The following is a 243,363-nucleotide window of genomic DNA, read 5'->3' on the forward strand; positions in this document are numbered from 1 at the left end:
CCAAGAGACACAATAATACATCATCTCCAGAAAATGTCCAGCCTCGCTGGTTTGACTGACCCCAGCCTCAGGTCCAGGCACTGGATTTTGTTGTCCCAACACACAGGTGAAAAGCAAAGCACTAAGTTTAGGATGCTCCTTTATCATTTTTATCATCCTTTTTTTCATTTTTTTCTTTTAGCAATTTACCTGACACTGCCTTCTTTCTGCAATCACTCAGAGGAGTGTTTTATTGCATGTTAAAAGACAAGATATGTATTGAAAGTAGCAATTTTATTTGAGTTAAAATTATTTACAAAAACCCAAAGACATACTTCATGAAACTGGTACAAACTATTTTTCCTGCCGTTGGCTTTTGCTCCAAAGATCACAGCTGAGAAATACTGTATAAAATAAAAATAGGATTGGATTCAGAAAAGTACTCTACTGTTCTAATTTCCAATTGAGAGTATTTACACAAATATTTACAATGGAAAAAAATGTTACTTTAAAACTTTAATTTGCAAGTTGACCTCAAGTACCCTTTAATGCAGAGTTATTTGAGGGTCTAACACACAAAAACGCACTGCAGTTCACAGGGTGATTTCTCCCCCCACCCTCAAAAAAAAAAAAATCTGCATTTTTCAGTGCTTGACAATTAGTTACATTTAAAAAAAACCTGTTAAACACTGAGGTAAATCAATTCCCAATTACCAGTGTAACAAAGAAAGGTAGTTGTCCCTGCTTTCCCCCATCATATTTGCATCTTCTTTTCTCTTGCCATCTCTCCACAGAAAACTACAGAATCAATTTGAAATCTCATTACAGATACGAAAATCTCTAAAATCCAAAAACTAGATGGGCCAAATAATTTCCTCCTGATGCAGATCATCTACATGCACCCTCTCCCTTGATACTGTTTTGGGTTTTTTTAAAGAAGGGGAACACAACCTCAAAAACTTTTCTGAGTTACACTGATACACTAAGTTTTAGAAGGTGATGAGAGAAAATGCAAAAAAATATGACCAACATAAGATTTTTGCCGTTAATCAGTTACTTCCTTACAGAATTCCCAACAATCTGCATTATCAAAAATAGGAAGACATAGAAGGCAGCCACTGTATGTAAAAAATTTACAGCTGGCACTGATACAAAAGCACAAGTTCTTAACTTTATACACGGAGATAACACAAGATCTAAAAGCAGGTTAGATTTCCTGTTATTTCCCCCTCATTATACATAGAACTAATATTTTTATGGCTTCAAGTTTTACAAATTTAATGGAGTAACATGATGTAACTACCTATACAGGTATTTAAAAATGTCAACGAAGCAGATCGCAGAACAGTCTGCAAATATTCAAGACCACCTTAATAAAAATAATTAATAATCAATTCTGTTGGTCTGAATAGTGAGTGCAAGAAAAAAATTGTTACAAAAGTCATGTATTTTCTGGGATTCTTTGTTCCACTTAAGTCCTCAAACACAATGCTTTGCTGTGAACTAGACCTCAGACTGAACAAAATCTTAGCTATATCAGCAATTTAAGGCTTTGTGTTGTATGCATTTCAACTCTGTCATACTACAGAAGGATGAAATAGAAAGATTATGTCAGCTGGAAACATTAATCCCCATTGGTGTTTTAGCTTCTTTAAAATTCTTCCCCCTAAAGCATCCAAATTCATTGTATTCAACATTATAAAACACACCTTGAGTTCTTCCTTGAAACAAATTAAAACAGCATTTCAAAGTTTTTGCTTATCAGAAGTGTAAACTACCCTGGGATTCAGTGGTTTTTAAATCTTTTTTTTTTTTTTTTTTTTTTTTTTTTTTGTCTTTCTTTCTTTATTTCATTTGCATTTTAAACAGGGCACAACTTTTTACAGTCACTATTCCTTTTGTGGATCACACACCCTCAATGGCTTCTGTGGTTATGGATCTGCTCTTGGAACTACAAAGCGTGATGGTCTAGCAGGTTACAGTACGTGGGCCACGGGAGCTTTAGAACTGAGAAATAGTTCAATGACCTAATTTCAATCAAAACAGTATAAAAAATAAACTATCCAATCCTCGCCTCTTTGGATTCCAACAAATTTTAAATATAGACAGTAGTTAAAATCACAAAAGTATTTAAAAATTTATAGTTTATGATTTTGGAATAGTCTAGTAATAAAAAAAGCAGGAGCAAATTAAACTCAAATAGGAGCGGTGCTGCTGTCCAGAACTTCTTTATTAGAACATTTGTTTGATACCTCAGTAGCTAAGCTGCCTTTGCACCTGGCTGGCATGAAACAGTGGCTCAACAGTAAACAGCAGTTGCACTATCAGCAGCAAGTTTTTCCCCTTGAAACTTGTCACAAACAAAGCAAGAAAAAAAAAAAAAAATAGGGAGGGTAAACCCTGCCAAAAATATTTAAATACTGCACTGCATCATAAACAGCAAGGTTTCTTTATTTACTTTGCTCAGAACCTTTTTCCCCTCATTTTTGATAGTTGCAGATTGATGTAGTAACTGTCTTTTAGAAAATGCTGAATGCATGGTTAAGAGACCAGGTAGCCTTAAAAATCCGAACACGAATGACACAGATGAATGCTCTCGGTACATCCTTCAAGGACTTCTTTCATGACTTCTTCTTTTGTCTAAGGGTAGCTCCAGCTTTTAGAGTGCCTGCAGCGGAAGTTAAGTATCTAGCAGTGTTCCAAGTATTCAATCACCCTAGAGATAGATTTCTGGCCTGTTGTTCCAACAGCACACTGGAAATGCAATAGAAAACACAAGTAACAAACAAGCATTTGTAGCACCTCCTTCAAATATCTGAGAGCTATTCTATTTTCAGAATTTTAGTATTTACAATTATGCATCAGTAAAAGCAACTAAGTTCAGACAGCCAATTCAGAATATCACAATCAAAATATGACAGACAAAATTATAAAAGAAAAATGGCTTTCAGTACTAGAAAGCAGTGCTCTTATGAAGAAAAACTGAAAAATGTTAATGCTTCTAAAAATCCATGAAATATTAACAGAAAACAAAATTACAGAAATATCTACATATATCAATTTGAAATGGGTATTACTTACAGTAAGGTTCATAAAACTGAGAAATTTTTTAAGCATTTCAGTCATTATCGAGAAGTCCCCTTCAGGTAAGTACTCCCTCACAGTAGTCACATTGATCTAAGAAATAAAACAGTCTTGTCTGATTTGGGAAACATTTTTCTGACACAGAACTACAATGCTCTGCATGTGAGATGCACTAAGACGAGTATATTCACAGCATAAAGCTGGCTTTTGCTGCCATCTTTATGATGTGAGTCTCTTTTAAGCAGTACTCATATCTTTACTGTGTTTCTGTTTCTAGAAAACTATTGCTGAAATAATTTTCTAGTGTTGGTTTGCTGAAGTTTTTTCCTAAAAACATGAAAAAGAAAATTTTAAAAAAAGACTATTGGACATCCCCAGGACCTCAAGATTATCAAGAACTAAACCCCGCCGCAGATCACTCCCTTGAGAGGGAAAGGCTCTCCGTTTACAATGTGAAGGGTTGAGAATTACTGATCTCATTGTCAATCCCACTCTGAACACTGAAACTGTTCTGGACACTGATGAGTCCAAAGGCACAGAGCAGCACCTTAAAGGCCATTTCTGCACCATGGTAAATTCAGACAAGCCTGAAGGCGGCTCTGAACTCATTCTCATGTGAACATATTTTTGACTTTGAGTTCTCAGCCATTGGAGTTCCATATTTTTAACTTTGGCTTTCTATTATATATTTCCAATCTGAAACAATTATTTTGAACAAACAGGGACACACAGAAGTTCATCTGATTTCAATGGAAGAAAAAATTAAAGTAGACTGATAAAGAACAGTCTGATGGTAACTTATTTACTAAAACTACTGAGGAGGAACAGGCTTAGCCAATTTTCCTCTGCCTTTGCAAAGTTAATATTTTTGCTGGCTACAAAGAGAGGTACAAGAGGTCAAATATTCAATTCCAACTGTTTTTGATAAACACAGTGATGTTCAGAAAATTGGTTTTGGCTGGACCAGCTCTGGCAACTCTTCCCAAAGCTGTATCAGTGTAGCTTCATCAACGTATTGCTCACACTGAAGCCCAATTTAATAAACCCCTTTCAATACAGCAAATTATCACTTCATTAAACATTATACTGGACTTAAGATCAACTTATTCCTTACTGGACTCTCCTGGCAGAGACAGCCTAGAAGCAATGCTGTGTATGAGGCCACAATGCAGTCTTCCATGTGCTTCCCAGCATGCTGAAGAGCTGTAAAAGAGACAACACTCTATTGTATTCTCTAAGCAGCTGCTATCTTTTACTGCCGCAAATACAATCCTTCATTATCACTTTCCAGAATGCTTTTTCCTCAAATAAAACGAGCTTTTGGACTGAGATCTCAGAGATCAGGAAACGCCACTCTTACTGACTCAGCAGCACATTCTTGACAAGAAAAATGGTCTTCATTCACTTCCAACTCATTCTGCTGCACGGTGTTTTGTCATTTGCCATTTCAATGTGCAAACTGTATGCTGAACACCCCAAACTACCAATGCAAATGTTTCATGGCATACTATTTGCCTCTAAGACTTCCCCCAAAGGACTTTATTGTGTTAAGGATAACAGGCACAGCATTTTTGGCTGATGACTCAGCATTTTGGGAAAAAAAACTACAAACAACTGCAGACACCAGTTGATGGAGCTACAAAAAGGAAGGAGGATATAAAGCAAGGTTGGAGAAAGTAATATACCACACCCATTAACATAAGATGAAAACACTATTAAAAGTCATACACTGCATCTACTAGTAGAAGATTAAAGAAGGAATCATGTTTCAGACCCATTTTCCAGAGACAAACTATGTAACAGGTCAGAGACACTCAAATTCCTGGAACAAACTACCAAAAATGCAGCACATCAAGGCACTACCCAGGTACTTCAGATACCACTGATGAAGGAAGAAGACAGAAACAAAGCAGAAGGGGACAGAAGGGGGGAAATACCCAACCCTTAAAGGAGCTTGAAACAAGAACCGTGGAAAACAAAATTAAGGCAGGTAACTTTGAACAACGCTTCCAAAAGAATGAAGTAACAGCCTAAAAGCCATCCTTTCCAGAGGATTTTGTACATGGAGTGTCCCAAAAAGGTATGGGTTGGTTTTTTTTTTAAGGAACAGATAAAAGGTAAAAGTAGCATAACTACTACCACTTCTCATGCTTCAGATCTAAATGGCTCCTAGTTATGCAGCAGTTTCACCAGAGATACACTGAGGAACTCTCAGCCCCAGAGACTGGATGCAGGTAGGAAGCAGAGGACAAGGTGGGATTTTATGCAATCGCTGCTCTTTGCCTTCTCTGAGCTCATTACAGCCAGACGACATACCTTTATTAAGATCAAGTTCTTCATCATCTTCCTCCTTCTTATCCTTCTCCTCAGTACTGTCTGACTTCTCTGTGGAGACCCACTGGATCTCCCCACTTGTCTCCTGCCATTCCCCACTCTGATCATGCTGAGCAGTGGGAGCCTCTTTGATCAGCTCGTCCGTCTGGCTCTCGGCCAGCTGCGCCGCCCGCTCGCACTCCAGGAACAGCTAACGGGGGAATCCAGGACAATTTCTGTTAGAAACCCTAAAAACACGTTGACTTCATACTTCTAAGCTTATTTCCTGCTCACAACTTACCCCTTCATACAATTAGCCTTCCATACTTTTCTTAACAATAAGCTTTTCTGCTTCAAAAGGAAATAATATCTGGCCCAGCAGCAGCACAGCAAGACCTCCCTGCCTGGTGCTGAACCACTTGCCAGGCTCCTCTTGGGCATCATAAAAGTTTAATCACTTTCCTTGAGACACGGCTTGGAGACTAAAAGCTGCCATAATTTTCTGTCCATTTTTGTTCTCTACCAATTTTCCTTTTCTTTTCATGCTGACTATTCCCTCTTGGCTTTCTTAGAGCGAAAATATGAAGGAGTCATTTAAACTGACTTAGCAAAGCATGGGAATGAACTAAGAATTTCATATGAGGCACTTATTTCTCATCAATTATTTCTCAAACCATACAATCACCAGTTTTAAATATTGCTTTGCCAAGCTACATACATTATATTATATAATAATAATAATAATATTATTATTATTTTTATGAATTTTTTTTGTCTGCTATTGGACAGTTATTTCACAAAGTTAAATACAACTGCTAAAAGCATCCATAAAATTAACTCCATCACTGAAACAAGACACCTGTAATATCCTTTCATTTTTTTCATTTCAGTTTGCATGGTGAAACTCATTTATCAAAATTATTGGTGGATTTCTTTTTTGTTTAACAAATTCTTTTTTTAAACTTCTTAATTTAATTGGTAGATTTCTTTTACAGTCAATTTAAGAATGCTGTTTCACACCCATAATCATTACATCTGTATTTTATTGCTTTTTATAAAGGATGATCCTATTTTTTAATTTAAAGTTGCAGAGTCCTAAAAACATAAGATTTAAATTATGGAAGCAAAGTATGTAAGAGAAAAGAAGCTTAGAGCTGGTTTAAAACAGAAGTCAAAGTAAATGATCTAGCAACGATAAAACCAGAAATAAATTGTATGGGAACACAAGAGTTTTCCAGGGTGTCTGTAAAGCAGTGTCTTTTAGCAGGGGAGCTGTTTCTGCAGTGCACAGCACGGCAGAGTCAGAGTGTGAGCACCAATCCTCCCCCTACCTCGCTCCACTCCTCAAAACACTGAACACAAAACCTGACACATTTTCACTGCTGAGCTCTCCCTTCCCCCTGACAGTCTGATAATGAGAAATGGGAAGTACTGCAGGACAAACACTTCTCACCTGCACCAAAGCCTGAACAGCATCAATCTGTCCAGTTATCTTTAGGTTCTCGTCTCCTTCGCCCGCACACAGGGAGTCGAAAGAACACGACGTTTCCATGTTGACGAGGCAGTGCCTGTTCCGGGCACTGTATTCCACGAGATTGATCAACAGACCCAATCCCTGCCACATTGGAGAGTCAAAAAATATTACACACGTTGGAAAAGAGAGCATTTAGCAAAAAACATCTATTTAGATAAACATCTTTGGCCTTATCTTTCTGAGAATACACAATTTACGAAACAGTCTGACAGACAGGGGGGATCGGGATTTAAAGAAATACAAGATAGAATAGAATTCCCTGTACAGGAGAACTTTTATACAGTAATCTCTGTTTTTTTCCAATTCTGAACATGAAAACACTTTTGGAGCTGAGGATTCCTTTACAGAGGTTGGGGATTCAGGTCTCCAACCCTCAGCTTATGCTCATAAGAGATCCTTCACATACACAATTTCACTGCTGCTATTAGGCCACTCATTGTATATAAACTGAGGTAAATCTGACAAAGCTTTTAACTCAAACAATAATATCTAGTATATTCCCAAAACTGAAAAGATGTTTGAAAATTATTAATTATACTTATTCAGCTAAATATCTTTGTTCAACAAGCAGTGCACTTTTTCCCCCCAAACACAGGGCAAAACCCCTCAAACCCATGAAATCCTTACAGAAACTTTAAGTACCTCACTTTAGGTATATATCTGGTCACTGAAAACTGTAGGGGAAACTATTCCTTAATGAGGAACCAGAGCAGCTCAATGCACAAATCATTTTCTGTTGACGTAAGAAGCACAAGAACTTACCAGCACCCGAATATCAAATCTCTGTTCTTGAGGTAGGAACTTGGGAACCTGAAGCACACAATTCATGGCTGTGCCTATCAGACCATCTTGTTCACCTGTTTTTGTACTACCCCATTCTACAAACAAAGAGAGTGCAGAGGCTCAGTACTGAAAGCACCTTTATAATGGTAAGCAGCCTAATAAAAACCTTTTGGCTCTAATGACAAACCAGCCCCTCTCAGCCCAACCCTCACCTGAACATTTCGTACTTGCAATTCCTCACCCAGCTTGCAAAGACAAATTAACTGAGGGCTCTAAGCATACATCTCCCATGCATAACTGCTTTGAAAAGCCATCAATACAAAAAAATATTTACACTAATGGTTCATTTGCCACTTCACCACAGAACACACAAAAAATGTGTTGTCTTACCATTATCATTTGTCAGGTTGAGCAAGACCCCGATGATGGCCCTCATACAGTCCTCCACGGCTTTGCCCACGTGGTTAGTTACATTCTGGTGAGGCAGAGACTTATTGTCTGGTAAACAGATACTGTCTTCAGCACGATTATATCGCTGGATTAACTCCTCACAATGCTGCAGTGCTCTGCGGGGAGAAGGTGCAGAACAAAATTATCTTCCCAACGTACAGAGCATTCCACCTTTAGACTTGTTTCACAAGTGAAAAAACTTGAACCACAGAGCTTTAGGCTGAATTTTTCTCATACCCAGTCTGTAGGGACAGATAATGAACTAATCACCTATAAAATCTTTTATAAGCTCAACTGAAAATTGTGAAAACAAAATCCTGGAAATATTAGGGTTTTATCAGCTTGCTATTTCAGGAGCAAGTTAATTTTCTTTTCCAGCTTCATCACACAGTCTTACAAAAGATATCTGCTCTTCCTACAAACCCAGCTTCTCGTATCCTCTGGCCATCAAGGCACAACATGATTCTGGCAGTGTTACCAGAAGGTTCTCTTGTTCTCCTCTCAGAACTATTTCCATTCAGTAAGGAATGATATGAGTTCCCAGCAGTAAAATCCTAATCCTGCAACACCAGTGGACCACAGATTCTACTGCATGACATTAGTTTCATGTTAAACCACCACATTTTTTTCAGTGACAAACAAAACCAGAAGTGTCAAAAATATATAATAGCTTAAATAACATATGAACTGTGGTTTGCTTTGTTTTAATTTAAAGAAATACTCCAAATATCTAACCTATAACCATGAAATCATGTTTCCAATGAGGTCTGCAAAGTCAAACTTTCAGCTTCATTTGTTCTCTTATGAAGAGCAATACAAGCAGCAGCCAGGCTCTGCCAGCCAACTGAGACCTCACCCAGATTGATAAATGGGTTAGAGGTGTTTGTACAAGGATCTCTGCCAGGGAGAAACGCCAGGAACAAAATTTCACTATTTTAATTCTTAGTTACACTGTCAATTCTGCTCTGCTCCATTCCAGTAAACACTTATGCACAACGAAAACACAATAAATAAATGTTACTTCACCCTCTTTGTGTTCCTACTGAGTACAGCAGGAGCTGAACCCACAGCCAGCAGCTCCTACAGACCAGGAGCAGCAGCCCTACACACTGGTAGTACTCAGGGGGTTGCCCATACCCCCATGTACATCAACTTTACTCAATGAAAAACAACAGTGGAAATTTCAGGGTTATTCACCCCTAGAATCTTCCAGTATAAGCCATTTATTTTCTTACCCTATCATGGGAGGTATTTTGCAAAACTGGGGTTTTTTTTCTACAACTTACTTAGCTGAGGAGACTATGAGCTGAGAGTCTTTGTATGCTATCAGATAGCTCTGATTTTCTGGATTATGCACAGTTACCTAAAGAGAGAAGGAGAAAGCAGTTTAAAAATAAGAGACTTTTTTTTTCCTGCATTCCCTTTTACTACTACTATACTTTATTCAGTTCCACATTTCTTGGCTATTATCCAGTGTAAACTTTCACTTCTCATTTTTCAGTATTTCTTTGGAGTTTTCATCTCTAAATAATTGTGGCACTGAAGATAAAACCATTTTCCCTGAAAAGGACAGAAACCATGCAGCAGAATGTATCACCACAGCAGAACCCTGAATGTTCTGGGACTTCAGCATCCCAAGTGTGTATACAGAACACAATTATAAATGTGGTATTTTAAGGACTTGACATCAAATCCACTTCTGAGAGCTTATTACGAATCCAACCATAACACACAGGGTTTTCCTTGATTCCCTTGACTGAAATTTGGAATCAATTTTCAGCAACAACAGAAGTTCTGCCCTTGGACTTGCATGATTTGGTGTGTTTTGGATTTTGTCATCTCTCCCAAGTTTCTAAGGATCTTACTACATCACAAACACCCCCAAGTCCAAATGTCAATATTCTAACCCTAGACAAGGCTCTTCTACTCTTGCTTGGCAATTTCATTTATTGAAAATAAAAGCAGAAAATTACTCTGATTTTTTTTTCTCACAGCTGAGAAGAAAGGTAAAGAGAATTTTTAAGACACCCTTCAAGAGTGGTTCATGTTTCTCAGTTTTCAGCTTGCATTTACACTATCTTTGAGTTTGTACCTCTATTTTAGTGAGGAAAACAAGTGACCACTGTGGCTATTTGCCCTCTAATTTGGGTTTAAGGTGTTGAGTGAGATTCATTGACCTGTACTCTGATCCCAAATGTTTTCTGACGTGAGGAGATGTGTTGGTAGGACATAACAAGGCTCCTCTGCTTTCTCAGGGTATGACAGAAACAGAGAAACACCAGCAACAAACACCAAACTCAGTGAAACAAGGCATTGCAGAGAAACACACACACCCCCCCCATTCCTGTCACGTCAACTCCACAAAAGTACCACATATTTTGATTTTCTTCCAAGTTCTGAAAGAAATATTTACAATCTGCCTTTACACACTCAACTGATGACAGGACTCGTTTGCCTTTCAGGGCCATTTTCTCTTTCAGCACTTCCCCAGCTGATGGTTCAAAGCAGCAATTCTAAATAATGATTTATTGCTTCCACGAAAATCTCATTTCTATAATGATCTGTTTTTACTAGACACACACATTGGAGGGTCAAACTCATGCCTCAAAAACAACATCAATAAACAGCAGCTTTTTGTAGGAACTTAAGGAAAAGCATCATGTTATACTTGGGGGGTTTTTTTACCAAAAATTATCTTGGAATGTTGTACAAACACACAGAATAGTAAATTAAATTTCTAAACATTACAGAAACACTGATAAGCATCAGAAAGTTAGAACAGTCTATAAAAAAAATAAAAATCAACCTTCTAGAGCTATAATGTGACTATGTGCTGAAAGAATGTAAAAGCAGAAAGCTTCAGAAGCAGCTTTCAGAAATGCAAAGGCTCTGCTCATACTCACACTTTCTAAGACCCGTAAACATCTCTCTGCGCCCCATAACGAAGCAACCAACTTCTCCTCGTTTTCATCACTGCTTAGGTGATCCACACATTCTTTAACTAAACACAAAAAGAAGTTGTTTTCCTCCATAAGTAAGAGATCTTCAAAAGTCAGGTGTACAAACCAATCAGCTACTCAAGAGTTGTTATCAACCTCATTTTAGACTCTGCCCACCTCTAATGGCAGGAAACAATTATGAAGACATCATCATGCCAAAATTTTTCATTTCTCCAAGTAAAAGAAGAAAACAAACCTTACAATTCTGTCTTTACAAGTTTGAGACTGTTGTTCCAAATTACCTAACTGTATATTTTATTTTATCCACCCAATAAGGGTGTCCAGCACATGATTGTGCTCCTGAACTCTAAAGGAGTCTTCTAGAAGAGGAAAGAGATAGGACTTGCACACACTTCCCAGATTTTACAAGCCTCAAACCATAACTTCAAACTGTGCTCAAATTAAATACTTTCATTTCTCCAATCCTTTTGTTCTCCCACTGCTTACTTAAGAACAAGCTTTATTCAGGTCAAGAATTCACTTAGAAATGTCCACTTTCCTACCTAGGAGATTCTGACCAAAAACACACTACCTGAGACATATTTTTTAAAAAATAATGAAATCAACCCTGCCCCTCCCCTTGTTCCCCCCATTTCTTCTTGAAGGCTTTACTTCCTTTGGTATATTTAGTTTAAAAATACCTGGTCTGAAAATAATTCTAGAAGACTATAAAGGAGATTCTACTCTGGAATAAGTGTGCTGAACAGAGATATGTAACAGCATTCTGTCCAAGCTTAAGCCATTTTTATTCTCATACACTGTAATGAAACACTACACATTCTGTTTAACATGAAAACTGCTTTCAACCCCACCTGCAACAAGATTAAAATCACTAATATTCCTCAGTTAGTTGATATTGAATTGTGTATTTTGTTTATAACACTGCTAAGAAAAATGCCTAATATTTCTATTTTTAACCACAGGAAATGAACATTACAAAAAACAAACACTTTATTACAATTGACTATGTTTTCATGCTGTCAAAGCATGTAAAGCACTGTACCTTTATCTACAATATGATCCAGACCACCCAGAAGTCGCAGCTCCTCTTTAAACCAGTCCCCAGCTCGCTTTGAGGTGAGGGACAGTAACGTCTCCATTGCCAAATGCCCGGTCTGAAAGAGTGAGGGTCTGCAATTAGTGAAACCACCACCTGGAGCTGCAGCCAATGCACCAACCCACACAGATACACGTCACACGAAATCCAGAAAAACACGAGCAGAGATTCTGGGAACAACCACCACCAGAGGGAGCAGGAACAGACTGGAAATGTGCAGATCTTAAAAGAAAATGACAGTACTGATAAAAAAGGTACTTTGCGTTTTCAAATTTTCTTTATTAATAGCTTAGAGAACCCAAGCAGACTCCGGTCATCTGTTTGTCTTGTTATCAAAATAAACAAGTGGAGGAAGTAAATGGACAAATCAGACAGGCAGTAAAAAAACAATCAAGAAAATCCCCAGTGAACACAGCTCCCCGATCCTTCAGATACATCAGCTTTGCTGCTCATAGGTCACATTTCCTTCCGATGTAGGTATCTTGTGTTTTTGATTTTAAACCTACAGAATCAAGCAGTTAAACTGAACAACTGCAGGAAATCTCACTCTATTTACTGATACACTTTTTTGGAAAAGAGGAAGAACACAGAGATGAATTCCATAAGAGTAAAGGTAAGTTCACTCCCTGCAAATGGAACTGAGTAAAGTAATCTATTACATTCAATTTTTTTGTCAATTACTACAAAATTTTAACACCAAAGGCCCAAAACATAGTTGCCTTAACATTTCAGTCTTATGCTGAGAGTGAAAAGCAGAATAAGCCCTTTCACATCTGAAAAGAGAAGTCACTCCTGAAGGCTTTTGTTATGATGCAACAGTGAGGAGGAGCAGAGGAGCTCCAAAGGGCTGCACTCGCTGACAGGTGAGGGCCAAGTTCTTCAGGTTTATCTTCTAAAGCAGCACAAGGAGCCTGGAACAAATCCAACCTGCTCACACCACCATCTCAGGTCTGGGTTCATGTTTTTAACATAAACAGCCCTCAAGAAAATAGAACCTTTGAATATTCCAGAATCAGTCCAGCCTAACTTCTATAGACAGACACACAAATAATGTTGTCTGTGGGAAGAGGGAGGCAAATTGATCACTTTTGCCTGATCCGTGTAAGATTCAAAAAAGGGAAGGTGTGACTGGTGAGGCACAAACTGGAGCTATAAAAACATCTGCTGCAATCCTTCTGTTTCTCACTGGCTGTGTCTGAGTATGAAAAAGCACAGAGCTTTCCTCTACCTCCCAAAGATTTGTATCTTTGTTTGCATTTTCTGCCTGTCATTGAGTACAAAACAGAGATTTACTGATTGTATCTCATGACAGGGATCTACATGAAAGCAGCTTGATCTTCAACATATGAAGTTCATTATTGTCTCAACTTACCATTGCTACTATTTTAAACTGGAAGAGAACCTAATCATCTCATTTGGCTTGCAAATATTCTCTAAATACTATACAGTCTCTGCTTCTCCATGGTGCAGCTGGGAGGAAACCAGTTTCCATCTGTGAGGTACTACAATATTCAATGCATTTACAGCAACAGCTCGAAATAAATTTAAGAAATAGAGCTGCCTCAGGGAAAAACCCTCAAATAAAGCAGCTGAAACTGATGGCCTCGGATATTAATGCTCTTTACTCATGAACAACTTCCTCACAAGACAGAGACCCTTTTGATATATCCTCTCCTTTTAAAACCCATGTCTAAGAAAACACAAGAACAGAACTACAGTTCATAAAAAAGCAACAGGCTAGATCAGATTATGAATATGAGAAAAGCTCAAGCAGGAGACAGTGGTCTTTGTGGCTGGATGTTTTAGCAATGAGGAACCTGCACCAGCTGTTCCAGGCTTAATAAAGGGAGCTGTCTTACATTTTATAGTGCAAGAGATATCCTGGCACCGACAAACTCTGCTATGTGAGCTGCTTCAGTGCCAAAACTGTACTGAAAGAAGACTCTGATTATACCAAATCCTAGCTGATCACCACCCAGAGAACAAACTTCATTCTGCACTGGTATTTTCACACTGTAAACTGAAAGTGCAGAATATAAGCTCATATTTGTTTGTTCTTTGCAGATTTCCAAGGCCAGAAAGTTAATTCAGGCTCCCTACTGGCACCTTTCATATGCTTGTATGAAACAAGCCTAAAATTGAAATTTGTAATCCACTGTCACCACAATCTGATTACCAAAGTTAACAATGATGTCATGGATATTTTCTTCCTGGCCCAAAATTCAGCTCTTGCTAAAGCTACAGAATAGTGACTCTTCATACCAATTCAGCTGTATGTTCCATAGCCAGAATTTGGAGGGAAAACACCCCAACAAAACCCTTCCTAAACTGACACAGAAGTCCCAAAAGCTACAGAAGGAAGTGCCAGCTCAACAAGGCACATCATCTTTTAGTCTAACTGAATATGGAACACAATCCTCACTACGGATTACTGCCAGGAACTGGAAAATTACTTGCACAGACAAAGCTCTGAAAAGCTCACTTCATAAGCAATAAATCAGAAGCTTCTCCCCTTCGGGATAAGCATTACAGAAAAAATGGCAAAACCCCTAATAAGAATCTTGAAGTGAATGTATTACAGGATGTCAAAGAATTAAGATCATACTCGGATCCAGTATACTGAAATATGGCAAAAGCAAAGACACATTACTTCTTTTTGTCATTTATAGCCACTCATCTAATCAATCTGTCAATCAATTCTTTAAATATACTCTTCTAAAAAGCCTTGCAACTTATCTTTTTTATTTTCTAAGCTAGCTTGATCATCAAACCATGGCCAAATTTATTTTTAAACAGAACCAGCTCACTCTGCTGCAGAAGAAAGTATTTTCATAAAGAGCAAGTATGTTTGAGAAAGGAAGGAAAAAAAATCATCCACACGCACAGTAAGCAACAGAACTGCCACCACACTTGGGTAGGGAAAAATCAGTTTCTGCAGGATAGGTTTTGTTTTTTAAATGTGAAAACTTGCACCACAGTTTTAATTTAGCAGACAGTACTCTTATTCCTATGCAGACACCCCTGTTTGTGAAAGTACTTATAAAACTTAGGCAAGGAAATGGAGTCAAATAACTCAGGCGTGGGTTTCAAACACAGTTATTATTTAGTGTTACTTGTTTCCAAGTGCTCCCTGTAAGTGCCTCCCCAGAGCAGGGGAAACAGGATGTTGTTCAGCTGTCTGAGTCTAACTTCATCCTGCTAACAACCCTTGACAAAGGAAATTTCAGATTTGAAGAAAACACTTGCAGTGCAGTCAGGTACACACTGAAGGCAGATGAAACACCAGGAGTCCTTTGCTGGGGATATGAAATGAAGGATGATGCCTGCAAGTTTCAGTTTATTAAGTATTCCACAACTGCCAAGGCTTTCCAATAAAAGCATTGTACCCACCGTGATGTTTTCGAGATCAAGATGTTTGTTGTGAACAGTTTCACACAGTCTCCGAATTTTTTCCTTTATTTTATTCATGTCTTTCTCATTCAGCAGCTTGGCAGAGGAAGCATCTTGCTCCAGCTCCAGGAGCCGGATCATCAGATCTAGACTGGCTCTGTCTAAATCCATGTTCAGGCGATCTCTGCTCAGGATGTACATCAGAGCTGCTGTACAAAGGGACAAATTCTTGGGTTGGGAGAGAAAGAAAAAAAAACCAGTTAGCTTTTACTAATCATTTCAGGCAGACCTTTTACTATTTTTAGTAAAGAAGCTGAAGATTCATAAAAGAAAATGCCTGACAGGCCCCAGTCTTAGCACTTGCATGAGCACTCACTGTTGAATGGAGATTCCTTCTAGCAAGATACTAATGCATTCTCCTGAGAAATAAAACTGAGACATAAAGCACTCAATGTATTTACAAAGCCCCAGTAGAAAAGCAGAGATTTCTACTTTTTAGGGACTCAGTGGTGCAGACAGTCAGAAACAGTAACTCCAGTAAGACAGCATTAGACAAGAGACAGATGGCAGGGGAACAAAGTAAAACAGCTCAGGGTACATGGTGAGGTAGGTGAACATTCTGGTTCAAGGGGATGAACTGGTGACAGCACCAGAAAATCCAGAGATCATGGGGACAGTGCCTGCAGGGAGGGAGTGCCTGGGGACATAAATTCTGATTCTGGGTCTGTCAGTTTAGTTTATCCAAACTTTTCCGGCATTTTCTTTCCAGGGGAATTCTGCTTTTTGGAAGTAGGCAGAGTATAAACCAGCTTCCCCCAGTTCCCCTGTCCATCCCCATCAGTCCTTAATTAGTGAATGTTATTAACCTGCCCACCTGTACCTTACATAGAACTGGTGTAGAGGCACATCTGACTGGCTAAAGAACATTTGATTCTTGAAGAAGGAATTAAACTCTACCTTCATGAGGCTCCAGAAAAGCCAAGGCAGAAGATGACTGTCAGGAAGGGACAGATGGCAGTGAGGCAAACCCACCCATCCCTGGTGTCTAAGGTCTGCACTTGGCCTGAGCTCCAAGTTACAGGAAAGGGGAGAAATGTTCACTGGGAACAGGGGTGAGCTGGGCACAAAACTGTCAGAAACCTCTGGCACTGACTGGAGGAGCTGAGAGCTGGGGCTGTGGGGGGTATTTGTGTGTCCTACTGAGTTCAACCCCCAGGAGTCAACACACTGCATCCATCCATTGCTATTGTTTCTGTAGAAGGTAAATTAAACACGGAAACAAACTAATTCTGGAATATAAATGTTGTACAGCTCAACAGGAAAGAGCAGATTAACATCTTGCTCAGAGTTCAGCCAACCACCAAAGCAATCATTACCTGCTCTGTTTATTTTAGAATAAGTAATAATCATACCTGGTCATACTGAGCAGTATCAGCATTTCCAAAACAGGATTAGGCAGCTAACTGACTATCAAAAGCTATGTCAAAACTCCTTCCTGTCTGAGTTAAGGGAATCCTCAGGTGAATACAAACTTTAATCTGGCCAACTACCAAAGATGCATTTGAACTACTGCAGGAAGGAAGTGAGGGCTTCCAAATGTACATCTTTCATGAATACATGAAGACAGGGTTGTTAAAAAAACCCACAACAATCTCTCAGCTGTGAGCACTGCTACCTCAGCCTCTTGAAACTTTTCCAGCCTTGCCAGATGTAAGGCAGACAGTATCTATGTGACCTGCCTGCAGAGAGTATACCTTGTTTACCCTTGATCTTCATTAACTTCCTCCAATAAGCCTTGCAATTTCATCAATTACACAAGTTGTTTATTCTTCATTTACTTGCAGCTGGCTTAAACTGAACATGTCAGGTTCCTTGAAGAACTGGGTCCTTCCAGAACGGCAGTGAAGGACACAGGAGTGCACAATTCCAGAGGAACCAAAGGTAGGCTAATCATTGTTCAGCCAATGTGGGACTTCAACATCTATGAACAACTGTATTTTAATGACCAGCATTATCTAGGGGAGCTTCCTGGTTTAAAAAAAATGCTCAAGGTGTCAAGGGAGTTTCTATCAACCAGAAATGCAGCGGTTAACCAAGGGAAAGTGCTGAATTTATAATCTGGGCTGCCATTATTTAGGCATTTCCAAAAGTCAGCCTGTTCTTAGATCATTACTCAGAAATGCCTTACGGATACTCCAAAGTCTGGTGAGGGCAATCAGACTCACTCTGTACCAAGCCCTGGCCTGTTCCAGGTGTCCTTCTTTCCAACCCAACCAGCTTTTCATTATCAAGGGAGTGATGGTTCATTTTCCCTCTGCATCAGTTCTGCCAACACTTCCCTTAGACCAGTCAGCCAGGGTTCCAGACACTTCAATGTGATCAGATCACCCAGACGTGATCCAGAGGATGATCAGATCACCCAGACCTGATGCAGGAGGTTTCAGGCTGCTGGAAAGGCAAAAAGGATGGACTGGCTCTGTGTAACAAGAGCCAGGTCCTGCCACAGCACATGCACAGGAGGGATTCAGGCCAACAAGACTCCAAATGCTGATGTGCACCAGGAAAACTGAGGATATAGAAGTAGGAAGTAAGGACCTTAAATTACAGCATGGAACAAACCTGCTTTAGCCTCAAACCAGTGATAGGGGTTTTGTAAAGCTCGTTTCTCCTAGCCCCTATAAGGTTCATCTTGAATAAAACAATTCTCCATTTTGCTCTGATCTTCTGTGTTTAACTCACCACACTGTCTGAAAGCTCATGTCCTACCTTACACACAATTCTGAGCTTGGAATGACAGGAAAATTGTTGGCAAAAATAATTCTTGATCAGTATTGTAAGAGAACAAAATATCTAACCAAAGAAACAAATCAATCCCTCCAAATGCCACCCTTACACACTACAGTAGAAGAGTGATTTTTTTGGGGTGAGCTTCCCCCATCCCATTCTATTTCTCAAGATGTGTAAAACACATTCTGCCTTCAAATAAAGACAGAGAAGAGAAAAAAGTAAAATAAATAGAATTTGCTCTAGACATAAATTTCATGGTGTAGCTAACTATGGATTTGCACTCCATACTTCTACAGAATTCAGGAAAACATCCTAGTTTGAACATACACTCCAGAAATGGCAGACCATTTACACCCACTCTGATCCCTGTCTTCTCTTGCCTGTTCTATTTATACTCAGCTTGTGGGAACAGATGGTTATTTTCTAGGGTTCAGCTCTACATATAATGCACTTTTATCTTTTTTTAAGTTATTCTCATGCTGAAGACATTATAAAACCACATTTCTGTGCTTAACTGCTGACAGATACAACGGAAATACAGTTTTTTATTTTAAAAATTAATAATACTTCAAAATCTTTACAGTTCACCACCGAAGAGACAAAGCCAATTAAAAACTTATGCTTCAACACAAGTCTACAAGAAAAAATTGGTGGAACAAGTAATTTTCATGTGGTTATTTTTGGGCATGAGATAGCTGGTTATTTTGTTTTCCCTGCTGGTTAAAGAAATGCCAACTGTCAGTGCTCCTTATGGAAATGTCAGGAGTCTCCTACACACTCAGTCTATTCCACTGCATCAGAACAATGAATGCAGTACAAGCTCGTATTTGTTTCCATTAACAATGTCATTGTAGCATTTGCCCATCTTCAAAATACTTTAAGAAAAATAACTGTGAGGTTTTAGCTCTGTCCTTACTTATCTTACAGGGATTTGAGCCATGCATGCAAAGCCAAGCGTGATTTACTATTCTTCAGTTACTTTGAACTGAGATTTAGTGGAGAAATTCTTATTCATTTGGAAAAAAAATAAAAATTCAGTGAAATAATTAGTGAATGAAAGGGTAGTACAGACAGACAGCAGGCTCATCCAGAGATGACTGTGTTGAAACACACACTGTCAGGAGTTAGGGCACATCCATTAGCATTTATCAAGAGTAGTCTGATAACTCAGTAATTTCACAATACTGTAAAACCTGTACCAAGAATGTACTCTAATGATTTTCAAACATTAACTATTATTTTTTTTTCTTTGACAAAAGGGAGCATTTCATCAAATATACTGAAAATAGTGAATATAATCAATGCTTTTTGTTACTGCAGACTAATAATAGCATGCAATTTCCTTTTGAACTTTATGTGCTAGTTCTTTTGGAAATGAAGGAATAATGGTAACTGTTAAAAGACAGCCAAAAATACACCCAGCAAGCTTGTGCATTTTCCAGGGAACTGTAGCTGTCCTCTGCTGATCTCCTGCAACTCAGTGGTGGTAACTGTCCTAAATAGAGTGACTTACTTCATTTATTTCTAGTATCACTTGGCACTATTTTGACAGCCCACAAAATAATGAACTCATTGAAGCTGGTGCCTGTGTTTTACAGTTAGCCACTGCTAATTTTTGAGGGAAATGGAAAATAAGCTATTATTCTAAATCAGTTACTTAAACCTACAGCTTCTTTCTCCCCACCCACAGTAAGATGTCAAATGCCATCTCTGAAATGCCTGTTCCTGTGGGTGCAAAGTTGCATTCTGCGTTGTATATCATTCTGCTACAGCTATTACAGAGAATTATAAACCTGACTGATATACACATCTACCACCCATTTCAAATAAAATCCCATCTTTTTGGCTTTTGTAAAAATATCTCAAGGGATACCCCACAGAGGTAACATTGATAAGGGAAACCAAACTGTTTAGAAGTTTAACGCTCAGGTCATGTTACCAGAAACAGATGAAATTTACTTGTCCTAGAATCCAAGAGGATATATATATATATATATATATATATATATATATATATATATGCATGCTCAGGGCATCCTAAAAGTGCAATTACAGCAGTGCTCAAGGAGACAAGCACAAGACATGAAAAAAACCCCCCAAAACAGCTACAGAAGATTGTGGCAATTCCCATCCAAGCAAGTCTAGAGATGAGCACTTAGAGCCACCTCTAAAAAGAAGGACAAAGGATTCCTTGCAAATGTATTTGAAAGAATTTAAAACACAACAATAAAACTCTTCAAAAAGCTTAAGAACAAATAAAATAGCAATCCAAAGCACAGTCCATTTTTACAGAATCCCTTGTCTTTTAAAAAATAATTTCCAAACCCAGAAGCACATAAACAGTGGAATAAGGAATTTGTCAGGTGCTCTAATTTTTTATGCCACTAACGAAAGCTTCCTAAAATGGAGCCACTGATCCAGATGCACCATTAGATATACTATATCTATAAATACATATACACACACCAGGACACACATAATAGTCGACTTGGATGCTTGACCTTGGATAAAACTCCTCACCCAGCAGACAGACAGACAGGAAGAAGCTTGAGTGAGATGCACGAGGAATCCATACCTGGTGGTGCTGGGAGTCATCCAGTGTTTTGAAGACCATGGCCACCATCCCGTGGGCTCTCAGGTGCATCCTGAAGCTGGGCATGGCGCACTTGGTGGCCAGGCTGATTACACTGGAGGAAATGAGCCGAGTTAGAACCACTGAAATGACCACGCAGCACACAAACACGCCTGCAACACAGCACTGACCATGTCCTCAAACCCTGGTAAACTGCAGGTCTGCAATTGGTGAGCATTGTCTCATTCGAGTTCATTACCAGCACCAAACTAGATCTGCTTTAATTGAAGCTTAGCTAAAACCAGCATTTTAAAGGGCAGCCTGAATTTGCTTTTTTAAAAAAAGCTGACAATTTCCAAGAGTTAAATTGAAAGTCAAGTGCCATGGATTAAGCGTGAAGCTGTGATTTAAGACATGGCAGAGCTCATTATGGACCAAGGCATTATGAGAAATTGTAAATGTGAGCTTCCATTGCTATCTAATGGTTATTTAATTGCTAATGGTTATTAATCCACTGATAGCTACTGGTTATCTGACACTGACTAGTCTCACATATATAAAAGGGTTTTTTTACATTTATTGCTGCATTTATGATTGATGGAAACACTATATATTTCAGAAAAGATCTAAGAAATGTACCAGTTAATCAGTGACCAGCATAAGAGTTTATTTTAAAAATGGCAGCTTTCCCCCAGCTTTCTCAGTAAGCTGTCTGCCATTTCTAGAACAGTAAAACATAACAACTGCTAAAAATACACAGCTTTTAACTGTGCACTAATGTGGGAGTGATTCTGCAATCAAGGCTTCCATGACTGCTGAGGAATTTGCCTGTAAGAAACTCACACAGTAAGGTGTCTAAAGGAACAAGTGGTTTTATGTCTCCAACCACAACAGCACCAGTCAGAGCTTACCTATCTGAGCCTTCTACGTCTACTCCTATCCTTATACATTGATTTCTTTTGGAAAAACACTGCTCTTTTAATTTGTCAACTGAAAGAAAAGATTTTTGTTGTGTTTATATGCTACATTTCATTATATAACTTTATGAAGAATTAGTTTAAAATCTGAGTAAGTTTGCCACATGAGCAAATAAGGAGTATTTGTATGAAAAATACTACTAAACTCATTATAGTAGTAAATTATTCTTATCATAGTGTATAAAAAAACTGGGTGATAAAGTTCTTGTACTTATAATCTAGCAACAATATTCACTGCTAATTTCATGAAACAAATAAATTTTAAAGTAGCTGTCTTAGAGGCACAGAAAGCTTTTTCTCAGCCACAGTCAAATAACAAACAAAACACGGCCTCACTCTCTGGATTCAAGTTTTTCTTTCTTACTGTTTTAGTTTTACTGAACACAAAGGAAAATTTAGGTATATAAAAATATTATGGCATGGTTATTTTATTTAACATTCTTACAACTACTTTCATGTCCAGGCAATTTACACCAGTGTCAAGTCACAAACTTTTTCAAAGCAAAGTTAACATTTTTGATGCCAACTTCACAATAATGTGTAACTTGAATGTTAAGGGTAATCCAAGACAAGTTAAGGAACCTCCCAATTAATGCTGAGGCCTCATTCCTTCTAGTGGGTGCCAGTTGTTATTTCTCCACAGAAGATAAAGAACAGGCAGCTGAAGTTAAACATCTCACTATTACCTCAGTTCTAGATTTTCATCAAACTCTGCAGTCTTAGGGATTTTATTTTAGAATTGAATTTGCATTAAAACCAGAACAGATATCACACATAAGATGCACTGAACAAACAAGTTATCAGAAGGTATTTTTTTTTAATTTACAGCAAGGATAACAAGTGTGTCAAAGATGTGTCTTACTGCACAATTTACTATTTCATCTTCATAGCCACACTGCTTATGATTATTCCAAAGACACTACCTTAATTATTACTTTGAAATTTTATTCTTCGTGGCAGAAATGCCAGGAAAGTGTCAATGACATTTTAAAGTGTGGTCACTTCTATGATGAATAATTAATTCAGTATCTCTTTTAAATACAGGTTCCATGGTTTGTATTAAGATGTCTTACCTAAGGCAACGTGTGTTTAGGGGCTGATTGCTCTTCAATCCACTTAGCAAGTACTCAATATCATCTGTGAACTCTTGATTTTCACCAAACTCCACTACATCATTGAAGTGCTTTACATGCTGAACAACAGTGTATAACTGGAAAAGACAAATATGTTGACCTAAGTAAGTTGCTCTTGGGATTGATTATAATCTTAACAAGTACAGTTTAAAAATCTATTCAGTTTTAAGTGCAAGGAAACGTTAAGATGTTAATAAAGGCCATTCAACTATTTAGATAAAAATATTATTTTTAATAGGAAAGCCAAATTGTGTTTTGACACTGTTCCTTCAGTAGTTAGGATTACTAGTAATTCTTTATCTTAAAAATTTTTTAAGAATACTTACTTCTTTGTCTTCTTTCCTACATTTCAATGCAGTTACTATCTCTTGATAGGGCTGAGTAGGTATTGTCACAGTTTTTATCACTTTGGGAGGTGGTGCAGGAGCCTTAAAAACTCCATCATCTTTATGAATTGCCTCCTTTGAAGATAGCCTTACCTATTAATAAGAAAGTGCTAAAATGGGCAGATGTTTTGAGCATGAAAACATACACTAAATACATCAGGAAACAGTACAGGTGTGCAATTGTCAAATTCACACTTTGGGACTATTTAGTCCTTGCCTTGCACTACCAAGATGTACCTAAGCTGTGTGACAATGTGTCTGCTCTTAATACAAAAAAATCCCATTTCCAAGTATCAGGAAAGCTGTTAAATATTTTAGGAGTGTAATACCACAGCACAAAATACAGCAAAACCTGTTCTACAGGGAGTAGAGAACTTGATGTTGGGTCTAGAATAACTACTGACAGGTTTCCAGACAACTCAGGCAAGTATTACAGGTTTCTCCTCAACTTACTTTGCTGTATTAGTTTGAGGCTACTCCAAGCTGAAGTGCAGCTTATCTTCAGACTTCTTTGACACAAAATCTGATATGAAGACAAACTACAGCAAACAAGGCATATGGAAAAAGACCTCCAAATGCCAAATTCTGAATGGTTACAAGTGCCAGTGGGCATTTAGTCACCCTCGATCTCTCAGTAACATAATGTACTTAGCTTCCTTACACAGAGAAATGAGAATATAAAAATAGAATTAACATGTAGCCACAGAAGATGCATGGCCTGTTACTCCAGGGGATAGCTGGAGAGAAAGCCTTGTGCACTGGACATTGGCAGACAAAATTAAAATGAAATCCAAAAGAAGTATTCTTTACATTCTGACTCTATTACTGTGGCATTTCAGTACTCACTCACTAAAGTACCAGTGGCAAAATGGTAATAAACCACCCTGAAAAACCGGTTTGGAGCAGGTACTGGAGGACTGATCTTATCAGTCTGTGAACACAGGAGAGCCACTGAGGGATCTCATCCAAGTCTTGGTTCATGGCTGCCCCTTCAAAGCAAACTCCAAGGGCACTTGGAGAGGCCCTAAGAGAACTCTTGGCACAAGCAGTTGCTGTGAGTCCCTCACCACAAACCTGGGACAGATTTCTCCCAAGCTTCAGGTGAGAAATTTCTACAGAAATTAAAGGGGCAGGATCACAGGTGCAGGAGCTACCACTGAACACTTGGATCAAGGCTCATTTACCCTGTCACTCTGAATTATTACACACATGTAAATCAGTTAAAAACCACGTTTGAGGCAACTCCAGATGTCCATCATACCATGAGCAGCACACACTAATTCCCCTCAGTGTTGGTTCAGCCAAACCTCTACCACATCACTGAATTAATATTCTGATGGCTCCAGATACAAAGTGGGAGTCTGACACAAGACAAAAGTGACTGTCTGGGTGAATGATACATTTCCCCAGCCTGAAAAAGGCACATTCAAAGTCTGTCTGACAAGACTCACACAAGATCTGCCCTTAAGTCAGTTATCAGAGTCCTTCACAAAAATCAGTACCAGGAGATTCAGTTAGTAATAAAACCTTCCCTTCAAAGGTACATAATTTAAATTGAGAAAGGGGTTTAGGAAAACCCAGGGCTGAAATTTCTGCTCTTTCCTCAAACTCTAGTGGAAATGGCTGTTTTCATATCAGTTATCTGCATTTTCCAGGCAGTGCAGTTAACATCCAAAGAAGGCTGTTCAGAATACTGTGAGAAGGCAACCAAAAACAATCACAAATCAAAGAGGAAGATGTACCAGAATACCACAAACAGGGGTAGAATTAAAAAATAATAATAAAAAAATCCAAAAACCAACTACAAACTGGTGACAAAAACAAAAGCTGAAGATTTATCACTGCAGAAATATCTACTTTCTGATTTTCTGTTCCCAGGTCAGTACTATCAGCAAGGCACCAAATGAAATTTTGTTTATTGACAATGTACAATGCTCTCTTAAAATAATCAGTAACAACTTGTACAAATGCAAGCAAAGACCCTGGGTTCTCAGAGTCTCAAAAGAATTAAAAAGCAATTACTCTGAGTATTAAAACAACAACTGATTTTTGGACAAACAACTTCAAGAATTGTTTTCACCCCTGGTCTGTTTTTTGATATCCAAAATATTGGTATCAGCATTTCTGATTGTACACAGAAAATGTTTCCTTCATAGTATCTAAAGACTTAAGTCAGCAATCAGCACTACTCCATTAGAAAGGAAAAATAAATGAAAAAGCTCTTTTCAAGTTTTTCCCTTTTTCATCAGCAATTTTCTGACTTCTGTGTTCATTAGTAAGTTAATCCTGGGAGTTCTCTCAGAAAATGAAATGGAGTCCATTGTTAGAAAGCTTAACTTCAGCAGATTGGGGAACATAACTTGAAGTATTCTTTGGTAGCTCCATACTGAAGAGATATGAAAGATCCTATTCTACAGTATTTCCACTAAATTTCTTTTCTATCAAATTCCAATGGCTCACATCACAAAGTGGACTTCATTCTGAATTACTGTGACATTACCAGATAGCAAGAACTTGTTGTTTTTGTTTTTTTTAAATATGTATCAGTGAATCTTGAAAGGAGATTTAGTAAACTTGGGGAAAAAAAAAACCAAGTCTACTTACTGGGACACTGGGAGTTTTCAAAGCTGGTGGTGCTGGCAGAGCCTCTGATTCTGGCTGGTTCCAGTGTCTAGCATTGTACACTGCTTTTGTGGGAGACTAAAAGATAAAAATAACAGTTATTTCTTAAGTAAATCACCAGTAGTCACTAAACACTTCCAAAATTACTGCAGCAATACTGTAGCCAAACAAGGAAAACGAGCCTCATTGTCCCTGCTGAATTTGCAGCAACACAAGTTCTCAATATCATCTGTATTAGAAAATAAGCCAGACTTTGAAGCATCTGATGGTTTTAAAGACATGTAGAGCCACTCAAATGGCAAAAGACAGAATATGGATGTATTTAAAGAATTCTTCAGTTGTCCCATCTCTTAAATTTATTCAAAGGCAAAAGGTCTGCAGCCTTCCTGTAGACAAAAACTGACAGCTCAGGGGGAAAAAAACATGTTAGCAAACACCATGTCAGTAGAAATATGACTGGGTTAGAATCAAAATGCAGAACTCACATAGATTTTGATGCTAGGAGGAATAAAAACACTCAAACAAAATGCCTTAATCCATATTAATAAATTAAGAAGCCTTTTTTTCATCCTGCTCAAAAATGTGTCAAGGCAAATCAAAATGCATCAAAATTTACTGACCTTGAATTTTTGGGAAATATATCCTCAGAGGAAGCAAAGAATTCTATTTCTACATTTGTGTTCACCAATCTACTTGCATAATATTGTTCTAGATTAATAACGCATTACAATTTTCACAATTTCCCACCATGCCACATATCAAGTAAATTTTAAATACCTGCTCCCTCACAGCACTTCCATAGAATTTTAAATGTGAAAAAATAATTTCAAATAAACTTTTTCGGTCAAAATATAAGGTATGAATTATTTAACCCAAATTCAGCTCAAGCCCACAGAGGAGGTACACATGGCAAGCCTTGGGATCAGCCAGGGACTGAGCACAACTCCACAAAGTGTGACAAGGGCCTGGCATGTCAAAAGCCAGAAAGCCAAAACTCTGCTGTGCTGCATTCTCCTGTTCTTCACAAGACAAAGCCCTATCAGACAAAATTTCAAGGAATATTTGCAGAATGAAAGCCTCAGCTGAGAGTTTTCAGAGCCCAAAAGCACCAAACCATTCCAGTCTCCAGACAAGAAAAAGCCTCTTTCCACACTGGAGTGGACTTTGATGTGGCCATGAGAAACTTGGCTTGTTAAATTATGTTCCTACAGCAGTGCTCATGTCCCATTCATCAACACCTATACAGTAATTATCTTAAGTTTCATCAGTTTTGCAAGGAAGCTCTTTTAAACAATTATCTGTTCAGCTCAAAAGGTTTAACTGAGAAACCAGTCTCATGGTCAGGATACTACAGTTACAAGAGGACATCTGGGCCCACAAACAGGAAGAAAGTGTCCTATGGATCCTTATTTGAAAAATGGCTACAAAATGGTTCAGATGTTAACTCTCTTTTCTCCTATACCTTTCAAGCAACAAATATTACCTGGAATCTGACCCAGAATGAACAAAGGGAGGACAATTTATAAAGTTTTTTGGGTTTTTTTATTAAGAAAGATACAAGTTTCACAGACATCTGCAATGGAAAAGAAGCACTGAATGTTTTTGTTTCTTGAATTGATCTCAACTGCTCCACACTCATTTCAGTGCATATTTATGACTGGCAGGAGTGGGTGCCCTGTGCTGGCATACAGGATAATTCAAGGAGATAACACACTGCCAAGTAACCTGCACAGTACAGAACCAGACCAGACTGGGGTGAAATTCTCTGCCTGTGTGCTCCTTTTCCTGCAGCAGGAGCCAAGGAGAGCCCCTGGCAGGCCTGGGCTGGGTTTGGGCTGGTCCTGGTGAGGAACCAGCTGGGCCTGTCCCTTGCTGAGCACACCACAGAACCTCCTGCAGCCCCTTGGCTTTTCCCAGTCCAGCCCCTCTGCTGTGCACACACAGACACAGGGCAACGAGGCCCAGCCCACAGGAAGCACATTCAGAGTCTGGGAGGGAGTTAAAACAAAGCACACAAACAGCTGTGGCAGTGCCCAAAAGGGCCACACAGCATCAGTGTGCCTTCCCCAGCAGAGAGCAACAGCTGATGCGTAGGAAAGAGTTCAACAGGGCAAACAGATAAAAGCAAATTCCTTCTAAATGCTCAGGGCTCACAGGCTTCCAAAGATGGCATGCTTTTTGTTTAACAGTCAAAAATGGGCTTTTCTTCTCCCATTTCCCTTAATCCCTCACTAAATCAAAAGCTGGGGCATCCCGAAGTGTTTTGTGACATGGCACTTTACAACTTAACCATTACTAGTGCAATAGAGAAAAGAGGCTACATTTTACATAAGAAAACAAGGAATGCCACCAATAAATGCCTGTCCAGAGAAACAAGGACATCTGCATTTAACAGCTCTCTTGTAACAGAGCCTGAAGTGCAGCTGGAAAAAGTAATCCTTAAAATCTCAAATACCTATGGGAGGTTAGGTTTAGCCACCATTCCTTGTAGTATCTTCCACTTCAAATCAAAGAAATGATTTAAACAAGTGATTGGCCTGTGATTCCGTACCTTCTCAGCAATATTTGCTATCTGGTCAGTGTGGCACTGCCTGCACACAGCTGGTCCACCAAAACACACCCACAAAAATCCAGCACCGCTTTCCAAAGAAATGTGTTCTAACCAGTTCTAACAAATTACACAGACACTTTGGAGCCTCTCTTACAATTCACATGGACTTTGACATCAGCAAATACATCTCTCCTTTCCAACCACCTCTTAAAGCAACCTGCCCATTTTCCCTTGCAGCACAGAGTGAGGATGAATTTCCAGAACAAGTGCCCCAGTACTGATGAACCAGTGAGCCCTGTGTGGACATGCTCTGGATTACTGTCTGACAGAACTGAGGCCAGGAAAAGTACCAAAGATCAAATGAATGCTACTGAATAAAGACTTTTCACAAGGGCTTGATCACAAAAGTGAAGAGAGGTTGGTTTGTTTGGTTTTGGGGTGGTTTTAAGGCAACTCAAATGCCGGTGATAACAAGCTTCCCTGGACAAGCAACACTGATATTTAAGCAGCAGTAATTTAAGAAACCTTCTCTTCAAGACAAGAAAACCTTGGCAATTATTCAAATAATGCAGACTTCTCTTTAATAATTCCTTCTCTCAAGACTAACTCAGAATAGATGCAAGTGGAAGTACATCATTCCTTTGAACTCTGTGTTCTTTAGGTAAATAGGTTCTGCAATATTAATCAGCTGTAAGAGCTTCTGCTGAACAGCAGCAGTTTCCTTTTCCCTTACATCTAGAACTGACAGCTGCTCACACAGAGATACATGTCTGGAAGATTGCAAATATTCCAGGATGGTTATAAGGCATATGCTACTGTGAGACTCTGCCTGTGCTTTTGGGGAGGGTGAGTGCAGATGAAAAACCAGAACTAATGCCAGGGATTTTACAAGATGCAGAGAGTTGTCTCTTTTATAAGATCATCTCCAAATGGCATCAACTATGGGTCATGCTTAACCTCCCCATCCCTGAAAGCCTCAAAAGCTGAAATTTTCAAGAGCTGGCACTCTGCACACACTGATGCAGCACTGCCTGCCATTCATAGATGTAAGAATAGCAGAAAATAAGAGCCAGGGACATGAGTCACACAGAATATACTAGCAAAACAAGAAAGAGCATCTATTTGCAGGCAGAAATGCTTTCCAAGGTAGAAGACAATGGCAAAAGAAAACTCAAGAACATTTTTAACAGATATCCTGATAAATGAATTATTTACATCTAAAATGCACTCAGTAACACTCTATGCCAGATGCTTGTCAAAATGACAAGTTCCAAGAAAACCCCAATAAACAAAATATATGAGTTGCCACTCTGTATTCATCATCATTAAGAGTACTATCCTGTCCTGCATGTCTCACTCTGAACAGGCAAAAGGTAACAAGTATGTTATGCAGCACAGAAATATTCATAATGGACGGTTTCTTTTGAAAAGGGAAAGGAGTGAACATCACTCAGGGCAATTGAAAAAGAAATCACACTTCAAAATAGGAAGATGAAATATCAATTCAGCACAGGCTGAGCCACATTATAGAACAAAATGTTAACTTGGACTCCAGATAAGATAGCAGTTTTCAACAGCAGTTTAAAACCAGCACCAAGTCATCTCTGCAGTGCTCAAAACCTGAACTGCATCTCCATTATTTGGATCAAAGTTGCAGATTAGTGCCAATAAACCACTGCCATGGATCACTTAATTGTGAGGTGCTATTCCATTTAAATACAAAAAAACACATAATGCACACACATAGCCAGAAAACTATGAGCTGTTAGTCAGGTAAGGTTTAAAGTATCAGACAACAGAAGGAGCAGGGGAAAAAATGCCACTGAAGCTTTTCTTGCATCAAACTTCTGAAAAACTGCAAAACGCTTTTTCTTCCTTCAAGCTCAAAAGGAGCCCACAGGACACAAAATGATGGGTCCAACACTCAAGTGAAATATGAAAGCAGAATTTAAGAAACAGGATAATCTGATAAATGAGATTTATCAGAAATAGCCAATGATAATTTATGCTGAGTGTATTCAAAGGTCAGCTCAGAAGCAGAAGCCATACAGTTATGGCCACTGATTTGGCCTGAAACCTTTATTAAGTCTAGTTAAAAGGGACAGGGTACAATAGTTTAGATATATCCCCACAATACTGGATACATAATGCTTTGCTCCAGAGAAGAGAAAAACCTGCAGTTCAAGGAGGCACAAGCACTTCCCAGCACAAATCACACACATTTCCTGCTCTCTTGGTTGTGAAAGGCAGAGAGAAGCAGGCAGGCACACATCCCCCTCCCCTCCTCCTGTGCATCCTCATCTACCCAAAGTTTATCAATCTACTAACAGGAAAGCCTCACAAAATTGTAACTGCAATGAAATTCCAATAAAAAACACTGCTCAAATAAATGTCCCAGATGTCCTCAGCTCCAGCTCTGGGCTTTGCACCAGTGAGTGTGAGGATCCTGACCTGACCGCTTCCCAGTGTGACCAAACTTCAGCTGCACCTCCAGAGAGCACCTACCTCATCAGAAGGCTTTGCTACATCAGGTCAAAACACATCTAATTCAAAGCAAAACCTTTGAAATGTGTCTAACGAGGACCCTGGGCCCTCCACACCACCCATTTCCCCTCCAGACGTGCTCATGTCTCATCATTCAATTATCAAATTCACATGGAGCCACAGACGGAGCTGAGTGAACCAGCCGTGCTCATACAGTACACAGGAGCTGTGAAGACAATTTTGCATATTCATCTGCATATAAATTAAGCTCCCACTGGCAAATGAAACTGGTATATTTTAATCCCTTTGAGCGTTTTTCCCATTTTAGAACTTCCTACAGGACTGAGACCTTGTGCAATGTAACATTTATCCTACACAGCCACCCTGCACTGCCAAATTCCTAAAACATCAAGTTAATTACTGGAACTACAAAACTGATGTGTGTGTGAGCTTTCCTGCAGGGAATGTGAGGATGCAAGAGAGAATCTAGTTTCAAAAATACTTGAACCAATCTTTGCTTCTTGCCTTAGAGCTAATACCAGTAGGAACTGGAAGTATAAAATGCCACATTTCCACCGTGACATTAAACATTTTCCATTCAACTTGATTTTTCTACTTCCTGAAAAGCCTAGTATGCACAGGGGAAGAAGGATTTCCATGCTTATTTTTCATTTGTTCCTCTTGCCTCTGTGAGGACTTAGCCTGTTCTGCACACTTTGCATGTCTCCCCTTGCCAGACAAAGCTGCTGCCATCTCTGTTGGCACCACCCAGAAAACCCATTTCCAAGAATGCTGCTACCACAGCTCTACCCCACAGCTGCCTGTGGGGGACACCTGCAGAAGCAGTTTTACCAGGTGGAAGGATCCCAGCTTGGCATCTACCAGAACATCCTCTCCACCACGGTTTAATATGAAGGAGTGAGAAGAAAATAAGTTTGATCACCATCAAATGATTACCTTGAAATGAAGAGACCAAGTCCTGCATTTGCTTTCACTCCAAGATGGCTTTGAGATGCTAAACCCCAACTCAATCCAGTAAAATTACAGCAACTATCTCACTCTCCAATTTAGGTGACTAATCTAAAAACCTGCCAGTCCTGACTAGTATCCTGCTTACTAGCTTACACATTAAGAATTGGTTTTGGTCTATTTACATTAATAATAATAAAAGAAGTCCCTAAATGGTAAGCACTTGGAAGCCAGTATTAAATAAATATGCTTATAGAAGAATTTGGTTTTGCAAATGTTAGGTGAAATAATAGTGTCAATATGAGGCTTTGGCTTCTAACAAATCAGCTAATAAACAGATTTATTCTCACCTTTTATAATATTTTATCTTTTTAATTTATTTTTATTCCAGCAATATAAAAATTGCTTACAACAGACAAGCTGATGATAACTGGCTGGCACTTGTAACAGCCCATCTCTTGTTTATCATTCCAACAAAACCTATTTGGACAAAAAAATCCCCACAAAAACCACTTCAGTTCAGGACTGGGCAGCCAATCTGGCAGCAGCACCAATGAGCAAATGAAAGGAATGCACTGCAGAAGCAGCAGGAGTCACAGGTTGTCAGCTCTGCCCAGCACCACTTGTCACCCTGCTGACAGACAGACTGGGCTTAGCCCTGAACTCAGAGGTCACAGAATATTTCAACTGACCAAATTCAGCTTGACTCCTCAATGGCCTCAAAACAGCTCATGCCAACTAATAATCTTTTATCATAAAAACACACCATTTTAACTTCCTAAATTAAATTAGGATGCAAAGAGCAGCTCAATGCGCACAGTTATCAGCAGTTTCTAATCACTGAAAAAATGCTTTGTTACAACTGCTCATCCTCAGGATAGGACACACTTTAACTAAGGTTGTGCAAGTTGAAGACAAGCAGTTCTTTTTAAAATGAGCCCTGGCCAGTCTACTCTGATCCTACCATTATAGGAGTAGAAAGGGCTATGACTGACAGCAAAACTTTTGAATTGTGAATCCTCCACTGCTTTTCCAGGACTATTTCTTTGAAATAAGCTATGGAAAAGTAATTTAGCAAAATCACACAGCTTCGTGCACTTAAGACAGACTAATGCTCACATACTCCAAAACTTAAAAATGAAAAAAACGAAGAAAAATTGTTAAAAATCTGATTTGGGCAAACGCTGATTCGTTTGCAGGGCAGCAAAAAGAAACGTTACTCGCAGGATGCCTTTGATAAACATCTCTTGTACAGTGCAACAGCAGCTCAGTGGAAAACTACAGACCACAGTGCAGCCTAGTTTCTGTCCCCTCCCACACACACGTCACTGTCACATTAGCCCTGAGATTACTCAGCCAGCCCAGAGCAGGCACGGGTTCGGACTTCTCCAATTTCAAAATACTTTCAAAGACCAGGTATAAGCGTTTCAGCTGGAACTTCTAGTTTACTCAGACCCAGCATTTGTTTCAAACTGATATTTATAGCTCCCTCCAGTCAGCATGAAACACCAGTGGAGAAAGCTCCCATCAAACTGTAAAAGATTTCTTATAGCCTTAAAACACATTATTACAATAAATGCTATTAGAAACAAAGGCTCACAGGTAAGTTTTTTATTCAGGTATTGACAGTTTTTAACAGTGCCCAACCTTGTAACAGGAGTTTGTTATTTTCCATTATCAAATTGACCTCCTTGTGGAAAAAAAACCTGCCTAGAGGACAAGAAAGAAGCATTTAAATAATGAATTAAAGACCAGTTGCAGATCAGACTGAAATCACACAAATTAAAAAAAAAAAAAAATTCCTGGTTCAGCATTTGGTAACTGGAAATAAGTGCTCTTTACACAATATTGATTTAACATGTCCATCCAACTTACCTGTCCAAAGACCACACTTAGAAATCTTGCACGCATTTCTGTACTTTAGTCAAGTTATTCTTAAAACTCGAGTAAAACACAAAAAGCAATAGTTACAGGGTTATAACTGCCTCAAGTTTTTCTCTTGAATAGAGTTCAGCAGCAGCCTGTTGGCTAAGCCATGTCTGAATTCAGCAATGCTTTAGTTCCTGTGTTTGACACGACTGTCAGTACCAGCCCCAGCAACGTCACTTGATCAAAGTGCTGCACGTAATCCTGCTAAGGCCGCTGTGTTAGTGAGCATTTCTCACTTGCAGTGTTGACTTAACCAGGTTAAGAGGACTTAATCTCTCTTCTTGGTCCCCTCAACTAAGCAGATACAATAGTTTAGAGTTTCCCAGTGAACTAGACTAAGATTTATGACAAATGTTTCCTTTTCAGTGAGTTATTTTTATAGTAGTATGCATTGTTGGGAAACTGAAGGCACAAGGAAACAGGAGGGGGCTGATCGACCAAAGGAAGAGCAAAAGCAGCATAACCACGAGCTTCTATCAGTGTTTTTGCCTGTTTCAGGTAAAACCAGTCCTTACAGTAGGATGGGGCTTTGTTGGATTTGGGACTGGGTTTTTGGTGGTTGTTTTTTGATGCATAATCCAAGATGTCAGCTTTTCCTGGTAAATGCAGTCCACACTAGCGGAGGAACTCTGAAGCAATGTCACTTCAGTGCACTAAAGTGTCCTAAACTTCAACAGTACATTAAAAGCACTGTTACCAAACTGTTCCCAGGCACAGCAAGCAGTGAAAGCCAAATGCCACGGCACACAGCAAGGCAAGGGCCCCCCATGGCAGGCAGACACCTGTCAGTTAACAGCTAAAATGCACTCACAGCTATCAGTTTGATCTAGCACATCCCAATCAAATCTGTCACTATCTCAAACCCATTGAGCCTCCTGGGAGCTGCCAAAAAGGACTGCTGTGATTTAACCCCAGCTGGCAACTAAGCCCAAGCCACCTCCTTGCTTACTCACCCCCAGTGGGATGGGGGAGAATCCAACGGGTAGAAGTGAGAAAACACCCAAAGAAATAATGACAGCTACACACAGGGAAAGCAAAACCCACGAATGCAAGCAAAACAGAACAAGGAATTCATTCACCACATCCTATGGGCATGTAGTTTTTCAGCCATTCCCAGGAAAGCAAGGCTCCACTGAGTGTAAGAGCTTCTTGGGAAGACAGAGGCCATCACTCCAAAGGTGTGCCCATTGTTCCTTCTTCTCTACATTTTTATATTGCTGAGCACAATTCCTATGGTATGGAATATCCCTGAGGTCACTGCCACCGGCTGTCCCCTCCAAACTTCCTTGTGCACTGTCATCTCCTGGCTGGTGGGGTGGGATAGGAGCAGAAAAGGCCTTGGCTCTGAGTAAGTGCTGCTCAGCAATAACAAAAACATCCCAGCACTACCAGCAGTGTTCTCAGCACAAACCCCAAACAGCCCTGTAAGAGCTCCCCTGAAGAAAATTAACTCTGTTCCAGCCAAAACCAGCAGACACAGGAAACTCTGTGGTCCAGTATTTGAATGGGCCAAAGGAAACACCAGGAACATCAAGTTAGAGGCAAAGAGGTTTTTCCATGCCTTTTCCTGTACAAGCCAATGTGTGCACAAGAAGAAAAGAACGAGCCCACTGATGTGCCCCCATTCACTGGGTACATGTGGAATGTGTACAAAGTCACAAGTCAGATGAGTTTTCTAGGGTTAAGATTTCAACAAGTGAATTTAAAGGTATTTCTCCAGGCATAGCAATGTGAGAGTAAGAAAAAAATTTAAGCCAGCTTCAAGGCATTTAAAACCAGTAAATTTTCATTGCAAAAGTGAATATTTAATTGAAATGTGCCCATTTTAACTAGAATCAGAAGTCATTAAGCAATGAATTAGCCTTCAGGTTACTTCTTAGTTTGATCAGTAGTCCACTAATCATCAATGCAGACTGACCATAAAATGAGCACTTTCTTCTTCATCTTACTAATCATAAAAAACACATTTCAAACTCTCAAGAAAATTTCAGTATTTTATAGGTGCTAAAATTGCATTCTATAGTAGCACAGAAGCTTTATGAAATATACTCAGTGCAAAAGATATCAACATCTAAAAAACCAATTCCAAAAAACTTGTTTCTAAAATTCACCCACTCTAAGGCATAGGAAAAAAAGACTTCTGATAAAGCACTCATCCAATTGAAATTTCATGCTACTTTGAGAAAACATAAGACTGAGTCTGCTTCCATTTGTGCCAACTTGAGAGAGTCAGTGCTTTTTTTCTGTTACACCTCCCTGTCTCCTTCATGCAGCTCCCTCAAGTCTTCCCACACACCTCAGCAGCCCTGAAGAGCAGTAACAAAGATTATAGTTCTGCTCCCATACCTTTTAACTGTGATTGCCAACTCTATCTAAACTCTTACCTTGAAATATTCAAAGGTAATCAGTATTCACCATGTCTAGGTTGGCTTCCTATGGCCACAGGCAGAGCCAGGATCAGCACAGAGCTGCAGATCACTCATATATTATATATAAATTATATATTTTGAGTTTAGGAGCAGAGGGGCCATCCCAGAAAATGTGCATTTCAGAGGATTTGGTGGTCCCCAGTGACACGTGGAAAACACAAACACTGAACTGACACAAAACACTAAGTATAATCATTAATTTTTAAGGCTGATAGATCAAAAGGTTAAGTTTGGGGATAGATCAGTCCTCCTTATCTTCCACTTTTAAATTGGCTTTTTTCAGGTTCCTATTTAGAGACAGGTAATTTGCATAAGACCACAGGAAACTGTTCCAGAGTATTCCTAGGAAAATTCCTAGGATTGCTGACTCCAGCTAAAACCTGTTGTGAAAGCAGCAGGAGCAAGAAATCTCAGGAAACCATTTTTATGCTCTCTTATTTTCAAGTTTTTAGCCTCAGTAGATTTGGACCACAGCAAGAAAAATTTCTTGTCTGCTCTCTTGGGTTTGCTTGTTAATGGAGAATCAGTTTCATGTGTAGAAGGGGAACTCAGCTCAAAGGGGCCAAGCAGGTGGGTGTATCCAGAGCTCCCATCTGACATGCTCCAGCATGAGTTACCCAACCAGTTGAATTAAAATTGTAAACAGTTGCAAACAAACTTCTGCAGATGTTTCTCATGTATGCCTCACACCCATAATTTGCAACTCAAGTAATGCCAATATTTATGTACTGTAAGTACCTAATTATGTTGCCATGGAATGTAACACTCCTCCTATAACTCAGGCTCAGGATAAAGAGGTTTAATTCACTTAAAAGCACGGCTCTGGTTGAGACTTTACTCACCTACCATAATGTCCATGGCTACTGCAACCAGGCAGCCATTTCAGTCCTTACAGTAAAAGCAGTGCTTAGAAACACTGTTATAAGTCAATGATGTTGGTAATATTTTAATGTACACACAATCAAGGTTCCAAGAACTAGACTTCAGCATTTAGAGACAATGGTCAAGTTTTCAAAACTACAACCATGGGTGAGAGATCTGCTGAATATAGACTGGAAAAAAACACTTGAGCATTCTGGATCTGCTGAAATTTAATGACAGCACCTTCTGCTTCCTGAGTAACAGAGCTTTTTTTTCTTGGCAGCTCAGTCTGATGCAGAGTCACAGCTCTGAACATCACCACCTAACAGAAAACATTTAATACTGTATCTGCTACCTTCTACAAGAAAAAATAAATGGTGCTGAGACAGTGAAGAAGTTCTAGAGTTGGATTTTTTTAAGAGATCATTCAGTTATTATGATAAGGTTAATACTTTAAGTTTGTGGGCTTTTTTTCATTCCCAGAATGTAAATTCCCTTAAGATACAACTAAGATTAAAAGCCTATATCTATATCTTAGGAAGGTAATTATAGCATCTCTAATTACCATCAGAACAGGCTTTACAAGCTTTTTTAGTAACTCCATGGAACAGCCGCATGATTAGAGAACATTTAAGTTTAAAATCTGAATCTCAATTACAGCAACATCTACTTCTGGGCCTATTGTATCAGTGCCTGGTCAGAAAAAGCTGTTTCATTCTCAACTTCCCCACCTGAATGAAGTTTATCCCCACCTGAGAATTTTCCAGAGTTGAAACAACCCTCCCTTATACAGGATGATATTGCTGTGAGGCTTTTTCCTTCCCCCTGTAATTTCATGCTACAGACACCCAAAATTAATTAGAATTAATTCCACACAAAATCTCAGGGATTTAAAAAATAAAAATTAAACAAGAAACACATGAAATGCAATTACAGAATAATACTTGTGACATATAAATATTTAAAATTTTTAAAAATTCTGTATTTAGCAGAACACTCCCAGCTGTTTCATGCTGTTAAAAAAATACAACTGAAAACGCTCCAGTCAAATTTGCACTTCCTGTACTTCTGTTTCTCAGTGCACTGTAACATGTTCACTGATAAGAAGCTGAATTTAAAAATATTATTTCATCAGCAGAAGCTGAGGAACTTCCATCTTCAAGAAGTTCTATTTCAGTTCTGAAAACACCCTTCTCACTTATGTGACTTCAAACTCTGAAGGGAGGAACTTCTCCTTCTGTCCAACTCAAAGCAACAAGTGACACTTCTTTTTTCAAAGGGCATCACAACTGTCAGGTATCCTCCCAAGAATATTCCCCTGCATGTTTTGAGAGCTAAACCAACTTTGTCATCCTTTCTACCCCACAAATCCATTTTTTAAATGAAAAATTGTTATATATCACCACAAGTGGGGAGATAATAAATCTTCAGGTTCTGGAAGACCAAAAAAAAGGCCCCTTGAAAAATTAGTTCAAGTGAAACTATCACATAACACAAGTAATTAGTTACCTTCATGAGGAATTATTAAAATTCCTTAGGAAAAAATAATTTTAAAAACTTCTTCAAACTGTTGGACTGATGAGCACATTCTGAACACACGTAAAAGACAATTTCTATAATACCATGCAACTGCCAGGTCTTGCAAAACCCATGGAGCTCAAAGGGAAAGGAGAAATACAAGCTCATCTCCCTCCTCCTCCTCCAGCAGCTGTGGGTTGCAGTGATGGCAAGACAGGGACTCACCAGGTAACACAAACAAGTCCTGCAAAGAGCTCATGGAAAGGCCTTGAGCACTTGAAATGTCTGTCCTGGACATTTGGGTCACAAAAACTGCATTTAATGGAGATTATATGGACTCCCCTATTGCAAACCTTTACCTGGTAGCTGAACTCATTTTTTGCTGTATGCACATTTTGAAAAGCCTCAAAATCCTGAGTATTCTTATAATGACAGATCACCCATGTTTCTATAAGATCAAGAAAATGAATAAGCTCTTTTAATGCTATGAAAGGGCAAATTCATATTGAGTATTACACAGTCAGGGAAGACTGGGCTGGGATTGGAGGTCACTTTTTTTTCCAAGTAAAAGAAAATTTCACTATACCAAATGCTATAAAGGCACTTACCCTTATAAAGACTGTACCAATACTTAATTTTAAGTTTTCAGAAAAGCTGAAGCCTATAATGATAGATATTTCTTGGGAGAGCAACAAAAGAGACCAAAAGAATCCCCCCCCCAACCACCAACAAACCACAAAGTAAAATACACAGAATTTAATGATTCTTTGCTTTAAAAATCATCTCCAGGGAATGCAGTTATGTTACAAGTCTGATTCTCCACAGCAGTAATGTGAACCTGAAAAGTGAAACTTTCAGTAATAAAAACAAAAATTTCATACTTGAGTATTTTATTTTTACAGAAATAATATTAAAGACCAACATATGATCTCAAGTGCAGATATAAACTGGGACAAAAGCCCTGTTGCATATAGAAGAAGAAACATCAACACTGAGGAGTTCAGTAAAAAAAGACCTTTGTATTGGTCTCAGCATTGTTACTCACCCGCTTTGGCCCACTGAAAATCTTCCTGGTGTTCTCCTTAGATTTATCACCTTGTTTATTTGTGGATTTCTTATTGCCTTCAAGCACACCAGATGCATCCTCTGAAAACTCCAGATCTGCTAAAGGTAAATATAGACACAAAACAACCACGTTAAAAGCTGTTGAACTGCTAGAGCATTTCTTGCATCTGACACTTCCACATGTATAGATAGCTACTGAACTTACATAATGAAAACTCAATCTTCATCAGAAAAATCAGCTTTAATGCCAAGCCCAGCCCTGGATGCAGCTCAGGCTTGCTGATGTAACACACAGAAATATGACAAGGTGAATATCACAGCTACTACAGCACCTCTTGCCCACTGGGAAAGCTTCAGGCTCCTGCTGCCCACCCCATATTCCTGAAATCCCAGGGAACCTTTTACATGAGTTTACTGATGGCTGAATTACTGCTACAACCCTGAGCAGCAGAGGAATAAAGCACCACATTGGGTTCTTCAAAAGTGGGAGATTAAGAGATTTAGAAGAACACAGTACAATTACAGAAGAATTGATCTTGCTTCACTTCTCATGAAGGCAGATTGTTTATATTTGCATATTCTGCTGCAAACAGGAAAAAAATAGTGATCAGCTCCGGAAACAGTCAGCTAGAAGGAACTGCTGACATGGCCTTTCAATGGATTTGATACTTGCATCCACTGATTCTGGTACCTGGAAATCTGCAAGTCACTCGTCAAATTAAATCTTTGTCCTTAGCTTTTTTTTTTTAACTTGTATTGTTTTACTTGAAATATTATCCCTTGGAGACAATGGAAAGGGTTTTCTTGGCACAAATCAGAAGTTATCACAAATTTCAAGATGGAAATAAAGACAGGCACAGAGCAGCATTGTTTCATCTGACAAACTGTTTAGAAAACCAGGCTATTCCTGAGAAGCTGCTGCTGTTTGAAAAGTGCACTGCAAACACACAGGTAGGATGGGTAACTCTAACCCCAAGTACCCAGGACCAGACAAATTGGGTAAGAAGTGAAGCAAAGGCAAAGCAGGCAACCCAATCTCTAATGGCATTTTCAAGGAAACAAAACTTGTCAGAGGAATAGAAGTATTCTTAAACAAGTGACTTCAAAAGATGTTTGATAAAATTGGTGTAACTGAGGAAAAATACCACAGAACAATTTCCATTAACTTAAATAAAGCAAAACTGCTTCCAAATCTATGTAAAAGACAACTCAGTTCTTGCTGAAGCCAATTGAAGGAGTAAAATCAAATTGCTTTGATATATATCCTTATAAATCCTGAAATATTTCTGAAAAAGTCAGGCCCTGAATGCAATTCTCAAAGGAAGTCAAACCAAGAGAGCTGGACCCTCCTATTACAGAGTGAAAGCTGAAAAGTAATTTACTTGACCACAGCCATTACAAGTGTGGAATCACTCTGGAAACTCGAGATGTTTCACCCATGAAATGAGAACAGTACCTTGTGCTCTGTGCTATGACTTGGACCTGGCATTGCCTTCAATAATGATTAACAATGCTCTGCACCAGCTACGGCACAATTTTAACATTGTCTTAAATTTCCTTGTTTGAATTTTACTCCTGTGTGATTCTGAACTACCCCATTTAAATTAGGTGATTTTAAATTCAAAGAAACTTTTTGATAAAAACATTTCAACTCCTACTTGCAATGGGAGAATTCTGCATTTTCTGATGTTGCTAGCACATCAAACACTTACCAGCTCTGTAGGATTACCTGGAATGCCTCCAGGTACCCTAAAAGCACTCAGTGCATACATTATCTTAGCAGAGTTCTAGATTTAAACTAAGCAGGGTCTGGGGGAGAAGCCTTTTGTTAACATAACTGAGTGAGCCCTTTGGTAAGCAGCGACCCTCCTGAAGCTTCATTTCCACTGGCTCTCTTCTGTGGGGTTTTTTTGGGGAGGGTTTTGTCCCCTCACAGAGAAATTGGTCATAGTGACTTTTTTGTAGTATGGGAGCATGTAAAGCCTTTTCTCCTCTGTCCAATCGTTTTCAAGGCATTTATGATCTTAAAGATGATTTGCCTCTCTTGGCTAGAATTGGAAAGATGTTCAAAGACCAACCAAAGCAACAACCACAGTAAATTTCCTGGGGAAAAAAAAAAAAAAAAAAAAAAAAAAAAAAAAAAAAAAAAAAAAAAAAAAAAAAGAATTTTGTTTCAGGGTATCAGGGTAATTCTGCAAAAGGTTTTGAAGCCCAAACAGGACTCTGATGTAGCTTTTGAAGACTTTGATGTAGTTTTAACTGGCTTAAAATACTGACCCAATGAAGGTGACTGTTTTTGAGAAGATGCAAAGGAATTAAAAAAACCCCAAAAAATAGGGCAAGTTGGCTCACCAGAACTGAGCCAAGTGCTGGATGCTGATGTACAAAAGCTACATCACCTAAAAAGATTACAGGAATCTCATCTTGATCACTGGAAGGAAAAATGAATTGATGACACAAAGGTTAAGCTGTACATGAGAACCGATTCACAAAGCAAAAGACTAAGCTGCAATACAGATTTCTCTTGGATACAATTCCCCACTGATTATTACAGTCAAGTCAGTCACTTTCTTCCAGTATTCTTAATATAAATATTAATAATAAATAATATAATATTAATATAAAGCTTCTCCTCACTGGAGTCATCCTGTACTTTGGCTACTGAAATGATAAAAGCAGTGTTTCAAATCCAGGAAAGCCTCACCAGCACCTTTAGCCCCTGGCATTCTGGCAGAGTCCAGCTGAAAGGCTCACAAGCCAAAGGGGCTTTTGCTTCACTGGGCTGCTACAGAGGAATTGGAGAGAATTTTAGATTGCAATGGCAAAATAAAAAGTAAACTTCTATTAGAACTCAATGCTTCAGCAAAAATCTAAGGCCAATAAAGTTATGAAGTATTTTCATTAAAAGGAGGTGTGTGATAGCAGTATCTAGGAATTTAACAAGCCCAGGGATTTTTTCAGAGTTGGGAGTTTTATTTGCCTGGGTTTTGTCTGAGGTTTTTTCATGTGTTTTTAGCCATTTCAGCAGAAAAGGCTATCATAGAAGTGAGCAACAGAAAAAGTTTTTCAATGAAAGCCAGTCTAACCAAAACTGAATTTATCTATTTTGTAATTTTTCCTGCACTAATAAGACTGTTCCTGTAGTTTTTGCACTTTCTTAAATTTCATTTATAGAAACATTTAAATTTGTATTGTTAAACTCACTTTCCCACTGTGAACAGAGGGACTGGAAGGAACAGTCTTTATAATGTTTCATTATAAAATCTGTCATATGTTTTAAATTAAGATTCTAAAATATGTATAATAAAAATGCACCTAGAGATGGCAAGTAACCAGATCAGTATCATGGTAAAGTAAAGCATCAAAAAGCATCAAGTTCCTTGAAAAACTGATTATGCCATTAACATTCCTTATGCACAGAACAGCAAAATCAGTCCTGGGATTTTCCAGGGCTGAAATTCAGAGAGGAACTCTGGCATTTCACCTGCCAACCTGGAACAGGAACAGTGGATTTTTATCTGGGCATTTATTCATTAGTACAAAGAAAGAACAGCACATACAGAACAGTCAGGTAGCATTAGCACCTCTCAGTGCTGTTCATCATTTCAGGACAGAGTTTTATTGTTCAAGATGTTCTGAAAGCTGTTTCTCAGGCTTGTAGTCAAAGCTGGCATTTTTTATTTTTCATGGATGTAGAAATCACGTTTTTTTCAGTATGCAAAGACAATACCTCAGAGCAATGTCACATTTTACTGCAACTTCAGGCTTAGATCCAGAAGCTCTTGAGAAATTCTCAGGCTCAGCATCACTATATTTAAGGACTCTTTAATCATAGTTGTTCTGAGTGATCATAATGTTCAAAATTTGCAAAGGTCTGAGACAAAATAGTCTGAACTTTAGCAAGGAGTCCCACAAATTTTAGGGCAGCATCAGACTCCCTATTTTCATAATCTGTACTACAAGACATCACCCTTTCAAATCTCAGAAAAAAAAAAACAAAACTGCAAGTCAAATCTCACCTGCCAACAGCAGCACAAAACAAGAATCAAATGAGCAAAGGAGATGCAAAATAAAGGGGAAGCATCTCCCAGCAGAGGGACTAAAAGGCAGCTCCTACCTGATGTGGAGAAGTGCATTAAGAACTAACAAAACATAAATTTACATCTCCCTGGGCCATGGAAATCTTTTAGGAAAATATTTCAGAGAAGCCATCTGTGATACCTGGGAGGATAAAGGCCAGCCTGGCAAATGCAGTGCCAAATGCAAAGTGCAGATATTCTGAGACTTCTGAGGACAGCAGCTGAAAGGATGATTCGATGGGTCGGCATCTCAGCTGCATTAACTGTACAAGCAAATTTCTGCCTCGGAATAAATGGCTGAACAAAGACTCATTAGAGACAGGGACTAAAAGTACTTCTTAAGCAGCCCTGTAAGATAAACCCATTTTCCAAAGAGGCTGGAACCCAATTGCCTCATCATAAGTAAATTTTATGAAAACAAATCATGGGGTTTTTTGTTTGAAAACACAATCTTCTTGTACAACATCAGTATCCATTTGCTCCTTTCAAATCCACAAAAAAACCCCTAGCAGTGACATTTACTTTTGATTAAAAGGCTCACAGAAAATTCTGGTTTTAGAAACAGCTATAATTAGGACAGAGAAATTAACATTTTTTTCCTCTGAAATTTTATTTCTGGATTATATTAGCAGAAGCTATTTGCAGGAAAAAAACCTCCAGCTTCTCCAACATTTGTAAGGCTAGATTGAAACCCTCTCTCCCTATCACAATGAAATACATCTGGCCCAAGTCTTAAAATGTAACAACTTTGAGTTGATAAAACTTCTCATTCTTCCTGCTCCAAAATGGAGGACCAAAATGTTCCACAGATCAGTGGCAGTGTTTTGAAATATTTATTCCAACACAAGTGATTCTCTGGCATTAGACTTTCTCAAAAGAAAAGAGCTAAAAGCAACCTTCCACCAAAGTTATGCCTTTTGTTCTTCACCAGCACACAGGACCCAACCAACCACCAAGCAAGTCTAATTTTGCAAAGGATTTTAACCACCAGAACTTGCTCAGCAGCTGCCATGTGTACACTTTTACTCTTATAAATGTGAGTACACACCCCCTGCTCCCCAACCTGTACAGAAGAAGGGGATATCCAAAAACTGAAAACAAGAGCAGAAACAAATATGCAGAGGCTCTCCCAAAGTCAGTTATCTGACTGGCACTCCATGGTCCCCACAGCCTCTCCCTTCAGTCATGCATCCTCAGATAAGATGGAGCTTGAGAAAGATCCAAACTGCCTAGAAACACATTCAAAAGCAGAAAAAGATATTTCTCATTTCTTAAGAGCTACTCAAATGTAAGCACTCAGCTCTCTAATTGTGGGCTGATCTGGAGGCTTTGTGGGAGGATACCTGCCTTCCAGGCATAGATACTTATTCTCAACACACCAAAAAGGTACAAATCTTCTGCTGGAAAAGAAAAAAAAAACAAACAACCTCTACCTCTGGCAAGAGATTAAGGGGTATAAAGCACACTTCAAGAGAGATATGAAACACCAGAGAGGACCACAGGAGAAGTGAGTTTAACTGTTAGATTTCAAGTCAGTTTAACTGTTAGATTTCCAAATCAGTGGTATTGTTCAACAAATTTCTAGGTTGGCTGCAAAAGGAACAAAACATCGAAGTAAATTAAAATTAAACATCACCCACATATTTCAAAAGAGCTCCACTGACCTGCATTAGTGCTGAGCTGGCTGTCCTGGGAGCAGTTCTCATTGCCATCAGAGGTTGACTGTAGTGAAGCAGCTGGAACAGCTCTACTTCTCTTTTTGTTGGCCTTCCTCTCTGCAACCTGCCACTCTTCATCCTCGTCCTCACTCTCGCTCAAGTCGTCAAACCCAAAGTATTTGATTTTGTAATTGGAACTCCCGGAACTTCTAGAGGCGCCTTCGTCTCCCCCTCCCTCGTCTTGATCGTCAAACCCAAAAAACTCTAACTTGACGTCCTTCTTGGATTTGGTATTGCTGGGTCGGAACCTGGTGGTGGTTTTGGCGGTGGCCATGTCGGCCTTTTTGCGCAGGCGCCCGGCCTCGCCCAGGTCGGTGGGGGCGGCCGAGGTGAACTCGTCCATGCGCTCCAGGGTGTCCTGGATGGTGACGTTGCAGACCGACAGGCACGACGGGTGCAGGACAGTGTAGTCTCTAGTCCGTCCAACCGGCCCTCGGAAACTGGTCCCGCTACTCAAAGAAACCTTTTTTCCCGCGTTCGCGCCGTCGTTGTTGGACTCGTTGTTTGCTTTGGATAAAGACTGACTAGTGCCGTCCATCAGCTTGTCAAAATTTGTTGTCCCCTGCGGTTTTGCTTTGTTGGATCGACAATATGTCCTACAGTTGCTTGGCCTGGGAATAGTTTGCACGAGTTCTTCACTAATGGCTTCCTTTGGATTATCACTATCTTCTTTATCACACTCCTCCTTGCTCTTCACCTCTGAGAGATGTTCATTGTCAAAAGCTAATATATACTCTCCAGTTCTGGTGTCTTCAGTGTCATCCTCCCATTCATACAAGTGAGTTCTTAGTGGCCCCTTGGTCTGAGATGTTTCTGATGGAGAATCTGTTTTTCCCACGTGGGAGTCCCAAGAATCAGGCAAGTCCTTGGCTTCAGTGTTGCATCGAGAAGTGTCTGTGGTCTCAGCATTGGTTTTATTGCTGTCTCCAGCATTGTCATACATGAAATGACTGTTCCCATTATCTTCTTTCAAGTTCTGGATTTTATCTACAAGAAAAAATACATTTATTACTAAAATGAAGTATTAAAAAAAGTCGCCAATATGGGCGACTTCAGAAAGCTACAACAGAACAAAAAATAGTCTGTGATCATTGATAAAAAAATATTAGAGGTCTTTATCAACCTGCTTTATACTTTTTAAACCCTCCAATTTAAAGGTTTTGCTATAATAAGGTCTTCTTGGAATTTCTCCCAAAAAAACCCCAAACTTGAAGTATCACTCTGAAAATATGTGCATCACGTAAAAGACAAGAGGTAAACTCTAAATACAACCACTTATTTACCAAGGCAAATTACACAAAAAAGGAGAAACTCTGTGGTGAAATTTTCACAAAAGACAATTACTGAAGTTTCACACACAAGTGATTTACAGTGAATAACTAGAAATAAGAAACAACTACAAATTCTCTTATTATGTAAGAAAATAACTTATTCTTGTACCCTGAATAAAACAGCCAACAACTTCAACTGTCACTTCATTTTGCTGTTTCCAATGAAAATATAAAAAAAGAAATACAGAAAAATGCAGTTCTCATCACAAATTTTAGTTTTACAATTTCTGAAACTCAGGTTTATGCAATGAATTTCTGCATCTCTGAAGAAGAGCTGCTGCCAAGTTATTCTTGCACTTCTCCAACCCATAGCCACACTCACATCTTACACTGTCCAGAGAACAATAAGAAGTCACTTCCACTATAAGAAGTCAGTTTTTGTAAGGTTTGTCTCCAGCCAACCAGCACTCACACAACAGTAATGCCAGGAGATAATGCAAGTACTAAGTCTTCCACTGTCCTCTAAATCAGTAGGGAAACCATTCCTTTTGTTTTCCCCGAATCCCAACAAAAGCTCAGTGGATTTGGTACCAGAGTTTCATGATGACTGCATCAGGAGGGAAACATCCTCTGCTGTTGACACCACACACACACATGCACAGACACCCAGCAGTAATGAGGGTTATTTCCAGGAAACAATAATTTCTTGGAAATGTCTGAGAGGGTATCACCAAGCACAGGCCCCCAGGTGCGGCGCCGGCCGTTACTGCTGGCACTGAAGCGGCTGCCGGGGCCAAGAGAGGCAAGATAACAAGTCTGACAATGCAGAAGGCCCCGGTGCACAGAGCAGTGGCACAGGATGGGACCAACTGGAGACACAGAAACAACTGGGACAGCGCCAAGTGACAACAAACGTTAGAGAAGAACATGCTTGGAAGATGTGTGCAGGACACTGCAGTGGTAAAAGGGGCTCCACTGGCAGAACAACCCCAAAGGTGCAAATTCTTCAGGCAGCAAAGGCTTCCCAAAGTCATCAGTAAATGGAGGCTAAAGCATCACTTTACCACTAGTCCTGACCACATTAAATTCCATCAGCTTCCATTCACCCATGTGGCACAGGCATTTCACAGCACTGACCAGAAGATCTCACCCTCCTGATGAGGGAAACAACCATCAGCACTGCTCCAGGGACTTGGGCTCACTTGTTTTCAAATTATAATGGCACCATCTAAATGCCATCTTTACACATATGTTTTATAGAAGAATTTTAAAATACTGAAAATCGCTGGCTACCAAAGCCAGTTTGCAGGAAATTGGTTTAATCCTTGCTAGAATTCCTCAGAGAACCAGGACAAGTAATATCTGACAAACTGCATCTAAGTTTCCTGGAGTCCAACTGAGGTCTTTCACAGATGCAATACACACTCAGCTAGAAATAAAAAAATATTTTCACAGAATGTATGAAATGCAAATCTCAAAACTAAATTCCTCAAAGAACAAGGAACTCTAACCCTGCTATCTCCAAGATAGAATCTTGGTTATTATTTTTCAGTATCAGGATGTTATACAAGCAATATTGTTATTCCCATTTCAATCTCATGCTTGCCATAATCAAAGAGGCACAACCAAAATGAATTTTTCTGTAATCAAGGAGGGAGTTTGTACAGTGTGTTCCTTTTCCCATCTGCTTAATATTATTGTGAAGCTGAAGACTACAACACTTAGACACAAAAAACAGTAAATTAAATTTAAAACACTTTCCCAGACTTCGTTGCTAAAATACACTGTTTTGCAGCCTCACCATTACTGTTCCATATCTAAGGGAACCTCTTGTTTCTCCTCATGTGTAAATGTGATTAAAATCACTTTCTCCAGCCAGCCCAGGTGACTAATAAGTAACAAATCCATTCTGGCCCAGTCAAATGGCTTTATTGATGCTGGCTTTACTACACTCCCGAGAAATGTTAAAAGGCAAAGAGCACTAACAGCTCTTTATGTTCACAGCAGGACTTGTGTTCCCTTTGTGTAGCCCGAGCATCAGCAGCTTTCAACACTGAGCTGTAGAAGATTCACTAAGTATCAACCAAGTGTTGCACCTCAATTTTACCTTTCAGTTCCTAATTTAATACAGCACACCGAGGTACTCCTAAATAGCAAAAAAGTGGCAGTTAACCTCCTCTTTGATTCTGGGGAACCAAAATTTTAAAAGTACACAGTACTTACAAAGTCTTAGTAACTGCACCAGGGAGGTTTTTCCATCTCCAATAATAAGGCTGATGGAGAAGGGAACCGCTGAACTCTTTAGTGTACACCAGGTAGAAAGTTTGGCTTTAACACTGGATCATCATAATACATTACTGGAAAACTCAGCAGTGACGTTTAGAGGAATATTTCCTCTAAGGATCCTCTGTCAAGCCACTGTTCTCATCCCATCCGTGGGTCAATAGCTGTCAGCCTGAGCCTTCAATAGCAGAAAGTGCTGCTAATCACTTCCTAATTGCCCAAAGGTGTACAGGAACCGCAATTCCAATAACCCGAGTTTAAAAATTACACTATTTATTGGCAGCAACTACTACAGCAGACTGTAGGGAAAAAAAATACGAGAAAAAGAACTAATTGTGAATTACTAGATATTCTGCAGTCCACAAGAGGTATGGAACTTCCTATTTTTAACTGCAATTAGGCTCTCGTGGAGCTCAAACACCAGAATAACTCTCCCAAGTAATTTAAAATCAGCAACAGTATGTAACTCCCCATCCCAAGTACAAACACTGTACACCTAGGAACCATAACAATGTTCTGTGGTAATCATGATTTGTTTTCTGTTTAAATTGCTAAGAGATGCTTTATTTCATGCTCTAGTTTATGTCACTAAACAAGACAGAGATGCCTTCACCATTGCTGATGAATTAAAAAAAACACAAAGCCAAAGTAAAACTTGCAGTCTTTGCCACGAAACATGAGATGACACACAGATGCATAGTATTAAACCTGTAAAACTATATTTAAATAATATTATTTCAAGTAACTTTGGTAAAGTTACCACTGGAGACAAAATTTCAAGTTCAGACAATGCAAGATAGTAAATTTACGTAAGGCAATAAAGTTTACACTCTTCTATAATATATATAGATATATGCAAACACTCAAACAGCAGGAATGTAAGAGTTGTCAAAAGCCCACTGCTTTTTCAGTAACAAACCTTAAAACGTAACAAATATGCATCTATACTTATATGGATTAGACTAGATGGATATAAAGATAACATTCTGTTCCTGTCTTATTTAAAAAAACATTTACTATAAGCATTCACTTGTTAGATGGAACAAATGTTTTTCTACACATTCAACAATAACAGCAAATGCCTCATGATAGCACAGTGGTATTACCTCCTCCCTTTTCATTTTTAAGGTCAGAGACAAAATGAAGAAGGAAATACTAGAATTAAACAAGCCCCACTTCACTTTTTTTTTAAAGGGAAATTAATTTTTTTTAGAGATAAGAAACCTACATCCTTCAGCTCAACATCTGACAATTCTGACATCAAAATGTCTCACATTTCAGCTTCACTTTTTCTTTAAGTACCTACAACAGTAAAAGTTTGACAGAGGAAACAATGAAATTGAGAGAAAAGATAAAAAACTCTCTCCACCAAATACTGAAGCTGTAAGAACTAACAATTCCTACCCTGATCCTTCAGGTATAGCATATACCAAAATGGAATCCAAAACAAAGTAAAGTAATCCTTTAGGAAACCAAACACTCTTCTGGGCAAGAAAACCAAACCACCACAGTCCATCTATCCTCCAGCCTAGTCCCTGTTCCACTTTTCTTACATTTCCAATTCAGCTTAAAAGATTAAGTCACTGGGCTCCAAGTCTGCAAACATCATTTTCAGCTCCATAAAAACCAAATCATCATTAACAGTTGCACACTAATTGCTCACAGTCAAACATGATACGTTTCAGTTAACTATTCCGTGGCAGAGCTGCAGAACCTTATCTGCTATTTTTATGTTACTCAGAGCAGGATCTTGGTGTCCTACTGTAAATTCCTACCCTGAACAGATCCAGGGCAAAGCTGGCCCACAACCCAAGGATCATCTCCCCCAGGCTCCTCAACACCAGCCTGTGCCTGCAGTGGATCACACACCGTGACATGTGTCGGCTCCATGTGCTGCCGGGCTCTCCTGTGCCTTCCTGGGGATTAGGGAGCCTGCTAAAACCTCCTCTGCCTTCCAAAACCTCCTCTACCTTTCAAAACCTCCCTCCACGCAGGCAGCAGGGAGACAAGGGCACAGATGACACCTGCAACAGCCCAGGGTCTTTGAGAGTTGTCTTTACCATGCTGAGCTTGAATGAAACCAGGTGAACGGCACAACTGTTAGGAGAAAACTGAAGAACGCAAGAAGATAATCAATGTTAGGCTTGGTGTGCTAAAAAACCAGATCTCAATGGCAAAATGCTATCACATAGGCAAAATAAATGCTTACTCCTTCCTATGTAGTCATGGAGGAGTTGCCAGTGTTATATGTTAGCCCTAACTAACCTGAACTTTGGGTGAGTTTCTCTCTTAATTAAAGCCAAACAAAGTATCCTTCAAACTATAAACAAAAGGCATATGGCCTTCTACAGCCTTTGCAGCATGAAACCTTCATTGCTGTGCAAGTAGCTGTACAAGCCTTCACTTTTATACTGAGAAAAAACACGATTAGTATTCACAGAAAACAAATAAACAAACTATGTTTCTTTTACTATTAGGGTAATAATAAAATCAATTTTACTTGATCACGGCAAATATTAAAAGTATAGTCAGAAGCAATGAAATCTTGAGATCAGGCAGGTGGCACGATGCCATCTTTACATTCTTCTTGATTTCTCTTCCAACAGACACCAAGATGTGGTGGCAAGAAAAGGAAACATCAAGAATTGCTTGCAGGGCCTTCAGAGCCCTGCAGCTACAGAGAGCACATCCAATTATCAGGCTACAGCTCGGGGACAGATCGCTGACACAGGATGGAGGGAACAGTTTGTTAAGCTCATTATGAGCTGCTGCTCTGCCTGATGTCCCCGAGCCTTTGGAAACATTTATTATGGCTCCATTTACACCACCACCAATGTTCTCAAGCATCATCAGAGTGATCACTTCACTCTGCAGCTTGCAGTTGACCAGGCTTAAAGAGGTGCTGGTATCACATCCCCTGTTTCCAGGAAGAGATCCCAACTGAGACACAGAGTCATCTCTGGTTTAGTCAGAAAACCAGGAACTGCAGAGAAATCATGCTTTTTTCCAAACTAGAGAACAAATTTCATTATGCTTTGGAAATTAAATGTTTTGATTGGTAAGATGAAAAGGTTGCAGACTAAACTCCATTGATCCATTTTCTGTCTGACTGAAGAACTGTAGAACTCTGAAAAAAAAGTCCATGGAAACAAAATACACGATTTATGAAATGGGCAAAATTTATTTGAATTAAGTATCTATTTAATGCCTATGAGATCTTGAAAAGCAGTGCCTGTTAGCAGGTATGAAGAGAAGACAAGAAGACAGGAAGATGTGACTCCCAAGACCAGTTTTATGGTTGACAATCTCTAAAATAGCTAAAATTATAGAACCACATCCATAGCTATGGTTACAAATTCTTAAGTTTGAATTCTAAATTCAAATTCTAATTGAATTCCCAACAAGTCTGCATGCAGGTGGGACAGACAGTTTTTTACTCTTTGCAGATGTTTTAAGTGGCACCTTCTTTTGCAGAAAAAAACTCACAGAAAACCCTACAGTGATGGGAATTAATTTACTGCCATGACAGCACTATTTTCCTTAAGAATCTTTTGCTTGTCTTGTTTCCTTTTCCAGCACCCTGAATACCAAAATTCTAAGACAATTTACATGAAAATAATTGATTTGTTACTTAAAGTAAGTTCTCAATGACACTGTGTCTCCATTCCAGTTACCTATTCTTCTAAACATGAGACAGAAGATACCCCAGACACCTTTCCTGCTCTCAAATCACCTGGATGCATCTGTCAGTCTGGTAAAACTCACTGTTCAGCATCTCCAACAGACCATTTTTCTCATTCCCAGAGCCTAACAAGATTTCCGTGTTTTCAGACCGTGCTGCTGGCACAACATCCCCCAGTGCCTTGGCTGCAGCCCAGGAAAGGCTGAACCTGCCCAGGGTGTTATTGCTTCTAACCTTGCAGCCCTGCTTCAGTCACACAAGTAATTCCTCAGACACTTTTTCCACTGGGAGGATGTGCTTCTTCCAGGAGGCATTCTGAGAAGTTGTGTCATGTTGGTACACTTGGCAGATAGTGCATAATTTTTTAAATTTTCTAAAAAGTCCTTGTATTTAAATGGAAGTGGAAGCCTTTCACAGGGGTGCAGGCTGGCATGGCCACCTTCCCTTTTGTGCAGAAAACATTCACTGAATTAATCCCTTGCCTTTATCTCAGGCAATGTTTTTAGTGTTATGACAAGATGACTTTTGAAGTGGAGAAAAACACAACGGGCAGAAGAGCTGCTGCACTTTGTAGTGCAAGAGTTGTTGTGCAAAGTCCAATGAGAGACACATTCCTCCCCACTCCAAGCTCAGAAGGGCATCTGCTGCTCAGAGCAGCAAAAAAAGCCAGAAATAAACAACTCCTGAGTGTCATGGGCACCATGAGGGGCTCACACACACCACAAATACCTGTTGTCACCAACTTCTCCAGGGTGAGCTGTGATGGAAAAAAAAATTAAAGCTAACAATTGTCAAAACAAATGTATACGTGACACTAAGTCAGTCTGAATTGAGACAGAACTCATGAATATGCTGAAAATATTTAATATTTATAGAGCAGTTTCTTAAATGAAAATATGAACTAAGCATGAACTATAAGAACATTTTCCATCTAATTAATAAGATCTCAGCAGTTTGAGTCTGAAATGGCTTCCCTACCAACTGGTTTCTGCTTGCTGCATACTTGGGCCCACTTGAAAGGTATGAACCTTAGGAGGGTTTTTTTTTTCTTCCACAAGCACTGACCAACTGTTTCCAATGCAAAGTTACTTCAACTTTTTAACCATGAAAACTAAGAAGCACTCAAAATTATGATCTTTTAAAAACTGTTCATTGTACAAGGCCATGAAGAAAGAATGATTTTATAAGTATGGATTGCAAACTCCAGTGTTGTGTAGAAAAGGGGAATAATAAAGGGAAAAAAAGCTCCACGTTCTCTGTATATGGACGTACAAAGTATAAACTACCCTGTCATTAAGAAAAATATGTTGAAGAAATCAGATTCTTTCCTAAACACCAGGGTATTTTTCTGTATTGCCATTTTAACAAACACGTATAAACACTGAGATTTAAAGAGAATTTCAACCACTTCAGACTTTTGAAAAACACCTCAGGAAAAATCCAACAAGCCACCACTAAAGAAGGAGCAGCTGAAAAGACAAAAAAAAAAAAAAAAAAAAAAAAAGAGAGAGAGAGAGAGAGAGAGAGAACAACCATCACACCAGTTGGAACATGGGCTAGTGATACAGCAAGAAAACTCTGTGTGTAAAGGGAAAGGGGATATCTCCAAAAGGGGAAAACTTACCAAAAAGCAACTAAAGAAGAGAGGAGCTGTGGATAAACCCCAGCCATCTACTTGATGTGGATAAACCCATCATAACTACCACCATCCAAACAAACCTCCTAACACTGAAATTCTATGGGCACACGTATTTTCTGGCAGACCTTTCCCCTTCTCTGCTATCAGTTCCTTAATGTTTTGACCCAGCCAGAGCACAGCTGCAGTTCTTTTTAATCATGGCTGCTGCCAGCTGTCTCCTAAAACTGCCAAATGCTCAGGCCTCATTCAGGTTCCCCCAATCCTGCTCCAGTTTTGGACAGAAAATGACTAAACTGAAATTCTTCCTCACAAAGTAAATAAGTTCCTCTCAAAAACTCTGCAGAGGAAGAAAAGATATTACTCTGGCCCAACTATTATCTTCAATGTCCATGTCAGTGTTAAACACAAACCAGAAGTTTAAAACCAATTTGAAAGGAATACCCTGACGATCTGGTGGTCAAACACAATTATGTAACGAACCTGCATTTGGGAATTTAAACTGAACTCTAAAGATAGGGCTCCCCACCCACACAAGCAGGATGCAGAGGCTTTGCACACACAGTCACTAAGGTACTATCAGGATAGTGTGTCAGGAACAGACTCAGTGACTTCAACCCTCTCCTTCCTCAAGGGCATCCATTTTCTGCAGTTTACTCTGTGCTTTTCCAGCAGCCAACCACAACTACATTCTGCATCCTGGGCCAAGAAGTGGCTGAGTGTGCTCAGCGATATCCCTTTGCTCCTGCTCTGCATGAGCACAACTTCTTAAGAACTACACTTGCCATTTTGATTTGCTACTTAGAAGTGCCCCAGCCCCGAGTGAAAAATGAGGGCATTAAGAACTACCTAGAAAAACAAAAGAATCAAACAGCAGTCAACAGACAAATGCTCTCTTATAGCACCAAGAGCAAAACTACTGCCAGAACAAGACCTGTTTGAATAGCAGCACATAGTAACAAATGACAAGATGAGGAATAGCTGTTTTCATTATTGCTCTAAATGTTAAGGAGAAAAAAAAAATAATTTGTTCTTTTAATCTTAAAGAGCCCCCTCAAAGGTCACTGCCAACACAACAAGCACAAAATCTGTACTTAACATTACAACACAGCAGAAAGGGACACAATTCCTGTGCCCTTCTGTAGTCTGGAGAGATATTTTAAGTCATTCTGTTTCTCCACAGCAAGCAAAACACATTTTCAAGAAATAAATTCACAAGCTCTAAAACAAACCAGACTTAATCCATGCCCAATTAAAATACTTCTCCATTAATGCATGATTAAATACCTATTTTTTTTCACTCAGAATTAACGCAGAAAAGGAATATGAAGTATGCAGAGATGAGAAACATCTCTGTACCCAAAAGCCTTCTCTTACTTCCTAGCTACCAAGTTCCCCCTACCTTCACAAAGATGACCTAACAGTGACTATTAATACTGAAGAGCCTTTCATTGTTTCAAATTTACCTAAACCCCCATCTGCAAATTACCTGCTACATCCAGGATTAGTCATAGACGCTCTTCAGACAGTGTTAAGTCTTGATCAAGCAACATTAGGGTAAGATTATGAGCAGCTTTCCACATTAAGAGCTTCTCAAAGCCTTTAAAATGAGATTGTTACAAGCACTAGCTGAAGGCTATTAAAAAAAAAAAAAAGACCAGAAAGTTCTACCATTTTAAATAAAAGATACAGAATCTCAACTGTGTTACATGGCTGCCCAACTGCTAAAACAAACTCCCAACTCAACTGCTTTTTAATACCAAACATTAGCTAAAATTAACTGACATTGCACCACCTCCATTTTAATGCCCAAAGAAATGGCCACTGAGGCAGGATAATACAAGTGGAGCAGAATTAACTGCACCTCTCAGTGCATATCCATGGTAAGTCACATTTTTCAACTCAGCCTTACTCCTAGCATTCTCTTCACCCAGGCTAAGAATTAAGATACAAAGATGGCTCATCCTCTCTGGGTGTCCTGAGATCTCTATTCATGCACTGTCTAGGCAGTATGAGGACAAGGACAAGCAAACTGCACTTTAAAACAAATTAACAAGCACTTTATTCAACATCAGTATACCAGCACAGGCTGGTTTCCCATACCCAGAGATACACTGCTGTATGTGGGTTAAGGCTGAGCTCACATTGCACTCTGTCTTCCTTACACCGGGAATATTCATTGCTGTCTTCCTTACCCTGGGAATATTCATGTTCCTCTACCTGCTCGCTTCCCCTCCCACCCCCAGCCCTTTCTTCCCTAATCAGGAATAGCCCAGCTTGCTGTCCCAAGGATCTATAAGGCCTTTGGACGGCTCTGGTTGAACCTGGTGGAGTTCAAGAGTCACCAGGAAGGGGAAAATCATTATGGGGAGGGTGAGGACACGTGAGCAGTTGAGGTACACACACACTTACACTCTACCCCAAATCAATCAAATTAACTCTCTGGAGTTTTGAAAGAGCCTCCCCATTAAACTTTACTCAACAGTCACTACAACAAAGAAGCCTTTGAAGTACCTGCATTTACCCTGGCTGACTATACACCACTATCTCTAATTGCTCAGTGTGCTGAGCAACGTCCTCTGAGACAACGAGACAACTTTTATTTGTTTTGGATCAGTTTACACACAAGCATAACAGCAGCTTAAACCATCCAAGTTTTATTTACACTAACGAAAAGAAACGCTATCACCAAGGCTGCAGTCTTTAAATAAGGGTAAGGAAACCAAAGATCTTCCTGGGATGCTCTGCAAAGATTCATCCTTGACTGAATTTCATTTCTGAAGAAAGATACGGAAAGGGTTTTTATCTTCATCTGACTGGGTATCAACAGAATGTAATAGACTGAAAGAACAGAACCATCAGACCAAGATACACCTTGTCCTTCACTACCTGTGGCTGAACTGCAATCAGTAACAAACACTTCAGAGAACAGAATTCCTTCACTAAACTGCTGTTCAAGTAACCTCCCCCTCTGCACTCAGACCACCACCACACCCAAAGGCTGGACAGACTTATCCACCAAGATTCATCAGCTCCCTTCTCTGCAGAGCTGTGTATCTGTGATATGCACAGTACTGGCTAGCAAGGAGCTCTAGATTTTAAATAAGCATCAAATTAGCGAGTTTTTCTGGGCTAAATATTTTATTATTTTCCACAGGACTGGAATCAGGAAGCACCAGTGAAACTGCTCAAGTCTGTTCCTCTTGGCCTTTCACAAAGTATGAATTTTCAGAGCTCTCTCACTTTCTTTTCCAACCTGAAAAATACTGTTCTGACAAAAGTTGTCTACAAGGAACCATTTCACTGTAAAACCTGTTCTACTACAATCCCTCATTAACAACCAAGGAAACTCATTACTATTTCTTTCTCTTAGAAATATTGGAGAATACACTTACTCCATTTCTTATGAAAACTATATTCAACCTTTAAAATCCCATAAATTTTATTTCCAGTCTGAAGATGAATCATAGTTATAGACAGCTGCTGAAAATCCTATGAAAGCAAGAAATATTTTAGCAGCTAAAATAAAGAGCAAGATCAAAAGACAACTACACATCCTACCAATGTGTCTGTCAAACTACAGCTCAGATCAGCATTTCCTGGGTTTTCTTGAATTAGATCCCTAACATATATATTAAAATTAACTGAACTGTGACTAACTCCTAGTATTCGGTATCTTCTTGTTTACTGCATTAAGTGCACTTAAATTTCCAATCCCTGGGTTAACTATATTTGAGAAGTGAAAGTTATGTAAGTTCTTCTCATTAAAATTGATTTTGATAACCCAGAGCAAGTCAGTAGGTGTCATCTTCATCTAGGTTCATCTAAAGTGATCTTCCACCCAATTATAGAAGCTGTGCTTTAATCAGCCCATTATACAAAAGCCTCTCATGAGATGTAACAACATCTGATCTTTTCCAAGAATGACTTGAAGAAAATCACAGTGATGTTCAGCTCAATGAGAACTCCCCTTGAAAAGTATTAAGCTACCTTACAAACACTCCAGAGCCCAAAAACACCTCCACAAGGAAGTCTGACAATGCAATTTCACAGGTCTGAAGTTTTTTAGATACACGTTGACATGGTTGTGTTGTGCTAATTACAAACAGAAAATGTTTTTGCAGCTCAAGTTCAGAAAACTACTTTTTCCACCCAGATAATGAAACAAAGCGTGGTCCAAGCTGTATCTGCACCTTCATGCCTGTAAACACATAATCACACTAAATTCTACCATTAATTCATCACTGTTCAAAATGCATGCTTAAAAACCACAAATGCACTGAGCAATTGTAGAAAAGGAATGTTATTATTCCATTATTTTGTGGAATAACTGGACTGAGTGGACTGCACTGAAGTTACAGCCCCGTACCTCGATGTGCAGGCACAGATTACAGAGCCACAGGCCTCAGAGCAGGGGGGAAAATGCAGAATGTTTTAGTCAGAATATCCTCTACAATTGTCTATAATTAAGAATTGCCCCACAGTTTTATCAGAACCCTTAATCATAACACAAAGTCTAAAGGGAGATTAGCAAAAATCAGAGGGAAACAGAAGCATAGGGACAGTTGAGCAAACACACCTGCAGCTGCAAGTTTAGCACTGCTGCCCTTGCATTCTCCATCTTCCACACTTCTGCTTGTGCTCTTCTCTTTCAAGAGAGGAACAGTATTGTCAAAAGGTATGCACTTGCTGGAGACAACGTTTTCTCCACTGTCTGGCTGATTAATTCTGCTGTTTGCTTCAAGTAGAGGAGTGAAGTCCTCAGACTGAGCAGCTTCACCAGGTTCCAGCTGAGAGGAGCTTTTAGCCTGTGAGACATTCTTTGAAGACACAGGAAGAGATTCTTCATCGCTGTCAAATCCAAATGGATCCTCTGTTACCTCATCTTCAACTTTGGGTTTCTTAGGAACATCAGAAACATCTGGTTTGACACTGGGCCTCTTCTGCCCTAATTTGGCCATGAAGGTGGTTTCTCCCCATTTTGTACTGAGGGTGGTCCGTTTGTTGGAAAACACTTCATCAAACTTGGAACTGCCATTTCCCCCTTTCCGGCTGTAGGTCTTTCCAAATCGGGAGGTCATTTTGGCTCCTGTTTCATATTCTCTGGTGTGAAAGAGAGAAAGAAGAAACATCAATTCAACAACCTCCCAGTACAAATGATTGTTACCTCCACCATTTATTGAGCTGATGAACACCAGGCATATACATTGCACACAACAGATCCATCATCTGCTTCTTCCTAGGCTCACTCATTCATGTGTGATTGTCATTATGGCACAAAGTTCTGCACTAAGCATCCACTAAAATATATATATAAATAATAATATAAATAAAATAAAATATAAAATCTAAATTCAGTTGCTTACACATTTACAAACCAATGGCACAACGAGTCCTCAAGAAAAATCTTCTAAGAATGGTACTGCTTTGCGCTAATTTTATATTTTCGAGTACAGAAGGCACTATCATAAACATCATGAAACAATTCAGCAGCGTTTTCACCACATCTGAACACGCAGCTCCCTCCTGGAGCCCAATAGCAAAGCACAAAAATGGCCTAAAAAGACCTTTTGCCAGAGGTCTTCAACTTCTTTACTTCAACTACTAGGCAAAAGACAATATAAACCCCAAATTCTCATAACTGTTTTGTGAACCACTATTTCTCTCTTTTTGGCCCAAACATGGATAGGAAATTGCAATTCTTTATAGTCAGCCTGAATCTAATCAAGTCCATCCTTCTCTCTGAAATTCCTCTCCATACTGGGAAAAAGTCTGTTTAAAAAGACAAGCTACAGAATCAACACAAGCTAGCTTTTGAAGTGTTAACTAAGTTCATATAAAGTATATGAAAAATGGCAGTTAAAATATTTTTATTGAACTTCTCACGATCTATTTGTTCCAAACAACTGCTTTATTATTATTCCCCAAATATGTGCTATAACGTCATTCCTGTTTTAATTTTCATCTCAACACTCAGAGTTTCTCAACCTGAAGTATTAGTCTTGCTTCTGCCAAAACTGCCAAATTCTGCTTTCCAGAAATGTCCCTCTATCACTTTATTCTATTTTCTATTTCCTATCTACATGTACTTTAAAAAGCAAACAGCAAATTAAATTTAAATTACCCGTTTTATTTAGGTGATGCTTGTAAATATTTGTAACCGTAACTAAAATATTTTAGACCAGAAAGGCCAGGGTTTTGAGCTCTAGAAACTAAAGCAAATTATTTATTAATATCTCAGTTTCTAACAACTTATAGGAAAGAAAAAATTACTTCACTCACCACTAGCACATTTGCCTCTCCTAAACCCTCAAGATTGAAATAAGTATTTATTATATTAAGCATAATAAGAAGTGCTCAAATAAGTATTTTTGACACTGCATTTCCAGCCTGTGCAAAGATAATGACAGATTTTAATTACAGCTCCAAAGAGAAAATTCCTGTAGTCAAGAGGAGTTCATTTCCAGAAAGCAGAATCACATTTTCCTATTTATAAATTTTAAAATAAAGTTCATCTCATAAGAAGTTTTAAAACAAAATATAAAACCCAAATGAATACTCACTACAATGTGTGAAGGTTAAAAGATGAGCATCAGGAAAATATAAATATGCTATAAACTCCTATCTTAGATTGAGATTAAATTTAAGGACATAAAGAGGTGCCTCCTTACACGAGAGCATCAGGATTTTTACTCTTTACTTACAATTTGCTCTTGGTTTTTCACTCAGAGTTTCAATCTCGGCCGATTTCACTGTGTTTCCACCCCCTGCCTCCCTCTCCCGCATGGTGCCGCACCATTCGGAGGAAATACAGGGAAAACCCCAAACACATTTCTCCCGCATTTCCCTGCCCCAACTCTGAGCACCAGCCGGAGACAAAAACCCCGGTAATTCCCCAGGATCTCCATCAGCCACCCCTGCTCATCGCTCCTCTCTACACCGCTCCTCTTACATAACCAAAGGCAAGAAAAAATAGGTTAAATGCAGGGAGGCAGAAGGAGCTGATGAAATCCCACGGTGACAGTTTCTTTTTTTCCTCCCTCCCCCCGCGGCTGGGGGGGGTTTGAGCGGAACCGGCTCACCCCAGCGCTCCCTGATGTCATTTCCCTTCCCGCCCGTGGCCTCCTCCGCCCCGCCGCCCCGCCGCCCCGCATTACACATTACCCATTACACGTTACACAAGTGCCCGGGGCGGCCCCGGCCCGGCCGCGCTTCACCCCGGGCCAACTCCCGCCCCGCCGCTCGGCCCGGCCCGGCCCGGCGGCCCCGCTCGCCCCTCAGGCGGTGCTGCTCCCCGCGGGGTGCGGGCCCCGCTCTATGGCTCGTGTGGCCCCGCCGCCCCCCGGCCCGGACCCACCTCGGCGGCAGCGGGGGCGGCGGTGCCGGGCGCGGGCCCGGCCGATGTGGCTCCGGCCGCGGCTTGGGGCCGCCGAAGCGCCGCCTGCGAAAGGCGCTGGGCCCTGCGGGACGCCTCCGCCCCTCCGGCGGCGGGAGCCTCTCGGGGTGTCGCGGGCGTCAGGGCCCCCGGCGCCGCCTCCTCCGGCGGCGCTTCCTCCGCGCCGGGATTATCGCCGCGCTCGGGACGGGCCCCGGGACCATCTCTCCGCCATTTGCCCCCGCTCCTTCCTGCCGTCACCGTGCGCGCCCCGCCCCGCGCCGCCGCCGCCAATCGCCGCGCGCCTCGCTCGGCCGCCCGCGCCGCCTCCGCGCCTGCGCCCGGCCCCGCGGTGCCCGCCGGGAGTTGTAGTTCGCGGCGCGGCGCGGGCCTCGCCGGGCCTGGGCACGGCCCCCGGAGCTGGAGGGCGGGTCCCCGCGGCGGGGCGGCCTGAGCCGGGATAGAACGGGGTATCCCGCCTGGTGACAGCCGCCGCCGCCGCCGGGGAGGCTCTAAAGGCGGGCCCAGGTGGGTGTCCTCTCCCGGCGCACGTCGAGGGGCTCGGAGGGCCCGGCCGGCCCGGGGCTGTGCGCGGTCAGAACCCGGCCCCGGAGCCGGGCAAGGCGGCCCTGAGCGCACTCCAGTGAAAGTTTCAGTGCCTGGTGCGGGGCGCAGGAGCCCCGGGCGCTCCCGCTGTACTCACGGTGGGTGCCCGGTGCCATCCGCTCCCGAGAGGAAACACGGGCCGGGAACCAACACCGTGCCCGCTGTGAGATTGTGCCTTTCACAAGCTCCCACTGCCACAGGCTGCTACAGCCACCCACTCGCCGGAGATTTATGCACACCTTTGAGGCTTTCATTAATGATATGTGCTGTGCAGAGGGGAAAAAACGCTCCACGAGGATTTTGTCGTGCGGCAAAATGTGTATGGGGCATCAAACAGTCACCAAATCCAACATTTTATAGTTTGTAGGCAATAGTCCATAAAATCCTTGTGGGATAGAAAACTAGAGATGAATGACCAGAAAAACATTTAAAAACCAACATCACACAAATGGAATTTGGTCACTTTTCAGAGGAGTGAGTAACTCAGAAAAGTCAAATGAAATTCTACAATCCTGGAGTCCAGAATGGTTTCACAACAGTCTCACACTCAAACCATTGTCTGAGGCTTTACAATACAAGTCCCAAATGCAGAACTAATTAAAAGGCTGATTTCACTGTGCAGGAGAGATCAGAGTTGTCTCAATACCTCTGGTTTTTTTCTTAATTTTACATTTATCCAATGCCAAATCACTGCCTCACAGTAAGAAGATGCCAGACCATGGTTCTGTTTAGTGATCCTTTGAGTCAATCTGGTATTTGCCTCATCCCTACTGATGTGTTGGAGCTTTCAGGCATCACTTTTGAAGCACAAACATGCTGTGAAGGTGCTCTCTAAAGCCACTATACAACTGCTGCTGGAGAAAGCGGAGATAAAACCAGTGGGGCCTTGCAAGGAGAAGTACAAGCTCCATTTGGAATGTGGTTAAGGCTTGTGTTGTGTTTCAGACAAGGCTTACAAGCTCATCTCTATCTCACCACCCAACTCAGTAACTGAAGAGCTGCTGAAAAACAGACTACAAACTTTAAAATTTGTAATTTAGTACAAAAAGTGAGGAGATTGTTCTCCTGAGAGTGTTCTTGATCAGAGCTACTGAACAGCTCATTTAAACTCTCAGAGTAAAATGGATGGCTAAACCTGTTTGAGTTTGCATAGTCTTGTTTGGTGACTGATCTGTTAGACAAAGAGGAGAACACAACTGTGAGAGCTCCAAACACTGAGGCTTGAGAAGTTCTTTCCAACATCACAGTCTGTCCTGAGAACCAGAAAAAGTGAAGAAAATGGCCAGAGTAAGGAAGTAACACCAAGAAGCTATTAGGAAATAGTTTCTATTTTAATCTGAAGTTCGTGGAGTGGAAATTAAATGAGATCTGTTTCCACTGTAAAGCCTGGGCTACCTAAGTCACTTATACAGTAATGCAGAGAATTTTGCAGTCTAATGATGGTAATTGGATGTCATTTGAAAGCTCTTACACACCTTACACCCCTGGGCTAGCTTCATATTTCCAGCCGTATTTCCAGTCTTTGTAGAAACCCCACACAGAGTAAGCCAAGCCACTGCAGATTCATGGTCAGGAGGGAATTTCCCATGACTAACAGAGGATAAATTAAACTCATTTATGTGCTGCCTGGCCTATCCTGGGTACCAGCACAAGTCTGTAAGTGAAGCCTTTTACTAGGATGAAGCACAAACCTCGTTGTGTTCAAGAACAGCAGAGATGTGCCAGTTTTACTGCCCCAACATACTTTAGATACTTGGAAAATTTGACACCCTGTATCTTAATAAACTTGGCAGTTAACACATTAAGCTTTGCTATTTCCATTTGCATTTGGCTCACCTCAAATATGCAAGTACCATGGCAGAGCAAATAAACCCCAATCCCATCTGTGTTTGGCAGTAGGTATGTTTTATTCTCAGAGGGTGGAATTTAACAGGCATTTCATGCTTTTTTGTGAAATTATATTACTGGTAGTTGCCATCTCCCTTCACACAAAAATATTCCCCAAAACAAAACACCAACCACACAAATCCTCTCAAAAAAAAAAAAAAAAAAAAAAAAAGCAGCCCATGAAACACTCCACTCTGGCATTTGTGTTCATGAGAACAGCAGTGTGAGATAAGCAGCCATCTTCAAATTGGAGTTTTTCTACCTTAAAAATTTTTGTGGAAAGTCAAAGTGAATCCTACAGCTTCCCATTACTGCTCTCCCCCCACCCCCCAAAGAGAAACCATCATCTTTGCTGTTTATAATAAAGTCAGAAAGCCCTGAAAAACACAGCTCACATACATCAAAGATGGATCTAAAATAGGTAAAAGCATAGTAGCAGGAGGAACACATAAGAGGGACAGAACAGTTATTTGGATACATCCTATCTTAATACACCCTGGACTCCTCTCAGTTCTCTCTTTGAGGTTCTGTGCCAGGACCTGTGCAGGCCAAACAATACAGAATTTTCCTGCAGCCTAGTACAGACCCTTTCAAAAACATTAAAACATTTTAAACTGTTTCAGTTTCTTCCAAAACAAAAGGGAGGCAATGCAGTAGGAAAACAGGTGGTTCCCCATGCAGTAGATACTCTTGGGGCAGAGGGAGACAGTCACATCCTTCCAGGAGCTGTCAGGAAGGTTTCTCAGTGCTGCCTCATGGACAAAAACATAGTATTTCACAGTAACAGAAGCATAACTGAGGCTACAGGTTTTAAAGGGACCATAGCAGTAGATATCCTTTATATCAAGTACATGAATTAGCACCGTAATTCACCCTTGCTCCAGTCCTTTTCCCACAGAAAAGGAATAAGCTGATAACCCATTGCCCTGTTTCCCTGTGAAGCACTGTCCAAGAAGCAAATACAGATCACAGGAAAGCTCTCCCCATTGCTCCTCGTGCCTAAACTGCTCTGTTCACAACTGTGAAAGCCTCTCAGTCCACTCCTCCTTCTCTGCCTCTTCCCTGTTCTTCTGCACCTCAGCCTAGTCACTATTTGCCTTCCAAGTCCTCAGCTTCCTGTAGTACTTCCTTCCTTCCTTGCCTGTTTCTCAGGTGCGCAGGGATGGGGGTGAAGAGGATGTCCTGCTGCACTCACAGCTGCTGCAGTGCTTTCCCAGTCAGCACCACCTACAATGCTAAACACACACATTTGGTGCTTTTTCTTTGCCAAAAGTCACCGTGCTCCTGTTGCTGCCCTTCCAATGTCACGGGCACACAGGGGTGAGAGCACAGGGCCCTTTGTCATTTCCACTCACTGGGGTGAGAATTTCTCCCTTGATATTTGCACAGCAAAGGCCAGGGGAGCGGGAAGAGACACGCCAAGTAACTAATTACATATTTTAGCCACTTTCTCCTAAAATAATGACTTAGACTTTAGTATTGATGTTAACATGCTGGAGGAAGGGCAGCAGCACCAGCCCCAGCAGCAGCACAGGGCAGGAACAGCAGGGTTGTACTGAGAGCTGCAGTGGCTGCACAGGGTTCACCCAGGCTGGATGCCAGGTGTCCACCAAAGCCACTCTGTCACTGCCCTCCTCAACTAGACAGGGGAGAGAAGATATAACAGAAGGCTCATGGGTTAAGAAAAAGTCAGGGAAAGATCACTCACCAATTACTGTCACAAGCAAAACAGGATTGATCTGGGAAGAGCAGTTAAATTTATTACCAATCAAGTCAGAGTAGGATAATGAGAAATAAAACCAAAATCTTAAAACACCTTCCCTGCATCCTCCCTCTTCGCAGGCTTAACTTTGCTGTCAGTTTTCTCTGTCTCCTTCCCCTCTCACGTATTCCTCTCTCCAGCTGCAGTTTGGAAGTTTTCTTCCCTTCTTATACCTGACCACCATCACTGTTGGGCTTGGCCTTTGCCGGGGTGGGTCCATCTGGGCTGTATCAGACACAAGGAAAGCTTCTGGCAGCCTCTCACAGAAGCCACTCCTGCTACCAAAACCTTGCCATGCAAAGCATACAGTACAGGGGCAGGGAAAGAGGGGAGAGATCTGCAACCAGTGTACAGCAAAGTATAATTTCTGTCAAGAATATGGCTTTTCTTAGTGAGGTATTTCCAATGGATAATGTACTGCTCATTTCTGACACTGAACCCTGAGAAGAAGGACTAAAAGGCACTCAAACAAGGGATCTTTATATGGCTTTGGATCATAATTTTCAGTAGCTGCCTTTTCATATGTGGAGGTCAAGCCAAGGCATTAAGTTTAGTAACCAAAAGGTGAAAACAAACACTGCTGGACAGACCAAAGGAATGCTTGTATGAGTGCAGCAAAGGGCCAGTTCTCCACGATTTAAAAAATAAAAGTTCCCTGGATCACAGCATTACTAAATCAGGCCCAGACAGCAGAAAAAGCTGTGCTACTCCACCTTCTCCCTGGCCTGCACACCCATCTGTTGCAATCATGCAAGAGGCAGCACTGGCCCTGCAATGTCAGAGCCTCTGGAAAGACTCGTTTTACTCGATGAACCATCAGCAGTCGTTCACCTACGGCGAAATTCTCACTGGTTTTCTGTGCAGCTTTTTTTCCCTAGGTGCTCAGCCTGTAAGTCTACTGGAAAAACCTGTGGTGAAACACTAGTGGGAAAGCAGAAAGCAGCTTTCACCTTGTTATAACCATCAAGGTCAGGGCTTTATTCTGCTATGCAGTATGTTCCCATCAAGCTCTGCTGAGAAAGTAACCACCTGTGCTGTTTCCCACTGAGGATTTTATGATGTGCCAACATGTTTCAGGAGAAAAAAAACCAAAAACAACAACAACAAAAAAAACCCCAAAAAACCAACAAAACCCAAAACAAAGGCATTTGTAGTGAGGATGTAGTTTCACTGTAAAATGCACAAGGAAAGTCTAGGTTCCTCCATCCTTTGAACAAAGCAAGTTCCCATTGCTGTATAAGGAATAAAAGGCTGCTGTCTCTCTCAAATACCTGAGATCTCTCACAGCCTTGTAGGATGACCAGACTGAATATCAACCTTTCCTTCTTCCTGATTTTTTTTGATTCCTTTTAAGATCTCTCTGCTTCACATTATTGTTGAAGTTCTGTCTGTCTTTATAGCAACAGCCTTTAAGGAAAGCTACCAAAGTGTGTCAACATAGTGCTTGTTGAGGAAAGAAAAACATGGGAACCCATCAAGAAAGTGGTTCTTATAACATGCTCATTGGTGCAACTGTCATTTTTCTATTCTATTCTTCCTCCAGCAATAGAGGAGCAGCCATTTCTATTGCTTATTTTGTTACTTTGCTTCCTTCATCCAGTCTTTTAAAAAGGGCAGGTATGTGACCAACACTTTATCTTCCTTTGTCCTCTTAGTTTTGATTATTGAGTTTGCATCTGGCTGTCATATGGAGATGCTGTAACATTACCTTGAGTTTTAATTTATAAGAGTTTTGTTTTCACCTTTGTATTTCCCAGGCACTTGCTTCTACTTTTTAAAAAGAGGCCAGTAATTAAGCACTTCTAGAGTAGTTGCAAACTATTAAAGCCCAGCAGTATCAGGTCAACAAATCTGTTGGTACACTGGAACCAGGATGTGTGAGCAATCCTGCAAAGGACAGCAACACCAACTACAGTTGGAGAAGAAAATCCACAGGGAATTAATACTTGTGTAACTAATGAGGTCTGGATGGACGTGTCCCTGAACATCATGACAGAATTAATGTACTAGCTAGCAAATTAGGCTCATAAAATGAAAATTGAAAAAAAAAAAAAACAAAAAACAAACCTAAATGAAGATTTCCTCACGGGAATGTAGGAGGCAACAAAATATCAGTTAGTGACTTCATTAGTTTCCTGCCAGAATACAGCCTTGAACAAATTAGTTTCACCTTTACTCAGCCTACAGTGCAGCAGCACAAAGAAAGCTGTTATGTGTTGCACAAGAGCCCAGTAGGTCCAGGGCTTTACACTGTGCCAGTTTTGCAGCCCTGGGCACACTGAAGGTTCCCTGCCCATGATACAACCGTGTCCCATGGAATGAGCAAAGATCACACACAGCGTGAAACAGAGGGGCTGTTAATGAGGGGTGGCAGAGTTCACTCAGGAAAGTAGCTCATGATAACAAAAGGCTGAAAACATCTGTGCATTGCCTGGTTCTTTAGACCAGTCACGGAAGTGACTCATTACTGGATCAGCCACATGTGAGGGCAGCAGAGCAGGCAGTGCATTGACTGTCCAAACTCACGTTATTATTCTAATAATACACTGGCCTGCAGGCAGCCTCCTTATGCTAGACTTCTCTGCTGGATCTGTGACCTTGAAATCCTGAGATAAATGTTGATTGTGCAGCACAGTCTTGTTTTTTTTTTTTTTTTTTTTTTTTTTTTTGGTAAACATTTGAAAGAAATTGGAGGAGTTATTGATGCAAGAGTTTAGGCTCAAACTAAGATGGTTTGACTAAATCAAAATGTCCCCCCCAGTGGTTTTTATAAAGAATAAGCCTTGTACCATGGCTTGGGGAAAACAAAATTCCCCTTTTATCTTTTCTTGATGATACCGAGTGGCCTGAACAGCATGCCAGTGTCTGCTTGGTGCTTTTTTTGTGCCTTTCAGATGGTAGGTACTTAAGCATACTTGAAAGCTCATCTCAATCAAAACACCTCTGCTGATGGGCTGTCAAGCAAACACACAGCAGACAGGAACTACAGCTTATTCAAAAGGAAAAAATCATTCCATGCTCTACTTCAGCTCAATTCCAAGCAGTCTTCATCAGCACAGTGTGGTGTCTCCTAATGTAAAGTGTAAGAAATTTTGCTCCTTAAATGCTTTCTCAGTCTTGCAGAGAGCTGATGGTCCTTCCTGTCCCAATCAGTTCCCAGACTCTCATTTTCAACACTCCCAAAAAAGGGAGGAAAAAAAGTATTTAGGTCTTTTGGCTTAATTTTCCATTTTCTCCCCACCACTAAATATAAGATTGGGCAAGGCTTGAGTAATCCTACAGGCACTGCTAAGTGGTTTCATCTTGGTATAAAATAGTCGCTTTGGTCATTGTCAATTTGGACCAGATTCAGTCATGCTGCAGAGGGGGAAAACATCAGAATCTTTCCCAAATCATTGAATTATCCACTAACAGTTATTAGTACCTAAGGCAGGAAAACACAGTTGATCACAGTTGTTCATTTTTATTGTACCTGCATCATCATGTACAAATACTGAATGTTCCTCTGTGAATAAAGGTTCGATTAAGCAGAGATGTTTTAAAGCAGTAACAGCTCTCTGCTGGACTCCAGTGACACCTACTGGTAAACCAAGAGGTTCCCAAACATTGAAAATGCAGCAGCATTAATTTATGCAGCTGCCCTTAGGATCACTAATAATTTTTTGGCAGCTCAGGCTATGAACCTCCCTACAATCAGGTGTCAGAGTTAATGAAACAGTGTATTTATTTTTCAAAACTAGATTTTGACTTCATCTGATTATTAACTGCTTGAAACTGCATTTTTATCACTCTGAAGGCATTGTCAAGTCATATATTTTGCTACTGGCAGCTGTTGATTAGGATAGGCCAGTTGATTTTTTGGCTTGCTGGAGTGCACTGGGACATATTTCCAATTTTCCTATTAGTGATTTTATTAAATAACTATAGTCAATAAGTAAGTAATTTAATCTATCTCCATTTGCTTTCAGGTGCATTCCTTTTAGCACAGATTTCAAAAATGAAGCTCTCATGAGTAGAACAACTGACTGAGCTCATGGCTTTGCTTCTGACACCTCCCTGCTGTTTGTAGTGCTGAATTGGTTTGTCACAGCTGTGTCAGTCTGGCAGGTCATACAGATATTCCTGCATGTCATTTCAGCCAGCACTTGTAAAAGAATAAACACCAAGAAACTCCCTAAGTGACAGCTGTGGGATCAGAATTTCAATAAAACTTCACAAGATGCAAGGCTTTACTCACATAATATGGATGCAATATGCATGATGTACACTCAGACACCTCAGCTGCCAGTTGGGACAAGCAGAAGCAACACAGCGAGGAAAAGCAGTACTACAGCTCTGGGCACCAGACTCACCTCTCCCTCTTCTTCTCATCTCATCCCTTTCTACATTGGGATCCATTGTGCAAACTATTTCAGTGTATGGACATGAATATTTCTGTTTGAGACAATCTGTGACTGAGGGATTCCTTCTGTGATGACAGGGAAATAACACATGCAAGGTTTTTAAACCACGGTCTCACCAAACAACTGGCCATAAACATCACTGATGGAGCTCTAGACAACCCCATTGCATTAGGAAAATTCCCCTTACTACCTCTGGTAGGGTTAGAATTGTCTTAATTTCATCTCTAACACTGAGGTCCTTTCAGACATGGCTGAACAAAGCCTTGGAGTTTTACCTCTTTGTCCTGCATATCCTTCCTTTGAGGAACTGAAGCTTCCTGTCCAAAAGTCTATTTTGGTTAAGTCTGACAGTCTCCAGTGCAAACTGTCCCAGGAAAACAAAAACACTTTGTTATGGAGTGGTGAGGCCACCTGGCAATGAACACCCACCACCACAAATCAGCACAACTCTCAAAGCCTCAGCCCAGGAATCTCAGAACAAAGAATGCACAGATTTTATTATTTTGGGTTTTTTAGTACCAAAGTTCAAGTTGAAAAATCACTTCTGACAGAACACATCAGCCAGATTTGCACAGGCAGGAATATTGTTACAGGTTACTGGAAAGCAGACAGACAGGACACTTTGGGTTTATGGTAGAAAACTTGCTAATTAAATACTGTTCCCAGTACTCAATAACAATTTCTAAGCTGGACTATAAAGACAACAGTTTCTAAAGCAACTACAGAAGCATTTTTAGAAGTCAGGCTATAAATCTGCTAAGCAATAGTTCAATATCGATTTTACAAGCACATCCATAATAATTTACAGGCTTACAAACCTGTAAACATAATTAGAATAGGAAGATTTTAGAGAAATTGCAGTATGTTGCAACTTCAAGATCAGCTCTAAGAATGTTGTTTTGGTTTTTTTGGATTTTTTTTTTTTTAAACATGATGCATTAAACTTTATCAGAGCAGAACTATGCACAATCCCATGGAAATGAGGTGTTCAGATGTTGCTCCCTGGCACCCTGCATTTGGCCCCTGGGTTAACCATAACTTCTGTGAAGTGCACAGTGTTGACAAACTGATGGGAAGCTATCGTGGTGATGAGCAAATGCATATAAAGGGATACATAAAGAAAGAACCATCCCATAAAAATCAGACTTTGTATCTTGACTAAACAGAGATTCACATAATTATTATACCAAAATTGGAGCTTCTCATAAATTAGATGTTAATTTCCCCACGTGTGGAGCAAAAATATTTAAATTGAAAAAAAATCCATCCAGCCCTTTGTCAAAGATAAGTGGAAAGCTTTCCTTGGCAAATGAGGGAAGCCAAGTAACCTGTTTCCAAGTTTCCTTTCAAACCCAGTAGTTTAAATTTCTCATTATTAAAAAAAAAAGACAAGCTCAAAGCTATCTTTTATGTGAACAGATGCTGTGCTGTCTTCCTGAAGCTGCAGGCTTAGAGGCAGATTTTTCATGCAGCTGCAGAATGAAGTCAACAAGCCCACTCTGTTCCAGGGTTGCTATTCAGAACCTTTTGGGCAGCAATGAAAGAAGATCACATCAATTCCATGCTGCTTTTGCTGCTCTACAAAGATCTGAGCAGCAGACAGAGACACAAATCATGCCTAGAGTGCAGGTGAAAAAATGTGTCAAACTCCCCAGGAAAACAAGGTATGGAAGATTTAATCAAGTATAACTTTTATGAACACTTCTTTTACTTCAGGGTACTTTTGGTGGCATGGCATTGTTTCTGTAGCAGCCCCTACTCTGGCTGAGTCACAGACATTGAGCTCCATGTGCAATTAAGAACCATGAGTAGGACCCCTGGACCCCAGCTAGAAGATATTTGGCAGACATTGGCCTCTGGCCCCATCAGCAGCATTTCCCTCATGGTCCAGCACTGTGCTCTGCATCTGACATTACTCCCCGACTACAATCCAACACGCTTGCTTTACAATATTAATTCAATTGTAATAACAAGAGAAATTCCAGCTGCAGGTACAGAAAAGCCTTTGCAGGCAGGGAAACAAGGCACCCAGAGAGACTGCAGCTCCCATTCTTCCAAGTTTCCAAACCCACCTAGATAAAGCCCTGAACAATCTGGTGTGACCTTAGAGCTGACCCTGCTTTGAGCAGGAGGCTGGATGAGAGACCTCCTGAGGTCCCTTCTCAGCAGGACTATTTCATAATTCTATGATAAACTCCATATGCTATTAAGTGCCAAGTGAATCATATGCTTTTTCAAATTGACTTTATATGTACACACACTAATACCTATACATTAGAATACTCCAACTTCAGCTCTCTAAATATTAAGAGCCTAAACCCAAAGCTACTGAACTTTGCCATATCCTTGTATTTAAGGACACTCAGCAACCTCAACCAAGTACATTCATATTACATTAAACTTACAACCTATTTATTTCTACTAATTTCCCATCTTTCTTGATGAACTCCAAGAATCAAATTTGTATTTTCCCCAGCACAAGGAAGTTAGTGTTAAACATGCCTGCCAGCAGCATTGATTCATCCAGAGTGCCCTCAGACTGGTGACTTGGATATTAAAATAACAGAACTGCAAAATTCATCTGGATGAAGTGCTGAAGGGTAAGCTCTGATCTGCTCCAGGCCATACTTGTGCATTTCCTTGATGACAGACAAAATTGGGTCTGTTTCCAACTGTAAAGTCTTTCCCCTCTCCAAAGTAGCAGCTCTAATAACTCAGTTGGGGGCCACAAGCCTCAGTTGTGCTGCAGGTGTTTGTTGCCTGAGCCTGCACACCCAAACCACCTCTTCATCAGGCAGAAGAGTGGAAAAGGCAGAGCTGCCAGAACGTCCCTCCTGCTGGTACCCAGTGTGGGCAGATGGGAGCAAACTGGTGTGGCTCCAGCAAACCTGGTCTGGTATCCCTCTGCAGGAGACACTTGAGAAGGTGCAAGACAAGTCCAGATCTCCTTCCTCTCTGCTCATGTTTCATTGTCCTTAGACACGTTACAAACATTTACCATTCTGCTTGTTGGCAAGTTATGACTCAGGAGACTTCAGCACATTTCTTCCTAGAGAACAGGGATTACTATCAGATCTTTTCACTGACAAGATAAGCAGCCAGTCTCCCAGGAAACAGATCTATTCCACAAGATGGTGAAGAGGACAGCTTTGTACTTCTTTCACCAGCTACTCTCTTTTCAAATACTTGGTTACATGTTTATGTGACAATTAACATGCCCTGCTGATCTGAACCCCAACTCATCTTTCTCATTAGACCCTGACACAACTCAGCACCTACAGACTTTTCCCACAATGGCTGTGGCTGCCCCTGGGTCTTCTCTGCTCTTCCTGCACAAGTCCTGTGGGATTGGTGAGGCCACTTTCTACACCTGCCTTGCTGCCATCCTCACTTCTGGCTCACCTGTGTTGCAGAACAGCCTATTATTACTGCTCCCTGACAGCAATCTCTCTTTTGAACAAAACAGGAAGCCTAAATTTAGCCAAAAATAAAACCAAACACCAATTTGTAAATAAGGTGAACTGGAAAAGTCCTTGATGAAGGTAATTCCATTTCCCAGGTCCTTCTCCAAGCTCCATTAAGAAAGCATAAAATACAAGCTCTTATATATCTTGGGTACAGAACAATTCAGACAACTGCTCCATAAGAGCAGCACTTCAGAAAACATAAGATCAAGCTTCTCTGCAGCTTTCTTTACACATCTCCTGGCTGGAAACTTGCTGCACGCCCCTAGCACCTCATACAATGAGTCAGATTCAGTAATCGGTAGGAAACAGAATTAGCAGTGAAGCAAAGATATTCATGCAGTGCAATTTACAACAAGGCATCTGTCTGTGCATGAATTAGTATTTTCCTTAATTATCTGTAATAGGAAATCCCAAGATTCTCAGCTGGCCCTGTCAGTCAATATTAACTACAGACTTGGAAAATGATACAAAAATAGAAAGGAAATTGAATCCTGCAGAGGCTGCAGTAGCACTTTACGAGGAATGCAAATAGAACTTCACTGGGGACAGTTTCACTATTGGCATGGTTGGTCCCACTCCACTGCAGAGTTTGCCAGCACATCACACAACACAATACAGTGTGACATTTAGTTAACTTGCAGCTCTCACATAGTGCAAAGATAGAAACACTCTTGAAGGCAGCAAGTCCAAAGCAATATGAGACAGTTATCCATCCATGCTCACCTTTCAACCTGCAATGGTTCACCTTTTCAAAATTCTGACAATTTGACCATAAAGGTGATGTAGTCCTGCAAAGAACTGTGTAAGACATACTCCTGATTTTGCTCAGTTGAGGAAATTGTGTAGCTGCTATACTTTCCCAACAGGAGACCCACTGTTCCTTCTGTCAGACCTGGCTGTCTAATAGCCAGTCACTTGCTACAAAAGATGTAACCTGAACCTAGCAAGCAGGGACTCCAGGATTTGGTGTGAGGTAGGATTGTCACTCCCACATTAGGTGGTCTCACTTGAGGCTTCAGAGTACCACTGGCACAGACATTCCTCAGACTGCATGAAAAAGTCCATCTGCAGTTGCACAGGTTCAAACACAGCAACTACAGACATGCTCTGCAGACTTCCAGGTCAGCCAAACATACTTATCTTGGCCAGGCAGCAGGTACAGAAGACAGAGCATCTTGCTGAGTGTCAGTCCTCCTGCACAGTCACAGCTGTAACCATCCTGGAGACAGGGAGTGAAAACTGGCAAACCACACACTTCTCCATCACTCTTACACAAAATGAAAGCGCGCAGTCTTTCCATCACCATTCTTCATTCAGTCTGCTTCATCTGCTCACTGTGCCTCTGGCACTCCACATCCATCTCTCTTTACCACATTTGTTCTTTCCTTTCCTAAATCCCCTGTATTTCCCCACCTTGGCTTCTCTGACATGTTTAAGAGCAGAAGGGATGGCACACGAGGACACTCCTGTCTCCATCACTGTATTTAGCTTTGATCCAGCTAGATAAAACTATGCTCTGGCTAAATCAGCAGAAAGTTTAGCTTTTCCTAAGGCACTGGGGTTCAGTTCCTTTAAAGGGAAGCAAGCACAAATGTGAATGAATAAATAAACTAAAGGCTTTGTTAGTCCTCACAGGCAAATCCCCAGCAGCAAAAGACTAGCCCAATGCACAGCACCACACACCCCACTCCATCAGATTTCTTTGCTTCATACAAGCCAGTAATTCAAACCAAACTTACACTTTCTTAACAGCCAACAATCCTCAGGGATCCATCACCAGATAACTGCAACATACTCATGCGTCACTTTATACTTAAAAATATATATACATTTTATAACAATGCATTCCTATGTTAATCCAAAACAGGGTGTTTTTTCACCTCCAGAAGACTCCCACAAATATTTGATTTCTCTTCCAGGAGAGGAGTTCACTCAAGTAATTATGTTCCAAAAGAGAGCACAGTTAATCTCCTTGTAGAGAACAGCATTTATAGTCAATTACTTATTAACAGTGCATTGTGTCATACTGACTTTGAATATCTAAATCCACTGCTTGCTCCCAACCTCTTCTGATATATAATTTGTGGCTTGGAAAATGTCCATGTAGGTCCTGTCATAAACCCACAACAACTCCAAGTATCAGTGAGAATTATTTTTGTTGAGTAGGTTTGAATGGCTCTGCTTGTTATACAAGTGTATCTACACTATAAACAGGCTTTGATGTGCCAGAGTATTACCCCTTCCACTGTTTGCAAGTGTCTGTCCTTATATAAAAGCCTATGTATATTCTCTATTTACTCGATAGCTTACAATACATCAGTAATTTAAGATAGACATGAATCTAAAGGCTTTTCTACACACATAAAATAGGTTGTATGTAAAGCTATTGTGCCTTGTCAATGCTTTCACATAAAAAATCAATAGCTATTCAAATGAAACTGTACTCAAAGAAATCAAAATTAGCCCTCTTCCTTCATGCAGAGCAAGCTATTGCCTGTCCCTTCTGTATAAGACACAGCTTACTAAGACAGTTAATTGCTTGTGAAGCAGATATGAAACTTTAACAGCTGCCTCTGGCTGGAGCCTGTGTCTTATCTCAGAAGGTAGTTAATCTTCCCGTGATTGCATTTGCTGGAACAATGTAATCAAATGAAGGAACAAAACCTAGTTTCATTGTTTGGTGTTCAATAGACTGCATTTGATTGTAGAACAGATTCTAAAGTAGTTTGCCAAACTCACCTTAATGCTATTGTTTTAAAGAAAATACTCCCACTCTCTTTGTCTAGCTTCCAAAACCAGATTTATGCTGTTCTTGAACTAATGGACAAATAACCACGTCAACACCTATTTCATAAAACAGCTGTATTTATAAAATAGTTTCTATATAGTGATATTCAGATAGTCAGACTACTTACTAAACTGTTGATTATTTTTTAGAATAAGCACAGGTTTTTCCAAATTTTATTAATTCAACTAGTGAATTACAAGCAGCAACACACAGTAGTGTGCCTTTCCTCTGAGGGGAAAAAGCACATTTTCTTCTTTGCATCTTTTCATTAAGTAATGTCATTCTCCTCAAAGGAGGCTTCCTTCATTGTCTAAAAAAAAAAATGTCCTTAAGTCTGCACCAAATATTTGAGTGAGAGCTTTTTAAAGGTCTTGTTAAAAAGTCTATGTATTTGTAGCTTGCTGGGTGTGCAAAGAGCTCTTGGACACAGAATTAGAGTGGGACTGGCTGATGTGAGACTCAGAATTGTTCCAAGCAATAACAATCCCACGTTAGTTTGCTGTAGATATGGTTCCCTGTTAAGAAAAAGGGAACTTTTGTGCTTTTCCATTTTTCTATATAACTACCTGTTCTTCCTCAAAGACTGAAAGATGGTGAAGTGAAAAAAGGAAAAGTAAGAGAATGGAATGAATGAGAAATATAACTAGTGAAAATGGAAAGGAATGAAGAATGGGAAGAAAAAGCAAAGATTGGGATGAGAAGAACAGAGTAAGGTGAAAAAGGTGACAAAATAAATACTCCATCACTAAGGCAGTATTTATAGTGGAACAAGAAGGATATAAGCTGGGTAAATGAACTTGATAAGTATCAAGTTTTCACAAAACACCATTTAAATAGTAATGAGTGTGATATTAGGAGACCATCTTACTGTTAATTTCTTCCAGCTACACTCCATTTCTTTCCAGCAGGACTCCAACCCCTAGGATGACATCTTCTGCACTGGTGGATTGGTGTATACAATAATATATGAAGTTATTTTTCCTTTCCTATACAAACTCCTGAAAGAACACAACCCCTCCAATGTCCACCATTATGGGATTTACCATGTTCAGGGGTGACTGGAGCTCTTAGGACTGAGAACTCACCTCAGTCTTGATTTTATCAGAGTGTGCCTTACTCTAACACAGTGGACTCTCGTCAGACCTGTAGGGATTGAATGCTCTTCATTTTTTATTTGTTTACCAAGGCTATATGTTCAATAGTGAGATGAGCATATTAATGTTTATTCTGGCCAACAAAAGGGCTGTTAAAACTAGTTATGCCTTAATCTTCCACATACATAAACAAAATTAAAATCAACATGACTTAGCATATGCTTTAGTTTCAGTTACTGTATAACATTATTAGGTTCGATAGAGGTTAAGTGATCCCAGTATATTATCACACTGGTTCTTACAGATCTTCTGCAATCTTATTTTAGACCTTTTCATCTATATCTGGAAACTTGCCAGATGTTTGAAAATAATTTTATTAATAGAATTTGCATTAGCTGTGATTCAACTTAATTTGCTATTTCCAGATAGTTTAGTTTAGTTTTTAACTTGCCTTTCAAGGAAGTGACAATTTCTAGGCACAAAAAGAAAGGACCAAAGGGATAAAACAAAGGGAAGAAAACTAGTAGTGGGGCCTGAAGTTAATAAAGATTTAGGATGAGGAGGGAAGTAACATGATCACAATTTCAGTTAAATTTTGGAAGTCTCAAATGTCTGCTGGTTGCTTTAAAAAAATATTGGATACAGAATTTCAAGAATTCATTTTTTTCCAGAAAACCATCTTTGGTTTTCCTCCTTTGTGGGTGGTGGCAATGAGAAAGATACTTCTTCCCTTACTCCTTGTGTGCTATTCATTATTAGGAATATCATTTTTTTGGTGAGCAAAACCTGCAAGAGACCTTTTCTATCTGCTTTGGGCATTCAAAGGCCATTCATGTCTGAGTACAGCTGCTCTTCAGAGGAGTCCCTTTTTTGAACAGATAATTCCTGTGACAGACTTGCTGTACAAATTTGTAATCCTCTCACATAAATATGTCAGAAAAAGTATTTCATGTCAAAAAGTATTCCTCATACAAGGTGCATTTGATTTGACTTATTAGACTTGTAACAGCCCTTGAAGCTCTTTTCTTTCTATCTAAAGAATAAGAAAAACTCTGCAACAAAACATTCCTGTAATGGAACAGCCTTTTCTTCTAGATAAAACAGATTAAAGTATTTTGCTTTTCACATAGCTAAAGGGGAAGATAGCAACATGGCACAGTCACTGTATTTCATTATTTCCTATATTAACTTCTGGTGCTAGTTAGTGCTTTACTAAAAAGTTCCTCGATTGTTGTCCCTTAGCAAAAGACAGTTCAGCTAGTCCTTTTTTACTGATGTAACCTGAAAAAACCCTGAATATCCTCTCATAACCTTTTTGAAACAAAGATATTTTTAGTTTAGAAACTCTACGCAAAGAATACTGAAAGGGGCCTATCAAGAGACTTATTTTGACAGTTCTTTTCTTGCCCAAAAAAAAAAAAAAAAAAAATCAGAATTTGCTTTTCATATTACTTGAAGATATTATATTGGGTTTTGCACAGGCAAGATCCTCTGACTAGGGCTAATGTCAGTGTTCATGCAGGTTCCTTTTAGTAAGTAAAGCTTTGCACACCGCTAATGACTTTTCAGTTCCATTAGTCTGCTATGTATTATTGATTTCAGGCATTATTGATTAATGCTGTAAGTAGATTTATTTCTGTTCCTAGAGAGTAAAGGATTGGCACCTCTGTTAGATGAATGGCATCTTTACTGCTTGTTTTGGTCAGTTCTGTGCTGACTCTTTCCCTTCCTCTGCTCGTCTGTCCCGTTTATTATGTTTTTTTTCTAATACTGAGTTAAATGTTAGGTGCTTTCCATCTACCTTCTGTGTATGAGAAATTTGCACTAAACTTTGGAAAGTATAAAGCAGTACAGAAATGGGAAGCTCATGCTTGTGCAGCAGTATTATTTTCAAAGTTAACAGGGTGATGTTTCCTGGGTGCTGCTCCTCCCAGAGCCTGACTCTGCCTGTGGCTGCTCCTGCTCCCTTGGGTTCACTGTGCAGGTTCTTCAGTCCTTGAGAGAGCTTTTTATCCCACCACTCCCAGGTCCCAAATTCTCTCTAGTGCCCAGGTATATGGGATAACTTGGTGCTGCATTTCTCACCATTCATCCAGGGCAATCCAGTGCACTTTGGATTTGTGACCGAGCCCCAGAAACCCAGATCCAGCTCTCTGGTCTCTTGAATTCAAACACTATGAACTTTGGCTCCTTTTATCTTTTTAACTGGTAACTTATTACACTCTGTGTTCTAGCTGTCATTTAGTCTGCACTTTTGAATTGCTTTATATGTTGGATACCTAAAATTCAGACATCAGCACCTCTGCTCAATACAAGTTATAGATCTTTGGCTATTTTCTGCATAGTGTCCTACAGCTGTCTGATGGCTTCTGCCCCTGGACACTACAGACATTTTACTTTTTTATAGAGTATATAGCTCAACATCTGCACTTTTAGGTCCCTCACTATTTCTGATACACAGCTATAATAATTTGACTTCATATTTTGCTGTCAGCATTGATAATCTATACCATATTTCTAAGTCAGGGGGTTTTAAGTACTTAAATGATATTTTGGTGAAATCTTACTTAATATCAAGTTATCAAACCTCTGTGAGATTCAGTCAAGTCAATTCTCATTTTTTAGAATGTACCACCTCCATCAGCTGTGGGACAGAAACACAAACATCACATACCTATGTAAATTAAGACTTAGGACTTTCATATGAAAGTTAGTGCAGGTGATTGTAAAATAAGAGTTAGAGAAGTTTTAAATGTACCTGGTTTCATGTGTCTGGGTGCTGGTTTTCTGTTAGACTTGTCACCTAATAGCCATTATTTTTCTGCAAGGAGACAGAGGGAAGCACTCTGTATTAAGTGGAGCAGAAAGTTCCTCAGCTGGTGACGGGTAGTTAAAAAAGTCTTCCTTCCTGTGAAGGAAAAAGATTTAAATTAATTTAAATAAGCAGAGTAATTTCTATCTTTTGGTAAATAAATAAGTTGTGTTGTGAATTTAAACAGTGTCAACTTTCTGCCTCATGCAATTCTAATTATAAGAAAACAAATTGCAAATTATTCCTCAGAGTTTAGTTAGGCAAGTACCCTGCAAAAAAGTTCACTGGCATCTTTAACTCTTACCTTCATATTTTCGGAAAAGTACCTCGAGTGACCTCATAATAAATACTTAGGTCAAGTTCCAGAACCAGGGTTCCAAAATGCACTTGCATAGATGATCATTAAAGGGTTAAAATACTCATCTCTCTCAAGTGGATGTTTCTCACATATCCATAACTCTGCTGGCTACCAAAAATTAAGAGCTCAGTCCCAGTGGAATAGTTGGAGAATGAAAAATAGCCTCTCTAAAATCTCCCCTTCTTTATTTTTCTCTGGTCAGTGAATCATGAGGAGTCTTTTACTGCTGTAATATCAATAAGCAAAGGTGAGAAATTCAGAAGCACCATAAAAATATAAGAAAAACCTGAGAAACAGCAGTGATTAGAAACTATTCCCAGAATAGTGACTGTTTTTCTTGCATTACTGTGTTAGATTTTCAGCTCTATTCAGCCTCCCCATTGTTAGGCCTAATTCTTATACAAAAACCATGTCCCTAAATCTTCAGGTGGTCTGGGTGTTTCAGCTGCAGGCACTACTCCAGAATGTGAATCTCAGCTCTGACCATCAAACCTTGAAAAGCTGAACTTTTAATAAGACTATCTGGGATATTTTTTTAAAAAATAAAACATTTCATTAAAGGTAGTGAAGCAAGAATTCATTTTAAGAGGAATAATTTCTCTTCCAATAATTAGTAGAAAGGGAGGAAAGGGAGCTTGGGTCTCAGCTCGTTCATTCTGGCAACTCTTTTGAAAGGCACTTGCAAATCATAAAGGGAGTTGCTAAGCTGAACTGAAAACTGGTTTTGTAGTATGACTGTGTTTTAAATTATACAAAGCTTCCCAAGAGAGGCTGTGTTAGCTTTCAGATTTCTATGCTTGTGCTCAAGCTAAAGAGCAATTTAGCTTGGACCAAAATAACTTCATGGTTCAGACTGCAGCCTTTCTTTTCCCAGACTTTTACATTGACAACTTGAAACTACATTCCTACCTACATCCTGAATCCTTTTACAAACCCACAAAAGCCCCATCAATGTTTGAGTTAGATCACTGAAATATGGGCAGAGAAGCACAGATTTATTGAGCTGCATGCTGTTTAAAGCTGAAAGAATATTTTAGGGAAATATCTCCCTATTCCTGCACTCTTTCCTGGCATTCTGCTTTCAATCACTGGATGTGGGGTTTAACACCTCTTTGGACTGACTCAGAATGGCCATTCTCATACTCTTCTGTTTATGCTCAGAAAATAGGTCTGAGTGTCTTTGGTATTGAGCTTAAGAATGCTGCCATGAGGTCTTTTTGTTCATGGAGTAACCAACCATTAGCACTGTTGCCTTGCTGTTTGCAATACACCAGAGCAAACTGAGATCTCTGCAGTTGTCTAATGATGGTAACAAGTTCCAGTTGTTGCCCAAGGATGTTTCTCTCTGAGCTGCCAGATAAACAGCCCTGCTCTCTCACTCTAAATGAAATCCAAGAAAGTAACTGTGCCACAAGTCAATGGATTTAAAAATAAAGAGACTTTGTGGGTTTTTAAGCATGTCCATGGTCAGGAATATAATAGCAAAAGTTTGTCCTGATTGTATGGTTAGGATGTTTTGAGTTTCATTTAAATTTGTGAAGACAGAAGTGACTATTTCTGTTTACTTCTCCTCCCTGGCTATCAGTTACTATAAATGAACATTTAAAAAGGAGTATTTTCACCTCTTGAGTCAAGGGCAGCAGCAATGCATTTGTTTAGTAAGATATATGTGTATTAAGGGCAAAGGCTTAACCTTTTGGCTGGATAGTTTTGTTTTGGTGGGGGGAACAACAGAAGATAAGAGTAATTATTAAATTTCATTTTGTAACTGAAGTTACCAGAAGGGGTAGAAACACACAAAGAAAATGTATTTGAGATCAGGGAGAAATGTCTCTTAAACGTTCATTTTTTTTTGAGGTGTTCTGTGGTCTTAAGTCTGATTACTGAAACTCTGCTTAGAAAAGAGCACATTCATTTTTCTCCCTTGGAAAAGAAGCAGCTGAGTCATTCACTTGGAACGGAGATAAAGCCTGTCTCCATCTGATGTTCCTCATCATGAATCCACTTGTTTATTACACAGGGAGAGGTCAGTCACTCCCCACTGGTGACATCCCTGATTTTCAGTTTGTACAAGAAGGAAACTGTATGGTGGTGTACAAAATTGCTGGGGGACTCAAGCCCATATGCAAGGCTAGATGTTGTTGATGTGCTTTCTTTTTTCAAGCATATTTGTAGCCATCTGAAAGAGCAGAAAGGGTGCAGTGCCCAGCTTTCCTAATCACATATATGAATTTCAGGGTATTATTTCAGTGAAAATTTCTTACAGTAAGTAGAGTTGACATGTTTGTCCATGTTTGTCTGCTCTGCAGCAAAATTATCACCCAATTATGTTTTTGTGGTTTGCAACATCATCTGCAAGTCATGAGCAGGAGTGCCAGTTCTGAAGGGAGTAGGCAGAATCATAAAACTTAACTAAGAAACTGCAGTTTGACTTTCTGAGGGTTGGTGCCAGTGTTTATCACTTCATAAAGGTTTGCTTTTGAGATGTGTATTTATTCAGAAGGCTTAGTCTTTTGTTTTTTAACCTCTGAAAACCATTTTCAGCTGTTCACATTTTTATTAAAACAGAATACTTTCTTGTAGTCATACTGAATTATGCACAAGTTCACCCAAAAAATTAAGTGGAGTATATAAGAAAGAAGCTGGGAGAGTACAGGATCAAAATGAAAAGGGCTTAGACTAAGCTGAACACAGTGCACTTGCACACTTGCATCCTCTGTGCAAATTTGTGATAACTATCCTTTACTTTTGATTAAGGTTGGAGTAAAAGGATGTCACAGCAACTGAACCAGAAGTCACTGAGGATCCAGAGGAGGCATTTAGCAGAGAAGGTATTAATAAAGGCCACACTGCAGAGCTAAACAAAGAAGAATGTGTTCATTTAGAGGCTCATGTGCACACTTGGGAAATCAGAGTCCAAGGTGGTAGCAGGCTGGATGACAGCCCCAGCAGAAGAGTTTATAAAGAAACAGACATATGGCTTTACACTTCTGTACAATGAGAAGTTCTGATAGTACATCTGCACTGGATTCTGCACTAACTTAACATTAGGTCTGTTTGATTTCAGACACTGTTTCAAGTTGCAGCAGGGACAAACTCCTCATAATGTCTCTTCTCAGTGGCCATTACAGAATCCTGCCCAAATCTGGAACACAGTTGCAGCTGAAGCAGAATTTGGTTCAGGCTTCTGCTGGCCCTTTTGTCTTGTTTAGGACACTGAAATTTCTTACCAGACTCAGCTCAAATATTCTCTGACAATTTTAATTTTCAATTGCTCGTCAGGCTCTTTTTAGAAACAATTTAAATACAAGGTTTTGAAAATTTAGTGATGTTAGTGAGTGGTCTGTTTCTTACTTCTCATCCTGCTCCAAATTCTGAAAGCAGTAGGCACAGTGCAGTCTAGAACAGCAAAACAGGGCATCTGGACTGGCTGGGAGTTGCTGAGACTTGAGATGCCTGCTTATTAGTGCACCAACAGAATTTTCTCCCACTCGACAATTGTGGTTTGCTTTTTTTCACCTACATAACCACTAATGGCATTTCTCGAAACAACAAGATTTCTTTCACAGAGTTGTTGTAAGAAGAGGTGTGTGTGGCAGAATTGTGTAGCCATCGGGGCAACAAATGTATTCTCTGCAGATAATTTGTGGACAATAGTGCTATTATCCAAGGAGAAAGATGATAATTCTTTAATAGCAAGTGACACCACACTTTGTTTACCCTCTGGTTATCATGAACTATTATTTCTCAAATATCAGGGTTTACATTCTGATTGCTGTGTGTGGGTAAAAATTGCTTCATACTGTTCATCTTTCCTTAGTGTATTCATCAGAGATCTGTTTCTCTCTGTTACTGTCCTCTATCTTACCTGGCAAGATATTTCTGCAGCTCCTCCCATAAGAGGCTCAAGTCACTGAGTTCTGTATCTCAGAAGTAACTACCACATAAGCAGAAGGGAGTAAAAAACCAACAGTCAAAAACCAAACAGTACCAGTAGTTCTTCCTGTAAACAGTACAAGCTCTCTGCCAGTGCTGACTAAATCCTGGCACTGCTGCCTGTCCCTGGCCACTGTGTGCACCTTTAGTGGCAGCCAGCATTTCAGTAGGGGGGAAATGCTTGATACAATTTCTCTGCAATTTCATTTCTCACCCTTTCTCTGTCAATAATCCTCCTCGTATTGGTGTAGTGTAGTAGCTGGGAAACACGTAATTCTGCTGTATCTCTGCATGAGCAAATCTTTCATAATGCCTGCTCGCAGCAAAAATTACAAAGCAGCTTTGAGACCAACATATGCTGATCCCACACTCCAGCCCACTGCAGACTGACTTGTCTGTGACAGGGATGGTGTATTGAGGGGAAGACAGCAACAAGGGAAGCTTTTTTTAAGTTTTGTATTTAATTATTGCCAAAAAGATGGGACATTTTTCTGCAATGATACAGCAACTTTTCAATTTCTTTTTAAAATATGATTTCTCCCTGCCAACAGCAGGCACTAAGCTGCACCAGCACAATCAGCTTTAGTTCACACATGTGAGAAGGTGAGAGCTCTTACTTGGGAACTAGAAGTAGGGAAGTTTCCAGCTGAAACTGTCTGGAAACAGTTTGGCTAACCAGAGTTCCTTAGAGAAGGGTAGGCTTTGTGAAGAGGTTAAGCCACAGGAGACAGGGAAGGATGAATCTGAGAGCTCACTCCACAAATCAGGGTTAAGAGGCTTTTTTTGGAGGCACTGCAAATCCAACCTGGCTAGTCTTGAGAGCTCTTTGTGCAGCTACTTTGTGCAGATTCTGTGAGGAAGGACAAGAGGGACAGAGGTGGGCTGACCTTAGCTGGCCCTGAAGCCACAAACCCCCAGAGTCAGCTGGAAACACAACTGGGGGAGCTCAGGCAGAGCAGCTGCTGGATTGTGCCTTGCCATAGACTTGCAGCCTAATGCCATTTACAGGGCTACACTCACACTGTTGGAGAGATCACTGATAGAACCTTTGGAAAATATTTTGGTTTTGCTAAGTATTAGAAAAAAAATCTTGTGTTTGAAGGGACTTTTCTACAGCGTCCCTTATGGTCTTTCTGTACTTGGCCCAGCCCTGGGATTTTCCTTCTCCTGCTGTGGGGCTAAAGAGCCCAGTGTTTGTGCTTGCTGACTGCACCCCACAGTCTGTGCCTCTGCTGTTCACCATAGATCTTGGCTACCCTACAAAATTAGAACTGCCCATGAGGTGAATTATTCACTTCTACAGCTCAGTAGAAACCATGTTGATTTGATTTACTGTTTTCTATTTTGTCCATTGATTTTTGAAGAGTCCCAAGAGTATGATCCCATGAAAGGCCATATAGAACTTTGTATTCAGTTTAACAATTTTATTTACAAAGGGTCTTCTTGCCTCCTGTCCCCTTGCCAAGTTGCTGCAGGCATGAAGAACTAAATTTAATTTTTATGATTAATAGAACACATAGAAGATATATATTACACAACTCTCTCCCTGCCTTGTTAGTTGGGGTGCCAAAATTTCAGTGCACTCTCTGAGAACAGCTAAGAAGTGGGAGAGCTCCCCTCTCTTAACAGATCTTAGCTGTTAAAAGGCAAAAAGAACACAGATGGTTGAAAACAGAGTTTTGGGTAAAACGAGCAACCAGTTTTCACCTGCCTATCGAAGCAGATATATTTGTTGCAGGTACCAGTACAAAAATAGCATCCTAAAAATGCTTCTGAGAGAAACATCTCTTCAGATGAGAAGCAATACCAAAGGAGAGGTACCCAGGGCCCACACTATACAGGGAGGGGCTGTGTGGGGAAGGCTGTATGGACTCAGATTTTACAGGGTGATTTTGCCTTTTGAAAGGCAGATACTGGAAATGAATGGACACTGAAATGAAAAATCAATAGTTCTTCTCTTTATTCCATCACTTACAGGATGATGTAGCATGTCTAGAGGGCAAGCAGAGCATATTTTGAATGTTGTCTTCCCCAAGATGTTTTCAGGAATTGTCACTATCATTCCCCACATCACAATGAGGGAAAAAAATAAAATCACTCAACTTATTAACAGTACCAAACAACTTTGTTTTGTGCATGCCTCCTTTGTGGTAACTCAAATCCCTGACCTGAGTCTGCACTCCAAGAAAAGTAGGACTTTACCTTTCCCATTTCTGAGTAGTCTGTTCCTTACTCTTTATGCTGGCCTTGGAAACCTTGGTGATTGTTCAGAAAGTTTAAAAAAGCCCAGGTGAGGCTTTGTAGAGGTGGCTCAGAGTCATTAATGCCTAGCTGACCATGCCCTTGGTCTTTTAACTCTCCTGGCACTTCCCAAAAGCAGTCTGTTTATCTTCTAGGCAGCAGATTACCTGTTCTTGCAGTGCACTCTGTATTCCTGTAGATGAGCTAACACCTAATTCCACCCACAGCTCCCAGCCAAGAAGAGGACAATGAGTTTTTTTCCCATCATTGTGAAAGAAATCTTATACTCATTTGGACTTTAATTAAATTTTATCCAGGCAGTATCTTTCCCTTTTTCTGTCAGACAATTTTCTCAGTTTCCTGGAAGGGTCCCAGAGTCTGTGGTCTTTCTGCTGGTTTTGCCTGTAATTTACAACAGACTGAACAGAAGTAAATTATCAGCAGCAAGAGGTTGCCTTGTGTCTGGCAGAGCTGGAGCTCATTTTGCCAATGGCAGCCCTCCCTGAGCTGTGCTGTGTTGGTACCTGGTGCTGCTCACACCCTGGTGTTTTGGCTCTGGCTGAGCAGTGCTGACTGCAGCACTGTCTGTCCAACATTCCCCCCTTGTCTCTGGGCTGGGCAAGATCTTGGCAGGGCCCACAGCCAGGACAGCAGATCCAGCTGACCAAAGGGACAATCCATGCCACTCTGATGTCTGCTCAGCAATAAAAGCTAAGAGAAAGGAGGCAGGAGAACATTTGTTATTACAGTGTTTGTCTTGTGATAACTGCTGTGCCTACTGAAGCCCAGCTTCTTGGGAACTGGCTGGCCAGCTCCTGCTGATGGGAAGCAGAGAATAAGTATTTTCTTTTCCTCTGCTTCTACACACAGCCTTTGCTTTTGTTTTATTAAACTGCCATTATCCTGAGCCACAGTTTTTTTCCATCTTATTTTCTCCTTCCCTCCTCATCCTGCTGAGGGAGGGGGATGGAGTATCTTGGTAGGCAGTGACATCCAGCTGAAGGCAGGACTCTCAAGGTGGGAAGGCTTTTCTCACTGTAGTTCAATGTGACAGAATTCTGAGAGATTAATTCCAGGCAGGTTTTCCTTACTCTAAAAGTTACTGGAGGGCAATTCAGACCTGGGCCATAAGCCAGGTGAACTTTCTGCATGTTTCACACACAGAACTTGTGGCAGAAATGTTTCAAAGCTTTAGAATGAGCTGATGCTTTTGGAAAGTACCTGGGGTCATAAACAAATGTTTTCTCCATTAGCTTCCCAGGAATACAACAGAGGTAAGCTTTTGGTAGAGAACAAACAAGGGAAAGAGAGAGGCCAAATGTCCCTCCTGATCCACAAGTCTAATGTTCTGATAACTTCAAGTGAAATAGCCTTAACTATAAAGAAAAACAACTATTGCTCAACAGAATACCTAGAACTGTTCTCTCATTTAACACTGCATATAAAACAAAGAAAACCTGAGATAAAAAAAGTTTTGTGAGTGATTTGCTGTGTGTCTGACTCTCCAAACCCTATGAACAGAGAATGAGATGTCTCATACGTCACACCTTGTACAGTCCTAGGATGATTCCTCTCCTTCTGTAGAAGCTGAATCATCACACATAAAACAGAGCAGCTGAATTGCCTCCAGCAATTTGCCATAATAAAGGATCACACAACTACTACCCTCATATGAAAACTGGCCACGAATCTCACTGTTAGGGGCCAATTTCCAGAAATAGTTTTCCTAGCCTGCAAGTGCCCAGCATTCACAGAAGAAGAGACCTAAGGCTAAGGAAGGATACCAAATGAGTAGCCCTGTTTGGACTAGCATCTGCTTCCCAGTGGGAGAACTTCCTTTCTCTCCTTTATACTGTGTATTCTTTCATAATATGCTCTCAGGAACTGCTGAACTAATCAAAGTAATCTCTCTGCAAAGGCATGTATAACACCAAATCTAATAAAGCAGGAAGACAACTTCTATAATGTCTAGTTCACTTTAAAAATACATATATTTATTCTATGATTTGATTACTCAGCCAAACATATTACAGGCTCCCCTAAAAATCCCAAAAAAGTCAATGCTTCCAGGCTAACTGGAAAATATGTATTTTCAGTGCATTGACTTGTTAAGATGAGAGGAAATAAGAAGGAAGAAATATGTCATCTGTGACCCAGGGAAAAGGAGAACTTTATGTACAAGCTGTATCTAAACAGATTGAGCGTTGGCATTGTCCAAAACTAAGACATAAAGCAGAAAACTAAGAGGCTCTAAGCAAAGAAAATAAGAATGTCAAGTTGAAGATCACATCTGATCTAGTATTTATGCTTGTCTTGAAGATTGTATGTCTCAAACATTATGTATTATCAATTTGACAATATCAGGATGTAACTCTGTGCAACTCCTTTAAGAGTTCACACATGAGAGACCTCCCATTGTCTCATTCCTCTGCATGTCAAGCATTTCTGTACTTTCTGCTCTACTCCTCAATAAGCTTCATTTGAAGATAGTATGAGCCTTTACCAGTTGCACATTGTGGCTTTTTGTAATGACATCTCCTGACTATTTAGTAGTAAAATTCAAAATTATCTTCCGAAAAGGTCCTGTCCCCAAAATGTCCAACACCATTGTTTGCTACAGCATCATCCTTACAGTGCAAGCACTGTGTATGCACAGAGGGGTGGGTATGGAGTTCACATCAACTTCTGAAGTTCAGACATTAATGTCACATCCAACATTGCCCTGATATTCATGTCTCTGATGTCACACAGAGAGAAGGGAAGAGCACACTCCACAAAGTGACCACAGAATCTTAGACATTGGCAAAGGTGACACTTGCCAGTGGATCAGCCACCCCTGGGTGCAGTTCTGCCACGGCTGGTTTAAATCTGGCTTGGTTGTGTCCACCAACACTGCAGGGCAGGGACATTCCATGAAACCTCTCTGACTTTCATAATGGGCCTGCTAATCATTATTCTTAGGGTGTCATGGTTTTAGAGGCTGTAGAGTCTAAGAAGTGTCTCTGCTGGTTAATATTCAGTGGCCTGGTGACAACAAGGATCACTTCCCTCCTTACATGACTATCAAGGGAAACTGCAGCACTGTAGGTGAGTGTCTTTCATCAGAGGCACAGCCCCCATTCATACAAAGAAATGCAATCTTTATGGTTAGGTACTGCAGGTGTTATTTAATGAAAGGTAAGTGTGCAGAGCTGGGGGAATGCAGTTCCCACCATTACCAACACAGCTTTCTCACAAAGGCTTTCCAGGAACAGTTCACACCATCTATTTTTAATACCAACTGCAGGGAAGCTAATAGCTTGCATCAGGGTTATTTGGACAGTGGGTGGAAGGCCTAAACTCTGATGCTCAGGCTGCAGTATCTGTTAGAAGAGCTTTTTCACACACTGTGCCTAATTTTCTGTTGCAATTAAACTTCACTTTTCAACAGTAATGGGCCTTCAACTGGGAATACAGCAAATCTTTTCTCTTTGCACAGTGGAATGTAAAGCCAGACTTGTGTGAATGAGAACCCAAACATGTGTACTTTACCTAAATACAACTGAAAAGTAAGCAGGGAACTCTTGAAACAGATGGATTTTGCTGTTTTCTGCGTAAGGCATTTGTGTGGGGTGTTTTGATTTGTTTTTTAACTGAAGAGCAGAAAGGGATGATGTGAGGTTTTATCCCTATCTTTTGTTTATTTTTAGAAGTAGACCAACGAACAATCATGACCTAAATTCTACAAGACAGAAGTGCACACAAGCACATTGTTATATATCAGAATCTCTTTGAGTTCTGACAATTTCAGCAGAACTGTACACATGCATCTTCTTTAAAAGCAGACTACAAAAAAACTAACTCACCAATATGGTGAAAAAGAACTGTATATTGAAGACAGTGAACTCCACCTTTTAACTTCTTTGTCTTCGTACAGAGATAATGTGTGGGAACAGCATTAAAATTCAGACATAAATTGGTCAAAGGTAAAAAATAGATACCAGCACTTTTAAGTGAGCATCAGTTTTATGCTGTCATTAAAGTGAGGCTGAAATGAGGATGGAAGAAGCTGCAAACTGGGCATGTGCGGACTCTGCCCTCTCCCGTATTTAAATGGGAGCCGCTGCCGCTGCCCTTTGCTAAGCTGATGATGGACTGAAACAATCTGAAGCTCTAGTGAGAAACTCTGCACTGGATCTCACACCATTCCAAAGAATTTAACAATCTCCTTCACACACACAAAGGTAAAGTGGCTGACTTAAATTCAGAGGACAGCTCTCTTTCTTGGCTTTTGCTTAGATTTTGTTCACCTGAATAATCAGCCCAGTCAGAAGGGGATCTTTCGTCCCTCCGAGGACACCAAGAGCACCAACACTGTGGAGTCCTTCAGTGCATGGAATGAGTCAGAAGCCAATGCCTACACACTGATGGATCTGCCTCTTAAAACTCCAACAGTAAGTGTTCTCTGTCACTTAAAGCTGTAGCGTGTAGATCTCTGGCAAGGATGGCATTTATTGGACTGTTAAGGAGTATGTACACATTTAATTCTGTAATGTAATAATGAATGACATAATGAAAACTTTTAAATCTTCTTTTTATTCCTTTAACTATTTCTTTGGGCTGTATGAGCAGTATTTTTCAGCAGAGCTGTATGGGCAGAGGAAAGGCAAGAATGTCTAATGGCAAAGTGCATCAAATATGTTGCAAACTATCAAAACAAGATGTTCTTGTATGTTAAAACTGCTGTTTAGCAGTTCAAACACAATGCTCTCTTGTGCTGTTATTCAGGGTGGAAATCCCCATAATTTCTGTAATAATCTGTAAGTGCAGTGGAGTGCTTATGTAAATGTTAAAAGAGTTGCTATGTGCAGTTACCCAAGAAAGTTGTTTGGAAGGTTTTCTCAGGTAAGTCCTATGAACTCCCAAGTTTTTATATACTAAACAGAAAGACATTTTCCTTGGAAGTGTGAAAGTGAGAATCTGTTGTGATGATACTTCAGGATGGAATTTTTTGGGTTTGCTGAAAATTTCCTCCATCCCACCCCACAAGCCTAAACCAAAGGTGTTCAGAAGTCCTCTTCCTGGTTTGGTCTCTCTGAATATTATTAGAACTGAAGGTTTTGTTTGTGTGCTGTTTTTACAAAAGTCTGTTTAAAAGTTTTTAATGAAAACATGAGCCAATCTAATTTTTAAAGTTTTTTAAATCTACTTTTTAATAAAAACTGGATATCTGCAGTATATTACAGAAAAATAAACAAAGAAGTGTCCTGAGCCAAGGCACTTACAAGACTAAATTAGATGGAGAACACGTGAAAAAGGATAGCAGAACATAGCAGGGAGGGAGAAAAGGGGCAGGAGAGTGCATGGCAAAATGGAAAAGGATTCTGGGGACACAGTGATTTACACTGGAAAATTAAAAATTGATCTTTTCCCTATTCTGCTGAAAGATCTGATTAGCTGTCCCTTTCCTCTCCCTAGGTCAAGTGTCTGCACTGCCAAAATTTTGCATTTTCACTTGACACAAAGACTGGCTTAAGAGAGTTTCAGGAGTGAAAGCAGCGTGTGCTGCTTGTGGCTGAGATTAAATCTGGGAGATAGGATACAAAATCTGCTCTCCAAATTACTCAACAGGACAAGCATCATCTATGGCAAGCCCTGCTGTCTACTGGAAAGAGGGCTTAGCAGTTAACGTCACCCTGCTGAAACCGTGATTGAGGGGGGATTACACTCCTCTCTGTGCTGCCTGTCATCACACAGCAAGTGCCCACAGGGCCAAGCTCAGAAATCAGAGCAAGGACCTGTAAAGGAAAATAAGTGCTATCAGTTGCCTGAGGCCTCTTGTTAGGTAGGCAGCACAAAAACACAAGGAAGGAACACCAGGAAATTACAGTGGTTTTGGTCAGATAATTTTTCTAAGCTATGTAACTTGTTGTGATGTAAAAGGCCTAACATTATCATTGGTTGTGTAAGTCATACTGTGTAAATAAGTGGCTTCTTTACCTGCATTTGTAGGAAAATTAGGAACAAGGAAACTTGTTACATGGCCAAGGTTCATGTTGGACTGCCAAAACTTGCCATGTTTTGGAACTGGGCTCTATTCCATTATAACATTCTTCCTGCAAAGCCAGTTTGAAGTTAGATGAATTCATAAAAGCAACCACATAGCACTCCCTATTTTTTCCCCCCTTTTGTTGCCTTGTTTCACAGGAAATTAAATACAATCCTTCTGCCATGTTCAGGCAGAAGTAGCTGAAAAAGTGTCTTTGACATATTTTTTCTGCTCCTGGCTTTGGAATTGATGTCATATAAATCACAGTCAGTCAGAATCAGCACTGAAATATGTTCAAATGCCCAAACCACCTTAGGACGATTTCTTCTTTCCCTGTAGCTGTAACTAAACCTAATCTTATACTCTTGCTGTTGTGAGACTGTGAGGAATGGGCTGTATCAGATATGATTTATATTTACTATGAGTATTTGCTTCCATGGCCTTGCTCCTACCACTATCATTGTTAGCTTTAGTAGGACAACAATATTCCTGAATTTAATATCTGATCTAGACTTCCTTGTTACCTGGGCAAATCACTTTGGAAGTGTGATTTTGGTTTGGATTGCAAAGGAGCTCCTTTATCATTTCAACTGTCCCCAGATTAGTGTCTTGGAGGGTCTTGACACACTTCATGGTGAAATACAAGTTCTGCCCTGTGGCTGATTCATCTTTACTCTCTTCTCTGCTTGCACTGAGCCTTAGTCTGTCTCTTCCTAAAGAAGCAAGCTGGTTCCTCAGATTGTCCCTCAAGGAAGAATTCTGCCTCCCTTGCAAGCAGCTGTGGCAGCAGGTTGTAAATACAGAATAATGAGGCTCCATATTGTGCTGCAGCAAAGATTTAGACATATTTATCTATAAAACATTTGCTTTTCTCCAAACTCCCGGAAAGCATCTCAAGTTTGTAAATCTCAGGCAAGTTTGCAGCAAGATAACTGAAAACACAGTTCTGTTTTAGCTGTTTTGTTGTAGGCAGTAGCAAATATTCCTTTAGGAAGAACAGTGAGCATTTTAAGGAGGCAAACTTCGTTAAACCTACCTGCTTCCCTCTACTCTAGTGCTTCCACAAGGACACACTTAAACCTGCTGGAAAGAAGACACAGAGCAACTCCATAACCCTTGACTAGGTATCTATTGAGGGAAATGACAGAGTAGGATTTAGCAAAGAATTACACCTATTTATGGAGGAGTAAGATTTTCCTTTCCAATGGATAATAATGCTGTTTTAGGGTACAAACCAATTACTAAGACTTCTTAAAATTAAATTCCCACGTCACTGCTCATTATGCACATTTGGTATCTCTGTGAAATGCCCAGTCCTGGCTAAAGGCAGGCTGGTGTTTTGTCAGGGATGCTCATGTGAATCAGTGTGGCACTTCTCAAATTGGTTCTGCAAAACAATAGTGTAAATAAATAATAAATGATATGCCTTCCAGAGATTAAAAACATAAATTCTTACACAGCTCTAGCAAAAGGCCTGTTTTCATACACACCCAAACAAAGTTATAAAACCTGTTTTTAATCTTGACTAAAGATTGCCAGAATTGGGTTTGTTGAGCATGGGGAAGAGAGACCTTAGAACAGCCTTCCAGTACCTGAAGGGACTGAAAAGAAAATTAGAGGGGGAATTTTCCAAGGACATAGTGGTAGGACAAGGGGTAATGTGTTCTAACTGAAAGAGGGTATGTTTCTATTAGATATTAGGAATCTGTGAGGATGTGAGGCTCATTGCCCAGAGAAGCTGTGGGTGCCCCATCCCTGGGAGTGTTCCAGGCCAGGCTGGATGGGGTTCTGAGTAACTTGGGACAGTGTCCCTGCCCATGGCAGCAGTGTTGGAACTAGAGGATCTTTAAGGTCCCTTCTGACCTAAACCATTCTATGATCCTATGAACACCCCAAGATCCTCTCCCTGAGGATGCTCCCAATCTTTTTTACCCAGCCTGTATTTGTGCTTGGGACTGTCCTGACCCACACAGAGGACCTTGCAGGTGCCCTTGTTGAATTTCGTGAGGTCTGCATGGTCCCTCTCCAGGATGGAATCTCTCCACTCCAGCATTCCAACTACACCACACAGCTGGGTTCATCAGCAGAGCTGCTGAGAGTGCCCTCGATCCCACTCTCCATATTGCCAACAAAATGTTAAATAGTGCCAGCCACAATCCAAACATCTTCATTATGAGGTGTTTATAGAAAGCAGACTGAAGAGAAAACATGCAAGGCAACACTGCTGTGTATTATCATTGCAATTGAAATAGTTGTTCAGAGTATTCTCAAAGGACAAGTGCTACAATATGGATTTCAACAGGGGGATTTTTATTCTCCCTTGCCAACGCAGTACTTGTACTGTGCAATGACAACAGAAGACAGAATAAACAGGGCTAATGCACTGGAGAAACTAAATAGAGAAAGGCTTTGGGAATTATCTGATTTCTTGATTATCCTGCTGACCTGATTTTCTCAAGCACTATCTTTTTCCTGTCCTTTCTTTTGATTCCTGCAGAAGTTGAACTTGATACAGGCACATAATTTTGTCTTTGACTAAGGAAGCTGTGTGTATGTGATGGATTTGAAATGCTTAGGCCTGATCTAATCCCTTCTCAATCAACTAGTACCTTTCTTTGATGTAAAGAATAATAATTGCATTTCCAATGAAAATAGTGAAACTACTTTTTTAAAAAATAATTGATTTTTATCTCTTGGAGAATGGCTGAGTTGTATCCTCTGGTAAAAATCCAAGGCCCACAGGAAGTCCACACTAAAGTGCTAATTTATTCCTTTTGCCACACACCTTTTCCTGATTATATGCGTAGTTTTATAATTTATGCGCTAGCACTGCTCCAGTATAAATATTATTCCTTTATTTTTTCTCACACTTGATGTTTTTGTTGACTCTGAACTTGTTTCATTAATAAATGATTTCAAACTCTTCTACTTTCCCTTAACTAACCTTACCTCTCTTGTGATTTCTCCATGTATTTATATTTATCTTTCAGACTTTTCCTTGTCCTTAGCGCTCCACAAATTTAATCTTATCTTCATAGCCAAAACAAGCTCCTTTAGTTGCTCCATTTCTATTACATTGATCCAGTTCTGAATAAATGGATAGCTACAGGGAAAAACCATCAGAAATCTCCATTCTACTAAAAATCATAATTAACTCTCTGCAGAACAGGTGCTTAAAAACCTTCTAGCCACAAGGCTAAGGAGAAGTAAAACCAACCCAAAACAAAGAACACTTGATCTCATTCACTTGAAAGAGTTTTATCTCAGACTCTCCTTATCCACTTGCTATTAGTATGGGATTATTTTTGTTAGTTTACCTGCAGTGTGTTGAGCACAGCAATTCCTGGCTGGGCAAAATGCCCATTGATGTTAATGATGTTATGTCAACTTCCACTCTGCTGCAGGAACCTGAACCATAAATGCCATGATACTGTCACTCAGTCAGTGTATCAGACTTAACATTTCTCTCCAATTACAATAACAGCCAGAACTACATTTTCTTTCTCTAAGATCAGAATATTTGTCCAGCATTTCATTGCTGCTAATGTAGAAACCCAGGGAGTGCACTCTGGTGGTTGAGGATTGCTGTGGGCAGATATTCAGCACACAAAGCAATCTCATCCAGAATTCCAGGCACTCCTGGGGTTCACCTCTTGCTACTGGCACTTTGGTTTTATATACACACTGCCTGTAATGACCTCAGCCCAACCTCACAGATGTATTCACAAGTAATATCTGCTTCTATTGTTGAAAAATACCCATTTCCAATACTGCAATCTTCAGACTTGGCTACTGAATTTTGCTGTGAGTTATTAACTGATTAAGACATAAACACTTCAATCAAAGGTTCATTAAATACTTCACAGAGAGCAAAATGCCTTGATTCAGGCAGACCAAAAACCAGAACTGGTGTGCCTGTGGAAACCAGGCATAAGGTATAAAGGATTTGTGGTTTAGTTTTTCAGATCCTCAATTTAGTTTCCAAAAGACTCTTGTTCAAGCTGCCAGGCTTTTGGTAATCAGCTCTTGAGGGCAGCTCAAAATTCAGTGTTATTCAGTGGGAAAAAAGAAGTGGCCATGCTGCTAAAGGAGTAAATACCTATTTATCCACAGAACATTTCTACTTACTTAGAGGAGTCTAGCCCGTGATGTCAGAGGACAACTGAAATTGTACTTCACAGGTATAGAAACTTTCCTGAAATTAAATCTATAGGAAACTTCCTTTTTGTTTTACGTGATACCAGATGCAATGAAACAGGTCCCTTCCTGTCTCTTTTTTTCCTCTAGATCATTATTTTTTTGGGGGGGAGAGAATAGGTTGCTTTTCTTCAGTGAAATTCTAAATTGACAGTGAGCATACAAACCATCCTTTGCCCTTTCATTGCTGATGGCATCTTTATTCCCCAAAGATGATCAACAGTAAATGGAATTTGAATTTTCTTTTTGCATTCTTGACCGTTTTCCCTTCTAGAGAAGCACATGCCAGCCTATTCAGAAAAGTTTGGCAATATACCTATGACCTCTTGTTTGCTCCACAGAAAATGACAGTGCAAGATGTTCCTCGTGCCTTTCCCACAGTGGATGTCCCAGATCATGCCCATTATACGATTGGAGTTGTCATTCTCATAGTGGGGATTACAGGAACTCTGGGTAATTTCCTGGTCTTCTATGCTTTCTGCAGGTATCCTTCTTTTGAATGTCTTTTTAAATATTCAAATGTATGAACTTGAACTGTGTCCTGTGCACTGCAAACACAGTCCAGGAATACTATCTGACTACCTTATTGGCAGAGTAAAATGCACCAAGAGACTGCAAGATTCCTGTAGGAAAAGAGTGGCAACCTGCCACTTCCCTCTGATTTCTTCCCATTAACCACAACCAAAGCAAAATTGTTAGCAAGATTGCAAAGAACCACCCAGATATTCCAAGCAATAGAAATGCAGCCAAAGCAGAAATGTTACAGTGAATTTTTTTTCTACTGACTGTGTCTGCACTGAACTGATGGGCTGGCTTGCACCTCTGTACCTCACAGATCTGCTCTATTTTAGATGTTTCCTTCCTCCTGTTTTTTACTGGTCAGTTTCTTTCTTCCCCCCTGCTCATTAGTGGCCATGTCCCATTTTCTTCACATTTTCCAACACTTGGCTTGTTTCCTTTTAACTAAGTTCACATTCCAACTTTTATAAGTGATGGACATTGGATCTCTGACAATGTCATAGGCTCACCATTCCTGTTCACTCCTCATTCTGTCTGATTTGTCACTCTGGGGCAGAGCATTGACATGATGTTCAAGCCACTGAACTTCTACTTTGTGATTGTTCTTTAGGCACTGATTCAATAAACCAAAATAACAGGAACAAATTATAGGATAATTTGGCTGTGTTAACTTAGATCACTGGAGTGTAGATGAAAGTTGTCTTGTCTCAAGCTTATATTTATGGGCAGTAAGTTTCAGCACATTTCATTCAGGGTAGATACCAACACTTCAGTGAGAATGACAGTGGCCTTAAGAAGAGAAAAGGTGCTGGCATGCAGATCAGATATGTGAGGATGAAGTACATGAGCCAGTGCAGCTCTTTGGCTGGTCCCATACAGGATATCCAGTTATGGCACTTTCACTTCCACTGGAGGACACAGCTTGTCTTTATTTGAGGGTGATATGAAGATGAAAGTGATATGATAGCTGAGTAACTAGTACATCAGAAATTCAGAAAACAGTTTAGGTGCTTACAAAGCAGGCTCAGGTAATGACAAACCATAAAAGAACCAGCTGCCTGAAACAGAAATGTGTTCAGTGGCTTCACAGACTACAAACAAATACACACAATCCATAAGCACCTACTAATAACACGTCCTTGCTCTGGAATTGACAGAAAGGGTACAGTGGTCCTAGTGATAGATTCTGGACCAGTGCAAAAAGCCATGGTTTTGTCACCTATTTTTCAATTATGTCTAAGACTGAAATTGAGAAAGGAGCTAAGTAGTTACCCTGAGCCCCAAAGTGAAGAGCTCTCAGTTGTGTTTTTATGTGTACCCTTTAAAACATGGTACTGAAATATTATTATAAAAGCAGGCAGAATACACTGAAGACTGTTTATTGCTCTTTTAAAGACAGTCTGGGCCAATGAAATGTAGGTGTCACAGAGAAGAACTGATGTAAAACCAAGTGCTTGATGTAGTTCATAGTGAGTTTGCTTAATCCCTGTTGCTTAACAGGGCCCAGATCCAGACATCCATAGCGTACATCAACTTAACTTCCTGATAATTGTGGACATGCAGTGCACTGGTTAGAGTATTTAAAGAATATTTATCCCCATCACTGAGTTAGTTATCAAAACAATTCTGAGAAGTGCATAGGAGTGTAAGGGTGTAAAACTGAGCCTTGCTTGTATTCCCTTATGAGGGAAATGAGAATCACTCTGCTTTAGCTTACCATGTAGTGTTCCTTGGTATTTGTGAGCTCACAGGAAGGAGCAACAGCATAATTAACAGTGCAGCAGTGTTTAGCAACATTTCTTCTGATCTCTGTAGGAGTAGGAGCCTTCAGACTCCAGCCAACATACTCATCATCAATCTAGCTGTTAGTGACTTCCTGATGTCCATTACACAGTCTCCAGTTTTTTTCACCAGCAGCCTCTACAAACACTGGATTTTTGGTGAGAAAGGTTTGTATATCTTTTTTTCCAAGATTTCACTATGTATGTTCTTACCATAGTGGCAGTTAATCTATCTACCCTCCGGTACTCTTGCAATATTGAGAGCATTTCTCAACATTGTTTCAATGTTGAAACAAACATTTCTTTGAATATTTGTGTTCATGTGCAATAAATACACTGCCATTGTGAGAGGAAAATGATATTAATGAGATAGATAAAAAGGCACCACTGTCAACATGAGGCACAGCACTAATCTTCTTGCCAGTGCTCTTCCCCAGTCACCCACTGACTTAGTTACTGTCAGAGTCCTCTGACAAAGACACACTCCCCCTCAGCATATCAGCTTAAAAACCCTTCCAAATTACCTGCTCAGGGACTTGCACCTGGCACAGTGAGGCAAGAAAGCCTGGAAAACCTGATTTTTCACAAGAGAAATGTTAACACTTCCTGCGTAGTAAGAAAATGTGGAATGAATGTGCTTTCATTCTTCCAATATAACTGTTATAAGAGGAAGACTAGTTTTTGCCTCTTGAACAGGTAACTGACAGAAATTCAGAAGTAAAATTGGTATTTTGATCTCTGATGACCAAAACCATATTTTATTTTACTTCCATCAAGTGTTCATTTACATATGTTAGAACTAATCCCAACCACTGATTTTAATCATTAGGTTGTTTGAACAATTTAAATCACTCATTAATGTATTCATATTCTGAATATTTACTTCAGCTAAATTACTCATTAATATATTTATGTTTACTTCAGTTTTGCTGCCCTTGAGATATGAATAGCACCAAAGTAACTATATCCCATTGTTAAGTAAAACATCTGCTTCTATGGGACCTGCAGTAAAACTGGAGCTAAACCAGATATTAATGGTCTGCTGAAATGATGCCACTAGAAAAATCAGAAATCAATGTGTGAAAATATGTTAAGTCTTACTATCTCCACCAGTTGAAGCAAATAAAATCTTTGAAGTTTATCTCCATGGATAATATAATTAGCAAGACAGACAGCAGCTTTGAAGTAGCATTATAACTGCAGGAAAAACTCAAGTTTCATTGCTTTGCAAATTCCAGAAGACATTAGTTCATAAGAAACACAGACTTGAACTCTCCTAGCAATAATTACCATGGGTAGATTAATTTCACTGCTACTTCTGTCATCTTCATTGCAAGGCTGTGAGCTGTATGCCTTCTGCGGAGCTCTTTTTGGCATTACATCTATGATCACTTTGATGGTGATTGCCTTGGACAGATATTTTGTCATCACAAAACCTCTGGCTTCTGTTGGAGTGACGTCAAAGAAGAAGGCCCTAATAATCCTGGTAGGAGTCTGGCTGTACTCTTTGGCTTGGAGTCTCCCACCCTTCTTTGGATGGAGTAAGTGAACTGGAATAAAACTTTTTTGCCCTCATAAGTATTGGATTAAAGACCAGTTAAAGGTACAGAAGAGGGTTGAATTAATAGCTCACATATGAGGCTATAATAGACCAATTTGAAAAAAAAGATGGAATACATGGTGAAACTGAAGGTCTCTAATCAAAAGAAAATAATGCAGGGGGTATTACAGCATATTATATAACAGTGGCACTTTTCCTTAAGCACATTACTTGCTGCATAAAGAACAGTACATAAATTCATGGCCAGAATTTATGAAGAATGTACCTGCACATTATCCCATGTCTACCTCCATTGAATCAAATTCAACAATATATAAGTTAAATGAATGTATTTGTGTTATTTCTGATGAATTTTCATCCCCAAAGGTGCTATCTAAGACAGAAGTGTCAATCTAATTCTTTTTACTCACATGAAATAGTCTGAGCATTTGAACATCAAAACCCAGCCCACCACTATGCTCCCTAATTCCAGACGAGAATGTGTCTGCCAACTGAGGTGAGAACACAGACATGTTTGACTAGTACAGGATGCAACAACCAACTCAGGTATTGTGAAGAATTCCAGCAGAGTTTTGTTGTTGTCCTATCATTGCCATTCTGGTCCCCCTAAACATGAAGCAGGCAAACTGCAATACTGACAGAAGCAGGCTTTAGTTGAGTGAGAAGCTGTTAGAATAACAAAATGACAATATAGCCTTAGATTATAGATTTTCAGCTGAAGAAGGTGGAATACTTGCTTGAAGGGTGTTATTATCTTGTAATTAGATTGTAATAGTGCCCACAGTATGAACTCTCACACTGTAATTAGATGCATTTGAGAACATCTGGTGCAATATTTTTAAGAGCGGAACAGAAAATATCGGTGTAAACAGTTAAAATTAAAATTCCAAAGTAAAAAGATGTTGCTACTGCCAATTTATTTACTTAACAGTTTGAAACAGTTCCTTTAAAGAGAATACATTTTATTTCAGGCGGAACATGATTTCTTTTTTTTTAACTTAGTTTTACTTCATGGCAAAATAATTTGGTCTACACAAGAAATCTTTCTCCTTTTCCCAGTAAATTTATCTGCATATGCTTAGAAAAGTGGTACATAGAGCAATTGGTTGACTCCTTAGGAAGAAAGCAAATTGACAGGAAATGGAGATATTTAAAACAATGCAGGTCTGGCCCAAGACCCAAAAAAGTACTTGGAGAGATTCCTTTTGACTATGATAAGTTTTAAATAATATTCAAGCAAAATTATTCTGTTTTCTGAAGCCTTAGACTGATAAACATAAATACAATAGGGAAACAAAATAGAAGAAAATATAAAAGTCCTTTACATGAAGAATTATCCTTTTAAACCCTTTTTTCCCTTTCAGAGAATAGGACTAAATCCCATGTTTTTCTGAGTATCTCCTCTAACTTCTGCACTCTAAATAACAATCCCTTCATGGTCTGTGCCCTCTCCTGTCTTCCCTTCTAGGTGCCTATGTTCCTGAGGGTTTGCTGACCTCCTGCTCCTGGGACTACATGACTTTCACACCATCAGTCCGTGCCTACACGATGCTGCTTTTCTGCTTTGTCTTTTTCATTCCTTTGATTGCCATCATATACAGCTATGTCTCTATCTTTGAGGCTATCAAGAAGGCCAACAAGTAAGTAGCCAACAGTTCTAAGTTTTTATCTTTGTATTTAAGTGACTGTTTTCTTGAAAGAAAGAAAGAAAAAACAGGAGAAGATTGGGACGTTTCTCACACTTATTTTGCAAGCACAACTGAAACAGAAAACCGAAAGAGAATTCTGTCAATAGTCAACATGGTAAGAAGTATTATTCTTAGAAGGGCCATTTCTGAATTTAGGCCTGAGCTTATCAGTATATTATCTAATGACATGGAAAAGGGAACAAAAATTAACCAACCAGAATAAGAACAAAACAGGATCTCAGAAACACCTAACAACAGTGTATCAATAACTGTTTCACAGAAAAAATGAATTGAATTGAACTATAAATTTTTTTAAAGAGTAAAGGGTGAAAAAGAGATTAAAGATTTAATAGCAGGATTCTGAAACAAAAAGCTCTTGCTTTAGAAGTAAAGGGCAGCCTGCCCCACTCTGTGTGCCATCTGTAGGTACCAGTTCCATAGATCCCAGATCTGCTCACAGCTCAGAAATACAAAGTGACAGCAAGGTAGCAAAACAGGACCCAGGGAAGCAAAGGCTCCTCTAACTATCTTTAACTCAGCATTATTCAACTGGCTTGAATATCTGCTTTATGTGGAAAATCTTTTGGTACAGGACTGTTTTTTTCATCGAAGCACATGTGGATTTTGCCACTCATTAGTGCAGCAGAATTACATTGAATGGTGAAGGATGGGTCATGTACTTGCATTAACATGCAAGAAAAGTGCATGAGTTTTAGCCTTTAGTAGCAGAATTAAAATTAATACTAAATTAATTTAGTAGCAGTAATTGCTGCCCCACTTCATGAAGCTATTTTCTCACTTCCCTACCTTTGTTTTTTGCTGTTGTATGTTTATTTTCCCTAGGTCTATTCAGACATTTGGATGCAAACGTGGAAATAAAGAGTTCCAGAAACAGTATCAGAGGATGAAAAATGAGTGGAAGATGGCGAAAATTGCACTGATTGTCATCTTGTTTTTTGTCATTTCCTGGTCACCATACTCTGTTGTTGCTCTGGTAGCTTTTGCTGGGTAATTATAAATGTATCAGCACAGGAATATTCAGAGAAAGCAAAAGATGTGGAATTGTAAAAGACAGATGAAAGTCAAAGCTACTTGTCATGTTTGATGTCTGAAGAGTGTCCAAAACATTCACATATTTAGGAGTGATATTTAACAAATGGGGCACATGCTGACTGATTTTGGCTTAGTTTGACTTTAAGAATTTTTTTTTAAAAAAAGAGAGAGAGAGAAAGAAAACAATATTATTTCTGACAACATAAACTGCCATGCTGAAGATTTCTGAGTGTGTTCTCCATGCTAGGATATTTGAACTATCTGAACTTTATTTAGCACTAAAATGCTAAATAAAGCACTCCAAAAAGATCCTTTTATGGGTTGATTCTCTTTTTTTTCTCTACTTCTTTAATCTACAAAAGCATTTTCATTTTTTTGTGTTACATCAAACTGCTGAAATTCCTTACATGTATAAATAAGTTCAAAATTAGTACATACATGCCTTGGGAGCTTTTTGGTGCTGGATATAAGAGATCATAAATATCAATCATCAAACCATGTTCTTCATCTATTTAATTGTCAGCATTTTATACAGTAATTTCAATGGAAGCATGACAGTATTAAAACACATAGGTTGACAGCAGACAGTTGATACAATCCAGGCAGGTATTGGGAATCGAGATGCCTTGGCTCTATGTGATTATTTCTCCCACCTTAAGATGTGAATTTTCCTGTGCTTTAGTTTAGCCTCTCTAAAATGTGTGTGACTAGGACGGTTTGTCACCTTCAAAACCTCAACTGGAAGATTCCTATGACAATACAAACCACTTCTCTTTGTATTTTTCAAGTCAGAGATAAAAATAGGTGTTCCTAAAATTGACACACAGCTCGAATTTACTTATGATGGAGCATTTTGGGAGAAAAGGGTGATTTTTGTCACACAAAACAATGCTTTAAGGGATTGCTTTAAGCTGACCACTACGTAGAACTGTTGAACTGTCGCTAGGATTCAGCATTTGCCTTGGGAGGATCAAGTATCTGCTGAACTTGGCTTTTGAGAGTTTCACACTCTCAAAAATCTAAACAAATGAAGAATTTTATAATTCTCCAGTATGTCAGAAATTAGCATTTTCAAATTTTACTTACAAAGTTATCTGGGGAGAAACATAGCTTCATTCAGATTTTTTCCATTTCTGAACTCTCTCTTCTATGCAATCATACTGGGATTTGTCAGAGATTAATAGACCAAGTCTGCATGTCTTCTGTGAAATTTTATTACAAGGGACTCAGATAAAATCTCACTGCTTGCTGCGTATGGGAGGCAGACACAGAGTCTGTGGCTACAGTCTTGGATTAAAGACAACTCATCTGACAAACCAACATATGAAAAAGGAAGGAAGAACCTTAATTCCTTTAGAAAATATTTTGAATAGGGAATAGAGAGGTGACACACAGTCATAACTTACTAACATTTTTGGTCTACAGGTTGCATTTTCTGGAAATTATTAGCTTAAACATGGGAATGATTGGCTTAAACACAAGGCTTTGCCATTGTTTGTTTCTGTCAGCTGAACTCCCCATCAACCTTACCAAAGCATTGTCTCAGCTCAGCGCTGAAACCTCCATTCCAGTAAGGTTATGCTGTGTGTTATCCAGAATCTGTGAAGATTTATACCTCTAATCAATGTTCTTGGAGTATAATCAGGAGAAACCATGTTAAAAATTGCACATGGGGAACATCTTTATCAGAAAAGCCTTAAGAGGTGAACTGGCAGCTCAACACTCAAGCAGCTGAAAAAATGGCTCCTATATTGCAATTGGCAAACCATTCCACTTCATCACAAAGCATGTATATTCCCACAGTATAATGAAAAACTTCCTCACCAGGATGGTAAGGCCTTCTTAAAGGCTGACACTGTCCCTAGGTTAAATAACATGGGAATTACCACAATCCTGAATCACAGTAGTGAAGTACTGCCAGGGAAGCCCCAAGAAAATCATCTTTCTCAGAAACACAATTAGACTGAGGTTTGGTCTTTACAGGCAAAGGATTTAGAATTTGTTCTCTCACTGTTTTGGTACAGGAACTCCCCTTTTATTCTCTCTAGAGCCTTAAAGCACTGTCTTGCCACTGTGTAACTGCACAGATAATGCAGAAGTCAATGTGTTTGCATTACTCTAGGTATTCCCACATCCTAACACCTTTCATGAACTCCATACCAGCTGTGATTGCCAAAGCTTCTGTCATCCATAACCCCATCATTTATGCCATCACCCATCCCAAATACAGGTAAGTTCACTCTTACAAACTATGTTTAACATAGCACAGAAAATCTGAGAATAAATTTGTCACTTTTAGTACCTGAACTCTCCTTCACCAGTTCTTTTTAATTCTGTAGGACAGCCTTGCCCTCCCCAGGAACACTCCTCAATGCCACAGAAATGTCAGTGGAATTTGTACTTGGAACAAACTACTGAGCAGATGGTAGTTAGAGATGTTTATGGGTACTGATCTGTGTTTACCTATTGCCTGCTAAAAGATGGAAACCTTTCCATCTCAAAGGAAAGTACCATAAATTTTTAGCTGTCTTCAAGAGATGCAGACATTGGGCAGTGTTGCAAATAGCACTTTGTTACATTAACCAGGCCAGTGAGACAGACAATACAGTGAGCCAAAGCACCTCTGCCCTGTTTTGTGCATCTTCCTCAAGGCTTTCACATTTCAGGTAGTGTTTCCTCTGACAGGTAACATGAAGGGTCATCACCACTCCAAGTTCAGATGCAGGCAGTGAGATTTGACAGCAGCAAAGCCACAGACAGGCTGTTGATTCACCACTTACAAAGACTTACTATGGAACTGGATAGAGAAGAGGTGGGCAGGAACATCAGGTGGGGAAGGCTGGCAGGAAAGAGGGAAGCTAGGCCAGAGTTTCCTAATGCTGCATATGACCAAAGTAATGCAGTCATATAAATGCACATTTGATACAACTCTACAGATAGCCAGCAAACAGATGTGTAAGAGGAGCTAGAATAGCTGCTTAGGGGAAGATTAAAATAATTCATTATGTAGTACTTCTGTGAGGTTCAGTTTAAAGGGATAGAATTTTATTTTTGCCCTGATTAAGCTGAAAGCAGATAAAACATTGTTTTAATAGCTCCCTTCAGTTCCAAGAGTTATATTTTAATGCCCTTATCCCTGCCAAGCAATAAATTTGAGTTCTGCAGAACACTGTGAATAAGTGATCTTGCAGGGTGATTGTATATGAGATATCTCGAAAACTCTTTTTGTACCCAGTAATTTTCCAGTCCATGCAGTATTAGTTCATCTCTCTGAATAAATGCATTGTTTATGATGATTGAATTTTTGTGTAGAAAAAAAACCTGACTGATTCTACCTCTTATCCATTAGAAGAGCCATTGCAACATATGTTCCTTGCCTTGGACCCCTACTGAGAGTTTCTCCTAAAGACTCACGGTCCTTCAGCAGTTACTCCTCCAGACGAGCGACCGTAACCAGCCAGTCCTCTGAGATAAGTGGGCTGCAGAGAGGAAAAAGGAGACTGTCTTCTCTCTCTGACAGTGAATCAGTAAGGGAGGCACTTCCTATACACCCATTTTTAATTGCAAAACAATTAATTTTCATATAGTCTTTCCAAGTGGTAGATTCTTTAGATGAAATGCATTATGGTGCTTGTTACAAAAGCTCCAGAGAAAGTGGAGGGACAAAGGGAAATTAAAGACAGAAGACTGAAGTGTAAAAGCAGAATATAGATCATTTTCTTCTTGATGGTTGGAGGCACTGATGGAAGAGTGGAAAGACAGAACAACAGGAATTTTAGAAAGTAAAGTGTTACCAATAGATAAGGCTTTACAAAGCCTTAGCTATCAGTAACAATAAAGGAAGCACAGAGTCAGAGCTCAGCTGAAAGTCTGATCATACTTTTAGGTTGTGCTTGTCTGACCACAGATTTGCAGTCTGGACATAGAAAAAAGTAAAAAAAAGTTTTAGTCACAAAATAGTTCTCTACTGAAAGCAAGGTTGTAATGAAATAGATGATGCTTTCTGAAAGTGGGATGTATTCGTAAACATACTAATCATCAGATTTAGACAAATCAGTAAATCCATTACAGAATCTTTCTCACAGAAGACCTCAACAGCTTGCTGCTGCCAGTCTAAGTGGAAACAAATGTTTTACACAGCAGCTGAAAACAGGGCAAGCTATTTGGCATCCAGGCTCCCTCATGTAACTCAAAGTTACATTACTAACTAAATAAGCATATTAGTTAGTAAATTGCAATAATTTCAGACTAAATTTCCAAGTAATTGAAAAGACAAAATTTTCTTGGCAATTCTTCTTCACAGTCAGGATAATAATCATATCTAATCCAGCCAAGTGCTGAATTCTGGCAGTTGTTTTTAACAGTCATGTTTCAATTTCTTTGTCCTCTCTGTTCTTCTGACTTCTCAGTCCAATCAAAATTAAATTCTTCTGGCTGGTAGCCTCCAGTCAGGTGGAAGGTTTTAAAACTGGCTAGTAGAAAAGGAACATATTTATATTGCATCTCTTACACTGTGACTCCCTCAGTAACATGGTTTTGTTTTCCCATTAATTGGAACAAAGTTTATAAACCCAGGACTCCTTCCTGAAACAAAATATTTCTAAAGCACTGATTCTGCAGCCCTGAGACATTTCCTTCTATTTATTTCTGCTTCCACCCAAGCCACTTCGGAAACTTGGCCCTAATTCCTCCAAACACCTGTGCTTCCTAAGTGGGTAGTACTGAGGAAACATTCCTTGTCTCCTTGGAGCTACAAAAGGCATCAGAGAAGTTTCAACAATCAATTGTAACAAAACACTATTTTCTTTCAAATTTTGCAGGGTGTCCTGTGGAGGAAAAAAAAAGTAAGCTGATTTTTAAATGCAACAGACTTGTTAGTTTTATTTGTACTTACAAGCAAATATTTAATGAAGTTATATATGGCAGAACTTTTGTGAAATGTCTTTTATACAATGCCTGTCTCTTTTATGATTTCTGTCTAGTATTTTTGCTGTATTCATTTTAGGGCTGTACTGAAACAGAAACTGATACTCCCAGTATGTCCTCCAGACTTGCCAGAAGACATATTTCCTATGAAACGGATAAAGATACAACTCAGACTAGTGACATAAGAGCCAAACAGACAAGCCAGGATTCTGGGAATTGTGGGAAGGTAATAGACTGTGTAATACCTAAATTCTCTGACAACTGACAAGTTAACAAATCTGCACATTGTACCATAATTAATCATGAAGGTTTCTGCCAAGAAGAAGCGGATAACCTATGAGTTAACACAATGAGTAATGGCTTAGAGGCTGTAAAAGGTCATCAGCTTTTTATTCCCACCCTGGTTCAGTATTCAGCTGTCTTCATTGCATTACTGCTGCTGTTTTCAGAGAACTTAGCATCTGAATGGAGAGTTGTCTCCTGTTTGGTTTTAAGTATGTATTTAGTAATATTTGTCTTTTATTGTCCAAATTACTTGGTCGATCTTCCTGTTGTCTCACCATTTGCTACCAAATCCATATGGTAAGATGTAAAAACGAATCTATCTCTAATGTATCACTGATTTTCAGCCAGTCCTCTTTTCAGTCAGTCCTCTTTTTTCTCCTATGCAGTTTGCATAAGTCAGATATTGTGATTTACCTTTATGCCATTTATGTCTGTCTTCTCTCTGTTCATTTTTCAGACAGCTGTTTCAGATGCTGATGACATATTGATGGTGGAGTTGAATGTCAGAGAGTACATGGCTACATCTACTGTAAGAACTATTCTTTTAATATTTGGCAACAAAAACTAATGACAATCCCAGTCCCTGAGCACAAATTAAGTTGTTTTTGAGATGCAAAAATTACACAATATTCTCAGCACAATGCAGAAAACATGACCACAAAGGGTAGACCATTGCTGAAAACAAGCAGAAGGAGAACATAGGTACTACAGGATTCTTCTGAAGTCCAACTTCTCCATGGAACCTGAATATTTTCTTGAATTAATATGTTCTCTGATGAGGTCTGATGATTTCCTTAGTGGAGTATGGAAGCATTAACTTTGTGCCATCTGTATATTAATGATGTATATGCTAAGCTGAGACAGCCTTAGTCCTGTGGCAAGTACTGCTGTACAAACAAACAAAATCAAAAATCAAAAGTGATTTTGTTAACTATTTAATGTTCTCTGTTTTGGGTTGCAGCAAACATCTAAAACATGCAGCTTGGAGGAAGTCAAGGTCAGTTTTTGAAACATGCCATGTCACCTATTTAGTAAGATGTTTTTTGTTGTATCAGTGTCTGTTTCTTTTTCATCTAACACAGCTACAGCATATGGGTAAAAATATCTGACATCTCTCACAAGTGAGTCAACTTGCCTTAATTTTCAGCAGATATGGAAATAAAAGCAAAGAGTTGACAGATGAAAACAGCAGTTTTATCTTTGCAGCACTAACCCAAATGTAATACAATCACCTTAAATTGTCTCTTTATTGTTAGCAATGATCTTTATGAGCTATTGTGAGCCTCATCCTAACTGATTTTTTGGTCCTGTGCAAGCAATAGCTAACATCACTTATTATCAAAACATGCTAGTTAATCTTTCCCTTAATTTTTACCTCATTATGTAGTTTGCTTCCTCCTTCGATTATCCATGCTGTTAACACTACATTTTTACATTACCTCTTGCCCAATGAGCCTAAGCACTCCCTCTTTATGGAGAAACTCTTTGTCTGATTGATTCCATAGGCTGTCTGAACGTATTCACAGTATTTGTGTTCACAGCTGAATGTACTGTCATTAGCCTGGTCTTTTTTCAAAGTAGACCAGCACTAAAGTAGCAGATGCAATCTTTAATGCTTTAGTACATTAGCTTGTTTAAAAGGTGGGTTGTTATTCTTTCATAAGTTATTCATGAAACATTAAAAAAATTCAGATCTACTTTTCCCTCCATCATTTAAGTTTGCTTGCAGTCAGGCATGGGGGGTAGCAAAGTGCTAAATATGTCATTTTAAATAGATGATTCAATGGGATCTCCTTGTAGATGTTTGTGTTGTCCATTTCTTGTAAATCTTTGCATCCTTTAGAAAAGTGAGAGCCTGAACAGTATTGGACAAAGAAAAGGAGAGTCTCACCAGGGACCATCTTCAGCCCAGATACCCAGTATTACAATAACATGCAGCAGTGTCCAAGGAGTAGAGCTGCCTTCTAGATACAACTCTGGTTTCCTGTACCCTAAATCCAGCAGTCACAAGCAGAACAAGAAGTCCAGCAGTTAAATGAGTGCTGCAAGCCAGAATATCACCTTAGCCAAGAGCTCTGGAACAGCTGTGGACTGCTGAATCCAGAATTCCTTCCTAGATTGGTCTGAAATGCTCCTACAAAGACACAGCACAAGACAAGCAAGGCTAAAAACATGAGGAGTGATCTTTTCAGCATCAGAACTTTCTTCAGTGGAACACATCTTGATCTGAGTCACACTGTCATTTTAATATTTCTTCTTTATGCAGCTCATGAAAAAGAATCTTTCATTTGGATTTTACTCTGCTCACATACATCCCACCACTGTACAGACCTTACTTAGAAGCTTTCTAGGATCAACCTGGGAATCCTAGAGGGAAGGGAAACATGATATTCAAAATTGGCTTTGTTCACTTAGTGTATTAACTTCAAAACTATTGCAGAGCTAAAGCTGAGAAATTTGGGGGGAAATGTACATTAGTTCCTGAAGGTGGTTTCTTCATTATTGTGATATTTCTCAACCAAATGTAAATTTAATTATACAGTCAGTGCTCCCTTCTCTCATTAATGACATGTTTTTCCCCATTGTCTTCTGCAACTCAATGAAAGGCAATGTACTTAAACAGTAATTTGAAGTCTCATATCTTTATTTTAATTTCTGAGACAGGGAAAGAGAAAGGAGTAACACTTGAGGAAAAGGCTATGGTCCTTTCCATACTTAGCTTCTTTTCCAACAGTGACTTAAGAGATGATTTTAACCCATTCTCAGCTAACTTCCCCAGATCAATAGGAGATCATTATGAAACTCCTTCTGACTTTCCTTTAGCAGGTTTCATGTGAAGAATGCAAAACACAAATAAATATTTGTACTGAAATGTCTTATGGTGAGTCAATACATCTGCGTTCTGATACTTCAAAGTTGTTTACTCTTTGATGTGCTTTTCTAAAGTAAATATTGTGAGGAGAAGGTTTAGTACCCCAAAAATAGTTGTTCTAGAGATGTATGGAATCCACATCATCCTCACTTTGGCATTTTCATTTTCCCCTTCTCTAAACAGCAGCATTTGTATAGCTGAGGGTTTTCTTCTGCAGTGACTAAATCCATGAGATTGTACTTCCTTCCCCTGAAAGGAAAGAGTTCTATCAATAGGGACTTTCAGCTTTTCCTGGTGTCTCTTATGGGGCATAAGAAGAAGGGAACAAAATTCATTTGCAGTTCATAGCAGTCAGCCCAAAGTGGGGCTGAGCCCAAAAGAACAGGGCACAAAGAGCTATTGAAGCAGCTCTTCCCCATAGGCCCTCCAGCAGTTCTCCCTTTGGTTGCAGTAATGGAGGGAAACCAGCAAGGCATTTTGTCCTAACTAAATCAATTCTTCCCTATGTCACATCAGAAAAAGCCATAAAATCAATAAAAATGTAATGAGCTTATTATTTTGAGGGGAAAAATCAGTGGGTTCCAGAAGGTCTGGGGCATTGTTTTGAACTAAACTATTGGAAACTTAGGTCAGACTGAGGTTTATTAAAAGGAAGGTTATTAAAACTAAAAATGAAGGTGATAATGACCTCTGCAGCAGACAAATGTTAGATCATGAAAAAAGTGAGGCATTCAGGCTGGTAATAAACTGCTGAAAGAAACACATTGTTCAAAATATACAGTGTTTTTATGTAAATTAAATCAGAGGCATCAGAGATGGAAAGAAGCTGTTACAGTCTCTCCCTTCACCTACCACAACAGGATATTGTCTCCCAGCAGAGGACAATATTAAATTGATAATATGTACAGCTAGCAATAAGGAGAAAGAAGAGAGAAAACATTTTCAAACAGAACATATTCCTCAAGTCTAAGAAGGTCTGTTATGACTTATTGCTGAGGCTTTTAAAAATATTTAAAAGCATGAAACATGTAATTCTCTCTTTGTTATGAAGGCCATTGGCACTACTAAAAGATGAGAAGAAACATTAGCAAATGCTGCCTGTTTCATATAGGTCACAAAAGACTGAACCTGTCAAGAAAACAGGTCTAACCCACACGTGCTGTTTGATGTGTTAACAAGGAGTGTGTGATATGTGTCACTAATAGCCAGATCCTTTGCTCCAGTCATGATTTTGTTCCAAGCACTATTCTTCCAGACTGCACTCTGCTGCATTCCCTTCCACTTTTAGAGGGCATAAAAAGAATACTTCCATGGCCAGAAGAGCTTTATGAACCCACAGCATGTTGTTCTCGGTATCCTTCAACTCCAACATGTATTAGAGATTAGTTTGTATCTATAAAAAGAACTACAGCTGTTCATGCTCATCTACTTACAAGAGACTTGTAAAGCATATATTAATTAGGGAGAATTTGTATGTGAGCACTTCAAAACCCTTGTGTGTACTCTGTGTAGCTAACAGCTTTGCCTTCCTTCACCTCTGCTGTGTCTATAAAAATCATCCAGGGGAAAGCCTACAAAATTCATCTCATCTGAGTATCTCTACATGTGGTTCATACTGTAACCCCTGAGGCATTTGGAATAAATCATTATTAGTTCATATTTCATCTCATCCTAGCAGATTTATTTGTGTCCTGTGTCCTCCACTTGGCAGCCATTCTCTTGGTTTTGCTGTCTCTTTACACCCTTCAACACAGATGACTGATTGGATTAAAATAATTTAGGACTGAGATGATTCACGTTTCACTTAAAGTCAACTGTACAGGCTGTTCTGCAGAGACTGCCTGTAGTTTACCATGCACTTGGACGTGTTCCAGTGACTTGGAGTGTGACAGGACTAGGGCAAATCTGAGACACTTCCCTTTGGCCTTTTGTACTCCAGCAGCTGTTCACAGAGCAGGCTGCTGGCAAAGGCAATGGCAAGTGGTGCTGGGAGTTAACACACGAGCTCTGCCCCTTCTTGGGGGCACAAACTCGGGCTTGGGTCACCAGTGAAACTGTTTGGTCTGATCATTCAAGCCATTCTGCAAAACTGCTGAGCAATTGGTCACTAGTGCTGGACCTGCAAAGGACGTGCCAGGAGCCAGGAAAATGAAGGGCTGCTGCAAGCCCAGACTGAGGGACTGCACAAGGCAGAGGCCACATGTTGCATATCCTTCCCATTTTCACACACAACCAGGGTCTTACTCCCTGTGTCTTCCAGGGTACAATCACATTCCATACTTTTGGAAACTTTTTTTACACCCACCACTGAACTAAAAAGTGTCATCATAGAATATGACATTGTGTATTGACATTTCACACATTCCCAAGTAAGACAGAATAGCAAACAGTATTTTCCCTAAAGTCCTGTGAAAACCCACAGCAACCCTGACATTCAGCAGTAAACAAAGACACCTCCAATGCTTTTTTGGGTGTCTCTAGAGCCTTAGGGTGTGACATGGGTAAGTCACCACTCCCTCCCACATGTGCCCATTTTCCTCAGGGTGCTTGGTGCCATTTTTCCCTCAGGCCATCCCAAGTGCTGCCATGTCCTCTCATCCTCTGATCCCCTGGTGAAAGGTGCTGCATCTCAGTAACTCTGACAGGGCACCCACCTATCACTGCTGCTGAAACCACTACTGAGAGAGGGCCCTTATCTGCAATGCAGTGCTAGTATCAGACAATGGTATTTCAGTGGCTGGTAACAAGTATCTCTGTTCAAACACTTGTATTTGCAGCCTTGGAGTTGCTAATGTCATAGGAATGTTATAAATAGGTTTATATAAAAGCAGTCTTGAAACAAGTGAATAAATTCTTATTAGTGTCATTCTGAGCAACTTTAGACATAAGCCACAATTCTGTATCTAAATGATTACTGTGCCTTCCTTATCCCCTCAAATTTATAACCTAAATGCTCATTTTCAAACTTATGCAAACTTCACAGCTGACAAGATTTACAAGCTGTCCTATTTGCTTCCCTTCTAAGGAAAACAGACTGAGCAGCTCTTCAGCATAAACTTAATTAAGGCAGAAAAGTTTCTCCACAGCAAAACAAGCTTAACAGCCTGATACAAACCAGTTATAAAAATTTGTTTGTGTTTTGTAGGAAAACAGTTACAGCAGCTCTGGCAGCACCAGGGCTCTGCTGGAGACACAGCACAGGAATTCTATACACCCAGCTTGCAGAGCAAAGAAAATGCTCCAAGAGTCACATCAGGGTAGGAAAATGCTCACTCACTGAATACAGAGATGTCAGAATCACACAACATTAGACTACAAAGACTTATGGTGGTTGGTTTGCATATTAGCCTACAAACTCTTCTGGGAATGAAACTGGCTCTCAAAATTAGGATACACCTGAAACTGGGGGTAAATAGTAGGACTACCCCAGTGGCTGTGAAAAAATGGGAAGGGATTCACCTCACTTCAGAGTGAACTTTTTTCCCCTACCCTTCTGTTCAGGGTTTCTTTGGCTTTGTTTTGGTTTGGTTTTTTTGGAGGTGTTTGGTTGGTTAGTTTTTTGGCAGGGGGGAGACTTGGGTTTGGTTGTGGTTTGGGGTTTTTTGGGTTGTTTTTCTTGTTTGTTTGCTTTTGATTTTTTGCTTTTTAAACTTACACAAACACCTGTATTTATGTAGATTCAGTATCAAAGATATTTTCAATCACTTTCAGGAAAATCTTAACCTATTCTTGCCAAGAAGAATTTTTTTAAGATCAACTTTCATTTGGCTTACTGCAATCCATACTCAGTCATAATCCACCAGATCTATGCCTCAGAAGCACAGCAAAAATGGCCTAAGTAGGTTTTCTGATGCTGACTGTAACATGGAGGATAGGAAGAATATGTAACTTTATCAGGCTTGAGTCAAGCCTTAGGTATGATGTAGAGCAGAGAGAGCTGCAGCTCTGGTTAAGCTGTGCCAGTGAACAGACAACCTGAGAGTAAAGCTCATCGTGCACATAAATAAAATAAACATGACACCCACGTAAATAACTTGCTAAGGGGAATTTTTGTGGGGCATGTTTTACCCACAATGTAAAAGCAAAGCCGTTGCTCATTTCCCTCAACATTTACACTTCACTGTGACTTCCACAAGTGTACAAGAAGATGGTTTGGAAACAGACACAAAAAACTGTGACTACATCGTTGTAAAGCACATGGTCTACAAAGGAAAAAAGAAAAAAGAAAATCTAAACCCTTCCCCACAGTGCCATGCCTGAAAGGTTACAAAGAAAGTGATGGTACCTTTAATGTAACAGCATTTTCTTCAAAAGCCTCAGTACTTCAAAAATGTATTAAACACACCCAGATGCACCCTTTGCTGTAAAACTGGTAAAACTGCTTTCTTATTAAGTTTTTCAGATGCCTAAAGTTAATCATATGCATAAATACTTACACAGCCCCTCAGGACACACAAGTGAAATGAAGGAGTTAAGGGTATGTTAGGTCAGTACTAAAAGTTAGTGAATTTATTTGCTGCTAATGCCACGGAACTTTACATTAATATTTTTTTCTAAGTTTCAGATTTTTTAAAGCCAAGGTTAATACTAATAGGTGAGCTGAGTTAAAAAATTTGATTTGATGTAGAAAGCAGCAAGCACTTTGGTATAACAAACCCTTACCAAGAGGAGGAATGACAGTCCTGAAAAAATGAATGAGAATTTGAATCAGAAGTTCAAGATTCTATTTTTTCTTTTTTCCTTGTTTTCTATATGACCTTGGGAAAATTACCTAATCTTCTCCTATCTAAGTATTTCTGCCTATGAAATAGAGATAATATGCTCTTCATCATCATGTAGCTACTCTCAACTAGCTTTTACAGTTTGTTCCAAGATTCACATCTGGACATAGAATTTATTTTTTTCCATTTCTTTTATTCACATTTTCTTCCTTTACTGTACAAAACAAACACTGTTTATCAAAACAACTAAACTACACTATCACATGTGAAAGGGATTGTTACTGAAGAGGATAATGGATGCATAGGCAGTCTTTCTCTCAACAGAAATAATTTACAGATGCCCACCACACAGACTTCAGCTGTTTTGTACAGGTAACATGAGTGAAATAGAATTAGGCATTTTATTGGTTTGTTCTAACTAAGAAAAATATGTAGCACGCAATTGTATATCTGTTTTTGATCAAAAGCTCTATATGAAATATAAAGGTTTGTCCCTTGAAGTGAGCAAAGCCAAATAGGTGGTAGAATCATTTTTAGGGTTTTTTTTTGCTCCATTAACGGGACAGAAATTGTTCCTGGAGGAAGGGAATCCTTCACCAGCAGTGTCATCCAGGGAACAAGGGTAACATAAACTAAGTGAAGCTCTACAAAATCAAACCAACAAGATTTCCACAAACTTCCCTGAATGTTGTCTAGAATGAAAATCAGAGAACACTGTATGGTTTAGCCTGCTCTGAACATCAGACAGTTGTTTCTGCCCTGTCCAGACACGAGTTACACTGTCAGGACCAACTTCTACTTTCACGCACAAAAGAGCTCTGTTAATATCAAAGGATTTAAAATAGGGCAATTCATCAAAGCTTGAACTCCAAGAACTGTTAAGAATAAAGTGAGGCTCACCATGAAAGGAAAGAAAGAAAAATAAGACTATACTCTTAAAAGCTCATAGAAGCATTTCTAGTGGCTGGAGCACGTGGCTATTATCACAGCAAACCATTTCCTGTCCAGAGCTGACCTGTGTCTCTGAGGAAATCAGTTCTCATTAGAGTCCCAGCAATATTAAAATGTACTGGACTGGTCATGGTTGTAAGCACACAGCCATAGAATAGAACATATGACAATGTTTTCAGTAATGCTGCTTCCCTTATTTGTCTATATTAGATATGCCATGCAAGTTCACCTTTAAATAAAAAGAGAAGAAAGAAGGTTTAAAAACAAACAAAGAAAAGTTGGTTTCCTTTTGGAAAAAAAGTTTCAGATCTAAACTTACAAGTTCTTTCCCAGTGTGACTACTCACCTTCATCCTCTTGTGCAGACTGCAGAAATCCTGCTTAGCTCAGCCCACATCTCTTAGAAATTCTTCTCATTTTCCCTATTTCCAGCAATGAGGGACCAGTCAACTCTTCTCTAGTTAGCCCATAGGGCCAGAGGGAAGGCCCCTGCTTACCCTTTCCATGAAGATGCCATGAAATAGCTCTTTGTCCCCCCACTTCCCCTTCAAACCCTGATCTCTTGATGAGGTCTCAGCTCCCTTCTGCCTGCCAGGTCCTGCAGTTGAGCATTCCTTGACACCCATCCCATGGACAGTCCTGCTTTCAAGCCCTCCCAGCAGGATCACCACCTTCTTCCAATTTTTAGTAGTTCACACTTCTAGTACCCCCTTCCAAGCAGCCCCACTGCCCTCAGGTGGCAAAACCAGCATTAATTAAACACAGCTCCCTCCTGGCTTTTAAAGCAACTATTTATGCTTCCACCTTAACATATAAACAGATGGAGTCTGGGCTTATAATAACTCTCCAACTGTGATTTAAAAATATGAATCCTTTTGATGCTGCTGTCCCCAGCTGAAGGCTCTGAGTAGCATGAAGCACATGGCAGAACCCTTAATGTGTATTGATAGATCTTATTTGAAGTGTTATTTTCCAGATGCACTTGTTAAAACTCACTTTCTGTTGCTGCTCACTGAAGTAAGAAGAGAACTTAATCTGATGAAGGACAGAGTTGGGGTAGTAGCATCAGGCAGATTGGTGGCTCATCACATTCACTGCATGGATTCCTTTTGAAAATCATTCCTCTGAAAAAGAAAAAGCCACACCAGCCTTTCAGGTTCAGGATCATTATGTTCAGTTAGATGAGAAGTAAGTTTCACACAGAAAGAGCTGCTATCTTTAGGCACTGTAGATACTGGGTTTTTTCACCTGAAGGAATTAAAACCATGTAAATTCCATGAAACATGATGTGAAACTCCATTTCAATAAATCACACCCACTTGAATTCCTGTTTTACCCCAATCTGTAATAGTAAACTATGACCAAAGGTAAAAGAAGCAACTAAGAAAACACAGTTCAGGATATCCACTAGCAGTACATCAAAATAAACTGATTGCAAATAAATTAGAGACTCGAAAAATGTCAAAAAACAGTAACTTCATATGAAACAGGCATCTTCTCTTTCTGTTTGTGGCCCAGAAAAGGGACTCAGAGTTACCATCTTGTGTCAAATTTCTCCTTGCTCCTTTCACTGAATCCTTGATTTTCCTCCCAGGCTGGAGCCAGACCATAATGATCCCAGAGACAGGGCTAAGGAGGCCACAGCACATGTTACAGAGCTGCAGCTTGCAGCTTCCCCTCACTCTGCTGCTTCCTGAAATAGAACGAGTCCCATCACAGCTGAACCTGCTCCATTTTCACTGGGTCACAGTACAAAGACAATTGCTTTTTAGAGCAATTCATGAACATGACAACAGTGTGAGCTGCCTTAATTCCAGCTTTCCAAAACAAAATTACTGCAGGAGTTTTTAAAATAACACAGCTGACTGTCCAGCATCACTGGAAGGCATTTGTGGAAAATCTAGGATTTTGGGTACAGGATCAGGATATTTCTTTAGCCAAAAGATGGTCAAGACCAGATGTCTTACCAGAACAGCAGTACAAGTGGGAATGGCACGATACCAGTAAGGACTTAGAGCAAAAGCATTCAGAGAATTCAGCCACACAAGGTGGATCCTGATGGGAACTGGGTTTCTCATCCACTACTTAAGGGGAATTCTCTGAACAGATAATCATGATAATTAAACAACTTCATAAGGATCATAAATCAGTTCTGAAGTTTTCAGTTAAAAACCAAAAAGTCCAGCAGCAATAAAGCAACATCCTCTACTAAGCACTTTGTGTCTTGGTGACCACTTGCTTAAGATTTTCACAACACTAGTATTTATTCTCCAGTTTTGTATCTCAGGACTGGAGACAGAGATTTGAAAAAGGATGCTGGTGGTCCAAAGGACGTGCAATTGAACTTCAACAACTGAAATTCTTTGGAAGTCTCAAAAGCAACACTCACAGTGTGTATTATACACACAGCACAAATCACACTGAATTGCACTCAAAATGTTGGTGGATTTGACAAGTAAAGAGGACCCCATAATGTTTCTGTTTCAACATGTGACTAACTATTTTTAAAGAAATTACTCCTAGTCTTTTGTCAGAAGGGAAGTGAAAATTGTGAGTTGTTTTGTAAATTTCTCATTTATTTTCCAGTGACAGAAGGAACAAACCACTGACTCTCCTGCCCCCTTACACAGCATGTGCAAAGATCTGGGAAAATCAGAACTGCCAAGCAATCACAAATGGAACAGCCTCATTTACTGGAGCAGTTACACTTTGGGTAAATGAGGGCAGATCTGCACTCCTCTGAATGTCAGCACTTCTGTCTGAACAGTCCCATCAGTGTTGGCACAGAGAAATAACACCTGCACAGCCCATCCAAAGCAAAGGCAGTATTTTCTTCCCAGTTACTTGTTCCTCAGCAGGGGCTCTCGGAGAGCCACACTCATCACCAGTTTATTTCTGAACTCAGATCCCCTTCAGCTGGGCAGGGAGTGAGATGAGATGTCAAAAGCATTATCCCAGGAGAAAGCATATCCATACTTTGTGCTGCAGTGTCTGAACTTGATAATTTCCCTAATATCATCATTGCTGAGGAGCTCCTCAATACCTGAGGGGACCAGCCTTGTTGGGCAGCAGTAATTCTTTTAAGTTTCCACCCGTGGTGGTTGCAATTTCAGTTTAAAATTACTGCAAATAAAATGTGCAGACAGCTTACTGAAGTACCTGATAAACGTAATGAAACCATATTGTAAAAATTTATTAAAAATTAGGGGCCTATTTGCAAGGAAAACAATGTTTCTGAGACTGATCTGAGGCTGAACAGCTGATGAAACAGTTTGAGAGATCAGGTTGTGATTAGAAGAAAGGATAGAAGACCAGGAGAAAGATTTGCAGAAAATTAGCCCTTGACAGAACCATCTGAATTTTCCAGTAAAGGAAATTGCCCAGGCTGGAATGAAACTCCTGGGTCAAAAGCAAATCACCCTGAGTGAGTCACTGAGGAAAAGGGACAGCTAAATGTGTCAGTAAGCTACTTTCCAGAAAGCAAATAGGATTGTTTGCACAAGATGGCCCAGCCAGTGCAGTGCTCAGCTTTCCATACTACGTGCTGACCCTGAAGGTGTTTCAGGGAACTATTCCAAGGCCATTCCTAGGTAAGCAACGTATTTCTGAAACATTGTTTAAAATATGAGTTCAATGCTATCACTAGTGCGTTCTAGAAAAATGGGACAGAGAATTTGTCCCTCCAAATGACAGGCACAAGTTTCTGGGAATGAGTCTGCAGGCTCTTTTAGAGTCCTGAGCAGGTCCAGCTGCCACACTTCCGAGTTCCCCAGCCCTGAGTGACCTATGGAGAAATAGATAAACTAGTGTATTTCATCCTGTCTCAAACAAAAACAAAGTCTGAAGCAAAACTGATCCACCCCTCATCACAACAGGATTATTTGCCAATTCCCAGTCACCCCTGCTGATACTTTTACCAGGGAGCAGAAAATCAGGGTATGGAAGGCCTTGGAAAGGCTCAGGTATAAGTCCTTAAATCTAATTTTTTTTTTTTTAATCACACATGGAATGGGATAATCTAACAGAACATCATGAAATAAATATAATTTCCCACCATCTGGATCATGTTTTCCAGCTTAAATCACCAAGTATGCTACTTTACGAGGTTGCTCTCCTCATCACAAGATACAAAATGTTTCATTTGGGGATAGGAGCCAACTTGTCAGTGGAATATTTTTTGCAACTACCATAAATTCACAATCCATATGAACATGAATTTTGGCCAAATATAAATCCAGAAATAATTTAGATCAATTTTGTCCTGGCCTTGTATAGGCATCCTGCATATACAATTCTTGGGCAGGGTTTCCTCACCTGAGATTTAGGCTGTTTAAAGTCCTTGGTCCTCTAAAAGCCTGAGTTGCGTCGGTAGAAAAAAGTGGAGTTTTCAAGGTTTTGTTTTTAGGTTTTTTTGTGTTGTTTATTATTTGGTATCTCAGAATTTTCTCCACTCCCAGCCGAGGTCTGGACAGCAGCTGAGACATGAGGTGACTGCCCATCGATGGGGCATCACTTTGCTTTTATACAGATAACTATGTGTAGGTTATTTACAATTTCATACCAAAACTTAGTGCTCACACTAAAAGGGTCATTTCTACTTTGACCCAATTGACTCTAACTACTTTGTGTTATTACCACTTCAGAAGATGGAGGACAAAGAAGGGTTTAGGTCTTTAATTTCACTATTTTGTCTTCCATTCACCTCTATTCTATGAACCCTAAAACTACTGAATTTTGCTGTGCTAAACTACTGTTTTCACATCTTGGTGGTTTGCAATTCCTCTCTCTGTGTCAGAAGCTTCTCCCATGGACTAAAATCAAACTCAGTGTTTTCTTGGGCTCTGTGCCAAGGTCTTTAAACCCTCTGGACAAGCTTCACACCCCCTGTCTAGAGCTCAAAAGAGGAGTCAGTACTTAAAGCGTGAAGAGACTCGAGGTTCCGTAAGACAAGAACCACTCAACCTGAACTGCGACCCTTGTAAGCAGGCTGGAGCTGAGAAACTTCTCCAGAGGGGTGTGCATTTCAGCGGTTCCATCGCCGTGTTTCCCGCGGCCCCTCAGCCCCGGGCCCGGCCCTGTCCCTGTCCCTGGTGCTGACGGGGCGCGGCCTCGGCACCGCGCGGAGCCTGCGGGGCCTGTCCCGGGCCTGCCCTGCCCGGGGAATTCCCACTCCGGGGGCAAATCCCAGGGGGTTCCGATGCCACAAGGAGCCTGCCCTGCCCGGGGCCTGCCCTGCTCGGGGAATTCCCACTCCGGGGGCAAATCCCAGAGGGTTCTGATGCCACAGGGCACTGCACGGAGCCTGCCCTGCCCTGCCCGGGGAATTCTCGCTCCAGGGGCAAATTCCAGGGGGTTCCGATGCCACAGGGCACTGCACGGAGCCTGCCCTGCCCAGGGTCTGCCCTGCCCTGCCCGGGGAATTCTCGCTCCAGGGGCAAATTCCAGGGGGTTCCGATGCCACGGAGCCTTTCCAGCGGCTCAACGCTTGGGAACAGGCTTTTCCTTTTTTTTTTTTTTTTTTTTTTTTTTTTTTTTTTTTTTTTTTTTTAATTGTTAACAAACTCATAAAACAGCGGCTCTGTCGTTGCGCTGAGAAAACTGACTTTCTGCAGGCTGGTTTGGAGAGCGTGACAGAAAAAGCCAAAAAAAAAAAAAAAAAAAGCCAGCCAAACGGAATAAATGGTGCTGAATAAAGGGGTGTGTGGAGCGGGCTGCCCGCTCACTGACAGCGCTCAGCAGGACCATGTGAAGGCACCACAAAGCTCAATCTCTTAAATCATCTCAGCATCACTATCCCGGTGGGCAATTAAATTGTCCGTTCTGCATTTTTTTGTCTTCTAAACCTTTTGTCTCCTCTCGGGACGTCGTTTTAACTTTTCCAGCTAACTAAAACAACCACTGCTTATCAACACCAGCGGATCGGTGGGGGAAAAACAACCTTCACTCCCACTTTTCCTGCGGGCCGGTGGATGAAACCACGGTCCCTCCTCACTCGTGTTCCGGCGGCGGGCGGAGGGGCCGAGGGCGGCAGGGCTGAAGGCTGCGGGCATCAAGCCAGCCAAGCATTAAAACACAAGGCTCAAGAGGTTTTAGCGAACTTGTGCAGGACGGCAGCCCCTCCCGGCCGCCCTCGCCGCCTCCCAGAGCGCTCCTGGTCCCCCCCGCCGCTCCCGCCGCCATTTCATCCCTCACATCCTTCCCTGAGGGCTCAGACGCCGAACGCCCGCCCCCCGGGATACCTGCTGCCCCGGCGCTCGGCTCCCCACAGCTCTGGGTCACCTTCCCGCTCTGCCACCGCGGCCCCGGGGTGATCTCGGCCCAAAAACTCGGACAGATTTACGGGCTGCCGGCGGCAGATCTGGCAGATCGATCCCTGCGCCACCGCCTGAGGCAAATCCCCTCCCTGGCCCGCGCTGCGCCCCCTCGCGGCGGGACGGGGACAGGCCGCTCCCTCGGCGCGGCCCGGGCTCCTCCGCCTCCTCTAAAAAGGCTCCTCCACCTCCTCTAAAAAGGCTCCTCCACCTGCGGGGCAGCGGCGTTTCCCTCCCCGCGGGGGCGGGCGGGTTTCTCTCGGCTCCGGGCACTGCCCCGGCCGCCCTCTGGCTGCGTGGGGAGATGTCTGTGGGTGAGGCGGTCACCCGGAGGCCGCGGGGCCCGGAGGTGCCGGTGAGCGGGACGCAAGGTGGGTCGCGCCGCGGCTACAGCGCGTCTCTAGTGGAGAATTAAACCCTGGAGAGCACTTTCTGGGGAGGCAGGAGTGAGCAGGCGAGGCTGGAGTGTAACTTTTTCGGAGAATGTTTAAGTTATCTTGCAGCTTTGCGGGTGTGGGCGCGGCGCTCCATCAGCGCGCTGTGGGGATCCCTGAGGGAGCCGCGGTGGCCAAATGGCACTGAGGGATCCTGCCTCTCCTGGGGCTCCTTGTGCCCTCCCCGGGCTGTCAGCAGGAAATACCTGCCGCCTGAGAGCTGCTGTGTCCTCGATGTCACCGCCTGTGCCACACCTCGGGCTGTCAGAGGGAAAAACCTGCCTTCTGGGAGCTGCTGTGTCCTCGATGTCACAGCTCAGCCCTCGGTCTGTGCGTGGAGCTGACTGCGATGTCTTTGGGGTCGTCTGGATGTTTTTCCTTCACTGTTTTCTCTCTCCTGAGGCCGCACAATCAGGTTCCCCCTGCAGGAAGGCACAGATTGTACTAGTCACAGCTGTAAACTTTCCTGGTTTCAGCCCAGAGTTGGAGAACAGCAATGAGAATAACAATGCAGGCTTCTTTTTCTGCTTCATGTGTTAGAAACTGAGCCCTGTGTTTTAATCCAGTTTGCTGCTCTTGACTCATTTTCTCACCTAAAGTTGGTAACCTAACCACTGTGGTTATGTTTATAAAAAATATTTAGTTAAAACAACTGGTGTTTAGGTGTTCTTTACCTTAAAAGAGGAAATTTTCTTTTTATATAAGTGCCATAGAACTCTTAAGTATTACATAATGTAGTGAGTGTCTTTAAAAACAATGACTGAAAGGTGGTAAGGTGATAGTTTAATAACATACACTTAAGTCTTCACAAACAGTCTGGAGAGAGATCTTCCCCTTCCCTTTCATGGTGAATCTATCTCTCCACACGTTTACTGTGTTACACAGTTACCAAAAAAATCTTCGTGTCTTTTAAAGTTTAATTCTGATCAAACCGTGTTGTATACCAAATCTTTTATGGTAGTGGAAGAAGGTTGGTGCAGGGGAAAAAAAAGGCCATGCAGAAGAGAAAAAAATGTGAAATACAGGGTTGTTTTTTTTTTTTGTAAAGGTGGAAATAGTCATGGTGAAGAATCTAGAGGGAGGGGTAAATAGCAAATTTGGTTAATTGATAAAGAGATACCGGCAGCAGCAAGCAGCCAGACAGGAAACATTTGAGCTGCATTTCTGAAGGCATTATATTATAGAGAAGGAAGATAATATTCTATCATATTGCTCTAGCATATCTGCCCAACATTATCAACTTTTTCTAGACCCCACAAAGCACAGTCTTAGTAAGGTCTTGACAAATCAGAATGTGGTGAAGCCAAGTGTGATAGAAAATTTAGCGGCTTCAGAAAGATCAAGACTTAGGACAACTTGATGAAGGGGCTAAAAGGAACTTAGAAATCCTAAAGTCCGTGAGAATTGAAGGATTTTGAATAAATAGGTGAAACAAAGTACATGGAAGTACAAGTAGGATTAGATCAACTTAGTTCAGAGTTCAGCAGTGAAGGAAAGGAGATGGCAATGAGCTCTTTTGCAGAATAGTCTTACTTTGGAAGCAATATTGAACTTGTGGGGGAAAATATCTTTGCTCTTGGTAATTAATTTTTTATTCAGCTTGCCACTGGCAAGGTAGGAATTCAGAGCTAAAATATTTTTCCATCTCTGATGTGTCAATTTCAGATTCTTTAGCACTGCTTAGTTAATATATGGTAAATATGTGCTATTTCACCCTGTGGATGACAATGGAGATCTGTCCCCAAATACAGCTGTTGATTTCATGTGAGATGTACTTAACATTGGGTTGATTCAAAACTTTGGAAAACTCTAGGAGATATATATATATATATATATAGATATATAACTCTTGCATATATTGGACAACTGATTCAAAGCTCGGGTTTTCTTCATGCACGTGTCTAGTGAGTAGTATTTTCCAAAGGCTCCGCTTGCCTTGCTTTCCAATTCTTATGGATTATAGATCATTGTGCTGGGGACAGTGCAGGAATCCATGGGACAAAAAGGGCATGTTTGTCATAAAGCTGAATGCTGCCTTCTTGTACTGCCACTCCCTCAGGTGAGGGAGACTGAAAGAAAAAGAAAGACAGACAATTGTTTTGCCTGGTTGGAGGTTTGTGGGTTTTTTTTGGTTTTTTTTTTTTTTGTTTTTGTTTTTTGGTTTTTTTTTTTGTTTTTTGTTTTTTTTTTTTTTGTTTTTTCCTAAAGGAAAGTCTCTCCAGCTTGTTGAACATCGTTCTATTAAAGAGGCAATGACAGTTTATTCATGTGCGGCACAAATCTTTCACTTGCCTAAACGTAAAACATTGAAACCATGACCTTGTATGCATCCTTTTATTTGCCAGAGATTATTAGTCTGTTGTACCTCAGAAGTCCAACTCTCTATAATCCACTTCTGACATCCTTGATGATCCAAATGATACAACCCTGTTGCTGCAGTAACAGTAATTCAAATCTCCCCTGTGCATACATCCACCACAGCAGCTAAAATATAACCCCTGACTAATGTGGCCAGCTTTGTGAAGCAGTTCCACCTTTAACAATTGGAATTTCCATGACTTGTTTCCTTCCACCTTAATTTAGCACTGACACTGGTGGCTTTTATTTCATTCACTGAATGTCTGTGCACTCCGGGGCACGCAGCCGTGGCTCTCCCGGCGTCAGTTCAGTGTAACACTCACACCGTGGTCTCCAGCACGTGTGAATTGTTTCCGCTGCTGTAACATCTCTCCTGGGCTGGTGGAGGGACAGCTCTGCTGGGGCTCAGAGGCTTTAGCTGGTGCTGGTGGCACTCTGCTCTGCCTGGTTCCCATCCAGCTTCCTCACAACTGTTCCCATCAGTCAGCTGGGAATAGCCTGGGGTAGGAGGGGGGTGCCTGGGGAGCTCTGGACAATCCTCTGGTTTGATATGAGTAGAGAAAATGTCACCCTGCTCTTGGAATATGCTGCTTTTTTTTTTTTTTTTTTTTTTTTTTTTTTTTTTTTTGCTTAAATGTCACTCCTTACATCAGTGACCTCATCTGACTCAGCACTCAGCATAGCTTCTCTCTGAAGGGAAGGAGCTTTAAGTGTGTCATAGATTTTGACATTGCCAGAGAATGTCAGGAAGAAGGCATGCCATCAGAAACAAAATACTATTATCTGAGCAAACAAAAATTATTTTGGAAACAGACTAGTAGGCAATTATGTAAAGCAACTTAAAACCTAATCTAAACATCACAAGCCTCTGGAAAAACAAGGAAATTGCCAGTAAACGCAGTTTATTTCAGCCTCTGGTTTCCCAGATTGTTTTGCTGATGTTTGTGCTGGTAGCCATGGTGGCACTGTACCTGCTGCACTGATGTCTCACCTCTGAAAACCGGGCAGGGCTGAAACATCCATCTGGGTGGATCAACAGACTTCTTATTTAGAGGCTGATTGTGCTGAAAGCCTGTAGAAGGTGAGACCTGTCTAAGGGTGTCCCTAACAAATGGAGCTGGGACTATAGCATGAGCTTCTGTAGCATTTTAACTTCATTATTAGGAGCAGAGCTTTCTTCAGGCAGGCAGAGGGGATACAGACATAGGAGAGAGAAAAGTGTGGAATATTCTTTCTCCAAATTGCCTCTGGTAGGGATAGTGCAGACTCATGGAAGAGCTGTGGTCCTGATGGCATTGAAGGGAAATGTTGGCCAGGACGCTGGCAAATCCTCCACACTTTCCTTTTGAAAATGCCAAGCTATGCTGAACGTTTGTGCAGACATGGACAGAAACCAAAGGAGTAGGAACAAGTGACCTCAGTTTAACATTTCATTCAGATGACAGAGCCCCGAGCGCGGTGCCCGCTCTGGTTTCTTCGCTCAGCCTCAAGGAGCTCTCCCATCCTTTCAGGTGGCCTCATAAGCAAATGGCATGTTGGAGATGGAAACTGGGACAGAAGCAACATCTCTGTTTCTTAGTGTTTAGCTCTGTTCACTTTGTTGTGTGGTTTTATCCCTTCTGGGTTTTGCTTCCACCCCGTTTCTGTCAGTCACACAAATGACGGAAGATTTGGGTGTGGGAAGGTAACATGCACAGAATTCACAGTCCGTAAAACTGTGGTCTTTCTTCTAATATTTATTTATGTGATACTGTCTTTAGTAGTGAAGCAATGACTTGTTATGTTGATCTTATTCCTGGTTTTATTCTGTTCTCCTGAACTGTTGAAATGGAGCCAAGAAGGGGCACTAAAACCAGCAGTGAATTCCTAGGAAAAGTACAATGAGAATATTCCTTCAAACTTTTTGTGTGCATGTGGCTTTCTAAAAAAAAATTTTGAATATAAAACTGTACTAGATAAACTGGCAGGCCAGGAAACTCTGCCATTTTAAGTCCAACAAGTCAGTTTTGCCTCTCCTCAAGGTAATCATCTAAACATCAGTGTTTCTGGACTCACAGAGGACAGGTTATAAATACTCTTAATGTAAATGTACCTTTGAGGTATTTGTGAGACATCAAAACCCTGATTTATTCTCAAGCTGCATATTGCTATTTGCTTTCCTTTTGGTTGGGGCCAGTTCCACTGGCTCAGTGTAACTTTTATTGAAATCTGTGTGACTTGCTGTGGTTTAATGTGGACCTCTGGCTAAAACAGAGGGTTACATGATTTAGTGTGGAGATTAATTATTCCCTTGTACAAATGGCTTTTCTGGCACTGTGAATGCTAGACAGGAACTTTTATTTCTGCATAGTTTTGAAAAATGATTGACCATCTCCTTAGACAAGGACTGAGTTCCTGGTAGTGTTTGCTCTCTGCTGTTTTGTCATCAGATATTTATCATGTTTTAAGGCAGGTGTATTGGTAAGTGATTGACATTATCAATGTTAAGGCTGAGCTGCCTCACTCAGGTGCATTGTGTGGCTTTGCTTCTCTTTTTGATTATCAAAGCAGAGCCCATGTCTGGGGGACTTTTTTCCCTCTTTTTTAATATAATGGCCATTTCTTTCTAACCAGAGGATAAATCCTGTGAAGATACAGAAGAGGGGATCTGGAGGTCCTGCACAAATTAATGACCTGAAAGGGGTGAGCGTTATTTAAAGTTTGTAGCTTTACCCTGAGAGCAGAAACTTTTTGTTTATATCTGTAGTTCTGCCAACAGCTTCTCCCCTACCCTCATGCCCTCTGTATTTTAGCAATTTCCAATCTAAGGCAGAAATGCTATCCAGCATTACTGAACAAGGTTTACAGTTTTATGGAACTCCAAAGAACTGGAATGTAAACTATGAAAAAAAAATGAAAGAATTAATTAAAGGAGCAGTTAGGTAACTATTTGTCTTCTTAGCCTTTCATTCAAGTGTCACACCTTTAGAAGAGTTATATTGAAATGATGAAACAGGTCTGTAGTGAGGCTGTGCTTTTGTTACAGAAATTGAATACTCATTAGAAGTATCTCATGATACATCTTTCTGCATTCAGGAGGAATAAATGTTAATTTTTACTAAGGAAAGGAACCAAGAGCTAAACATGAAGTTGTGTGATTTTTTTATTTTTTTTTTTGGTGATGCTAAATACATGTCGTATATACTTTTTTCCAGTTTCACAAAGCATTGCAAAAGAAGGTTGACACTTTCCTGCTACATGTGGAAAGATCTCTATAGAAAGAACTTGTATTGTAAGTCACAGTGCAAGATACCTATGTGCTGAACAGAATTTAAAAATGACTTTGTAGTTGTTAACAGGTCAGTGAAGAAACTTGCATGTTTGAGATTTTAGAATGGGATTTTGTTTGCTTGCTTTATTAAAACATGTGTTTTGTCCATAAAGTAACTGAGCAGCCTGAGGGGCTTGAGGAGCCTAGAAAGATCTGTCCCCTTCCCGGGGGACTATATTAGACCTCTGAGTCATGAAGTCTTTGCATAGTAGGTGTCTGGTTACCAACCTTTTATGGGCCCTCCTCAGCTGGGATATCAGCATCTGCATTATAGCTCCCATCTATTCTTAGGTAGTATCAGAGCACGACTGAGCAGGCAAGGCAGAGAGAGAATTGCTTTCATTATGTAAAACCCTTCCCTGTTCTCAGACTGTTTTTTTCACACGTTTTTCTGTCTGCCCCGTCCCTCTGTCCCGCAGTGCCCTGTTGCTGCCTGTGAGAGAGGAACACCATGGCTTACAGTGTGACTCTGAATGGACCTGGACCCTGGGGCTTCCGACTGCAGGGGGGCAAGGACTTCAACATGCCCTTGACCATCTCCAGAGTAAGTCTGCAAAAATTCCTCCTGGAGCTTCTTTGGCTTGGAATGTAGCAGTCAGATGTGCACTTTGAGCTGGCCTAGCAGAACTGAGATCTTTGCACCTAGGTGTGAATAAAGAGAATAGAATGTGAACTAGAAATGTGCCAGTTTGAAGTACAACCTGGCATTGATAATGCCTCAGGAAGATAGTTCTGGTTAGTATATTTTTATGGATGGTGATACTGTCTCTTTTAAGTAAGCTTCCAGTTGTATTCTGTACAGTGTTGTCTTCTTTTCTGCTGATAGGAGCCTCACTGGTGCAATCTGAGGGGAAGGGAGTAGAACAACTCTGAATGCAAATCTGGAATTATATTTCTAGAAAATAAACATGTAACTGCTTGTAAATATGTGAAATTAGGTGTTAAAACTGAACAGAGACAGGGATGTGTCCCCTCTTGTGATGGGGTGCAATAGTTGGATAAAAATTAGACATGTCAAGCAGAAGATTCAGTAGTACTTAAAATACTGTCTTAAATTATGCAGAAGCCTTCCATTTGCAGCTGACAAACAGCATGGATTTAATAATTAATTACCTGGTGTATCTATCAATTACAGCCATATATCTCCTAGTTGCCTTTTTCTTTTCTCTTCCCCTTGAAGCATTATTTTAAGGTGTTGTGGTTCAGTACTCCTGATACCTGAATTAGCTCAGTTTCTTAAAAATTTTTTAATGTTGGATGGTTTTCAGGAAATCTGTCTTTCCTTTACCTACTTTTTTCTTATAAGATAGTTCTGTGTGATTTCTGGTAGCTCCCTTCTTTTTTTTTTTTTCTTGTTTCTGAAGTCTCAAATCTGCTCCAAAATGTTCAGATCTTTCTAGGGAGGTCTTGGTTCCTCCACAAATGACCTGCAGAAGGTTTATTTTGCAGTACAGTGACAAGAGAGGTTACTTACATAACAGTATGTAAGAGAAATACCAGAATGATTTAATCAGACAAACAAGTAGAATGCAAATAAAAGGTCTGCTCCACTGCAAAAATAATAATAAAAAAGTCACCTACACTGCTTTTTAAAACTATGTTGATTTTTTTCATAATGAAAAAAAATACAATCTGTTAAGTTGTGGGTACAAAATGTGATTCAAAGTCAGTTGGTAAGCTTCTGAAATCTTAGCTGTGCTATTTCATATTCATCCTGTGAAACTGTATCATCTGATCTCCCTTGTTCTCATGCACATTATCCCTTTCTTGGAAGACAGAGCCACATTTACCTTAATACTAAGGCCTATGCTGATGAGACATATTTTTCATAACTCCTTTTGCAGCATAGTAATTGCAAAGAAGGCTGTTCTGGCAGTATTATCAAAAGCAAACAAGCAAAAGACAACCTAAAATACCCCCTGTCTGCAAAAATAAATTCCCTTCATAAGATCAGATTAATTTTGCTCCTGTAAATAGTGTTGGTGTTTCTTTTCTCATCCCACCCCAGGTAAGTACAGAGAGGTGCCATCATATTTTTGTGGGTGTTTTCATAACTCTTTGCAGCTTTCAATGTATTGATTATTTTCTTATAAGTCATTCAGTCATACCCAGAGTGTCAGCCATGGGCCAGGGCTGTAGCACTTGCACTGTGTGTGACACAACCTGTAATGAAAAGCCAATTGTTTCCCAAAGAGCTCACTGTCTCAGATTGTAATCTGTGAAAGTGTAAACACTATGCCCAAAGGCTGGATGATTCTCATGGGGCTTTTGAGAGCATAGGAGGAGCAGAAGTGAAGCTGCAACAGCTGAATTCCCAGAGGTGTGGAGGAATTAGCTCTTCACAGAGCTGACTGCATTTCCAGCCATAGCAGTGTCAGAAAGCACTGTTAAATGGTTTTTAACTCCTTCCCAGTGAGGCCCACCTTTTATCTGGGTCTCCAGCTTTGGGATGGGATTGGATTTTAGAGCCTGCCTTATGAGGCCAGAAGCAGACATACAGGAATTAACACAGCCTCTTTCAGGGGGAGCTGGGATAGTTATGCCTGCTGGTTGTGATGTTTTTAATTGGAACACAGTGCAGTACATCACTTTTGGTGATAATCTGTTTTTGTCTTTATCATCACATGTCTCCAAAGAGATCAGAAATCACAGTCGTAAGTGAGTTGACCTAATGAACTCAGCCCTAGTTGCAGTCTTATTGTGGTGGGAAAAGGGAAGTTGTACTTATATTTTTCAGATATTCCTGGTGGGGAGGAGGAGAGAGAAGATAACTGTGAGGAACATCTCCTTCTTGGAAAGGGCACACAGCTCTAAATGTTGCTAGCTGATGCTGTACACCTATTTATGGGCTGGTTTTGATCCACTGTTGCCCTGAGATGAGATTAGACTTTCTATGTGCAAGACGAGCCATAAACTCCAAATACTTCACCTTAAAGAATATTAAAATTGCTTTTAATATCAGATGTGCCATGGCCCTTTTGGCTACATGTGCTCAGTGTCCTTCTAAGCCCTGCAGACTGGGTTTGCCATGCAGACATGTTCATTGTGCTCTGACTGCCCTCAATTGATTAGACTGTCCATGGGCCACAGAGAACAGAAAGATTCCTCCTTTTTCATGAAGGCTGTGTGCTCTTCTATCATGCTGCAAGAGCTCTGCCTCTAAACTCCTGATAAAGACAATGGAAAGTGTCTAACCCAGCAGGGTTGTTCATCCCATCTATAGCATTAGACCAACAGGTTTCCAAGCACCCTCCTGAGAGAGGACACCAGTATTGTGCCATTATGAAGCTGGCCCATGCAGAGACGTAAGGTGGGTAGCTGTTGACCTGTCAGCCATCTCTACACAATTCCTCACCTCACACTTCACCTGGAGAGCAGGGGAGAAATCCTGAAGGTCTTCCAAATCTGATTGTGGGGTTACTAATGCTTCTGTTCAGGAAAAATGCTTTTAACAGAGTGGCTAAGGAAGGGAATTATTCAGAGCTGTTTGGCATCAGTTAACTTCTAAAGAAATCTTTAAAATGCTGTCTGAGAACGCTGTATTTTCTTCCGTTCAGGTAGGCCCAGGTGATCAGCTCACTGCTGAATAGTCAACAGCATAATGCACAGGAGTCACAGTCAGTCAGCTGGGTGACAGGTGAAGATGTGTTCCCCTGAAATGGATTGTTCTGCTTATCTGTTCTTTATCTAAAAATAAATGCCTGACTAACGTAGGGGGTGGGAACAAGAAAACAGGAGACAAAAACAAATAGGGAAGAGTTAAGGTCACTCTGCAGTTCTCACACTCCTTTAACAATAGCATTGGGAAATCATCTGTAAACTATTTGTCCAGTCCCCACCCTGAAGACCATCCTACCCACTAGAAAAATTCGGCCATGAGATGTCACATTCTGTTTTGAGATGTCAAATTCTGCCATGAGATGTCATGAGCAGGTAGCAGACGTAGGAAAACAGTATTGACAGGCTTAGTGAAGCTGAGCATCTGTCAGCCCTGCTGAAATGAATGAGACTTGCAGGTTGCTGGCAGTGCTGAGCGCTGTCACCAGTGCCATGATCATATACATAAATCTGCTCTTTCCAAACTGACGTGGGCAGCAAAGCTGTTTATTTTCTCCTGCTGCTTGAACTGTCTGGAAGCAAGCAGAATTCATTAATTTTACAGGCCTAATCCTCTGTAAGAAGGCTTTTGGACATGGTTAATTATCTAAGTGCTTGGTTGCCATGTTACCTAAGATGGTACAATTGTACATGGTTGGATGCAATAACAGAACATCTTCATATAATTCTAACTCTTTTATTTCTGAACAGTCAACTTTTCTAGTGACACAGGCTGGCTTGCAAGTGATGCAATGAGCTGAAGGTGCTATTGTTACCTGAGGTAGTGGAAATATTATTTAAATCACTGTGGTAACTCATGACTGGTGTATTCACTCTGCAGTTATCCATACAGTTTTGTATTTCCTAATAGAGAGGTTTTTTAGCTCCTTGGGTTCCAAATCAAAAGCCAGAGCCTGAAACAGGAGACAGTGTTTAAACAAAACAAAAACACTCAAGAAAGACTTTTCTTTATTCAATTAAATGATGAAAAGGTTGAAATCTGGTGATGATGTAAGTCCAGGGAGGAAAAATAGCAAACACTGCTACAAAAAGAATTAAATTAACTGATCTCTGCTACAAGCAGCCTGAAACAGCTTTTGGAGTCTGAGGAAAACCCTGGCCTAGCATTTTGCTGTCAGTCTCTGCCAGGAGCAGGAAGGTTTTTTTCTCACAGTGGTTAGGCTCTTTCCTTTTATCAGCATCTCTTGCTGATGGCTTCCTGTCCCTCCTCCACTCCCTAGCATGGATGTGCCAACCTCTGGCTGTCAGTGCCTGTGCTTTAGAGGAGCTGTGTGAGAGTGTTCGTTTCCTGTGGGGATATTGCGTATCAGGGCCTTACAGCACACAACTGAGGAGGGAAGGCAGTCCCTCTGCACTTTTTTTTCTTCTATTCTTGAATGCAGGGAAGCCTCAGATGATCTGGGTCAGGCTCTGTGCATTCTGCAGCTGTCCTTTGAATGGCCACATGGTGCTGTCCATAAACTATAATCAGAAAAATGCAGTTTACCTGTATTGACTGAACTGAAACAATTCAGCAAGTTCTCTGGAAGTGCTGGTACCACATCACCTGTTAAGCATCCACCTTTGGTGAATCAGTCTGCTGGACAGCTGTCCTAAAGCTGCAATTGCAGCTTTGGGAGGTTTTTGGGGTTTTTTTAATCTCCAAATAAAAAGTCCTTCACAATACCAAAAGCTATAGATTAGTATTTATAATAGTGAATATTCTACTAAACTAACAGGTAAGTCTGGTGTTTTCCTCTTTAGTACTCAGTAGAGATGTTTCCTTTTTCCTATAAAGTTCAAAGGAAAGTCAACTTCTGAGAGGGAAGTGAGCCATTTAATATAATGACTGTCTTATGCCTAGACAAACTGTAGTAATTTCTTACACCTGGGCAGATTCACATATTTCCAGTCTTCTTACAGTTTAGCTCAAAATAGTTCCTTGTGAGAGGAAAACTAAATATTTCCAGGCCAGCTTTTCAGAACACTCTGAAACTTTACTATCTATTTTTTTTTGATACAACAACTATTCTGTGTGCATCAGCATTTCTTTGGGATAATCTTAATTTGTTGATTACTTCTTGAGAAACAGTCACCTCATCTGAAGTTACAGCGTTCTGAATTTTATTACCTGCAATTATTTGTCAATGTCAGTGTCCTAGGAGAGTGCCAGTTATCTAAGGTGGTATGTTTGCTTTCAAACTAATTTGCAAGTCAGTTCTGGTGTGTTTACAGCTACATCAGAAATTACTGTGTTTCTGTGAGCCCGAGCCCTACTAGTAACTCCTCAGCCCCCTGATTTGGTGTTGTTTGTTTGAGATGTTCCAGTGGACAGCATCTGTACTATAAATGGCAGTTCAGTGTACAGGGCATTTGTATGATAAGGCTGCATGTCTCATCAAACACAAGTGTCATGTCTATGTCAGACAAGGAGAGAGGGAGCAAATTCTCTAGCTATGTTCCATTCAAATAATACTTGTTGGACCAGAGAAATGAGTTCTGGCACCTGGGGGTCAAAAAATCCCAGGATATTGGGGAAGGCAGAAACAGAACAGAGTTTTAAATGTGGCTGTGCAGGTGCTCTAAGAGGTAAGGAATTAGTTATTCTGAGGTAGACAACATGTCTTGACCAAAAATACTGTATCAGCTCTGAGAAGTAACCCCAATGAGAAGTTTCACCAAGCCACCAACACTTTAAAGAAGGTTTGATTTCAACAAGTACCCTATTTTGTATCCAAAGCAGTTCCAGCACAAGATGGGTTATTTTTCTCTTCTGGGTAAACAGGCATGATAGAAATAAGCAGCTTTTGTTTTCTTTCCTTGCAGAAAATATTCTGAAAAATCCATGAAGTTTATTGTTGTAACTTTAAGCTCAGGTTTATTTGTTGAAGAGTGCTTTTATTACAATTTTTATTTAAACTGCAGCATGACAACACAATGTGATTTGAATGCATGTATTCTACTTGACAAAATAAATTCCAGGAACAGCATGTAGCTGCAGCTCTTGGTCAAATGATTACTCCTTTAAATCAAGTAGGTACTTGGAACACAAAGGCAACCACTCCTATCTGTTTGTGTGATTAAAGTAATCACTAAATGCTAAGTCCACTGCTGAAGGTCAGGGGTATATAAGGAGAATTATGTGTTCTGCACAGATACTGTGCAGCAATTGTCTATTTAAGGCTATGTTCTTCAATTCTATCTGCTTTGAATTTCAGGAGAAACATAACACTCTGGTAGAATATAGGCCAGATAAACGTGAGTAAAGGGCAGTAATAACTGAGGTTCTGGTTTTAAATGCTGTTACATCATCAAACCTGGTTTTCTCACTGTTCTTACACAAAATACATAACCCAGGGGTTTGAAGCTCTTTCTTCATTTCACCTTCTAAGTGCTTTTTAATTTGGAGTGGGGCTGTAGCTGAATCATCAATACTTGTGTTGGCATTATGTATGAAATAACTGGGCTGAATAATATCTATGCAATTGCCAGCTCTGTTATAAAGTGACTTTGCAGCTTTCTTTTCTGCAAAAGAAAAAGAAATGCAGCCCTTCCCTGGAACAAGAGGTATATAGTGTTAGCTGTGGGGAATTTGGGCTCAAGATTGTTGAAAAACTGAGTTCACAACTGGGGATAACCGTAGCTCTTGTGGTTTTATGGAAGAGAGAGGAAAGGGTTTCTTAACCTAAGGAAACAGATCCAAAACTCAAACTTAGTTATATTCCATTTTTATTTGTTTTAAGATTTAACTGTGTGCCCTGGCAACTGGATAATGTGGTCTGACACATTGTTCAGTCTTTGACCTAGAGTTTACTTACATGAGAATATAGTTGATGTAGTATTGCAGGCAGTCCTCTGATTTACATCATTATTATTAAAGTTAATAATTTTGCACATCCTTTAGAATGAGTAAACAGTGGGAGGTAACCATTAAATTATGAATTTTAAGCTGCTGAACTGTTAGTGCTTTATAATTAAAATGAACAAAAAGCTTTATTGTTCAGGTAAAACTTTTTATTAGTGTCTGATGTCTGAACTCTGTAAATGACTGTCTTAATAACACAGCAGATAACTCTGTCATTATCTCCATTCTGAATGCATTATTGCAAAATGTTCTCCAGCTAGTGGAACACAAGGAGAAATTAGCTCTGTGAATATGTTGTCATTAACTTTCTATACCACAGCAGTTCCTATCTTGTTGTCTAATTAGTAGCATAAAGTGTATGTTATAACTATCAAAAAATGTGGGTAGTTAAATACAAAATAACACCAACATTGAGTAGCAATGGGGAGGTATGAAAATGATTACAAAATGCAATAGTCTTCATTATAATCTAGTTTTCACTGAGGGCTGGAGCTGCCTGAGAAGACAGTCTCATGTGACCAGCTTGTGTGTAACTATAAGTTTCTGCATGTGGGTACCTGAGGTGCCACCATTTTAATGCATAATACAGCATTAAATAGTGTTCAGTGTAATATGAGACAATGCTCTTCTTTTCCACTGAGTTTTGGTGCAAGATTAGCCAAATTATCGCTGTGCAGGTAACTTTGGTCCCCATTGAAAGATCTTGAGAAGGAGAGAGGAAGGAGGGAAATTTCTACTGAACATGGTAAAAATCAATTGCAACAGCAAGTTTGGAGGAAATAAAGGAATTTAAAACCTTGTCTGGCAATGTCAGCAGTACTGTGCTAGTAGAAATGAATAATGCTAATTGGATAAGAATGGTTTCTATGCACAGCATGTTAAAGGGCTGTTTCTTCTGTACTAGTGTAATTAAAGCCTTAAGAAAAAGGTTACCTGAGAACAAAACATCTGAATAGACTTTCCGTTACAGTTGTATAAACTCTAAATACTAATTTGATAGAAGTATGTGATGATATTTAATAAATGACATTTATTAATTCATAAAAAATTCATTTTTGCTGGTACAGAGTGAGGACAAGGATCTCAATAAATGTGCTGTTAAGGCACATTGTATTGACCCATAATTCACATTATATATTTAAAAAGTAACAAGTATCTCCTGTCAAAATGCATTGCATAGATGATGATTTTTTTAAAAAAGTATTTTATTTAGCTACTGTCATAAAACTCAGGTTGTAAAAGAAATAAACACTTGGTCACATAAAGCTGGCCCTGAAACTTAGGTCAGCCTGTTGGGTCTCCTTCAGGGACAGTTCTAAAATTTCCCATTTTCCAGATCCATGAAGAGTATAATATTTCCCCCAAATGTAAAGCTGTTTGTGGTCTTCTAAGAGATTTACAGGAGAAAAAGGACACAATAAACAGAGGGAAGAAAGTACCTGGAACTAGGTACCCTCAAAAAGTTCATTTTCACCTTATGAATGCCTCCAGATAATATCTTGAATGGGCTTCCTACAAGGTGACTCCTCTCGTTGGTAGTGGTGGTTATTAGCCATTTTCCCAAAAAGTCAATGAGCTCTTGCTCTTCTTTTAGGAAGATGAAATGGGCCAAATGTCTTCAAGGCATGCAAATCCCCTGACGAGGGTAGAGTTATTCTCTGCACCTCCCACGTGCGTAGCTGCTGTTGTGGTCATCTGTGCCACAGGTGTTCAGTGCCTGGACACAGTGCATAAATAGGCTTTAACCTTTCTCAAAATCCTTCCAAATACACTTGATTTGTAGCAATGGCAGCTGGGGATTAGGAGGAACACAGCCTTTCACATGGTCTCACCCTATTCCCACCTTTCCCTTGCTCTGAGTCCAAATTCCAGCCTCTGGGCTATTTTGGCTCCATGCCTCTCTTGCTTAGCCATACCTAATACAGACATAAACCCTTATTCTTATTAAAAGTAGCAGGCTTAAGGGCACATGCTTACTTTAAACAATTTATGGGTTCTTAGTTTGAGGCCAGCTTTAGTGACAATTAGTCTTTGTGGCATGAATAAAAATATTTGCAATGCATTGTAATACTTACTATACCTGGTTGGGGTGCCCTGCACACTCTTGAGAAGCCTCTGTGGGACTCTCATGCTATATTTAAAGCATCCAGTAACTTAGGAAGCTATTTTGAATTGGAACCAGTGCTACGTTTACCTCAAGCTTCTGGAATGGGACATCTTATCCAAAACTCCAAAAATACTACATGTAACCCCAGATTCTGGTACATAGTGCCAAATCGGAATGCCCTGGTATTAGGGTGAATTTGGGCTGCCTTTCCTTCATCCTGGGGGTCACTGGGACCATCCTGTTCTATTTGAAAATGTCAGCATTCTCTCCTTACCTACTCATAGCTGGTTCAAAAATGGCTAAGGGCAGTTGGTGCTATGGCAGGTGTTTAAAAAAGCAAGTCAAAGCAACATAGTCTTTTTCATCAGCATTGGCTGATTAATTATTGTAGGGAAAAATGAATAGTCTTTCTGCTAATTTTTTTTTCTTTTTGACAAGAGTTGTAAAATACAAGTACCCTTCTAACCTACTGTCAAAATTCCTTTCATGTCTAAAAGATTTTTATCTCACTGTTTTGCTTAAATTATCTAACAAATTATGCACGATGAAATCCTTTAATCCTTTTGTCAACTGTAAGGGGTGGAGTGGATGAGGATCTCTCTATTACATGTGTGCTTTGCTTTCTTCATGCCAAGAAGTGGTCAGCAGTCTGCAAGCACAACATCAGTTGTGTGGACAGCAGCAAACCACATCTCCCTGAACTGCAATCTCTTCCCTGTTTGATTGCCCGCTGCTTGGTGCTACTTCTTTTCAGGGCAGCACTTCTGAAATTGAAAAGTGCTGGTTTGCCATACAGTTGTCAGTAGTTCAGGCTGAGTGCACAGAGTTGTGGGTATCAGACTGTTGGCACCTCATGGGAAGGGCAAATTGATTATTGAGGTGCTGGAATTGTTTGGCTGTTTCACCCCTGAGGAATAGCAAGTCTCTCCTCTTTTGAGAGAGGCTTCATCCCGCCCTCGAGAGCTGCGTGCCTCAGCTGCAAGGACAAGTACTGATGGCTCCTGGCATTCATTCTCACCCCATGTGAGATTGTTCTCTGCTTCTCCTCCTTCCATATGCCTGGCATGCTTACGTGGTCTCTTTTCCCTGCCTTCTTTCCTTGCTCTGTTCCCACATTCTGCCTCACCAGAGTGTGCCATCCTTTCTTTGCTCCCAGCTTTCAATGCCGTTCAGATTTACTGCACTTAGAGTGGAGGAGCAAAAAAATGAAGGCTGCATTTGGGAAGTGAAAGATTTAGACCCTCCAAAAGGTGTGTAATCCTATAGAGCCATGAAGGGACAGAGAAGGAATGTGCAGGAAGGAGCTGGCTAAATGTGGTGCCACATGGAGGTTCATGACTGCTCTGTGTGAAACTGGGGGGTTTCCTGTTTCTCTGGTTACATGTGTTGCTGTATTAAAGTCTTCTCTAGCCTGTGTTAAGGAACCCGAGCTGCAAATAATACCAATATCACTTCTGTGTTTACAATAGAGTGCATCTTCACTAAGATTCCCAGGAAAGACTTTCTTCCTTTTACAGCCACACATCCTATGGTCCCCACAGAGATGGATTTGTCCTGCTCAGCAGCAATTCCCTTTCCCTACATATCTGTGCTTAATTTTCTTCAGAGCAGTGGTTCCTCACTCTGCAACATGTCATCTTAGATTGTAATCTCCAACTTTTTCTTTGAAGAAAATATCCACATTAATATTCTTTAAAACTATATATATATATATAAAATACAGGCAGATAATGATTGAGAGTATTTCCATAAATTCCACATGCCAAAACATGGCGGATTAAGTAGTGCTGAAGAAAAACAAAACAGAATAAACTTTCTCGAAGGTCTAGATAATCAGTGAATTAGTTCAGTTTTAATTTCACATATTTTTTTTCCTAGACCCAATTCTTTCCTTGGAAAAATGAGAAGAAGTCTAAGGATTGGTAATTTACATGAACAGGTTGCTCTCTGGAAGAAGATGAAGTGGGTTTGGTTTTTTCCAGTGTGTGTGACCTGTCATGGAGGTTATCCCAGCTTATGGGAACATTCCTGGCCAAAAAAAAGTGATCATCCCTTCCACAATATGGGAGACATATTTGCAGTGTGATTGACAAGATGAGGAGGTGGTATATCATTTCTGTGCATGTCAAGGGACTGGTAGTGTATGAAACCAAAACTAGAACTTAGCTGCTTTATTTATCCCCTGAACAGATGCAGTACCAGCAGCTGCAAGAAGATCTTTTATACATTCCACCCACGATTCCCTGGAGTTCATGTGTCCTAAAGACAACCTGGAAAGGAGGCAGGACACTCTCTTGTACAGTATTACATTTTATAAGTACAGTGTGAGATGCTGATCTTTCACATAGGGAAAGAATTCCAGGCTGGATCTGAGGAGTTTCATGCCAGTTGATGGTATGGGTAGATGCCTTTATCTCCTGCTGCTCTGAGTATTTAGCTCAAATTCTTAATTTGGTCTCTAAATTTTGTTTTATTAAAACTCTTTATAGACTAGAAAGCAGCACAAAGAAGTAGTTTTATTATAATTTAGCCCTTATTTGCCTTATTAATGGGACATTTAATTGGTTTAATCTGAGGGAAGGATCATTAAAAGGACTAGTAAACAATATTACTTCTTTTGTCTCCATTAAGTCTTGATCCTTCTCCACTGGTTTTGCAGAGATTGGATTGGGCTCCAATATTAAATGCTTCTCCAAGCTTAGGAGGCCAGGAAAGAGCTCATCAATGTAGTTGATTGTTAAGCCTCTTTATTCAATGTGTAGATAAAGGGTTTAGGTAGGAATAAACTTTCCTCGTTGATGTTTAATTTTAGAACATCCACAGTGAATGTTCTGGCCTGGATGCCACAAGTCTTTGGTTTCAGTCTTCTCATAAAGCATCTTGGCTTCTGTCTGAGACTATTTGTGCCATACATCCACACCAGTGTGCTACTGCCCTTGGATACACTAATGCTGTAAAGAGAAATGTTTAGAAAATACTCTCTAAAATACTATCTTTTTCCACTGCAGACAGCACAACTTTGCCCTAGCAAAATAGAGTTCAGGAACTATTGAGAAAAGCCCCCAAATTGCCAAAGTTTTTTGAAAGTAAAGGGTCCATGCTGTCTTTTGAAGCTGTTCATACCTTCTCACCATTGCAGCAATGACAATAACGAGATACTCAGTAAAAATTGATTTTCCCAATGTGTCACGAGAGAAGCTTTTTTCTGGCTAAATTGAAACACTTTAAAAGAGATGATGGTGGCCTCCTTGAAGAGGTGGGTTTGAAACATCTAAGTGTTTCTTAGTATTTATTTGAATATTTTCATATATTTATTGAGTAAAGTCATAATAAATTGAGTAAATTCATATATTGAGTAAAGTAATAATAATAAAAATCTCCAAATCCCTAGATTTATCTGTTAACAACAATAACAAATAATCAAGTAAAAGTATGTTTTTATAGAAAGATACCAAATCCTGAGAACAGATGAAAAGGGCAGTGATTTGCAATGTCCTTAGTACATTTTTATTTGGAACATAAAAGGAGTTCTCCCTATTTTCCCTACTGATTATATACTGCTTGGGACCTGTGTATTTATCTTTATATACTAATTGCCTAAGAAACCCCCTCTCTCTTTTGTTTGTTTCTCTTTTCTTCAACACTTGGGGTGAACAGATATTCCTGATTACATATATAAAAATGTATAAATAACAATATCTAGATTTTTTTTTCTCTGTCATTTGTCACACAATAACTTACTTTTTGCCCAGTTTGTCTCGCTTTGATACCAGAATAAGTAAAATCAAAGCTTTTTTGATGGTATCTTTGTACTTTTTGTACAGCTTCATTCCAGAGACAAACAGCCATTGGTTGGCTCTGCTTCTTTACATTTTCCTCCCTTCCTCCAGTGACTTGTGTCACTTTGTAGTGCAAGTAGGTTGCACTGTGATAGTCCTCAATTCAATTAGATAATGGAACAGAGGGAGTGCCATGGCCTCATGTTCAAGGAGAGCTGCCCAGAAGTTGCATTTGAACATTGACAATATGAATTTTAATATTCTCTTAACTTTGAAATATGTCTTTCACTTTTGTGATCCTCAATATTGTCTTGAAGTGTCTTTTTCCTTTCCATTCTTGCCTCACCTCCATAATCTGTTTTGTTATGGTTAATTTTTATTCCAAATTTTCATTTCATTCCAGTGAGAGAGACTAGGAGAGGACTTTATTTTTTAATTAAAATATACATTATCCATTTTGGGAGATGAGAAGACCATGTTACATGATACAATTTTTGTTTGTTTCACTCCATCCTGCTGTTATCCACAATCTGAACACATACAGAACTGTTTATTTCCTCTAAGTAGGAGCTAAGGGAACTACAAGACTGAGCAAACTGTGCAAATACTAGGAATGTCAGCATATATGCCAAGATAGTGAGGTTGTTAGCAAGCACTGTATGTACTGATGGATAGCTAAGCTGCATGTGGAAATGATTGGTGATTTTTTTCTATCTCTCACTGTCAAAGCTTTGGGCAATATTCTGCTAGGACTGCATTGGTATTTTGAGATTTAAGTTTGGATTAAGTAATGTCAGGACAAATGCCAGTCTGACAGAAGAGAGAGCACTGTAAGCCTGCACACTGGCATGGGACCATAAGGAAGAAGTTTGAAATCTTGCCTGGCAATTGTCCTTCTATAACAGTCCTTTTATTCCAGTGAACACAAGATTAATCTATTGCAATTCAAACAAGGAAGTCCTGCTTCCACTTCACTGCTTGCTCACAATGTTTACTCTGATGTTTAGAGCAGACCTGATTAATTTTTTTCTGTTGCTCTAAATGTTATTTTAAATACATCGTGGTGCTGGTAGTTGAAGGGAATGTTCCCCCAGAGGGGTAAAAAAAAAACCTCACAGCCGACTAAAAAACCCCAAAAATTGTCAACAGAGCGAGAAATTATTGGACTTTGAAAGAACCAAAGCTATTCAACTCATAGAAGTTTTAATAGAATATAATCAAAGAATTCATTTGGATTTGTATAGTTGAGACTGAGCCCTAAGTTGCTGTAACATGGCTGATTCTCAGTGTCAAATCCCCTCTTCCCCCTCTCCCCCAGTTTTATCAAAGTATGAAAGTCTTGACTGAGTGAGATGCTATTGTTGGCAAGCCTTTGATGGACACTCCTGGAATTTCTTTGCAGGAGCCGTGACTTCTGTTTTATCTGAAATCTCACTGGCTCCTGATGACAGACAAACTCTGTTTTTAGCATTGCACTGAAGGTCAGGCAAATGACTGGTTTCCAAATAGAGTAACTGAAGATACTGGAACAGATTTATTCCTGGTATAATTCCACTGGTTCTATGAAGTTGCAGGGGAATATATTTGTCAAGAGAGCCTTATGAGTTGAAGGATAATACCACTGTTCTCAATCCCTTGTGTATTAAAAGAGCTTGGAAAAAATACTATTTAACATAATGTTAAAATTCTTCTGTAAGAGAAATTCTATACTCACTAAGATAAGGGCAGTATTTTTTAGCTGGAATAAACTAAGATAACTCTGTTAAGGAGACTGACCACCACAGAATGTAATTTTTTTTTTTAATACCTGGGAATCTAGCTCTGGCTTCTTTAATTACAAGTGAGGCTGAGGTTTTCTGACTGTGTAAATATTTTAGGAATAATCTAGGAAGTGTGTACACTGACTAGGCTGCTTTCTGCTAGTGGCAGTTGGGGTGATTGCATTATTTTTTACAGAACTTTAATTTTAGTTGCAGTTTTGGCACTCAAGTCCCATAATCTATCAAGTAGACTGGCTACATATTTTACTTAATTTTTTCAGGTTATCTGTGGCCTTAATTCATACAGAAAGCAAAAATTGATTTTGCTGATGGATCAAGAAAGTGAAAACTAAATACTATACTATCATTGGGGCATTAGTAAAGGAATTATCAGTGTCTTTGTAGAATGACATTGCAAAGCCCAGAAGTACTAGGTAATGTGAAAAAAATTTTGCGGGAAAAGCTTAGATGAGATCACAACCACACTGACATTTTCACATCGATTGTGGAAAGCAGAGGAGCAGATGTCAGCTTGTGGATGCAAGTGTGTGTGTGTGTGTTGGCTGAGAGGTTGAGCTGTGGCTGATGAGAAGGATTCACTCCTGCCTTGTGGGAGTGAATTGGTCTGTCTAGGCTGGGGACATCAAGTCACAGATGCAGAGAGGTCCTTGGGGTAAAAGCTGCCACCTTCTGTGCCTCATTGCCCCCCTAGAGTTCATGGATTACCAACATCCTGCAACACTGGGAGCTGGTGCAAAAATTCAAGATTTGAGTTGTTACAAACGGGGCACCATCAAGAGTGGGAAAGAAACGTAAACTGTGTTATAAAATTTGGAAAACAGATGCAAGTATAATTTTTTCAATACTTTGATGGAAATGTATCCCTTAAAGCTCAAAGGGCATGCTTTAATAGGTTGGTCTTACTGTCTCAAGAGGTTACACTTCAGTGAGCTTTTCCTTAGAGGTGTCAAAATGTATCTTTAATGATAGATATCCTGACAGTCATGAAGTACAAACAACTGTTGCCATGACAAGACAGGATTTCTTCAAACTGAGTTGGCTTTGACTCTAATGCTGTACCCCAAAGGCTCCGCTTTTCCAAACCATTCACAACATATGCTTTTATAAATCCATCAAACAAGCCTCCCCTCTTTCTATACCCTGTGTTTTAATGTCAAAGCAAATCCATGTTCTGCTCGTGGCACCTGCTGTGGCACGTACTTCAGCTACTTCAGGGGAGTACTAAGCATACCACCATACTTAAAGTCCTGTCAACATAGCTGTGATAAAGACCCTTTGGAAAATGTATAGCTCCACCCTAAAATAATAATTTATCATCACTCATAAGGGAGAATTAATTGGCATTTAGTACATGTAATAATATGGAATAATGCCCTTCATGAGCAGGCCCATGTGTAAAAGCACAGGCCGTGTAGTGGAGTACTTTTTTTAACAAGGCAAAACAATTTCTGTGACAAATAAACTCCACTTCTAAAAATATACTTAGGACAGTCAATATATTGGTAAGTTCTGTTGTGCTGAATACTTTTAAGTCAGGCTTCAGCAACATCAATCTGCATTACTAAATATTGAAAATACTATCATAGCTTAAGACACTAGTCTATATTAAAAAGAAAATCTTTCCATTATCGATACCAACAGAGTTTAGATGATGGGTTAACCAAATGGTGTGTTGTAATATTGCTGGCCACTATGGAAATATGTGCACTATGCACTCATAAATACTTTGTCTGTAGCTTACACAAAAACATACAGATTCATCAGGCTCTTTGGCATATTAACATATTGTGACTGTATTTGAGCCTTTTGGATGATGTTTCCCAGTTCATTGTTCTATTTATTACAGAAAGTGAGAAAGGGAGTGAAAGGTTTTAAGGGGAAAAAAAGTTATTTTCTTAGTATGGATTCATGTTTACTTCAGGAGGTTCTGTAGTCATCCTTCCTTCCCAGTGACATAACTGTACAACTCTGAAATCCATTATATGCATTTTTTTTAATGGATCTCTTTGCTCCATAGGTTTGTCATGACAAGGAGCTGCTTCATTGAATTACAAATGTAGATCCTTTTGATCCTGTGAAGCATTCTTCTGACTTTCTGCCACTAACATGGGCTGGTTGTCTGCATTCTGCCAGCACAGGCAACTTCAAACTTTAATTTCTGTGATTTAAGCTTATATGTCATTCAAAAGCTGAAAGGTAATGTGCTTTGAGTGTCTGCACTGGAGCAGAAGGCAGCTCCAGTACAAAGAGGAAGGTGTGTTACACACTGACTTTGCAAAATGGCAAAATTTATATCATTATGTAAAAAAATATATATTATATACTTCTATAGTCATATATATAGTTATATGTGAGTCTCCTCTGTGCAGTGTTTGCTCTGGCCCAGCCATAGCCATTAGAGAGGGTTCCCAGATGTAAGGGCAAGATGGACTTAAAAGACCTTCCTTTGATAGGAAAAGCAGGGAGTTTGCTTTTTGGGATGGGAGCACCAGGCTGCCTGCCATCCTTAATTTTACTTCCATACTCATAAAACCAATATGAACATAAAACTATGCATGGAGTAGAAGAGCTTTTAGAACTTTATTGTAAATTAAAGTTATATTTTCTGAATGTGATTTAAAACAAAATCATTGGTGTCTTGCCTGAGGTGGAAATGAACACTCTGATTTACCACTGCCAGGCAGTTATGAGGGCATTTGTAGTGCAAAGCAATTAACTGAGAAACCGAAATACTTGCATTTGCACTGAAGAGAATAAATTTGTGCAGAGTAATAGGGAGTTGGGAGCATAATTTTTTTTGCTCTGCTGAAGTTTTATTTCTAATATGTTGGCAGGACAGAAAAAGTTCTCTGGTTCTGGAAAGCAAATGGGCTGGGGTCACAGGAATAATGTGCACAATGGAATTAATTTTCTGCATAGACTCCTTGACTCACTAACTTTCACAGCAGCTTGATTCACACCTTACTTGGGGAAGGTACTTGTAATGATGCTGTTTCAAAAACTGCTAACCTTAGAGCAGTTCTGTTCTTTGTCTTTCCTTCTCTAGAAGGATTTAACCACTTGGCATTTTTACCCTTTCAATCCTCCATTCTGCTTTTTTGCTTTGCTTTGTTTTGTTTTTTTTTTCCTGTGAGTTGATTATCAATGTACCCACTGATATAAGCACAAGACTCTCTAATTCCACACTGATAACACCATAAACAGCACACAGCCTTCTTATCAATTTTTACATAAGGTGGGCATGACTTTGTGTCATATCTGAGTTGCAGCCAGCAAAAGCTGAGCTTGACAGCCTGGTGCTTCTTTTCCCTCTGGATGATCACATTGCACATTCTTACAGGGTCATGCATGATAAAAAAGGATGAGGGGCCTTCAAAGAGGCTTGGCCAACACCTTATTGTCTGTGCAGCTTTTACCTCTGCATTCTCAATGCAAATCTGTTCACAGAGGCTGCTACAGATGCTGGAATTATTACCTAGACTGCAGAGCAAAGTAGCACAGAGCTTGAAGTCCATGCTTTCAGATCAATTCTCTTTGTATGTGGTATTCACACAGAGCAGCAGATGAGATGATTTTAGATGTTTTGAAGCAGAAAATATCTTTTTCTTCTCTGACAGACATAGCCAGAAACTAGTAAAATAAGTTTTCTTTTTCTCTCATGTCTCAGCTTCTCTTTTTTTTTTTTCTCTTTGTATTTTTATAAGGAGTTAATTTAAATGCCTGGATGATTTGTTTATACCAGTCTCCTGTGTCATTTGTCCCAAAATCTTGTTTGATGCCTTGTTTGTCACTGTGAAACAAGCTGATTCTTTATTTTCCATACTTGTATCACCCTGAAATACAGAGCCAGGGAAGGTCTGGGCCCTGTTACACTTCCCTCAAAGTCTGTGACTCCTCACTGTTTAAAACCAGAGAATTTCCTCCAGTTACTGGTGTCCCATATCAAATAAGACCACTAGATGAACCTAAGCTTACTTTTGTTTTCCTGAGTGGTTGATGCATGTAGCTTTGATATCAGCTCCTGTCCATGCTTCATATTTTCCTCTGCAGCCTTGTGAGTCTCTCCAATTTGATAAAATTTTGTAGGCAAAATGCTTTTTCTAGTAGTGAATGTTCAGTCATGAACATCACGACATTCCTCATGAAATTAGTTCAGTAACTCAATGCAAGACTGAATAGTAAAAGTCTTTTTCTAGTTCTTACTTTGGAAAGCTGCTGAAGAACAATGTCATGAAATAGTTGCTTTCTAGATATAGAATAGGAGGTAACTGTGTGAAATAGGAATTCCTTTCACTTGAATGTGTGCTGGACTGGGTATGACCCAGAAGACTGACTGGTATGGTCAGGAATTAAGGAGTTTTTTCCTGAGGATTTTATGTAGGAGATAAATGAAAAGTGTGAGCGGAAGGTAGAGGGTGAATTTCTTTCAATCCTAAAAAATGCAGGGGGGAAGGACATTCAGAAGACAATGCCTGACACCAGCAGAGAGAACCAGATGGATGTAATATGGTACTAGTTAAAACAGGTCTACTAAAAGTTTGGGAGCATCTTTGGATTTTATTAGGCAATTTCATGTAAAATACATGTTGCTCCTGTATCATTTACATGTGCAATCTTATAATTTCTTCAAGGGCTGTATAATTCTATAAATAGAAGACCCAACCTAGGATAAAGAGAGATTACTATAACGGCTCCATTTGGCACTCTTGTCTGCCCCAGGAATCTCCCCAGCTGTCCAATAACCATCCAAGCATTCCTAATTTCCATTGATTTCCGCTTCCTGGTATCTGAGGGAAAAGTCTCCTGTTTGTTAAATAGGTGCAGATTCACTTTGAGAAATGTTTTCTGCTGCCATTGCAGTTGTTACAGCGTTGATGTTGATCCAGCACTGACAATTTTAAAATATTTTCTCTGCAAACATGATTAACAAAGCTAAGCAAGGTTACTGAACAAGATGTCGTAAGAGGAAGAAGGATATAAGGAAAAAAAAGGAAACAGATGAAAAATGAAACTATAGAGGGTGGCCAAGATCAAACTCTGACAACATATTAAAACTCAAAAATGCTCACAAACTTTGTTTCTGTGTGGGTGTACAGTTCTGAAAAATATCACTGTAAATGTAACTGCCTAGAACAGAGAGAACTTTCATAATTCCATCAGTCATAATACTGGCTGAATCTGAGATTTGTTTGCTGGTATTGGGGAATACATAAATTTTCTTCAAAGTCATTTTTTTCTTTATGCAGTCCAAAATGTCACTTTAATTTAGTCATTTAGATGTTTGCTTGATGATAAAATACAGTGATGAAGCTCATTGTCCTGCAGTTTAACTAAGTCCTCATTTGGGATCAAACTGGAGGGTTAACATAATTTTTCTGTGTTCCTTTCATTCCTCATTTGTATTAGGCAAATAATGGTTTCACTAGCAGCAGGAATCCCTATTAAAGTAACTGTCATATTTTCTTATCTATACTATTTGTTGTTCAGGAGTTTGTTTGGTGCCAAACGAAGAGAAAAAAACAAACTGGACACAGAAATGCAGACTACCTTAGACCTTCTGAAATTCTTTCTTGGTCAAATGACAACTTTGTTGCTACCTCTTCCAAACCAATTATTTTGACATGCTCCATTGCAGAAGTGTCTAATGTAGCCAAGGAAAATACTGTTAAGGCAAATTCTGAATTTGATTACATTCCTTCCATGGATTTAAATAGATGTCCTGTGAACATTTATTTCTTAACAAAATACACAACCAGATTATCATAATTAGCATATTTACTTTGGAACAGGAGAAGAAAATTCCTAATTTGGACCGGCAGAGTTTAGAAACTCACTGTGACCAGGTATGGAGCTCATTACAGCCTCTGCTTGCAGTGCAGAATAAAATGTCTGCACTTATCATTAAAGAAATTAAAGATAAAAGTACAACTCTGAGATGGAAGTGAGGCACCCTGCAGATTAATTCTGTTACTTCTGCATAAGTTACACAGCCTAATGATCCTTAAGGAGCTATGCTCTGAACTCAGCATGAGTGCATATCTAAACTAAGAATCAGAACCATATTCTTCTCTCTAAAGCCCAGTTAAGTATCCCAAGCAGGCTAATGATGATTTGCACACAATTTATGCTCCTAATTTTTTGTTACATAAGAATATTTATTAGAGATGAATGTTTAACCCATTTTGGAATACCCACACTAAGTTCCTAAAGCATTAATCATGCTAGGAAACTGGTAGAAATATTTGATGTTTCCAAGTACAGGCAGTGACCTGAAAGAAATGGGAATGTAGAGAGGAGTGAGAGTTGGGAGAACATGATGCAGTCAGCATCTTCAAGGCCCTTCTTGAAATGCTCCCTTTAAACATCTGTACTCTGGGAGAAAAATCACTGCCCTGTCTTGTTGCTGCTTACACCAGTAAGTGCTGAACACCAAATCTAGAAGAGATAAAACAGGAAAGAAGCAGAATACCCAAAAAAAGAGTTGGCAGAAATGCTGGTCCCCAAGTTAAGAGGTAAAACTCTCACTAACCAGCAATATCAGCACCACAGGCAGATCTGTAGGCTGGTTTTTGCAGGGGCTTTTTGGTTTGGCAGAAGGTGTTCATTCACAGTTGATGAGTGCCCACCTTGCTCTCTGTAATTAAAATAATGGATATTATTTTAATATTTTAATGGATATTATGAGCCTCTGAACTGTAGTACAAAATAAAATTGAAGAAAGAATGTATTAAGGTGGAATATGTCTTGGCATTCCCAGTGAGACTGAAAGCTTTCTAACCCTCACCTGTTGATCAGCAAGGGTGAGCAGCACAGAAGGGAAGGGCTCTCCATAGCAGGATACCGGCTGGACAGGAAACTCATCAGGCTTCTCTTCCTGCCTTAATTCTTTCTTTCAAGTGTCAGTTATGATCATAGGCTTTGCAAGTTGGAATCCCCCTCCACACACACACACCTGTGCTGGGTAACTCCATGAGGAATTCAAAACGTGTCAGCACAAACAAGGCTGCAGAAAATACCAATAGAAACCCAGTACCTTATCCAAAGATAATTGAGGCTCCATGCCCTCTACTGAATTAAGAATTGGGAGATGACTCCTGCCTTTCTCTAGAATGAAATATCACCAAGAACAGCTTTTATTCTAGTTGCTGGGAATTTTTGAATCAAGTTTCAGTCTGAAACTTTGGCGTAAAAATAGAAGATGTGGTGCAATGGATGTGAGTGGCATTGCTTGGATCTTCCAGTTCAAGATCACTTTAAATGAAGAGCCATTCATCACAGGCAAATATTTACTAGCTGCAATCTTTAATTTCTTAAATGACCTTCTTCTAAATCTGCTTCTGAACTGGCTTCTGAACTTCATGGGACATTCCTGTTAAAACCTTACTTCAGTATACCCCTCTTGATGTTTCATTTTCTTAACTTAGCAGTGTTTTCAGTTGTACTGAAAAAGTTGTACTAAGGATCAGTATCTCCATTTTATTCTTGTTTTTTTCAGGATGTGTTGGCTCATAAATAATAATTGTGTTTAATGGAGACTTTCTGTAAATTATCGTAACATAATGTCTTTGTTTTTTGTGTAATGTTTTGTAAAAGATGTTTTCTTCCAATTCTCCCTAGAAAATCGTGCAGGCTGGGAAGGGGAGCTGATGGAGCAATACTCTATGGAAAAAGAAGACTCTCAGTCTAGGTTATTTCATGTATAGCACAGCCAGCTGATCTGACTTATTTTTGACCAGAAATTGAACAAACATTAGTAGCTGAATCAAAAATTAGTGTGTCCTTCTCCATAAATGATACTTCTTCCCTCTTAACTTGACTTTTTTTAAAAAAAATTGAGTCTTAAATAGCCTTTAAATACAGGCAGTGCAGACAATATGTTACAACAATTCATGTCTGTTATTTTATTTTGTCTGAAAACAGGAAGGCTTTCTACAATCATATAATTTTTTTTTATTGGAGAGTTATTGAAAATGCTATTTGCAAAAAAACCCACAGAAAATCACATTTTGAGAACTTGTCAGCTTAATACTGCTCTGTGCACTGAAGCCACTGAAAAATGTGTGGGAAGACACTGCACTTATGCAAGGCAGGATTATAAAGTTAATTGTAAAATTCACTTAGAAAGATGCTTTTACCTTCCAGAACCATCTATGTCATTGGTTCTTTATCAAATAAAATAGTGTGAATGTGTCTGTTGTTATACTATGCAAGCTTTTTGTGGGAAATCTTTGAAGAATGCTATACTCAATACTTTAATGGGTTAAAATGACCAAAACCAGCATTGCCATCATCAAACTATCAATAAAGGTCAATCCTTGTCCTCAGCAATAGCCACATTCTTCCTCAGAGATGGAGGAATTTAATTTTTGAAAATTAAGTAAAACAAGATCTTTCCTTTTTAAAAGTTGAGGTTGTGTTACTTTAACATAAAAATCTTCTACATAACAAGATTCCCCTTATAGATTTGAGATTATATCAATAGGTTCAGATTGTTTCCTGTTAAACAAATATGGTTCCTGTGGCTTCCCAAGGGAAGTTGCCCCTCTGTGTTCAACTGAACAGTACTAGGAAAACAAAGTTTAAGTCCTGACATTTTAACAGGTACAAGAAAACAATCTTGACAATTTCCTAGCTTCCAGAAACATCCAGAAGCTTATGTACCTGTTAAATGTGTTAAAATTTCATTTTACTTGCTACATCTTTAAATTTCCAGGGATCCTGCTGGGATGTCATATTATGCCCTGAACATGATACAGCCTATTACAGAAGAAATTGGCATTGCGCTTTCTCAGGGGGACTTTGCTTCTCTTCTGTTTTATTCACTTTGATCTTAAAAAGAATTCTTCACTCTCTGAAGATTTGAAGCCTGTGCTTTTGTTTATTTCTCACAGAGCTTCAGTGAATGCTCCAGGTACAAAACAGTTATTCCTGTGAATAAAGAAAGTGTTTGGGGAGGCATTGATGCTGTGTGCTGGCAGCTTAATGCTGGGCCTTCCACTTGGAACAGATTCACTTTGGGCACTGTGGCCTCCTAAAACCTTAGATGGGAAAGTAAGGGCATGATACCAAGTGCAAATCCTGCAAGTTTAGTTCTGATTCAGCAGCTCTGTCACTGTGGACGTGTGTTACATTTCATCTTCCTCCCTACAGCTCCCAGCTGGTGTGTGCTGTGCTGTTCTACCCTCTGTAGGCAAAGCACAGAGCTCAGTACTGAATACCTCTGATCTGGAGACAGGACTGCTGTTTGCTCTGTCAAACTGGCAGCTCGTATTTTAGTGAGCAGAGGAAGAATGGCTCCCCTGGTGTTCTGGTGGCCAGAAACAAAGAGAACTCAAATAAATGTGTTTAAAGAACAATTAAATGTAAATCTGAATCCATTTAATAAGTATCCTAAATTACAAACGTGCAGGAGCAGAGGAGTCATTACACATCAGTCATATCTGTGCCAGAACCTCAGGACTTGCTCAAAGTCAAAGCTATTTTAAGTTGCTTAATATCAGAAGTGGCTGAAGGCACTAACTGCCAAAGTAAACCTCTCAGTATTGTCTCAAATGCCCTTTTAGTCAGGCCTTATTGTTGCTGGACCAATCAAAAGCCCTTTAAAGTTAGAAAGCATAATGATCTTAGTTACATTCAATGAGATACATTAAGCAGAATGGACTTGAAAAAAAAGATAATCTTACCGTGGTGGCCAATAGCAAGACATAAACCCCTCAGTTTATTTCTAATGGCTGTAGGGGGAGACAAGACAAATTGTGTTTCTGTGAGCAGGTTAAAACACTGCACAGAATGTAGAATTCAAGAGGCTGAAACTGTAGGAGGCAATATTGATGACTGAGATCTGTCTGCTTGAAACACAAAGAAACATCCCACCCTATACAACTGCCTCAAAATGAATTCAAATTTGAAAAGGAGAAGCAGGGAAGAGGATGGGGAGCCTTTGAAGAAACTCAGCTGTTCTGATCCTGCAGACACTGGGAAGCTGTGTGTGTATTTGCTGCAGGGGGTTGTCCTGTGGAAGCTGACAGATCAGAATACTAAGGATCAGTAACTCAGTTTTAGTCTTGGTTTTCATTTGCATTCCAGTTATTAAACTCCTTGATACCAAATAAGAACTCGCTCACTTTATTCTCAAAACATGTTGTAACAAAACAATCAACTTTTGTCATTATATGACTCACATCTTTGCTTCTATTTAATTCCTGTGAGATACACAGCACACACTACCTTGGCACAGTGTGTGATGCTAACTGAGAGCAGACTGAATAGATCTAACACCTATATTTGGGTAAAGATGGAGAGAAGAGATATTACTATTAGTCATAGTAAATAGCTGTGTAACCTTCCAGTTACACCAACACATCCTATTAAAAAGACACATCCACTCTTTTACTATCATCTGTATATTTGGTGTAACATAGACAGTCATGCTTCTAACAAGCTAATCTGGAAAGTCTACAATATCACTTTTTTATTTTTTTAACAAAAGATTGAAAATTTTTCCATCAGATGTGGAGCTGGGGCAGGGAATGAAAATGTTATTCCAAATAGGAACAAGTGTATTCACACTGCCTCTCAAAACATCCCCCAAAGCCTTGCCTAGGGCAATTCCCTAAGCACTGCCTATATGCTTCCTTTCATTTCACAGCTGAAAGTCTTTTACATTTGGCTTGTTTTCATCACCTGAGTCTAGTTAGCTTGGCAGGAAGGGCTATCAGTTGTCTGTCTGCTTCCTTGAAGAGAATATATATTGTGCATGAAAAGCAGCCTTGTGAGGGATGTTCACTGTAAGGGAATTTTTTGGTGTTAATCAAGGTGGCATCATTCCAGCCTGGCTTGGCACTGCTGAGGTAAGTTGCCTGCTTTGAGTGCCCCAAGCCCTTCTGCTATTGGAGTACAGCTTTCAGCACAGAGTGTCCTGAGTTGTGAGTGCTTTACTGTTCATCCCACAAATCTCTGTGCTGCTGTGGCACTGTGATTCCTGGTACCCGAGAGGGTTAGATTAGAGCTATTTCGGGTGCTCTCACATGTATTGTAATCTCCCTTCCTGGCTGCAGGCAAGGCAGAGCCTGAGAGGCCACTTCAGAGTGTCTTTGCAGCTTGCCAGTGCAGCTCTGTTTAGTATAAATGGAATCTCCTCGAGGTGTCACTGCCATATTTTGCACATGCCATGAGTGTTCATTTAAGGCAGTTCTTGTTGTCTTATGAAAAGCAAAAAGAAAAAACCAGACCAAAGCAACAAAATAAATGCCACAGAAAGGAGAAAAAAACCCCAAAACATTAAAGCCCAATGAGACATTGTTCAGCAAATGGTAGCTGCAAAATGGAAGTTTTCCTGAGTTTGGTTAGTGATACATGCAAGGATGTTAGTTTTAGGTTTCCTACAGTCTTGTCTTTACATTTAATTGGTCTTGCTCAGCTCTCCTATCTGACACAGAGAGATATAAAAGCCATGGGATGCTTGCTTTACAGTACAGGTTATCTAGTCTGTTTCTTTCCTTGTTTATGTTTTGTGCCTTCTGGCAATGTGTCAAATTAAATGGTGAATTTCTGCCTGATGACTTATGCCAGTGGGTCTTATTCACTTTCTTTGCATTTTTTCTTGTCCAAAATTGACTTCTAAGAAAAAAAAAATCACTATTTTACCTTTGGAGTTCTTACACATTTATTGTGGGGACAGGGATCTCAAGTGACTCAATTAGGAAAAAATAATATAAATTTCCTCAATTAACTCTCTTACTATGGGAGAGGAAGTGATTTCTCTGGTCCAGAAGTAACTTCTTGGATTCATGTGGGTGTTCAGTAACTGCTCTGTGGTGGGGTCCAAAGCATGTCTCTGCTTTCACTAGGTCATGTTCCTGTGTATAAAGTGAGGAAGTTTTGCAGACACAGCCTCAGAGCTTAGAATGACTCTGAGAGTTTGTTGGAATCTTCTGTGCAAAAAAACCCAAAAAACAAAAACCAAAAACCAAACCAAAACAAAACAAAAAAAAACCAAACCAAAAAAACCACCTAACAAAACAAACTTGCTTTTTTGTGATATATTTAAATGCTGTTTTCTCTATTGAGGAAGCATATTGTGTTTCCTAGTGTTCCTTAGTCTCTGTCCAGTCCTTGTAAGAACACATTATAGTCTCTGAGTTCCTGATTATGGAGAAGAACATTTTCTTCTAATTATTTCTTCTCTTGCAGGGATCTTCAGGAGGAGAGAGTATTAATTCACTGTACTTTTGCACATTTCTAGTGCTAGTGAATATCTGATTCTCTGAAGCCTTGCTCTTAAATGAGAAGCAGAAAATATAAATTGTGGATTTTGGGGTTGAGGTTAGGATGGAGTCAGGCACAGTTCAAGTGCTGGAAAAAGAGGCCCTGGCTAATGCTGCAGACTGCATTAACAGCTTCTCATTTGTGTAGGACTTCCTGTATATTTTTGTCTGCCTTGTAAATTAGGAGTTCCTTGGGGGTAGGAAAAGTGTGTCCATCCATCTGTTTATACAAGTATTCTCGTTAGTATTTGATCACTCCTCCACTCAAATGCTGCCTGATCCCATCTCTTCCCTTTGAGTGGAGTTGAGGGGCTTGGCTGGCAACATGTGCAGCTCTCAAGGTGGTGCAGCAGCTGCTCTTTCTACGGTGCCTCCCAGAGCTCCTGCTAAGTAGCATTGACTGTGAACACAGTACAGAGGAGTTTTTTTGGGGCACAGCTGTCACTGTGGTGCTATATATTCACCCAGTGTACGGATCTGCTCACAACAGAGCGTAGTAAGAATTCTCTGTAGTGTGTTGGAAGTAACATGTGAGACTTGCAGCCTGCCAACAGCTTTAAGCTGGGGATGTTGGGAGTCAGATATCTGTCTTGTAGGAAATTTGTGAGGGCTGAACATTCACGTCTCTGAAGCAGTGCATGTTCCTCTGCTTTTCTGGGAGAGGTGAGATCCTTGGCTTTTCAAGATTAAATCTGTGCTTGAGGCACTAAAAAAAAATACTATTAAAATCAGATCTGTTGGGGTGCCCTGGGTTGGATGTTGTAAATCAATTGACAGAAATAGCTATGCCCTGAAATTCTGATGAACATCTCCCTGTAGCATTAAATACAGGCATTTGTAGCACTTAGCAACTGGAAGCTCTGTTTAGTCCAGAGCAAGACTATGACTAAGGTTTTCTGAAATCATTCTGTCTAGAACTTGCCCAGAGATTTGTTTTAGGAAAGAAAAGATCAGTGGTCAAATTGAAAAATGCATATTTATCCTTGACAGTAGTATGTTTCTCTAAATTTGTTACTTTTGTTAATAGAAGAAGAAGCTGAGATAAGAGCAAAGCAGAATTTGCTCTGTAGACAGATCTGGATTTCCAGTCTATTTCTAAGGTTTAATTGACATTTTTCCTTCAAAAATATTTTCAAAAACTATTTTTAAATGGAAAATATTTACTGAAGATTTTACAAAACCATAGTGAGCCCTCCTCTGTTTGTGGTTATATTTAGTAAATGTTTTAGTAGATCAGAGATGAGTTTTCAAAGGAAAATACCAACAGATAAAAGATAAACTCTTTGCATTCCATTCCTTTCAGCTGGATCTTTAGAAATGGGAACAAGATAGTCTTGAATGTGCCTTGACACTTCAAATCTGTCTGTCCTGTATCTCCATCTGTACACTGGTATTTTGTTCACAACAATTACTGACTGTCGTCCATGTCTGCTGGAAATGTGTGCTGTGGCTTCGCTTGGAACTCTCACAGAGATTTCTCTGGGGTTCTAACTAAAATAAATGTAAATTTGTACTTCGATTTTCATGTTTCATACAGATTATGCATCCAGTCTTTAATAATGCCTTCTATATGAAATTCTACAGGACCAAGTAGTCTAGTGTGCTTTTAACCAGTGGGAAGATCATGAGAAGTAATTCTTTCCTGTTACTTACTACTTGTCTGAATTGCTGGTACAATAAATTAGATCCATCTTTTGTACTTGTGATTTGTGTTGTCTGTGAAGTAAGGATAAGCTGGCTTTTAGAGGTAAAGTGACATCAGTGGAGTGCTGTCCCCTGAAATAGGAATTGAAAAAATAGAATTGTATGAAAGAATCCCACCCAGAATTTGCTACCCTTATACTTGGTTGAAGAAGCTGAATCCCTTTCATTTCCTTTTTAAATAATTGCTTTGGTTTGCTTTTTGCCCTTTCTTTACTGTTAATTCTATTGAGATTTTGTTTCCCAACATATTTATGGGACTGAGCAGGGAAGGAGCCTTGAGTAACTGTACAAGCACATGTGGGTGTACAAATAATTCATATTCTTTATGGCCTTCTGGATTCTGTGTACTGGGCACAATGAAAGTCAATAAAATGCATAGAAGCTAAAGCTTGTGTAACAGGTTAGGAAAACTCTCTTTGTAACACAAATCTTTAGTTGTGCTGTGGTGGGTTTTTTTGGCAGGGATTTTTTTTTTTTTTTTTTTTTTTTTTTTTTTTTTTTTTTTTTTTGTGGCCCTTTTTTTATTATTGTGAAGGTATGTTAGACTATATATCCATGCTCTTTATGTACTGGGTGCTGAAAGCAGATGCTGAACACTCTGTGTTCATTAAAATTTGTCTGGCTGATGGTATGTGAAGGCTTTTCTGGTTTAGGGTTAAACTGTACTGATGTCATCCATATGGAAGCTGAGAGGGCTGTGTAAAATTGAGATCAGGGTGCTGTCCATTCAGAGAAGATGCAGGTCACAAGCTAACTGGAGCTAACAAAATGTGTTGCCACAGTGAACAAGCAGAACTTCTGGACTGTTGTGTCGGTTATTGGGTTTGTGGTTGCAGCACTGTGGCTTCTTATTCCTGAGAGTGCTGGTCTTTGAAATGTGAGGTCCAGCAGGTTGGGGAGATGGATACATAGGAATCTGTGTTGGTAATGGAGATCTTCAGTTGTGTATGGGTTAAGGTTAAGCAGAATAATTTCCTCTAAAGCTTGCTATGAACGAAACACAGTGTGCCCAAGGCCACTCATATATGTATTCATTTTCTGTCCCTTCAATAAAATGAATTAATTTGGGAAAAATGGCTTTTAGGAGGAAAAATACAATTAAATCATGCAGTGGATAGTGGTTCCTTAGTTTTCTGCTTCTGAGTAATGTCTCTATGTATTGCTGTTATATAGAGATAATTATCCCCTTAAGACAGTGATAATAGGTGGTAAGGGAACCACTGCATTGGACTTAAGCTCTCAAAATTGAAGTAACAAGTAGATGGTGTCCTGGACCTTTGCAGAAGTGTGAGATAACCTTGATTTGCTTAATTTCCATAAATTTGGATTTTTCCCCCATTCAATAATGGATCCAACTATTGTATCTGTTAGTGTATTTTTAGCTGTATCTATCCTGTACTATAATTCTGGGTGAGTTCTTTGACTGCTTTGGATACGGAATGACTTATCAGGGTAAGACTTTTTCTTTTGTCTCTCCCCACACAGATCACCCCTGGCAGCAAGGCAGCACAGTCACAGATGAACCAGGGGGACCTTGTTGTGGCCATTGATGGAGTCAACACTGACAGCATGACCCACCTGGAGGCCCAGAACAAGATCAAGTCAGCCAGCCACAACCTGAGCCTCACTCTGCAGAAGTATGTTGGTATAACTTAAACTCTTTGTGTTCTTAAGGGCAACCTATTAAACTTGTGACTGAAGGTTGCAAGGGTTTTATCCCTGTCTGTTAGATTTGTTTGAAGTGCTCATGGCACAGATATGAGATGAAAAGCCAAAATCTTCTCTGATTCTTGTAGAAATCAGTGTGGATTCCTACAGAAATTGAATGTTACATTGAGTGTGTCTGTGTGGGATTTAGCCCATTGAATACAAGTGGGATCTCGTATCCATTCATCCTCCTATTAAATGAATCCAACAGTGATGTTTCTTTTGGTTATTCTCATGTGGGCAACACAGTTTAGTTTGGCTAATTTATGAACAACTGTTCTCAAGACAACAAACAGAACAAGTGTTACGAGTTCATGGGAGGAACCTCATGAGAATTTGTGCTAATGGTGAGTTTGAAAGTCTGCTCTGCATCTGACTGAATAAGAAAAGTGTAGCCCAAGTGCAGGAAAGGGAGGCAGTAGAACATGGAGAGGGCAGGTTTTCTCATAGAGATGTGATAAAAACTGTCTTGCCATTAAGAAGGCAGTTAATAGGTCTTTTAACTTCTACTGATTAATGTTGCTTCCAAGGAAACTTGTTCTCAAGTTAGATAACCTTGCACAGAGGATTTCTGTAATAAATGCATTAATATTTAAAGCTCCATAATTATAGAAAGAGAAGTAGCTGCTAATTTTATTGCATTGTGGAGAAGATAATTTTTTTGCAGGGTAGGCAAAGACAAGTACAGAAAGCAGTCTGTGATGTGGAAGTAAAATTTCTGAGAATATACCAAAGAATCTCATACATGGATGTGCAGCTGAGATAATGAGTATCAGGAACAGGACAATAGCTAAAGAATAAGGAGTTGAGGTGAAGTTTCCAAGACAGGACAAGGTACTATAAAGAAAAATATGTGGCTGATTATCCCTCATGTGATAGTGTTATTACACATATATGTATGATATGTTTTTTAAAAAAAAGATTTAAATTGCTCTGAATATTTTTTATCTGAAAGTTAAGAAAAAATCCTTTCTGATTGCTTTAGAATGTCTGCTTTTCTGTCGAAACTTATGTTTTTTGCATTGAGAGAAAACATTTATTATACTTTGGGTTGTTGCATGTTTGATATAAATTTTCCTGGATATTGGACCTGAAAAGTTCTCCCATGTCTGCCTCTATGGCCTAGCAGAAATGGTTTAAAACTACAAACAAACAGCTCTTCTTACTCACAGGAGAAGGATTTCCAAATTTGTAATTAACAAATCCAGATTATCCTAATACATATCACAGAGACAAGTCACTTAAAACAATAATTTTGATCAAGTGTTGCCAGGGATATTTTATTTGAATAATCATTGTGCTTTTTTTATTTACTGACCTCTAAATTACAACACCAGCAATTCTAGTGGCCACATAATTAAAAAAAAAAAAAAGAAAATTAGGGGAAGTACCCTTATTAATTACTTTCATCTCTATTTGTTTCTTCTATTTTTTTAAAGTGTGCCCTATCTCTCGGTTCCAAAACAATAATACATAATTCATATTCTCAAGTTATATAAATAAAGAACAACCAAAGAAAGCAGTAATGGAGTGTTCCACAGACTGAAATATGCTCGCATAGATAATAGATGTGGATGAACTACAATCCATTTTGAAAAGAAGGAAAATGGCATAAAGTAAAATGAAATACTAGTAAACATAAATAGATCATAAAACAGCTTTTTTTAGCAAATGAAAATTTTCTCAGATCATGTTTTTGCTCTGAACTTATGCAATTAATGGACTCTCCTCTCCAGCTCCTTTATGATGTGATCTGTTAGTTTACCTTAGTGACCCATTCAGCCTCATAGGGGAAACCCAATGAAAAAGACTGAAAAGTATTTTTTTAAATAATTTATTTTCTTAGATTATATGGGGCTATTCAAAAAAGTTGTACTTGGAGGCATTAAGCTGCCTTTGCTTTGCACAATTCAGAATTTATAGAAGCTCAACCCGAGCAGCAAGTGATGTATGCTTAGAATCCTATTGAAGATTCAATGTCTTGGACAAAAGGCATCTCCACTACATTCAGGAAGTTATATTCATCTGGCCTTAAAAAATAATTTTTTTCCCTGGACCCAAATGGGTTAATTTACCTAAGGACAAAGATTGCCCTGCCCAAAATTTACAATGCAGTATCTTTTCTTCAGCAAAAAAGAATTTTACAGATACTGGGTTGGTGGAAAGAATAACGGTTAACATGAAAAGAGGGTACCAGTGACAAGAGATAGTAACTTTCAACCAAATAAGGACAAGACAGAAGAGAGGCAAAATCTCCTGGGACGTGGTGACCAGGAAAATGACTGTGCTAAGAGATCACTTTGACTTTTTTTAGACGTGGCTTGCAGCAGTGAAACTGGAGCGGAGTGTTCTACTACTATGGAAAAACAGCCCTGGTTGCCATAAAGAGCACAGAGGTGGCAGCACTCACTTCTCCTATTTGGATAAAAGTTTGGAAACATTGGAAATCCTTTCCAATTTCCTTCCAAAGGCTTTAGGAGATTGACCATTGTGAAAGGAAAACTTAAGCTCTACATCGTGATGATGTTGAACATGTATGTGGAGTACTCACATGGCTTTACAGAATATGTTTCAAGGTCATGGAATACCTTACCAGGCAGTCTGTGGCTTGGTTTTGTTGTTGCAGCACTGGAAGTAGAACTGGTCTTGCTTGTTTAATCTATAAGGCCATGGAAGAAGCATTGGATGTGAAATCTCGACGTAAATGCTCTGAGATAGAAAGCTTTTTATTCTTCTAATGGTTCTTGGCTCTCAAGAGTGATGGCCTTTCCCTTTATTGATCGTGGCCATGAAGGTTTCATGAGCATTGTTTATAGCCTGACAGTTAAGACAGTGTTTGCTGCTACTCACTTTTATGATAACACTTTGTTCCCTGCGGGCTTTTTTTCAGGGTGGGGAACTGGTTATTGTTTTAATTTGGCTGTCAAGAGAAGCTGTACATGGTGTCAGCACTTGTGCAGGACATCCAACTGCAAGGCTTCAATCATAGAAAAAAAGAAAAATGTTAAGAGCCTCCATTCATACTTGCCTGCCTAAACAATGGGATTCTGTGATTTCCTGGATTAATTTAGTTTTAATTGAAGTAGCACCTGTGTTGCTTCGCGTATCTGTCTCTCAGGTCAGCTCAGCGTCAGTTGGGCCGCCCTGCTAGCTGTGATACGCCAACAGTACCTTCGCGTGGGTTTTTGGTTCCGCAGCCCTTTTGCCTTAACTGTCTCGGCCGTGGTTAGAAAGAGGGGACACTCCAGGCTCAGGGAGAAAAGGTTTTATTCGGGTAACTCAGGGGGCAGCCCCTGGTTCCAGGCCTGTGCCTCTGGGGAGTGACCCCGGGCCTCGGTTACAGGGGGTTTTTGTTCCCCCAAAATCTCAGGGGTGGATACAGGTTACAAGACCAATCACACAAAGCCAGGTGGGTAAGGTCAAAATGCAATATACAACATTAACAAATCAGGTGGATTTGGGATGTGGCCCTGGGAGACTCACCAATCCCTGTCAGACACCTCTCCTGAAGGTCTGGGGTCTGGGGGATGGTGGGCATGTGGGGGAGAAGTACAATGGGATGGGGGAAAACACAATAGGACGATCGAAACCCAGGGCAGAGGATTAGAGTTGTCTTGGCAACTCTTATCAACCTCTGATAAGCACATTCCAAGGCAGTAACTTTACCTGGCTAGGGTTAAAGTCCAAATCACATCAAACCTACAACTAAGAAACTTATGATACTATTCCAGCACCCCCACACACCTGCACTGTTCACTAACACAGATCTTCTGTGAGTGTTCTATGAATGTGCTGGCCTGAGTGCAGTTCTCCATGCTGCAGCCATGAGTTCAGGAAGTGTTTCCTCACAACTTCCTTCCCTAAACTCCCTCTTCAGTTTGTTCTTCTCACCTCACCCATGCTATGTTTTCACATAAACCCACAAGATTAGACTGGAAGTCTCACCAGCTGTGCCAGAGGTTTGATCAGGCAGCCAGAACTTGTTAGTGGCTTGAGCTGCATTGTCTGGCTGCCTGTTTCTCCAGAGCCTGCAGCCTGCCTCCCTTTGCTGCTTCTGGGAAGCTAAAACGTGCACATGGGCAAGTGCCAGGAAGTTGAACTATTTGGACCAGCCTGCAGAAAGGGACCTGTAATCCAGTGATGGGGAATGTCTGAGACCCTCCAGACTAAGTTCTTCCTTAAGTTTGGAGGGAAAAGTACATCTAGGAAGTCAATTCTTTTTTTGCTGAAGAAAAGAGCAAGAATGAGAGGAAAAGGAAAGAAGTGCCTTTGGCACTGTGCACTATTACTCAGCAGAACTCCCATGAGGCACTCAGGCAAACCAGGCTGATATTTCAAAGTGTTACATACCTCTATAGATGCAGGTTATTCCTTAGAAACCTGCATTGCTCTAGGTGTTCTGAGGGGAGATTGCTGCTGTTTCTGCTGGACTGTGCTATGGAAGATTATGATCATACTCTAGAATGGCCTGGGTTGGGGTGGAAAAAGACATTGCTTTGCTTTTAGTCTTTTTGTGACCCCCTGGAGTTCAGTTCTCAGTCATTTTTCAGTATCAGTTTCTAATCAGTTATTTGAGCTACGCAGCTGCCCTCAGGCATTTTAATTCTAGGCCAGTCAAAGTTCATCTTGAAGTGTCTCTGTCCTGCATATATTAGGCCATAAACATTGGGTTGTGCAGTATTAAGTTCACAGTGGAAAACAAAATGCATGCAAAGTCTATTTTTATTTCATACAAATTGGTTCCTTTTTAAATGCACAGTAAATGAAAAAAGAGAGCAGCATTATTTGTCAACATGTTTCACTGGAGCATCCACAACATTCATTTGATCGTAACTCAAGTAATCTGATCAGCCTCCTTGGAAAGGATTCACCAAGTGTACTGGCTTAGCTTTGGAAAGTGCTGTAACATGAGTGTGCCTCATTCTGCTGGCACCAACATTCCTGTGTCACTCCAAGGCTCCACTTTGGCGTCACTCTGCTGCTGGAGAGGAGCAGGGGAGGTGGAGACTCCTGTGCCTGGTGGACATTGACAAAACTTCCCCCTCCCAGGGCATGCCAGTGATGCTACCCTTTGCTTCCACACAGTCACAATTGGCTGTCTTTTGCTGGAATATCATGAGCTAAATAATTCTTTTCTCTCCTGAAAGGGAAAGTGTCAGAGGCAAGGCTGTGAGAGACTTATGGTAAATATTTAATAGTTTTCCTTTTTTGTGTAGCACCAAAAGATGGCTGATCCTGCAGTATTTATTTCAGGCCTACTATAAATAAAGCATGTGGTGACAGCAAACTGCAAGCAAAGAGAACTCAGTGGTTATTGTAACTGCTTTCTTTTGTCTGATGCTGGATGTAGTAACCAATTCTGGGCATGTTTTAGCTCTGCCGATGGGCACATTTAAATCAGAACCAGAATAGGGCTGTATTTATGCTCAGAAGAATTAGAAGATGGTATCTGTCCCAGTTCAGGGTAAATTGGAACTATATATACATTCTCAATGAAAGCACAGTCTGAACTGCTGGGACTATTGAAAATATTAAGCAGATTAGTAGGAAAAAGAATACTTACGGTGGATATGGCATGCCATACCAGTTAGATTATTTTGCTTAGACAAGTGACTCTAGAACTTCTAAGACTCTTCAGCCACCAATAGCCAAGGTATTGGCTATATATATACCTTATAAAATAAGGTATATTTTTCCTTCCTTCTGGTGGTTGTGTATGCCTAAAACATTAAAAAAGACACATCCCACTACTTGGTTAAGGAAGCTACACTGTGTTACTGAGAGAGCTGGTCCTCCTTCCCTCTGTGTGAAACAGGTGACTCCCACTGTGTGCCCAGTTGTCTCTGTGTGCAGGTAAGAGAGGACAGTAGGATTTGTTTTCAGATGTCAGGCTATTATTTGGACAGGACTGTAAGCTGCTCTTTCTGAGTAGTAACATTTAGTGCTGGTCAAATTAATGAGCAGCTATTTCCATGGAAAATGAAATAAAGTATCAGTGTCAGTCACTGCAATAAATACAAATATATTCCTTACATGAGCAGTTTAATTGAGTGGATTGCTATTTACACTGGCTGCATAAAGTGTCCTTGTTAGTTTTAGAAAAGAGCCTGGAAACTGTGGATATATGCCAAGGCTTTAAAGGGCAGTGAAGTTTTCATTGCAACAAGATTCTACTTAGGGATTAGAACTGTTCTCAGAGTGCACATCACTTTTCTTTCCCCCCCCAATACCAGCTTAGAGGTGAGTTTAAAATTCATCGTTTTATGTGGGAAATATTTTCTGGATTCCCTAAAGATAATCTCCATGTGAATTCTTTCACATATTATATTTCACTCACCATGGAAAGGTCAGGATGGGTCCCCATGGGTCCATCTCACTGGAGTCAGCTTGGTAAATAGACATGGCACTTGTATTCTTTCAGACAAACAGTTGCTGTCTGCTTTCTACAAGGAGGGATTTTGGTTCACTTCAGATTTTTTCAACTAAAGAACTTACTTAAATATTTGATACTAGATTCTTCAAAACTGTTATTTATTATGTTTACTGGGGGGAGTTACATCGTATCTTAAGACCAGGGTATGATAGGCTACATCCAAGAACTGAATCTTTATTCAGTGCATCTTCTGCTCTTTATGAATTATTACTAATTCTTTGCTTTATGTAGATCATTTCATAACCCAAACATTTTTTCTGATGATTTTACATGAACAAATATTTTTATTTATGTTTACCTTAAGTAGATGTTTTTAGCATCTCTCAGTAATTATGAATAATCAATGTAATATTAAATCATTAATAATAAATAATTATTCCAAACTTCAGGTTCCAAGTGAGCTGTTAGATCTGAAGTTTTTATGCCATTAAGCCTTGATCCCTCTCTGATAAATCTGATTGCATCTCAACTTCTTGTTTTTGATTCTGAACCAACATTGTCTATAACTAAGCAATGCAAATCCTGCAATTAACCAATTTATTATTGGTGAGAGTAGTGGCTTCCTATTAAAATCAATACTGCTTTAGGTACTTCTGAATATTTCAAGAGTATTGTGGATTTGTCTGCACATAAATTGGATATAAATTAATGCATTTCTTCAGTAGTGTTAATGGCCATACACATCTGCATACAAATTGAGTCCATGGCAGCATAAACAAGTTTTGTAACAGAATTAAATTTCCTTGGTAAGCACCCACATTTTTTTACTGCTTACCCAAGTTTTCAGTAGTGATATGTAGAGGAAATTTTTGGAAATTATTTAAAAACAGTGCAAAGACAGGAGGAAGGAGACAGAGCAATAACCTGCCTGAGTGAAGGTGTCCACACTCCTTGGAGGTGAAGTGTGGAGCTTGCTCTGTGTGTATTGGGTGAGTGCCAGGAGTGTGCTCAGCACTCACACTTGGTGCTCTGTGGGTAACTGTCACCCCCAGGGTAGAGCTGCAGGGAGACTGGATATTCTTCCTCTTTGCCCACAGTAGCTGCTGGGAAGGAGGAATTTTAGGGTCAGTATCGAGTCAATCAAGAGCAGATGGAGGCATTGACAGCCAGTGGCTCCAGTCAGGAGGGAACAAGCTAGAGGGCAGAATGGGGGGCAGTTCAGGAAAAGGAGGGATTTTCCACGGCAGGGGAGGAGTTAGGAGGATGCAACAGGGACTGTGCAGATGCCAGAGAAGTAGAAGGGTCAAAGAGAGATCAGGAGAACCTTGGAAAAATCTCATTTTCACATATTGGCTTCAATTCACTTTTTTTTCCTCCCTTTCACAAAAATCTCCAAGGCTTCTTACCTTTCATTTTCCCTTTCTATCCCTTGTTAGTGGTTGCCTCTGGCTCAGATTCCTTCTAAGGGAAAGTAGGTATTATATATTTCCAAACAGCTTTTTTATTGGATACCTGCTTCCTTTTGGGCTGATTCCCTCTGTTCCTAACAAGCTTTTGTCCTTTTGTTGCTGTGGGCATGAACATTAGGTCTAGAAAGTGGAATTGCCCAACTTGCAATCTGAGTGTGGCATAATGCAGGGAAATAATTAACAAATCAGTCATCCAACAAAATGCTAATATTTGCATTTGCCATTGATATATAGAGAGCAAAAGTGCTGGTGGGAGAATTTTTCAATTTTATTGCAGGCACAGTTGATACCCTGAGAGAGGGAAAGTAGGTCTGATCCCAGGCCCAGAGTGATCACAGTTGTATCTGAAGTCCTGTGAAATGTTCAGGGCTTTGTCTCTGTGGCTCTCATTGGGATCACTGAGAGTGTTTGCTGATGTCCCAGGCAGGGCACAGGGAATTAGCCACAGTATCAGGGGACTCAAGATTTTCTGTGCAAGACTTAGAAACAAACAGCAACTTCTGCTTGGCTGCCTAATTCACTGGTTAGCTGAAGATTCATATTAATATCTTAGTACTTATTAAATGTACAGCTCAAACAGATAACCATGAGTAATAGTTCATCTTTTTACATCTCTCCCTGGAAGTCCCATCATCATCCCCAGGAAATTTTCAGGAATATTTATGCCTTAAAACATATATCTATATCAGAAGCCCTATTCCACATGTTTTGTTTTGCACCCTGCTTTGTGCTCACCTGCTCCACTCCAGAATGCCTCCATTTCAGTTAGGTGATAGCTAAAGTATGTAAAATGTTTTCTAACTCTAATCTAATCTGTTTTATTACTTTTCCATGTACTAGACGCCTTTTCATTTTCTAGCAGTTGAAACATGAGGATACAATTACTAAGATATTCAAGAAGTTGTAAATAAGTGCTCATGTGTCATAAAATGACAAATGAAAAAACATACTGTAAGAAAGAAAAGTTGATTTTAGTTGTTGTGAGAATTAGAAAAGATGGACACTGAGTGGTGAAGATATGAAATAAGAAAAAAGCCCAATGAAGATGGAGGGAGACCAGAGGCGTATCTCTGGAAAGGAGAAGAGCTTTAAAAAATACCAGAATTTATGTATTTGGTCATCATTAGAGCTGTTCTAAGTCTTCATTTTGAAATGAGGTTTTTGTTTCCATCTTTAACTTGGAAAATGTAGAAGAAAATGTCTAAAAGTTGAAATCAAATTAGATGCCTAAGAAAAAGAATCTCGATGAAAAATTTCAACGTCAAATCTAAAATTATCACACTCATCTGTGAAATTTGGGCTTTCATCCTTCTCATAGTCCTACTGAGCAGGTACACCTTCACGTGTTTGGAATAAAATAATTTTGCAATCAGTGGATTAAAATGCAAACCTGGACACATACGTTTGCTACAGCACCATCATCACTTGAAAAATAAGCTTCTGTTGCTGCAGGATTTGATCCATCTAGCAGGAGAGGGAGGAAAAAACAAATGTTCTGAACTTGCAGATGTTTTTCCTGGAGGAGTAATGACTCTTATGTAAATAATCACTTTATTCTGCAAGTGCATACAATTTCATTCCACAGATTGATTTCACCTCTTCTGCCCTTTTCCCTGGTGCAAGCCTCTGCTAGATCTAGCAAGCCTCATTATTCTGTGTTTAAATATCAAAGCTGTAAACATCCAAGTCAGAGCTGTGTAGGAACATTGTTTTCAAGTAACATCTTGAAATCTCCAAGTTAGTGTCAAATATGAATCTTGGCTAATGCTGTCAATTACAGATGTATTTTATCACTAATGTGGAAGAAGTGCAGATTTTTAGCATCATCTTCTATGGGCAGGGAATGAGAGGGGAAAACTAAACATGCAAAAAACATCAGAAAGGATGGAATAGTCTGGTAAATAAATTCCTTGGCTGCAATAAAACTGTTTTCCAGTTAAGCATCAAATGTGCAGTGTCTGGTTGTTTGCCACACCTCTGTACATGGCAAACCACACTCACAGTGCTGAGCAACTCTGGCGCTAAAAATTGTCAACAGTGAGCAGAGCAGGGGAACACTTAACATGGTGTGCCCAGGTTCACCTCACAGAAATAACTGAGTGTACTCAGAAATTGCAGTAAGGGAGACAGGAGCAGAATCATCCCCTAAACCTTTGTGTGTTCATAAACTGTCCCTGTCGGTTTTTAGCTACCCTGTGTTATGAGCTGCAGTTGATTTTTTTCTCCTTTTTGTTGTCTTTCATGATTCATGTGCATGTCTCATAAATATGATTTATTGTTTCTCTTTTTAAGCTAAAATGATTGGAGGAAGAGTATGGCATCCATTTCTGAGGGAAGATAACTTGCCTGAGGAGAGTTTGTTTCAGGCAGTTAGTGAGTAGCTCTTGTTCTTAGAACTTGAAGGTATCTGTTTCTCAGATAATTATATCCTGGGAGTATATTGTGATATATTTCATTGTGCATATGAATTACAGTCTTCTAGCCCATTGTTTCAGGAATGCTTTGTCAGTGAATTTCACAGGTTAATTACACACTGTTTAACAAAATGCCAGTTTTCATTGTTTCCTCAGTCTGCGTTGGTTTTCATAGTACCTGGTTGTAAGGTAGGCAGCTATTACATCAGCTTTGTTTTCAGCTCTCAGAGTGGCAAAATGTCCATACCTTCTCCGTGGAAATCTTCCACTTCCTGTCAGGGTTACTCCTTTTTTCCTAGGTGGTCTTTTTTTTTTTTTATGTTCACTACTGCTTGTGGAAAAAATGTTGTGTGGCAGCTAAAGTTAAACTGAGAGCTCAGTGTGAATCTGGGTATTAATGCAGGGATTGCCACTGGGGATGAGCCCTGTTCCTGTGGAGCTCACCCTTCCCTCTCTGATAGATGCCCCTGGTAAGTATTTCAGACGAAAGTGCAACACAGCCCTCAGTAAGGAAATAATGAACCTAACACAGAAGGTCTTTTAAGCTGTGCCATGAAAAATGAGAGTCTGTGTTTACTTATTATACCCAGTCTAAAGCAGCTCTTGGGGTTTTTTTGTTGTTAAGTGTAACTGTTTGATCCTTTCTGATACTCTGCTCTTCTCATAGTCTCAATTATATCTTGTAACAATGAGTTTCACCTCAGGTTAATCAAGTTCTCTAGAAAGAGATATTTGCCTTTATCAATTTTATATGTTTTGTCTTTTCAATTTCACTCAATGTCCACAAGAGTAGTTTTATTTCTTGTTCTCTACTATTTGTAGAAATTTGTAATTTTCTAAGCCTCTGCAATGTCTTCCCTTCTTCATCTCCTGTCTAAAGCAAACAATTGCAAATGTCTTAGCTGCTTCTACTTGATTTGTAAGCTTTTAAGTATTTTTTTTTTCATTTTTGTACCTGTCCTTATTTTGAGATGTACTTTTTTAAAATTAGCATTTGAGGCGTAATCCTGATCTGTAGGTTGGAAACGGGATATTACTTGTATAATTCTGATTCTTTTGACTATTTTTGTTTTTCATTTCCTTTTTTCTGGTGATCCCATATGTACTGGAATGATTTCAGGGGAACTTTCACCACTAGATTCTCACAACACCTTCCACAGCTACATTTTCACTTACCTGGGCATCCTAGAAGTGCTTCAGATGACATTTGCCACTGTGCTTTCTTTGTTATCCCAGTGAAAGGACAAACTGTATATTTTCAGAACATTCTGGTTGGGTTTATTTTGGGCTTTTTAAATCATCAAGGACATATATTTGTCAAATACAAGTGGAAGACAGACACCTGGAGTGGGTAATTCAGTAGTGTTCTGCTCATTGTGAAACTCAATTGTCTGAAATGAAGCCCATATCTCTTCCTGAAGAGAGGTTTAAGTAATTGCAGTGGTAGTTGTACAGTTTAAGCTATTACATCTTTGGAGGAGTTATCCTGAGATGCCTCAGCACTGAAGTTTAGCCTCTGCATCTTTAAAACACCTTTAAGTCTCTTTTTTCCAGAGTGCTGCCCAAACTTGAATTTATCTAGTTGTGGCTGACTTTCATCTATGAAAATGCAGTTTGTCACAAGTATTGGAAAACAGATGATCTCCCAAGTCAGAGGCTGCCTCCATACCTACCTGGTGGATTTTCATCATTCAGAGAAACTTTGTCAAACTTTTTCTCTCATTTAATATCTTTGTAAAGGAAGATGTAGGAAAGGCCTGATGATTAACAGAAAAAGTCTAGGCTACGCTTAACTTTCAGTCCTGATGTAGTAGCTTGAAATTAGAGCTGGAAAACAGGAGTGCAGATTGAACATCTTTAATTTTCTCTCTTGTTTTTATCACCAGATCCAAACGCCCAGTGCCAGTTTCAACCACAGCTCCCAGAATTGACTCTCCCAGGGCTGTAATTCCCCATCAGAAGGTAAGTGACACGTTCCTCCTCAGCCACAGGGAATACCATTTTTATCTGCTGTGGTGAAGGTAAATATCTGTTACAGGAAATAGCTTTTGCCTGCTCCAAATAATTAAACATTGAATGAATGCACAGACAGGAAAATTGCTGCAAGGCAATGTATTAGTGATCTGTATTTTGCTAATTTCTGATTAGCAGGACCAAAGCATCCAGCTGTCCTCTGATGTGATTTGGTCTGACCAATTCTGAGCAACTGTTTTCATCTAGGCTACAAGAAGCCACTAAAGCTTCTCAAAATCTACATTTGCTTTTGTAGATTGTTGGGGAGACAATTAGACTGTGCTTCAGTCTATCCAAATCCTGTCTGCAACTGAAATGACACTGACTGGAAAGAGGATGTGAGGGCATTTGAAAGCTTTCATCATACAGTGTTCTTATCATAGAATTCAGAAGACCTGAGAATAAAAAATAAAGAGGATAAGTCAATTTAATGAATAACAGCAAGTGGCAGAGGAAATGAATGGCTTGGTTTCCATTGTCAAAGCACATCATCTTTCATAAAATAAATGTTCATTTTAGAATAAACACTGACTGTACCTGGCAACTCATCTTCTGTATCTTTGGAGACACTGAGGAGCGAGGGTAGCGTGAAAGATGGTGTATATATCCCTAGACTCAGGCTCAGGGTAGGACATTTGTATTGCTGATGCATTTGATTAGATAAAGGGACAGGAGCTAAAGTTTCCATTGCTGCAACTTATCCCTGCTGTCAGTGCCAGTTTCATTCCTAGCATGCATATAAATAAAAAACACTGAAGATCAAAATACGTGGGGAATTAGATGATTTTCTACTGGTTTTGACAGTTCCAGCTTCCATAGATCAATCTTAAGTAACGCTATACTTTACAAATTCAGAGCACAGATGGTAACATCATCCCTGAAACTGCTGCAAATAGGTTCAAAACAGCAGAAGAGAATGCACCTGTGGGGAATAGTTTGATTCAATTTTATTTTGTGAAATTTTAAATTAACCTGACTGGCCATTTATTAGTTGAGGCAGAAATAGTGTTATTTTGACTGGATCTTGTAAACTTTTTTGGCAAGGGAAGATGAAATTAAGAATTTATCTTTTGCAGAGTTGTTTCTGCTTATATCATGATTTTATTAAAGTTATCTTGGAGGAACTTATTTTAAGAGTCACCAAACAGTACTGTGAAATTCCTAGAACTAAAGCAAGGGATTATTATTTTGCTTAAACTGGTGTTTGACTGCACCAGCAAAGTAATAGGGACAGGAAGGGGAAGGAGTTCTCATTTTCCCTGAAGACCCACCCAGAATGCTGTTAGTGTTCAAGGCAGTGAGCAGATCTATCTCAGAGTTATTCACCAGCACAAGATTGACACCCACCTTTTGGGGTTCTATAGCACCTGCACAGGTATGGAAATTTTCTCTTCTTCCTCCATAGGCACATAAAGCTTTTATACATTGGATTTTTATTACGCTTTTAGATGTGTTTCTTCCTTGGCAAGTGTCAGTTCTAAAATCGCTGCCACAGGTCTTCAGAGCTGTTTACCACAGAAAATACTTTCCTCCCTTAACTATCTACTGCATAGAAAAGTTAACTTTACCCACTGCAGGGGGTTCTTGAAGGTCTTACAAGATCTCTTGGCATGGAAGCCATAGGGACACTTTACATTTCCTATTCCAGCCCTTCAGAGAGGGATGAGGATCAAAGGACTCAAGCCATTTTCAGAAGCTTGCTGTCTCACATTTGAGAAGTCTGTGCAAGGTGCTCAGGAAAGTTTTGTAGGAGCTGCTGGAGGCAGCCTTTTCTAAACAGGCTACAGGCAGAACCAGCAGCTGGAAAAGAGAATTGCCAGTACCTTTCTGGAGGAAAAGGGGAAGGTATGGTTGGAAACAGGTTATCTTGCAGTATTCAAGAAGATCTTGGGTGTAGGGTTTTTCACCCAGGGGGAAGAGGTAACATGAGGGTAACATGGGGGATGAACCCTTTACAGGTCAAGAGGAGTGACACTTGTGTCACTTGTCTATGCTAATAGACAGCAGTAAGTTTTAAGTGAAGAGGAATTCTTCTCTGGGGGTTGTTTGAAAGGGAAAAAAGGCATTGAGCCCTCAGAGAAGTCTCAAAATCCAGAATAAAAATACTTTACTGATCAGTGTAATGCTGATATGGCAGTAAGGTGTGTTGCAGTAAATACACTCTAAAACCAAGGTTTCTTTGCCTTTATTATTCCTAGTAACAGTATCACTGTAGAAATGAAGAATTCTGTGACACACAGGCAGAAGTCACCTCCACACCTCTGCTTGACAGTATTTAGACTGATGGTTCACGTGAAATGAATTGGATGGTATTTTTTAAAAATCAGCCAAAAACTGCATTACAAGACAGTCATGACAGTGTCATCCTCATACATCAAGAGGAGCTTTCCTCACCTTTTTCTGGTTAAGGTTAAGGCATGGCAATGTTAGCTAAACAAATCTGCATGTGCAACTTCAGTCTTTAGTTAAAACCAACAATAATCTTGTACGTTATTGCTGATCTGATTGCAGCTTCCACTAATTTTTAAGCATGCACTTCTTCTCTCACTGTTTTGTTTTTATTTTTGTTTTAGGGAAACGTGCATACTTTTTCCATAAAGATCAGTCATTCCTTCACAAGCCTGATCAATGTTAGAGGTTCTGCAATCATAAGTATGTAGGGCTATTATTGGAAATAAGGCTTGGTTGATTTTCAGTTTCACTATATCTGACATAAATCTCAAACTAGAAGCAATTTTCATTTAGTTTAGTCACATTTTTTTGATTTAGTGAAGTGGGGCATAGCTGGAAGAAAGGGCATAGTTAATGTTGAAAGCATTCAAATAACAATAAGAGTAAGCTTGAGTCCAAGGATTTAAACTAAGCCGTCAATCAGTCAATAAGTTCCTGCAGCTCTTCAGAGGGGACAAAACACAGGTGAAGACTCAGCTCAGTGCAGTTCAAAATATTCAAGCTGGAGCTTTAGGGCTAAGCATGGCTTTAACATTTGTCCATTTGCATGAAGGTATTGACAGCCTTGTTAATTCTAATAATATGGCTATGTGTTGTGCTTTCTGTGAAACACTACTGAACACACTTATTTTGGAGTCCCAGTGAGGATCTTGTCATACTTATGATTTGTTTCCTGCCAAATTTGGGAGCCTGTGTGTGTCTAAAAGAAAATGATGGAGATGACTGACTTTTTAAGTTGAGTATAGGATGGGGGATCAAAGCAGTTTGACCATGTCTTTGAGCAGAGTCATTCAGTGCCATGGTGCCTCCATTCCCTTTTTCCTCTAAAAAATTTAGCACAATGATTGTTTCTTGATTATGTTGGCTGGTCAAATTCACTGGTATACTGTTAAAATTGTTCTCCCAGACGTGCAAGAGGTGAGTAATGACTGTAGGGTCACAGCAATAGATAAATAGAAAATGAGTTGTCAAAGGGAAAGGACCTGCAAAACCTGGTATTGAATCTCCCAATATAAATTTGTTTCTCACTTCCCTGATACATAAGAAGGAACATTTGCCTTTCATAGAAAGTGGATTTTTATAAACAAATAATAATATTTCAGAATGGAATTTGAGCTGATTCTTAGCTCCCTTCTATTTTGCAAGGTTTGAGACTCCTCTACATTTATTAGTTTTAGGCTCAATCCCTGCCATTCCGCAGTTTTCCTCCCGCAGTGTGGGATTGCTGCTCGATCCCGGCATCTTTCTGGAGGGAAGCCCATTGCTCAGTGTCACAGCCTCCTCTCCTGGCCGGCTGGAGGGGTAGCATCAGACTCCCCGAGCTGGAAATGTCAGCTTGCCTTTCCAGCCACTGAAACAGAACGGGATGAGAGATGGGGAACAGGGGAACGTTTGTTATTGTTGGCTGCATTTCATGTGAGGCAAAGCTGAAAGCTCAGGGCTGCTGCTCAGTATTAGATATTCACCCTTCACAGTCAGAAATGGGTTCAGGAATTCTGCATTGATTTTGACACTGAACTGGAGATAAACAATAATTCTGCAATATTCTCCCAGGAATAAACTGAATCACAGATTTATTTATTTTTTTTGTTAGTCACTAAAGGAAAGACCTAAATATGCTGATGATGGGGCAGCAATTCTTTAGAAGAAGCAATACATCTGCTCCCTTAGACACTTCCTGTTTCATCCATTCCCCCCAACAACACAGGGAAAACAACTACCCTAAAACTATCCAAAATGTGAACTTAAGATGGAATTGCTCACCTGGCACTGCTGAGTTCTTAAAAATTCTAGTGCTGATTTGCCAGTGTGCTGGTGTTCCAGCTAGGGATTTTTGAGGAGCAAAACCAGAACTCCATTCATGCCAAAGGGGAGCAAAATCATCAGCCATCACTTTTTACAACTGTCCTGTAATTTTCTCTTTGTTTGTTGTTACTGTCCAGTAACACCAAGACTATGAAAATGCAGAAATATGTGGCATTTCTCTCATTAGCAGTTCAAACTGATACTTTTCAATCAGCTCTCCTTGCATGTCCTTTTGTTTTGGGGTGTGGGAAGAAACCCACAGTTAACTAAAAGCCACAGAGTTTTCATGGTAACAAATGAATATAACTCCAGCATATCCTTTTCCTTCTCTGTTACCTCTGTGTTTATTTTTTTATTAATAATTGTTCTGTCCTTCTGCCCTGGCATATAAAAATAATTTGCCCAAGTGATTACTTGATTTTTGAACGTGGCCCTGTGCATTTGTGCCTCTTTTTGAACACATTTTTAGAGAGAACCCCAGTGCTCTGTTTATTTAATGCTGTCCAGAAGGTTTCAATAAGCCACTGGAAAGGATTGTTGTTTGCTGTTTTCAGTGTCAGGGTATAATGACCAGAGTATGTATTGCAAATGTATTTATTTAAAAAAGCATGGTCTGAAAATGCTTTTAGGATTATCTGTTTCTACAGCCTTGGGCAGCTATTAATGCCAGCTAAAATCTCTTCCTGTTTATCACTAAGAAAAATTATCTTAGTTAATTTTATCTGCCTTATATTTTTGATTCAAAATCTCTTAAATGTGTTTAATGTTATGATCATTTAGAGCCTTGGACCTTTAGGATTTTTTTCAATAAATTTTAATTAATCAAGGCATATTATCTTGATTTTTTTTTTTCAAATGTGTCCTCCCTAAATTTATATATGCAATATAGAAAAACCAAATGGGCAATAGAAATGTTTATTTTTCTTGTAAACCATAGTATCAAAATTAGTAAATTACATTAATGATAACCAATACTAGCAAAAGTATAGAAGTAAAGGCCAAATTCTCATAGTTGTATTTCATACAAGGCTGTGGGGGAGATGAGTGCAAGGTATTAAAGATGATGATTGAATAGGTGGTGAATGAGACAAAACATCACTGCAGGCCACCAGCTGCTCTTGAACTGGCTGTCATTGAGGCCAGACTGTGGCTCTGTTCCTGCTTCAGGCTCATGTCCCCTGCCTGTCCCTCAGCTGCAGCAAGTATTCAGCATTACTGGGCCTCTTCACTGTGAGCATTTTTCTTTTTTGATATCACCTCTTATTTTGCTTTCACTGAGGAGCATTTATAGTGAACCATTTATGAAACTTAAGTGTTGGACTGTGTTTTTCCAGGATGAGTTTTTGGTAGATTATTTTGAATCTGAGCACCAGCACAGACTTCTATGGGTATAGGTATTGTAGGAGAGATTCCTTTGGCTAAGGCAAGACCTGCTGCTGTCCCAGTTAGGAATATTATCTGTGACAGACTGTAGCAACACACACACACCCCTACATACTCAAGCACACATTCCCTTAAAAGGAAATTAAGCAGGAACAATCAGCATAGGAGCAACATCTCTGTGGAGCAGTTCATGTTCTCAAATCCTGTTGATGTCTCTGCTAACCCTGCTGCATGGCCTGATCAGCATGAACCAGAGGCCAGGAAAGCAGTGCATAACTTCTATAACTTCAAGTGCACTCATAGAAAACAGAATGGTGTGGTTGAGAATCATTGTGTCTTTATAATAATGGCTTTTATGGTTGTACATGATCTAAAATTACTCTTTCTTTAAAGATTTCTTAATTATCCTAGAAATTAATGGACAATATTGCCTTAATATAAAACTATTGCTGTGGGGTTGACTAGACTCATTTGTTTATTTCTTCATTTCAACTAAAACCTAGTTTAAAAAAATGCCTGAGTTGGTTTTGTTTCCCTTTTTTGAAACAATGCATTTGTTTGTTGAAAATCTTCCCTGAAAGTTTGAATGCTCTGGCCCCAATCTATTTATTGCTAGTTTATGGCTATGTTTACAGCATTAATTGCAGATATGTTATTTTTTTGCATGTGTTCTATGATTGCTCTTTTCTTTTGTTTTCTTTTCTTGGCCTGCATGTTTGCTACTACAGGAACCTGCTTGGGAAATGAATGGCAACAGAACAACCCTCAGCCCTCTAACTAACACGGCGACTGGGCCTTTGGGTAGTGTTTTAGCAACCAATGGAACATTTTCAGGCTACCTCAACCAGCAAGAGATCAGCCTTTCAAATAGCTCTTCCTACCTACAGACTACCACAGTTAGATCTTCCATGTCCTCTCAGTGTGTGACTCCTGACATTTCACCTGCCAAGAGCGCTGTAGGTTCCGAAGCAAGCCCTGCTGGGGCTGGTGGCAGTAGCCCTGCCCGCCAGCTGAGCCCTGCAAGGCAGTATAACAACCCCATTGGCCTTTACTCGGCAGAGACCCTGAGGGAAATGGCTGAGATGCATAAATTGAGTCTCAACCGAAGGGCTTCGGAAGGTGGACTCCCTAGAGGGTAGGTAACATGGTAACATCTTTGATTATTTCAATAAGTATTGAATGTAATGGTGCTTACCTCATTGTGCATTTGTCTGGCAATCATGATTAAGGTCTGGATCAATCATTAAATTTTCCAGTAGCCCCCAAAACATACCCACATTGCCATTAAAGAACAATGGTTGTTGGTGTCTGAAGTGCAGCATGGATTGGCAATGGTCAGCAGAGCAGGAGGGGGAACACTAGGACTGAAGTAACTATAATCATCTCAGGGTCATGGCACTCTGCAGTTCTAACTAATGCATGGAGTCTCAGAGAACAAAGTACTGCTGTCAGACATCAGAGCAGCTGCTATAAACCACACCTGATCTTTGGTACTTTGCTAAAGAGAGATGGCTTTGACTAGCAAATCTGACATGCTCGGCCACTGGAGTGTCCTGCTGTAATTCCTGCCTTAATGTGTTGGCTTTCCTATGCAAAAAGAGTCAGGACTGCAATATTTGGAATCCTCTGGTTTGAAGAATGTCTTGCATCTGTTAGCTTTAATGTTAACTTTGCTGTAACAAGGCCTGATCTCCAGATACTGCCCACATAGTTTGATCCCATGCTGTCAAGGTTTTCCATATTCCTGTATTGCAGGTCATCTTTTTTATTAGTAGGTTTGTGAAGTGAGGAGCTGGAACTACAGTACATGAGAAAAAGCAGTAAGAAACAGGTTTTCCTAATTTTTTTTAGGAAAAAAAGGTCTGATAACAATGCACATCTTCAAGTACTTTATATCCCTTTGCAGAAGCTCTTTGCAAAAGTAAAACCAAGAGGTTTAAAGTTGTAGCAAAGTAGGGATATTTCATCCTGTTCAGAGAGCATATACACCTGTTCCAGATGATTCAAGCGGTTTTAGATGATTCACTGCCATCTCTTGAGCACTCAACATGAACAAACCTAATTAACTTATCTGAGAAAATTCTATCCTCCTTTCTCATACTGGATAATTAAGTAAAGCAATTACCATTTAAAAGAAAATAATTTCAGTTAGTAAGCAAGGTCAGCAAAATAAACCTCAGAATACTTCTCTCTTAATTTACAGTTGTCTGGAGAACACCAATTCTTGTCTTATTTCAATATACAGAATTTCCTGGGAGTATATCTTGTTGTCTTTTTCTCCACTATATTCATAACTCTCCTTAATACCTGCAGGGGTGAGGGTAAAGGGGCTGAATTTTGGATGTGTTGACAGCATTGTGACTGTTATCAGAATTACAACACAGCTGCATCCATCACTCACCAAAGTCAATGTCAGCCTTTCTGTTCAGTTTGAATCAAATTTTAGGGAGCTGCTATGTGCCTTTACCATCTGTAACACTGATGAAAAAACAAGAAAATAAAAAATCCTTTTCCTGCAGTGCAGGAACATTCTGAAAAGATGAGAGAGCCCAGAAGCACTAAATAAATGTGTCTTGTCAGGTAACTTCTCTGAGATTTAGAGAACTGTACATCTCTGTTGACATGCAGAGAAAATTCAGAGCTCAATAGTGCTATCATTCCCACTCCCACTTGACTGTTATCCATGAAGTAAAAAGTATCTTGCCTCCTGCTCTGTGAAGAAAAAACATGGAACCTGTAACTGTAAGAGGTTGATAGAAGAAAAACATGTAACCTGTAACTGTCACCACTGACTTGGTGGCCTCCATGATAATCTCAATCTCATGGTGAATGTATGTGAATAAGGAAGCACTGTGAGCACTGCAAAATCAGCTCTGGCCTTTATTGGGAACATCCTTACCACGTAATACAACATGGTTTTATGATATTGTGGTGCTCAGAAACTGAATTCATTGTGCTTTCACACACATGCACTTATCTGTATGGTAAAAGCCGTGAGACAGTTCAGGCATGAGGAGTGATCTGAAGGTATGTTTCAGTTCTGTGCCCTTTTCACCAAATGATTTAAACTTAATTGTGTGAATTGCTGTTACAGGTTTAGCTAAACCCTTTGGAAAATCCTATCAAGAAGCTGAAATTAATTTTGAGATTTATTCCTTGATCTGTGAAGAATAACAAAGCATCTGTTGTCTGATAACACTTTACATTAAAGCTTTATCGCTCTGACCCAAGGTGAAAAATAAGATAGGCTGTTGGGAGTGTGGAACGTGATGTGCTGAAAGCTCTGGAGTGTATGAATAAATATGAACAGTGAGTCATAGTTTGTAACATGTGCGTCCCTTTCATTCCAGCCTAAGTTATTTTTCACATTGTAGGTCAAGGGCAGTAAATACCTGTCCCACAAGTACGTGCCAGGTGGCTTGGATTACTGGCCTCTTACTGTGTGACCTCTGTGAGCAGCAATTGAGTGTCCCAGACATGTCCCTATATAGAATCAAACTAAAATAATGTGTGGCTCTGAACTGGGAAGAATTTTCTCATGACATCCTAAACATAAGGAGAAGCAAAGCTTTACTGTTTTTGAAAGAAGGTATAGCAGCCTCTTCATATCTCAAAAGTCTTTACTGAGACATGACAGCTGAGCTGTTCTTAGTGTGTGCACATAACATTTCTTTTCTTTGGACATACTTTTATATTCCTTTAATTAAAGTGTATTTTAGGGGGTTGGTAGTTCTGCCTTGAAAATGTTATTTTAGATGTACAGTAGAAGCCTGGGTGAGTCTAAAAATGAAGCCATTACACTTGGTTTTGTTGCAAATGAGTGCCCAACTGTCCCACATACACCTAAAATGGATATAGGAGATATATATGGATATAGTCTCTGTAAGAGACTGCTATATTTGGCTTAATGTAGGGTTTATAAAGCTAGAAGAGTATTTTCAAATTGGAGCGTCTGACCAGTAGCTGCAGAGGGTGATGTGTGATTGCTTTGCCATGGAAATGCAGAAGTGCAAAGCCTTTATTGCAGCTTTGGCTCATTAGGGTGCTTTTGGTCATGAAAAGTGCTGTTGGATGAGCCAAGGTGAAAGGATCATATGTAGGAAGAAGCAGTAATATCAAAGGGTTCTGCAAGGAAAAAGCAGGAGGAGCCTAATGTCACTCTTAACAGTGTAATTTTCCTGTCCAGTATTTTGTATCAGTCCCAGATAGAGAAATATCACAGCAGCAAACCGGAATCCTCAGTGCTCAGTTCTGTTAACAACATTCCATGCAGCCAAGTAAGAAGAAAAGCTTTTTAACTGACCCTGGATCTCTTCTTCTTTATTTTGCACAAAATATGATTAATTTCAACTAAGTAAACAGCAGAATGTGGGTAATCTAAGCTTCAGGGGAAAAAAAAAAAAAGTTAAAATCACAGCCCATTGCTGCTATTTTTGTGACCACCATGAAGAGTTATTGGCAAGAGCACTGTAGAGCACACTCTGCTCTGCACTCCCAGCTTTATCCTGTGTTATCTGGCAAGCACCATCACTGGTTTATGCAGAGATGCAGGAATGGAGTGTGAACATACCTTTTTTCAATACTGTACACATCCCAGATGGAATAAAGTATCCTGATATGGATATCCCTAAAAACATGTAATGTAGGGCTTGCTTCATTTCATGTGGAGTACATTAGGAATGACTATTCCAAAGTTTATTGACTTACACCCCTCTTGGCATAATATAGATGCAGTCATATCTAGGCAAATGCTTTGTTATATACAAAGGCATTTTCTTTAGTTTTGGGTTTAAAACATTTACCAATATATTCTTTGGATCTTATCCAGTATGCAAAAGACTTAAGAATCAGTCTTGCAAAACCAGTTGAGGGTGGCCTGAGAAGAAGAGACTTCATCCCTGAATATTCAGTATCTAAGAGAAAAATATAGTATCTACCACTCATTTGCTATTTTCAGATGAGGATATACTCTGAAAAATCCTCCTTTCCCCCTCTGCTCCCTCCTCCCTTCACTTTGGTAGTAATAGTTTTGAGGATGCACAGCAATGCAATCATGTTCGAGGGCCAGCCAAAATGCCATGGTACCCCACTAAGTCCTGGTGGATCAGCTATAATCCCTGCATTTTTTCCTTTCTTATTCATGTTGGGTTTTTTAGGCATACATTTACTTTTCGTTCTTATTTGTAGATGGTCTGAGAAGAGCTGTAGTAATCTTTTGTAAATACCTTTTGCCCTTTGCAGTCTACAGACTATTGACTCTTCTTTTTTCCCGTGTGGTTGGTTTTGATGTTGTTTGTTCTCTTTCTCTTCTTCCAGGTGATAACCAACACCGCTGCCAAGTCAGTATCACCTCTGTGTAGTGCCAGATATTTGTGTGACGCCGTGTGTGTGTGTGAAGATGTGTTTTCTGGGGTAGCATGATCCCCTGTGTTCCTGCTGTGTCTGCTTGTATTTTTTTAAATGTCTGCTTGGTGTGGCAGGCGCCCTGTGCTGCCCCTGCTGTCCAGCAGTGCTCCCGCTTGGCATTTCTTGGTGATGCTCTAATGCTGTGAATGGAGCCGCCACCTCAGCCTGCCCAGGTCTTTTAAAAGCCTTTCAGGTGGTTTTGCTTCTAAGGAAAGGTTTAAGTCCCCTTGAACCTTTAAGTCATCTTCATGCCTTCAGAGTTTGGAGAGCGTTATTTGGTGTGTTATTAGTAAAGTACTTCTAGCTTCAGTATTTAATTAATTTTTTAAGTCTGTTAAAATTCAAATTTAGATTGAAGTCAGATACTGATATGGGGAAAAAATCTACAAAGTAATTTACCTTGATAAATATATTTCCCCAAAAAATAAATAACTATTGTTTTGAAAATGTGATTGATCTGCTTTATTTAGGAGAATTCAGAGAGTCCTCAGTTTTGTCCTTTAGTTTTCTCGGGGCAGAGGATTGTCTCTAAATTCTTGCTTTTTGCCTCTGACTTGAGTGTTGTCCATAAATTGCTGGAGACTCGGTTAAATTGAGTATAAAATAAATAATTCTAGTAGCTAAATGTCAGATTTAAACTGACAGTACAAAGTGAGAAGTAGTAGAATCCATAAAGTTGAAATAATATTTAATGCATATAGTTTACACTGATCTGGCATTCTCTGTTGATTGCAGTGAGGTGTGGGTGTGATGATGTAACTCCTTTGGAGTGAAAACCCTAGCCAGTTTACATTAATAATTATTCTGACAGGATTGTCTTAGAAAGCAGAAGTCACTTTAGAGGGGTGTTTATTATCTTGCTTGTTTTGGGATTTATTTTTCCTGATCCTTTTCTAGCTTAGGAGAAAGATCCCATTCATTTTGCAGAGGTGCTGTCTGTGCAGCCTTACCTCTGCCACTTTGTCCTAGAGCCCAGCTACCCTTACAAGCACTAACATCTTCTGTTTGCTTCCAGAGTTAGAAAGAGCTCAGCAGTTGGCAAGCTGTACTTTTTTACTATTATTTTTATGGGAATCCTGTTAACTTCAGTGAAAGTTTTGACTTGGTGTATGTAACGTGACTAAAACCTCTTGAAAGACATCACTAAAGCTGTTTAAAGCCTAAATGACTCCTGCTGCTACCACGAGGGAAGTGTAGGTTTTTCTGACATTAGTAGCTTTGATTTCTGTAACTGACTGTGGAAACCAATTGCTTAGAACATTATTTTTTAAAGGTGGCATATTTAACCTCTGTCCTTTCCTTCACACAATCTTCTCAGATCTTGGGTTTAGAATCTCTTCAGTACTTCCAACAGTGTGAAAGAAAGAGAACACTAAATTCAAGATCTTGAGGACCTGTGTGTTTGTAATTATCGTGTGATTATTTAGGGTATTACAAAGAAAAGAGATATTGTTGAAGTCAGGCATGTGCATGCTCAGTACAGCAACCTGCACATCACTCCTCAGGAGATGATGTCAGCATAATAATACAATTGTCACAGTTGATGAATAGTTAAGGGAGGTGTATTTTAGATGTGAGAATGTCTTGGTAAAAAGATAATTTTCACTTTTTGAATGCATAATGCCACTTCCCAGTTCCCTCCCTTAAAATGTTGGCATGTGCAACTGAAGGCTGTGGCTGTAATGCAGCATGTGCACCTGTGTGTTTCTGCTCCTTGTGCATGTGGTGTCCATGTTCTATCAAGGATTTGCAATGATATGTGACTGTCTGTCTCTCTGTCCATCCTCAGTCAGGGCATCCCACCAAACCAAAGGCTGAAAACAGAGCAGGATCCCCTGGCTGGCTTCAGAGGTGGCACAGCACCTGTCATCATCTTCACATAATTAAGTCAGATGGCTGCCAGCCTTACTTGATTTTGCCTTTTCCATCATGCTGGGTTGAGGGTTCAGTTTAAACTCTCACCCTCTGGGGCTACCCATTGTTAACAGGCACACTGTTGTGTGTGTAAAAAGAACAATATTAGCCAATGAACTTACAGTCTAATGCCTTAAACTGAAAAGGAAAATTGTTCCAATCAAATGGAATTAAATGCTTCAGCATTTCTTCTGCAGGGGGAGAAATATCCATTTCCAGCTTTTGGGTTCAGTTCTGAATGAAACATTTATGAAATATCTGTTATTTCACAAAGGACAGAATTCCCAGTTTTGTCCAGTTTGGTGAGTGTATGGAATCTCTCCTGCAAGAAAACCAGCTGCTCTTTGGCTGCAGTCTGACATCAAACTGACTCATTCTAGTGCCATGGGAGCTTCACTTAGCTGCCTTTTGGGGCTCAGTCTGTCAAATACAAAATCTTCCTTGTAAATGGAAATCACTGGAAACTAAGGCTGCAACTCTTCCAACTGCACGTGTACTGTGGGTTGCAATGTTGCATATTTTGATCTGGGACTAAGCATTTATCATGTCATAGCAGCACTTCAGGTTGGCTGTACAGAGATTTGGAGAAGATTTAGTCTTTGTGAGGAAAGCCTTAAAGATTAAAAGGTGCAAGTACTAAATTTCACTGTGATTAATAACACAGACAGGAAGTACTGAAACCTTCTAAATAATAGAGGACCTGATATCTTTTCACTTCACTGTACTTTCTAGACCTTTGTAAGACCCTTCTGAAAACACAAATGGACACAAAACCAAGTGGGAATTCTCTGCTCTGTGCATGCAAATAGACATGTGCATGTTTGTGTACACTTAAATGTATACATGCTTGTAACAACAGAATTTTAGTATGTGTAAATATCACTCAAATGCTTTAGGGTTTTTTGTGTAATTTTAATACAGTGACAACTATTTCACTTTTTTTTTTTCCTTTTTATACATCGTAAGCCAACCCAAAAATGACATCCATTAGCACAGCCATCTTTTTGCTGTGGCTTGGTACTCCTGTTATCCTCTCTTCTCTGATGAGAAGCTTTGGTGGTGAGATGCCATGAACAGATGTGCACACTCCTCTCTCGGTGGTGCTTCCCTCACTTAACCTCACGCCTCTCTCCTTTCTTCCCCTCCCTTCCCCCGTGGAACCTCACTCTTGCATAACCCAGCACGGACTTCACGGAGCGTTTCAACCCCAATGTCCTGAAGGACTCTGCCCTGTCTACCCACAAACCCATTGAGGTGAAGGGCCTTGGCGGCAAGGCCACCATAATTCACGCGCAGTATAACACCCCGATCAGCATGTACTCCCAGGATGCTATCATGGATGCAATTGCAGGCCAGGCACAAGCCCAGGGTGGAGAATTTGCTGGGTAAGGTTATTTCCTTCTGTGGAATGCTCTTTTCTCTGCATGGTACTTGTAACATCCCTACCTGCATGACACATTTGCTCTTCCTGGAGTCTTTCCTTTTTTTCCTGGGGTATATTGCACATGAAAAATGCGTATCGACCCTAGGCAGTGTCCAAAAGCACTTCCATGTTTTGAAATTAAAAGGATGGATCACTAGAAAATCATAGCATGGCTCATTGTTGGAAGGGACCCTAAAGATCAGCTAGTTCCAGCCCCCCTACCATGGTCAGGAGTACCTTAATTTAGCCCAGCTTTTTTGGTATTCCTCCTAGAGCTGGTAAACCCCACAAACATCTGTCTAATACTCTGTATATGATACTGGGTGGCTTTTTATTCCTGACAACCATAATTTATAATAGTCACAGTTATAAGAAAGGACAAGAAAAGGGGGATGGAATTTTTATTGAGACATGAAGAATGCAAAATATTTATTTAGCACTGGCTACTGTTTTATTCTTCAGAATGGAGTGTTTTGCTGTATTTTCCCTATCCCCAGTCTACATATAGTACATGTGTTTTACACAGACCCTTTGGACTATGGCAAAATCCACTGATCTTTAATAACTCTGCTTTTCCAATGCATGTTTCTGGAAATCTTATCTGATTAACTTCTCCAGAGTTGTAATAACTTTACTGAAGCAATAAATGTAGCCAGGTTTCTCTCTTGCTGGGTGTGCTTCTATCCAAAATAGAAATTACCTTCCTTTGATGTGACACCTAAATACAGGTGTAGCAACACACTTCAGTGTAGTTTCTTTTTCATATGTTAGCTGCAGGCTTAGTCAAAATGTGGATGGTTTATGTATTTGCTTGTGCTCCCTTTTGCTGTCCATTTTTCTCTCTTTTTTATAATTATTTTTCTTTTCTGCTAACTTTTTGCACCAATATCATTGTTCATCACAGCTCTCCCTCATGATGGATCACAAGCACTACCTTTATCTGGCTTTGGCCATGATTCAGTGAATCTCCACAGGTGCTGAGTAGGCTCATATTTCCAATTAGTGAAGTACATAGAAGTTAATTTGTGTTCTTTATGAGGGTTCACATCCCTCATAGGCATGGATTATAGGAGGCGTTTTATGATACATTGGCACTTTCTATTAAATGCTGTAGCATTATATGATGCAAATAGTAATGTTTAAAAAATGATGTATTTAAATAATGAGATGATTATAAAGTTAATGCTGAATATGTGGATCCTTTTCATTTTATAAGTTTCCTTTAGTTTCCTCTGTGATGTTCTGAACTTTAATTTGCAGTGGAAACCAAGATGTTCTTTAGCTTGCTTTATCAATCAAGTCCAAGTTAAGATTATGATTAATGCAGAAGTATTTGTATGAGACGTTTTTAATCTAAAAGAAGACCAAATTGTATACTGATTCATTTTGTCTCAATTATCAGCCTATAATTTGGTCTTGGTTCTTAATTAATAATCTTAGTTCTTTTCATTTGTCCACAAGTTTCTATAGGGTGGTAAGCACACTCAGACTGCACATCTAAAGGACAGACAGCAGCTGGAAACAGTTTATTTATTTTATCAATGAGGAAGGACAGAGAGGCCTAAGATAAGAATTCATTTTCTAGTTTGACCATTTGAAATCAGTGATGGTGTAACTTTATGAGATCAGAGTCAGGCTCTTGTCACTTAGAAATACACCACACCTACTGGATCACAATGGAAAACAAAGGGAAGGACAGGATTATTCATACTAAGACTCCATGCTAAGACTGAAACTTAAAGGTAGAAACTTTTGAATGCCCTGACTTTATGTATTTTCCTGCTCTTTGTTTTTCTGTTTTAATGGATCTTTCCAAACCAAGATCCAAGAGTTAGGTGGCTGCAGTAAAACCATGTGGACAGTGCATTTTGAGTACCTTTCTGTCAAACCACTTCTAAATTCCATTACGCAGTTTTAGCCAAGTTCACAAGTTGTATAAAGACACAAATCCAGCACCTTTATTGGGAATAAGATCTGGCAGTTGAAGTAGCAGAATCAATGATGTGATTGTACAAACTAAGGTCTTGTGTGTCCTCTCCAATAAGCCAACTTGGTTGACTGTTTACCAGTCTGCATGAAATTTTGTTTGTTGGATTGTAGGGTTTTTACCTCTTAGAGCTTTTTTTAAAATAGCTGGAACCAGTCTAATACCTGATGTCACAATATTTTGTTGTATGCCTACATCAGAGGTAGAACACTGCGGTGTTCTTAAGTTTTTACTTAATATCTACTGAAATTATATCTGCATAATGACTCCAGGGAGTGATACATGTGGTAAACCATAGTTTATAATGAATTCCAAAATAGAAAATTCCATTGCTGCTTATTCAGAGAGGTTTGACTGTCATCAAAGCTTGTTTTAATGTTAAGAATGTGTGACTTAAATGATGATAAGAAAATAGAAAATATTTTTTATTGATTCCTACTAGAATACCTTAGGCTCTAGAATAAAAATCTCCAACAGCTCTAATCCATTTGGGAAGAGGGGTTTTTTTTCAGTAGCATCAATTTAAAGTAATATGCTTAAAGATGCATGATATTTCTGCACATCGACACCCAGATGGAAAGAAATTAAATTACAAAGAGGTATAACAGAGGTATTAACATGGTTATGTGCATCTTTAGGCTGTCTGTAAGAATCAACTGTCACATTTAGGTTTATGAAATGCTCATAATCAGCGATGTGCTCTATTTTACACTTCCATGCTGAGTGGCTCATATGTCCTAGTTACTCATCCACAATATAATTTTTTTTTTTAAAAAAGAAAAAGGCCTGCTGAATTAAAGGCAGAGTTGGAAATACTCCAATGTATTTCATTAATTTAGTTCAATTTATATGAGCATGTTTCACTCTGCTGGGGAGGTTAATTCACCAAGCTCCATTTCCTGCCTTAATCATCTACCATAAGGATATTAATGTCATATTAATGCCACACATTGCTGCTGTGAAATTTGTGGTCCGGCCTCCAGCTGTAGGTTTTAACAATGCTTGAGATTATAGTATATCTTCACATAAACCTTTGAACTGATTTTTTGTTCGTTGGTCATAATATAAGAAAGAATTTGAGCTAAAGGATTTACACAGAGGAATTTGAACTGTCTGTGGCTGGCATGCTGCTGCTGTCACAGTGGTCTGTGGTTGAAATCAGCACTGTATATCCAGGGGTTTGTTATCCACTCTAGAACAGTGTTCAGCTGGGAAATTTGCTGTCCCATACAGCAGGTTTTTAGAATTCCACAAGATTAAGAAGTCAGCGTGGGGATATAAAGTTAACTGTTGGCCCACATCAGGCAGTCACTTCTGGTATTCAGACAGGAGCAGGTTCTGGGTGTGAAAACAGGTCACCTTTTGGGGAACATAAACATGACAGAACTTTCAGCACAGCCAAGTGTCAGAAGTAGCAGAACAGTCCCGAGGGTGTTGTTGTGACTTACTGTTGGTATTACAGAGAATCAATTTCCGTGTAAAGACTATTCCTTTAGAAGGCAGGAGAAGGCAGAACTCACTGCTGCACTTTCTTTCCTGCCTCAGCAAGCCCTTCAGCCATGTGTGATGGGTCAGAAGAGAAGGACTACTGCTCTCTCTGCCCTCCTCCACCTAAAGAAGGCTATGGCACCACTTTGTCCATTGCTGCACACAGGAGCAGCACTAATGGAAGCCACTGATGGCACAGCCTTCCCAAAATAAGCAAGTCTGCATTCTGCCTTCTGTACTTGCTAGCATTTGGATATTGTAAGGCTTGTGGTCTAGGAAACATGAGCTAAAAAAGGAGCTGGAAAATGCTGCTTCCTCCTACAGGCCATCTTTCACACTGAGAGATGTTTTTTACATAGCTTGTATGTTTTGTGGCAGAGCTTAAACTGAAGAGTCAAGTTTTTCTCCAAATTCACCTTTCTAAGCTGTGTTCCACCCCGGAGCTGCTTGTGCTGAAACACACAAAAAACTTATCTGGGTTTTGTACTTTGGTGGCTCCTCAAGACAGTGAGAAGTTTGCATATATGAGGGTTATGAAGAACATAAATACATGTTATTATGTGTAAATCCACTGAAGCAGTGCTGAAGAAGAAGAGTGTGTCAGCTAGGAAATACTGATATTTAAAGCTACCTGGTAACATTTTTCATCCCACTGTATGTAGGATATCAGACATACTTCCTGACTTTTTCAAATCACAACTTCTCTGTGGATTTTCTCTGCACAGTGGCATCTTATAGAGCCCTCACTTGGAGCCTGAACCAGGGAAGCAACTGTTGGACCAAATGGCTGTTAACTTTTAGCAGAACTGTTTCTCAGTTTTCATGAAGTTGAGCTTGCTGCTTGCAAAGCTCTTTATGGAATAGCATAAAGCTGTTACAATAAATCACTTGCTTCAAAAATAGACCTTGTATTTAGAGCAGCCATGGAGCCAAGTTGCTCCAAGCACACATCATCCCCTCACTGTGTATTTCTGCAGCTCTGTTAATAGTTAATTTTAATTCTGCTCTGTTGAAGTTATTTTCACTGGGAAAAAAAAAGCTATTAAGTTACTAAGCCTGTTTCTAGCCTGCATCATAAATCAGAGAGAGGTTACCTCACTTGTGCTACAGACCTGTGTAGCTTTGATTTTCGGTGTGCACAACTGGATATATCACTTTGCAAGATGATTAAGCATGTTGTAAGACCCTGAGATACATTCTGTCATTAAAGATTTCAGATACTACTTATATATGTAAGTCTGGAGTGCAAGACTTAAGACTTCCTGTGCTTCAAATGTTTAGTAGACGATGAATCCAGACTATGGCAGATGGAAGTTTAATTCAGTTTGAAAAAGAATCGTCTCTCGAAAAAGCTATAAAAGCCTACCACATTATTTTGATAATGAAATACGGGTTCATTTCTAATTACAACCTTAAGGTACACTAGCCCAACACTGTAATTTAAAGAAAACATAAAACAGTACCTGCACAAAGTCGTTTTTATAAGAAATAATATGGAACAAAAATGGTCAGAGAAATAAATGTTTTTGCCTGGCCTGCTCTCCTTTATCACCACATATTATTCTGACCACTGTATGCTGGTGTGCCTGCATTGGCTGAGGAATCATGAACAGGTATTTCCAAGCAGATTTGAATAACAAGTCCTTTCAGAGACAGAATGAGCCATAACATAAAACTGATCTATGTATCTTTTTAAGAAGTCATCGTCCCAAAGCCATGTTGGGGATGGCTGGGAGAGAAACTGAGACCAGAGAGCTGCTTCCAACGTTTCCCTTTCTGAATTGCAGCACCCTGCCTCTAAAGGATCCTCATGTGGACAGTGCCTCTCCAGTGTACCAGGCTGTGCTCAAAACTCAGAACAAGCCAGAGGATGACAGCGAGGACTGGAGCCGCCGCTCGGCCAACCTGCAGTCCAAGTCCTTCCGCATCCTGGCCCAGATGACTGGAACCGAGTACAGTAAGTGAAGGACAGAGCATCCCCCTCATCCTGAGCTTGGATTCACAGCTTTCCTCCCTGCCCTGCTGTTGGCCACTGATACTCAGGGAAAGACTCATGTCCCCAGGCTCATGTAGTTGTCAGCAAGGGTGAAGATCCTGGATGTAACTTGAGGGAAATCAAAGTGAACGGTCTCACCTTATGCTTTATGAAGAATACTCTTTGATCTGCCAGGGGTCTCACCATGAAAGTGTAACAGATGATACAGTAAACAAGCATTTGGGACCCCACAGTTATTCCTACTTACAAATCGAGTCTCTACAGTGCAATCTTTGGTTTTCCTGTGACATAGATGTACGGAGCTGTCCGTTCTTTAGACAAAAATGACAAACAAGTCATGTGTCCTGTAACAGTCTTTTACAGAAGTGACTTCTGGAAGTCAGAAAAAATCATAGATTGTATGGAAGCTATGGCTCTATGAGCCCTGTTACCTAAACCTAGATCTGATATGAACATCACAGAGTTTTAACTTTGTTGCTTATTGCCTCTGGAAATGTTTTTATGGCTACCCAGTACTAAGCTCCCAGGTGGTTTCTGATGTAGAGAGAAGGAAGGTCGGGGCCTTTTCCCACATCAGGGGGAAATACTAAATATTTCCTTCCCCCGTTAATGTGCTGCTGCTGTCTCTCCTGCTTTGTACAAGACAGCAGGACCTCTCTGTAGAGTCATTGCCTACAGCTGTGAAACATTGCTGATAATGAATGGGAAAGTAGTTTAATAGCTACCTTCCTCCTAACATCCTCCTCCTGTCCCTAGGGAACCGCTCCTCTTCATGATGTTCTTAAAAATTCCACTGCTGCAAAGTCAGTGTGAATGCACCTTTACTTAGGCTTTTGATAAGTTTCTAAAGAGTTTTAAATAGTATAAAGCCAATTCCTTTCTTTCTACTTTATAACTGAAACATTTTTTCTACAGTGCAAGATCCAGATGAAGAAGCCCTGAGGAGGTCAAGGTAGGCAACTCCCTGTGAAAAATACAGCTTTCTCCTTCCTGATAACTCAATAATGTTTAAAAATGGCATTAATATGAATGTCCTTTATTATATTTTTGTCATAAAATATCCTAACACATTTACTTAAAAATCACTAAAATTAAAATGCTGTCATTGAGAGGCATTTGACTGAGAAGGATAACAAATCAGCATGTTTTTAGGAAAAGCAGTGCAAAATTCCTGAAGTGTGTGTTCAAATCTGAAAGCTCTCTGCTCATGCAACTTTCCTGTACTTTACTGGGTGTGTGAATGTGATGAGTTCCAAGCCTTGTGTAACTACTTGATTGTGTAAGTGGATAAAAATATATAATGTTGTGACAGCACTGAAATTTGTGAGCAATTTATTTGGATGACCCTCTGATTGACATTTCATTCTCCTTAAATGATACAGTAAAGGAGTTGATTCCTCTCAATGCATAATCATTAGCTTATGTTTTGTTTGGAATAAATATGACCTAAATTTGTAGAATATGGAAGCACAGGACTGCTTTTGCTAATGAATAAATGTATTTGTTTCATATGATGTATCAAAAACACTGAAAAAGTGGATGTGTTCACAGATATAATATGGAATTAAAGATTTATCATCATCCTGTATAGCCAGGAAATAGATGTAGTAAAGATTCTTATGTTGAGCTTAAAACCTGCAGTTGAATCAGGAGCATTCTGCATGCTATCCTTAGTTTCTGTTTCTGTTTGCATACTTCAAATCCCTGTTTCACTTGAGCTGCTCTAAGCCGCCAGCTGGGTTTGTGATGTGTTTGCTACTCAATCCACTTCTTCTTTTCCTGTTTTATATTTTACTGCCCTGTGGGTCCTTTAAAGGTTCTGAGCTTTTGATCACAGTGCAGGTTACAGATGTTGAATCAGTGAGGAAGATTTCTGCTGTCTTCCCTGTGAGAATGCAGGAATGCTTTCAGTTGGTGTTTGCTATAAACCCTCCACTGCAGTTCACCCGAGTTCATGGCTGGGTGCCCAAACATCAGGCTTGACATTACAGCCCCCAGGGATTAATTCTTCCCTCAAATGTGCAAGCCTAATTCTCATTACATGTATTGTGCATTATCTGTTGTGATGTAATAGCACACGTCCAAATCCTTATTATGGTGGGATTTAAAGCATTGTGCCCCATTCATATCTGAGAGTAATACGTGGTTTTAAAGAAATAATCTCTCTAGGTGTAATCTGTGGCTTTGGAAAATACAAAATAGTGGAAACTTTACATGGTTGGTATGAGATATGTTGACAATAATTATCTGATAACACATCAACACGTGTAAATTGCGTATTCTATCCAGTAATATAACTTCAAGTACATGGCTATATCCACTGTGCTTTGCACATTTTCTGCAGTCTTTAGGCATCACTGTGTTATCCTTTTCTGGCCCAAGGATGCTTCTGGTTATGTTTAGGCACAGCTGAACACGTTTAAGGTGTGCATTGATAGTAGAGGCATAAGGGAGCATGTATACCTAGTTACACAGGGACAGTGCTGGTGTAAGCTGTGGGGCAAGGAGTGAAATGGGGTCTCCTTCCTACCCCACTGACAGTGCTGGCACCATCTGGGTGCTTGATACCCACCCCAAACCCTGGACACTCCACTGGGGATTTGGCAGCAGGGCCCTGGCTGTGCAGGCATCATCCATCCTTGTGGCCTCAGGCAGGCTGTGAGGAATCTCTCTCTGGTGTTTTCTCTGGTCTCTTTGTGTCAGCTCCTCAGTGTAGCCAGCAGGAATTGCATGGAATGGCCATCAGGTTTCTTCCAAACACTCAGGAGTGGGGGGAAGAAAGATGTAGCTTATTTTTGGCAGGACTGTTTTACATAAAAATAGTCACTTTTAGATTGGAGCTTCCAATTTCATGGCATGTGTTCAAAAAAATTTGGGAATTTCCAGGTGGCAGAATATTCCTATCAGTTAATATTGATGAGTGTGTTGTACGACTGTCCCTTGCTCATGCTACTGCTATTTTGAAGGCACACATAAAAGTATAACTTGCTCTGAAAACTTTTCATTGCTGGTGTGATGATTGTTGCAGAATATTTTCTGGAGATACGGGATCCATTGCAAGCCAGACTGATGTTTCTGAATACCTTTTCCTTGAATGGAGAGGTAATATCATGAAAGCAATAAGGGAGTTCTTTAATTACATCAGACCCACTGGAGCTGGTATATTCTGGTGTAGCTGGAAAAAAAATACCACCAGGAAGTTTCAGCTAGGAATACTTAATATCTCTTAATTTCCTAAAAGCATAAAAAATAGTTTGAGAAGTCATACATCAAGACCCCTTTAGAACTGTTACTTGCATGGCACTGTGTTATTAAGCACAAAAGATTTAGAAATATCAGTGAATTTGTTGGCATTTACTCTGTTTATAGTTTTGTGCTTTCCTCAGCCTGAGGAGTAAAACCAGCCCAGTCTGCTCCTTTCTGTTTGGCTGGTTTCACTCTCAAGTTCCACTGCATTAACACAATTAATTGTCTTGTGTTTTGAGTGTAAATAATGAGGAAAAAAATGACCTTGTTTGCAATGACTGCAAAAAAGTTTTGCAAATAACAAGAACATTTTATTTTTCATTTTGTTTGATATACTTCTCCTTGACTCTGCTATCATCTCACATCCTCCTTCTTCCCCTTTTTATGTACAAAAGCTGAATTTAAGCTAGAGAGCATCTAGAAAAGATTAAATCCTGAGAGGTGCTAAACATGGCTCAAGCACCCCAGTCTGCAGTTAGAGGTGGCAGAAGGTGGCCAATACTTCACAGGACTCTACTTTGAAAATCCCTTGTTCTGCTTTTGACACAAATATCTATGCAAATGTCAACACTAATACTCACTAATTCTGAGGAAGCTGTAGAAAAGTACTGCTGAAACCTGGGGTTGGTGATCCTTGCAGGAAGGACAGCAGGTTATAGATGGGCTGACCGAGGTGTTACAGAATGGAAAATATTTGCATTCACTTTGCACTTGTATGAGTTAATTTTCACTGACTCCTCAGTTGTGTGAGAGGGAGGGAAAAGCCAAGAGAAACTGCTGGGAGGAAAACAGTGGGGTTACACTGCATTTCTAGCAAAAGCAGCCCTGTAATACCAAGCACAAGTCAAAGAATAAGAAGTTATATCAAGTTACTTCTCAGAAATAAACCATTGAAAAACCTTCACACGTGGTCCAAAAAGCATCACCCAGCCTTTCACTACGCTGATTTGAAAGCTGAGGAAAAAAATCCAAATAAATTGCCATTTGCCCTAGTTGTAAGGCAGGGGAGTGGTAGCCACGGTCCCTAACCCCTTTCTTTCTCCCTCCTTTCTTTCTTCTGTGTATGTGTGTCTCTCTCTGTCTCTGTCTCTCTCTTTCCTCATGCCACAGGGAGAGGTTTGAAACGGAACGTAACAGCCCACGCTTTGCCAAATTGCGCAACTGGCATCACGGCCTGTCCGCGCAGCTCCTTAACGTTAAGAGCTAAAGGCCCCCAGTGAGAGGGCAGACACCAGAGAGCCACAGTCACACATTCACTGCTGGCCTCAGATAGAGCCTGAGCGTGCCAAAATTGCACTGCTAGGCACTAGGTTTCTGCTGTTAGCCATTCACTGTCACCACATGAAATCGTGACATGACCCACATCGTGTCCTTCGTGATAAAGTAGTTCAGCTTTTTATTTCTTCCTTTATTATCTCAAACTTCAGTGTACAGCCAAACATCACTATTGTAGTCTTTTGCATTTAATTCTGGAAGAAAATGAGAGGGGAGTTATTGATGGTATTTCTTTAGGAGGAAAAAGAATGAGATTTTCACAGAGTTTTACTGATGTGAAGATAATGAAGTAGGAGAAAGTTGAAAAGGAAAACTGATCGGCCTAGGCTTTGCTACATGTATAACACACTTAGTTTGCATAGTTGAATGATGCTGTTTGAAATAAGATATTAGCAATGTGAAGTTTTATTTCAATATATTATACTGGCAGAAGTCATTTACTGAAACCACTGCTGTAAGTTTTGTGTTGGAAACTTTCATTTATCATTATATAAAAGAGAGATAGTTGGGTTTGCTCAGGATCTGCAAGGAAATGACATTTTGCTAGAGGTGATTTAGGAGTGAGAAGAATATATCATACTGCTGGTGCACTGAAGCTTTTAAAAGCATCTTGTAAGTTTTAAGGAATATGTTGCCCATTCTGTATTGCTCTTGCTTTGACTCACATTTTTTCTGTATATAGCAGCATGCTTTATCTGAAATAAAAGGTTTTAAAGCTAAAATAATTATGTGCCTGTTTTACACAGTACTTTATTCTGTTTTAAAACAATAACTGCTTCAACTGATTATTGAAAGAAGGAGAACTTTTCTTTCCCAAATACAAAATTTGGTCAAAAAGCTTTCCTTTATTCGCTGTAATTATTATTGACCTTTAAGTTGTCTGAATTGGAATAAACCTGACAAAGCAGTTGAGTTAGGTACCTTTATCTGGTAGCAGTAATTCCAGTCAAAGGGATTAGAGCATGAGATCAGATTGAAACTATTACACCTTTTTCTGCTTCCAGATTTGTCTCAGCAGTCTGTACAGAGCCAAGTTCATTCAGACTCCCAAATTTTTTTCTGTGTTATAAAAATTAAAAAAAGCTACTGTTCATGGAGAATTTTCCCTGAATCAGCCAGATACTGAAGTATTTAAAGGGTTATCATAATCTATAAAACAACTAATTCCTCAGTATTACTTGAGAGTTCATAAGCACTAATTACTTTTAAAATGCATTTCACTTTTCTTGGCTAAATACCAGAGTGCTTCAGGACATGCTACTTAATTCACAACATACATTTATATTTTCCTTATGGGAACACAAACAGATTCTGATCACACCATCTTATTAGTATCCATGGTAAATCAGCATCCCTGCACAAAATAAGAACAACATTTTAACTTTTCCTGATTGTTGCCAGGAGCAGCCTTTGTTGAACCAAAGTGGTGGTGATTTTTTGTTTATGTATAGGAAATTTTGATAGAATTTAAAATATAAATAGACAACTAAGGTTTTTTCATCAACATAAAATGTACCTAAGTAAAAAAAATCTTCCAGGTCTAATTTTCAACCAAATTAGATGTTTTAATGAATAAATAGTAATACAGTCTCTTCATGGTAATAACACTTGTGTATCCTTAATGTTTTATGAATATAATACAGATACTACTTGTTTCCAAGAGTCGTAGTGCACATGGTAGAATGAAAATGTCTAGATTATATCTCGGTGTTTCCACTTAATGTTATTTTGAAAGTTATTTTCTAATAATAATTTTATCAGATATGAAATTAATGGAGATTTATTAAGGAATCCCTTCCCCTTAGCTCTGCTTCAGTGTTTTAATGATATAAATTCAGTGCATATAAACCATGTAATCATATAGGGCAATAGTTTTAATCCTTTTTTCTGTAGGATACAAAATGGAATCTAACTCTCCAAGCTTGTAGAATGTCAATTCTTTATACAGTTACAGGGGGGAAAAAATAGGAAAAAATCTTGACTGTCAGTAACTTTTAGAACTTCTGCAATGTTAAATACCTTTTGTGAAGGTGCTTTCATTAATCCCTACAGCAAGATTTTTACTACAACCTATTTCAACTGCTCAGTCCTGTCCCTTTTAAAAATTCTCACAAGTGACAGACTTTCTGTGTTAAAACTGCCAGTCAAGTATTTCTATGTCATTCCTTTCTTTATATTTAGACTAGTAATTCCTCAACTCTTACTCCTCAAAAATCTTCCTCTATGTTGTCATGGTGATCTTCAAGTCCAGAAAATGAATGTTATGGATTTTTTTTTTTTTTTTTTATGTGTAACTCTGAAGAGGCTTTTTTGCTTCCCAAGGAGGGGACAGACTTTGTAAGGCAGAAAAATTGGCCTGGATTTTTCACTCTACTGCATATTATTGCTAGTGACAGTAACAGACTTGGGCCTGATAAAAAAGCTTTAAAGCTTTGAAAAAAAGAGTAGCTTTGTTCTAGCAAAAGGGCAAGTCTGGCCTATTATATTTTAATATGTTCAGGCTTATCTCACTGTATGTGGCTTCTGAGTGACCAACCCCATCTTGCAGTGTTTCCTGAGTACTTGCAGAAGTCTGCTGTTTCACACAGGAAAATCAGTCACAATTAATGGCACTGAGGCTTAAAGTAGGTTTGTGATTGAGGACTCCATGAGTCATGTAATTCTCAAACCTGTGCTGATGATAGGCAGGTGTATCTATCCCATGCTGAATATATTTTGACCTGTGACTGCTCTGCTGAGCAGAGGACAATGGTTGGTGACAATACTGTCTTCTAAATAACCTCCATGCCAAAAATAAAACAAAACACAGGATGTGGATAGTCATATGCACCCCCTGCCCTTCCCAATATTGCCAGTAAAGCATAGTGTTATAAGCATTTAATGAAGACACAGCAAAGCTGATGCCAGTAGGAAATCAAAACCAAAAGGCCTTCCAGGTAAATCTGCTTGTCTGGTTATGGCACAGGGACATGCTCCTTTTCTGCTGTGGTACAAGGCTGTTTGACCTAAACTAACCTGTTTCCTGACTCCTGCTGCCCTGCCTTCTGCTCCAACAGCCCCCCTGAGCTCCTGCAGTGCCCAGTTTGCAGCAGAGGCACTGACTGCATGCAGTGTGTGCTGATGGGACGTGGCTGCAGTGTGGCTTTAGGAGAGCAGTGTGACAACTTGGCCTCCCTTCCTTTCATGCATGACAAAATGACAAAAAGGAGAAAGGTTCTGTGGCTCCTTCCCTTGCCTCCCTCTCCTCACGCCTGCCTGCACAGGAAGGACAGTATGTTTTTGCTAAGTAACACAGAGGTCACTTCATTGCAGTTTCTCTCTCATTGTGCACAAGTGGGAGGAGTATATCTTCCACACAGCAAGGAAAAAAGTATTTTTGGGACTACTTTCTCATGTTTGAAGAGCCCAATCTTGTACATTACAGAGCTTTCTGAAGCCTTCCTCAGGGGCAGAAGAAGTGACACCAATTTTTCACTTGTGCACTCTGGTTCCCACAGGAGCTAAGTTGATTTTGTGGCTTCTTTAGCTGTGTCTACCATGAGCTTCAGTGACTGGGATTACCATTATGTGTATCAGAAACTTATATGGATCCTTACACAAATTCGAGTTTGCAAAGTTAAAAAAAACAGAGTTTTGGTATGGTGCATGGTATTACCAGATAATTCCTTTCTTTAATCAGTTTGCCTTTAGTCAACAGCTTTCTGCGGGATACATGAAAATTAATTGACTAAAACTTGTTCTCAAGCACAATAACATCCTTGTTCTACAGCTGCTAATCAAAGCCATCTGACACCACCAAGACAGTCTTAGGCATCTTGATTTCCTTCCTTGGTTGGCCAGAATTTCCAGTGATTAACATTGCTGACCTGCCCAATTACCAAAAACCTCCTACCTGCTGCTCAAATTACCAGAATTGCTACTTTTGAAAGACATGCCCTGTATTTCCACAACAGCCTGTGAAAGAAAGCAGACTTCTCTAGGTAGATTTTCCACTTAAGGAACATAATAAAAAATAATAAGCACATCCATTTAATATCTTCTAATCCCCTTTTAACACCTGAAGAGTGACAAAGATGTAAAAACAGTGAAATAACTGAATTGTCTCCATGGAATCCTGAGTGAAAGCAGAGGAGAATATGGATCAAATAGAAAGTCCTTCTTCTTCAAAATACTCCTGGAAGTTCTATGTGAAAAAAAAAAAATTAGACATCATAAATCCCTTGTTCCCCAGTCAGTTCCCTATAAATAAATTGGTCAAAGATAGTGTAAGGTACAGTGTATCCACTTGAATGTACCTACTTAAAATTGAACAAGTGAATAGTCCAAATGCAATTAGAAAATACTATGAAACTTTTCTCAAAACGGTTCAGAGAGAAAGTAATGCATCAGCTAACAGAGCCTGTTAAAACTGAAATTAAACTTTGCGTGTGGATGTACTGATGTATATGTAGCATCTTATCTTTACCACCTCAGCCTCCTGCATGTTCCTGTTCATCATGTAACTTCTGCATGATCAGAAATGAACATTAACTTTCATTTCTACTGTGCAACCTTTCAAATTTTCATATGCATCCTTCAGCTGATGCAGGTGGCTAACCAAGACACCAGGGCTGCCTTTCTCTCCTCAGTCCAACAAAGGAAAAGCAGTTCTAACGTGCAGCAGATTTTCCAGCAAGCATTGTAACTCAGAGACACTCAGTTGGGGTCTGTGCATCATCAGCCTGGCTCACAGCTTTGCTTAGGGTGACCTGGAGCACAGCACTGGCACTGCTTCCTTTTATTCTGCTTCTAAATTGCATTAATGTCAGCAAAATTAGCCTAAATACTAATAACTTCCTAATAGTTCATTTCCATGTAAGCATTTGTTGTAGCTGACCCAGAATGTTATATGATTACAAATGAGAGAGAGGGAAGGTAAGAAACTCCTTAACAGAGCTTATTAAATAAAACTTAATCCACATTTTGAAAGAATGACAACAGTTCTAATTCATGCCACTTAGTTACTTGATTCAGGAGCTGAACAGCACAGACACATTGCTGGGTTTCAGGGGCAGCTTCAAACTTAGCTTAATGCCTTATAGAGGAGGTTGGAATTTTCTTATCATCAATGTGCACAAATTAAAAAAGTAGGTGTAAAAAATTACCCCCTGAAAGTCAAACCTCTGAGTTCTTGTTGTTTCTTCAGCTTCCCTGGAGGAAAGTGAAGTCATGGTGAGAAAGAACATTTCAGTGGGAGGGGAATCATTTCCTGGCACCTAAAGCCCAAACTTGTGCATAGGTTTTGTCTGTAGTGGTCACGAACACAGACTGAGAATTTATATCCCATGCTCAGGTGTCTGGTGGCAGATCCCTGCCCTTTACAGTGGGGTTATAGAAAGCTACAGGGAAACATTCAGTTAAATTGAATTGCACACTTAGGGCCAAGATAAGGAATAATTACCTGAATTAAATCCCAGCTCCAATTGCTACACATGCTCAGAATTTTGCAGTCTTTGTTCTTATTGAAGTGGTGTATCTACCAATAAGATAAAATATAAAATTGGAGTTTATATGCCAAATGTCATAATGTAAACCTTGGGCAAGAGTTACCTTACCTTTCCCCAACACTGATGCTGCATTTATTCTGTGACTTGAGTTTAACAGCAACCCTGTAGTGACCACTAAAATGCATTCATAGGAAGGATTGGCTGGGATTTCAGTGAGCTGCTTTGATGAGTTCCATACTACATGTTGAGAATGAGCTGCTGGTTGTTTTCCACTGAATCTATGATAATGCTTTTCCTATTCTGTGGCACTATCTGCACAAACCAGGATACCCGTGTGAGAAAAGTATTTCCCTGTTTTGGAAAGCAGGCATAGTAGGATATATTGCAATTGTTTTGGCGTGGGCTGCTCACATTCTTAACTACAGTGGCTGAAAAAGAGAGACTAGCTCTTCCACCCCTTTTTGTCATCCCAAGCTGAAGTGTCAACTAAACCAGCATGATAGTCATCTTCTGTCCTCTCCAGTTAACTGCCTGTCATCTCTTTGTTTGTCTTCTGGTGTCTTTGTTAAAATAACAGAAATATGGCATGGGGCGGGGGAAAATAGGCAAGCAACCTCAACAGTCTCTGACCATGGAAAAATTCTCAGCTGCAAATGCAGAAAGGTAGAAATAGCCTCACTGGATCAGGACAGCAGTTAATCTAGCTCAGTGTCCAGTTTCCAACAGTGTCAGTGTCTCGTGCCTTCAAGACAGAAAATGTTTGGAAGGCAATTACAGAATAGTTTTCACACAACTTTACTTCCAGACAACCTATAAGAATTTCTTTAAAATTATTTTGTTAGTTCTACGTCTTAAAAGGAAATTTTATGTGTGGGGAAATATGCTTATATAAATATAAGTACATGCTAAGATGAAAGTTATCCTAAGTATTAGTCCTGCAAATCCACACTATACTACTAGAAAAACAGGATTTTTAATTTCAATAAATATATACCCTAATAATCTGTAGGTCTGTTTACCCTTTGATAAAAGACTATTGTATATCTGTCAGACTTGGTAGAAGACTATTGGGTTCTCAATACAGTCAAATACTGATAAACTGAACAAATATATTTATTTTAAAAATCTATAACACCTCATTAAAGAGGGTGAAGTGATATTTTAAATACCCAGCTGGGGTTTGGGAGAGTTAATTTCAGTTCTACACACTGCTATGGACTTTCTTTTAGACCATGAACTAATCTATTAAGTTTTCGTCTCTTAACTGCAAAATTAGAAAAATAGTCTTGCTCCACAAGAGAAAAAACTCAATTAAAATGTTCACTTTTTGCTTCAGAACTGAAAGAGTAGTTTAAGGACCATGTGGTCCTGTGGGACACCTCATGTTTCTTATGTCACCAGGTCTTCATTACACACCATAGGATTCTGTCTCCACATTTTTGTGGAATGGAGCAGAGCTTTTCAAGAGAGAGAGAGTCTGGATCTGTTATTATCTAAGAAGAAGGTAGATGGAAGGTGCTCCACCTCCACATTTCAGCTTGCCTGCTACGTGTACATGTTTGGGAATCTTTTGCCTTTGGTTCCCAAAAATAAGGTAGAATGGGAAAGCATTCCAATGTCCAGTACATACAGTTCAGATGTAACATACTCATTTATTGAAAACCCTCTGAAGATTCTCCAGGCTATTTTTAGGGTCCAATAGCACGCACAAGCTTGGCTTGCAAATGAATTTTGCCTTCTGTTACTCAAACTATTGTAATTCTTGTTGGTGTGTGGGAGGGAAAGACTATTTCTAGAATTTCACTCTGCCTTTAGCACCATGTCATGTAGCATATTTTATGAGAAGAAAACATTTCATAATTTCCACTGTATAATATACTGTGTAATTGGGAAGACAGTATATTACATAAATAAGTCTTGTTTGAAGTATGGGTCCAACATTTAATGAAATCTGTGGGAGTCGCACTGTTCTCTCAGAGCAGTCATTGGCTGAGGCCGTTCTATCAAAAGCCATTTTGGTGGGGACTAAAAACAACTGCAGACAAAAAAAATCCCCCACAGTCATTTTAAATCTCTCCCAGATAGCTCAGAACTATTATCCACTACTGTCAGTTACTGCAGCAGCCTGAGTAGACAGAGATACAAACAGCTCATAATATTCTGAGCCAAATTCTTTCATGTTGTGAAGGTATTGACTTTACTGAGTCTGCCTGAGGGATGTATTTGGCTCAAAAGTAAAGTTATTTCTGCATTTAGTTAGCAAAAAAATGTTTTGATTGTAAAGGCCAGAAATCCAATAGTTGGTTCCTTAAAATGCAAGTATTGCCAGTCAGAGGCACATCTGATCTGGAGCCTTTCTTCTTGGTAGCCAAATGGGAATTACTCCTATTGACGGGGGAGGGAAATAGTTCCTAGAAGCAAAACCGTGAAGAAGTATTACATGCCTTTGAACTCATTTTTCCCTTTACTCTCTGCCTTTTCCTTTGTTTTATTCTGTGGAAGTATTTTTGCTATACTTACGTCTCTCTCTCCTTTTAACTTTCACGACTCCCCTGCCATTGTCATTCAACGTTATCCAATATTGTACACTTGGGCAAAAAGCTTTTGTGAAATCCCAACCTCAATGTGACCTCCAGTCAAGTGACTTTTGTTTTTGTTTTTGTTTTTTTGCCTTGTTCAGTGTAGCCACAGCTATTGGAGCAGAAAAGTTAGGATCAGATTAATTGTACCAACAGAGGCTTAGCACTGCTTCAGCCTGACCCAGCTGCCTGCCGTTTGGTCTTGGCTGTAATTTCTCATGGAGCATTTGGCAACACTGCAGATAAATAATGCTGGATTTTGTTTCCAGGCCCTGACTGTGTTCTTTAACATTGTTGCATGATTATGGCTCTTGGTAAATTAACACTTCCCATTCCTGCACAGTCTCTCATGCATCCTCCTGCTCCTTGTTTCATAGCTGGCCTTGCAATGAACTCACAGCTTGGTTACCATAAAAAGAGTGTTTGGTTTCTCATTGCTTCAGAGTGGTGAGCCATCAGCCTCACTGGGGGATTTCTGTCAAAGGCTGGCTCTTCTGACCACAGGAACATCTCAGGCAGACAGACACATCTGAGGGGAATTGCAGGTCAACTTCTGGATTTCAAAATCTGGCTTCAATTCGTGTATTTTAGGGCTATATTTTAGTTAGAGGTTTAAAAAATTCATAGAGAACACCTATGCCCAAGCCTTTGCTGATCTTAACTGGATTGGTGTTTATAACTTCATTGGAACTGAACTAAGGAAAGAATATGTGACTGTACATATATATGTCAATGTATAAGTACACAAACACCATACTGAAAATAATTTGGAAAATATTAAGAATAGCCTTCCAAACATAATGTAAGTTAATGATTGGAGCTCAGCAAATCCATATAAAGAAGTGCATGTATTCCTTTTTTGTTTTCAAAGGATGCTTCAGAAAGAAGGTTCAGTTGGGTAAATGAGGACATGTGCTTTGTAATTTTACATACCATTTAAGAAAGGTGTTCTCATTTGGCATATTTCAGCTTTAAACCTGTTGAAATTTCATCACAATTCCTTAAATAGGAAGGGATTCAATCACCCATTAAATTGCTAAATAGTGAGATTATCTCAATTACTTAACTAACTGGATTTCAAACTTAGGTGTTTAAGGCTAATGGATTCTATTCTTTATGAAAATACTTGTGTCTTCTTACAGATAAACAATTGCTTGCATTTAAACTGATCAGTTATTTTTTAAGTGTGTGTGTGTGTTTACAGAATAACAGCCCAGTTCTCTGTCAGTAAAACTGAGGCTGACTTAATCCTCACCTCAACAAAAGCATGATTTCTAGTTGAAGGAATTGTTTCTAATCCAATTTAGGTTGAGAAAACTAGTATTTGGACAGGGTAGGGAATTTTTAAGTGATGCCAGGCATAAGAAATCCTTTCTGTGTAAGTCTTTGTGTTAACCACTTAACTGCTTATCACTTCAAAATATTGGGTCCATGAGGACTGCCCAACTCTGGATTTGGCATCTCAGTATGTTCTGCTGGAATATTACTGAATAATTTTTTAAAAGGAAACTTACTGAAGTCAAAACTATTCCTGAAATTGTATACACACGTACAATGTCTCCTTTGCAACTGTTAATTTTCCTTTTACTTTATTATTGAAACAAAGTTGTTTGCAACTGATAAGTATACAGCAAATTGTGTATCTTGTGGTTTCACCTGGAAAGCTGAAGAGGTTTCTCACAGCTGTATTTATGAGCAACCACTCTAGGATGCTTTCTGCAACCAAACATTTCTCCCCAGCCCATGTTCTTTTTCCCTGATTGTTTTGGGTGGTTTTGTTTTGGTTTGGTTTGGTTTTTTTGCCATTGCTGGCAATTGCATTTATTTCATACTGTATCCCCTCCTTTCACAGAGACAAGGAAAATGTTGCAGCAGGATCAGAGAACAGGTAATGTTTGCTGTGTTTGATTTACTTCCTGTTAAGAGTGTATCTCCACCTTCTCCATATTCTTACCTCAAAAACATGAAGTTTCTACACTGAGCAGATGATGAAAGTAGAGGTTCCAGCTAAGTGGATTCGTTAGGCATTTCTTTCTCATGCACTGTGATGTGGAACAGGTGGGGATCGTTGTTTCTCAGGACTTATAAACCTGAAAAATAAGAAGTTCTAAATCAGATATTCTTGAAATGGACTACTGTCAGTTTGTGGTGGAGTTTTAAGAACAATTTCCACTTTAAACTTTGTCTAGACTGTTCAAGATGTTTTTAAAATCTAAAGAAGATTATCTTTTTAAGAACACCTTTTTTTTTTAACTACCATTTTATTTTGCCAGGAACAATTTCTGGTATATGACTGGTGTTATTGTCCTCCTATGTTGCCTTAACCTTGTGTGATCTATCATACCACAGCCTTTCTCCACCTCCATTACCATCACAGCTCTGCTTATTTTGATATTCATAGCAGTGTGATTTCCAGATTTAACACAAGGTACCTTTTCTTAAATTTGTCAAGCCTTTCCTGGTCTTAAGCAGCAATTAACCAATGAACTATCAAGATTAGTCATGACTTCATCTGCACTGTCATTGTGATCTCCAGCCCCATCTGTGGCTGGAATTGTGTGTGTTCCTCAACCCCTGCTGTTACCAAGGAAATGCCTCATTTACGAACAGCCTTGTAATCTCTGTCACCCAGGCCTGCAGGTGCCGCGCATGCGCCCCAGTATGTGACCTCGAGTATTTGGCACCCTCCTAAGTCATCCAGCAGGGATGCCAACACTGCCAATGCTCAGCCAGTGGCCTCCAAGGGCTCTGTGAGGCTTGGAGCGGGTACAAGCCAGGGGGAGGCTGGTTTTGGCCAGAGAGCCCCTCCTGCTTCATCCAGTAACCAAAGGTACACTGTGCCGTGTAACTGCGTAACTGACCCCGTTTGGAGCTTTGCCATGGTTTGGTAATAACAACCTCTAACTCCTTCAGATGGAAATGCCCATTGCCTCAAGGGACAGTGTTCAAGTTCTTCCAATTTCAGCGACTTCTGCTTCATGTGGGTGTTATATTTTCAGTGGCTCTCCTAGGATCACACCTACAGTACAGAGACAAGTCATAAAGCATCTTCAGCAGAGAAACAGCAGCTGATATTTCTGTATTTTCAGTGGATTCCACAAACATTCCCATACTCAAAATTAAAATCCTTCCACATTACAGCTTTCTCTAAATACTTTCTCTGGCACTTTTTTCCTACAAATGATGCAATAACACTTTTTTTTTCATATCCATTTTAGTTTTTGTTCTCTATATTTTTGATTCTTTGCAAGCGATCCGTTGGAGGATTAGAAACACAAAAACCCTCATGCATTACATAAAGGAGACTAAGTGCTGTTTTAATCATCCACTCCTTGTTATTGGGATAGAAATACTCAGAATTTAGAACTTCACCAAGAGAAAAGAGTATCATCTACACTTATATTTTAAATGTTAGAGTGCATTTGTTGCTGTGTTCTCATGATGGTTGTTAACCATTATTATCCTCTTAACCTCTACTGATCTGTGTTCCTTTTCATGAGTGAAAATCAGCTGAGAAGAGATGTGTGTTTGTTTTCATCCACCTAACTTATGTTTGTTACCACAAATATGAAGATGTTTGATTTTTTTCAATTTCTTTTAAAATACAAAGTACTGTAAAGATTTAGAGTCTACAAAACTATTGTCTTTGAAAGCCAACCAACCAAACAAAAAACCCTCTGTAACATGTCATAATGAAGCTGTAGCATTAGATGATCCATTTTATAAAGTTGCACTCACATTTATCAATTCTTAAAATTCTTCTGTGCTTGAAGAACTAAAATGAAAAATCAGACTGAAAAACTAGAAAGGATGAGGAAGAAAAACCAGTTTGGTTATTGTATTTGAAAATATAAATAAAATTATGTAAAATTTATGGTTGCTAAATTAAAACCAGTCAAGTTAATCTTAAGCTTTTTCTATAAAACTATTTTGAGAATGTTATCAACTGCATATAATTTATGTAACCAAACCGCTCTGATTTTTATAGTTATATCCACTTCACTTATATTTATTCCAATTCCTTGTTCTGATAATTAATATATTCTACCATGAAGGAAGGTAAGCAAGCCTCTAACGTTTTAATCACATAAAAAGAAATATTACAGATGCTATGCAAGATAAAATTTGTTTGTATTTCTTTGAAACCTTAAACAGTATTCTAGTATATTTGCATTTATTATATATATATATGGGTTCATTCTGTACAAATCTGTCTCCACACAGGTCCATGTCCACACATAAGAGTTGGGTTTTTTTACTTTCTTTTCAGTATTTATCACTGAATTGTGTATTTTGATTATTTTGGAGATTGTTAAAATTAAGTTACAACTATTTAAGTAAGTTCACTGCTCTCTTCAAGCTATGAAGTCTTGAATCTTTTGAAATCTATAGCAAATTCCCTTTCATATCAGTTTAAATCGACAAAATAAGTGAAATCCTAGTTTGTGTTTGTTTTAAAGTTCCATTTTTGTGTGCAGCATAGTTTCAGTCCGTTCCTGTTTGCCAAATCAAAGATATCTAAGGATGTAAGATGGAAACTGTGACTTCATAGCTTTTCATGGGGTAATTGTGGTACCCAGTGTGGCACAGGGAAAATTTCACAGTGTTGAAATTCAGATTAGCTGTGATGGGTAGTACCAGCTACTCTGCTACACAGGCTGTGAAATTGATACTCTGCTAGTTAATTGGAAGGATTTACATCATGGAATGCATCAGGATGGAAGAAGTCATCTGACTCTCAAATGCATATTACGATGGAAGAACTTCTGCAGAACTGTTGAAAAACTTGGTGTGAGGATTTGAAAGCCACAATTGCAAACTGGATGATTATTTTAAGAAATTTACTTATTATGTCTATAATTGTAGTTGAATTTCCATAAGGGAGAAACTACTGATTTGCTGCTTTTGTTGTGGGCTGCATTCAACTTCGAGGTTTGTGAGGATAACAGTCAGCTTCTTTTTCAGCTAATCAAACAAAATATTGAGCTGAATTAAGACACCATCATGTGGGCTGTTGAGCTCTAGGAGAGGAGGTGAAGGACAGTCCCTTGGAGAACAAGGGGTATCACAAATTCAGAAGTACCAAGCCCTCGAGGAGTATAACTTGTCAAATCAGTGCTTCTGAGAGAAGCAAAAGGAAGTGTGAGACAATTTGCACTACGGGTGTTAAATCTGATTAGGAAGAAAAGCTGAGAGAAAGAGAGTGTTGGAGGGCTAAGCTTGGCTGAAAAAACAGCTGTGGAACTGTAAGATTTTTTTGTTGTTGTTGTTATTTGATACTTGCTGTGCTCAGGAAGCAGCATTTTGGGCATTCGTACCTTAAGCAAGAAAATCACCAGATTCCATCACCCTGAGAGAAATAATTTGTAAGAACACAGAGTTGTGACAATACACTTAAGACATAGGTCTAAAGAAGTGGACATAAATCTGTTATGTTTCTAGGCCACTGCTCGTGGACAAGATAACTATGGACAGTGATGCCCTGATCTAAAAAAAAAAAAAAACAACAACCCTGCAAACTTTGTACCATTTGTCTGTCTGTAAGAGATGAGTAATTCTCAAATTTGAGGGAGGTGATGGAAGACATTAGTAGTTCAAAAGGTTAGTTAAATGGTCATGGGATACAAGACTAGGGATACAAGACTAGATTATTATCATTCATTTCAATATATTTGATGGAATTTATATGGGCTCACAAGACTGTGACAGGCTCTTCACAGCCATGTCAGTCCGGAGTGCCACATCTCATCCCACTGCCCTCGGTGGGAGCAGGACTGAAGTGCTGTTTAACACCTGGGGTAAATTTCAGTCAAGCAGGACCAACACTGCATTGGTGTTGGAAAAGGTGATGGAAAAGGCTGAACAAATGTTTTTTTTTCTTTGCATAACTGTGCTTTTCCCTCAGTAACCCAGCCTGCTACTATGTTTGCAGCTGCAGGTTCAAACATAGTAGGTTTTACGCTCTCCGTGTCAATGCGCGCCTTCTTAAGATGCTTCTTGTTTTATTTAATTGACCTCTAATTAGTACCCCTGTTGAGCATGCCCCGGTGGCTCCCAGTTCTGCTGCTCCTGCTGCTTCAGCACCTCAGCCTGCTCCTGCTGCTCCAGGCACAGCCAGCCCGATGACAGCACCAGCCAGCACCTCCCTAGTGCAGGAGTCTTTCTCATCCTCCTTCCAAAGGTAACGCTCCATTGCTTCGTTCCCCTCTGCCTTTGGAAATGCTGCATACACATTCTTGCCTTAAGAATGTCGTATGGAAAGCTGTAACCTGGTTTTAGAGATTTTGCTTTTATATTTTTTTTTAATATATATATTTTTTTTATATATTTTATATATATTTATTTTTATACATACATTTATTTATATAATTTTTATTTATTTTTATTTATTTTTATTTATATATATTTATTTATATTATTTTATTTTTACTTATTTATATTTATTTTTATTTCATTTCAATATATTTTTAATTTTTTATTTATTTCTATTTAATTTTAATATATTTATTTTTATTTTTTTATTATTTTTTATTAATTTTTATATATTTATTGTTTATTTTTTTAAATATTTTTATTTATATTTTGCTTTTATATATTTTGGGGAGTTTGGGTTTTTTTGTTGTTGGGTTTTTGGGGTTTTTTTTATTTTCTTTTTTTTTTTTATTTTGTGATATGTTGTTGGTGTTTGCATAGAATTTGCAAAATAAAACTGCCATAATAAAAATAACTTCCATTTTCAGAAAGTGAGTGAGTCTGGGCTTAAAATTAGAAATGCTTTTACACCACTTAAAATAAAACCTAAACAACTCCTCATAATAGCTGCAGCAAATGAAGATCCTTTTAGTAGTGTTTCTGCAGTAGAACAAGAAATGGAAAATCAGAAACTGTCATTTACTCACATGAATTGAGCTTACTGTGTCACAGCAGATATCAGTGAAACATGGTGGACACTTGATGATTGACTTGCTCTGTAAGTTAAATCAATTCATTTCTGTTAGATTTATCTAATCTTTTTTTTTTTTTCCTAATAAGAATTAGCCTTTGAGCTGAAGAAAGTTTCAAGGAGATGCATTCCCAACACTTGTAGCACAGTGGGAGTTACAGTTGTATATTAAAAACTGTCAGCTTGTGAGGAAATGTGTGGTATTTGTACAGCTGTCACTTACATTACAGTAATTTTGGAGACAGTGAGTTCTTTTGGTACACAATATTCTTTTATCTTTGGGTTTTGCTACATGAATATTCTGAAAATACGTCTATTTTGCTTTTAAAAGCCAACCAAAACCACACTTCCAGTAATATAAACGACTTTAATTGAGACCTCAGCAGTATCATATTTTGGGTATGTATAAATGGAATTGGAAATGTTCTCTTGGCTCTACTTGATTAATTTTTGCTAATTGACTTGCATTATGTATATATACCAACTGATTATTTTCTCACTTTAGTCAGTTTTCACTTAGCCATGACCTACCAGAATACAGTGGTTTTATTCCAGTGCCTGAAAATCCATCAATCAGACAGCAAAGGAGATTTAAATAAGGTCTTATGCTCTGATTCAGAACTGGCCTGAGAGGGCACTTCCACATAAAATAACGACAAGATTTAAGTAATTTTTATCCCTCAGTTGAAACTATAGCATGAAGAAAATGTATTACCTAGTATCTGCTTCAGACAAAAAAAATGCCTCTGCTAAACTAATCATTCCAATTTCTTCTGGTTTCAATAGCACAATCTTCTGCCTGGGACTGCTTGCATAGTAAAATTTTTATCTTGTATTTAGACTCAAACATCTTCAGATCTTTCAGATAAAAGCATGTATCCTTGACAAAAGTCCTGTCCTGTAATATTGTCTTTCTTAGTTATCGATAGAGTCTGGTTTTAAATTTTTTCCATAATGTGTGCATTTTACCTTGTGTTCTGTAGGAGTGTGCTTGGTTGTGCTATTCTTTAAGTCTGCAGATGTGTGCTACAGAAAACCTGTAGCTCATGGAGCAGCCTTCCTGGCTGACCTTGGTTCTGATGTCATGATTTGTGTCCCAGTGAAATTATTTTGTTCATGCTTTCAATGCTTTTATGTGTCTCCTGCAGAGTTCTTGCAGCCCCCAGCTCTCTTTCCCAGCCTAAGCCTTTCCATGGGCCCAAGAACATGTCATTAGCAGCTTCCACTATTTCATCTGCTATCTCATCTCAGTCTAGGTATATCTGTAAACCTCTCTTCTTTGAACCTAATCGGTTTTGATTTTGTATTATGCTCTTTGACATGAGGTTTTCAGTTTCTGAAGGGATTGACTTGGCAGAGAAAAAGGAATTGCCCCTTCCTTATCTTCTATGTGACAACCCAGCCAGGAAACATGTTAATGTAGGATATGTGACCACAAGGTCTTCTTGGAACACAAGTGTTTCACCTGGTTGGTTTATGCTGCTTTTGCCATCCTGAAATGAAAATATTTGTCTAGAGACACTGGGTGAGAATGATGGACTTTTTTTTTTTTTTGGTGAAAACAGGATGACAGGAATGTTTTATCACTAGAAAGAGAGAATGCTGCTTTACTGCCTCACTTCCAAGCCTTTTCACTGCTTTCATAACACTTCGACAACTAACAGAGGAAAAAGCAGTAGATTGTAAGACTCATTTGAACACAGTCTTCAGAAATAGTGAAAAATTAAATCAGCAATACATTTGAGATTGTAATTATCCATGTGTGTTTTATATTAAAAAATAGTTAGGAATCACCCAAAGGTGATGTTTGATATTGACAAAGAGCACAAGTTTGAAGGCTTCACACCAAGAAGTAAAATGGTCTTTCTCAAGAGAATCACAGAACATTAAGTGCTTGGCACAGACAGTACTTAATAGCAGTTTGGTTGGCTTCACATCACTGAAACCAATGCAAAACTGAAATGGCTACAGAACAAAACATCACAAGAGTTTTCAGTTATAGGATGTGAACATGTCTGTAACCATGGGTATCACATAGGGGAAGTAATCCCAGTGTGGAGCTGATAAAACATAAGAAATAAAATGAGCTGCTGATGAGTGGAAGTACACCAATTGTAACTCTAGCTTCAAGAAGCCCCTTGTACTCAGGTAGGGTTTCTTGCCTTCTAAGCAATAATAACTGCATATTTGAGTTGGATTAAACACTGGCATGCAAAATGTAGTATTTCTCCTGAGCTACAGAAAACACTTGATTTTAGGGTTTCTCTCAGCTGAAGATTGAAATATCTCCATAAGCCAGAAGATGAAATTAAATGGAAACTTTGGTGATTGCTGTGGCCAGACAGAACACGTCTATTCTTGTTTCACCAGTCTACATCTTAGGACACATCCAAATCTTTCCTAAGAGCTTGTTTTCATTTCTGCCGTGGAAATCATGGAATCATTGAATGGATTGGGCAGGGAGGGATCTTGAAGATCATCTAGTTCCATGGGCAGGGACAAGTTAAGCAACAATTATGTGTAATTCACACATAAACAGCTAATAAATTAGTATAAAGATAACCAGTACTTGCTGACACTACTTGCATGTCTTCATTAGAGCTAATGTAATACTGGTTTTTGATTGAACTTTTTTCCATTTCCCTTAAATTTCATATCCATTTAATGGGAAAAGGGAAGCAAGTGTGAGCCTCGAAACCATATAAATTCATTTATAATTATGTACTGATATGAACTAATCAGTGTGAAACAAAATTTTAATGAGGATAAAAAGATGACATTGAGCTATTGAGACATTTGAATTGAAAGTAAATTAGTAAATTGGCGTGGACCATTGCTGCTTTTCCTGCTCCTCTGAAAGGAAGTGACTTGTCTGGGGAGGCTGTGTCTCCACTCTTGAAGGTTTTCAAGACACCACTGGCTAAAACATGGAGTAGATGGTCTGACCTCAGAGCTGGCCTTGCTTTCAGCAGGTTAGATCAGATTCTTCCTGAGACCTCCACAGTTCTGTGAATCTGCCAAAACCAGCTGTCCATTTCAAAAAGAAATGTTTTCATCAGACTCCTAAAACCTCTTGCTGGCACAATTATTTTCTCAACTTTATGCAGTGCTGCTTTGTCAATGGATGACACAAGTGTGATGCTGTCATCTGCTTCCCTGTTACCAGCAGGCAAATGTTACTGCCTTGGCTTCTGCAAGTCTTGGGACATAAGGGCAAATCAGAGACTTGTAGGACCTGTAAAAATTTGGTTCCCTAATAATCAAGTACAAGAAGAAAACTGTGGTTGGTTGGTTGGTTGGTTTTGGATGGCTGCCTTGCAGCTGGAATAAGTTCTTTATCTTGGTGCACTTCTTCCATGTTTGTTTTAAAAAGTTTTGTGTATTATAGCTGGTGTATTCAATTGTAAAGGACTAAAACTGGCTTCTAAATTGATTTATAATTCAAATTTTTGAGCATCTGGTAGTTTTCAATTAGAAATTAGACAATGCTTTAGCATGCCAAAATACAGACTTAAAAATCCAGTTTCGGCTTAACATATACCAGAGGAATACTGAGCATTTAATATAATTTTATTTCAAAATAAAATATGGATGACCTTAATGACAGCACTGTTTTACAGGATGGGGATATTCTCAGGTAGATGAGGCTGAGATTTTATCACCATTATTCCAGTGTTTGGTGGCTTTTTCCTTTTAGATGCTTTAAAAAGATTGACCAAGAAAACACAGGAGGATTTCTTGATCAATATCCTTAACTATTTAAATCTGATTTTAAACTTCAGTAGATCCAGTTCTATAGTGACTTAGCTTTTGTGAGCCTATGCATAACACTTAACATTAGTAAAATCTTTATAATGTTCCTGACGAGGAGTGTTTGAAGTAAATCACTAATCTTTAACGGAGTGTGTTACTCTTTTACATCTGCAGTGAAATTTGACTTACTGTTATCTCTTCCACTTACAATCTTATTTAAAAGAAGCAAGCACAGCAGGAGAATTTTGAATAAGCTTGAAGTTCTTGAGGGATGGGTTATTCCATGCAGAGGGTTAAAGCAGGGCACCCCATGCAAAAGCACTCCAGGAACACAAAACCAGGAGAAACAACGGAAAGAGTTACAATTATGCTTCTAAAAGCCAAGTGTAGCTTCTGATCTGGAGATTTTAATCCAAGCACTGTGTCCATGGTAATGGGAAGAAAAACTCTTCTCCAGAAGTTGGGAAAATAACTGGCATAAGGCAGACTCCTGGTGATTCTGGGAAATGTGGCCGTGCCCCTGTGGGATGGGATTGATGCCCTGGAGCCCTGCACTGCCCTGCAGACAGGAGCCTGTTCATTCTCCATTCTTTCTCAGATCATACATTGTGCAGGCTTTCAAGTACTTCCTCTATTTGCATAAATGACTCATTTGTGTTCTGAAATTTTGCTGTTTCCTCAAGAAAAAAAAAATCTACCTGTTTGCCTAAGACTGTAGCAGTAGAAAGGTTTTGCAAGGCAAAAATTGAACATGGTGGGTTGATGTTTTTGCTTCAACTACACCAGCCTGTCCTTTCCATGGGGTTGTCCGAGCTGCATCATGAGCTGGGGCACTTCCCTGATCTTTGGCCTTTGGTTCATTCAAGGTTTGCTTTTCAGATTTGATGCATGTAAATTTATGACACTGAGACAAATCCCTCATGTTTTGGTGTTCTTTTGCTAATAAAAATAATCGGAGTCCACAACCAAATAACAAGACCAGATGAGAGTGACTTCTGGAAGAATATACTCAGCTCATTGACTTACGTTACCACTCTTCAGGTTTCACTGTTGTTCCCAGCTTAAATAAGAAAACAAAACGTAATGTAATACTCATATGATTAAAAACATGTACATGCTGTTTATTTTAGCATTTAAGAGCACTTCTTACTCATAAGAAATTCATGGTAGGGCAAGATATCCCAATTGTTTGTGTATATTTTTTTTGAAATGCCACTTTTGTCTCATTTTAGTTTCAACCGGCATTCTTCCACCTCCATCAGCTACCAGTCAAAGCAGAGGTATAAAAACGTTTTGTGCAGCTCTTCTACCTTAAAAGCTCTTAACAAACCAGTTTATTGCTACTAGTAGCCATCTAGTGAAGCGTTAACATAAAAATGATCTGCTTAGAAATATTGACTCTTTCTTTTTCTGACAACTAATAGTTTTCAGAGCCGGTATTTAATTTGCTGCCTGTCACATTGACTGCCATTGACTGCTACAGATAAATTCAATAAGGTTGCTTTCACTGCTTTTTTGATATGCCAGTGCTTCTTGATTCATTAAAGCATCTGTGGTCCTTACAACATCTTTTTATTCTTTCTTAATTTCCTTCTTTTTTTCTTGTTTCTTTCTTTGTTTTTGGTTCTTTTAATCACATGCCGTTTCCTTTTCTTCAGCAGAAATTCTGATAAATCTTTTATTTCACTAAACCCTTAATGATGTAGTGTAACACTTTATTTCTCTTTGACAAGCCTTCTTATCTTCCTTACTGTATTTAATATGCATCAAACACATGTTAAAAGGCTTCAGTACTTCTTTTAATTTTGCTGTGATTTTGGTACTGTGAATGGGGGGTGTGTTTTGGGGCTTTTTTTCAGCTTCATTTCCCTGAACACAAGGAAATCTGGGGTATGGTTTTACTATACTATTACATTTGGGAAACACTTGAATTTCAGATAACCATTTTTCTTCATGGCAGTCTAAGTATTACTAATCTGGTTCAGAACTTGTTTATTTATTTTGTGCTTTAGGAGAGATTCAAATGAGTCTTTCTTACCACTGGACATGTGCTCGTGGGAGTAGATTTTCCTGACTGGGTGACATTTTCAGATTAAGGCATCAGCAAATAGACAGTAAGAATGGAAACGAGAAAGTTTTACAGTGCTTAGAACAGCTTAGGCAGTCACAGAACCACAGCACGTTTCACAACAGAATTTACGGTGAATACAAACCCACTAAAATAGTTTATCTTGGAGAGTCGTGTTCACTCACGGTGTAGTGGACCCAAATCCAGGCCTAAGCCCTGGACTAGGGACAGAAATAATTAGCTGTAGCCACTGTAGCAATAGCTTAAGTTTCTAGGTCTTGCTAAATAGACAAACTAAATTAGCCTGAGGCAGCAATGCTGTGCAAACTAGATCTATGGTAGAAACACTCTCAGAGCAGCAAAAAGCTATACTGAGGACAGGTTTACTTTGTTCAAAATGAAAAATTGAACGTTTCCATTTCTCAGAATGTTTCTTACCTGTACCAGAAGAAATCTGCTGGGTTTGCCACGTAAGATTATAACGTGTTTTCTCCGGATGGCATCTGTTTCCGCTGTTAAAGAAAGTAAAGTCAAGATGGACCAAGAGTCTGAGAAAGCTGAATGCTTCTTTTTACGTGCTGACAAATATTTTGCTATAGACAAACCCACTATGGAAATAACTCCTTAATTGTCAACACAAATAGATGGGGATCTAGTTCATAGGGAGAGTGACACTGAAGGGGAAAAAAAAAAAAAAGCAGAACTGTGTTTTCAGGGTGAGTCAGAAGGATGTTCTGTGATTGAATAGGTTTTTCTTACTGCACGTATCTCGTTATCTGTTGCTTCCCTTCTTTGTACTTCTTTATTCTCTGTTGCTTGCTTTGACTGGAATGCTCTTTTAGCAGTCTGTGAAAACAGAATCATCCCAAGTGACTGGCAGATAGAAGAGGCATGTTTTTAATCTGTTACTGGAATCAAACTGAGAATCACCATCTAAGCCATAAAATAGAGAAAAACTGCTTCTTACTGATGTTTGGAATCCTGAGCAAATGTTTTTATTCCAGGACTGCAAGAAACTGCATCATAATATTGCATAGAATAGGTTTTTTTAAAGGATGAATCTGAACATTAGGAAAATTATTGTAAATTTTGGTCACAGTCTAAATAGGGAAAAGAATTAGTTTCAGAAAAAAATTTAAAGGTCATTTCAATACTTTTGAAAAGAGTATGACACTATATTAGCATTTGTAATAGTAGTAATTGTGCTGAGCAAGTATATTTTTAAGTCCAGATATCCCTCATTGATTTATCTTAGACAAGACCAAGCCTTTTTGTTTGCAGAGGAACAGAAAACACAAACTTCGTGTGCAGCTTTGTGAAGTCTGATCCCTTGTTAAACTGAGAGTTTCAAATTTGTCATATTTCCTCAGCAAGCTATTTTCTGTGACAACAACAGCCAACTTGCCATTACTTAAAATCCTTATTTGACTAATTTTTCTTTCCGAAGAATTGTCCAAGCCTTCCTTAGCAATGACAAAGACTGATGAATCTCCCAGCAGTCTCTCTGTAGTTCTCACAGACAGTTCCTCTTGGAGTGCTCTGGACGCTGCCAGATCTGTTACCTCATGATCAGTAACTTTTGCTGTTTATAAAGCTTTTCACACCTACATTTTGCTTTTAGAAACACAACCCAGTCCTATACACCAATGCCAGTTTCTGGAAGCTACAGTGAAAGTCCTGCTCCTTCTGCTGCTTCAAAAAGAGTTGTTACTACTGCCAGCATAAAGCCCTCTGTCTACCAGCCAGGTAAGGAGCCTTCAGAGTACTGAAAAGATTCAGAAAAAAATGCTCACACATTTCTTTTGTAGAAAGCACACATTTTGTACCAGAAAGTTTTTATACCTGTGGGACTAAATGTTGCTAGTTTTGCCTCAGATTATCTGAAGACTGAGGATTATCTTGTATTTGTATTCTGCTTCAGAGTTAAAATGTGGAACAGACGGAGGGAAAAGTAAAAGCAAGGGAAAAGTCTAATGAAAAATGTATAGCCTGATTTTTCAGAAGAAATACATTTGAAAAATAGCACAGTGTATCCAATTAGGAGCCCAGTGACACCAGAGAATTGATAGAATGGCTAAAAAATGCACAGTTCAGGAAGAAGGTAAAGTAAGTGGAGTTTTTGCAAAATAGATAAGACTATATATTGAATTTCTCAAACTTAGGCTTATAGTTGTAATAAAGAATGTGGTATTAAAGCACCTATTATGCTTTAATACCTAAAACACCTAACACCTAAATATTGCATTTCCCAGAGATCTGTTAACTTAAGGAATATATTTGGTTATTTATTCACTTGGAAAATATACTCCTTGATATTATTTAGGTTCCCTTGGTATTAATGTGTTACAAATGGACTGAGCTTCTAAAACCATTGATGACCAAAATGTGAACATTCAAACTGAATGAATTAAATGAGGCAGCAATATAAGTCTAAAGGCAGTTCTGTTTCAAATTAAGGTTTTTCTGATCTTAGCAAGAGAATTAAAGAGTCGATTTATATCTTTACAGTCAAATAAATATGAGAAGGCCGAGAATTCCAACAGACAGAGTTTACTCTGTCTTCTGTAATGTTCTATTTCTGGATCTCTGAAATTAAACAAATGTAGGAATTTTAGACATAAAGCAGACAGACAAATCAATTGATCTTTTATGTGAGACATAAAGGTAGAAAAAGTCAAGTCAGAGCTCTCATGAGCTATTTAAGGGTCTCAAAGTAAATAAACCTTCAGCTCCTCCTCATTTGCTTTTGGTTAAGTGCACCAGTGTATACCATGTTCTCACTCAAGGCAAATGCTATTATTTTTGATTTGAAAAGATGACAGCAGCAGATTTACTTCTATAATTCAGAAGAGAGCAAACTGTGGCAAGTCAAAATATCTCCTAAATACACTGACTGATGTTAAGCCCTGTGTTCATTTGGGGAAGTATAAATTCCAGTTCAATATACAAACCTGAAATAGAAATACATAGAAATACATCTGCAGCTATTTCCAGTTACTGTCTGGATCTGGTAAAATCAAAGCTGGCTGTTGAAATCTACTTGGAATAAGAGGAAAGACTTTTGTTTTCTCCTGGGTTGGGCATCTTCTGTGCACTTCCTTACATTGCTGGTGTTCCTTGCAATTCCTTATGCTGCTGCTCTTGAGCCTCATTGCCTCTCAAAAGAGGCTTAAATAGTTGGCAGAGAAAGAAAAAGTCCTCCTGTACTGTTTAGGAGTTTGAAATGTCCAATAAGGGATTCTGAAATCCCTCTTCATAATACAACCATAAAGTGACTCAGGTACAAGAGAAGTTCCAGGCAAGGATTTTAGTGTAGATGTTTGGTTCTTGTTTTGGTACCTTTTTTAAGTGTTCTATATTTGATGTAGTAGCACTTCAGAGTGGGTTTGGAACATGAGCTGGCCTGGGAGACAGTTGCAGAGCACTTGGGAAGAAACAGAGGAAATCACATTTCCTGTCACAGATGGCAAAATCAATAGTCCTTAGAAACAAACCACCAAGACAGAAAACTTCCCTGTCCAACTCTGTCAATGGCTGGCTTCCCTTGGAAATGTGGGGCACCAACTTCCAGACTAAAACACCAATCAACAGGCTTATATATCCAATATAGAGACACCTGAATCTGTCAGTGAGAGGATTTACAAGGCTAGTTTAATCTGTCAGATTGAAAAAAAAAAAACAAGAACCAAATAAACAGGAAAAAGTCTCAAAATGAAACTGCACTGTTGAGTATTGGGCTCAGATGGGGTTTATCAGGCAGTCTAGACTTTCCCTAACCAAACTCAGGTGGGAAATCCGCTGCTGCTAAAGATCTTTCGTTTTTTCTAGTAGAGAAAGCTGTGAACTCTGAAATCTTTTCCCTAAATTTCATAACCCATTTTTTTAAAGGAGCAGACTTCTCTTCTGAACAAGGCCCACTAGATGGCAGAGCGTACCTGGATATTCCTTGTAGGCTTTCCCAGACCAGGATAACCTTTCACACATCCCAAGCAACTCCAGCTCCAGTTCTGTTAACACGATACCTAAATGTAAGAAAGCAGATCTTTCCTTTTAAATCCCTAAATCCAGCTGGCCCTACTTGTGTATGCAAAATTGATCAAGTGTAAAGGCCTGATCTGCTCTTTTAGGAATTCCTAGAGAGATTCCCACAGTTCTTAATGAACTTTATATTGAATCTTGAGCACCTTCAATACTAAAAGAGCAGGTTCCACACCTTTATTTCATTTTTAGTTCCCTTGAACAGGAACAGTGTCTCCCTATAAAACATCATCTGCTTTGTCTGTCATCCATTCTGTACTGTAAGAGGATATGGGAAAACTTTGGGCTTCAAGGATGTGGCCACTACATGTAGAATAAGCCATATCAGTTGTGGTTATTAATTTAATTTGTTACTGGAAATAATAAAGAGTAACACTTACATCATCTACTAACAAAGGGGCGGGAAAAAAGGAAAAAATAATGTTCTCACAGTGCAAGTCACTGTGTGACCAAAGCATTTGAGACTCCATAAATCTTTGCTTTACTAAATGAGTCTTGGTATTGTGCCTTTTTGTCTGGAGAGAAAATTGCCATAGACCATAAATGAAGAGCTGAGGGGGAGAATTCCAACTTCCCCAGAAGCAAAGCATTGGCTTGTGCCAGCCCCTGTTAAGAGAGACCTCTTCTCCTGCCATTCTCGGGATAACAATAATCCCATTCATTCTGGCCTCTTCTAAGAGAATGTCAGGGCTGGGAGAAACAAGGTGGTGGAGGCTCAGTTGCTGAGTTATTTGAAATATTCATTTTTTAACAGTTAATGGTCAATTTGTGCAATACTGGTATTTTGAGAATATGTTCTCTGATATACTAAATCTGATATTTTAAGAATATATTCTCTGATATACTGAATCTTTGTACTTTTTTAGCAGCAAACAGCCCCCTTTTTCTGCTGATTCATGTTGGAAGACTTTTTGAAGTACATAAATGTTCAAAGTGAATGGGTATGGCAGTAGCTACTAGGACAAAAGAATTATTCATATAAGCTCAGGGATGTAGTTCTAAGAAAATAAGATAATTCCCTTTTAATAACAATTGCTAAAATCCCTAAATTAGTGAAATCTTTCTAATATATTGCAGTGATACTATTTTGAAGCAATAGTAATTGCACTTTGTTCACAGGAGGAAAATGTATTGTAATAAATCAAGCCTATAAAATTAAATTATAACAGCTGAAAAGAGAACTCAGAGCAGATGCAAACACCCAGCATTTGTCATTTTGCAGTGATTCCTCCAGTACTTTCTTCTAGTAACTGAAAAAAAAAATGCTGTTTTATTTTGCTTTTCCTTTTTCTGTTTCTTTATTTTACTGCAGCAAATAGAAAAGAAAGACTGAAAAGAAATAAAAGTTAAAGAGAATGTAGTGAAGTGAGCTGAAGTCACCTTGCTTAATTAGCCTGATAGGTGGGAGCCTTTTGAACTCACCAATTAGAGGTGAAATATTAACTTCTAATTTTGCCTAACTTAATACCCTAATACATAAATAGCAAGAGCCTCAGGATCTAAAGAGATTGCATATAAACTCTGTTCTGAAAGCTTTAAATACTGTTTACCATTTCCAAGTTAAAAAAAAAAAAAAAAAGAAGAAAAAAAAAAGAAGCCTCAAGCTAAGGTGGGATAGAGTTTCATGAAGCAGAAACATTGTTGATGCTGTACCATAAGAAATTTTTATCAAGAAAATGCACTAGATTCAACCCCGACCTCAATAAAAAGATCACAAAGGTGATCCCAGTGCGTTGATATATATGCAATTTAAGCACTTGCAAATTGCCAATAATCAGTGTAAGTAATTATGTGGCAGGGTGTGGGCTGAGGGAGGGGTGTTAAGTCGAACATAATCTTCTCAGCACTTAATTATTCAGAAAGATCCATGTTACTTCCTTGGCTGCAATACCTCCTGCAAGCCCCTTTAACCTGTACATGTTGTATTCGGTCACGATTTTCTTGGTGCTGGGAACTACTGTGTGAAATGTTTGCCCAGACTGCCGAGAACTGGCTTCTGTTCCCAAACCTGCGCTCTGTCACTGGGGCAAAACACTTCAGCTCTCCAAGCTTCTTTTCAATCATTTGCTTTGTTTTCCTTCAAAGGGAAACTGCTTTTAGTGCTCCTGTGCTTGGCAAAGCGAGGCTGTTTCTTGGGCAGTAACTTCGGTCCTACATAATGCAGGATCCGAGGTTTTGAAAAGAGCAGAGCTGGGAAAACTTGTCAGTATGTGCAGCCCCCGGCTCCTGGTTATTTTAATGTGATAAAGCTCCACCCAAGATCAGAGCCTGGTGCACACAAACAGAGACAGGCTGCACTGAAGGTTTTGTGTGCTGGTCAGAAGGGTGGAAGAGAGGAAGGATAAAACTCTGGTTTACACACAGGAACTGAGGGCAGACACATTTTGCTTTGCCCAGAGTTATACAGGAAGTTTGTGGCAGAGCCAAGAGCTGAACTGAGATCAGTCCTAACCACAAGCCTGGCCTTCCTCTAAGTGCTGTTGGCTTTATCTTGCTGGCCCTGTGAGCTGAATTGTCTCCCTCAGTATTGCTGCCAGTGCTCTCTAGCTCTGTGTTCCCTGTGGGAGCCTGTTTCTCTTCAAAAACCTAGGAATAAACCTACAAATGATAGATAACAGTGACATCTATAGAACGTGTTGTGTTTTAATAAATATATTGAGATCAAAAGTTTAGCATAACTCACTGAAATTCTGGGGAATGCTGTCTAAAACTTTACTATATTGTCTTGCTTTTCTATTTTTAACCTGTCTTAAACAGAGTATATGGCAGTCTTTGAAATTATCATAGAATTGTCCTATCCATTCCTACTAGAAAATGAAGAGATGCTCTTGACAATGGTCACCATGAGATCCGTAAAAGATTTCTGTAATCATTGTGTATTTAGTCACTGATTGTGCTGATACCCTTGGCTTCAGCCCAGGATAAATGAGCAACAACGGGACAGGCCATAATTAACAGTCACCTAAAGCTTTTATTGTGTGTGTCGTGGAGTACCCTTTGGTGAGTGTTGCTGTATTGACAGTAAAAGACTTTAAAATCCTTTTTGGTTTCTTTTGGGCTACTGAAAACAGCGCCAGCGCCGGCACCAGCCCATTCCTACATCCCTGCCAACACCGAGCCTGCCAGCCGCCCTCCCTGGGTAACAGATGACTCCTTCTCCCAGAAATTCGCACCTGGAAAGTCCACCACCACTGTCACAAAGCACATCCTGCCGAGGGGTGCTCCAGTGCCATCTCCTGCCCCGATTTCTGCTTACCCGTCTGCAGTTTCACCTTCTTCCCAGCCCCCTGCATTGGCCCGGGGCACAGTTCAGAGGGCGGAGCGGTTTCCAGCCAGCAGCCGGACTCCTCTCTGCGGCCACTGTAACAGCATCATTCGGTAAGGCCTTGGGAGCAGAAAAAAAAGTATCAGAGAGACTGGTTATTGTACATTAATATACAGTTCCAGAGCCTAAGAGTCTGGTAAATTACCCAGCAGGGATGTCTGTTGTCTGCTTCATTAATTTAACATTTCCAGAGCTCATTTTGTTGTTGTGTGGTTCACTTTTTTATCACTGCAAAGTTATACATGCTAATTGTTGGGCTCTTGGATGCTGCAGCAAATCCCTGCTTGATTTTAAACAGGTTTCTGGTCCTAAGGTTACCCTTTGAAGGAGGTTGTTGAGGAGAATTAGGGGGCTGGGGGCAGAGGGGGGGTTGTGGAGAGGAAAGGAAGGAGGCATCGGTTTGGAACAGCAGCCAAATGTAATTGTTGCTTTTGTGTCTGGAGAAAGATAATGCCTACACTCTATTAGCAGTGATTCATAGCATGCCTCTCCCTTCTCTCCCAATTCATTCTGCTGGACCGGTGCCTGCTGTTAGCCTGTGCACTGCTACCCAGCTTCAAGTAATCCATGGTTAATGACAGTCTTCCCCTCTAAAAGGAGCTGGTTTGGTGATGTGGAACTGCTGATTATTGCCCTTTATATATTCTAGAATGGAAATACTCCAGTAATAATCACTGTTATCTAACTGCAATCACCAGAGTCAATCACCAAAACGAATTTAATGTGCCTTCCACGTAAGAAACAGCAAGTTGTCACTGGATAGTCTGATATTTGTAGAACATGCTGCATGCAGGGCTCTCAGATGGAAAGAAGGCAGGAGACTTCAGGAGCTGTTATGAGGTGTGGGTGTGTAAGGATGGAAATCTGCCTGTTATTTCGTGCTTTCAAATAGTAGTATTATCTTCTGTTGCCTTTGGCCTTTTGCTCTTGTCTTTGTATCTGCTTACAAAGACCACCCATAGCTAAGCAGATATGAAAACAATTGATTTTTCCAACAGTTGTCTGTAAATGCAGTGTATGGGATCAAACAATAATGAAATATTTTAACCAGTGTGTTTTCAGTGATGGCCTTAAAAAAGACCACTTCTGTTGAGGTTTCTGAGTGTTACTTTAATATATACCTCATGGTTCAAGTAGCTTCTTACACCTGTACATGGTGTCATGACAAAGTGGGTTTGCAATCGGGGCCATTCAACCTTTTTTTTTTTTTTTTTTTTTTTTGGCCAAACAAATAAGACAATTATGATTGTTTGCAGAGGTCCTTTCCTGGTAGCCATGGGTCGCTCCTGGCACCCAGAAGAATTCAATTGTGCTTACTGCAAGACATCCTTGGCTGATATGTGCTTTGTGGAGGAGCAGAACAGTGTGTACTGTGAGCGCTGCTACGAACAGTTCTTTGCACCGACCTGTGCCAGATGCCACACCAAGATTATGGGGGTAAGAGAACAAACAACATTAACCCTTTCTGCAGCTCCCTGGATCCCTGGAATAGTGAAATAAATAGTGATGAAACAGTGAAGAGTGAAACAGTGTAAGCTGCAAATTTAGATATTTTATTTTTTTTTCTTTTAAGACTTATTTCCCAACTTGTTGATTATTTCAGAATGAGAAATATATCAATTTATAATAATTTTTATCCATTTGAAGTCTTGGATATTTCTGTACCTTATTGAGCTCGTAAAATATGTAATCCAGGTCCCATCTCACTGAGTGTAAAACAAGTAACACTTTCTGGATAGTTTTTTGCTATCTGATACACATTATGTTACTTTTCTCTCTCTCTTCCTTATAGTAAGAGACTTGAACTGGGTTTTTATTTCTTATACAGGACTTAGTCAAAATTTCAGTAGAGAAATCAGTGATATTGGGAAGAGGCCCATTGCTCTTGCTGCACCTCACTGTTAGCAGCACAGCTGTTGAGGAATTCTGCTGGCTTCTTGTAGTTAAGAAAACACAGACTAAATCAAAGACCTGAATTCCACACAGCCAAAAATACACGCCACTTTTGTCTTAAAGGACTCGTGTACAAGTAAATGTACAATTTAATTTGCTCTCCACACACCTGAGATGGTGGTGAGATTGGAATACCATCAGTAATTTTAGCAGTGTATTTATGCATGCAGTTGTGTATGTATTACTCAAATGAAGGAGCAAGGAGTCCCCCACTGGTTTTCCACTGCTCAGCTGTCACCTTTTGACATCTGTCTAAACATTGGCATTACAGATGCTCCTCTCTGCAGCTGCCAATTAGGGGTGGCAGCATCAGAATCCATGGTGGAGCTCTGACTCCAACCAAGTCTTGTTTGCTGTTGCAGCAGCAGGAGTAATTTACAGCAGAGTGCTGACCTAACCTACCTAATGAATGCTGGCACAAATCAGTTTCCCATTACGGATTTTCATCAGGAAAATAGCAAAGATGCCAGCTGCCTCTATTTATATTAATAAGATTTCTCAAGCTATTTTTGCTTCTTACCTCACTGAGGTTCATAAATGGATCCAAACCTATTTATCAGTGATAGTTGTTTTGCAAACAGTAACAGCAGTTAATGAATCTCAAATGGTGATTCTCTAATGAGATATATGGCAAATCTAAATTAGACTTGTTTTGTCTATTCACTGGATTGAAAGCATGGAAGAGGACTTCAATCCATTTTGTCATAATCAGTAGACATTAAAAACAATCTTTAAAAGAGAATCAGAGACTATGTGTATAATTGGAAGCAACATAAAATAGGATCTAGATTCTCAGCTGGAATAAATCAATGCTGTTTCCCTGAAGTTAACAAAGTTAATTTACAGCAGTTATGCAGCTGGCCCTTTGAAATGTGGGCTGTTGGACAGAGGTGCACTGACAAACATCATCCTGGCTACACGTTACTTTGACAAATTAGCAGGTGACTGTGCATCAGAGCCCAGTACAGCAGCTTTTGGACTGGGAAGACTTCTGTATGACAAAAGAACGAAGCAGGAATAGAGATTTCTCCATGCTGGACAGAAGTAAGAAGCTGATAAAATCTAGATGTTGAGGAGAACATCAGTTGCACAGAATTGGGGGTTTTTGTGATGAACACATGGCCTAGGAACAGACATGCTGACTCATTTTTACTAATCACATCAGTTAAAAGAACCTTTCCTTTTTTATTTTTTTAGATTTTTACCTTAGTTTGTGAATCGTTCTTGTAAGAAGCATCAAGAAATTACCCCAGAATCTAGATTATTTTGAAACAACAGATTTACATGACTTATTCCTGGTCTTAGAAAATTGCTCTTTGAAATTTATTTAACAAATCATACTCTTGCACTGAAGAGTTCATACTGGCCATGTCAAAACAAAGGAGAAAATAATCAGAATCTTTGTGCAGAATCTCTCCTGCAACTGTGACTGGGCATGTTGATACAAACTGCTGGCTGAACCATGTTGTTTCACTTTGGCAAGTACATTGTTCTAGAATGCTTGCAGTCCTATTTCCTCTTCCTTTCCAAAAGGGGCCCAATTTCTGTCATAATTGTTTCTTTTGAAGAGGGGAATGAGCTGATGCAGAAGAGAAGAATTCAGAGCATCTCTGCCTTGTGTTTGTTCTCCAGGAGGAAGTTGCAGGGCTGGCTGTTCTGCTGGAGATTTTTGTTTGTTTGTTTGTTTTGCAGGAAGTGATGCATGCCCTGAGACAGACTTGGCACACCAGTTGCTTTGTCTGTGCTGCCTGTAAGAAACCGTTTGGGAATAGCCTGTTCCACATGGAGGACGGGGAGCCTTACTGTGAGAAAGGTATGGCAGTCTGGGCAGTCCTGCACAGGAATTGTGTGCTTCATGTGCATGGAAACAACAGCTGGGGAACAGAATAATACCAGTTACACATCCAGCATGGATTTTGTTTCCACTCTGCACACATATAAGTGTAGTGCTCTCCAGTTAACAGGAGAGAATGGCAGAGGGCTGCTCTTTGCCTCCATGTCCACAGTGCCTTCCCTCACTTCTCTCCTTTATGCGTTATCATACTTTGCATTTCTTTCTCTACACATCTTCCCCTGTTCCACTTCCCTCCTTGGCAGATTCTGCTCACCAGAAATGAAAATTTAGTCTTCTAGGGCTGCCCACAGTCCCTCTGAGTTGCTGGGGCTGTGACCTGTGGTGCTGTTGCCTCACCCTAGAATTGTTCAGCCAACACTTATGAGAAGATAGCTCTGCACAGATGTGCAGCACATGGAAGTGCAGATTTTGCTTCCTGGCTGCTGCAACAAACAAACTTCTTCTTGCCAACTGAGAAAGCAAAAGGCCATGTTTTCCCAAAATGGTGCTTGCCATGCAAATGAGATGGCTGACAGAGTCAGGAAGGAGGTTGAGGTTTAAGTGGTATTCCCTCTGTATTCCCCTTGTGCATTCAGAGAGCTCCTGGCCTACTTCTCTCTGGAGCTTCCTTCCTTATTGTTATGCAATTCAAATTTTACAAGTCAGAGTAGCTCTTAGTGAAAAGCAAAAATGATACAGCAGGACTGACTGGGTACCTACCTTTTAAAACTGGGGATCTTGTAAGAACATCCAATAACTCTCATGAATTCCATATGCCTTTGGAATTTCCACTAATATTTTTCAGTGTGAAGCCTTTCCAAATCACACTTGATAAAGTAAAGATGGATTAATCAGCCAGCATGGGGTTTTCATAATGTTCTCTCTTTATGCAAAAAGAACATTAATCCAGGCATGGAAACTTGTAACATTCCCTTGTCATTAGACTCTTCTGTACAACCATATTTGTCCTGTGAATAGGTTCCACATATAATAAAGCCAATTTGAAAGTAATGTGAGAAATGTAACTTCAAATTCCATGGATTTTTTTGTATGTTTTCTACATTTGTGATGAAAAATGCCATACTAATGGGGTGTTTGAGTTTGTATTTAAATAATGAAAGAAAAGAAGCCAATTTCAGTAGGAGTGTTTCAGTAAATGTAGTAGGAAACTGAGCAAAAACAATCAAAACATTCATTGTCTGGAAAGGCTGTATTTCTCTTGGACTTAATATGTTAGGAGTTTGTTCTAAGTTTGCTTTTTGTTTTATTTTAGATTATATTGCTTTGTTCAGCACAAAATGTCATGGCTGTGATTATCCTGTTGAAGCTGGAGATAAATTCATTGAAGCTCTTGGACACACTTGGCATGACACCTGCTTCATTTGTGCTGTAGGTTCTACATCAAATACTCTCTCATTCCTTTGTACTCCTAAATTGTTTAGTAAAATCAGAAAACCTGAAAGCAATAATAACTAACGTGTGATTAAGGGTGCAGAGGGATGAAATTTTGGGTTTTATTTGCACTTGGAGAAGGATGGGAGTAATTTTTTCTTCCCCTCCATTACTTTTACTAGAATTATAAAATTAGACCATCAAAAGTGAGTGTTTTCTAACAAAACATCCAGTTTTAGATAGTACATACAGCAGTACAAACCACTGTTGCTGTTATTCTTTCCACTGTTTGCCAAATAAAGATAGAGCAAGACTGAAAATAAATTAACACCATACTGAACAGTGTAACCATAATCTTACTTACAAAGCAGTGAAGTTTGTATTTCCATGCTGAATGCTTGTTGAAACTTGCAAAAAGAAGTCTGTTTAGAGAGCAGGAATAGTAATTAGCATAGAAGTTGGTCAAACTCATCAATCTGTGGTGTGCACACAGCTCTAGAGTGTGGCCATGTTCCCACACTCTGCACACAAAGCAGAGAAATCCATATGATAAACAGTCCTTTCATCTGGTTCTAATACCACTGAGCAGCTCTGCAACATATTATTGCTAAAGTAATCATATCTAGAATCTCTAATTAGCTAAAAATAGCTGTTGGCCACCACACCAAACCGACAGTGACAATTTCTAATGTTTGTTTAAGTCCAAAATTTAGGCAGAATAGTTGAAAGTATAGAAATGTTTATAAATATATGAAGCTAAACGAGCTTTGCAAAAAACTGTCTTTGGAAAACTGAAGTCTTTTGGAAATTCTAACACAGAAAGGAACACTAAGAAAGTTTCCTTCATGAGCTAACAGCTCTTCATCACTTATAAATATTGATCACTTATAAAGACACTTTCTCTGAATATTTCATGTTCTTTTTTGCTTGTTCATTTGCCTTAGCTATCCTGTTTTCTGTGGCAGTGATAGTTTTATTATATGTTATTAATGTGCAATTCTCACAGTGGGGGTCTTTTTAAGGATCTAACTTGATTTCTTTCATTGGGTTAAATCAATAGCAAATCAATACATGACTCCTCCCAAAGAAATGCATGAGCAGAAGAGCAAGACAGCTGAAACTGATAATCACATCTTTCTCCCTTTTCTTTTTCCTTATTTATTGCTGATTGCACTCATTATTAATTCTAGGTATGCCATGTGAATTTGGAAGGTCAGCCATTCTACTCCAAGAAGGACAAGCCCCTGTGCAAGAAGCATGCCCATGCCATCAATGTTTAAAGGAGGAGTTGGTAGTCAGTGGTGCTGGGGTAAAACAGATGACTAACTGGGCAATCATAAAGTTGATAACCATGGCTAGCATTTCTCTCGGTAAAAGCTGGAAGTTGGTACTTCTCAAGTTTAACTTTATCCTCATTTGTAAATGCAGAACGTGCTTTTTGCAAAGTTCATACAATAACCTACTGAATGAACAGTCAAAACCAAAGGAACTGATGAACTAGTCCATTATTAGAGCAACAGTTGGGGGAAATACTGAAATTAACTAAAAACCGTAATATAAAATGTGCAAATATAGTTTTAAGTTAACTACCCACAGCAGTTTAGCAGTTTTACTGCTTAGACCACACACTGGTGTTTAAAAACAACTGGAAAAATACTTCTGTATTAAGTCATTTTCTTTCACAGCAAGAATGAGTAAGTGCCATATGTACAGTCATCTGTAGAACCAAAGGCTGTAGCTTTCAAAGGGAAATAAATAGATTAGGGCTTCCTCTAGGAAAAGTGACTGCTATTCCATTATGTTCTGGTGCTACCTCATAGCATCAGATATTTTAGATTCTTTCCAAGTAACAAGTCTGCCTTGAATCCATATGTAGCTGGGAAGCCTAGGTGACAATCCATAACAGTTTGAAAATAAAATGGTTGGGTCAGCCTTGCTAGTGCACTTGGCTTCTCTGTGCACAGCAGATAATTCACTTTCAAATGGTCATGGAAAAGGACAACTGGCTTTCTCTGAATTGCTCTTACATTGAATAGGATAGAGCTGGCTGCAAAGGCCAGCTTTTAATTCAAAACCAGTTCTCCTTTCCTCCTGTGGAATAAAAAAAGAGATTCAGTCTTGCTTTGGTTTCTAATTCCCACTGATAGCAGAGGGAGGTAGGAACCTACATCTGGACCTTCTCACTGGTGAACACAGAAGAAACACATCCATCTAGCACAGCTAGGTTGTGGGAAAAAGCTTGCAAAATTTCCTTACTCTATCCCACATAACTAGGAAAAAGGCTTTTTTTTTCCTATAGTGAATGAATGTTGATCAAAAATTAGTAAGGCAGCAGGCACAAACTCTTTTATTCCTTAGTTTAAATGCAACAAATCATGAATTGTAGCAGTATTTGCCATTGGAAAACAGTAGCTATGTTCCAACAATTAACATAACCATACAATCATCTTTTCTAATAACCATACAGCCATCTATCCTAATTTTGAGAACAACTTTCAAGTTATTCAAACAGTTATTTATAAAACTCTTTTTTTCAAAGAAGCAATACTTGTAGTACTGATAATACTTTTGAATATCAATGACTTTTATATTGGAGACAGCAGTTCTGTTTGATGGAGTTAAGATGGAAAGTGTGATCACCATTCAAGCTTTATTAACTGGTTTAAGTGAGAATTAAGATGTGTGTGTTGACAGCTTGCAGTACTGACAGTTTTGAATTAGTACTTCTGAGGCTGAGGATGCTTTCTGTGGGCCACATGCTGGTGCCATCTGCACCTATTTTACCTTGTGTTCTGAGTAGCAAAAAAATTACATAACATTGTCTGTCTTGTCCCTCCCATGGGTAATGCTCATCTCATTTGTGTATCTTTTAAGGGATGAAAAACTATCCAAAGCTTGGGGGAGGAATAAATGAAATTTGGAGTTCTAATATAAGAGTTAAGTTAGCTGCAGGCAGTCTGCATCTTGGACAAAAATAACAACCTGAACTGCCTGTGGCAGTTTTGACATGTATGACCTGTATTTATTCAGTAGGTATCTTAGTTTTCACTGATCTTAGCAGTGATCTGATCTGAGTTGCTACAGGGTCAGATTTTTGTATGCATGAATTATTCTAAAACACTAGTACATCATATGCAAAGCCATTTTTTTCCTCTCTCTTAATTTCTCTATTTCTTTTTCTTTTTTTTTTTTTTTCCTTTTTTTCTTCTTTTCTATAAGCAAGCAAATTTTCTGTTTTCAGTTGGTGCTGGGCTGGTGTGAATATGGTCCCATAGATTACAAAATCCAAAGATCTGGCTCATAATATTCTCCAGAGGAATAAATCATAATTATGGAAGCTAATTTTTTTTTCCACTCCTATTTGATTTCATTAAATACATATTCACAACAGTGAGAAAATTCTACATTTCCTTTTCATTTTTCAGTGCCATTCAACAAAACACTGTTTATTATTAACTGTTATTTGAGAGAATTCACATCAGCATACTCTCTACTGAGACTGCATTGGAGATACTCTTTCAGCAGATTTGTGTCAGTGTTGGCCACTGGCTGGGACTAATCTCTGACTGCAACATCAGAACAGGGAGTCAGGCTCCATGGGAAGGGCTTGTGATGGAAGCCTCAGGAGAATTTCATGAGGTCTTTCATCTCTGATCTGCATGTGTTTATGTGTGTGTGTCTCATTCTCCCCTCCACTTTCCTCCTCAGTGTCCCTGTGAGATTCCTCTTCAGTGGCAGCAGGAAGGATAAATCATTGTGGGATCTGGGCAGAGATGTCAGGCTGCAGCTCAGGGAGCAGAGTCTGTGAGGTCCCTGGGCAGGCCAGGCTGGCAGCTGGTGGTGTCCACTGACATGGGATGGGCTGTGGGCAGTGAGGGGAGGCTGGGATCACGGGAGGGAGACTCCTGAGGCAGCCACAGTGCAGGGGCTCTGCTGGAGGGAAAGGATGAGGCACTGAGGAGACAGGGAGCCCTTGCTGAGGCTGGGGGTGGAGGGGAGGAACAGCCAAGGAAGGCCAGTTTCACCAGGCTGGTGTGTCAGTGAGCTGGGCTGGGGCAGGGGGCAGCCAGGATGACTCTCTGCAGTCAGGGAGAGCAAGTTAGAAAGTGGGGTACAAATAGCTCACAGTAGCCCAGAGAGAAGGTTTGAATATGTACAGGAGGGGTGAGCAAGGACACAATCTGGTGACTCTGAAGTCTGGACTGCGGGAAAGGGAATGCAGTGTGTGTTTGCAGGGTGGCAGCAGTGAAAGTGCAGCAGCACAGACTTCAGAGGGAGCTGTACTGGCTCGAGAGAGTCTGAAGATTTCCTTGGGCAGAGGTGCTGTAGCTCATGCCCTGACTCCAGCTGGTGCCTGAGCAAGGGAGATTAAAGCTAGTTTACATATCACCATATGAGGTACAGTGATATCTCTGAAGGGAGAACAGAGATACCCTGAGGATTATCATGTAATAAAAATTTCCTGTCATGACTTGTGCTGCTTCATAATGTGGTCCAAAAATAGGGAATCCACGTACCCGCCCTTGATATCTATATTAAGATATAATTTTTGCACATACCTGAACAAGAAATTTGTGAATAATAATGTAGCATTTTAACTTTCACAGGGATAGAATACCACATAACTGCTGATACTCTCCTGCTACGTCACCTTTGTGATATGGAGAGGGTAAAATGCATATACATAATAATATATATCTCTAAAATTCAAAATATGGCCTTTTAACTATCACTGAAAATAATGTTGTACAAAAATATGCAAGATGAGTAATGTGTACTTGATTATGTTTTATGTCTTGGAAGAGATGCCTGGGATAAGTCCAAAGTTGTTCTGAATATTTTTTTTTTCATTCTAATTAATGTGAGGTTTTACCCAAGAAAACAAAGGTACTGTACTTCTGAATGATCAATTAAAAAAATCAGTCTTTTGTCTAACTAAAAAGTGTTCAATAACTTTTCAGTCAAAGGATTCAAAAGGGTTTTTAATGCTTTTCTCTCTTTTGATGTTCTTTTTGCAGAACAGGGAAAATTAAATGTTTCCAAAGAAAGCTACTTTTATTATCTGGACAAAAAACCCCCAGTCTTTGGACTTTTTTTCCATTAGTTTTTACTGTATTGGATTCACACATTACACAATTCTGAAATCAATTCAAAACAAGGAAAAATATTTTTCCATTGGTCCTTCAGTGGTCAGTACTTTGGGTGAAATGTTTTGCTGAAGATTACTTGTATTTATGTTTAATAATGTGAATGTCCACAGCACTGAACACATTCATTAGTGTCTAATGCTGGGCACACTAATGTTTGTTTGCAATATTCGTCTCCTGGTAGTGGATATGAATTTGTTTAGTATTTATAAACATCAGAATTTGAACCTGAGTGATTTATTGCCTGCAGTGATCATATATTAGAGGTCTAGGTTTTATAATATTTTGACATGTTGACTTGATGCCACAAGTGCCCTTGCTTTTAGATAGATATTTTTTCCTAAGTTCCTAGTTATTTCAGAACAGAATGTCTGGTTTATGAGATGTGAGTAATTACCTTGCATGGATTATCTGTGCCAACATGAATAAAACAGTCTAGTAATAAAAGCAATGTGCAAATACAGTTAAAGCTTTATGATTTGGGTATATTTATTAATATGCCATGTGAACAGCTGACAGCTTTCAGCCATGTAATAATATCAGTAAGAAAGCATACACAAGCTTGTACTCTCTACTTCAGACCTGAAAATAAAAATTAAAAGCATTGGTTTCAACTTTATTGTGTATCAGTCTTGAATATTATATTGACCAAATAAGGCTGTTTTAAACAAATATCAGTATGTCTAAAAGATGCAGTCTGCTCACAGTACATGTTGTAACTTAGCCAGACCTGTATATTCCCGGCCCTTATTGTGTCAACAAATACTGTTTATAGTAACTTTGCAAGGAGTGGGTAAATCCTGTCTTCAGTTACATCAATGCATCTGCAAACAGAGTTTGACTGCCTAAGTTCAGGTGGGTGTTCTTCCATTTCTTAGCAGAAGAGATTTAAAATACACAAAACATTTTAAACACCCTCATTGAGCTCTAGTGCCAAATGAAAGGATGACTTCATATAACATGTGTTTTACAAAAACAGCCATTTTATGTGATGCCATTGGATTTAGGTGCCATTACCAAGTACAGCATCAGGAATCACAACTTTGTGCACTTCTGATTTTATTTCCCAGCCCTGATTTCTGGTTACAATGTGCATAAGGAAATGCAATGGAGAAGAACGCCCAGAATGTAGGCAGTATTTTTTCAGGTCAAAATTGCTGGTTTTCAGATTGTCTGTTCTGACCTTTAACCTTTGCACAAGACAAGTGCAAAGTGCTTCCCAAACTGTGCACTGTGATCCCTGGAGAGTTCACTTGGAGGCATAAGCAGAGCACCACGCCAGCTGACAGGCTGGAAAAAGTGAATAGAGCAAAGTTCATCAGGAAAGGACATGGTGCAAAATGCTGGACAAGTGTTGCATTAGGGGATTTTTAACAGAGATTCTTAGAGATTATTGCTCTGAAGGAAATGGTGATTTCAAAAGTATAGGCTTTGGCATTGTTTCCCCCTCCCACCCCAATGATGCATCTTGAATTCAGCCAGTTTCTGTTGATTAAGAAAGGAAGGAATGTGTGAATAAGATTGCTGAAGCCATTATTGAATACACAATGAAATGCTTTGTTCTCCCAGGCAAATCAGAGTTATGGATGAGATTCAGACTATATTCAGGCATAAATTCTGTGCTGTGTGCCTAAGAAATATGCCCTTGGATGGCTGTTAAAATACAGTTGCTCCTCCTCTTAGAAAGATTACATCAAAAGAAAACAGTAACAAACGTGTGTTGTACTAATAAGGACTGTCAGGCTGAGTCACAAGAATTTTCTCTGTAATAAAGACAAGAAGGATTTTTTTTAACAAAGCTATACTTCTGAACAAAACATTTTTCCTTTAAAAGTTTCCAGATTATTTATTTTTTATTATTATTATTATTTATTATTATTATTCCAGATTACTGCTAGGGAATAATAAATTAGTGTGCATAAAGTATCATTAATAAATCTGCCTCTACTACCAAAGTATTTTCTAATTGTACCACTTTAGAAATTGGATTATTTTCATTAACGACAAAGACGTTACAGAAATTTTTCTGCTTCTACCTGGTTTTACTGTGCATAGTGTTACTGGAAAAGAGTTGAGAATCATTTTTCTTTTAATTAGAAGATAAAGATAAAAATACAACCTTGAGTTGAATGAAGGTGATGATTCTTCCAGTGGAATGAATGCTGCTTACTGCACTAAAGCCAGAAAACCTGCTGTTCTAGTTTGTTTTATTCTCATAGTGTATAAAAGAGGATGTTTTGGATTTTTAGGAGGTTTAATAAATATCTGTAGTCTTAATTAAAGATCTCATTTCAAAACAAAAGAATTATTTACAGTGTTGAAATTATTTTAAGATCTAATCATATGTAGACAGAAAAATAATGCTGGGATTGAGATTTAGTTTCATTTAAAGAAATCTTCATGTTGACTAATGCAAGCATTCCTATTTGCATGTATGGGATACAAACGTGGATTAAACCACTCAGAACTGAGATTCTGATTTCCTTTAAGTGGATGTGTGTCCTACCTGCATGATTTGAGCCTAAATTGTGTCATGTAGTCCATTTGAATAATGGATGAATCTGAGTGCACCTCAGGACCTGGGTTTTATTATCTGTTAGGTATTTGTGCTTTATGAAGTAACAACTCCACAATTCTGACAGCATAGGAGATGTGGGAGCAGAAAAAAAGGGCACACTTTCCAAAAATCTGGCTTCATATAAAAATTAGGATTTCAGGAATAAAAATTTTATTTGTGCATTATAAATGAAAGACCAGGTATTACTCTATCACAACAAAATATTCTTCTGCTGTCCCCTGCACAGTCCTTGACAGCTTTTCTTCCTGCAAGTTTTTCCCTGTACTGATTGCAAGGATATTTAAAATTCCCTATGATTAATGGACATGCAGAAGCCTGACCAGAGTTCCTGCTCCTTACACAGGCCTGTGAGCTGTGGGGTAAAAGGTGACAGACAGAGTGGGCTGTGCTGCTCGTGTGAGTGGATTCAGCCCACTGCATCCTGCAAATACCAGACTTCCTGAGATTTATTGTGGATACTCGATATAGATGACACTAATTGAAAGTTTCTGCCTTATTGCATGTACACTACACAGCATCTCCTTCTGGCCAAAAAGTCCTTGCAAGAAATCTGAAGTGCCAGCCAGGGATTCTGGTTCCAGCTGTGGGCTCAGAGAGAGCACCCCTGAATCTAAACTGTGGTTATAAAATAATGGCAGAGCACAGTTTGCCTTTCAGGTTGTTCTCCCAGTGCCTGCTGCTGCAGCAGAAGAACAACAGGGCTGGTCTGTGGATTTTCTGCCATTTTTATGATGTGAAGCAGTCTCTGGAATGGGAGCTCTCCTGAGCTGCCATTCTCCTGTTACTGCATCATGACACCAGTCTGAATTCAAACTTGCAAAGGTTGCAGCTCATTTCCCAAAATTTACTGACTCTCACATTGAAGGACTCTGCATTTTCCATGTGTAACTTATTCAGCTTTGTGTCAGATATCCTAGAATAGATTGGGAACAGTCTGGTGGTGAAAGGTGACAGACTGGCAGACTTCTAGGACAGCAGACACATGCTGAGAGATGGAATTCACAGACACAAATACAGAACACATAATCCACCTTTTATAGACTTACCTGCCTGGTGGTTGTTGGAGACTTCGTTGACTACCTAAGCAATCACAGAAGCTGCTCTCTGTTTAAAAGTTGTCTAAAAAGAAAGAGTCAGTGTATTAAAAAGTAGATATTAAATTTTGGGGGTAGTGTATATCCTTAGGGTCCATATTTGCCTATTTAGTACAACCTCAAACAGTTCTTGCTCTTATGTAATCCTCACCAAAAAAAAAAAAAAAAAAAAAAAAAAAAAAAAAAAAAAAAAAAAGAATGCATAACAGAGGTCTGTTACTACTCCTCCCTGACTCTGGGTAAGAATCCTCATTCCCCTCCAGCTTAGGGAAATTCACTGGCAGAGAAAGGTATAAATTACATCTCTGTGTGCCAGCTTCAGAGAACCTGGCCACAAATAATTCACTTGAGATTATTTTGTTCATTTCTTTAAAGGACACTGAGAAAGATGGTGCTTTCTCTGACCTTGTAACTTAAAAAAATATTAATAGAACAATCTTTAGGTCAAAAGATAGTAAAGCAAATATTTATTTTAGACCCTCATTATTAAGTGCAACTACTTACAAGTGAACTATTACTATCGAAGAGGGGATATGCGAAAGCAATAAAATGAGATAAAACTGTAGGAGAGTGAAAATCCAAAGAAAAAGTAGCTTTTAGCATCACAATTAACCAGCCAATCTAGCCTTTATTCCTTGCAGGGTAATTCATTGCCAGTGAATTAATGGTGAGACATTCAGTAATAGGCCTCGGTGAGGAAATAGGAGCAGTGTATCAGGATTTCCTTTTTCCGCCCCAGAGTACCAATACTTTCAATTTTATACACAACGGAAGTAATTAATTGTAACACAAAGGAGCACAGCTGTGTTTCCTGATGGACACACGTGCAATAGCTGCTATTGTTCAGCGTTCTCAGCATGTACAATGGGAACTCTTCAACTGCTTGGAACTGTTTTATATTCTCAGGGATTTAATTTCCATTAGGAGCTTTTGAATCTATAGTGGATTTTTAATATGCTATTATCTTAGATCCAATCCTGCATCCCTAATCAGGTAATTTTTTGCTGATGCCAGTGAGAGTTTAAACTGTATTAGGTGTAGCTGCCAAATGAGATTTGCAGACACAGGCCAATTTCTCGTTGGAAGGAAAGGGAGTTATAGGCTATTTTTTGGGATTTGCTTTTAGCTGTATGAGTTTAACCTGTTCAAGTTCCAGTTTCAATTAATATTCAAGTTCCTTACAGACATGAGAGAAGAGCTTCATTGCTGTGCCTGTAACTCCATTATACATTTCAGACATTTGAGCTGAACTACAAGGATATCCTTTTATTATTTTGTATACCTAGATAGGTTTCACTAGAATATGAAAAAAGAGGTGAATGAGACTATTTTGCTGCCCTTGTAGCAAAATTTAACAGCATGATTAAGGATATGTTTAGACTGAGAAAAAATAAGGAAGTGATGAAACTATTTCATTCATTTCTTTTGTACAGGATTCAGATCTGTTTCATTTTAACAAATTTGGAAGAACAGAGCATTTTCAGTCTCATAAATGTCCATCTTTGTAAATCTCTAAGTATCCACTCCTACAGCTGCCAGAAACATCCACTTGAGTCCAGGCCTCCTGAGGACAGAGCTGTTACACACACCAAGACAGACATTTTCTGTATTGATGAGAACTTGCCTTGTGTAACAGCAGGTTTTAAAAATATTTCTGCTTCCAGTGTTGCTCCAGCTTCAGGACAAAACCTGAGCTTCAAACTTAACAGAGGAACTGTTCATACAGAGTGGGTTTGGATCTAAGGATTATTCAAACTTGTAAAAGAAACAAATACCTCTCGTAAGAAAAGGTGGAGGGGTACAAACATTTAGCTTCTCTCTGAGTATAATTCAAATTACCTTGTAGATCATTTGGCACCACTGACTGCTAATTCAGGACATAAATTTTAAAATCACCACTACAATCTAAATACTTAATCTTCTCTGAGCAATTGAAGACTTCTGGCATTTTCTGTGCGTGCATCTAGGGGAAAACAATTACTAATTCTCCAAACAAACTGATGGGAGTGAGGCACCCTGGTGAAGCCTCTGCTGAGCCTACAAATATTTTCTTTTCCTGTGATAAGACTTTTAATGCTCTGCCTTTAAGAAAAACAAAGTCATTTGTATTTAAAAGGAGAGTTATCTCAGGCTTGATTGCCACCTGGTGAGAATACTGCAACAAAGGCTTTGTAAATGTGAATCCATAAAAACAAAATCATCCAGCTCAACTGGGCACAGGAAGGAGAAACAGAAAAAGCAGCGGGAAGTTTGGTTCTTGACTGGGAGGATGTGTCCCAGAGCAAAGAGCTCCCATTACTGCAGCCCTCAGGCACAGCAGGGCAGTGAGCACAGCTCGGTGAGGAATCAGCTGCTGGGGACAGGTACAGCCAAAGGCTGGGGGAGAATCCCCTGCACAAGCCCAAGGAACCAGCCCCAAAGCACAGCAAGGCTTGAGCTGAGGGAACACTTGTGCTGTGTCCTTGTGCCCTTGCTCTGCACACTGAGCTGTTATTCCTTGGATTATTGCCACACTGTTTCCCTGGACTGAGTTCCACACCAGGCTGCTTGGACCCAAGTCCAGAGATCTACCAGTGATCCACCAGCAAAAAAATTTAAAAAACACCTTTCTTCACAGATTTGACTCTGCCTTATTGAATTGATGTTGCTTACATTTAAAAAACTTAATAAAATCCATGACTTTGGTAAGTAACAAGCAGCTGAATAAATTTATAATCAAAAGAATATGCTTTCATTTCAAGTCAGATAGTTCTGAAAAAGAGACAAAGCCAAATTCACGTCATATTAAGTGAAATAATTGCGTCCCTGGCTGAAGGGCAATATTCTTTTAATATGTAACATGGAATATTTATTTTTGTAACAGTAACAGAGAAATACTCATCTAATTGCAAACAGTTCTCAAAAATCTGTTTGGACCACAGATTTAAGACATCTGAATTCCAGAGACTGAGGGGAAGAAGGATCTCCAAAGATCAAGTCCAATCACATGGCTGACCTTCTCCCTATATAAACCCCTTTGTTCTTTTGATATTCGACTTTGTAGTTCCCTAGGGATTCCAAGAACTAATAAGAAATTCCTGGAGAGGAAATAACAATGAAAGCAGCTGGAAGACTATCCATTATATATATATATATATTTAAAATACAGTTCTCTTCATCGTGACAGTCAGTTTTGAACTACTTCTTCTCTATCTCATGTTAAGACTTCCAGATCTCATCTTGGCGAAATGTCAAATAAACTTACATTTATTTTCAGATTTTCAGACTTCAGTGGTTTTTGAGTGTTGCTCAATTAACAAAATAAATATTTTGTGTTACTAAACATGGTGTGTGTGAGTTTTTACAGATTCCTAAAATCCTCACCAGGTGGGATTCTGCTGCTAAGGGGCTCACTGGAACCCTGTGTCCCTCTGAGGGCTCATCACCTAAAGTGTTCATTCTCTGGTTTAAAAAGGTCTC

The 243,363-nt window shown here is 39.5% G+C and overlaps 4 protein-coding genes across 10 annotated transcripts; 3 read left to right on the forward strand and 1 right to left on the reverse strand.

Annotated features, from left to right (window-relative positions):
• Positions 1-254: 254 nt before the first annotated feature.
• Positions 255-124,246, reverse strand: WAPL (WAPL cohesin release factor). 6 transcript variants are annotated; one of them, XM_083866297.1, is made up of 24 exons: positions 124,091-124,246; positions 118,848-118,975; positions 96,248-96,401; positions 94,335-94,426; positions 93,250-93,365; positions 80,682-80,831; positions 59,121-59,644; positions 45,616-46,656; positions 39,853-39,968; positions 26,049-26,144; positions 23,385-23,537; positions 22,999-23,135; positions 20,952-21,063; positions 15,590-15,817; positions 12,146-12,257; positions 11,047-11,144; positions 9,430-9,506; positions 8,084-8,259; positions 7,673-7,788; positions 6,830-6,991; positions 5,380-5,587; positions 4,178-4,266; positions 3,061-3,156; positions 255-2,733 (listed from the first exon to the last, which is right to left on the reverse strand). In XM_083866297.1, the coding sequence occupies exons 7-24, from the start codon at positions 59,620-59,622 to the stop codon at positions 2,668-2,670; spliced, it is 3,585 nt and encodes a 1,194-aa protein (XP_083722423.1). In that variant the 5' UTR covers positions 59,623-59,644; positions 80,682-80,831; positions 93,250-93,365; positions 94,335-94,426; positions 96,248-96,401; positions 118,848-118,975; positions 124,091-124,246; the 3' UTR covers positions 255-2,667. The 6 variants fall into 6 exon arrangements, with proteins under 6 accessions (XP_083722423.1, XP_083722419.1, XP_083722424.1 ...); XM_083866293.1 differs by having other exon boundaries at positions 39,853-39,971; XM_083866298.1 differs by lacking the exon at positions 23,385-23,537 and having other exon boundaries at positions 39,853-39,971.
• OPN4 (opsin 4) lies at positions 91,597-111,343 on the forward strand (the record flags this gene model as incomplete). The annotated part of the gene is made up of 12 exons (XM_083866299.1): positions 91,597-91,703; positions 97,837-97,979; positions 99,830-99,963; positions 101,133-101,336; positions 102,825-102,996; positions 103,888-104,052; positions 106,220-106,327; positions 107,447-107,624; positions 109,103-109,249; positions 109,766-109,837; positions 110,270-110,305; positions 111,152-111,343. The coding sequence occupies exons 1-12, from the start codon at positions 91,677-91,679 to the stop codon at positions 111,341-111,343; spliced, it is 1,578 nt and encodes a 525-aa protein (XP_083722425.1). The 5' UTR covers positions 91,597-91,676.
• A 6,234-nt stretch (positions 124,247-130,480) lies between the features above and the next one.
• LDB3 (LIM domain binding 3) lies at positions 130,481-198,427 on the forward strand. Of its 2 annotated transcripts, none has more exons than XM_083866209.1 (9): positions 130,481-130,580; positions 130,684-130,808; positions 160,849-161,000; positions 173,213-173,288; positions 179,708-180,114; positions 187,481-187,684; positions 192,985-193,154; positions 194,109-194,145; positions 197,550-198,427. In XM_083866209.1, the coding sequence occupies exons 2-9, from the start codon at positions 130,716-130,718 to the stop codon at positions 197,644-197,646; spliced, it is 1,236 nt and encodes a 411-aa protein (XP_083722335.1). In that variant the 5' UTR covers positions 130,481-130,580; positions 130,684-130,715; the 3' UTR covers positions 197,647-198,427. The 2 variants fall into 2 exon arrangements, with proteins under 2 accessions (XP_083722335.1, XP_083722334.1); XM_083866208.1 differs by lacking the exon at positions 179,708-180,114 and adding an exon at positions 184,296-184,318.
• Positions 198,428-211,901: 13,474 nt separating this feature from the next.
• Positions 211,902-233,192, forward strand: LOC310912415 (LIM domain-binding protein 3-like; the record flags this gene model as incomplete). The annotated part of the gene is made up of 9 exons (XM_083866994.1): positions 211,902-211,960; positions 213,871-213,978; positions 217,708-217,755; positions 220,165-220,289; positions 225,653-225,959; positions 227,163-227,343; positions 229,552-229,672; positions 230,967-231,082; positions 232,276-233,192. 9 exons carry the CDS (start codon positions 211,902-211,904, stop codon positions 232,363-232,365), a joined length of 1,155 nt encoding a protein of 384 aa, XP_083723120.1. The 3' UTR covers positions 232,366-233,192.
• Between the last annotated feature and the right edge of the window lie 10,171 nt (positions 233,193-243,363).

This window comes from Zosterops lateralis, assembly GCF_965231275.1.
Source record: "Zosterops lateralis genome assembly, chromosome: 8".
NCBI lineage: Eukaryota > Metazoa > Chordata > Aves > Passeriformes > Zosteropidae > Zosterops > Zosterops lateralis.

Coding starts and splice junctions, on each gene's coding strand:
- WAPL (XM_083866294.1), bottom strand. CDS start 59,622: ATGACCTCCCGATTTGGAAAGACCTACAGCCGGAAAGGGGGAAATGGC. Junction 39,972..45,615: donor CCAGCTCAGCACTAATGCAG/GTCAGTGGAGCT, acceptor ATTTACCTTTAG/CAGATCTGGAGTTTTCAGAG. Junction 9,507..11,046: donor GTTTACGGGTCTTAGAAAGT/GTGAGTATGAGC, acceptor TTCTCTCTTTAG/GTAACTGTGCATAATCCAGA.
- LDB3 (XM_083866209.1), top strand. CDS start 130,716: ATGGCTTACAGTGTGACTCTGAATGGACCTGGACCCTGGGGCTTCCGA. Junction 130,809..160,848: donor TGCCCTTGACCATCTCCAGA/GTAAGTCTGCAA, acceptor CTCCCCACACAG/ATCACCCCTGGCAGCAAGGC. Junction 173,289..179,707: donor CTGTAATTCCCCATCAGAAG/GTAAGTGACACG, acceptor TTGCTACTACAG/GAACCTGCTTGGGAAATGAA.